The 288,358-nt window shown below is 37.7% G+C and overlaps 21 protein-coding genes, 2 long non-coding RNA genes and 1 pseudogene across 62 annotated transcripts in view; 12 read left to right on the top strand and 12 right to left on the bottom strand.

Annotated features, from left to right (window-relative positions):
- The window catches only part of LOC117791283 (T-cell leukemia homeobox protein 3), a 13,419-nt gene extending 3,304 nt beyond the window's left edge, over positions 1 to 10,115 (bottom strand). The window contains exons 1-3 of the mRNA XM_034630991.1: positions 9,943 to 10,115; positions 8,088 to 8,509; positions 3,143 to 3,371 (exon numbers count right to left, since the gene is read on the bottom strand). Coding sequence (XP_034486882.1) covers positions 3,143 to 3,371; positions 8,088 to 8,509; positions 9,943 to 10,115 — 824 coding nt within the window. The remainder of the gene's footprint in view (positions 1 to 3,142; positions 3,372 to 8,087; positions 8,510 to 9,942) is intronic.
- Positions 10,116 to 64,700: 54,585 nt separating this feature from the next.
- On the top strand, positions 64,701 to 70,065 carry LOC117792331 (homeobox protein HMX3). The gene is made up of 3 exons (XM_034632409.1): positions 64,701 to 65,706; positions 65,818 to 65,887; positions 69,033 to 70,065. The coding sequence occupies exons 1-3, from the start codon at positions 64,840 to 64,842 to the stop codon at positions 69,473 to 69,475; spliced, it is 1,380 nt and encodes a 459-aa protein (XP_034488300.1). The 5' UTR covers positions 64,701 to 64,839; the 3' UTR covers positions 69,476 to 70,065.
- An 8,743-nt stretch (positions 70,066 to 78,808) lies between these two features.
- On the top strand, positions 78,809 to 104,360 carry LOC117792332 (homeobox protein DLL-3). Its single transcript, XM_034632410.1, has 4 exons — positions 78,809 to 79,568; positions 103,473 to 103,651; positions 103,734 to 103,819; positions 103,872 to 104,360. Exons 1-4 carry the CDS (start codon positions 78,839 to 78,841, stop codon positions 104,044 to 104,046), a joined length of 1,170 nt encoding a protein of 389 aa, XP_034488301.1. The 5' UTR covers positions 78,809 to 78,838; the 3' UTR covers positions 104,047 to 104,360.
- Positions 104,361 to 120,442: 16,082 nt separating this feature from the next.
- LOC117790743 (homeobox protein bagpipe) lies at positions 120,443 to 121,966 on the bottom strand. The gene is made up of 2 exons (XM_034630289.1): positions 121,498 to 121,966; positions 120,443 to 121,395 (listed from the first exon to the last, which is right to left on the bottom strand). Exons 1-2 carry the CDS (start codon positions 121,964 to 121,966, stop codon positions 120,644 to 120,646), a joined length of 1,221 nt encoding a protein of 406 aa, XP_034486180.1. The 3' UTR covers positions 120,443 to 120,643.
- Positions 121,967 to 128,975: 7,009 nt separating this feature from the next.
- LOC117791639 (muscle-specific homeobox protein tinman) lies at positions 128,976 to 132,710 on the bottom strand. The gene is made up of 3 exons (XM_034631446.1): positions 132,529 to 132,710; positions 130,509 to 131,152; positions 128,976 to 129,555 (listed from the first exon to the last, which is right to left on the bottom strand). The coding sequence occupies exons 1-3, from the start codon at positions 132,708 to 132,710 to the stop codon at positions 129,110 to 129,112; spliced, it is 1,272 nt and encodes a 423-aa protein (XP_034487337.1). The 3' UTR covers positions 128,976 to 129,109.
- Positions 132,711 to 134,657: 1,947 nt separating this feature from the next.
- LOC117790263 (modifier of mdg4-like) lies at positions 134,658 to 159,579 on the top strand. 27 transcript variants are annotated; one of them, XM_034629644.1, is made up of 7 exons: positions 134,658 to 134,798; positions 135,056 to 135,323; positions 135,395 to 135,534; positions 135,918 to 136,773; positions 157,819 to 158,001; positions 158,377 to 158,519; positions 158,935 to 159,137. In XM_034629644.1, the coding sequence occupies exons 2-7, from the start codon at positions 135,110 to 135,112 to the stop codon at positions 158,941 to 158,943; spliced, it is 1,545 nt and encodes a 514-aa protein (XP_034485535.1). In that variant the 5' UTR covers positions 134,658 to 134,798; positions 135,056 to 135,109; the 3' UTR covers positions 158,944 to 159,137. The 27 variants fall into 27 exon arrangements, with proteins under 27 accessions (XP_034485535.1, XP_034485526.1, XP_034485529.1 ...); XM_034629635.1 differs by having other exon boundaries at positions 158,377 to 158,602; XM_034629638.1 differs by lacking the exons at positions 157,819 to 158,001; positions 158,377 to 158,519; positions 158,935 to 159,137 and adding exons at positions 146,498 to 146,752; positions 146,818 to 146,960; positions 147,100 to 147,227.
- Positions 142,241 to 142,958, bottom strand: LOC117790266 (forkhead box protein O). The gene has a single exon (XM_034629656.1). The coding sequence runs from the start codon at positions 142,923 to 142,925 to the stop codon at positions 142,383 to 142,385; it is 543 nt and encodes a 180-aa protein (XP_034485547.1). The 5' UTR covers positions 142,926 to 142,958; the 3' UTR covers positions 142,241 to 142,382.
- Positions 143,059 to 143,497, bottom strand: LOC117790269. The gene has a single exon (XM_034629660.1). The coding sequence runs from the start codon at positions 143,471 to 143,473 to the stop codon at positions 143,129 to 143,131; it is 345 nt and encodes a 114-aa protein (XP_034485551.1). The 5' UTR covers positions 143,474 to 143,497; the 3' UTR covers positions 143,059 to 143,128.
- Positions 143,530 to 146,127, bottom strand: LOC117790267. Of its 6 annotated transcripts, none has more exons than XR_004617963.1 (3): positions 145,532 to 145,892; positions 144,635 to 145,208; positions 143,847 to 143,932 (listed from the first exon to the last, which is right to left on the bottom strand). XR_004617963.1 is itself a non-coding variant. In XM_034629657.1 (2 exons), the coding sequence occupies exon 2, from the start codon at positions 143,796 to 143,798 to the stop codon at positions 143,592 to 143,594; it is 207 nt and encodes a 68-aa protein (XP_034485548.1). In that variant the 5' UTR covers positions 143,799 to 143,932; positions 144,451 to 144,468; the 3' UTR covers positions 143,530 to 143,591. The 6 variants fall into 6 exon arrangements, 1 of the variants encoding a protein (XP_034485548.1); XR_004617964.1 differs by lacking the exon at positions 143,847 to 143,932 and adding an exon at positions 144,244 to 144,330; XR_004617965.1 differs by lacking the exon at positions 143,847 to 143,932 and adding an exon at positions 145,899 to 146,127 and having other exon boundaries at positions 144,866 to 145,208; positions 145,532 to 145,776.
- On the bottom strand, positions 148,935 to 150,009 carry LOC117790268. Its single transcript, XM_034629659.1, has 2 exons — positions 149,485 to 150,009; positions 148,935 to 149,419 (listed from the first exon to the last, which is right to left on the bottom strand). The coding sequence occupies exons 1-2, from the start codon at positions 149,729 to 149,731 to the stop codon at positions 149,265 to 149,267; spliced, it is 402 nt and encodes a 133-aa protein (XP_034485550.1). The 5' UTR covers positions 149,732 to 150,009; the 3' UTR covers positions 148,935 to 149,264.
- A 1,388-nt stretch (positions 159,580 to 160,967) lies between the features above and the next one.
- On the top strand, positions 160,968 to 192,219 carry LOC117789623. Of its 7 annotated transcripts, none has more exons than XM_034628678.1 (16): positions 161,826 to 161,974; positions 162,440 to 162,479; positions 167,752 to 168,976; positions 173,405 to 173,552; positions 175,719 to 175,960; positions 186,690 to 186,812; positions 186,917 to 187,054; positions 187,135 to 187,272; positions 187,335 to 187,423; positions 187,765 to 187,892; positions 187,957 to 188,076; positions 188,156 to 188,301; positions 188,368 to 188,542; positions 188,604 to 188,938; positions 189,004 to 189,201; positions 189,345 to 192,219. In XM_034628678.1, exons 3-16 carry the CDS (start codon positions 167,782 to 167,784, stop codon positions 189,440 to 189,442), a joined length of 3,273 nt encoding a protein of 1,090 aa, XP_034484569.1. In that variant the 5' UTR covers positions 161,826 to 161,974; positions 162,440 to 162,479; positions 167,752 to 167,781; the 3' UTR covers positions 189,443 to 192,219. The 7 variants fall into 7 exon arrangements, with proteins under 7 accessions (XP_034484563.1, XP_034484565.1, XP_034484564.1 ...); XM_034628677.1 differs by having other exon boundaries at positions 161,826 to 161,977; XM_034628672.1 differs by having other exon boundaries at positions 160,968 to 162,479; positions 167,758 to 168,976.
- Positions 192,220 to 192,624: 405 nt separating this feature from the next.
- LOC117789626 lies at positions 192,625 to 193,454 on the bottom strand. The gene is made up of 2 exons (XR_004617919.1): positions 193,217 to 193,454; positions 192,625 to 192,764 (listed from the first exon to the last, which is right to left on the bottom strand). It is a non-coding gene; the product is annotated as an uncharacterized LOC117789626 (long non-coding RNA).
- A 14,128-nt stretch (positions 193,455 to 207,582) lies between these two features.
- LOC117789625 lies at positions 207,583 to 210,381 on the bottom strand. Its single transcript, XR_004617918.1, has 3 exons — positions 209,729 to 210,381; positions 207,852 to 209,026; positions 207,583 to 207,739 (listed from the first exon to the last, which is right to left on the bottom strand). It is a non-coding gene; the product is annotated as an uncharacterized LOC117789625 (long non-coding RNA).
- A 5,045-nt stretch (positions 210,382 to 215,426) lies between these two features.
- LOC117792575 (neuropeptide SIFamide receptor) lies at positions 215,427 to 227,772 on the top strand. The gene is made up of 5 exons (XM_034632771.1): positions 215,427 to 215,521; positions 215,756 to 216,369; positions 222,107 to 222,206; positions 225,783 to 226,424; positions 227,016 to 227,772. Exons 1-5 carry the CDS (start codon positions 215,427 to 215,429, stop codon positions 227,770 to 227,772), a joined length of 2,208 nt encoding a protein of 735 aa, XP_034488662.1.
- Positions 222,239 to 223,129, bottom strand: LOC117789624 (vitelline membrane protein 15a-3). The gene is made up of 3 exons (XM_034628680.1): positions 222,807 to 223,129; positions 222,587 to 222,738; positions 222,239 to 222,508 (listed from the first exon to the last, which is right to left on the bottom strand). Exons 1-3 carry the CDS (start codon positions 222,816 to 222,818, stop codon positions 222,370 to 222,372), a joined length of 303 nt encoding a protein of 100 aa, XP_034484571.1. The 5' UTR covers positions 222,819 to 223,129; the 3' UTR covers positions 222,239 to 222,369.
- Positions 227,773 to 230,872: 3,100 nt separating the features above from the next.
- Positions 230,873 to 231,858, top strand: LOC117790591 (farnesol dehydrogenase). 2 transcript variants are annotated; one of them, XM_034630074.1, is made up of 3 exons: positions 230,873 to 231,445; positions 231,512 to 231,699; positions 231,762 to 231,858. In XM_034630074.1, the coding sequence occupies exons 1-2, from the start codon at positions 230,873 to 230,875 to the stop codon at positions 231,689 to 231,691; spliced, it is 753 nt and encodes a 250-aa protein (XP_034485965.1). In that variant the 3' UTR covers positions 231,692 to 231,699; positions 231,762 to 231,858. The 2 variants fall into 2 exon arrangements, with proteins under 2 accessions (XP_034485965.1, XP_034485964.1); XM_034630073.1 differs by lacking the exon at positions 231,762 to 231,858 and having other exon boundaries at positions 231,512 to 231,745.
- Positions 231,859 to 232,022: 164 nt separating this feature from the next.
- LOC117790073 (3'-5' ssDNA/RNA exonuclease TatD) lies at positions 232,023 to 235,265 on the top strand. Its single transcript, XM_034629329.1, has 4 exons — positions 232,023 to 232,480; positions 233,473 to 233,821; positions 233,877 to 234,158; positions 234,213 to 235,265. The coding sequence occupies exons 1-4, from the start codon at positions 232,282 to 232,284 to the stop codon at positions 234,349 to 234,351; spliced, it is 969 nt and encodes a 322-aa protein (XP_034485220.1). The 5' UTR covers positions 232,023 to 232,281; the 3' UTR covers positions 234,352 to 235,265.
- Positions 235,266 to 235,284: 19 nt separating this feature from the next.
- LOC117790074 (isopentenyl-diphosphate Delta-isomerase 1) lies at positions 235,285 to 236,241 on the bottom strand. Its single transcript, XM_034629330.1, has 2 exons — positions 235,861 to 236,241; positions 235,285 to 235,804 (listed from the first exon to the last, which is right to left on the bottom strand). The coding sequence occupies exons 1-2, from the start codon at positions 236,158 to 236,160 to the stop codon at positions 235,349 to 235,351; spliced, it is 756 nt and encodes a 251-aa protein (XP_034485221.1). The 5' UTR covers positions 236,161 to 236,241; the 3' UTR covers positions 235,285 to 235,348.
- Positions 236,242 to 236,581: 340 nt separating this feature from the next.
- On the top strand, positions 236,582 to 237,472 carry LOC117792990 (AP-2 complex subunit sigma). The gene is made up of 3 exons (XM_034633348.1): positions 236,582 to 236,712; positions 236,772 to 236,921; positions 236,994 to 237,472. Exons 1-3 carry the CDS (start codon positions 236,710 to 236,712, stop codon positions 237,267 to 237,269), a joined length of 429 nt encoding a protein of 142 aa, XP_034489239.1. The 5' UTR covers positions 236,582 to 236,709; the 3' UTR covers positions 237,270 to 237,472.
- Positions 237,473 to 237,668: 196 nt separating this feature from the next.
- Positions 237,669 to 240,607, top strand: LOC117792989 (ras-related protein Rab-1A). The gene is made up of 5 exons (XM_034633347.1): positions 237,669 to 237,989; positions 238,910 to 239,030; positions 239,091 to 239,138; positions 239,200 to 239,427; positions 239,516 to 240,607. Exons 1-5 carry the CDS (start codon positions 237,967 to 237,969, stop codon positions 239,711 to 239,713), a joined length of 618 nt encoding a protein of 205 aa, XP_034489238.1. The 5' UTR covers positions 237,669 to 237,966; the 3' UTR covers positions 239,714 to 240,607.
- An 84-nt stretch (positions 240,608 to 240,691) lies between these two features.
- Positions 240,692 to 247,180, bottom strand: LOC117792988 (growth hormone secretagogue receptor type 1). Of its 2 annotated transcripts, none has more exons than XM_034633345.1 (4): positions 246,623 to 247,180; positions 245,875 to 246,037; positions 245,544 to 245,724; positions 240,692 to 241,784 (listed from the first exon to the last, which is right to left on the bottom strand). In XM_034633345.1, exons 1-4 carry the CDS (start codon positions 246,710 to 246,712, stop codon positions 240,839 to 240,841), a joined length of 1,380 nt encoding a protein of 459 aa, XP_034489236.1. In that variant the 5' UTR covers positions 246,713 to 247,180; the 3' UTR covers positions 240,692 to 240,838. The 2 variants fall into 2 exon arrangements, with proteins under 2 accessions (XP_034489236.1, XP_034489237.1); XM_034633346.1 differs by lacking the exon at positions 240,692 to 241,784 and adding an exon at positions 242,203 to 244,282 and having other exon boundaries at positions 246,623 to 247,169.
- An 18,314-nt stretch (positions 247,181 to 265,494) lies between these two features.
- On the top strand, positions 265,495 to 273,750 carry LOC117791293 (mycosubtilin synthase subunit C-like). Its single transcript, XM_034631003.1, has 7 exons — positions 265,495 to 265,805; positions 269,857 to 270,966; positions 271,022 to 271,189; positions 271,250 to 272,021; positions 272,088 to 272,178; positions 273,003 to 273,178; positions 273,237 to 273,750. Exons 2-7 carry the CDS (start codon positions 269,871 to 269,873, stop codon positions 273,559 to 273,561), a joined length of 2,628 nt encoding a protein of 875 aa, XP_034486894.1. The 5' UTR covers positions 265,495 to 265,805; positions 269,857 to 269,870; the 3' UTR covers positions 273,562 to 273,750.
- A 1,507-nt stretch (positions 273,751 to 275,257) lies between these two features.
- On the top strand, positions 275,258 to 278,855 carry LOC117791299 (mycosubtilin synthase subunit C-like). The gene is given in 7 exon segments (XM_034631008.1): positions 275,258 to 276,368; positions 276,424 to 276,591; positions 276,652 to 277,078; positions 277,080 to 277,421; positions 277,488 to 277,578; positions 278,075 to 278,250; positions 278,307 to 278,855. Coding segments are annotated over 7 exon segments (2,625 nt in total). The 5' UTR covers positions 275,258 to 275,272; the 3' UTR covers positions 278,632 to 278,855.
- Positions 278,856 to 281,538: 2,683 nt separating this feature from the next.
- LOC117791300 lies at positions 281,539 to 285,046 on the top strand (annotated as a pseudogene).
- The last annotated feature ends 3,312 nt before the right edge of the window (positions 285,047 to 288,358 follow it).

Raw genomic sequence — 288,358 nt, 5'->3', positions numbered from 1 at the left:
TCAAAACAAAAACTTTGCTCTCAGGCAAATTGATTTTAGTCTTGCGGTTAAAGTTGCTTTGCAACTTCTTTTGGCCAACAAACACACATGCACACAAACACACACACACACTTCATTTGTCATATGTGTGTGTGCATGTGTAAATTTTTAATTAGACAGCTTTCAGCAGAGAAAAGTTTTCCATATGCCAAGCAATTAATTTCCTGTGTATCGTGCGAGTTTTCGTACTCCAATTTAAGATTTTGCCAAGCGAATCTCGAGTTAGGGCGCAGTTTTGATGTATGGCCGTGTAATTAAAAAGGGTTTAACGGCAAGTTGATTTATGTGCCGGTAGCTAATTAAATTATGCATATAGAAGCACTTCGCACACTTTTTACTCTGTAAAAAGGCAACATACAATTCCAATTCAAGCTGCGTCCTACAGTCAAAAGTTCTTGCCTATATAAATAAACACAATTTTGAATTTTATGAAATATTCAGAAAGCATAGAACATATGAATCTGTCTGTTAATTTTGTGTTTAAAAGATGAGAATTTTTTCTTATTAATTTTCGTGGTGGAAAACGTTTTGCGAACCGTTTCAAGAGGGTATGATAAAATGAAGTTAGCAGAAATGTAGGGTATATTTTTGGACTGTGCGTGGGCGGCACTTGTCAGACAACAGCTAGACGACGCCATTTATTTGGCCAAGTGAAGCAATGGCATACTATTTTTTTTTGAGTATTTCTCTCTCTCTCTCTCTCTGTGTCTGTCTGTCAGTCTGTTTCTGCCATCTGCCTTTTATCTTTGTTATTTTTTTCTTTGTTCGTATTTTTTTGATTTTACTAAACACATTGTCAGGCTGACAGGCAACAAGCTTCATTCAATTGCTCAGACTTCAAGCTGAAGCTGAATCGCACTTTGTTTGTTAATTATTAATTATTGATGTTGTTGTTGTTGTTGCTGTTGCTTTTGTTGTATGCTATCAAGGCATTTAAAAGCCTCAGCCTGCAAAACAGGTTACAATTTATTAATATTAAAATGCAAACAAGAAAACAAAATGCATATTTAGCAATCTTAGTGCCTCGGTCGCATAACTCATACGCCATGTTGGACGCAGTTAATTATTTAAATTACTTAGCGCACAGTCTTTTTTGCCGGCATTAAGGCAATTATGTGATCATATAGACATACACATACAGTCAGTCAGACATAAATATATAAGTAGTATATTTATATTTACGAGCAATACATAATCGTGGAGTTTGTATGATGCCGTTGCCATTTCACTTAGCCACAAACGAGCCGTGGCCATTGCCGTTAACAAAATTGCGTTTTACATCATTAACTTTTACGAGCTAAAATAGGCTCAAAATGGCTGATAAGCTGTACAACAGCTAACAGTCAAGACAGAGCCTGGCTAAGCGGCAATTAGCGTGTCTTAAATGGGCCCATAGAAAATATACTTGAGTAGAACTCATTTGATAAAGTTTTAAATATAAAGCGTACTTGCCCCATTCGCATGCATGTGTATTGTTAAAATTCTAATGCTAATAATAAAATAGAAAACAATTTGAGACACGCAAACGCGTTCAACGCATCAATGCTTCATTAAATTAGAGACAAACAAGCGCGTGACTTGTTTATTTGTAGGGTAGCTCATTCGTCTGATAAGGTAACATTGTGAGTTCCACATTTCGAAATACTCGTTAATTGCCATTTGCATGGCAAATGTACACCATGAATCCATTTCCATCGCAATAAATCAAAATAATATCCAACAAATGGTAGCCCCTAAGCATATGTGTGTTAAGTAAGAGTTTCATGTTGTAAATAAGTTCCTATACATATACAGATGTTACTACATGCACCAAGTACATCATTGTTAAGGCTTATTAATGTTGCTTCAAGCTTCAACAATCGATTAAATTGTTTGGATATTATTTTCAGCATTTAGCTCATATTTTGTTTCTTATTAAATGCTCTTTTGTCATTATTTATCGATTATTTGAAATAGTTAAAGCTTAAAGTATCTGAACATTATATTGTTATTAAAAAATATTAGTTGCTTTTGCATCATTATTCCAGTTATAAACATTTTATTTTGATTTGGTTGGCTTATTTCGATCTATTGAAATTGTTTTATTTATTGAAAATTATTTTATATTCATCTAAAGCTAATTATATCAAGTTGTGAACCTTGATTTATTGATGATTTTATCATCAAACGAATAACGAATAAGTGTAATCCAATTCTTTGTTTATCTCTACTATTCTATATAATTTTTGCTAATATCTCTATAAATTTCTGCATATTACAAGTAAGTTTTTATGCAGAAAAAAGTCTTTTAAATTGTAACATGAATTTAACTTCATTCATAAATAATTTTCACTTAATTTACCAATATTTCATTCTAATTAAATTACATTACATTTATTATATTTTATATTATTTTATTTGTTGTTGATTTCTAACTTTTGATTTCAAGGAGCCTATCAATAAAAATTTCTTTTTTTTTTGTCAAAGTTTGATTTGAACTACGGTCATTAGAGAATTTACGCATTGGACTATCCTATTGTCAAATTCTATAGGATTTTATTAACTATATTCAAGCCATTGTGGTCGAGAGACTGAACAAGAAAACCATCATGCCAATAATAATAACTTGTATTTTTAAAACTTCGTTTAACAAAGTTTCCTCAAATTTTATGTAAAGTATATATATCTTTATAGCGGCCATTTTGTGGCCATGATTAGCGTATGACTAGTAAAACCTTGTGCTCATTATTAGTTGACGCTACAAAGGGCTATTCGGTCTTGTGCAGATAGAAAATGAAACCACCCCCACGGTTATACCAACCCCTAGAACAATGCTGCGGATTTGGAAGGGGGAGGGCTGGAACAGCCGTTGTTGGCAGCGCTTTTTCATTTAATGTGCTCATGCATAATGGATAAACCTTTTACCCCCAACTTAAAAGGCACGCTTTGTTTTTTTCCTGCCTTTATTTTTGTTGCTACTTTTTGAGCAGAAGCCTTTTGTAGATTTTGTAGTTTAAACAAGGCAGTTGCAAGTGGAGCTGAGTGAGGGGAGGGAGTTTTGGGGTAGACTACCTGTCATCACTTTGGATGTGGGTAGCGTTGCATATTGATTTTTTGAACTTACCTCCATTTGGTGCGTCTATTTTGGAACCACGTCTTCACCTGGGCATCGGTCATCTTGAGTCCTCTTGCGAGTGCCGCCCGCTCCGCGGATGCGAGATACTTTTGTTTGTGAAAGCGTTTCTCCAACTCGGCCACCTGGATGCGAGTGAAGGATGTGCGCGGCTTTTTTCGCTTGGGCGGCGTACGATTCTGGTAGGGATGTCCAATGCGACGGGCAATGGGAAATGCAGCTGGAAAAAGGCAGCAGATATAATATTAAATAAAATAGATAAAGTTAAGTCAAGTTAAGTAGTTGCAGGTAATTGCACAGCTCACTTTCACTCAGTCGCTGTGTGTCCTCGCAAGCAATTAGCAAACAATAAATTCCTGCTCAGATAACAAGCAATTTCCGATATACACGTATGCTTCCGGGTCCGACACAGGCACCTGTGCACCACGGCTACTTAGCGACCTTAGACACGCCTCTACCTCTACCTGCCCCTTCGCGGCATGCTGTGAAATCAATTTGGGCTGGCCCAGCCCTTAAGAGTCACTGACTCGGACAGCTAATTGCCTCGAACTCTGGCTGGAACCTAACCTTTATCATAGAGCCAGACTCAATTCCGTCTTCTAGACAGACGCACGCGACATCAATTTCATTCAGTCAGTCATTGCCCGGTTGAGTCATAAAGTTGCGGCTTCCTAGGATGCGTACACATACATATGTGACCCAGTGTCTCGATTCTTAGACTGCGACTGAGACTCTAACTCAGACGACGCTGACGCTGGCGCTGACGCTGTCTTAATGGGTGCGGGCGCTCGGACTTGGAAACGAACGGTGGCTTGGCGGTGGTTCATTTGGTGGTTCTGCTGGCGCTGAACCTTTTAAAATTCCTGCCAGTCGACTTGCTTTGCCATGGCGTGCATGTTGTTGTTTATTATGTGCGATAAGGCCAGGCGCAGTGGTCACCAAAAAAATATTAAAACGATGTCGTTGTCGTCGGTGACAACTGGTCAACTGGGCGACTGGTCAACTGGGAAACCGGCTTGACCATCGTCACTGGGGTCATGCGATAAGTCAGACATAAGCTTGTGAATATTCTGGCGAAATTTATTTGCCAAAGGCATTTGAGAAACAATTTGAAAAACAAGATAAATCCCTAGACTCTATTATGGTTGCTCAAAACTGAGTCAAGTTTCTTCACAATTCAAAACTTGAATTCATTTTGAAAAGAAATTCCTTAAACTTAATGAAACAGTTTTTGAAATCGGTCCTCTATTATTAAAGCTGAACTTGGAGTTTGTACACTGTATGCTAAAAGTGTGATATTCAGCTGCAACTGAAGTTGTTTTTATTTTTATAAGAAACCCAAAATTTTTTTTGGCTGTCAACAATTTTAAAGAATTTTTTTGATATATTTTCAAAGTTATTTTGCACATAGGTATGTTAATTATAATAAACTATAATAAACTATGTATGTATTTTTTTCTAACAAATTAATAAAAACCCCCTTGTTGGAGATATAATTCGTTAAATGTAATAAAACGCAAAAATAAATTGAATGTGGAAAAATTGATAAAATTTAAATTCAGTATTTGAACCTGAAGAATGTTTTGCGAAAATATTCGAAATAATTATAAGCTAATTACTTAATATAGAAGCTCAAAATTCTTTTCAATAGTACTTTATAACCAGCACTAATTGGGAATTGCAAAAAAGTGCCAAGACTATGAAAATAAATAAAATACTTGATATGTTATTTGGATAGACATTTAATAGACATTAAGAAACTACGGACATGTTGAATTTCTTAAATTTTCACTAGATGAATATAATATTTGGAACAAAAGCGATATTCATAAAAGGTTTTATGTAATTTAAAAAATTATTATTTACTACTACGGTATTCACTCCGGATACTCTGAGGCCTATAAAAAGCAAAACTTGTACAAATCAGCCCGAGAATACGATTTTCCTATTAGTGTTCGATTTACAGATACAAGCTCATTCTAATAAAATTCACCCCCTTGGATGGAAATGTTCAATGCCAGAATCTATGGTGGGTGTTAAACTGACAAATCATGTTTTTTATTGCGACTTTTCCACAGGAACCCTTTTAAAAATGCGCCTGAAGAAATGTTAGACCGTGTGTGGCATAAATATCGCAAGGAAGAAAGCGTACACGGATTGGGGATTGGGATTGGCGAACCATTTGAATATTTCAAGCAATATCAATTTCAATAAAAAGCCATTTATCGCACCACATAAGCGATGGCTCGATTGGCGCACCACTCATATCCTTAAAGGATTCGTGGGGATGCTGGAGAAAACGCGTAAGCATAATATTATGGCTTACCAACGCTTGCCGTTTTTGTGCCTTCTCGTTGTGCTTATTTATGATGTTTTTGGCTCAGTTCTTGGCGTATCTTAAAGATACTCACAACCTGTCTGTGGGCTGTGGCTGTGGCAGTGGCTGCTGTTGTGGCTGCTGTTGTGACTGCCTGTAAACTGCTTTCCCAAAATACGTAAAATAATGCTAAAAGCTTTTAGCATGCATTATTGATGGCGCCTGTGGCTAACGCCAAGCCGGAGTCGAAGTCGAAGTCGGAGCCAGAGTTTGAGTTATTCTTGGCAGAGCCACAAGGCGTATGCGCAATAAGTATCTACACTTTGACCTTTTTTTGCTCAAGTAATTTGCCTTGCGATTTAAGCCAAGTTGTAATGGTTGAATATGCTAATAGTTTTGAGTATTTTGGCTATTTTTGAAATGGCTTAAAGGGCTGCGGTTGAACCAAGTCCCAAAATAATTGGCTCCTGCTGCGTCGGCTGTCAGCAAGCACAACAGCATTCCAATTAACATGCAATGGTTATTAATCATATGGCGCTACAAGGGCTAGATGGGAGAGAGAGAGCGGGGAGTGGTCAGCGGGGAGAGGGGATCATGGAGAGGGTCAGTCTGTTACGGGTGCAGAGTCAGTCCGTTGGCCGCTCGTTTGTCTTGTTAATGAAAAAAGCCAAGGCGCCAGCTTATCAGCAACTCAAGCGACACAACAAACACACACACTCGCACACACTCGCACACACACTCGTACACATATACATACTGACAAAGACGCTGACGAAGATGTTGACAAAACGAAACTGGTCAAAAGATCGTTCAGTTCGCTTGGTTGAGTGGACTTGACTGTCTCATAAGTGTGGCCAGGTTCTACTCTAGGCACTCTCCTGGCTAATTAAAAGCTGACCATGTCAGTTGGCCAGTCTCACATTGAAGTGTGGTATGCGGTGATAAATAAGAGTCCACATCTCGCTCTCTAAACGTTGAGTTCTGCGACCGCCCAATGTGTAATTAATTCCTTTTCGGGGCACAGCGCGAAATTAAAAAGTCATGTAAACCAGCTCATTAAAATAACTGAAAGACCGACACGGCAACGGCAGCGGATGTTGGCCATAAAAGCAAAAGTTTTAGCCACTGTCGCAATCGCAATGGAAATCGCAACGATCCTTAGTTAAGCAGCTTTTTGGCTGACTGCCCCAAAATGGCCTAAATATGAGTTATACAGGGGCTGACTGAGTTGGGACAGCTGATAAAGCAACTGCCAAGGCTCAGACCATGGCTCAGACTGCTGAGATGGCTGAGGCGTAATAAAATCAACGCGAGCTCATTATTTAAGCGGCTCGCGCTGCGAATGCCGCTTGTAGCTACAAGTGAAGCTCATAATGTAAACAAATTAACAAAAGCCAGCCAGTCAAGGAATCAAAGAGGATACGTAAACGTATGTGATACGTATATGTATCTATAGATGTGTGTATGTATGCTTGTGGATGCCACTGACTGAGCGGCATATGCAAATGCGATCGCTTCTGGGCGGTGGCACAGCGTTAAGTTCTTTTTTTTTTTTTTTTTTTAACTTAAGCTGCGATTGCGCATTTGAAGGCAAACATGTTTTTATACTTTAGGGCCAACTTCAGCTTTGGCAGACCTCACACACATACATACACAGATACTGAGAGGGGCCAAAGCTATAGTTAGCCCGGTACCCAAAGGCTACAAAGGGGATTATAAGTTTGTCACATTGTATGTAACAGGCAAAAGGATCCTTTTTAGTATATATATTCCAGATGTGCATCAATGGCCGAGTCTATATATTAAGGTCTGTTCGTCAGCTCATATGAATACAAAAATTTCAGCGACCATGAAAGATAGCGTTCCCAAATCTGGTAATTATACTCCTATAGTGTGCAGGCAGATCCAGTTTAGCTTAAAATTATACCACAAGATCAATTACAGTAGATATTTTCAAAAATATATATTGTGGTTTGTAGCACAAGCTTGGAAATTAAAATTTAGAGTTTTTCAGGGAATAATTTTACTCAGCGTACGGTCAAAGATAGAAGGAAAATCTTTTTATTTCTTCCATTTTTTTGATAAAGTGTTTATAATTATAAGCACGTTACGGCAGCTTTAAGAATTTCGAGTGTCAGCAGGATTTTAGGAAGAAAGATATAGAACAGATTTGGAATCCAAGCCATTATATTTTCAAACTACAATAAGAGACTATGTATTTCTTTATGTATGTAGGATATTTAAGGGCTTGTGTACCGGGCTTCTAAAAGTCGAGCACACCCAACGATAGCCTTGTTAGTTGCTGTAGTTGTGCCTGTGGGCCCAAATGACATGCCGACAGGCATGTTGGCTTAAAAGACTTCTCTGATCGCGCTTATTAGCGTGGCCAGAACAAGACTTTAATAAGCCGCACTCTCGCACTCGCACTTGCTGTCGCATTCGTGTGCGTGCCACATGGTAATCATGGCCCAAAACAGTAGCTGCCTTGTTTGGCTACCGTTGGACGCCAGGCTCATAAAAGCCCAGAGTGAACATGGCCCAAACACAGCGTGACCCCCAAATGTTGATGTGTGTGGATGATGCGTATAAAGGATGAGTATGAGGATGGGAATAACTCACCTGCCAGTCGATCCTTAACCGCCTGATGGGCCAACGCCGCATGATGCAGTGGCGGCAGCGCCCAAGTTAACGGCGTGCGTTGCGGCGGAACACGCAGCACATGGCCAGCGGCGGCGGCGGCTGCCGACGGATAGAGATGCGGATATGTGTAGAGAGCGGCGGCGCTGCCGTATGTGGAGTTGGCAATGCTGGTGGCCAGTTTGTAGGCAGCCAGCTCATGATCATCCGCTTGCAGCTCCTTGTCATCAATATTTCGGTCAGCGCTGTTGTTGTTGTTGTTGCTCGGATTGTTGCTGTGACTGATGTTGTTATTGTTGTTGTTGTTGTTGTTCGTCTCGAAGGGTTTCGATAGCAGACGGGATATGCTGAAGGGCAGATTCTCGCTGGACGAGGAGCGCGTCTGCTCCGATTGCAGCGATTCGCTACAAATGGAAGAAAACCAAACAAAATTGTTGTCGGTGTTGTTGTTGTCTCATTAATATTAAAAGTGTCGCACGATAAGCAACCATCGGCAGAACAAATTATTAATTAATGTTGCCAATGGCATTTCGAGACCAGTTGACTTAAGCCCACGCTATATATGTTACATAGTTGTTGCTATTGCTGATCTTTTAGACAGATTGCGTTGAAACACGCAGAAATCATGTTTTCAGCTGTACTCGCAGTACGCGGCGTATACGTAATGTTGACTGTCGACGTGTTGGCAAATTAAGTAATTATGCAAATGCTAGACGCATTTGATTTGAATTCTATAAATCAGCAGACGACATCGAGAGGCGCTCAAAACGAGTCACGATCGATATTTAATTTTTTTTATTTTTCCAAAAAACTTTAAACTCAAATCAAACAATAAACACTTTCCAAACTATAAAACTATATTTATAAAACTTGTTATAAAATATCTATCATATGGTATGCTCTTCTCTTTTGTATCTCTCTCTCTCTCTCTTTACATTCCTTTATGTTTTCGATTTTATAGGATTTTTATAGCACGCTCTATTAAAATGTTAATCCAATATGCTTGGGCCGCCGACTGTGGCATTGTCTCGAACTAGTTTAGGCCCATTTGGGAATTGTTATCAGAGCGCGCTTTTTGGCGCCTTGCTAATGTGCATTTTTATCGTCGACTGTCCCAGTCCCAATTCTCAATTCTCAATTCCCCAATCCCCAACCGATTTAATACTTTGTCTCTTTTTTGTCTCTTTGTGCACCCTGTAAATTCAGGGAGTTTCATTTAAGTTCGTTGCGGCAATTTATTAGTGTTTAAGAGGTTTGTTCACGCCAAAGCCAAATTGGTCTAAACTGTCCGACGGCCCTAACTATGGAGATATGAATGAAAGCGACTCGAAGAGTTGACTGTCATCTATTGCCAGCTTGTTAACCCGACAAAAGAAGTCTTTGTGTAGCCGTAGAATGTTTAGGCCATAAAGAATAACATTTTGTGGAGCATTTAAAGATTAAAATGTTGAATAGGTCGAATTGCATATTGTTAGATGATTTTCATTCATTTTAATTAACATTATTTATTTAGTATTGAATGTTTTCTATTATATTTTAATAATTATTAGATTGAAAATGTTATAGAATGCTTAAGGATTGAATATGTTTAATTAATACTTGATACTAAACATATCAATGTACGGACTTTGGGCTCAAAAGCTGAGTGGTTTATGATTTCCATCCATTATAAATAAAATTGGATGCATTATATTATATATTAATAATTATTAGATTGAAAATGTTATAGAATGCTTAAAGATTGAATATGTTTAATTAATACTTGATACTAAACATATCAATGAACAGACTTAAGGTTCTACATCTGAGTTTGATGGGCCTATAATTGACATATTACCTGAGTGGCGTTTCGGATTCGTCGTAGCAACTGCCACCATCCATATCCACATCGGAGCCGCTGCCACATGACATTCGTGAATCGGAATCGACATCGACATGTATTTCCTGCTCCTCGACATCGTCGCCATGTTCGTGCTCGTGCTCGTGCTCGTCATCCTCGTGGCTGGACATGTTGACAACGAATGGCGCCAATTTGATCAGTTTTAAGCACTAGAAGTTTCACTTGGTCTTATTTCGTATATTCAGAAATATATATATATATATATTTCCAATAATATATTTTCAATAATCTTTACTCAATTCGTTTGTCACAATCACAAAACACACAGAAACTTAAGGCAAATCGATGCTTGTTTGGCAGTTTAATTAACTTGGCTGATTGACTTCCGCGACGAAAACCCGACTCGACAAATTGAGCTGACGCCGTTGACTGAGATGCGATCTGCAAAATCGCCGAGCTGAGAGCGGGCGCGTGCTGGCGGGCGTAAACGCTTTTCATAAATGCAGTCCAAAATAAAAAATATGCCGACGGACGATTGCGCTGTCTCAGTCTCAGTCGCTGTCGCTGTCGCTGTCTCAGTCGCTGTCTCTGCTGTCAGTGCTGCTACCGCCGCGTAGCTTGTTAGCCAAATAAGCAAGCCCAAAGGCAGGAGTCACCCCGCTGGCAGCAAAAACAAATACAAATACAACTACAAACACCAGAAAAAAAGACAAGTAAAACCAGTTTGCCTGACGCCGGCAGCGCTGCCGCGGTCGTTGTCGCTGCGAGCGCTGCTGCTTCCTTCCTATTTGGTTAACGTTAACGAGCCTGTTTGCCACCTTGTTTGAACCTAACCTACCATAATAAACGTTAGCCAACCCTCGCAGCCCACAACTCTCACCCCCGCTCTCGCCCCTGCCTCGCACACTGTCTGCTGCGTGTGGTGGTTGCCGCTGGTTGGCCCGCCCCAGCCACATTTCCATCTCGCTCTCCCCAGCTACCTCTTTACTCCCTCTCTCTGTCGCTCTCTCTTTTGTCTTGGCACGGCACATGCGCTCGCACACTGCTTGCTCTCTGGTCAACGGGCAAACAGGTTTCAAGCTGCACACTGCTTGGCAGCACTGGCTGGCAATTGACGCAGTGGGCGTAACACTGCTTGCTTGCGATTGGTCGCTGCTTCATGAGAGCAGTGCCTTGGCATGAGGAGGAGGGTGGCTGGGAGGGGGAGGGGAAACTGGCAGCATTGAGCTTTGCATTTGCGACGACATTTTAAATGGAAAACGTTTTGCTTTTGGGGTTTTTATTACGAATAGACGAGAGTATGAAGAGAATGTATTTTCATTTTGATTGTTTCTATTTTCGGGTTAGCCAAGCGTTGCCAACCATCTCCAACTCCCATTCCCTCGGCTCAGCTCGAGTCAGAAAGCTTTCTGCGTGTGTGTGTGTGTGCATGAGAGTGAGCGGGACAGCACATGGCCTGAAGAAGTGCAAATGTGGCAGATTAATAGCACAATTGGAAATAGCAGCGTTTTGTCAGTTTGAGTTCACAAAGCGACGGAGGAACGAAGTGCAGGGAAAATCGTAGCAGGGCTGCGTCTTAGCCTGTGGTCCATTTTCCCTCTGGCTTTTCCTAATGCCTGTCCAGTTTTCTTTCTTCTTTTTTTTTTTGCCATTGACAGCAGCCGCTGCGAGATCTCTATTAGCGCCAGCGCAAAATGTTCTCTGCTATCTCGACCCTGGCATTCTGGCAGCGAGCGATAAGATATCCCCCCGTTTCCCGTCCCCGCCTTTCTTCCTATCTTCCACTTGTCTATGCAAATGGAAATTATTTTGTTCAGTGTCTCTTCCTGTGTGCGCACTGGCATCTTTCTAGGTTCACTTAAAGGTTAATTGACAGTTTTATTGCCGTGTCTTGGCCTTGAGCACGATGCCCACTCAGGTGGCTGGCTTGTAATGGCTTGGAATGCCGCGATTTGATTGTGAAATGTATCCCAATTGAATGCCAAGAATCTCTTGGCATGTGCCGTGAGCATTTCTAGCTCTTAACTTAATTCTAGGAGGTACAAATGATCCTAAATCCATTCGCTTAATTTTAGATTTTCCTCGATCTCAGCAAAACCAAAAAATTAATCACAAAATTCAATTTTGCACTTAAGCGCAACGCTTTTTGGTACCAAAAGTCAGCGAAAATCATGGCCAACAATGAAACAGGCAATTACTGCATATTCAATTCAGCGCGTGATCCAACACACACAGACTGATTGTACACTGCGAGAAAATGGGGCAAGCTATTTAATGATATTTCTTAATATAGAATATACTTTGGATATATATGTATATAAATAAATTAAAATAATTATAAATAACAAACTCTCCGAAATGTTGGTATATTTTTATATATTGAGCGTATTGAAATTGAAAATAAAAAATAGTATAATGTGTTTTTAAACATAGTTTGAGTTTGAGTCGCTTAAAGAAAATGTTGTAAATTTGAAGGTAAAAATATCACATTAGTAAGGTTTGTGTATATATTTTTTTTCTAGGTTTTTTTCTAGGTTTCTAGATTTGAAATCTGTCCTTGTGAGACAATCATTAAAATTGTTACATTCCAGGGTGGGATCGAACCCAGTTGAGACAGGTCGATGACTCTTCCCAGAGTGCCAACAGAAGTCTATAGTATAATTAATTATATACATTTTTTGTTAAATTCTTAAAAGCAGCATTTAATTTTTGTCAGTGTACGCAATTGAACATGCAAAGTCATAGACGTTCAGATGCAAAAGGACTTCTCAAGTCACGACGCATCGTCGTTGTAGGCCTTGTAGCCAACTAATTGGATTTCATTTGAGCAGCAACAACAACAGCAACGGCAACTGCAGGCAACAGCAGGCAACGGAAACAATTGCCATAATAAAAGAGCAACAACAACAAAGGTCTCGACTTGGGCAATTGCAATGCAATTTTAATGCAAAGCGAGAGGCGGGCCACATTTTTTTGCAATTTTTTGTACTTTTATTTCAGTTAATAGCAGTCACAACAACAACAAAAACAACAGCAACAGCAACAAGAACAACAATACGAGTAAGAGCAGTAAGAGCAACAACAATAACTGCAATAACAGCAACGAGAAATTGGTACTTGGTATGAATACAAAATGAGGCCAAGATGCCACCACAATGCAGGGCATTGGTAGTGTCTGTGTGTCTGTGTGAGCAGGTAGTGTATACAAGTAGTGGGGAGAGGCAGGCAAGCCAAGGGGAGGGTAGACAAAATTAGTATGCAGCAGCAGACTGCAGCCAACAGCAGCAACAACAGCAGCAGCAACACTTGCCCCACCTCCGTTCCCATTTGCAGGACTTGCCACTTGACTTTATTGGCAACTTCATGGAATATTCAGCAGGCAAGTTCTGCGCAAGTGCCTCCAAATGGCGACTGATACGCTTTTCCTCCCGGTTGCAACATTGCCAACTTCATTTCATATGCATTTTTATTTAGCCCATATACAAATGGTGGAAAAGTGGGTGTGGCAGGAGACAGACGACAGGTCGACAGTCGACAGTCGACAGGTCGACAGTGGAGAGGCCACAGCACAAATGTCACTCCAATTGCCAATACTGATTATGGTTTTCCCTGTTCGTCGTCGCAAATTTTATATGCGGTCAGGTGAGCGCTATTATTGGTGACAGTTTTACCTTTATGTGAATGTCTTTCAAATACCCACGAATCAAGATAGAGACAGCTGCAGTGTTGTATAACAGACAGAGACAGAGATAGTCTCTTTTTCTTTGTGTGTCTGTTTCTGTCTGCCATTTAAGTGATTTCCCTCAACACGTGCAGCACTTTCTTCGAACCAAGTCCAAGTTTAGCCCTAGGCCATTGTGATTGCTTCCTCTATCCTCTTTCCTCCTCCGATATTCTTTTTGCCTGTCCTCACTTCAATTCGACTGTTGTGGGAAAGGAATCCCAGTCTCTCTCAATATTGGGTCTATGCGTGATTTTGTTAGTGAATTGACCACACAATTTGCTAACCGATAAATTAACACATTAATTATTTAATCCACATTGCTTTCTGTATGTGTGTGTGTGTGTGTAAGTGTGTGGGCGTCAGAAAGTTTTAGCTTGCAAGGTTGACTTGTTGAGCATAGAGCCTCAAGGCGCACTGAATTGGACCAACGGAGAGTGCGGAGAGGGGGATTAGTCAACAGCTGAGATTATGGAATTTCTGTGTTCAAAAAAACAGAAGATTTCTTTTACCTCTTAGAAAAACATAAAATATATTGAATTATTTACTTTAACTTTTAAATGTTACAACCAATATACGATTTCACCTCAAGTATTTAATTTATCCGGTTAAAAAATGTATCGTAACGAAAGTGGAGTTTCAAACCCAATAAAACAAATATTTTCTTAATAATTATTTTAACTGTTTCTATGAAAACAATTTTTTTAGTATTCAATATAAATATCAAAGCGGAACTGACTAAATAACAAAACTTTTAATAAAAAGGATTGTTTTAAAATAATGTTCTGACAAGCACAAAAAGTGCGCATATTTGTTTTTTTTAAATATATTTTCCAAAAACATTTAAAACAATTGTATATTAGTATATCTTATTTTGAACTTGTTCTTAGAACCAAAATATAAACCATATAAATCAATCATATTACCATAATACCACCATATAAATATAAACTCAGTGTCAAGTTAAGTAACAAAACTCTTTACCTTTTTGGAAGTAACATAAGATGCCTCTTAATTGCCACAAAGGGCTCCAAATTCTTTTATTTCGGCGAGAGCACAATATATATATATTCTCGTAACACTTCCAGAGAGGGTTCTTAATTAATTTCGCACCCACTCTCCGCAGCATCCACTGATTTTTATGAGGCCACACACATACACAAACATCTATATACATGCATATTGTATGGTATATGGGCATTTTTAATAAGTAACCGATTTTTTTCACGCATTCTTGCCACAGCACTTTCTTGCCTTGTGGCACCCTTCGTTGAACCTCACCCCCTTCCTTGCCATGGCATATGCCCCTGGACAATTTTGTGCGCGCCATTTTGGTCGTTTTATAAATTAAATATGCCCTCGCGCAATTTCAGCCTGCGATTGTTGTAATACCCGCTACAAATGCCCAAAAGGGAGTATTGAATCTATGTTCGTTATGGAACTGCAGATATATTAATCTATATATATAAAATTCTTTGTCCTGACTGACTCAATGATCATTTCACAGCCCAAACCATAAGACCTAGGAGGCTAAAATTTTCACACAACATAGCAGAGACCATTTTATCAGGCAATAAGACGGCGCTTTGCGAAATTCGGATTGTAAGGGGTCAAATTCGGGGTCAAGGATCACACATTGTGAAAATTGCTAGTAGAGTATAAATGTTGATATATGTTTCTTATTAGCATTTTTATCTTACTACAGGGTATGCTGTCTGTCAGTTCAAACAACTGTCGTTGAATTTCTTGCTGCTGTTGTAATTTGGCCGCCGCAAACGCAAATGTGGCACAGTTTCTGGGCCGGGTTAAATGGATTAAAATGGGGCTGTTATTGCTGTTGCTGCTGTTATTGTTGTAGGTGGTGTTTGGTGGGGCTGGGCGGTGTTTGGGTGTTTGGCAAATGTGCGACACGCCGTTAAGCAGTTCATTTGTAGGCAATTTTCGTATGATTACAAACAATTCCCGTTGTTTTCGGTCTGAGTGCGTGCGATTAGCTGGAAAAATTTATGGATCATACTTAGCTTCATTTACAGGGGGTAGCCATGATTTTTATTGCCTCTGGTGGGTACGGATTGAGTGGGAGCGGAGGAATGGAAAGAGGAAGGGGCAAATGGAGATTGGGGTATTTGTACGGACATGATGTGTGGTTCATAAATTTGTTGCCAAATCACCGAAGCGAGAGTTATGAATGTATGAGCTCTGAAAGGCAAATAAATTTTGGCACATTCCACTAATTTGTATAACAACTTTGTTAGTCGTTGCGCGTTTTCATATATTTAACTGCTTTTTAACACATAAAACTAATTAAATCAGATGCGATCGTAAAAATCTCGAGAGATATCGAGCTTTCAACGATATATACGCCCCCATAAAATGTCTAAACAAAAGATGCCCCAAGACAGACGTGTATTTAAATTCATATATTTACGTTAAATATTTTGGAAAGTAAATTATAACATTAAGAGCTTATAAAAATATAACATAAAAAAGTTTCTTTAGAAAAAAGCATTTCTGAAATTTCGATTATACGTAATAAATCGGAGCTCAAAGTATTTTGATTTGCATACGCAAACGGGCTAAATCGAAATGCATTATAATTGGGATCGGAAGACATATACATAAAACAACACCTTTTTCCCGCTGCATAGAGAGAGAGAGAGATAAAGAGAGAGAAAGAGAGAGAGAGAGACATGAGAACGTGTCTACTTTGTGTAGTGTGAGAGTCTTATCTCAACTACCCAAGTTAATTGCTTAATCTGTGAATGCAGCCGAACCTCAATTCTATTCTCGACTTTAGTGCATTAGATGAGCCACTTCCCACTTGGCTTAAGCCCGTGTCTTACCTTTTACCTGTGACTCTGACTGTTAACTGGTGACTGAGTTTCTTTCGGACTCCGCACTCTGCTCGTGCCGTATGATGAGTCACATTTTGGAAACGCAATTTGCTTATCGAGACGAGAAATGCGTGTCTCCTGGCGGTTGCTTCAATAATTTTATAGCCCACGTTGAGGCAGCAACTTTGCTGCAATCAATTAGCATTGTGACCTGTTTTGTTTCCCCTCTCACCACGTCTCCCTTCTCCCGTTCTCCCATCATCTTCCATTCTTATCAGTTTGACGCGCTTGTTAATGAACGATCGAGGCTTTCCTCTCATATTTTGATACATCGATTCTCCGACTGGCTTTGTTTTTGTTTTTGTTTTTTTGCTGTTGTTATTGGCCGTTTCTTAAAAGCTTTTGGCTTAATACTCATTTTAAATGTTAATTAAAATGTGTTTATTTGCTTAGCCAGCTCATTAACCGTTTCATTTCATTTGCATATACATATACCAAAATGATTGCCACAATTCCGGAATTATATTCTCTTTAACAAATTGGATATGCGAAATATTATAAATGATTCGTTGCAAATGGCAAATCCCAATCATTTTTCAAACGACAAAAGTGTCTTCTTTTTCCATGTAACAAATGAATATTTTTATTTTTCCTGGTCGCCTTTTTCCCAAAACAATTAAAATTGGCAATGGGCAGGATGGAGAATAAAGGTGGTGGGGCCTGTCTAGCTTTGACTTCTGGTTCTACAGCTCGAGTGTCTCGTTCATCATCCGAAATGCATTTTAGTTGAAATTAAAAAATGTTCCATGCCCTGTGGGGGCCTGTGGCAACATGGCTGTGAATCAGAGTTCATTAATTTCAAATGCCCAACTCCAGTCAGAGATCCTCTGAGAAGGTGTTGTTTGTTGTTGCTATTGTACTGTTTTTTTTGAAAAATCAGGACAGCCAGGTCAACAAAGGAATACACACCAAGAGAGTCTGGGCTAACTGACAGTTCAAATTTGTTGACTTCACAAAGTGTTGAGCGATTCCCAAGTTGCAACCAACTGAAGACTTTTAACAAGAAATACAGATTTACAAAATTTTAATTTCTTATTTTGCTGATAAAAAAATACTCTGTTCTCAAATTTCACTGCTCGACGTATGGAATATAGATCAAAATAAACAACTAAAGTGGTAATTAAAAAAAAATATTTTGTATGTACTCTTCAAAACAAATTGTAAATAAAATTAACAAATAAATGCGTAAAAATTTGCGAGAATTTAAATGGCCAATTTTTGTGTTGTATAATCGTATAGATGTATTTAGCGAAATAATAAAAACTTTCAAAAAGGTAGTCTTTTAAGACTTTTATTCAAAAAACCTTAGTAATTCTAATAAACAAGTTTAAAAAAAAACGCAATAATAATATTGATTTGTAATTTTGAATTTTTAATCACAATAATAGCTATAAAATATAATTGTTAAAATAAAAGTCTTTAAATTACATTTACATTACACAGTAATAATTTAATTTATTTTTAAAATTTTTATTTTGTAATTTAAATGTATAGTTAAGTGTCGGCTGCTCATAGTTTGACTATAAATAAAGAAACCATTAATACTGATTTTTTGGCTTATTCCCCATAACAGTTATGGTCCCTGGTACATAGTAAATGCTAGTACATATACATAAGTCGACTGACTAATGCTTTTAGGAGCACATAAAGTAACATTAAGAAACCAAACGGCAATCTGCAGCTCAATGACAAAGTCTGATGTATGAATATACTTATAGATATGTCTGTGCAGGCGTCAACGTCTCTTCTCGCTATCTCTCTGTCTCTGTCTCTCTCTGTCTCTCTCTGTCTCTCTAGTGTGTGTGTGTGTGCTAGAGGGGGTGGGGCTGTCAGTGTTGCATTTCCATTACACCCACTCACATTTTTTGTATTGTCGTCCAATTGCTCACTTAATGGATTGCAAGCGCAGTTAATAACTTAGCCAACTTGGCCAACGTGCCTGGCGATGACAAGTCGTACAAAAGTGTGCCAAGTCGTCCCCTCCTGCCATTGCAATTAAACACTCAACCACAAAAGCGTTCTTAATAACAGCGAGAATGGGAGAGCAGAGACCTGTTCCGTTCCGTTCCGTTCCGTTCAGTCTCATCACGTCTCGTCCTGTTTGAGTTTGACCTGACCACGTGTGACAAATTGACGCTTTTTAATTTCGCTGGAATCCAGCACATGCACATTAGCACCACCCGACCAGCCACTTTCAAGTTTAAACGTAAAGCGCCACACGAATCAGAAATCACGCATACGCCGCATATGCCGCCCCACAAAATTGGGCTGGTGCAATTTGTATATGGCTTCCTGGCTTCGTCTGTTTCTGCCTTCGTCTCTGCCTGCGCCTCTGCCTCTGCCTCCGTCGTTGTCAACTGATACTGATTGACGATGTTGTTCTGATTGTTGTTGTAGCTGCTGTTGTAGCTGATGTTGTTGTGTGTGTCTGCTAAAAAGGTGTTTTCATTTTGAATGCAAAAACGTCGCCTTGATTAATTGCCTCGCACAAGCGCCACTCCGTCCTCCAGCCAAACTGTTGGCCAAGAGAGAGCACAGAATCAGGCTTGGACTCTACTTTATTTAACAAATGATGTGCATGTCTTGTGTGGCGATAATAGCCTGTTCCTGGCGCTTATAAGAGTCGCTAAAGCTGCCGATGGAAGTGGACTTTTGCATCGTGTCTGGCAAACCAATCAAAATGTTAATGACACTCTCAATACAGTTATCACAACAGCGTCAACTTTGACGAGGGGCGAGGGAGGGAGGGAGGGAGGGAGGGGAGGGTTTGGGGTACAGGAAACGTAGGGGACAACGATGTCCCACTTGACCGAGCCTTTTAACATTTCTGCCAAAGCTTTTGGCGTTGTTGTTGTTGTTGTTGTTGTCGAAGTCGAAGTCGAAGTCGCCGTCATTGCTGTTAAGTTGTCATTTCCATTATGACCATGTCGCTTTAGCATTTAACAAATAGTTGAGACATTTACAAGCGTCGATAAGAGCCCGCGACGTAGTGCCGAATGGGAAGAGAGTGAGAAGAGATTGACGGGTTTGGGGGGACTGTACAGTGTACAGTGTATACCGTATGCCGTATACCGGATCAATGGCCAGTTCCAAATGCACAACGAACGATTTGTGTTAATGTATCTAGATTTGAGCTTAGCCGCTTTGCCTCAACTTATTTATGTCGCTCTTAAATGGGCAGACAAAGTTTAATATTCATATGGCTTTGTTTGCTTTGTCCCCTATATTGTCACACATTAATCACAGGCAGCATCTATAAAACTCATAAATTACCGAATAGCCTTTAAAACAAAGCTAATTTCAGCCATTAGGTGAGATCTTTAAGCGATAGTGCTCGACTAGCAGATGCCCTGTAAGAGAAAGAACAACAAAGATGAATTTTCTTAAGTTTTTCTTCTCAGATAATTATTTTATTTTTATATAAAAAATGTATAATGAAATTTAATATAGTAAGGCTTAGGGCCGGTTTTTCAATAGGTATTTAATTGGTTTGATAACTATATCATAGGTGTTTTGAAGTAAAATGCATAGACTTTAATGTCAAATTTGAAAGTATCTATTTGATAAAATTGAACAAAAAATTTTAAATTTAATGTTTTTTATGAATCAGTTTAATCGACACTTCACTTAAGTTCACTCTAATAAAAAAATGTACAAAAAATAAAACATTTTTAAATTTCAAATAAATTAATAATTTAGGCCTGTTCCGATTTTCACTTCCACTTTTATAGGATTTCATAAAATGTATTTTCAGTTGTTGCATTTATGCTAAGTACTTAAAAATTATCTTTTCTTTACTTTATCAGACTTAAATAAACAAAATTCAATGCGCTTAATATTTTCAAAACGAAACTAGAACAGGTTAAAGATTTTCACTTCCAATAAATCTTGCCGAAAGTGAAATCCGGAACAGGCTCGGTAAATATTTATTCAAAATATTAATTTAAGTCAGCCAGCTATTAATTTTAACAAATGTTTTATATTAATTTCTTATTTCATTTTAAAATTATTGTTTATTTTTGCACATATAAAATACATTATTTTTGTTAAATTATTTGACATATTCTTTCTTGAAATATAGTTAAATAAGTTGAATAAGTAAATAATTAATATTTGACATATTCTTTTTTAAAATAATGTTGAATAAGTTGAATAAGTAACTAAATTAAAAGAAATATATTTTTGTAACTTATAAAGCCGAAAAGCAACTTTGGGTTCTCCATTTGTTCTCGCATATGATACTCCTTTTTGACCACCTTGTGGACACAGGGTATAAAAAGCCAAAGCCAATCATTGGCCAAGGCAGCTGCCCACACAATGGGCCAACACTTTGGGACTGGGCGGCCATAATAATTGGCTGGCGCTTTTGACATGTTAACATGATAATATGACAGACAAGTCAGCGGCGCATCAAAAACTTATCAAAGACAGCACAACAACAACAATAACAACAACCATAACAACAAGAACAACAACAACATGCTGAGACACCGGATATGCTCAGTGGAGATGGAAAAGGGAGGGGAATGGGGGACGCGGATGCGCTCGACTGGCACTTGGACAACGGCCATTTGTTTGCCCTTTCTGTCGAGTGTTGACAAAAGGTTGAGAATGATGGGAAGAGAGTATGAGAGGGGGAATGGAGAGGAAGAGGCGAGAGGAGAAATTATAAAATGATAATGCAACATATTGTGGGCAAAGCATTAAAATTATATCGAGAACATAAATAAGCATATCGAAAACTGTTTGGATAATTTATCAAATGATATGAGAGAGCGAACGTTGGTGGGCGTTATTGTTTATACGGCTAATTACTAGCTGAGAGACAGACTACAGCAATTTGAAATCGATTTGTCATTTGTGAGAGAGGTAGACAAACAGAGAGAGAGATGCATAGATCAGACCATATGGCCATGGTATACAACTAGATGATGATGATTCCTTTTCTTGTGACTCTTCATTAGATCTGGCATAAATCATTATCGATTCATGATCGTTTCCGTGAATCGTTTTTGCCCACATTGAGGGGACCTTTAACCAAAATGAGCGATTGCCAATCAGCAAAAACACTTCCGATGAGATCTCATTCAACTTAACACAAATCAACTCCATCTTTGAAATGATGCAACACGTACAGAGTAAAACCTTTGCGTAATTTGCACAAAACGTTTTGTTTGAAATTGACATTGGTTTTCTTTCGCAAGACAATTTAACCGCAAATCGGCTAAAACGATAGGCCCAGACCCCCTTTCCCTTCCGGCCATGGCCATTATGAAAAGATATACAACAAAAAAGCCCTCAAACTGACAATTGAGAATTGAGAGACTCTGAGAATGCGCAAAAAGATTAATTCGAGCATGCGAATGCGGCAAATGTTAAACTCTCTGTACGATTTAGCATACCCTACAAAGAGCGAACTATATAATTGGACACGGCACATCAGGCAGGCACGTTTCATATTAAGAAAATCGTCAGGTTCACAAAAGGCAGAGACAGACAGAAAGAGCGACAGAGAGAGAGAGAGAGAGAGAGAGGGCGAACGGTCAAAAGCATGCAATTGGCTATAAAAATGATGGCAACTCGTACAGAATCCTATTCGCCTTCACATTTGCATTCACATTCGCATTCACATTCACATTCACATTCAGCGCGAATCAATTTCAAATAGCCATCCATCAACTTGATCATCATCAAGTGTTTGTGCTCATTATCGTCATCGCTGACTGATTGCCGCAAAATCATTTCTTGCATTTTGACTAGCAACAAAATACTCTTTGAGCTGATGTTGATGAAAACGATTTTAAATTATTTTATTTCAATTGCAAAATTGTATTGCCCGACTGAATGGCTTGGCATGGCTTTAGCTGTGGGTATGCCTGGTTGGCTCTAGCTATAGCTCTGGCTCTGACTTTAACATTGGTTGGGAAGTGCTTGTTGGCCAGCATGCCAGCCAACTTGCCAGCCAACCTGCCAGCCAACCTGCCTGCCTGACTGAAAACTGAGGCTTATGGCCGTCGCCGCATGGCTATAACAATTTTTTGCGCTTTTTCTGTTTTATTGCTACTCCATTAAAATTGAATTGACTTTTTGTTGTAGCTTATGCTGATGCTGTAGTTGTTGTTATATTGCCTGTTAATGCTGAAAATATAATAATGGTCATTACGCTGAAACAGAAACGATTGTTCGATTGATGTTAAATTAAAAATTATTGATTATGGCGACTACGCCAGCTACAAAATATTGGTAGTATTCTTATATACTCACAATTTGCATATCTATTTAAGCCAACTAATAATAGCAGTGGAGTATGATAGATACTAAAATGCAAATTAAAACGAAATTTATAACATAAATGAACAAATGTTAAAGTAATATCATTTTCGAAAATGAATTATAGATTTATTTAACCAATTAATTATTCTTGAATTGTTAAATTTAACCGCGTAAACATTGTCAAGTTTCCCAGAGTTGTCGAAAGAGAGCGCCAAAGAAGGTTCGCAGAACAGACAAGAGCTGGCGCCACAAAAATATCACAAGTACAGAAATGATCTTTGGAAAAACAAATCATTTTAATTGCTCCGTTCATACTGATCAGGAATATAATTACTTTATAATGTGCGTTCTCAATTTAATTGAAAATTTAAATTAAGCGCTCAAATTCAAATGTAGACTGCTTGATGAAGCTGCATATTATGTAAGCAGTGTCATAGGAAAGCAGCGTGCAGTGTTATCAAGCAGTGCGAAACTGCAAGCAGTGTATAGAAGGCTTGTGTCTTGACTACAAGTACCACTTGCTTAACGAAGCAGAGTTTGCGTTGCGTTAACCACACAACGAAAGTGTCGCTTTTGTGCGATGATTTCGATACTTTCGATACTAATTAAAGAAAAACATAGCTTTCAGTTTAAATGAAAATTAAGTTCTCCAGTTTTAATTCTAAAGAAAATTAAATAAAAACACATTTTTCTGTGGAGTCGTTTTGTTTATCAAACATTTATCAAAGAGTAACATTAAAATACTTATTGAAAATACAATATATGCACAAAAAGAATAAGTTGCTGATACATTTTAAGTTTTTGGTTCCTTCTTATGGAAATTTCCATGTTCCAGTTTAGTCTTGCCAATAGACTGACAACCATTGATTGCTTAAAGATACATATCATACTTACAATCTCCAATTGAAGACATACGTTTTTGAATCACATATTCGTCATAATTTTTACTACCTCAACAGCCTTAAGAAAAAATAAAAAGAGGAGCATTGCCGTCAAGCCTCATTAAAAGCCGTCAGTTTCAGATCGACCGCCCTGATTCTCCTGTTCAGGAATATGTGTACATATATACATATATGTAAATATATATCCCGTAATGTTTATGCCTTTCATGTAATTGTTTTAAATTAGGCGATGTCAATGGAGGCCTCCCATTTTTAGTTCAGTGTGCGCAAATTGTGTGGTAATTGAAGTGGAACGGTAAACGCAGTTGACGTCGCAGCGACCGAGGCAGAGGCAGCGACCGCGATGCTAGCTGCTGGTAGCACAACACTCATACGCACCGTTGCTGCTGATGAAGGGAAATGATAATTACACAAACACACATACACACGCATATTTTTGTGGAAAAACGTACATAAATAGTAACAATCTCATTAAAAATCTCAGGCAAGGGCCCTAATGAGCAACTCGAGTCCGCTTACGAACGCTTCAAGCCCAACAACAACAAAATGTAATTATATCGCATTATTTGTCATTTCGAGCAAATGAATTGAAACAAATTTAGTGTGACAAATGAATTGTTTATATGTGGTATACATACACATACATAAATGCGTACATATGTATGTAAATATATACTTGTAGTTACACTCAATTTGTTTTTCGCTTTCTAGCCAATTTCATTTCATTTGCATGCGTGCGAGATTTGTCCTATGCATTAGAACTTGGCTATATCTGTATCTGTATCTGTCGTTGTCGTTCTCGTTGTCGTATTGCGGCAATAACTGTCTGGCGTAGTCGTATCTCTCTTTTGGCCATCGGCTTTTTTCGCTTTTACCTAATTCAACTTTATGAGCCATGTCTAATTACCAAATGAATTGTGCAATTATTTATTTTGGTTTATTAATTGGCTGCTACGCTAATGAGGCCCAATGTGTATTAGGCCCCAGTTGCAAATCAGATGAGTCAGCCCTCAGCATGATCTTTTTGCGATTGACTCACTGTCTGACTGACTGATTGACTGACTGACTGACTAGCTGACTGAAATGGCATCACATAAATGTCATGAATTATGACTGCTGATCTGAAGCTTGCGGTTAAGACCAGATCCCAGCATTGAGACGATCCCATAGATCCATTTTGTTTTGAGTGGGCCTTAAGTCGAAGAAGTCGCCAGTTGCCATCAGTCAATGCGTGTTATTTGCGGTTTGTCGAGAGCATAACGAGCACTTTTAAAAACCTGTATTGAAAAACGTGCAAAGGGTCTACTGTTTTTGTTAAAGAGTTACATGAATTGCGCTTAAAGATACATAGAAGAAAAAATGATTATAAAATTCAAGTTAACATAAAAATGCTTTATATTAGCACGTAATTTTTAAGTATGTATTCAGGATATTATTTTTAAATAAAGATAATAAGTAGATAAAATGGCAACGATATTAAAAAGTCAAAGAAGCTTAAGTTATTTGAGTTTACTGAAACAAATCTTACAGAACCCTGAAAATAAAAATATTGTGAAGAAAAATCGTGCTTGATTTAAGTTTACTTCGTACTAGGTTTAAGAAAATCCGGGATTATTGTACTTCTGACACCGCATTAGATTAATTTTAGAGCGGAAACCCGGATTTTTTTTCTGTGTATAGATTACTATTTTGGCGATGTGTTAGATCGGATAATAAACAAGAAAGATATTTAATACGACACTTTATTGTAACGTAATTTTATTTTATTTCGTGTTAGTTCATAATTTATATTTAATTTTAATTGTTAATTTCTAATATAATTTTTAGTGCTATTTTCAATGTCTTAATTTTTTTTGCCAACTGCATAAATTGATAAATAAATTGCAATTTGGTTTTTTAGTGATACTGGTATCAGTTATATTTTCATTTTGAATTTGTTTTTCTTTGCAGAATAAGTACAGGGTCTCTTGCAGTCGTGTTTTCTCGAGTGTAGCCTCTGTTTATAGTCTGAATACAATGTTGCCAACGCCAGTCAGCGGAAGCAGTCGCAGTCGCAGTCTAAAAGCCATTTATGCAAAGTGCTCAAGCATTTAATGCTGGTCTTAGCTCATTGTGCAACTCATTAGCACTTATTAAAATTAAGTGCAGTCAAAGGGCTGAAAGTGTGGTACCAAGTATTGGTACTAGGCGGAAATGGGCCTAGATTTGTGGTGCGGGTTAGGGGCAGGGCAATGTGAGTGCAACATGATCATCATCATCATCATCATCATCATTATCATCAGTCGACAGCAGCTGCGTCAGTTGTAATCAACATTTCAGCAATTGTCAGTTACAGTTGCAGTTGTTGTGGTTGCTATTTCTGTTGTTGTTGTTGTTGTTGTTGCTGCTGTTGTTGCTCTTCTTATTGTTGTTGCTGCTTCGTGCATTGGCGCGTGTCGCTGGCTGAGCTATAAACAAACAGAGAGAAACAGACAAAGAAACAAAGACTGCGCTTAAAAATGGCGACCAATTATCGTGGCTGCCATATTTGTTTGTCTGTTGCCGGGCAATAAAACATTTCATTTATTAGCCAGCTAAAGCCACCACCGACATTGGCAGTGCCACCACAAAAGTCCGGAGGCATGTCCCAGGCCAATGTTGCCGCACTGCAATCACATTTGCCGCATTCGTAATTTGTCTGCAGTTTCATTGATTTTGCTTTTTGCCTTGCAGAAAATTGCTGGCTTGATGAGGTTTCTTTGATCGTGTCAGTAGGCAGTTAGGTGGCAGCTGTGCCACCAAATTGGGGCACGCCCCTTTTGCAGCCACAAGCCACGAACACTTCACACTTCACACTTTCACACACAGGGCCAAAAGGATGCGGCCAAAAAAAAAAAAAAATGAGTGAGACAAATTAAAACAAATTGGTCAACACAATTTCATTATAAAAGCAATAGCCACACACACATGTAAATACTTACTCACACACACACAGTTAAGTGAATATCATCACATCACATCAGTTCACATCACATCACAACACATTAAGGGCAGCTGCAGGCGCCTTCGTTGTTTTCATTGAGAGCGTCAAATCGATTATCCTTTTTGGCCAATCCTTTAGCATAATACGTGCCGCACCTGTTGTCATGCTCATGCATAATCGACAGCCACATCATATCCTCTCTCTCTCTCTCTCTCTCGCTCGCTATCTTGCTCTCTTGATCTATATCAGCTCTAAATGCTGCCAGCCATGCAAACAGAAGATGATATCGCTCTAATGGCGTCCAGCTCAGCAAATTGGCCAAGGCTTTAATGGTAACCGACTTGGCTAAAGGCTTGCGGCACTCTTAACGTTTGTTTTGAATTGGACACGGCAACAGGATGTTGCGAGCCTGCCACAAACTGCACTGCCCCATTTCGAAGGAAGGTGTGAAGTTCGATGTTCCAGTCGCCGCTTTGCCGCTTTGCCCCGAAATGTTGCCGTGTTGCATAATTATATGCAATTTATATTGTTGCTTCCTAGAAGGACCTGCATGCTACCGTGTTACCTGTAGTCTGCGCCTCATTTAATGCCGAGGTCGAGGGTCACTGCGCTTAGACGGCATTTAATAGACGCTCAGCTGAGGATCTTCTTCAAAATGAGTGGGCGTTCAATTGATTGATGCAACGTTGCAGCTGCCTGTGTTGCATTCTACATGCTGCATGTTTCGAGCGTTTTAAAACGCGTGCAAATCGCGCGCGTGCTGTGGCGCCACTAACTTGGCCATAACTTGCTTAATTAGCAGTCAATATCACGCACTTCATATTGTCCAATTAATTTAGCATATTACTTTGGCTAACTACAACAACGTGTTGTTGTGGCTGCTGTTGTAGTTGCCGTTGTTGTTGTTGCTGTTTTTGTTGTTATTGTTGCTTGGCTGGCAATTACCTGCAACACACACACACGCAACATTGGTGCAGCTAGTTGTTGGCTGACGTTGACGGCTTCGTTTGTTGCTGCAACATGCAAAACAAAAATCAGCATATTGCATGTTGTCATAGTCATACCCATAGACTAGGCTCTCCCCCTCCACCTCTCCCCTCCCTCCACACCGACCCCAATGCCGTAGGGGCCTAATGATAGACCCTGTCGGGTGGCGCAGCAAAACGTCAAAACGTCAAGCATCTATTAGCCCATTTCTTTATTTTGTTCTTTTCTTTTCTTTTTTGTTCGTTTGCCTCTAGATTCTAGAATCTAGATGCAAGAACGCCTTGTCCTGCAAGTGCCTTGCGTTTTTTACACCCTCTGGTTATACTTTATAATAATACTAGGCTAAATACACACACACAGACACACACAAACCCATTGGTATGTGTGTGCATGTGCTATTTTAAATCAGCTAACAAATTCTGCTACGTGTTGGCCAGCTTCGACTTTGTTTGTTCGTTAACATTGTTGGCTGTTGCATGCAACCGTTTTGATACCCTGCACCGAGGGTATAATAGTTGTGTGCAAATGTCAGTATTAGCAAACAAACCTTAGATAAGGTAGGAATTAAATTCGGTATGTAGACTACCTTTTCAATATGTGCAGACAGTTGAAATTTATTTTAAAACTTTTATATACTCACTTCCTTCTTTGTTGATAATCGAAATAAGAGCATTTTAGATGGATATAGCCTTGTGTTTTTGCACATAGATTACATATTAAAGTCGAGATCTGTTCTTAAAATTTCATTACGAACGTATAATAAAGTCAGAAGATATTCGAGAAATAATTTAAAATATGATTTTAAGACATTAAGACAAGTTAAAGAAAACACTGAAGCTACAACGTATGTACATACATAAGTGTAAATTCGAGTTTAGATAAGTGAAGGGTATCTTGTAGTCGTTTCTCGATTCTCGCGTTCTCACTTATTTCTAGTTGCCACTGTTGCCAGTTCTGTTCTGTTGTTGTAGCTGTAATATAATATTTAGTAAATTTACTTTTTTGTCGTTTCTCTCTCTCTCTATTTCTATCTCTCTCTCTCTCTCTCTCTCTCTCTCTCTCCTTCTCTCTCTGGCTTTAATTCGTGTCATGCGCCTGTGCAATTTAGCGTTTAATGAGAAGGCGTTTGTTGGTCATTAAACTATCGCCTCCGTCACCATCCACGCCCCCCTTCTCCCTGCCGCCTCTAGTAGTTGTGACTTGACTCTTTTTTGAAGCTCTCTTTTTTTTTTTTTTGTATATATTGTGGCAATATATCTTGTATAGCTGCTTATTAGTTGCACTAAGCAGCTTGAGCAAGTTGCGTGCTTGTTTGGCGTGTTTTCCATTTTTTTATATTTTGTTTTTTATATATAAATTTTTTATTAGTTTTCGGGTTAGTATGTAATCAAGGGTTAAGAGGTGAGCTCAAGGAGGTGTGCTATAATTAATGCTAAAAATATAATTTAAAAACAATGTAATGACAGCACAAAATACTTGTCACGTCAAAACTATAGTTTATAATTTGCTAAGCTTTGTTTTATTAATAAGTATTGACAAAAAAGCTATTAAATATAAAAATGTAAGCAGTTAATTGTCATAATTGATTACCAAGATTTAAAAGCTTGCTTTTCAGTCAAAATATAATTTTGTTTATATATTTTTAGAGCCTTGACTGTTTAGAATCTTTGAAGCCTCCAGAGACTATTATTTTTGTGAAATAAACGAAAAGTCTTTCAAGAATTTTATACCAAAATGTCTTCAGAAACTCTTATAGAAGACTGAAAAAATTAAAATGAATTCTAATTATTAGTGATTTAATAAATATTATCCTAAAATTTTATTTTTTTAAATTCTCAAAGTTAAGTTTATTAGCTGTTTGCAGAGATATTGCAATTAAATAAAATTTGGTACAATTACAATAAAAATTGACCTTGTTTTTTTTTTTTGATCAACAATAATTACCTTTAAGTCCATGTATATTTTACCTTGTTTTTGTATAAAATATAATAAATTTCCTGTTGGAAATTCTACAATTATATTCGTTGTATATTTCTATATATGTTTAAAAACAGATTGCAATTAAGTGATTGTAATTAACCTGAAATTGTTTTTCTCAATGCAATTCAATGTTTGCCATTTTGAAAGGCATTTGTAATGCTTGTAATAACCGCAATTAATTTTCATGTGATATACGAAAATGTCAAATGAAAAATGCATGTGAAATGCAATTAATTCAAGACCTGTAAAATCAAATAGCACCCACAACACCCACAGCAACACTAGCAACAACAGCAACATTGTTGTAACCACAATAAAAGATAAATATAATGACAATATTGCGGCCATATTTGAAAAAGTGCCAACAAATTTGCCGCTCGTTGTTGTTGTTATTATTATGTGGCCTGCTTGATCATTGTTGTTGTTGCTGTAGTCGTATTAATTATAATTATAGCGCTGGCAAGTTGCAAAAGTATCTCATCTTGCAAATTACACACAACTTCAGCTCCAGCTCCAATTTCAATTCCAATTTCAACTCCAACTGCCATTTAACATAAATATTTTGTCTGTTTGTTTGTTGTTGTTGTTGTTGTTTTGCTTATTGCTGCATTTAAATTGGCGCATTAGTTGGCTAAATGTGTTTGTTGGCTTGGCTCAAAAGCCGCAACGAGACGAACGGCCGTGACGAACACAACACAACTGACACCCCAATCCAATTCCCAATCCCCATTCCCCAATCCCAATCCCCAATCCCAAGTTTGTGTCTATGCGATGTATGCAGATGCAATTTCCACGCCCCTTTCACTACGCCCGCCCCTTCTTGTTGCTTATTTGTAATTCATAAGCTTGACGGCGGCTTTTTGATGTTCTGTTTTATTTCGCTTTTTTGTTTCTTTTCGTATTGTTTTTTTGGCTTATACATTTGTCATTTGGCGGCAAAAGTTTTCCTCCAATTACACGTTGCAACAATATAATGACATAATGTGTCAGGCGATTCCCTGGCTGCTCCTGCACTGAAAAAAACAACAACTTCTAAAATGAAGAACATTTATCTTAAATATATTGTTTCTAAAAGAAACAGTTTTAAGATCGTATTTCTAATACTAAAAATATTAATCTAATAAATCGAACTTCTTAATACAAGAATACAAATCTAAAATGGTTTTGAAAGTATATATATGTAATATTTCATGTGGAACACGTGCCGCTTCACTAGTTACAAGGAAAAACACACAGCAAAATAACATTTATAAAATTATTATCAAGCCAGAATAAAATTTATATAATATTAAAATATAAAACAGCAAAAAAAATTATAAAATCAAAAACTTTTTAAAATAAGAACATTTATTTCAAGAATTTTACTATAGTATTTTAGAACTTTATGATGCATTTTAAGATCAAACTTCTTAGTTTTGAGATTAAAATCTTGATTTTAGCACATTTTGTTTTTGTCAGTGTGCTGCCACAAGACTCAGCTTGAATGCCAAATGCAGTTCCTGCCCATTGTGTTTATGCAAATAGCAGAAATGCAGCGGCTTATAATTGACAGCCGACTGCAATTGCAAATCCTGGCCCAGTTCAGTTCAAGTCCAGTTGAACATTTCAAGCGAGCGACTCTAAAACTGGTAACTGGTAACTGGTCGCTTTGATTGGCCAGGCCAACTGTGGCCAGCCGCCATTGCCATTAAGCTGAAACCGCGGCTTGGGCATAGAAGAGAGGCAGATGCAGAGAGGAAGGAGGTGGAGTAGGAGTTGGATGGTGTTGTTGGAAATTTGTTTATGGCCTGCACAGCGCACGCTTCGGCCATATTGTGCATCATTAGCTTTTGGCCGCATTGCAGTCATCTTGGCCTTATTCGTCTTCGTTATGAATAACGATGGCTCAGTCCACAGTCCTCAGACTAATTGCTTTAATAGCGCTTCTCTGACGTTGCCATGTGTAATCTTCAAGTGTTAATTTTGTATCTACAACACAAACAAAAACACAAAAGCATAATTATCAAGTGGAAGTGGGCTGTGTCTGGGCCAAGTCTCATGTGACTAGTTGGACATGGGACTTGAAAAGCTGACGTTGTCTCAGTATAAGCCATCATCAGCGATATAATGCCGATCGATCGGCCATTTTACTGCACACAGACATAGTAAATAAATAAATTAGCTGGCAGACTGACTAACCGAGTCTCTGGTGTTGTTGGCCTAATGGCTGACTAGACTAATTAGTGGCTATCGATCGAAGTTTGAGACTATTTTCGACTGCGTAAATTAATTAGTTTTAGGTTTCACCAATTAACACATTCTGTTTATGGTAATTTCAGATCGCCAACGATAAAACATACACATAAAGAAAGATATATTTATATATAGTCGTTTGTTTGTTGATTTGAACAGTAGCACAACAGTTTTATAGCTTTATATGAGTATATATATGCTATATGGTATATCTATACTTGTATATATGACTTCAATTTGCACATTTGGATATCACGCAAAACCAGAAGCCACAAAAAGCCGCTAATTGAAATTAGTTAAAACCCACTTGAACCCATTTTAGTATTGCGCAAATCACTTGAGCCGGGGCCTGACTACATTCCAAATTTATATATACGGCTATATGAAATCAATTAGTAGATTGCAGCCCGGTTTTGGGGCCGGGCCCGTTTCACAGTAATTTTTGCATCGTGATAAAGTTATTAAAAATATCAAATTAATTAATAAAATATCAAGCATAGAAAGCTTCAATTTAAGTCAACTTAAAATGAGACACTACTAATAAGAAAGGGTAACCTGAAATTAATTGATGAGTAGAACTCTCTCTGTATTTCATTAAAATTTCTTTTTTTAGAGTATTTTCTTTCAATTTAATTTTACAATTTGTAAGTGAATTAAATAAATATTTAGTGATGCTCCCCTGCTTAAAGAGGGCCTAAAATATTCATTAGAAACTCTTATCAATTAGCTGCTACCCCGGACTGAGCATGTGTTTCATTAGCAACGCGGGCCTAATTAAGCTAAACAATCAAAGTCAACAATTGTCATAATTTAGTCATGGCAACAGTTAATAAATATGAGCAAAAAACACAGACTGAGAACAGACATCAATTAACATTAATATTCATCATGAGACGTCAGTTTGGAGGTAACTAGAACTCAACTGATCGAACTCGGCGCCAACTGTACCCAAAAGTCGTTTGACTTTATTATTTATTCGAATTTTATTCAAAGCAATTGATGTCTGGTTAATAAAACTTAACGTTTCGTATAATTCCTAAGAATTGGCAGCGATGCATGCCAAATGACAAGACTGCATTCGGTCTGGCAGTGGATTTGGGATAGGGTTTTTGGAACGGGAATGGGAATGGAAATGGAAATGGAATGGTATCATTCAGTCCCCAACCACAGGCTTTATGCTTGGCTGGGGGCCTGGGAATCGGACTGGAGATCTTTGCGTTGGCGGCACTTAAAATTCATATATGCATTAGCTATAGCGCTTCTTTTTCAGCTTTTTTATTTATTTATTTTTTTTTTTTTGGTGCTCCATCACATCCGGCACAAATTCGTATTCATATCTGTCTGTTTTACTGTGTATGTGTATGTGATTATTTCTGCTAATTGGACTGTCAGTTTGGAATACGAGTGTTGAGTGGCTTTTGTTTGCTGAATTTAACTGGCATAAATTTCACTTTAGTTAGCAACGCCCACTTTTATACAAAAACGTATTCATATACGTATAAACAATGAGATATATGTATATTTTAAATGAAACTATTACATACATAAATAAAAGTTAATGATTTCCAAGGAAATTGAAAGCTGCATTTTATTATGATGAATTTTACATAATAATAACTTTAAAGTTTGTTAAGTTCATATAAGGATTCACTCACTAGACAAAATTTTGTTGTATAATTAACACAACTAACTATACTACAAAATTGTATATTAGTTATTAATTTAAGTTATGTTAACCATAACGTAAATATATAAGTAACTTTAAATTATGTGGTAGTTTATTGTTTGCTTCAGATACTATATATGACAATTATACCATATGGCATACTTTGTATGTAGACAGCCTGATAAAAAATTGGCAAGTCAACTATCAAGATCTTGAGGCAATGGGACAAGCCTCTGAAATCCTTATGTATCTTTTCCATTTCTACAAATGTATACTATGTTTTTTCATTCGTTAAAATTGAATTACCAAAATATTTTAAAATTAGAAATTGGCAGACTCAACCCAATGCTCACTTAGTAGAGGGTATAAGTGAGAACGCATAAATAAAATTTAATTTATTTAGAAATAAATTTAGATCTAGTCAACTGTCAGTTTTGCATACTCGTAGTATTCATATCCGAAAACCGTTTTATGCATGGCTCAATGCTGCGGCACAGTTGTTAATTAAGTGCCATTAACTGAAGGATATAAACGCAATTAGCGCCGAGGAGATCTCAACCAAATCGCCCGCCCCTTCGCCCTCTGTCTTCCCCACTCGCCTCTCCGCGTTGCATAAACACGGCCGGCGCTGTTGTAGATGTTGCGTAGCCGCGAGCAAAGTGCCGTCTGCTTAATTAGTCTGCATCAGTTTGATACTCAGACTGAGGATACTTGCATGTGGACACGTATGTACGTACGTATGTACATTGTACACATACATTTGTATGTACCAAGTCATTTAAGTCGCATTTAATAAAATCAAAATCCATTACGCGTAATTTTGATTAAAACATTGGCATTGCAAGAGCGCAAGAGCAGCAGTCTGCTCATTAAATTGTCACGCATGTTGTGTCACCAGTCGCACACACCCTGTCCCACTCCCAGTCCCAGTTCGAGTTCCATTCCCATTTTCATTTCCATTCGCAGTGTCACTTTGAAGTTTGTTTTTTGCAGGCCGCCAACGCTGACACTTGCCTGACATCCCGCTCCTGTCAGTTTGCATGGCGGCATGACAAACTCTTCACACATTCTCCTGATTTCTCATACTCTACGACTACACGAGAACTTTCCGCAACTCTCCCTGCCTGTCCCCTTTTGATTGGCTTCTGTGTGTCTGTGTGTGTGTGTGTGTCAACTCGATCAATTTGCAACATCTGTTCGGGGTGCAAAGAGAGGCGCATTCAGCGGCATTCTTAAAAACGATTTAATTTAATTTTTATTGTTGACATAAACGTAATTGTCAGACCATTTATCCGCATTAAGTCTTGTGATGCGTAAGGATAACAACCACGGCAACAGCAACAGCAACTACAACACAACGAAATAACAACTCACAAACAAATATGGCGACAACATTGAGTGACTGTCTGTACTATGGAACAAATAGAATAAGCTACTCTCAGTTTATTGATTACATATTAGAATCGCAACCAATGAATTTACAAAAAGATATAATGCATAAAAGATAAATATAAAAATATTTTAAAATAATTTAATATAATTTTACAAATGTAATTTTATAAAATGGAATTTTAATTTTTGTATTTTCCATTTTACTCTTTAACTTAACTTGACTAATTTTAATAATAGTTAAGTTTAGTTATATTATTTATATTATATTTCGGCATATTATACAAGAAATACATTTTTAAAATAAAGGCCTTTAATTAAAAAATTATGTAAAAAAATAGTTTTTTATGTGACATAGACATTTTGAATAAGTTTTTAGCGCGTATTGATCCACTGTGCGACTGTGAAGCAAAACATAAATATTTACAATTTTGCACACCGTAAAATGAGTTTAACTTTATCTCCCTTTGTGGTTGTTTACCAGATTCAGGCTTATTCTGTTATCCTGACCGGGGTATTGGTCCGAATATCTACTAAAGCGAATGCTGTTATTTTCGTTTGTTTCTTTGGTTATTTATATGCAAGTCAGGTTTTGTCAACAAAGTGCTGAACATAATGGCGTTGATAGTGGCCCAAAAGGCAAAAAAGGGGGCAGGGTTAACGCGCATCACGCGCCTCACTGGACACTAATGAAAAAACTCGACCAACCCAGCAGACACCCTGCAAATTGAAACTGCTGGTGGTTGTTTCCACTTTCACGCCCAAGTCGTCTTTGAAACGATGTTTTGTACATGGCTTTAATGGCGACCCTTGTGAATCATATGAATATCTTGCTGGTACTCGTATCTAGCTATGAATTGGCCCAATTTATATGATTCCGTTTGTTTGATTTGCAATTTGTTGTTGCCACATGCTGAGTTTTGAGTTTCCGCTGGGTGCGGCACGTGTGGCTTGTCTCTTGACTGTGGAGTGTGGGTCTGACTTGAATTACAAGCGAGCTATTAATAGGAACTTCACATGTGGATACCCTATTAAATGATGGCGCATTTCAAATTTCATATTTCATCTTTTATAATTATGCGATATACTTTCTTCAAGTCTAATGATGATGTAATGTATAGTCAACTGATTATGCCAAGATTATATATTATAATTTCGACTGCCAACTAAAGTTGGCAACATTAAAATCTAATTAAACGAACGACGCTTTAATATGCTTCAATGGCTGTGGCAGAAGTTGCAATTAGCATTTACATACAACAAAATGGCTGCAAAATGAGCCTATTCCCTGCTGTCGCATTCGTGGCCCTTTTGTTGCGGCACAACGTGGCGTATAATTAATAAATTGTACACGCGCTGCAAATGCCCATTATTTAAGTTGTTTGTTGTTGCTATTGTTATTGTTGGCTGGCGTTAATTGCATAAATTCGTTTTTGAGCAGTCCATTTTGAAATTACTTAGACTAGGTTGCCGCTGCCCCCGTCCCCCGACGACGCTGCCCCCACTCCTGTTTAGCTTCGAGCTGCGACTCGCGTCAAAAGCGGAAATTTGTTTATAATCGTTGTTAGCGTGTGGTACGCGTCTCTATATAGCTACACACTATATATATAACTGACGCCATCAGTTGCCATATCAATTTCCTAAATGATTTCACTGCGAACCCTAAGCGAACCAATCAAACCAAATGCCTGAAAACCCAGAACCCAAAACCCAAAACCCGAACTAAATTGATACATTACCCCGCCGACTCTCACGGCCCTTTGGCAGCGATATTTCAATTTCTGGGCTTGGACTTGGACTTGAACAGTTTGTAGTTCTCAGTTGTCGGTTGCTTCTGGGTGTTCCTGGGGCCTCCATCCCATTGGCCATATGACATGCCACTTTCCTTCGACCATTGTCTGTTTCGGTTTCTGTTTCTGTTTCTTTTCTAATTTGTTCGTTGTGTAATTTTCTTGCCTTTCTTTAATAAATTTTTTATTGTTTGTTTGATGAGCCACAGCAGCAACAAAAGCCTCAAGAGTCGAAATATTTGATGGGCTCTGAGCACGCGGCATTGCTCTTGTAAAATGTATCTATTAGCCAGGCATTGTATCTATTAGTGTGCCCTTTCTTTTCGATATTGAGGCGAACCCTTTGTGACTCGACCCATTGTTTTGATAAAGGATTTCGTTTGTCTTCTAACTGCCCACAATCCCTAGCCTTCTGCTGCAAGCATTTCTATCTTCTAATTTTTTTTTTTAGTAATTTGCCGCCTAAAAACCGCAACGAAAATACACAACATATGAGCGTCATTAGAAAATTGTTTTGCCAAATGGTTTTTAAATTGTTTTTGTTTATATTCGTCATCCGGCAAGCGTTTCTAAACGCTTTCTTTTGGCCTTCTTCAACTACCAACTACTGGCAGTTGCCAACCGCCAACAGTTGTTTGTTAACCGCTCAAAATGAGTTAATCTCTTGGCTTGTGGTTTGCACCGAACGATTAGCGATTTCAGGCCAAGATATCCAACAACTGTTATGTTGTTGTTGTATTTGGATCAACGTCACCATCAGCAACAACATCGTCTCACTGATTGGTATTAATTGGTAAGACAGATAGCGAAATTTGAATTTGGATTGGCAATTATATCAACTGGTACCAGTTGAAGGATCTGCTAATTGAAGACGATGCTAAACTTATTCGCATAGCTTTAAATAAAAACCGTTCGCCATACATGCTAAACAGTTTTCAAACTATATATACATTTGAAATACATCTCTACACTAAAAAAATAATTAAGTATTCCGTACTCAAATTGTATTTGTTATTGTTTAAGTACAAAATTATCAATCAAATATTTAATCCCAAAATACTTGATCCTAGACTTTTTTAAGAACTTTTCAGATAAGTTCAAGAACATTTTGTACTTATTTCAAGCGCGTTTCAGACTGTATTTATTCGTTAAAATACTTATATTGAAAACGTGCATGCTCTAAATATACACAAAATTAAATTTAAGTATTATACTATAAAATTTAATACATATGGGTAAAACAAAAATAAATTTGTTTATTTCTGAACTAACTTTGTTAATTTAATTATGTTTAATATATTGTTTGTTTTATTGTTTCCTTTTGTTTTTTTTTTTTATGGGTCTCAAACCCGTGTTGTAGAGTTCTACTAGGTCGGCGACTCTAACCATCGAGCCACTGGACCTAAAAATTTTTTTCCTATTCATTGTCTAACAGTAAAGAGCGCTTTGCCTACTTTAATAATATATTTTTTTTCTGTAGTCATAAAATTTCTATATATCTTTTTCTATACATACATACAGAATACACACATATAAACGTATTTTAAGTACGAAACGCTCTTGCACTTAGTATTATGTTCTTTTTTTTACGAAAAACATACTTATTTTTAAATTCGAGTACAATTTGTACTTAAGCTAAATACTATTAGTACGAAAGGAACTTAAAAGTTTAAGTACGAAAACATTCTTAAATCAAACCAAATCGACCTAGTACGCAGAACGAAATTTTTTTCTGAGTGTATGTATGAAATAGGTGTCAATTCTGCCTAAATTTGTTGTTCAACAGATCATTTCAGTTTTAATAATCAGAACACAATTGTCAATGCAAGAGCTGATGAGATCTGACTCATCACAGGCTTTTAGGTATATTGGTAATTCAATTAACTGTAAAAGCCGTCATTAAGGCCCTATAATGTTCACCCTTGAGGAAGTTGAAACTAAAGGTGAGGGGGGTTCATTCTGACATACAGAAGTAAGTAGCCCATCGTCGGCATCATAAAACCAAACAACAAAGTCACACCTCAAAGCGGCACGATAAATCAGAGCCAGAGACGATCTGACCGATCTGCCGTAATACGAGTATATAGGCAGGCTATTGGACTTGGTCAACGCTTGCGGGCGGCCAATTTTAATTACCAAAATTATGACAAAGTTGTTTATGACATTTTAACGCGAGTTTCTGGGGTTTTGCCGTAACGCGTTCAGAAAATTTGACTGAAAATTTATTGATTTTTAAGAGTGCTGCGCGGCAGCTCAAAGCACATACCACACACCACACACACCCCACACACACACACCACACACACAGTTTTAAGTCAATTTATGCATACACTCGGCATGTATATACTTATTTATATGTATGGTATATAGATCCGCTTAGCCGCTTGTGCCCATCAATAAACAATATTTGAGAGCCATAATAAAACAACAGCAAAAGCGCTAAACTGTTGCCACCGCTTGGGGCAACATTGCTGAGGCTGAGCTAAAGAAAACGGGGGACGGGGGACGGGGGGAGAGGGTTGGGGTAGCAGTACGCTACTGTTTTGTAGGGGGAAGCCTGAAGCATTGTAATTTTCATAAGAGCTTAAACCACAAACATAAAAAAAAGTAAGAAAAACTGGCCACACGAATTCATAATTTGAAACTAACCAAAAATCATGATCAGTCCGATCAACGATCGTTTGTGGTTGTGTTGCATCTACATAAAATCGATTTAATCCTTGGCAACTTTTGTGCACCCAGCGTCCGCCCAGACGCACGCTCTCTCAGATTAATTGCCCAGACGCCAGACGGTGAGATGATGTTGGAGAGCTGACCAGGGAAGGGGAACAGGGAATGGAGAAGAAGAAGGGGTTTGGGAATGGGGATGGGGACCTACAGCAGCGCAACGAAGCATAAGGCAGGAGAAGCATGTACGATATGTGAAGGAATGCGTTCCAGTAGAATCCAATAAAGCCAAAATTATCAATTTATTTCACGCCTCAAAATCACAACATGAGAAAGAGAGATAGGGGAAAAGGCTGAGCCTGGTCAGCCAACAGCTTAATTATGTTGGGAAGAAAATGCGATGGTGTTGTCCATGTATCTGGCAGATACTTAGGACCGTCTAGGGACAGAATAAGAAGGGGAATTGGAACTGCAGTTCAAATTTTGTTAAAATAAACATTTTAATATAAAAAGGATACATTTTATTAAATTTAAAAAAACAACATTTTTTTCTTGAAAAAAAAATTTTATAAATAAATCTAAACAAATTAAAAAAAAAAAAATAAATAAATAGATAAAGTATTTCAGTTGTAATGAAAATTCTTATCTCTATATAAATTAATATTATATATTTTATTTATTTATTTATTTATGCACGACTAAAGCAGTCGGCAAAGAAAAAATTACCAAGTATAAAAATTAAGTTAAAGGTTACAAATACAAATAAAATTAAATATTAATTATGAACTGTAAAGAAAAAAAAAATTACAGTTAGACCTGGGGTAAGCCAAAATTATAAATGATCCAACATTTGTTGCAAGGATTGCTTTATATGAATGTAAAATAATAAGGGAAATAATGCACAACAATAATAAAATTAACAACATTCGTCTGTTTTGAATGAAAAGTAAACTTACATTCAAAACTTTAGCAAACTGAACTAATTGGATCTCATCCTATGTTTTTTAAAGAAAAATTCTACAAGCATAACTATAAACTGAACCGATTTTTATGGTGTTTCTAAACATATCATTATGTCTTATTATACTTACATATACAAGTTTCACTGATTAATTAAAAAATGTGTTCAGAATGGTTTTTGCTTGTTCTGATTGAATGAATTGGCTTCAATCAAAGATTTCGCCAGACTTTTCATTTACTTTCATTTTGATGTGTGCCGCAACACAAACAATCTGATTGGTAGGCGTTAAGAAGGTGTTATCCTTTAGCGCCTTCGCTTTATGCGAAACCCAACAAATGCGGCCAAAATCGTCAGCCAAGCGACGTGTCGCCTTCTCCGCATGCCGCACACGTAATTGCAGTCTCGATCCGATCCCGATCCCGACCCCGATCCCAACCAAGCCGAGCCGAGCCCTCCAACACACAAAGCAGAATTTACAATGCCCGCAAGGACAGAGGAACAACAACAAGAAGAAGAACAAGAGAGGAATAAAGGCAAGACTTGCCTTTATTTCTTTTCTTTTCTTTTATTTTTTTTTTGTTTTGTGGTCAAATCGACCACCGAGCAATGAACATCGCCTGCTGTCCGTAATGAATGAATTCCATTAAAGATTTATGCCAGTTTGATGATGCCGCACAAGGATCGACAAAAAACAACGCCCAGGAGAGTTCATTGCGATTGTCTTGATTGAAGGTTGATTTGTTGCGTTTAGTCGGTGTGATCTGTCGGTTGTTTTGATGAGATTAGCACACGTGTTGAACACGCATTGTGAGCCGAACAGGAGACATTGCCCAAGGATCAGGATGAGAATGTGGCATTGAAGGCGTTGCACAGCGGCAGCTTGAAAGACCATTAAATTTGTACTTTGACAAATGACATTTCAATTGCAATTGTGCACACAGCATGTGGCCAAAAAGTGCTGCATAAATGATGCAACATTGCCGCAGCATAATTCAAATTGAAACTGCGCAATTCATTTGGGGCAGATCAAACAAATCGTAAAAGGCAAGCAGCGCGCGAATAAAAACGTGATTGGAGCCACCTCAAGCTAACGCCAGCAAAAGCCAGGCCAAGACGGCTCTACCTCGCCCCATCTCTCTCTCCCTCTCAGTCTGTCTCTCTCTCTCTCGCTCACAGTGTGTCTACCTACAGCGTTGCTGCAGCAAAGTGATTTGATCTTTGCACCAAAGTGGTAATCCGCATCTAATAATGTGAAGCATTCGCAGCATTCGGCGCACGATCTCAACTCGCTCCGCTGTGGCAATGATGATGAAGCCAGAGGCTCTCAGACTGAGACTGAGACTGAAACGGAGACTGAGACTGAGACCTCCCAGTTTGAGTTCGCCCCTCTCTTTGTGAGGGGCTGGCAACTGTGCAGTCGGCTGCCCAAAGTTGATTGGAGTCAACGATGGAGTTATTTGTACGACTGCAAAGTCTGAGGTTGAGGCCGGTTTTGACCAGCTGCTGTTGCCGATTTGCTGATCAGAAGATCGGTGATTGTGGCGCGTATAACAACAAATTATATGCGTTGCAAGTAATTGAGAAATATTGAGACATTATGTGAGTAAAAGCAAAAGAGAGGCAGAGAGATTGAGCTTGATTTTTCTGTAGGTGTGTCGACCTGACTGCACAATTATAAGCAGCTCCAATTTTGACTCCAAGTCGCGTCTGGTTTTATTTCTAATTACAAATAGTCCAAAATGAAACGTGTGCTCCGAAACCAACTGACAACTTGCCCCGCTGCTGCTGCTGCTGCTGCTGTTGCTGCGTCATGCCCCATGCCTCATTCCTATTCCCACTGCCCGTTCTCCTCCATTCTCGTTGCGGGCGCCGGAGTAAACAAAACGAACGGTGATTTTATTTCATAGATAATTCGCTTAAATTATGGCGCAGCGGCGTCGACTTAATGCCCCAAAGCGACCTACAGCAGCGTCTGATTGGATCGCACTCCTCTCTGCGATCGATATCGATCGAGTAACGTCAATCATGCCGCGAATTGAAGAGAAAGAGACCAAATCTACCAAAGCTACCTAGCAGCGTCAACAAAATGGCCCCAGATGGCCTAATAACAACAACAAGAGTGCTATAGTGGGAGTATACGCCTCGGAGATACCCTGTGATCAGCGCATGCGTGTGTGTCAACGATATACCCTTATAGCAGTATACGACTCAGAGATACTCTGTAATCAACATGTGTACCATGGTAAGCATATCATGCTCAATATGTAAGCATTAAAACACATTAGATTGCTCTACTTGTGAGTATGCAGTTATGAGATACCCTGTAACTTGATCCTTTATGTTAACAAAGACCTCAAATAGGGTACAAGTATGTTCAGTCGTATATAAAGTAGCCAAAGAGAGATTCTAAGATACCCTGTAAATAGTTCAAATATCATTGTTGAATTGTAGAATCTGTGACAATGAGAAATTGTAATTGGAACTAAGATCGAAACTTGATTTTGATCAAAAATAAGAGTACTCTTCACCTCTGCTACATAATTGTGCATATCCCCCGCCGTAATTTGGCTGATTACAGGGTATCAAAAGCAACATCATTTTGGTATTACACATTATGATTGTGATAAAAGTGTTTACTGTGTGCACAATTGAGAAAAGGCTGTCAAGCATATTTTATATTCGTACAATATGTATGACAGCACACTGTACAGTGGGCCATTTAGCGGAATTAAAACACGCCCCTGTCCCAGTCATGTGTTAAGAACCACTTTCTGGTGTGGATGTTGGTGTGGGTGTGATTGTGGGTGTGGGTGGTGGTGCTATAGCTTTTTGGGTGTGGTAAGCGAAATTGACAAATTGAAACGAATGTGGTCACTCACTTGGAAAAGTTCATTAAATGCTCAGTCCCTTTCCTTTCTCCCTCTACAGCAGGAAGGACAAGGACATGGATATTATGACAATACACAAAAAAAAACACGTCAAAACGACTGACAGCCTAACTGGCTCTGGTCGAGCAGGTCGAGTTGGTCGAGTTGGTCGAGCACTTGCCACAAGCCTCATGAAATTGAAAATTCTTCATCGTCATCGGAGTCAACGGCAGCGAGAAATGACGACGGGGAGGTCGTCATCCAAGTTTATGTTCATGTGGCACCACCCCGCCCTTATTTCAGTACCCCACAAAAAAAGCGTGACGTATTTCCGCTTCCCATTTGCACCTGCATTCATTATCCTGAAGAACTTCTCGTCCTCGTGTTGTTTTTTGGTATGCGTAACTAAGTTTTAGCTGTCAGTTTTTATGTCTGCCGCATAATGAAGCCAGAACAGGCTGAGGGTTTGGGGTTGGGATTTGAGATTTGAGATTGTCATTGGCAAGGGACTGGATTTGTGGTACAAGTGTGCGTGCCCAATCCGATTTAATGCAGTCAAGTGACTTTATTTTTATTAGCAAAACTTAATGAACTTGAAATTTTAAGCATTTATTACAATCTGCTTCCTCTCCTCTCTTTTTATACTGTGTGGTGAAATTTTTAAATTGAAATTAGAAAGTCAAGTGATTTATGAACGTGCCGTGACTGAAGATTAAGTGTCGTACATAGTCTACGAACTCAATAGCTCATAGTTGTCCAGCAAATTACAGTTGTAGAGTCTCATGAATGAAATCATTACAAAAATGTAGTTACATTTTATAGTGCATATATTTTCTTATACTTGTCATGGGATTCGATTTTCTATACAAATGTTGACAAGTAATTGGTACTGGCAAAATCACAATTGGGAGGCTAAAAGTAAATTTGGAAGTTTTTTCATACCCTGAGCCCATTGAAAATGGGCAAAAAGGGTATAATTTGCTTGGCAGAATGTATGTAGCAGGCATAAGGGGTCGTGGCAGACCCCCAAAGTATATATATTCTTCATCAGGATCAACAGCCGAGTCGATGGAGCCATGTCTGTCTGTCTGTCCGTCTGTCCGGCTGATTGAACGCGTCGATCTCAGAGACCATAAGAGATAGAGACTTCAAGTTTGTTTTTTTTTTTTATTGGATCGGACCTCTATATCGTATAGCTGCCATAGGAACGATACATCGAAAATTAAGTTTTTGGGAAGAAAAACTTCTTGGTTTTTGTGAGATATCTCGACCAATCTGACACAATATACATTTGGGCTGGTATTAAAAATCCTGACCAAATTTGGTCAAAATCGGCCTACTATATTGTATAGCTATCATAGAGACGGTCAGTCGAAAATCAAGTTTTAGTATGAAAAAGTTTTTTGTTTTTTGAGATATCTAAACCAAACTGATAGAATATGCATTTAAGTTGGTGTTATATATCTCGACCAAATTTGGTTCAGTTCGGTTTCCTTTATCATATAGCTGCCATAGGAACAGTCGGTTGAAAATTATCGTTCAGTACAGAGTTCCTGGGCACAGGGTATCCTACTGTCGAGCGCGCTCGACTGTAACCGCCCACTTGTTTCCATTTTTATTTTGTTTATTTTCTTTTATTTTATTAAAAGTACTTATGTGTTTGCAATTACAAAAGTATTTGGAGTTCGCATGAGGTACCTCTGATTCATCATTCTACAGACCACTCCTCAGTATTTTCCTCCGCTTCTTCAGCACCGCCCAAGTGGTTCATTAATGAGCGCAAACGATGCATTTGATGGTAATGCAATCAACGGACAAAAAAGAGCGAGAAAGTTTAATTGCAGCTATTGGAGCTTATACGGAAAAGTACGCCGTATAATTATATACCGTACACATGCTTGAGAGCCTCGATAAGGTGGTCGAAGCCATGACGCATGCGTGTAATTGATGCAACACACACACACACACAAAATGTAGAAGAAAACCCGTCAACAGGCAACAAAGTGGCAACAGCTCAAAAGGGTGCAACGCGGTTACGGGACTTATTTATATGCCCAGCATTGTTGTCTACCACTCAGGCGACACGTAGTCGTTGTTGCAACTTAAGTAAATCGCATTCTCATTACTTACAAGGCAGAACTTGTATACATAGTACAGGGGAAGTGGGGCAAGGGAGGAGAAGAAAGAGAGAGATAGAGAGAGGAGGACAGAGAATCTACATTAACGTCAGTCTCGCGTTAAAAATCGATAGATAGATTGAGCACTGCCAACTACTGCGACGGATGCTTCGTGGTCGCCAACGAAGCTCAACGACAGAAGACACCGAGACCGAGAAGCGACCGAGAGAATCTGAGGCACTGCAAGGCGATCTCTGGGCTGGAGAATTGGACTCTCTTGCTGCGGCGGCAGAGATCAAAGCGCGCGCGAAAAACCACCATCATTTTCTTAAAGGTGGTAATTATGTCTCGCTTTGCATCGCCTTGTCTGTGTAGAGCTGTGCTCAGAACAGGGTATCTTAGTGTTAGTTAGTTGGTCAACTTGTTGATAAAGAGCTGGCCTTTTGCCTTACCAACGTGATCTGTCAATGATCAGCGATCGAGCTGCTTTCCATTCTCATTCTTATTCTCATTCTCATTCTTATACTTGTTTGGCAGTGAAAGCTTCACAGTAAATTTGTACACACTTTTGGCCAATATGGCCGCCGGCTGTATCCGCTTGCACGAGTATAACCCCAAATTTAATTTAAGTAGCCTTCTCGATACTCGGACCCCTCATCATAACTCAGCTGTCAGCTGCATGTCACTTTTGTGGCTACCGTTGCTATCGATGCCACGATCGAAATTGTAGACGCAATTAGTCTGAAATATTATTATCGACACGTACTCTTCCAGTTCTTCCAGTCAGTGTCTGTGTCTGTGTGTGTGTCTGTCTGTGGTCGCACCACAATTACCCTCAATTGAAGGGAATTTCATTCGTGTTAAACTCTTTGACCACATCTCACACTCAGCTCTGTAGCTGATTTCACTCACCCATACTCAACAATTTATTGAAATACTCAAATGTACTCGAATGAGTGTTGAAAGTCCGAGTCGTTGTTTCAATTGAAAAGCTGCTGACAAAAGTTGTCATTGATGATCTCTGAGAGACTGAACCGCTATTTGAAAATCAAATTGCGCCATTAAGTGGTGGCAATTAGACAATGTGGTTGTGGTTCTACACACATCGACTTCGACTTCGACTTCGACTTTGACTTGGACATAGACATGTCAAACGGTAGTGGAACGTTACTTTTTCAATTATGAATAGAGAATGATTGTTTCGTGTCGTGCTGACTGATGATGGATGCCACGAATGCCTTCCCAGTCCCAAATCATAGACAATGCCAAGCGGACTCAAAGCTCCAGTCATCAAGCCTAATGGCCGTTCATAAAAATACTCGTGTCTGTGTCGAAGGCGGTGTTAATTAATTTGTGACTGACTGACAGACTGACAGACAGACAGATAGAGCTACATAATTAATTAGACAATAAACTTTAGTTGCAGACGTGTTCAAAGTTGACAAATCCCCATCCTAATGTGAATGCAAATGCGAATATGAGTGCGAGTAATTCGAGTCAAAGCTAAAAGCGCAATTATCAATAATAATATGATATTATAATTTAAGCAAATGTATGTATTGCCCGCTGGCACACTTAGCTCAGGGCCCCCCAAATTATATATCTCCCTGTCTCTCTCCCACTCACTCTCTTGAATGCACGTACACTATGCTGCAATGTTAAAGTTTATCACTAGTGTCTGGTCTTTTAGAAGAAAACTCTTTTGGTGAAAATAGCTTGCGTATGTCTTTTACCATTATAATTTCAAAATTCTTAGAAATGTTTAAGAATAAAGTAATATCGTAAGGTTCAATATTTGAAAGAATCTATTAATATTTTATATTACAAAATTATATTAAAATTAGTAATAAAAATTATTAACAAAAATAAGACAACAATGCTTGACATTTCAGAAACTACCCGAAAATAATAAGCGTAGTCTTTTAACACGGTAAACTTTTTGCCCGAGTAAATTTTGATAATATGTAAAGTCGATAGCAACCGAAAAACGGTTCTTTATAATAAAGCATAATCTCAATAGATGTTTCAGTTTAAATTAAACAGTTCTTAAGATTAATAACAAATATTTCAAATTTATTTAAATTAAGTATTACGATTAGTTATATTCGTTTTTGCCCATTAATTTCCAGTTATGTGCATAATATTATTCTTTAATAAATATTATTTACTTATATAAAAATTTGCTAAGTACCAACGAAAGCATATTCGTGATTTTGTTGCATAGTTTAATCGTACAATTGTTGATATTGAAATGCAGCCAACTGAAATGTCACAATGCTGCATGATGATGACGAGGTTGCCATGTGAATTCATTTCATTAATTTATTTTTGAGTTACGAGGCGCAATGAAATTGGCAGAGGCAAACAAAAAAATAGTTGTATACAAATGTGTGTTTGTATTTGTAGTAGAACGTCGACAACAACAACGACAACGACAGAAAATTACACTGAAATTATAGCAACAATTATTTTCAAATTGAATTACATCCAATTACAAATAAAATGAAATGCAGATGGCATGAAGATAGCGACTCTCTCACTCAGTATAATGGCGTCGTTGGTCGGAACTGAGGCCGAATCCAGTCGACAGAGAGGGAGGACAGGGGACAGAATACAGAAGACAGGAGACAGGGGACAGGGATGGTGCGAGGGTCTTCGAGTTGGAGTTGTAGGCGTGCTGTGGGTGAATTCTGTGTCGCCTCCGCTGCCGATGTGGCACGGCAAAAGACGAACGGCAAAAGGCAAAAGGCAGAAACGTAAAAAAACCAATTAGAGACTTGGCCTGTGCTGCCTGCGGCTGTCACAACCGTGGGCAGAGTATGGCAGAGGGTGGAGCGGTGTCAGATCATAAGTTATTATCCTGCAATTAATTTGGCTAAATGTTTCTGTTGGACTTTTGGCTCTGCGCCGACGCGCAGCGCAAGCGCCTGAAAGAGACACGCTGATTGGCTGTTCAACCTAATGACGTCACTGTTGCAACAGACATGTAAGACACGCCTGCAACACGGCTTCATGTTGCCAGTGTCAGCGTTGAAGCGAGAAGCAGATACACTGGGAGAAAGAGACACCGAAGAGGGAGAGTGAGACAAAGAGAGCTGGACTAACGAGTAACAGGAGCAGAGCGAGAGAACAGCGACAAGAATGTTGCGTCTGAAGTGTTGCTGTTGTTGCAACATCTGTGATGTTCGATGTTGCACCTATAGGTTGCAGTTGAAAGCTAGAACTATAATTTACGAGGTCACTTGTTAACTTCAAGCTAGTTTTAATAAATTTATGTGGAAAACTATAAAAATGTTATGGGCAACTATCTTTAAATATATATATTCAAATTCTTTCCTATTAAAATAACTAACACACAAATGTGATCTAATTACAACTTATTAGAATATTTTGTGATGTTTTTTAATAAAAAATCAATCAAAAATAATCAATATTTTAAAATAAAATTTCTTTCCTTTATTTTTTTTGGTTAACAATTTTGTATATTGCGCTAACTTTTTATAACTATATTTACACATTATTCGGAAGTAGAATATTTTACTTAATGATCTATCTTACCCATTTATTTCTGGTGAATAGAGTCTGCTTAATAACATAAAGATTACAACTAACTTGTTTTATCTCTCTCCAGCCTCCAGCTTAAATGCTACCCACTTGATTTGAGGCCCACGCTTAGAAATTGAGATGAGTATAGATGGAACAAATGGTAAATTTTCAACTTGTCTCGCGCTTATCGGAAAATGGTGGAAACCTTTTAGGCAACTTAGCAACGCTGCGCTGTCGACTTGTGTGGCAAATTAAAATTCAATTTTTCAAAAAATCAAATCAAATCGAATTGAATTAAATCGAAACAAAAAAAACAACTCAAAAGGCCCTTTCAACAATTTGTGGCAATCAGTTTGATGCATAGAAATGCACATTATGCCCCAGAGAACAAATTGAATGTCAGTCCACTTAATTCGATTTAGTTTAATATACTTTTTGTTCCTCTTCTGGTTGCTTGTTGTTGTTGTGCTATGTGTGTGTGTGTGTCTCAGCGCGTGTGTTAATGACGCTTTACAAATGCAACAATCCCTCACAGGGATTGGATAAAGAGAAGCTCCATTGTCTCTGGCGAAAAGGATGCGTAACAAATGTGGCATAGAATGGGAATTGGCACAGGTTTGCCAGCAGGTCTAGGAAAACTCATTATAAAGCGTGTGATAATCCACAGGTCGGCAACAAAAGGACACATTAGCCACACATAGTTAGCGCAAGGACCTGCATACAGAAATCCTTCGACCTAGTCTTCTACTCGATCAGTGTAGGTGGCTAATTGACTATCGGCGAGAGAGAGCACTTTAGTTTTGGTCAATGCCTTTCACACCTACTCCTTGCACAACGACTGAGCGTGAAGAATCGTAAACGAGCGACCGAACCCCGACACTCTCAGCCGATCCTTTTGTATCCCTATATCTTTGATCTGAGCCGTCTCGCACAGGTGCCCAAAGACTAAGCTGGCCAATAGCCGGGCCGCAATTAGGCATTAATATCTGAAAGCCAACAGAGATTTATAATTGTGTTAAAAACTTCGCGCTCAGATTTCATGAGAAACCCAACATCCTAACTGATCAAACCGATCTAATCTCAACTGAACTCAACTGATCTCAAGTGATCGCTGAGGGCGTCACTCTATTTGCTGTTGAAATGTTTAAACTAATTTACACATTTTACAATAGCAACAAAAATGTAGAGTCACAGCGTTAATTGCTGCACAGTCATTGCACCCTGTCTGCCACTTTCCACATTCCACTTTCCACTCTTCGATCGATTCTTGCCACCAAATCTCGATATTAGCATCTGCATCTGTCGGTTCACGCCCCATATTAATCTCTATTATTTGGCGCTACCCCAAAATGTATCTCACACACCGAAATCTATCTTGGATCCAATCGTGCCTTTCAACGCGGAAGCAATAAAAATCCAAATTACTTTGCGTTTACATCCTGACTCGAAGTTTTGTCTCCTGCTGCCACATCGACTCCTAATTCTCATGTTAATGACAGCAATTAATTTTCGTTCGCCCCCACACTTAGAATGTATCTGTATCTGTATCTGTGTCTGTGCCTGTATCCGTATCCATGTCTGACCCCAAAAGTCAAAGTCAAACAAATCGAGAGACATATTTTTATTGTCGCATCGCAAAAATACCGCTGGGAGCTATTAATTACTCAAAATGCAGTCAACAAATCGAACCCCAACCACAGTTTTTATTCCCCGATTCCCGGGGTGGACAATCTCCAAAGTTTTGTCGTCTGCGGCGTGGCAAATTCTTATCCCTTTTCAATTTCACCAACTTTCTCTCTCTCTCGCTCTCTTTCGCTGTCTATCTGTGTGTGCGTGTGTCTATCTCACACCCACGCAAAAAGTGTCGCCTGTCCTGGACTGATTTATGGCCTTTTGGCCGACAATAAATTTCAGCACTCCAGGTGCTAAAACCCATAAATCAATCTATTAGTTTTTCGCACTCACATGTATTTCGATTTGTTGACTCTGGACTTTTATTTGCTAGTGGGACTTTTGCCTCCTCTTTTTTGGGGTTGGTTCAATGAGCTGACCATTTCGTTGCACAGCTTCGGCTTTGCTTTGAGTGACAATAAATTATGGCCATGATTAGTCTAAATTTGTCGAAAAACGTTACACAATGCGGAAACTTTAGCTGCTAATTCCCAGCGAAAAGACAAAATGTTTTTCTCCACAGATTGCGAAAAAGTTTTCCCAACATTTGACAAAAACTTTTCTCACGCCGCAAAAGTTGTGGAAAATTGAAAAAGCAGCTAACTAAATCATTAGCAAACATCAATAATAACGTCAAACAAAAAAGGAAAAAAAAGTGACAAAAGATGCGCCGCAAGGTATGCAAGGTATTTAAGCCAACTTGAAGTTGGTGTGTTTGAGTGTGTGCGAGTGTGTATGTGTGTGTGTGAGTGTGCGTGAGCAATACAGGTGGCAATGTGGCCATTATGGCTAATGGGTAAACGCAAGAGGCCTTGCGGCCAAATGAGTTAAGCCAACAAGAAGCAGCAGCAACTACAACAACAACAACAACAACATCGGGCTCAAAGTAAGCGTTAAAGTAAGCCATAAAAAAGACAAAGCCGTCATTTTTCTAATGAACCAACAGCAGCAAGAGGAGATGATATACCTTCCACTGGAGATGCGTTCTTGTGGAAGTTGAAAAATGCTGCCCAAGTAGAAGCCAGTTAAAGACTTTAGTTGCGCCTCAGTGTGGCACGTTAAAGCCACGTTAGCCCCAGCCAATCACGCAGCTGCGCCGAACTTCAAAGCCAAAATCAGACAGTTGGCCGGTGAGCCGCTTAACGCAGTCAAAGAGTCACAAATACATGTACATATACAGACACAGACACAGATACACGCAGTGTATGGCAGAGATACAGATACAGATACAGAGACAGAATGCAGCCTCAGCTTTGATAAATGAGCAGACAGGCGTACAAAGTGGAGAATAACGAGCGAAAAAACAGGCTGAGGCTTTGGTGGCCGCCAAGGGGGTAACAAGAGGAGCCAAAGAGGCTCTCTCAGCAACTGAGCGTGTGTGTGTGTGTGTGTGTGTGAGTGTAAAGCAGGCTTAATCACATTGCTTGGCCATTGGCCAGGCGGCAAAAGATCAAAAGCGCGCTTTGGCTGTTAGATGTGGCTAGCTTGGTGGTCGCCTGGTCGCCTGGCAGCCTGGCCGACTGGGCTAGAATGATGGCTAGGTAATTGGCAGGTAGCTGACGTTGCCGCCAAATGACATGCCAATGCCAATGCCAATGCCAATAGAAGAATCGCGAGAGACAAAAAAAAGCTCTTCCTCTGTCAGACACCAAATGTGATATTTGCCGACTCGAATCTCGAATGCCATTCTCATATTCCCATGACATCTTTTTGCCCAGGCCCAAACGGATGATCCACAGCGGAAGTGGCAAACTGTGTGGCGTTTCAAGACGCCGCCGTCGACATATCGCCTTTCTCCACCCTCCTTCCTCTTTCCTTCCTGCCTTCGTCTGCGTTTTGGTTGACAAAACTGACAAAGTGACATGCAAAAATACTGTCAAATTAAAGTCATGACGACCCGACACCAAAACCAAAGCGAATTCTCATGATATCATTAGCATAACTGTCAGAGGGGCACATCACCGAGGCGTCTCAGTGGCGTCTCCCTTTGGAGGGGCAAGCCGCACCTACCACGCACCACTGCCAAGCGGACAGATTCGGGTTGAAGAACGACAAACGAATTCGCGGTAGACATTAAAGTTAAACGTTTTCTTCCAGGCGCCGAAAAGAGCCGTTAAGCAACCAAATATCAACTGAATCAATCAATGTGAAGGAAATATGCTAGAGTTAAATTTATTTATTAAAATTAATATTAAATATAAATAATGAACTGAAAAGAAAAAAAATTAAAATTACATCTGCGGTATGCAAAAGCTATAAATGATCTAAAATTTGTTGCAAGGATTGCGGAAAGCCCAGAAAACCCCAATCAGATTAATAAGTTTTAATGTTGGTATTAGTAATAGTAAAATTAGACTAGTGCAATGTAATATAATAAGGAATTAGCATAAATAAGGTCAATTGCTTACAACTTTTATATTTAATCATTTTTAATTCTTATTTTGAGTACTATAAATGTAATTCAAATTATTCATTGTTTAAAAAATTATAAATATTTGTTATACCAATATACATTAAAAAAAATAAGATGAATAATTTTTTTTTTAAATTTTACATGTAAATTTTTTTTTGTGATACGTTTTATTAATATTATGAGCACGCTCTATTGCTACTTGAAGCATTTTCAGTGCAATTTCATGAATTCACAGAACAGGTAAGTTACAGATTTTTTCAACATAGCAGGATTCGAACCCAGTTATTTTTCAATCAGTAGTTCTAGTTATGTGATAGGTCGGTGACTCTAACAGCTGAACCACGGAACCACACAGATGTAAATTAAAAAAAAAATTAAACTTGGAAAATAATTGTTAAGTTGTAATTCTTATATTTAAACTCATAGCAGTTGCGATCCCTGAGTATCCCTTCTAAAGAACATGATCAGCAGATTGGAAAGGGTATCTTAATAGCTGCTCAAAGTGAGGCACATCCTGAAGGAAATACAGGACGTGTACTTCCCATGAGGCAAGTGCCACCAAAGATGCGCGGAAAATTGGAAACTAATTGCTGTAGAAGAAACACAAAAAAACAAGAAAGTAAGAATAACAACAACAATCACAATCACAATCAAAACACACTTGCAACGCCCTCTCGAGTGGCCGGTGTCAGCCTAAAGCAACAAATAAAGCAATCAAAGTGGAGAAACGGGATGCTGGGAGCGACATATGTTCTCACATGCGGCACCTTTGTCCATCAGCGTTGCGTCAGAGATTGTTGCAGCAACAAAAACAAATTGTTTGATATTTATAAACGTCAAAATAGGCAAAAGGAGCGGGCAGACAGAAGGAATGACAAGGAGAGGTAGAGAGAGGGAGACCCTTTCCTGAAGATATTTTATGAGGCACATTCGATCTCAAGTTCTGGGCGTGTGAGTGGCCAATCTTAAGATTGACATTGGCATTGGGCAGCGGGAACAGACTCTCCCGATCTCCAGACCTGTGTGAATAGAAACATCAAATAGGCAAAGGAGGAAAGTACGGGAGGCAATCATCAAAGGGGCAGCCACAAAATCATAAAAACACCGACAATTTCACACTCGCCTTTTCTTCGTTTTTTTTATTTTTTGGTCGTAATAAAAATTAAACGGTAGCTAGTTAGGATCAATGCATTCCTGGATTTCCGTATTGTTTGCATTGATTTCCGAGCTGCTGCCTCTTCTTCTTCTTATTCAGCGTGTTTTTATTGGTATTTTGGAGGGATTTTTCATTAACAAATGAAATTTTCGTGGAAATATGAAGTCGACGGCGCTTTTGAAGCAGAGAGAATTCCTAGAAGGGAAGAATCTTTTGCACTAGCCACAGGGCCAACAATATCTCTGTTATTCTCCAATTGCTGCTAATTAAAGCACTTTTTAATGATTTCCTCTGCTTTCCCTCTCCACTCCCTCTTCTCAAAATTTAAATGTTAATTTATAGAATTGGTTCCGGTAAAGGTGTAGATGGTACTGGCCTTGTCTATAAATATCCCATCTGTAAATCTGCCATATCATGTACTATGTGGACCATTTAATTCCGAAGATCGGCGATAAGAACTATGCCTGATTGATGGCCACCCGGATAGAAGCAATGTGTGTGTTATGGTGTGCCAAATTGTGGCAAATGAAGACGACCAAATAAATTACCAACAAATCATCGCAAAATTAATCACAAACATAACATTTTGGCTGTTAATTAAAATGTTCACGCAAATGAATAATGCGACGGATCCGCTTCGCAATGAATATTCATGAACGCCAGAAACCACAAGCAAGAAGAGCTCATATTTTAAAATAAATTAAATTAAATTAAAATAAATTCAAACGAAAATCAAGTCAACGAAACAAAAATGAAATGCCACCGACTGCGCTTCGCGTTGCTCGTTGCCTCAGCAATAAAATTAATTAATTGTTTACTCAAAGAAGTCAAAGATGCCGCTTCAACGGTAGCACACTCATATTCACACACACATATACACAGACACACGCACACTATGCAGTATAATCTCAAAGTTGGCCACAATAAATTCCAAATAACGATCAAAATTAGTGGCAACAACAATAAGCCGAGGGCAACGGACCAATGGCAATCCTCATGCAACTAATCAAAGTTTATTAACTTTGTCTTTGTTGTATCAGCTTTGTTGTTGTTGTCAACTGTGATGCCAGCAAATCAAACTGTCGACTGTGACAACAAACTAATTGTTATCAAATATCGTAAATAAGTCATCAACTCTACGCGAAAATTCCATTTGTCGTATTTCTGTTCGAGCTATTTTTTTGCTGCCCAGTACAGTGATCACTGCTTTTGAGTGGATATGATATAGAATGAAGTAAAGAAAATTAATTGCCCAAATGAGTTAACAAAGATAAATTCGTGAGAGTTCAGTTCCATAGAGGATATTATAAATGAGTACATATTTTAAAACTAAAAATAAAAAATGACAATAATGCTAAAAATTAAGATTTTTAACAAAAATTAAAATATAATCCGATTTGAATGAGAATAAAGTACGGTGTTTACTGCTATTGAACGAAGTCTATTAAAACTAGCTAGTAAATTAAAATTAGTAATTAAAATAAAATAAAATTTGTATTTGTAATTTCAAAAATAAAAATGTTTTTTTAATTCTTTTTAATAATTTTTATATGAATAAGAAGTACAGTGCTTACCGCAATTTAACGAGCTTGATGAAGTCTATCCATTAATACTATCTAATAAATTAAAATAAAAAATAATTCAAAAATCAAAATAAAATTTTTTTTTTTTGTATATTCTGATATGAATAATTTAAGAAATAGACTAGTCCACCCTAGGCAGTACAGCCCGTAGTAGGTCAGCATTGCGGTGTTGAGTATTTAATTTTGCACAGATTTAATTGACTTGACGCCACTAAATAAAAATATCGATGAGATTTATGCTGCAATTTGTGAAAAATTATGTTAATTGCCGGGGGAAGGCGACGTTTCAGAGCAGAGATGGCATCATCGACTTTTAATGCACTTGAGCGCAAAAAATAAATATATATGTATGTATATCATTGATTTAAATTAATGGACATGTCAGGCAATTAATAAATGCAAAAACCATGGCAGACCACACGCCACAGAGACAGAGACAAAGGCATAGAGAGTGAGAGAGAGAGAGAGAGAGGGATGAAGAGGGGAGAGGGTAGCGAAACGAGGCTAATGAATTCCCCTAGAGTGATACGTATTTGCCACCAATGAGAGAAATCGCACATCCAAATGTGCAATCAGTGCCCACTCGCAGTTTGTTGCAGCAATTTGTGGCATTAAATCCGTGCCTCATAAATAAATGATGCATTTGCCATGTTTCAGCTGAACTCATAGCTGTGAATTGGTCGCGCTGTCAATCAAATAGCAACTCAACCCTCAAAGCGATTCTTGACTTTAATAGAGTCATAAATGCCATATAGGCCAGCTGCATGTTTGGCAATCAATTGGGCCTATTGTCCTGCCCCAGGACACTCTCAAAACTGGAGGCTCTAATGAGTTTTCAATTAAGTGTGACATGGCCCAGTCTTGTACAAATAATCGATGAGCATATTGTTCTTAATGCCAATCCATCCAACCTCCCCCAGTTTGCTTCTCCTGCCTCTCTCTCTCTCTTCTCTCTCTCTTCTCTCTCGCATTTGTCACGCGCACTTGTCCGTGAGGAGAACCCTCTCGTAGGGTGGGGGATGAAGATAGACGACGCGCTACAATTTCCACTCGACTGCAAAGATTTAATTTGTTTGCATTAAAATGTCATAAATTCAAGTACAGTTGAGTGCGTCGCTCGCTGCGTTGCTGCCCGGTGGCGGTGGCAGTGGCAGGTGCAGGGGGCATGCCCCGAAACATGTTTAGTCATGTCGCATGCGCCAAGCTGAAATGTTCGAGATGCCAGCATTTCCGGTTGGGAGTTCTTCTGCCATATAGTTTTGCAGATAGTCGCAGACTGGCACTCGCCATTTTCACACTCATGCAGCTAATGAGCAATAAAGCTAAATGAAAATGCCGCTAAAGAAAAGCCAGCTAGCAAAACGCGCTAAGAACGAAGAAGCGGAAAAAGAAGCAGAAGTAGAAGAAGCCTGCGCAAAAGCGAAGCCAACAAACAAATCGATTTGGTCAATTTGTTATTGTTGCAGTCGCGTTGTCAGTTGCCGGTTGCCTTTAGACGGCGCTGGATGCTGCTTCACACACACAGACACACACACACACACACACACACATACACCAATACAGCTTTTTGCCAGCGTGCAAAACTGGAGTCTTCTCTGGGTTAGCCGGCAAAGTTGAAACGTGTCGGCATCCTTTGATCAGATCATATTATAAAATACTATGGTCACGCCTTAAAGGCATTAAACGAGATGGCGCTCAGCTCCACACATACACACACACATATATACACACACACACAGATACACACTCAGCAGAGCAATAGATTCCAGCTTGCAAGTTCTTTGCTGCATCGGCATTAACATCAGCTTCCTCATGAACAGCAACCAGAGTCTGCCTCATCATGGGGCAAGCCAGTTTGGTTTGCAACAGGAATTGTTATTTCCACATATGGGTGCGCAAAAAACAGCAACAGCAACAACAACCACAACAACAACTACATTTCCTCGCTTCCTGCCTCAGCCTCGAAGTCGGCCTCAACCTCAACTTGGGCCTCACAAATGCAGCGTCATCTCAAGCGGCGCGCGGCAATCAAGTAATGTGGTCTGAGTTCTTTAGGTCCGAGGCCAGGGCCACAGTCAGGGCCAGAGTCAAAGCCAGGGACAGAGTCGGAGTCAGAGCTTGGGCAGTTCTTAATGCTTACTTGAGGCGTTGTGGACCACCAAACAAGCAACTGACTTCAGACTTCAGACTGCGAACTGCGAACTGTGAACGAGAAGAGACTGCGAGGTGTTTCAAATGCGCTTTTTAACTGCATTGTAGTTGATTTTGATACTCATACGTGCGCCGCTGCTGCAGATAGCCCCCCTCAGCTTTCCATTCCGCCACTTTGAATATGCATGTGTGGCAAGAAGGGGCTCCTTAGCAACAACAATACGAGTAATATGATGCTTGCAACAAACTGAAGGTTTGATACTCTATCATTGTTGTACCTAATGAGATGGTTTAAGCTTAAGTTTATTTTACACCTTATAATGAGCAAAGAAATCCACATGATGTCTCCCTGATTTCTATGAGAGATTTAGCTATTAATAATACACTAAAATTTACATTAGAATAAGAAACTATTTTTTAGAAATATTTATATATATACAATACAATTCATTTAACACATGTTCCACAAATCTCTAGATATTTTGATGACAAGAATCTTTTTTTCAGTCTATATCAAATTATGTATCAAATTATAACTAGATTTTATACAGAAAAAAAATTTGTTAAACTTTTTATTTAACTTGAAAATAAATTTAATTTAATTCAATCAATTTTTATTCTACAAAATCTTTGAACAAACTTAATATTAAGCATCTTACTAGGTTTGATATTTGAGCATTTTTGCAGTAGCTTATATTGGAAAACATTACAAAATTTCAAGTTAATGTTGATTCCAAATTATTTGAACTCTAAATGGGCATCAAACAGTACTGAAGCCACTTTTGGATCAAAATAAATTCAATTCTACAGAAATTAGGAAATATTAGATAAGATATAAAAGGGATAACAATTGTTGTCTCTTTTTTAAGACGTCTGACGAGAATTGTTAATGTGAGTTATTCGAAAATAGTATAAGAAGAATCATCTATAAATAAAGTCTTGTTCTAAATTTAATAGCGAAGTTGCGATGTAGCAAACGATACTCTATAATTAAAGTGTTTGAAAATCGAGTCACTTCTGCAATTCAAATGTTTTCATGTTTCTTTAGTGTATGAAAGAAAAAAGAATGTAAGTGAAGATTTTATATAATTAAGGGCAACATAGTTGTTAATATGATCAGTGGTAGAGTATACTTAAGTGCAACAATGTGCAGCCATATAATTAGTGTATTTTGCATGCAAATGCTGATTGCATTTGCTTCTATGGGGAAAAAGCGTCATTTCCCTTGGGTCGATTGTCGGTCGGCTACTGTAATTGCCACTTGCATTAATTACGTTAAACATAAGTCTCAATATTTAAACAAGCGGTCACTGCCGAAATGTAAAAAACAAAAGAAACACATACCACATCATAGCATAACATACTGGTAACATAAGAAATGCAGTCTAAATGCCACTGAACCGTTTGTTTGCGCACGGCCAACATGGAGTAAAAGTCAAAGGGAAAATGCCGCAGATGTTGAAGCTGAAGCTGAGGTTGCCCCTTTGACTGTGGCTCATCAAAGTGGCCGCAGCATCGAAGCTAGTGTAATTATCACACATCGGTCAAAATGAACGCTGGCCACGCGCATTTCTTGGCCAACTAACTCAATTAAGACAGACTCTGGCCTGGCCACAAATATTTGTATGCGGCATTCAGTCGAAAAAGTATCTAAACAAAGTTCTCAAGAGATGTAAATGTGCCGCCGCGCCGTTGCCACCGCACAGTGGAGCGTGTGAGTAGCTGGATCATGGGTCAATATTGATATAGCCCGGAAGCAACGTCTGAAAATACCCTACACGTGATCGGACGGAGCTTGACTCCAATTCTAGTATTAGCCCGTTTTGAGCCGCTTTACACCGCCGAAAATCTCCTAAGTAATGATTAAATGATTCAATGCTCTAGCTAAGTATTCGTCTAAAATGTACCCTGTAATTTTTTAACTACCCTTATTTATACACATTTCAAGATCACAATAGTCAATTCTAAAGGACTTTAAGCAAAGAGAATGTGTCATGTATAAAAATACCTTGTAATGAATAGGTCTTTTGAAAAGTTCTTAACAAGAACCTAAACTAAAACTGTGTAATGAAAATATAGCTGTACTTATAAAAATTCTAGGATGAAGTAATTTTTTCCTACGAAAGGACTTTAACACCTTGGAATACAACAAGTTTGCTTTCAAAAACTATTCACACAGTATTAAATTAATTTAGTAAAATTTATTAATTAATTATTTTTAAATGAAAATTAAGTAATTAATATATTATTGCACTTAAAAATAAATTTAGAATTGTAATCGTAGCTGTTAAAATAATTTATATATAAAACTTGTGTTGCCGAGATGTTTAATAAACCGAAATCGAATGTAATTTAGTCGTTTATACATTTACATATGTTAGTATAAATAATACAGGGTATGAAAATCTCAAAGTTTAACATTTCAATTTGAGCATCACTTTAATTAGCATTCGCTTGTTCATTGTTTTCCACTTTTTGTTGTGCTTTCCATTTGCAGCAAGCGTTTGATTTGTTGTCGTTGTTTCTCACTTTTAGTTGTTAGCTTTTTTTAAGTTTTTAGTATTTAGGTTTTTTGCTTTTAGCTGGCATTGTGGAGCGTTTGATTAGCGTGGCCGAGTGCTTGCTACCAATCTTGACCTGAAAGCGGAAAACGGATTTTCTTTGCTTGCTCTTTGACTTGTTGTTGTTGTATTTGTTGTTGCTTCTACTAATGCTGTTATTGTTGCTGCTGTTGTGGCAACAACTCTTTGGCTGCCCTCTATGTGGGTGGCCCTAAACGGCTTAGTTCGATTTGCTACTTTTGTCGACAATTCGCCTTTTGTTTGGGCGCCGACTTTGTTGTTTGTCGGCCCTGCTGCTGCTGATTACTGTGAAATTGGCAATGTTTAATGGTCGCTTGTGTCTTTAGGTTTAAGTCTAACTACTTTTTTTTGATGAGCATTCTTTAGTTTTTTTTTCGGTCACAAAACATTTAAGCTCCAGACTTTCTCTGAACATTTCTAAGAAGGCAAAAAACGCACAAAACTCCAGTTAAAGTGAAACGCTTGAGAAATCTAAAATATATTTGTATAATAATTGCAAGCTAGAAATTACATTGCATAAATTCAAATAAATAATTGCAGTCTGATATCGTAAATCATAAAATTAATGAACTTTATTAATTGCTATAAAATATCAATTTATTTTTATTTTTTATTCTTATTTATTTCTTTAACATCAACTATATACATTTGACTAAAATCATATTAATATTATAAAAAATGTGTACAAGTAAAAATTAAATATTTAAATTATAACTAAAATGATAAAAAAAAAACAACTTACAAGTTTAAAAGTATAAATTTCATGATATAATAAGCATTTAGCGCTTAGCATAAGCATTGAAATTTTAATTACAATCCCAAATAATAATTATGTAATGCCAGAGGTAATTTTCGATATGCTACCAAACGTCAGTCAATCAGTTGAAGGTGGAACGGTTATCTGGCACAGAAATCACAACAACATCCACATCCACATCAAGTGGAGGTGACAGCCAAGTGTCAATGCTGCGTGGGTTGAGCTGTGTGGCAAGGTGACGGCGTGGCATATGCAAATTGTGAGGCAGCTGCTCCCACGAAAAAGCTGTGTAAACTACCAAGAAAATCGAAAATGGAAGCTGTGACTCTGCGAGCTGTTTCTGGCTGCTGTTGAAAGCTTGCTAATTGACAATTACAGTCAAGTCAACTCAAACCAAGTCAAGTCAAGTCAAGTCGAATGGAGTCGAATCGAGTTGAGTTGAGATTGTGGCCATGGAGTATCGCCCCAAAGGCATATATGGTTATAACAAATATTTCGTTGTGGGCGTGGGTCGTTGCTTTTGAGAATGCGCTGCATAATTTTGCGTTTAAGATAAAAATTGAAGTGGAAATCGTTTAGAGCGATTACTCAGGCGATAAGCGTAGCTACGAGAAAAGCAGCTAAATTATGGAAAATTGAGCCAGGCGTTGCTGCGTTTCCGCCAGTATCAATAACAGTATCTGTTGACGATACAGCTGGTAGCCACTGTGCTTGTGATGCAGCTGCCCCGGTTACCCAGAGCGATAAATCAATGAAATCGTCGCCATTTGGAAGCCGCATTTGAATATTAATGAACCCTTTCCACCACTTTCACCGCAGGAACAATTTATCAGCGTGTGAATGAAGCCACACACGTTCACACACACACAAACACACACACGATGAAGCGAGGCGGACATTGCCTCAGATGGAGGCACAGGTGGAAGGTGTAAATTGACTTTCCTTTCCAAAGGATTTTCCAAAATTGGCTTTGCTCAAGGACTTTGCCGGTGTAATTAACACCGCAGGTTTTCCCACGCAGCATGCATCTCTCTCTCTCTCTCTCTCTGTCTCAAACACAGTCAATCGGTATCTCAATGCGTGTGTGTATCTAATAGATACACTAATAGCCGCCAAGAAGAAAGAAATAAGAAATTAGAATTATAAAAAAAAAGAATATAAAAGGCGCTGGGGCAATACAGAAGCGCTAAACTGGAGAAATCAAACGCGCCGCTTTATTTGGCCGCCGCGGCGAAACTCAATCACAAACCCAATGCTCAAATATTTGTGTGATTAGTCCTTATCAACAACAGCAGCAGCAGCAGCAACCGCTGACCGCCAGGTAGTCCGCTCTGCCCGGGATCCGGGACCCACTGCGGCTAAAGTCGAGCGCTGCCTTCGCCTCTGCCTCCGTCTCTGCCTCCGTCGGCTGCCTGCGATGCGACGGCGATTCCTTTTTCATTTAGTATCCTGCAGCGACGGCAATTGGTTTCGAATTTCGATTTCGATTTTGATTCTTAAGAGCGTTTAGCTAATAGACCTTTTGGCCCATTGTTTTCAGACGCCTTGACGCCTTTTGTGCTGCCCGTGGTCGCTCTGTTGGACTGCTTTTGGGCCCATTGTTCTGTTTTGGGTGTTGCAGTAAATGCGCATTTGTTTCAATTAAAAGGATTATGAGCAGCTTGTCGGGCCTGTAAGTGTTAGCAATGTTTCTATGCCAAACAAAATGTGTCGACAATTGAACAAAGAAGTGAAGACGAAGGCATAAAACATTTTAGTTGTCTCTAAGTTGTATAAATAAATGGATGTGATGCCTCGTCTTTAAAGGACAAGATATGAAAAATTGCATGCAGCTACTTTTTTGGTTATTATTTATTTATTATCATGTATTATTATTTATTTATTTATTTTTTTTTTTGGTTTTTATATTTAAAAATAATAAAGCACATTAAATCTTATTATTAATTTATTTTTAGCTTGTTTTAAGAATCCTACCCATCTATAGTAAAACAGGTTTTACATTTTTAAAAATTAGTTAGCACATTAAACCTCACTATTATTTTTTCTTTACTTTTAAAAACCCCCACCATCTGTAATAAAATATAAAAAAAACCAAATTTTTTGGTAAATTTTGTTTTTGTGCAAACAATTAATTGACATACTGTAAATTTAAAAGCTATAGGAAGTCACATTTCTAGCCGCCGGAAAATTAGTCGAATTGTCACCTATGCTCGAGTGTGGAATATTAAACATAATAAGAATTATTATTTTAGCATTGTCATTGCCTTCTAATTAAGCCAGATATGATTTATCGACAGTGTTGAATGTAAAGTCTTCAAATTTATATTCAATTAATTTATAAATTAAATTTGTAGCTTCCAAATGTACTATATATGAAGATTGAAGTGCCCTCTTCTTATTATTTCATTGTGAGAATTATTGCCTATTTGCGTTGTGTGGCATATTCATATAAATTAAACGTTTTTCTTGCAACAAATTAAATGCAAACGCTTGACAATTAAGCACGACAGAGTTCGGGGGGCATGGCTGATAGTCTACATGCGTCATTAAAAACACTGGCAAGGGAGCCGAGGCTAAGAGAGAGAGGGAGACAGGGGAGGAAGTCTCGGTCGCGTCGCTGCCGAAGCTGTGAAAACTTTGCAGAGTTTCAAATACTAAATACAGTCTCGTTACAAACTGAGGAGCGTCGCATTTGTGTTGGGGCTTGTTTTTTTTTTGAGTTTTTGTTTCCACTCACGCTAAGCGTTTTGCGCTATTGCTAGCTCGCTCGAACGCTTGGCGCATGATGAACGCCATAATTACCGTTACGTATACGCCACCATTGCTATTTTTTGTTGGCATCGCTTTCCGGCCAGCCGATTGGCTAGCGAGCGAGAGAGCACACCGTTGTCGACGCCTCGCTCTAACGCACGTGGGCAATGGCAAACTGGTTGTCTCAGAGAGACAGAGAGAGAGGGAGAGAGAGAGAAAGCGCAGAGAGCGCGCTTGTTGTGCAGTTATGATTTGATTGCCGAGTTTAACCACCGACAAACGAGACACGACGACGAGAGAGCAAACGATGTTAAAGAGACGGCATGCACACACGCAAACGAGCGTCGACACTCGCACACACACACAGCGAGTGAGAGAGTGAGAGAGGAGAGAGCGGCGAGGGCAGCAAAAGAACTGAAGAAATATCGACGTGTCTAGTTAGCAAACCAATCTTCAATCTAGTTTCGAACAGTTGACTGTGAAACGTCGAGTTGAGAGGTCCTCCTATTGGATCAGCGTCGTTGTTTCTCCATCGTACATCGTTCATCGTTAATCGTTTATCGCTGCGCGTTGCACGTTGCACGTCACTGATTGATATTTGTGTATTCATATATATATATACAACACATACATAGATATACTAAAGTACTTACTTGCGAGTATTAACAAGACGCAGACATCAAGTGTACCACTAAAATCTACAAACTCAAGTGCAAAGTTTCTTGACATTGGCATCCAAAAGGCCAACAAATCAACGCAGATCGATTAGTGCTTTGAGTGAAAGCCAACTGAGAAGTTGCCAACTCCCACAACATCTCTCTGTGTGTGTGCCTGTGTGTGTGTGTGATTAGCCCCGTTTTAAAAGCCAGTGCCTAAATGCTCTGTCCGCCCACAATGAGACCGGCCAGTCCTGCCGAATCCGAGATTTCCGTCGGCGGCGCTCCCAGCCCGTTGCCGACGCAGCACCATCAGCTGCATCATCCGCGCGCCGCCACCATTGATCTTCTCCAGCAACAGCAGCTGCTGATGCAGCAACATGCTGCCGCTGCCGCCGCCGCCGCCGCTGCTGGCCTGACACGCAGCGCCGTCGGTGCGCTGCCGGAGGATTATTTTCAACCGCTAAAGCGCCTGCGCATGTCCTCCTCCTCCTCGGAGCCGCGGGAACAAACACCCAGTCCACCGGCAGCGGCACCGGCACCGCAGACCAACACCAACACCACCAAGTCAGCCATTGAGGGCGTCAAGAGCTTCTCCATTGCAGACATTCTGGGACACTCGGAGAAGCAGCGCTGTGCCTCCAGCTCGCCACCTCCGGCTTCCACACTGCTGGCTCCACCCGCTGCTCGTCCAGCCGCTGGTCTGCTGCAACCCCGCACTGAGCCGCTGGACATGCATCCAGCAGCGGCTGCCATGTTGCTGCCCGGTGGCCAGATTGTGCGTCCGTGGGATCATCTGCTGGGCCCAATGCCCGTCCGACCCTTCATTCCCTCGGCCCTGCTGCACTACGAGCAGCGCCTGGCCCTGGACTACCATCGCCAGCTGCAGGAGCACTTCAATGCCCAGGCCCAGCTGCTGCGTCACATGGGCATGGACATTATTCCCTCCGAGAGCGGCTCGGATCGTTCCAGCTCCGCTGCCAGCGATTGCTGCTCCCCGGAGATAGTCAGGGATTCAGCTGCTGCCGCTGCCGCCGCCGGCGCAGCAGCTCGTCGCAGTCACAGCCCTCAGTCATCGTCCCAGGCAGCCTCGGAGCGCGAGCGTCATGCCTCCAGCGGATCGGGCAATGCCTCAAGTCCCTCCCAAGCGGCGGGCAATGCGAGCAGCGCTGCTGCCGTTGCCGCTGCTGAGGCGAAGGCCAAAGCCAATGGCACACCACTGGATGCACTCTTCCAGATGACCACCAAGGACTTTGACGAGTCACAAGGTAAATTCCCATTCCTATTTTAATTTCAATTTCAATTCCAATTACTTTTCTCTTTCCCCAACCCATGACAATTCAGCACTTGTCATGCTCATAAATTGCACAAATTAGGAGTTGGGCTTTTTTTTATCAGCAGTCGATCGATCGATCGATTAGCATATAAATGTTCCATTGACAAATGTCTCAATATTTGGCATTGTTCTCGAAATTGAAATGAATTGGATCGAATGCATGAATGTTGAATGCTCAATGTTTTGGGGCCTTTAATTCAAATACGAGTATCAGCAACCCATTAATTTTCAAGCAATTTTTGTTTTGTGAATACAAATACGAAAACGAACATTTGCCTAATTGAAATGAACGATCATCAGTTGGTTCCATACCCATTTCCGTTTCTAACTAATTTTTAGCTTTTGTCTTCCAATTAATTGTCGGCATGTGCCAAAAACCGAAAACCAAAACAAATTACAGATAAATGAATAAATAATATATTTAAAATATATTTATAAATAGAATTAGCTTGGAATGGGTTATAGAAGGGGTATATCGTTGAACTGAAAGGCCAAAACAAGAATTAAATTTGGAAATAGATGTATGAAAATAAAAGAGGAAATATTTAGAATTTGAAATTTCATTTTAAATATTTTGTTTTGAATATGTATCAATAAATATAATTACCTAAGACATCTTAGACTTCTAATTGAGTATTTTAACTAAGGTCATGGAAGTACGAGTATATTTACTTTATTTAACGATACTTTCCTACTTAATAACTTTAATTTTCCATATCATTGACAATACACCCGCATCTGTCACACTCTCAGTCACAGTTCATGTTTACACTCATTTGCAGCATTAAGTGGGCGTTTTAGTGTCAGACAGAGGGAACCACCCCAACCCCCACACATAGACCCCATACTCCCCGCAAGTCCCAACTTCAATTTGCCCACCCTACCTCTTAAACATTTGTGTTTTCATGGTAATTATTGTTTAATAGCTACAACTACAACTATAACTATAGCTATAACTTAATAACTATGGCTATATCCATATATCTTCCATATGCGCCTTGTCTATACTCGTATTTTGTGCATTCGTGTCGATTCTGCAACGATTAGCAACAATTAGCCAGCGGCCAACTTAGCTCATGTTCATTACCTAATAGAGTTTTTTGTTTTTGTTGTTTTTAGTTTTTTGTTGTGCACAATTAACATGCCGTTTCCATTTGGTTAAATTACTGTTGTTGCCGCTGCACAAAACTAATAAATGACATGCCCCCAACCGCAGCTGATAGCTGTAGTCATAAGCATATTAGACGCACTGTAATCAAACCCAAAACAGACACGAGTACGGGTACTCATATTCATTTGGGTATTTATCGAATGTTGTACAACCATAGACGATGTATTTACGACTTTTGGCTGTCGTTGGGATTCACAGCGTTCATCGTTTGTCAATCAGCAACAAGAAGTTGGCTCGATAAACTTGTATTATATCCGAATAGTTTAACAGTTACTGTATACACAAATAGTCCAATTTGAAGCACATTAATGTTATTGACACTCGGGTAGACTGAGAGGGGAAGGGAGAGAGGGCTACAAATATAGTTGATACTAGGAAGCGTGAAATAAAAAAACTGATAACATTTTAAAAATTTATCTTTATCTTCATCTTATGATAATTGAACAAATTTATCAAAAAAAAAAAAAAAAAATCTTATCAGAATGCACATTTAAATTCCAAATAAATTATATGATAACTAAATCAATCACAATTTCAGTATCTTTTAAAATTAAGATAAAGTTACTTCGAGATCAGGTTAATTGACTTTTGATGCTCATCTAAAAATCATAGTTTAGAATTTTAGATAAAGTTTTTCAACTTTCTATGTCAGACACGATGTCTGGCTCTGTTGCCAGTTCTTGGTATTGCCACAAATGAAAACGTAGGAACGCGAGGAGGCAACTCGTACTTGGAAAGCAATCGCAGTCGAGTCGAACTCAAATTTCAAGACATATTTTACCATATTGTTGGGAGTGCATAAAGTGAAAGGTTTCTCAGTACACAGACGGTTGACAAATGCAGCCAAAACAAACCACCCCTTAAATGTTCTTAATGCTCATAATGAGGGAAAACATGTACGTGTGTGTATGTGTGTAAGTGGACACCTGAGACCCTGAGGACAGACCAAGTGTGCCCAAGTGGCCAGCACATTCACTCTCTCTTTCTCACTCTCTCACTCTTTCTTCCAGTTAGGTAGATAAGTCACAGAAATTACTTAATGAGTCTGCGATAAAAAACAAACATTTACAGCAAATGTATATCATCTATATGCAATATGTATGTATTGAAGTTGGGGGCACACTGTCTCAAGTGCCTAATGGGTTTTGGGTTACAAAACGTGGTCGAGATAACAACAAATAGGCAAATTAATGCGTTTTGCATTTCAAATATACTAATTTAGTCGCGACTGAAAGCGTTTAATTAGTATTTAATGCCGGGCTAGTTTGTTTGACAAGCAATCGGAATGGGTGTGAAGTGCTCCAATACAACCGGTTCCAATATATGTATATATTTACTATATATATTGTGTATAAATATGCATATTTATGATTAGTAGCAGTAACATCTGATACTTTGAAGGCGACCATAAACAAACTTTGGATTGAGTAGATTGTTACTCAGTCTTACTTTCTCTCCTTCTCTCCCTCTCTCTTTCTGTTCAGGAAGTTATGCAACTGTATAATTGTAAATTGCAATCAAGTCGCTTGTTAATTAAGCAACATTTATGACTGATTTGTGGGTGTCAATAACAATTATAAATCAAATGGTAAACAAGACAAATGCACTTAGCCAAAGTCCGAGAGCCAAGTCAATAACGCCCCCAACTCTCGCAGGTTGAGCAATTAATCAAGAGTTAATTATATGGCGAATTATAAGAAAAGCGCTTGCAATTAAATCATTTAAGTTTATAAATCACAGCGATTTAATTAACACTCGGCTATGGCAATTACAAAGTATTTCTAATGCGACTTACAAATTCGCTTGTTAACACTCGTGTTCAATTTAACCGGTTTGACTTGCAAACAAACTCGATACTAATCTCCGTTTCTTTCTCTCCCTCTCGCTCTCTCTTTGTCTGTTGCAGATAAGTCGCACTTGGATATATTCTCGAACCGACCGCAGCCCAAGAAGAAACGCAAATCACGCACTGCATTTACCAACCATCAGATCTTTGAGCTGGAGAAACGCTTTCTCTATCAGAAGTATCTATCGCCCGCGGATCGTGATGAGATCGCTGCCTCGCTGGGACTATCGAATGCACAGGTGATCACCTGGTTCCAGAATCGTCGGGCCAAGCAGAAGCGAGACATCGAGGAGCTCAAAAAGGACTTTGATAGCGTCAAAGTCTTCTCGGCCCACAAATCATTTCTCGAGAATGTCAACGATCTGAGCATCCTCAAGAAGAAGCCCATGCACGAGGCTGATATGGTTGGCCTGGCTGCAGCTGCTGCCGCCGCGGGAATGGTGGGCGTGCCCGTTCCCGTTTCCGTGTCCGCTGCCCAATCCCTGGGAGCGCCACCCAAATGAGTGGGCGGTGGGATGCGTACAGCGCATATGCAACCTGATGAATGGTACAGAAAGTGAGCAAAGTATTGAGGGCGACATTATCATCAAACGACTGCGAGACGAGTTGTGCATTTTGTTTAATTTTGGAGCCACAGTGCAAGGAGAAGGGAATAGGAGCTAAAGCTAAGGCCTTAAGCTCCAGTTATCCCCTCAGCACCTGTAGCAAGTGGAAGAGCCAGGGAGAGAGAGATAGAGATTAAAGATGGAGAGACTCCGCTGTGAGTCTCTTGTGATTTTATTTGACACGGATGTGACAATCGAATTAATGTGGCAAAGGCACAAAGCATACAAAATGCAAGCCAAGCGGAAGCCAAACAAGGACTAAGGCCATGAATGAGGCATGCAACAGCATGTATGTGGCCTGAGAAATCCGGACTAAGGTCTATTATGGCCAAATCATGCAACAGGCAACAACAAAACCCACCAGCTTCGACACAATTAACAAGCAATGAATTTTAATCCAATCGGCTCTTTTCAGAGCCACCAAAAAATACAGCAAAGAGTATAAAAACTTTTCGAACATTGACCAATTTAAAAAAAATTATTTCCAATATAACAACAATAACAAATTTAGAATTAAAAGTTCCATAGTCGAAAAAAATTGTTTTGGATATAATTATTGAATAAAAGTTCTTTTGATATTTAAAATTGATTGTTTTATTTACCGTATTTTTACAAATATTCTTCAATAAGAAAGTAATAGACCCATTTATAATTCGGAATTGGTTCAGTTAATAGATTTTCAAGCCGAAATCTACCTATCGACTAATTCGACGCCACTGTGAATACCTATTGAATAAATACAAGCTCATCCACTGGTCTGTATATTATGGCCCGATATAGAAGCAATCGCACAGCTTTGTTATACACTTTTTAACCCATTTTATGGTTGAAACAAATATTCAAATTGTTGCCAATAAATTTGAGCATATTTAAGCAAAACAACGCAGAAGTCGCGGGTCATTTGAGAAACGAGTTAAAAGAGCTTCCATTTCTCTACTTTTCACTCCGTAACTCTTGGAATCGTTTGAATTTGAATTTAAATTCTGAATCAACTTTGTGGCGCTAATTGTAGTCTCTGTTTCGGGTTCAGTCTCGGAAAGCTCTTAAAATAAAAGAAATCTTTTTTAATTTTTATTAATGATTATTTACAACCGTTATTCAAAATTTAAACTAATTAATTATTAATTTAATCACTTGGCAAAAACAAAGAGAAAAAATAAAACGAGTTGGCCACAGAACAAAAAAAATAAACCGCTTCAAGTGTTTAAAGCCGAGCGCGTTTTGCAGCTCGCAACCAATTTGCATATGAAATTTACTTAAATTATTTCAATATTTATTAATTTTTAAGCAATCAATATACCCTGTAATAAATTTTTGAAAGCGAAGACAACTTTCAGCAACATTTTATTCATATCAATTGGACTTTTCTTGAATTAAATTTAAACTTTTTTAATTATTTATACCCTGTAATATTTTTGCCATCTATTTGGGGTATACAACATTTATAAAAATAAGTTAGTTTAATACAAATCGAGTTTTACATGGTTTTAGGGAGTACAACAAAATTTCCAAATATTATTTTAGTATTTGAAAAATATTTAAATTATTATTAATATTCTTTACAGCGTATACTTAGCCATACTAGCTATATTTATCTCTAAACATTTTCTAGATATCAGTAAAAATTAAACAGAGTATTTGGCAGTCGCCTATGATATTTGTATTTAATTTTAATCGTTTTCAAATATTTCCAAGTGAAATGGACGGACGAAACTTGCGTTGGCTACCGTTTGCGGCCAAGTTCAAAGGCTTTGGACGCCGCCGCTGGCGCGCACATTTTTCACTCTCAACTCAAACTCAAACTCTTCCACTTTGACTCTGACTCTGACACTGAGTTGGAGTCTGTCTGTGACCTGCACCTGAGCACTTTCCGAAACTGAAGCGCGCCATCAATCGTCGCTTTTGGCCTGGCCAACAAACACTCGAAACCGTCCGCCGATCGTTTGTTAATAATTTGAATAATCAAGCTATCAATTCCGCTGCTAATGATGCCGACCGATTGAAGTAGCTGAAATAGAAGCTGATGATGAGGCAGGGAGAAGAAGCAACAGAGCTGACTAAAGATCGGTTTTGCTTTTGGATCTCTTTAATTTGGCGCTTATCGATTCGATTGTCTCTCACAGTTCGTAAACTAGGCGGAAAACCCTATTGCATATGCATGAGATCGGACTTGAAATTGGACTCGATGTCGACAAGAGCTAACTTTTAGTTAAAAGCAATTTATTTTCATTTTCAAATGTGTGACAATGCGACGCATGCCCCAAGATAAAGAAACTCTTTTTATTCAACTCTCCGTCCCACTCTCTGTTCGACTCGAAGAGTCGAGAGCTGGGCGTGATTAATGCGTTTTGAAAGTGCTGGGCGAAAGTTGCACTGGAAGCCGTTTAATTGAAATCAAGCCATTGGCTCTTCTTGTAGACAAACAGAGACAGCAATACAGACAGAGCGAACACTTTTAGAGTTAGAGTGAATCAAATTTAGCTGGTAAGATACAGGGGGAATGAAGGTGGATGAGAGTACGGGGGGACACAAATTACCGGCCATTACCGGTAGCATTTAGTTTTAGTAGCTGAGAAATTTGCCGCGCAAATTGAGGCTGGAATTGTAGCTCCTAATTATGGGAAAATCTCTTAGCACTTCCGTCAAAACAAATAGAAAACCAGATGAAAGCAGTCAAGTTCCAGCTTAACATGGGTATTATTATACAATTCAACTAGTAGAAATGCGTAAATGTCGAAACTCATTAATCGAGTCAACTAAAAATGACTAATGAGTGCAGTTGACGCAGTCCCTCTCTGTCACCCTTTATCTTTACTTACTTCTCTCTGTCTCTCTCTCTGTCTCTTGGGGTAAATGCTGCTGGGATTCAGTGTTGTCGATTGATACATTTTTGGATAGATCCAATTTTTTAAAACTAATAAACTAATAAAAAATAAACACAATATACCCTTTTACTTATTATTAAAGTAACGGGTATACTAATGTTTTAAAATCAAGATTTTGATGTCAAAGTTAAGATATTTTGGTCTAAAGCATTCGTCGAGAACATATAATTCGACAAGTAAGAAAACACATCATGGTCTTAAAAACATTTCAATTAAGAAAAAATTATTATTATTAGAATAAATATTCTTAAAATTTAAGAACAAGAAATAAAATATTATAGCTAAAAATGATTTTTAAATTTATTATTGTTGTACATTTTTATACACATACATTTCATTCTGGTTTGGTAATTTTATAAATGTTATTTTACCTTGTAACGTGTGGGACTCGAACCGGCGACTGCTGCTTTCAACTGAAGCGGCGTCTCTAACCAAAACGCCACGAGTCGATTATTTGTTTCAAATAAAAAAGTACATATATTATTACTTTCCTAACAATTTAAGATTTTTATTCTTGTAATAAGAGCTTCGATCTTTTGGATTAAAATTCTTAGTATTCATCTTAAAATGGTCAGTGGTCTTTTTTTTGCAGCGAGTAGTTGGCATCACTGTTGGGATTTTGCATAGAAACCTATGTGAGTGCTGGGTGAGATTTAAAGCGGAAGCAGCAATTGTCTTAAATGATGCAGATAGTCCTTATATTGCTCCCTAATATAATTTAAATGTCTTTAATTTTTTTCTCTCTCTCTCTTTCTCACTCTCTAGCATATTTGCTCCTTTGCTTGTTAAAGACCTTTGTGTACTTCCTGCTCAGTCAGATTGTCAGCAATTATGCTCCGTCAGAGGAGATCGCAGCTCGCAAGATCAAGTGCTGCCCTTAGTCGACCTACATCATTCCTCAGTGCCAGTGCCAGTCTCAGTCTCAGTTCCAGTTCCAGTCCTAAGTGCAGTGCCAGCCATGTTGCACTCCCAGTTCCAGTTCCAGGCTAACTGGCGCCGTTGCCAAAAGAAAAGTTGCGCCCGCGGCGCTTACAGCCAACTTTTGCCCAGTGCTGATTATGATAAATGTAAACAATTCAGCTTGGCACACAAATGCAATCAAAGGACTGCAATTACAACTTTGTTGTGAGAGCAATGCAAACCAGTTAAGAGAGCAACAGAGAGATGTATAGAGAGGGAGAGAGAGAGAGAGACTGAGAGTTGCCCCCCCAAAGCGACGATCAGCGCATCCGCAACTCTGAGAATGCCTTTGCTTCTGTCTGTGTTTGAGAACAAGTCTCTCTCTGTCTCGGTGTGTGTGTGCCTATGTGTGTTTGCTGTGTGTTTGTGTGTGCGATAGAGATATAAAAGCTAAATTGGTAACTCATACTTAATTTGGTGGCGGTACCTTTGAACATGCTTCCAATTAGCTTACAGCCGACACCTCGGGCTTCTTTTATACCAAAAATGCCGCTCGCGGACTTTTACTGCCTCTACATTTGTAGTTGTAGTTGTATCTATATCTGTGTTTGTTTGTGTGAGGCCAAAAAGGATAATATGCATCAAAAATAAAAATGGAAATGATACAGCAGAAAATGGCAAGCTAAGCACACTGAGAGCAATTTGTTTCATTCATTTCATTCATTTAGTTGATTCAACTGATGATGCAGCGTATTTCCATGCTACAATCCAAAAGAGCTTCATAATTTGTTTGAATTCATGAATGAAATCTTATGATTCGTTACGATTCTGGCCAAACTGTTAATGAAGTTGTAAATTATGAAAGGCAAACATTAATCTATAGAACAATTAAATCATTCCTTATACGAATTTTCGACAAATAATACTAAAATTACCACAATTGGGTTAAAAACGAGGAACACAAAACTAGTAAAATTGCAATTAAAAACTACAAATTGTAAGGCTTTTTGGTTACAAAAATAACTGTTCTCGATTCTCCTTCATGTTGTTCTAAAATTTATTTCTAAGTTCCTTTGGCATAAAACGTAATTGGCTATATGTCATATTTAAAGAAAAGAAATAAAAATTGGGAAACAATTTAAGAAATATATTAAAATAAGTCAAAATAAATTGGGCACTGTTCAAATCAAAATCTGTCTTCAGTCAAAGTATTTACTAGATTCTATCTAGCAGCAGCTTTAGTTATCTTTAAGATGCAGTGCCTTCATTTAAAGCAGATAAAGCTCAACTTTAACCTGGTAGCAGCTAAGTACAATCACATAAAGATCACACAGCAAAAGCCGCCAGAACAGAATCCATATCGAGTCGCATCTTCCATCTTCCCATCTTCCCAGCTACCATCCAATTAGCTGCTGCGCGTGCAGAACACACACGTTGAGATTCCCTTGGGGCCTTATCTATATGTATAGTATATAAATGGTATATATGTGTGTATTGTGGAATTCGCTTGACGCGCCGGCAATGCGACCCATTCTAAAGTCGTTATGGCCACTTAATTCGTTTGATGGCAATGAATTGACGTTGACGCCATACCGCTACATCATCGATAAGAACAAAGACCTTAGCATTTATTGAAATTTGTGAAAATCCAAAGTTTCACAGCTCCAACTAAAAAAGTGTTAATGTCTGTCACACAAGAGCTCCTCAACCACCAGATCCAGCAGTAAAACCACCAGTAATCCACACACACACACACATACACACACACAGTCAAGCCGCAGACATTAAGCTTCATCAAAGATTCAACTTCAATTTGCATACAAATTAAAGACGAGCACTCAGAAATGCTTTTTTGATCGTTCGGTATTCGTTTTTCGGTGATCAGTTTTCAGTTTTAAATTCTTTGCCTGACCACAAGAAAGAGATACACCTCAAATGCTCCCAAAGGGCAAACAGCTACCGATTTTGTTATTGATAATATTTTGATTTATCACAAAGATATACAAATTGCCATTTGGCCCAGACAAACCGCCGCTTGCCCTCAAGACTCGATACCAATTTTCTGTATCTTCTTCTGGATAAACGATCATTATACGAATGCGGTAGAAACTACTTCTAAATTGTTGATACTCTGTTGTCATTTCAAGTTATAATATTCTTGCGGCTTTCTGCTCCAATTGAGGCTGAAGATATCATTGCCAGATCATCAGGTTGGTCCCACGATCTCAGCTGCAGATTCCAGTTAATATTCCTATAGATATGTTCTGTAGCCTGACACAACATTTAGTTACACGCTATCGGTTTGTGGTCAAAATCTGCATAATGATTTGTCAGCTACAGGTGTCGCCCTTTTGCATCTGAATCTGAGTAACGCTTCTGCAGAATGTCCCGCTTTTTGGCACTCATAAGCGCATTCGTCACAGTTTTGGGCACAGCTGAAGCAGCAGCAGGGTTGTCATTAATTGGCAGGCATTTCAGCCAGGTTTTGGGCCGGTTTTGGGATCCCTTTTGTTGTTGAATGTTGAATGTTGACAACTACATGGCACAACTTCATCAACAGCCGCAGTCGCAGGCGCAAGCGCAGCCGGAGTCCAAGTCCAAGTCAAAGTCAAAGCCGTAGCTAAACAAAAGGCGACATTAATGCATTGCCGGCAGTCGTGCCCGCCAAGGGGCGTGACAAATTTGGCAACAACGACAATGCCAATGACTTTATTACCAAGTGACACTCGTGCTCCCTCTGCTATACCCAATACCCTATATCCTATACCCCTGCCCCTAAACATAACCATAACCATTCAACGAGTACCAAAGCAAATGATATTGTATACAAATACAATGCTTGTATGTAAAGAGCCCTCTCTTCCTCTCTCAGGAGTTGCCAATCTCTGGGGATTTGGGATTGCCAGCTGTAGAACTTGTATATGATGTGTGTGCATGTGTGTGTGAGTGTGTGACAATAAACACTTCAGCTATTTATGAGGTTTTAATGAACACTCGGTGTCGGCCATCTTGTGCTGACTAATGAAAAGGATACCGATACATTTGGCTTATGAATTTGCAGAATTAGAGGCGCGTCGAATGCTCGAATGAGTGCCTTGTGAATCGAGTGACTGAATCGAGTGAGTGTTTGCTAGGGGCGCGCGCTAATTATGATTGACAGGGCGTGTCGCGTCTATTGAGGCGCCCAATTAAGTGGCATTCAGTAATTGATTTAAAATACGAGTACGAGTACGAGTACGGGTAAACTCGCAATTCACATGAACACCAATGGAAGACAGCTGACAGACGGACGCGTTGCTATGCGCCAAATTTCCTAAATTGAACCAAAGAAACAATAACACAATAAAAAACATTTAAGTCAGTCAAGTGCAGGCATTAATCAAGGAACACGGCCAGCTTCTAAGCGAAACAATGAAGAAACTAACGGTAAATGCCAGGCAACGGCATTGAAAGATAACAAAACTAAAAGGGAAAGTAAGTTGTAAGTACTTTACTTTCACTACCCTACACTCTATCCTTAAAGATTTACAGATAATGCCACATTAATAATAAGTTTCGGCTGTCAGTCCGTCTGTATTAACTCTAAGATCTCAGAAACTATTAGGGCTAAAGACAACAAATTTGGTACATCTTAAGCAAATCAAGTTATTTTTAAATATTGCCGCCTTTTCTTTCCGTAAGTCAAAAAATAATAAGAACAAGAAGAATTTAAAATTTTAATGCTTGCAATTTGTCGGACCGATGACATATTAAATTAGTTTCACGATCAAGAATTCGATTCTCAATTCTTATAATTTTTAGGTTAAATATTTTTCAATAATACTTGAATAATGTTCATTTTAATTTTGAAATTCCTTATTTCAGTTTAATTAATAAGTTATTTCGACTGCAGACTTTCCTTTTAGCTAAGGTACTACTAGCTAATAAGAGTATAAAATGTATTATCGATTTCGGTTCAACAGTTGCATCATTTCACTTAACTGAAATCGTGCTGGGGGTGGGAGGCGCATTGCAGTTAAATAGACATTTGCATGCAAAAGATATGTCGAAAAGAAAAACCAGGACAAACAACAAAGCTGAAATTGAATAAAACACAAATACACACGAACAATGGACGTACATAAGCAAATGGTAAATGTGATTTACTGCAATCAATTTAAATGCAATGCAGAGAAGAGGGACAGGCGACAGCGAGAGGGACAGAGAAAGGGAAAGGGTGTGCGACAGCTGGTGTGTAGTAAATCCAAAAACGAAAAAAAAAAGCAGTGTATAAAAAACAAACGGATGTGTGCCAATATAAAGCTAAGACACACTACACTAACACACACATGTACTTGCCCATAAGAATGAGAATGGGGCAATGAAACGAAGCGACGCGACGCAGCAGCGACGTCGACGTCGGCGTCGACGTCAAAGGGGACACCTTCCCAAAGCTGATTTTAAAGACGTTTTTGTTTTTGCAAATTGCCGCAGTCAGCGAATACATCAGCGGCGAAAATAGACGCACACAAAGGCAAAAAGGCAAACGAGAAACTAAAAAAAAGAAAAAAATTAACAGAACGGTACAAGAAGAGTCTGAAAACTAGACATCATTATTGATGACAATTGAGTGCGCCAGCGAGCAGCTGGGCCAGTTGTAGAGAGAGAGAGCGAGAGTGGAGAGTAGAGTGTGTGGTGTGTGGAGTGTGGAGAATGGAGAGCGATAAAAGAGGACAGAAACTGCACTAGCAATTACGATAATTAACACAGTCAGCCGCGTGGAAAGGCGGCCTCACACACCAAAACAGATCGACTGAAAGGGCACGATAATGAAAGAGAGAGAATAAATACATAAAAAAAAATAAAAAAGGTGTACGGGAGAGCAAGAGAGCTGAGTAAACGCATGTCAAATTGTAAAAATTGATGACGTACGCGCGTTGACAGCCTCGTGAACTGATGGCTCTGTAGTTGTGAGCTGTGTGTGAGCGAGGGGGGTTGCGAGAGCGTAGGGGAGGGTGCAGTGCTCTGATTGGCCCAATGGTTAGCGCACTCAAAGCACGCCTCTGTCGCGGCAGCTAAAGCGAGACAGCAATTCCAATTAGAGCCTGGACTGCGCAGCTGCAGCTGTGACGTCATCAAACTCGTTTGACATCGCAACGGCCGCTCCAAACCGGTTGCTTGAGCGCCAACACATACACGACTCAGAGAGTGGGAGGCAAAGAGAGAGAGAGAGAGAGCGAGAGTAAAATAGCCAAAGCCATTTGTCGACGAGAGCAGCAGAAGAAGCAGCAGCAGCGAACTGAGCATTCGTGTTCGTGTACGAGTTGTTGTGTTGAATGTTGAACGTTGCACGTTGTCGCTGTCGCTATCGTTGCCGCAGCTCGCGTTTTTGCCGACGCGTTTTTGGCCAACTCGAAACAGTGAATGATAAAATGTGCATCAAGAAATAGTTAACTTGAAAATTGTTAATTGGACTTGAATTCAATTGCATCCAAAGATGCCACAACGCACGCCAAGTCCATTGGCCATGATTGCCACACGTAGCAGCAGCAGTCCGGCCGTATCCGAGATCTCCGTGGGTTCGCCCAGTCCACCACCGATGGCCATGAGGCCACTCAATATCAAACGCCTGCGTTTGCTCCGCAGTCCGGCGACCATTCAGAGCGTTAGGAAGTGCAGTCAACCTACGCCTGGGGAGCGCATCAAGAGCTTTTCCATAGCTGACATTTTGGGGCGATCCGATGATCGCAATGCCGCCACACCTGCACCCACTGTACTGTTGCATGAGCGTCTACAGGCGTCACCAGCGCCGACGGCAGCCGCTCCTCCCGCGTCAGTAGTGGGAGCAGCTCCATTGCTGCATCCTGGACTGCATCCGTTTCTGCCACCAGCTCTGCTTCACAGCTATGAGCAGCGTCTGGCCTGGGACTATCAGCGCCAGCTGCAGGAGCACTTCCAGGCGCAGCTCTTGAGGCAGATGAGCATGGATCCCGCCGTCATACCAATACCTTCCGAAGATGGCAGCTCGGAGCGTTCCCATCGCTCCAGCAGCAGCAATGGCAGCACCGACTGCTGCACTCCCAACCAGGGCACGACAGGCAGAGAGAACGATGAGAAAACAAAGCGCACTCCAAGTGATCCCAACCAGAAGCTGTCTGGAGCGGGAGCAGACACGCCACTTGATGCACTCTTCCAGCTATCCACCAAAAACTTTGATGAGGAGCAGGGTAAGTGTAGAAGGCAACCGCAAATAAATTACAATTACAATTACATCTTAATCCATCATATTGGACCAACTCTGGCTCATAACCATTAACCGGCTCCATCCTCAGTGGCCCGATTGATCAATTGTTGTCATTACGTCTTGATGAGATTCTGCTTAAAGCGTAAAAACAGTAGTAAGGTCAGGCTGCCCCCGAGGTGGCTAAATCAATTTTAGCCATTACCAGACACGATTTCAGTTTCCACTTTGATTACATTCATCTCTGCCTCTGTGTTTCTACCTCATTTTCTGTCTCTGCTTTCCCAATCTCTGCTGATCAGCGCTGATCTCGCTGATGACTCTGGCGCATGCGTATCGTTCGGCATAATTTGCTTAGCGGCGTTGATTTCTCGTTAAGAGCCATAACCATGCCTCAGACCCCATACCCCAGATCCCAGACCGAACCATCCAATCCATGGAGTCAGTCAGCAATCCATCAGCTCATCTCCGGACCGAGTCTCAATTGTATTTCGTGTGAGTTCCATAAAAAGCGGCTACTGAAATTGAATTTACGCGCAGCACGTACTGCAACAAAACGTTGCATCTGCCACAGATCCACAGACTGTCCAAGTGTCCGACAGTCAGTCGGACTGTCTGCTCTGGATTGCCATCTAATCAGTTACTTGTGCAACAGCTACTGGCATTGACTTGGGGCACCCAAATATGATTATGGCTATGATTATGATTATGATTATGTTTATGATCTGTAGCTGATATTTAAGCGCCACGTTTTATACAAATCATTTTCCCAAGGCATCCGGTTGTGCAACAATACACTGCAACTCTGCAACATTACAACAACAATTTATTGCCGCACTTTGTGCAATTCAGTTCACTCTTTTGTTAATTAGAAGTTGATCAAAAGCACTCAACACCGCCGCCATTCTCAACTGAGCGAAAGTATCTCGCGGATCTTTCCCACTTCCGGCTGCCAGACTAAAGCTGGTAATTAGGAGGAGTCAACTCTGAGTGCGTGTGTGTGTGTGTGTGTGTGTGTAACAACAACCTAATAACCCTCATTGCTGGCAACTTAAACTAAGGAGAATTCATACACATAATAATTACAATGAAAATGGCTGAAAAGTTGTTGCGATTTGAACAGTGAAATTGTCGTTAGGGATCGTCAAATGAAACAAATGGAAAGCAGCTAAGCGAGCTTGGTCGACTAGCAGATATCCTAGAAATGGTGTAGACAATGAAATAGTCTTTGGTGCTGCAATAACATTCAATAAACAATATGGGAATATTAACAGAAAATCATCAAACATATAAGTATATACGAAAAATATTCGACTAGAAGATACTCCATGAATGACATGAGCAATGAAAATATAATTGGGATAGCAACTGATCGATTAACAGATACATAATGAATCCTTGTACACCCTCTATACGAAAAAAAAAAAATCTTATATTCCAAATTAAAGTCAATCCAATGACAACGATTTTTCTTAACAATATTTTAATTAATGGAATTTTTTGTTTGACTTTTTTAATGTTGGGTTGTTGCCAATTTATCCGCATATTGTCTTAATTTAAAAATAACATTCTGAATACCAAGAATCAAGAATATTAAACCTGAATTTTAGAATATTTTCTTTCTGTCTATTAAAAGTACAGACGAAATGCAGTCTCTATGTATATTTTTCTCTTACTTAACCTAAACGAAACCCTATGGTTACAGGGTATCATATTACTTAATAATAGAAAATGAAGAAAACAGCTTGGGCGGGGTATGGGAGGGGCATGGGTCTGGGCACGGGCTGTTGCTGCAGTTGTTGTTTGTCGTTGTCGTTGTTGATGTTGTTGTCATTGTCGCTGTCGCTGTCGCTGGTTGATAAAACGCCCAAGACAATTGGCACAGACAGTTAAATTATTGAACGCACAGCGGCACAAAGAGCGCAACAATGAAGAATTGAGGAACTGAGGAGCTGAAGAGCTGAAGAGGCAACGGATGCAGCCCTAATTACAATTTAATTACTCGCACTGAAAACTTTTCCCACTTGACAAAAGGCAGCCGCAATGGCAGCCAAAGACTTTGCCCACCGAAGCATGAACCACAAAACGCACAACAACAGCGCAAAAAACATAAGCAACATTAACAACAACAAATGGCCGATCTGTGTGATGGCACTCAGAGTTGACAGTTGATTTGACAGATAACAGTATAAACATACGGGCAGTAAGAAGCGGGCGAGGAGGCAGTCAAAACAAATTAGTTCAACTAGACGTATACTTAATGCTGAGCTCAAGAGGGTGCCAAAAATCATATAATATATTTGTATATAACATTATACTTAGCATAAATTTGTATAATTACAACAGCAAATGGAAGTGCAAGTGGATGTGGATATGGTAATGGCAATGGTAATGGAAATTCTACTGGATATGGAAATGGAAAAGTGGCTGAGCTAACGACCATGTAAACTGGATTTTAACCAACATCGTTAGAATGCAATTTTCAGTCACGTCATCAGTTTGCATGCGCATAGACAACATTCTATCTATTATAGTATTCACATTTCCTATACATCACATATCCATACTCACAAATCGACAGGAGAATCGTTTTCAGAGCCACACGTAAGCTTTAATAAAACGCATATATGTATCTAGATACATGCTATAGAGAACGTGACATTCAAAATGGCGTGCAATGATTATTGAACGCCCAGCAGTGCCACGCCCCTGCTGTTTTTATATATATTGACATGTAGCCGACTCTAAAAGTGGCATTAGTCAGATAGGTATCTGACATATTAGTGGCAATTTGGTTTATAATTTCAGTTTATTATTATTTGGCTTCAACAATTGTAAACTTGAAATCTGATAATAAGGTCATGTATATAATTATTATGGAAATTGTGTGTAGTTAGAATGGGTTTATTGGTAATAACCAGTTAGAGAGTGATAGATGAAAAGATACCAATGTATCTTTAGTATGAAATATTTTTATTTTATTTATTTCCATTAACTAACAAGACAGTAAAGAAAGCTATAGTCAATTTTTTACAACTTTCAATAGAGCAATCTATTGATTTCTGCATATGTCATGTACTTATTTGGAATTTATTGAAATTGTTTTTTTAGTAGAATTATAAACAATTTACGAGGGAAGTGCGCATTTGTCTTGTGCTTAAGATGCTTCTCCGAGAAATACTATTGCAATTTCATTCATTTTAAATGGTTACCAGTAAAACTAAACACGTCACGAGCCACAAAATCATTCATTGAATAATCATAAATACTCGTAAGCTGGCAAAAATCAACGTGCTGTGAAATTTTTAAACATAAATCAAGCAAACAAAAAGAAAATCCAATAAAAACACCAAACCGAACATCAACAAAAATCCATTTCAAATGATTAATAGCAAAGCGCAAAGTTTCAATAACAACAACAACAACAATTTTGTTAATGACATTAAAACGGCAAAAAGCAATAACAAAATGTTAAAAAATTGTTGCGGCTACTATAAAAATTACTAAGTATAAACCGCGAATCGTTTGCGATTGCCTCAATAAAATTAACAGAATGACTTCAGGCGCAAAAGCCACATTCTACACATTCAGAGATACACCTAGAGAAACGGGGCGGGCTTGGGAAATGGATAGGGGCATGACCAGAGGTATGTGTGTGCGTGAGTGTGTGTGTGTGTGTGAGCATGAAAAATTGCAAAAATACAAAATGCCTTAAGGCATTTGGACGTGGCCCAAACAAGTTGACAAGCTGGCGCTCACATAAATTCGCTAATTAACGGTTGCGCCTAACAAAATATTTTATTAAAAATTATTGTAAAATAGCTATAGAAATATGATGTTGCGTGTCTCTTGGCCATAAACCATTTGCATTTATTGTGAGGCATTAAAATTAAACACAAAATGCCAGCTAGAAACTTTAAACTTGCAACTTGCGTGGCAACAGATTTTTTCGACGATTTTGCTTTCACTCAGTACTACTCAGACTACCCCCTTCCACAATGCTGACTAGTCAGACACACACACGCACACGGGTGGTCCAACACACACAGATACACAGTCGAGCAGACCCTTAAAGAAAATTGCATGCAACGTCCCAAAGAATGTAGCAACAACATCAGCAACAGCAACAGCAACAAATGACGCTTGCTAAAAGGCCAATACACACACACACACACATACACACACACTCTCATATACATTGGAATAAAAGGTGTGCAAAAGCAACGCACTGAAGGTGTTACCTGCACGCTTTTGATGAGCACTAATTGAGCTCAAGTTGCATTTTTCTTGGCTGGCCCATTACCCCGCTAGGTGGTAAGGGGAAAGGAGGGGGGGTGGAGTGGAGGGAAGCAGCGTCAAGATCAAAGCCGGCAAGCCGGCCATATAAAGACTATAAAGACAAGCGAAAATCAAGCATCGACAGTTGCACAAACCTGCCAAAGAGAGACAGAGAGAGAGCGAAGAGAAAAATGAAAAGAAGAGAGATGAGAAAAATGCTAAGGGAGAATTTTGGTAATAACTTTATCATATGAACCATATGGGAGGCCCATTCTGAGGTCCAACTGTTGCCGGACAAAACCAAAGCGAAGTGCACAAAGAGGAAGCCCAAACAAATGATTCGCAAGCTAAACTCAGATACAGATACATTGGCAGAGACAGATACAGATACAGATACAAATACAGACAGAGACAGAGTCTGAGTCTGAGTCTGGGCCAGACATATGGGCGGCCGAAACAAGTCAGGACCTTGTCAAAGTTCTTAAAAACGCATTCGCGTTTATGCCAAACATTAATCACCACCAAGGGGGAAACACTTGGACCGCCGCCAGAGCTGTGAATTTTCGGCATGTGGCATGTGTGTCCGAGGGAAACATCAAAAGCCCGCGCCACGCATAAAATGCCATTTAAAAACGCATTTTCTGCCTGCCCCACAGCACTCGCGGCACTGGCAAGGAGTTGGGGCATACAACTTGCAACTTGCAACTGGCCATGCCACGCATGGGAGATTGATGCGTTCAGAGACAGCCCCAACCGAACTACTGCCAACTGCAAAACACTCGTGTGGGCCAAATGCAGACACAAAGCAACTCAACTGGGCTGGAAAATACTCGTACACTGGGAAAAGCTATTGACTTCGGCTTCAGCTCGTTATCGCAGCGCACATTGTGCAGATTGTTAAATGGGTCAGTTGGCGCCTTGGTGTGGAAACTAGTTTCCCGACTAAGCGTAGGCAATTAACCCCCTTCCTGCACTCCTTGTAGGAGTATTATTCACAAGACGGGCAGGGAAACATGTAAGAGTAGTTTGAGTTGCAGATATATGTACTTAGATGCAGATGAATCCTAAGATAAGGATGCAGATATAAATACAAAACAACTCGAAGATCCTTGAATATTTCCAGATATAGGATCTGCCAATGATATGAAGATATACGAATATTTATAAAGAAAAAAGATCCATACAATTAAAGATCTTAATGATATTACAATAAAATTGAAGATAAGGAAACAAATTCAGATATATACAAATAAAGATAAAAATAAAATATTAGATCAGTTAAATATGAACAGATCTTTAAAAAATCATATAAAAATATAGAAAGACGTACAGACGTGTGCGAAATAATAAGAACAGCATATGTGAAAACCTAATTTGATCCAAAAAAATTGCCTTAATAATATTTTAATAATACGTCCTAATATTATCTTACTAGTACACATATGAATGCATATCCTTTTATGTTTGGTCCGTACATTAAATATTAAGTTTTTCGAATCATTTTGAGACATCTGGAGTTTATAGATATTCTACCAAATATTTTCTACTTCTTGCTATAATTGTCCAGCATTTTATGTCCGTATCATTTCTGACTAGAGAAAATTTATTACATACAGATACAAAGATAGATACAGATATTTAAACAGATAGATTTGCTCCGAACTACAAATATAGATATTGATATAGAGTAAAGCTTTTTGAATACCTGTATATATAATCGCATTACAGATACCGAAACATTTTTTGTGTCATATAAAGCACATATGAATTTAGATAGATACACCCATACAGAGCCGAATGCAGATACAAATATTCGTATATGATAATCGTGAGAATGCACAGCGACAAATCATATTTATATGGCTAATGTCTGATGTCTGATGTCCGGTGTTGTGTGCCGTCAGCTCGAGTCTTTGATGATAAATGTTGAAAAGCCAGCATAAATTAAAGCATTCAAATCATTAGCAACGATGCCGAACAAACGAGCAAACGGCGAAGGGTGGGAAGGGGGGCAGCAACGGATGGGGAAATTATTCACAGCTACGGCTTTGGCTCAGAGACTAAGGAGCTGCATAATGCGGGCTACGAACAGAGTCAGGGACTGATCCAAGAGGAAGTGCCTTTAGAAGTGTCCCAGTACCAGACAACAACAAGGTGTGCTCTCTTTTCTTTTCTCCTTTCTTGGCCCATTCGATGCGGCTGGCAGGTGCGCCAGTTGATGAACTCACTTCATGTTGTCCCCTGACGAGATGTCGACACTTCAGTGTTGATCAGCGATCTATATACGTGTAAGGGGATCATTTGATCCAAGATGAATGCGCATTGTAATGCAAAATTTAATGTTAAGCAGCCGCAATTAGTTCGGCTCTTGACTCGACATGTTTTCCAATTGAGGTGAGCATTTCGAGCAAGACGAATTGATAATGTTGCGACTGATCCTACTTCAAATAAGTGATAAATGCAGTAAAAGAAAGTTGTTCAAGATAGCTTAAGGACGTATTGGAAAATATTTAATCTTATGATAGCCAAGTTAATAAACGAAAAAAAGGATGCTAATTTGGAAAATTTTAAGAAATATATTGACACTGAACACAAAATAAATTTTTATTTAAATTTTTATTACAATATTATTGTTAACTTCACCTGCAATCTTTAATTTAATTACAAGAAAATATTAATAAATTTCAATTTTAAATTGAAAATCAGATTATAACTCTTAATTTTATTGTTTGTTGCAACCTTATGACTTTTTATAATTAGTAGTATACGTCTTGCTCTTAAAGAAGTAGAATAACCCTTCAGCCTTAGAATGTTCCAAACTCTCCTTACATCAGATATAACCTAATCCAAATGCCATAATAAAAGCAGAACAAATTTCTAACAATTTCGAACAATCAAAGCCGAAAATTGAAAAGAAATTCAGTGATTTGGAAAAATGTGCAAGTTGTTTACAAGCAACACGCAACAACAACAAATAACAACACCCCAAAACAACCACCGCAATAGAGCAAACAACAACAACAGCAACAACTGTGAGTCAATGACAAACTTCACGCTAAAATCTTTGGAAGCTGTGAAAAATGTTTCTTCCCCGAAATGTGCGACCCATAAAAGTCAGCACACACACACACACACACAGGCATAGGGGGTGATGAAGAAGCTGTGTTGTTGCTGCTGTTGTTGCCAATGTCAACAAAACATTTAACACCTTCATTACAGCCCACAGCAACAGCCAAGGGTCTCTGCCTGAAACGAGTGTGTGTGTGTGTGTGTGTGTGTAGGGGAGGAGATTTAGGAGAAGGGAGTGCTAAGAGTATCTATGTGTTTGTATAATCGTTTATTAAAGTGTGAAGAAAATTAATTTGACTATTTGATGCACTGTCGCTGCAGTTGTTGTTGTTTTAAATGACTTGCAGTCGTTGACAAGATTAATTAATCCCAGCCGAGTGTCGGTTGCCAGCTGGAAGGTCAGTCAGTCAGTCGGCTGACTAATTTGAGGGAGTCGCGCTGCCAACGGCGCGTATACGTGTTGCGTATAACTCAACGTAACATTCGCAATAATTGATTTTATTTTCAACGTTTCTTCTTATTATTTTTTATGTTCATTTTCATTTTTGCTGACTCTCATGCGAAATTGTTGTGACAAGTCTTGTTATGCCAACGAAAGGCGGCACATACTTACGATATGTATATCCCTTGACAGAGTCGGACTCAAACTCAAACTCAAACCTAAACTCATACTGAGCGTCTTGGCTCTGCCCATAACTATGCCCATATGCTTATGAGCTTATGTGCAGGCGTCGTCGGGTTGTTTCATGTCTGCGACGCCTTCTGCCAGAGTCACAGCCACAGTCAGGCCCAAACTCGATTCAACCTGGCCAAGTCGGGACGGGACGGACCTGGACAGTTAAAGCCAGCTCAGACTGGCACGATTCGCGTGTATGTGTGAGTGTGAGTGTGCACTTTTTTGACAAGTAATTTAATAAAGCCAGCGACATGACGCGCTTGTTGTTATTATTATTGTTCAAGTTGTTGTTGCTGTTGTTGCTTCTTAAACATGCATAAACATAAGCCAAAGCCTTAGTCAGTGTGGAAGTGGAAGCAAATGCCGCCGGCTCGAGTGCCAATGTCAGTCACTTAGTCAGTTAGTCATTTAGTCAGTTAGTCAGTCAGTCATACATACGTGTATATAGAGGCAGCTTAAACTTCAGTTTTTATTCTACACTCGATTGCAATACGAGTAGGTTTCGTCTCTGTTTGATTGCAGCTTGTAATCACAATTAAAGTGTTAAACATAAATGCCAGGGGCAAACTAGCCAAAAAAATAAACCGAAAGACCAAAAAAACAAAAAAAAACTGCATAAGGGTTACCCCAAGTGGTACTTAACTTGGGTTCGGCTTTTCGGCGTTTTTTGAGTATTTCATTGGTACTTGTACATGGAGTTTATCATTTCAAATTGACAGGTCTACAAGTTGACATGACATTTAGTTTTATTTTGTGTGAATAAATTACTCAATAAAATCATTTACTTAATATGTAGTTAAGAGACATATACTAAAATGATTTATTTTATTTTGTAATTTGAGATTTGTTTGTCGTTGTATAAAAATCTTATTCTTTCAACAGAATGGGATATTAAAAATTATATTTGTTGTTATATATTTTTTGAATTATACCATATTTTAAAAAGAAAACGGGCAGAGATAAAAAATAAAATTAATAATTATAATTGCTTTTCAGAACTCCAGAATCTATTGAGTTTCTATCTCATATCAAAGATCTCAACTGCAAACAGTATCTGATTCTGATGTGATTCTGATCTACCTACCGATCTTACTGATCTACCTTTATTAAATTATCAGTAACAATTTTTTAAAAAAAACTTTATTTTATCAAGTCTCGTCATTATAAACTTGAGCTTTAATCACAACCAGGTATGAATTAATTAAGCAAAAGGCTAACAATTTGTTTAACTGCATAATACAAATGCTACTTAGTCAGCATTTAATTGTCTGAATGTCTCTAAAGAAATGTAAGAGTCTCGTAAACAAGCTCATTAAGGCCACATGGAACCTGGCTCGTATCAGCAACTGTCCATCAAAGTCAGCAGCTTAATTGATTTTAATGTGCCAATATTCCAACTGATTCCCAGAGGCAACCGAGACATTGACTTATCAGAGAAAGAGGCAGAAAGAACATGTGTATTGATAGAGATCGGCACTTTTCACTAATCGGTTTGGTGTTAATTTATAGTCAATCTTTATGGCTGCCCAGCAATTGCTTCCGCCTTGGCAGCCATATTGTAGCAACAATCGGAGGCAACTGGCAGCTTGCAACTGGCAGCTTGCAACTGGCAGACGGCGGCGCTTCAGAATCCACTTGAATGTCTTTTGGGTCTATCGCTCTCGCTCTCACTAATTACGGCAATTAAAATGCACTAAATACAAGAAAAGAATTGAAAAATCAATTGCATTTTCTATGGGAGTCGCCTTCAAGTGGCCAGTTGACTTCAAGTGCCTCGAATATGAATTATTAATAAAACATCTAACTAATACGAGTGTGCCAGGCTCTAATTAGTGCGTCCTAATGGAGGCCTAAAGTGTTTTTTTTTTTTCATCATTTTCAAGTATGCGATCCTTTTGTGCAGGATTTCATTTCAGATGTCGCCGCTGATTAGCCAAGTATGCGATTATGTATGTCTATATACATACTTGCAGCTAATGCCGCTATTCCATTAGCCGACTCCGAGTCCGTCTCAATCGGTGTCTATATCTGTATCTTGCTCTATGGCAATTGCATCACATTGTTGTTTCCCGAGTCGAGGCAACAACAGCAACAACAACAACTACAACCAACTGCAAGTCATAAACAATTTCAATTGCCGTTGCACATTCGCAACACTCAATTAACGCTTTTCAACAAAGACCTAACAAAGTATGCACAACAACAACATGAACAACAACTAGCAACCAGCAACTGGCAACAGCAACACCAACAATAACAATAATAGTAATAATAATAATAATGCATTCATCACTTTATGACAGCTACATACAAACTTGGCCTAGACAATAGTGTCAACCATAAAGAGACTGCAAAACTTGGCTGCGTATCTATTAAATTATGCTTAACTATGCGCTTTTGTTACCCCTCGTCATTACAATCTATAGTTTCTTGTTGCTGTCGTTGTGCCTCTTTATTGCTGTTGTTGTTGTTGTTGGTGTTAGCCCGCTCTGATCATGGCTAACAATGGCCAGGCTACTTACGAGCCAGGCAACTGCAACTGGACTCCTCTGTTCGTTGGCCAACAATAGGCTATCATAAAGACAACCAAGAATGAGTGTATTCATAAGTACTTGTATTCATATCATTTTCAGCAACTGCATATATCACTTTAATTTAAAAGACAAGCGAAGAAAGCAACAAAGAATTCACTTCTTACATTTCTTGAGGATTATTAGTTATGCAATCGATAGTAATAATTATAAATGCAAGTGTATCGATCATACTATCGATAAAATAAAATATCCCACATACCTATTAACAACGATTATTATGAATGCAAGACTTTCGCTTACTCTACAAGTGCTATCAACAAAGAACTATCGATGCTTTTTAATATAAACCCTTTTTTTGTCAATAATAATAATTATAATTATTAATATGAATTAAACTACTGACAGTATCAAGGAATCTTTATTTATTTACATCTATCGAAAGAATCATATTTACTTGAGTATTCATAGAATGCCATTTAATTAAGCTATCGATAGTAAAGTTATTGACTATCGATAGCTGTCGACTTTAAACTATCTGAAAAATAAAAGTTATTTTTCAATTTTAATTACTAAAACTACAGTCTCCTCTATCGATTAGTCTAACGGAACTGATTAACAGCTGCTCATATCCTGCTCAGATTTTCAGATTCAATGCTTCAATTGAACCGGATTCTTATGCCAATTGAATTGAGGCATTCAACAGCTGCAAGTGCAAGTCCAAATCGCAACACATAAACGTTTATAAACGCCAACCAAATTGTCATAAGACATCATTTCTTGGCCAGTTGTTTCAGTCATTTTATTCCTCCTTTTTCTCTGCGAGCAATCAACCGCAATAAGCGACAGCATACGCGGCGTATGCGTAATGGCCGCAGGCACATGCGCAAAAAATGAAAAGAGAGGAAAGAAAAAATAAAGACTGCATAAACTACGCAATTTATGCGTATTTGGCAGATCAGAGCGTAAGCGGCAAAGGCAGCGGCAGTCAACGGGGCGTAGATTTAATTAAATAAATTCCAAGATCGCGACGCCGGCGACAACAGCAGAAAAGGACGCCGACAGCGACGTTGACAGTGGCAGTGGCAGCGACAGAGACAAAGGCAGAGACAGAGACGTCGACAGCAAGCGCTTAGGCAGCAAAAGCAAAAGTTGTCGCATTTTCATATTTGCAATAAAAACAGTTATGTGTGTGTGTGTGTCGCCAGCAATTAAATAAATCTGCGCGTTGTTTGCGACACGTCGCGACGCAGCAGCGGCAGCAGCAGCTGCAGCGCCAACAGCAACAGCTTTAAATTGTTGCATATTATTGTTGATAATTTATTGTTTTTGATTTCATGCTTTTTCCTGTTGCTTATTTGATCCAACGAGCTGTGGAATTATACACGCAAAAGGTGTAACACGCCCACCGCTCAAACTTGGCTTGTCTGTCTGGCTTGCATACATATATGTACATATACATATGTATATGTGTGCACACTTGGCCAAATATATCAACGGCTTAACAATTGGCCACGACATGTCGTCAGGTGGCCACCGCCTTAAAGCCAACGCCAATGAATTCAAAAGTACTCACCTCTCCCTTCTTTCTCTTCCTCCTCCTCCTTCCCTCTCTTTTTCCGTCTCCCTCACCCCTTCCTCTGGCTGTTTGCGGCACACGCATTTTGATACTTTAATTTATGGTTTCACTCGCAGTTTATTTGTCATGTCAACCGTCCATAACTCTAAGTAGTTCGCAGCGCAACATGCAATGGCCATTGGGTCCTTGTTATGGCTAATGTCCAGACCTGAATCAGCTAGGAAAACCGGTTCATAAAATAGAGTCACTGAAATTAACGTTTAAGCTTTTGAGCATGAATACATATAAAGTACAATTTGTTTATGTAAATAAATAAGATAGTTTGAAAACTGTCTGAATATGTTGTAATTTTAATTTTGACAGAAATATTGCTTTAACCTGAATTTTATAAATTTCAATACTGAACTCTAGCTAAAACAGGGCCTAGATTATTAATAGCCGATTTAAAACTTAATAAGTTTATCTTAATCCTTTACCGTCTTATCTCAAACTTTTGTTTTCGTCTACTGTGTCTGTCCTCAGTTTATCCTTACTCTAACTTTCTTTCTCTATTGAGTGTTTTCATTTCTAATCTTTTTTATTTCCAAATCTCCATACGTTTCTCACTCTTTTGTTTTCTGTCTCTTTTAAGAGCACTATGACTGTCTTTCTCTATACAACTCACGGCCTTTTTCTGCAATTTCTCTTATATTTCTCTGTCTCCTTCTCTAACACAAACTTTCCTTTACTGAAATCCTTTATTTCTTTTTTTATATTTTTATTATACTCTCAATCCCCAATTCTTACACTTCTTGCTCCCATTTTCCTTCATTCTCTATCTCTCTCACACTCTTCTTTTCGGACTTTCTACTGAGAACTTGCAACATGCAACTAGCGACTCATTTAACGGCTCTCACTAAAAATGAAACCTACGAGCGCATTTTACCTACCTATACATATGCAAAAAGATTAAGAGTCCATGCTTATCTGGCCGGCAATATCGATAAACATAAATAAAGTAATATTGTCGACGCAACTTCCAACTTGGAACTGCAAAAGGGAGCAGGGAGAGAGGTAGAGGAGTTGAGAAGGGGGCTGCGAGAAGTTAGCCAACGCCTTTTGCCAACTGTGGCAGGCACTCAACATGCAGGCGCACATAAAAATGCACAATAATGATAACGATAACGATGCGCAGCGGTTGTTTTACAAGAAAATTATGTGTTATTAGCACACGCACACACTCACTCTCTCACACACACTCACACATGGACGGACACACTTGTTTTATAGCCAGACTGTTGGTCGTCCTGCTGCGTACGCAGCGGCGTTATAAAATTACCAGCTTTATCACGGCGACGATCCCCAGAGCCGGACTCAGACAACTGTGGAATTGCCGGGGTAGCGGAGGGTGGAGGGGATTAGCAAGCTACCAAGCTGAGGGGAATTATATTCAAACTGAAAATTAACTTGTTTTTGAATTGTGAGTTCTGCTCGTGCCTTGGCTCAGTTGAAGCTGCGACGGCGACTACGACTGCGACGCCAACAGCGACATCGGCAGCGACTGCTGCCTGCGCATTAACGGAAATTTATCATAAATTCCAATATACCCTTTGCTTGCCTACTAATGGGCGTTGATTAGCTAATTTGCTGCGCTCGTTTCATTTTCCACTCGCTCATGGCGGAAAGTCATTTCAAATACTTTACGGCTGCTGTTGCTGCTGATCAGCTCAGTTGACGTCGACGTCGCGTCGTCGTCATCGTTCTTCGATCAAAATCTTCTACATATTTGCCACATTAGATTTGCCCTCCGATCTTCGATTTTCCCTTTGCCCTCTTGCTACCTCTCATCTACACGGCCGTCGGCATGTTTACTTTGATCTCACACATAACACAAAAAACAACAACTACCATACCGAACTACAATACCGAAGATCTAATACCCTTGCGGAGAAAAGTTCATAAATATTCTAAATGTGTGCTAATATCGCAAATAAGAGTTATGAGCTTAAAGAAAGAGTGGAATTGGAGGATCCTGGAAAGAGGATAAACTTAAATTTTCCATTTTTACTATCATACTTAATGTAAAACATTCAAAAATTAAAATTAAATATGAATTTTTATTTAGAAATGAAATAACAACTCTTATACTTCATTTTTATAATAAAATTTTCTAATAAAAAATCGCCTTAATTTTTGAAAATATCCGAAAATTAAGTGCCGGATTCAGGAATGGGAAAAGTTTTTTATTTTCCTAGTTTTTACTAGATACCAAAAAAAGTGTAATATTGCAAATTTATTTCCGATTTGACCATATATAAATAAGTCGGATGAAAAGAGCTTAAAGTCTGCATTTCTTTAGTCTGCTAAGATGGATTATTTCTTCTTATAAGTCCATATATATCTATGCTACAAAGTGCAATAGAATAGTCAAATACTTTTACCATACAAAGTGTATTTAACTCATTTTGCCAACTGATTTGCTTTGCTTGATTTGCTTTTTTCGCAGCGAGTTGTGTTAGCCGGTAAAAATAATGAATGAAATCAAATCAAATTCAAATTAAACGCCGTTTTTTGTAGTTGTTGTTGTCGTTGACTGTGTATGTGTGTGTGTGTGTGTGGAGTGCGTTAACTGGGCCTGGTTAGTCACTGGCAAGGGATTAGCATATAACCACAGTCATAGCCATAGCGTGTTCCTCTGTAATTTTTGGCACGCATGCACAGTCATTGCAACACTTCCCACTCTCTCTCTCTCTCTCTCACTCTCACTCTCTATCTCTGTCGCGCTCTTGCCCGCTAGTCAGGCTGCTTAACAATGAGAAGATTAATTTATGTTATTAAGTCGGCAGTGCGGTCTTTGATCTCGCCTGCTCGAAGGTGTAAGGTAGGCAAGTCAATGCGGTGCCAATGCTGCCACCTGAGCAACAACAACAACAGCAGCAACAACAGCAACACCAACAACAACACCAACAGCAACAACAACTGCAATATCGATGAGAATCGAGTTTGAGATCTAGATAGAACTTACGGCCGACTACCTGCAATCGCTTTCCCCTCTTTATCCCCTCTCTGTCTCTCTATCTCTCTCTCTCTCTCTCTCTCTCTCTCTCTCTCTCTATCTCTCTCTTTCTCTCTTAACAGAAGGGCCTCGATCCTGGCCAGACATTGCGTGCCGTTTCATTAATTTGTAATTTATGACAGCTTGTCATAATATCAACGCGCATTGTTATATTGTTATTGTTATTGTTATTGTAATATACAAATTTAGCTAATGCTCATTAGGCGAGCTGAGTTACCAAACCATGTCTTCGGGCCATGTTAGCGGTTTGTTCAGCATCGCATCATCATCATCATCATCGTGTCGATTCATTCATCTAGTGTATCTATGTATCTATGGCCTATTGGCTGCTTTGCTTGGCGGCATTGTTGGCTTTATGCTGTTGTCAACGCTTTTTGTTGTGCCACCAATAAAACGTCGGCCCCTTTCATCTGTCGGCCAGTTCAAAGACCCAGCGAACTTCTAACTCAATTAGTGTGTAGTTTTTTTAAACGGTTTTGATTACAAGCATATTTCTTGCCAACTATCCGTAGTGTTACCCTTTAAAATACATACAGCGACTCTCTTATACATATAGTACTACTTATAAAGACATTAAGCCAACTAACACTTTGAGGCCGGCCCAAGTCTGCCTCCGTTTGGCCTACATTGAACGGGCAAGGAAGGTCACTCAATCAGTGCAGGCAGAGAGAAAGAGAGAGCAGAGAGTAGGACTGAGGGAACAGGACTTATAACGAGCGAAAGATCTTCAAAAAGCCGCCGCTCTTTGATCGCATTTTAATGATGATGACCATTGTTAGCTGATGTTAGCGATTGCACAGCCAGATTTTCACTTAACAATGCCGCCAACCACCGCCCCACATTGCAGCTAACCCTCCTTCTGCCTCTCCTTCTCCCCCTTGCTCTCCCTCTGCCCCTCCAGCCACCACGCAATCCTTTTTAAAAGCCATGCAAACATTAAAATGATGTAGTACAGAAAATGGGCAATGAACAACGGCAGCCAATGGACTCAAGACTCACTTGCCAAAACTGAAGCCAAGTTGCCAAGTGCCAACTCGTAGCCTGTAGACTGCGATCTTGACTTTGGGTCTGTATCTGTGTATCTGTATCTGTATCTGCGTGTCGAGTCTGCATCTGTATTTGTGCCCTCTGCATTGGAAGCTGCATTAAAATTGCAAAAGCTACACAATTTTTATTATTTCTGCTCTGACCAAGCAATTCTCGCACTGTGGAACCAAATGAGTCACTTAAGCAGAAAAACAATTGAGATTCATACATGAAAAATATACTCCAATTTTTTATGAAATTGAAAAATAAATTGTTCTAAATGTGAAATCTCCTACACTTCAGAAGCTATTGTCATCAAAACCTCTGCAGATTTGTGCAATACATTATATGATTCAGAAGGCAACTAATCTGTTAAATCAGTTTTATAAATGACTTCAATTTTATTCTTTCAGTAAGTTTGAGAATTAGTGCGAATATTTTTTTTATTTGACAAATTTAAAGTGATTTTATGTAAATTGAAGTAACATTGAGTGAGTGACATAACAAAATATAATATTTAAGGAACTCTTTCATATTCTTATATTTTAAAGTTCTTCGGAAAATTCAAACCTTTTTAATTTGTAATCCTCAAATGTTTTGGGTTCAATTGCCAAATGCTCCCTTTAAAAATAAAATTTTTAAAATTGTAGAATCTTTGAACCCGAATTCTTGCAAAATATTCTATTAACATTATTGCAAATAAATGAGCTGTCAATGGATTAATGGGGCCCACTGTCTGACCCGATCGTGCAACTGCAGCAAAGTGCGCCTCGGGTTGCAAGCGTCATGCAGACATGGAAGTCCAAGTTTAGATCGTCGTCGTCGTCGTCGTCGTCGACGTCTTTGACTTGGTCGCTTACCGTCTGACTGACTTCATTGCTCTTTACGTAACGTTAACTTAAGTATATGTTGGCCGAGCGCCATCTCGTTTAATCTACCTTTTAAAGGGCGTGGCCATAGTATTTTATATATGCTGATCAAAGAGTGCCGACGCTTTGTGGCCGGGCCGACACGACGACCACGACGAAGATGAAAACGAAGACCACGACAATGACGAAGACGAAGACGTCGCGATTCTCAATTCTCAAAGCTTTCGCACAGCTCAAGGGTGGGGGGATTCTTAACCCGATCGATTGGTAAGCCGGAAAGTAGAATGAAGCTGTGTGTGCGTGTGTGTGTGTGTGTGTGTGTGCGTGTGGCCATCCACATAGTTGGGACTTAAACATTGCTTTACGTATTCATTATTGTATTAAGGATGACCACGTTTGTGGAGCTGCGTTGGAGTTGCAATTGATTTGCCAGCCATTAAAATCAATCAAAATATCATAATACATGATTATACACTCAAAAAATATATTACCTTATTAAGAAATCGACATGGTAATAAGAAAAATGTCTAATTATTCAATCCTGTTCCGGTTTTCTTTTCCACTTTTATAGGATTTCATAAAATGTATTTTCAAACGTTTTATTTATGCTAAGAACTTAAAAAACATATTTTTTACTGACTTCAATTCACCAACTCAAAAGGAATTTAATACGCAAAAAATATCCAAAATGAAATAAGAACAAGTTAAAGATTTTCACTGCCGATAAATCTTGCCATTAGTGAAAGCCGGAATAGGCAAGATTATTAATTATATTGAAAATTTGAATTCCAATTTCTTTATTCTAGAAAATTTTGGTCCTGCATCTATAAAAACTATATATGATTTTCTCTTAAGCAAGATAATCCACAGTACTGTATTTCTGAAAAAAATCTATTACATTATTACAAAAATTATATATGTTTTTAAGCAAATATTTTACAAATCTGAAGACAAATCAGATTTTTTTTTTGCAAAACAGGCGTCTTTTTTCTCAGAGTGTACTTGTGCATTCCTTTACGGACAATTATGTTTAAGAGCATGTGAAAGCGATTGAACTGATTCTCGCCTGATGAATTGCCGGCGCTCGCATCCGTGTATTTTTTTTTTGTTTTTTGGGCCATCAAAAGTGAAGGAACATGGCGCGCTAACGGTTTGTTGATTTGCCCGTTTATGTTTTTGGCAACCCAAAAGAGGAATTGAGGCTGTATAAAAGAAAGTCCTCGACAATATAAAGAAATTACTCGCATGCTGCCATTGATTACAGCAACAACAACAACAAGAACAACGACAAGGAGAGTTGATTATAGGCCCCCAGGGCCGTTGACATGTTCTTTGGCACCGAAAATTGCAGGCACTTGAAAATGTTATTAGCCATGTTAATGTTTACAACATGTAACTGCGCTTACCAAATAGCTGCGGGCCAACATGACCAAAACTGTCCAGTTGAAAGGAAATAACAGTAAGAAGGGGAAACTCATAGAGAACTACTCGTATTCCATTTTGGCTTTAACAAAAAAGAAAGACTCCACAAAATATATGAAATTATTGTGCGCATTACGAGCGTGTAAACAAGCAGCCAACGATGACAACTTTGGAGACCCCACCAGTTGCTGTTGAATGGGATCCCCATTAACTCGTACAAAAACCTAAATGAAAATACCTAAATTTATAACTTTCTCGTTATGGAGCTGGGACTTGGCGTTGGAGTTTTGAGATCGCTTCAAAGCGCAACTCTCTTTTGTCGGCGGCTAAATTTGTCTCATCTTCTTATATTAATTTGTGTTATTGTATTTCGGCTTTTTTGGTAGCAACAACAATAACAAAAGGTAGCTAAAAGGTATCGAGTTTTATAACCTGCTCGAACTCATCAATTTCGTTGCTAACAACACGCAGACACGCCAAAGTGAGAAAAATATGCTGGGTCCCAGCCCGAATTGTCTGAATCATCATCATCCGCATTTGGGAATTTTAGGGGATTTTGTGGTTATGTTACGTTTATTTTTCATATTCGTTTTTGGAACGTCAACGCCGACGCCGACGCAGACGTCGACGCCAGCGTCGCTGCGCATGTCATAAGTAAATTTGTTGCCTTGTTTCGGAGATTTCAAAAAGCCATTTAGAATAAATTAACGTGGACCTACCGCTAAAATGAAGATCGTTCCCATTCCGATGCGATCGTATCTTCTTTCGTGAGTCTGTGAGTCTGTGAGTGAGTGCGTCGCATTAATCTGATCCCTCATCAGCGTGGCCCCAAACAGGATTAAAATTAGTTTTTGATTACGCTTTCGAGCTTCTGGACAACGCAATTTGTGGTTCGCTTTTGGTTGCAACAACAACAGATCGCTTCCAGCTCCAATTTGAGCTGCGTCTCGTCTCGGTTTGGCTCCGTTCTTGGGATCTCTCTTTGCCGTCCCTTTGCCAGGGGGCTGGGGCAGGTAATTAACGCTTTTAGCAAAACTCTTTGTCGCTGCGGCTCTTTTGCATTCGAAGGTCGACGCTTTGTCATAATTTTGCGGCAAAGTTATAAAGCTATTGGCAGGTATTTAGTCCAGGCTAAAGGCTTACCAAAACCAAAAGCAAAACCAAAAACAAAATGTGAAAATGTGAAATTCCTTGTGCTCATAAATCCCCACAATCGGCTTCTAATTGAGTCTTCCGTTGCCGACAAACCGACAAACCGACAAACCGACCGTCGCATTCCACATGTCATGCTCCTGCCTCGCCTGTTACTCTCCGCTCGTAGGTAGATCAGCTCATCTTACAAAGAGTCGATCGGCTCGATCGCTTGACGATCGTGTGAACAGCACCTTGTGCTCAATGCATTATACATTTTCCAAGCGATACTCATCTTGGTAGCACCTAATAGCCAACAGCATTGATCTCTAGATAACGATCTCTACAGGCTTTTACTGACTCTACGCTTGTTGGTTTTTTCTCTCTTTTATTTCTCCACTGGATTAGACACTGCACTTTCGACCGCAGGCTGATAGCTGATTGATCTGCAGTTGGCTTTAATTGAATCGTTTTTCCTCTCTGGTAGCCTCTTAATTAACATAATTGCTGTGTTCTGCTTTTCTTTCCTCTTTGACACTTAAGCAGCTTGATGGACTTTTCGAGATGCGCTCTTTGGATTCTCATTTCCATTACATGTATTTTAATGCCCTCCATTCGAGCAGCCTTTAATGAATTGCTGTTAATTTATGTCTGTGTGCCGCAGCTACTTAATTTTCCTAATTACCGCCAACGCCATTAGGCTTGAAGAAACGTTCCCAGTTTGATCTGGCAGCGATAAGGCACGTCATATCGCATATATTACTCGAATTCGTATTCAGTCAGTTGATGTCTAGAAACCAAGCCCAGTTACAGTCCCAGTTGTCCTGCTTTTGTCCTGCCTGAGGACAATGCGTCATTTTGTTTGTGTCTCAATTAGCAACGCTCTCCAACTGGCATAACTTATGCTTATTTTGGCCAAGTTGCAGCTCCTTTATGCCACAAAGCACCGTGGTTCTATTGATCACTTTTGTTCGAATAATTACTTTATAAAGTACATATAAAAAAAAATTCATATTTTTATTTTTAAAACTTATTTGTGCAGGAAAAATATAAAACATTTTTTTTATGTAAAAATAAACAGTTTTTAAATCTTAGTTTTTATATTTTAATTTTTGTAATACTTTCTCACAAATGAGATTTTCAAATTCGGAATATTTCGTGCTGTCCATATTTTCATTCATTCACTTCACTGTACATTTTGATATCTTTCTTCGGATACTTAGAGGTATAATATTAATTATATAATAAGCTCTGGTACATCTAACAAAATATTTAACTTAAAGCTCGCAAATAACGAATAATTAATTTTGTATCAATAATACTATAACTAAAGCAGATGATAACTTTGAGAGCTTACAATTGATTAGATATTTGGCGAAAATTTTCAAAATCACTTAAAAATATGCTGTGATACTGGCAGCTATATGATATAGGAAACCGATCTGTATCAAATTTTATCAGGATAAACAGCACCAACTTAAATGCATATTCTATGAGTTTGGTTAAGATATCTCAAAAAACTTTTTCATACTAAAACTTGAGTTTCGACTGAGCGTCTCTAAGGCAGCTATATGATATAGTGCTCCAATTTTAACCAAATTTGGGCAAGATGTATATTACCAGCTTAAATGTATATTGTGTTAAATTGGTTGAGTTATCTCAAAAAAACAAGAATTTTTTCATACTAAAATTTCATTTTCGATCAATGGTTCCTATGGTAGCTATATGATATAGAAGTATCCAGGAACCTACTAACCAAGTTTGAAGTCTGTAGCACTTATGGTCTCTGAGATCGACGAGTTCAAACAGACTGACGGACAGAAGGACAGACGGACATGGCTCAATCGACTCGGCTGTTGATCCTCATCAAGAATATATATACTTTGGAGGGTCTGCCACGCCCCCTTTTGCCTGTTACATACATTCTGCTCAGGGTATAAAAACATTGCAGTTATTTTCAAATTTGAATTTTGAATTAATCTTAGATAAATTGACCACTGTGCAACGCACCACACACTTCCTATCTCATTCTCTGTGTCTCTCTGTCTCTTCCTCTCTTTGTCTTTCTCTCTCTCTCTCTCTCTCTTGCTTTAACTCGCCTGTCATTATGATTAGTTATGCTGATGACATTGTTTGTTCTGGCCCAGACCGAACTGTCGTCTGTGGGTGCAGGTCATAATTCATTTGGCCAATTTGAATATATATATATGTGTGTGTGTGTGTGTGTGTGTAGGCACAACTTGTTAGTGCAACCTCAGTTAAAGCTAAAAGCATGACTTGGCCAACCCATGCTGCATAGGTTTTCATAATTAATAACGCGCAACAAATGGCCAAAACCAACACACTCACAAACACACACACATATACAGTTTTCAGCTGCCTAGAATTGGCTTTTTCGACAACTAGAAACAACTGCAAGTTTTAATAAGAGGCGTGGCCATCTTGCCACATGCAGCATGACCAATTTGTTGTTAAACTGGGCGTTCTATTGGCCTAAGCTTAATTGGCAACTTAACTCGATTTGTGGCTAATTCGAATTTTCTTAACAGAATTACATGATCAGCGGATGCAAGTTTTAATTGAAATCTGTGGCAACTGAAACAAAGTAGCTGACTTTTCTTAAACAACTCTTTTTACATATTTAAAAATAGAAACTATAAAAAATGTAAGATAGTTAAAAAATGCTTGTTAATATTGAAATCAATATTTCTTAAAAATAAAAAGTATCAGCATAAAGAAAATTTAAATCAGTTCTTAGCTTAAGTATACAAAAAAAAACATTTGTTGTGATTTCAGAAAATTGTTTAATAATTTAAGAAAAAGTACTTTTCTTTATACTTTTAAATTTGTAATTGGTTTTTTTATCATTTCAGTTGTTATTTTTAAAATAACTTATTTTTGATAATTTTAGTCAACTGTTTTTCGTTGACATTAAATAAATAAGGTTTAGAAACAAATTTCTAAAATGTGGACTGACAAATTAAGTTTGATTTGAGAATAAAATGTTTAGTGTAAACTCGTAACTAGTCTAGAGTTAAATATCTTCTTCATCAATAATTGAAATAGCTGCGTGTTATGTGTGCGCTTCCATTGCCTGCAGGTCGACTAGAAAAGGGCGTTTTTGACAATCTAGAATCTAGAATCTAGATAAATGAACTTTACAATAAACACATCACATGAGTGTCAAAATGGCTTTGGGTAAAACTCGACCACAAACATCCCCTAGATCTGTTCGTGCTCGTCCTTGGACTCAGTTACATTAATTGCTAATTGTCCGTCATGTTGAACAACAATTCGGGTTGTTGTCATCAGGGGTTGAATCGGAATATCCTCGGACAGCTGCCATTGCCATTGACCAGTTGACTAGTTGACCAGTGAGTGCTTCCGCTGTCTTAGCCTGGCCAAAAGGGCAGCCATTTCCGCTGGCACTTTAGCTGAGTAGCTGCTTGGTAAGAGATCATTTGGTCAATGTCTATACACAAATTTATGCATTCATAAAAACTGTTTATCGAAAGGCGCGAACAAAAATTGAAAACTTGGCGATAAATAAATAAACAATAAACAATGCTTAATGTGATTTCCGCCGCAGAATCGGAATACTTTCGAAAAACATCAATCAGCGGGCGTATTACCTTTAAACATGCCAGCAAAACAAATACCAACAATCAAAACCAAATCAAATCCCAATCGAAACGCTTAACAAAACAACAACAGCAACGAAAACAACAAGATTCCCATAAAGGAAATCATTCAACGCGCTGAAGCCAATAAAAATCGGCAGAATCAACTGAACCGACATTAAAATAGTCCAAAACTGGGCTGGAATCATCAACGCCCATAAAACTTGACGATCGGGTAACATCAAGCGTAGGCTATATATAAAACAAAGGTGCTAGAGATTCCACACTCTTTTTCATGCTTTATGGGCATTTATATTCTTCTTCCCCTTCCTCGATTTGCTCTCTATTATGAATTCCATTGGATTGTCGGATTGTGTGTGCTTGGAATTATTTTAACTAGTGCGCTGATTGAAATGAAAGTGGCTTAGAGGTAAAAAGCTAACAAACCAGTTACAAATGCTTAGAAAGATAAAGTTAATAGAGGCCGATAAAGGTTGAATGAACGTTTTGTTCAAAACTATCGACCCTTTAAATTGTCTTTGTATTTATGTACGCATAACATCTAGACAGATTGATTCAGATTTTACGAGCCATATCGCACATTTTTTAATGCTTTTTCTTAAACCCATTTCAGATCCCTCCACGCTGAACATCTTTGCCACCCGGTCAAATCCAAAGAAGAAGCGCAAATCTCGCACTGCATTTACGAATCAACAGATATTTGAGCTGGAGAAACGGTTTCTCTATCAGAAATATTTATCTCCTGCCGATCGTGATGAAATTGCCGCCGGTTTGGGTCTGTCCAATGCACAGGTGAGTATAAAATTAAATTCCTGCTAATGATGAATGACATTGGCTAAGTCTTATTCAATTATTAAACTGTGCTCCTACATAGGTCATCACCTGGTTCCAAAATCGACGGGCCAAACTCAAACGGGACATGGAGGAGCTGAAAAAGGATGTGCAGAGCGTGAAACAATTGTCAGCGAACAAAAGCTTTTTAGAGAATGTTAATGACTTGAGTATTTTAAAGACCCGACCAGTCAGCAGATCCCCTGCGATGCCGGCAATCGCAACCCCCGAGTAACAACCCCCATTCGAGCAACTCCAGCAGAGATAAGGAGGAACTCCGCATGCTGAAGATGATGACATTGATGCGATACTCGGATGGAAAGCTGCTCTACCCTCAACCGGATCGGGGCAACTAGTTACCACAAATTAGTCCAATTTGTAAATTGCTGATTATAAATTATAAATGAAAATTCATACATACACACACACACAACTTCTAATTTGCCAAAAAAGAAAACGCAAACATTTTCTTCAAATGATTTTCCTAATTGTAGTATTAAATTTCTTATAAATTGCTTGTGATTTTGTCTCAATTATTCGCCACACAAAAAAACCACCACATAAGTATGAATATATGTATGTAAAATTGTACTGTCTTAACTGTACTATAATTATGCCAATAACCTTATAAGTTTATGTAATTTAAAATAAAATAATATAGTTGGCGTACTTAAAATATTTATAAAGAAAATGAGTTTTAATCCAAGATGTATTCGGAAAATACTGATTTGTTAACTGGAAAGTGTACACATCAGTTAATCAGGCATGCTCTAGTTATCAGTGTTTCAGTAATCAAGCATCCAATTTTTTCAAATTTCAAAATATTTATTGAAAGAAGAAATGGGACATTAAAAAAACTCATTTTCAATAGTGAATTTTATTTGATTTATTTAAATTTGTATTCTTACATTTTCAAATGTACTCGCGTAAAATTTAAAACTAAAATATTCAAAGCTGCCAGAGTTTTCGAGAGAGGAACCAAGAAATTATTTGCAAAACATACAAGAGGTGGCGCTACAAGAGACCTGCTTGTTTATCATAATATTACACTGCTTTCTCTGAAAACAATTTATACAAGCAGTCCAAAAAATACTGGTTTATATTTTAACTCTGAACTGGTTCATTTGAGCAGTTTGCCATACAATTGGATTGTGTCTACACTAAGAACTCATTCAACCAAGCAGTTCACTGCTCAGCTGCAATAAAGCAGTGCAAAATCGTACACTGGTTGGTGTCAAAGATATCGAGCTCAGGCTTATCCTGGACACATGCCCTAAGAAGTTGATAAGCTAAGAATCAAACCTTACGAGTTATTTTCACCGCTAAAAAAAGGCCAGATTTGAAAAAAAACTAAAAATGCGTAAAATAGGATACAAATTTAGGATGTAAATTATTTTGTTTACTTAAAGAAACTTTAAAAACCATATAAACAGCTAAATTGGCAACAGTGATTTGAATATGAGCACTGCAAAATTTTGTAGGTCAATATTTGACATGAAGTTTATTTCGTCCCATGGATCTATTGTAAGTTTGTGGCACATTTAAATATACTGGAGTCAAATTGTGTCCATATTCTCAATTCTGATGATATAAAAACACCGCTATTGGCGCTTCCCAGCTCGCTTCGGTCGTAGAACGGCAGATTTAGCCCTGCTGGGCAACAAAAATAGAAATCAATCAGAATGCGAATCAAAATCGCGCATAATATCGTAAAACTGCAAAACTGAGTGCAAATTATGAAGACGTAAATATGAAATTGGCAAATTTGCGAAATGATTTGCGAGCGATTTGTTTTCATTGTTTGTTGATGTTTTGCGCAAATCAAAATGCGAATGATGTCGATTTTATTGACAAATGAAAATAAATAGATGTACCTAGAAACAACAAGCAAAAAAAGGCAGAGCTATGCAGAAATAAATCAAAATTATTACAATTACAGGCCAAAGTTCCCACTGCACTTGTGAGCTTATCACAAGAAAGGTCAACAAACTGTTGAAGAAGCAACCAAAAATCCATCTAAAACTCGCAGTCATCATTGACTTTTAGGGCGTTAATGGGCTCAAAGTCGCACTTGACTTAAGTAGGCGTAATAATCTATACGCCGTACTCTTTCCCAGGCCGTAGACAAAGATAACGCTTCATAATGACACAATTAAGTCAAATTATGCGGTTGCCACTCCAGAATTTCCGACATACAGATTGCTGGACGACCTATTCCCCAGCGACAATTACAAGTGGCTGCTTTCACCAGAAATCAATTCAATTATGGCAACAGCTCTCACAGGGATTAGCTGGCATTTTCATTCACTCATATCCTTCATCCTTTTGAGCAAATGCGAGTACAATGCAATACAATTCGGATCAATTCCACACGAGCGAGTTTGAAGAGTTGCTGGTGATTAGCACGCGGCGCTCTCGCGGCCACTGACATCGGCATTTACATAACCATAACCATAACCCGACACGACACGACACCACCAGCATCACCCACCGCACCACCGCACCACCACCGATCGCTCCGCTGCACATGCTGAAGAGTTGACGACCACCCACATGGGCAACATTACATTCTGGCTGCCTGCGCTTTTATTGCTCACAAAGTAGCATAAACAATTTGCGCTTCTAGCTTCTAACCGTTTAAGGTGGAGCAGCGAGGAGGGAAAGGAGAAGAAGGCGCAGCATCGGCGACCCACAAAGTCAACGCCACCGCACACCTGATGACTCTGATGGCTGATGGCTCTGATGGGGACTGAGGTTGAACGCTATGAACTGGGGATGCGACAGGGACTAACTCGACTTGGAGTGCATTAAATCTGCCTATGTTCAAGGGCGTAGCAAAAGGGGGTTCATATTATTTAAGTATATAATAGTATATTTCTATTGCAAATTATTTACTCTATTCCTTTCAATTTTAATATAATTTAAGGAATAGCTTTTTTTTAAAAGAATCCTTCTAAGAAATATTATAGCACAACATTTTTTTCCTCCATTTTTTCGAGTAACCCAAAAAACCTTACAATTCTTGTATTTAAATGCAATTTCAAGCAGGGAATAGTACCGGAACCGGTTTCGGAACCGTAACACAAAATAAATTATTTTTTTTAAGAACCGAAATTTGTTTGATATTTTTTGAATATATATAATTTTGCTTTCTATTTAACAAATAACTTAAAATTAAAGTCAGGTTTATCTCCATAAAATACGTACATATGTTACATTTATCCAAATCCGTTTATATATTATGGTTTTATAACATATAATTTGTTCTTAAATTTGATTCTTGTACCGGTACTGATACCGAAATAGAACCTTTTACCAAAATAGCTGTTTCGGAACCTAAAGGGAACCGATTTTTGCTTCGGTTTGATTCCCTTACTAACGTCCCTATCGAGTAAAGCAGAAATCGTTCTGGTAGGTCGAAATTTCAAATTAAAATTTCGGTGCCGTGAAGAGAAGAAAAAGAATTTGACAACTATTCCATTGAAAACTTTCCGCCGGCGGAATTTCTGGTCTACTCGAAACTGGGTTTTACAAGTAATTTTTATAGTGCCTGCTTGATTTTGAGATAAAAATTGCAGTGAAAGTCACAGAACAATCCGTATTTTATTATCCTTTATCAGTATCTTTCAAACAAAAAAGCTTTTACATCTTCGAGTTTTTCATTCGCTAATTTCGGAAGTTACTAAATGTTCAGCCAGTCACCCCTACCCCTCCCCCCCCTTGTCTACTCCCTTGACTGTCGTGCTGCTGTTGCCTCTGCATTGTTTGTTGTTGTTGTGCGCTTTGCTTATTTGAAGTATGGTTTGGGTTATTTGCGTCTTATGTGTGGTCGCTGTTGCAGTTGCAAGTCGAAGTCGAATTCGAAGTCGTCGCGCCGCGCCGCGGCTGACACTGCCACTCAGGGGCGACAAAACATTGTCAGCTAATACCGTAGTATGTTGCAATTGTGGCAAACCGCCGTGTCCTGTGGCGCAAATCAAAATAAACTAAACAGGACACAGCTGTCTAGACAAACTAAGCTGGCGGCTGTTTGTCAGCTTGTCAGCTTGGTCAGCTTACCAATTAGACTAATTCTGGACACCTTGTGGACATCGACCGCACAAGTTAACAAAGCACTTGACAAATTCGAGTATTGGTCAAAATATTGAAGCAATTAATGTCTGCCACGGTCGCTGTGTCCACTTGAGGCTCTGGGCCAAAACAGGACCAAACATTCACACATATTTCACGATCATGTACTGCCGACACACTCAAGTGAGTCCTGTCTGGGGCAGGACGACAAGTAGCCGACCCAAGGCGTGATTTGTAAACAAACAAACACGCATGATTACATGATCAGATCACAGACTTGTCTGTCGACTGTCGACGGTTTCCAGTTGCCTGCCACCGGCGCCGACTGAAGGTCAGCGGAGACGGAGGCAACAGCAGCGGGCAGAGGAGATGAGAATAAGATAGAGAGTGGGAGAGAGGAAGTGAAAAAAGTCTCTGTTCTTCTACTTTTAAGCTCTTAAGTGCTGGCGATTCACTTTGGCCAATGTGCGCTTTTCAATTCATTTCAATTTCAATTTGATTTTCATACCCTGTACTTTGAAAACACAGAGAGACTACTAAGTACATATATTAAGAAGAAGACAACTCGGAACCTATAATGTATGAACCGAACCGAATCGAATATGGGTTTCGGTTATATTTTTACTTTGGTTTCGATTATCGGTTACGAAAAATCCTTGAAATGGATATCGTAATGGCTATCAGTTTCGAAATACTGGTTTAGGTTAACAAAAAAAAAAATGGTAGAAATGTTATAAAAAAGTTAATATTTTAACAAAAAATTCTTTGATTTCGAAAAACAACCATTTAATTGAATCAATATTCAAATTGAAAATCAATATTAGTTTGAAAAACAACATAATTGAATTTAGTGTTTGATTGAACCGAAACTAACCGATATACATGAATCGGTTACTTGTTCTTAACAATTAATAAAAAATAATTCTTAATTCTGTTTGAATAGTTTCGGTAATTCGGCTAAGGTATAATAAATAAATGTTGTTTTTGGTTAGGGTTTCAGCTACGATTACCAATTTCAATTGGTTATTTCCGCTTAAAGGTAACGGCATCGATAACGGCTTAAATTTCTGCTATGAACACATATTATTAAACTCGAGTCAAAATAAATCGCAGATAACTTAATCTTAGAGGGTATAAAATTGTTATGTAGGTTTCTGAATATCGTAAGCAGTTCTAGTTTATTTTTCTATTTTGCCAAATAAATACAGGGTCTCTTACAGTCAATTATGCTCTGCTACAACCTTTCCAGCTAGTTGCTTTTTCATTTTAAATATTCGAAGATACCATAGCATTTCTTTTTTTTCAATTACGAGTATTATTATGGAATTGTGGTAGACAAGTACGCGTATTATTAATGTAATAGCGGCTAATTGCGCATTTGTTGGCCTGCCCCAATGCAAATTAGAACACAAGCACTTCAATCAGAAGACTTAAAAGCTTCAACTTGATGGAACACTTGACGAACAAAAACTGGACCGGACCTGATCCGACCCAGCTCCCAGTTCCCCATTCCCAAGTATAGAAATTTATGGCTACATTTTGCAGCCGTTTGCATTGATTGCGTTCGCCTCAGAGATTAGAAATGTGCAATAAGTCCACTTGAGAACCTCAAAGTGCGGCGACTGTTCAAGGTTCTTTAATCCAATATCCAATATGATGATGATTTACCGCAAAAAGCTGTTGCATTTATTTGGCTAAGTTGGCCTAATAAACAAAGTATCATTGCAGGCATGTGGCAACAAATAAAGACCAAGCTAAATATCAATACCAATACAAATGGCCAATATACCCAGGCGAATTGGCTATGAAAATATGGCAAATTGGCGGAACGTATTCTGTACAACAAGAACAATAAAACACACACACATTGGCTAAATATGACAATGTAAACAACAATAAGTCCAATGGCAGCCATCGATCATCAAGTTAATGATCATTGCGAATGATCATTGTGATGAAAACGGAACCCGGACGTCAGAGCTACAATCTGAATCGTAGTCCAATCTGAATCGCCGCCAAATCAAAATTCCTACAAAAGAATAAAATTTAATTGCCTACAAATTGGCGCGTTGAGTTTTATTGCATTTTAAAAATATGTACATATATATTACATATAACCCAAACTGGGCGGAGCTTTAGATAGCAAGAGTATCAGTATGAGTTCTTTTCCCATGTGGGTGGCAATTTTTTACAGCAACCGGCAAACAAATATTTGATTCAGGCAAACGTCTATGATTTATTTACGATTTCCCAATGTTTCGCCTAATGCGAGTCTGTCTGACAAGTTCATAAAAAATCAAATATCGAACATCGTATAAACGGAAGTAAAGCAATTGATTTGAGTCAAATCGAGCACTCGTTGACTTTGTGAAACATCAGCAATTAAGGATAGAAACTATTGTAAAAGCTCATTATTATAAGAAGATTATTATTATTATACTAAATAAAGATATATGTGCATACATTTTATTATTGTTTATTTATTTAATATTTATGTATCCCTACAAGTAGTTTCATTTTCTTCGTTTTTCTTTCTTAAAATGAGTTATATTTTAATGATAAGTGAATCGATTCTAAAGCTTATAACCAAAAGTATGTTAAATACAATTTATTTATTCTAAGTATAGAACACTAGTTGCTCTCTCGCTTTTGGTAACAGGTTATGCCATATTGAATCTACATTTTTTATATAAATATTGTATTGTCTAATAACATAATGAATAATTAATTACAAAATTTAGAATGAGATATTTTGACTTGAAATAATTAATAACGACAAAAAACCAAAATTAATTGTAGGATAACACTTTTAGCAGAAATACTCACATGCTGAATAAACATAGATTAGATCATGATAATAAAAAATAACAATAACATATTATGAGCCAATGGTATGGCCAAATTGACATTTGAAGTTGCACTTGAAGATCAAAAACCTAAACGACCTGAAAAATCAACTGCAGGTAAAACAGTGTGATTGAATTATTGCATTTATTGATGTCAATATATATATTTTGATATATTTTATTAAGAACTTTTCTTTAGCATATGTTTAATAATTGCCATCAATTATTGCTGGCCTTTGTTGTTCTCATATTTTTGCAATAATAACCCCAACACTTAAACTTTGGCACTTGAGTCGTCTACTTAAGTATTAAATGAATCAGCTTTATACTCGAACTTATGGACAAAATCTACTTAAGGCGCCAGAGTGCCATTCCAAGTGTTCTTAAGAAATTATTTTAAAAAAAAAACCTCACATTGAACTCTTAGCCGAAAAATATGTAAAATCTCTTAATTCGGTAAAGCATATTCATCATAATTTCAAATGCATTTCAACATATTGATCTTGTGCTTAAGAATTCAAATTGCTCAATAAAATTTTGGTTAAGTGAGGGCTTACCAAATCTTTACATATTTGTTGATCGATTTTATAGTTTGCTGAAATGCCAACTAAATGGCAATTAAATATAAACAAAGATGCCGATTTGGAGCCAGAAGACAGTTGTTTCCTGCAGCGCCGCCTTTCGATTGGAATTACGAATGTTTATCGGTTGAATCTCGAATGAATCTACAAGTGCACTTGAGGCGAGTGCGTCCCAGGAACACGTTTGTGGAGCAGACGCCTCTGCAACTCATTATGCATGCACGAACTGACATTGAAGTGGGTGCGACGGCAGCGGCAACATTCCCAATTCCCATTCCCATTCCCAACTCCTTCCCATTTCATTTAGCATATGGGAAGAAAATTCATGCGGCGTTAGGGTTAGGATTGCCCATTGGCTTTATTATTGGTATTAGTAACACATGATTACGCTATATTGTAAACAAAAGCGCAGATAAACAGACAAACAGAGGCATGAACACGGATACGGACACACGTACAGCAACAACAACAGCAACAACAACAGCATAGTCTAATGATATGTTAATGCAGATGGCGCACAGTGCGTATGAGTGCTATGAGTACTCGTACGGAAGATGATTGCGAGTATGAGGCGGCAACTGTTTGTCTGTCAACGGCTTGAGCAAATAAACTTCATTTGGGGCTTATTTGTCGTTGGCTGGAATGTCTTCTGGCGCTGTAAACAGATCGCCACAGAAGCACTGCTCCTGACACTAAAGTGTGAGGCGAAGTTCATTGAGAATTCTGCTCAAGTCTCAATGGGTTTTCAAGTGAACTTGTTAATTGAGTATCCGGCGAATATAAGAATAATTACATATTACAAACATATTTCCATATTTTCATATATATATACATAAGATTTAGGTTAATTTCTGAACCACTTTCGATGGCAAGAGAATCAAAATATATATTTTCAAAAATTAAATCGCATTTTATTGTTTATAAAGCTGGATTCCAGGTGCAGGTGCATTCCACAAATCTCTACAAATTTTGACGAGAATTGCTTTTTAAAACAGCCGATTGTACAGACAGTATTTCTGCAAAATCAATGACTTAATCAGTTGAAATTCAATTATATCAAATTTCAACATAATTTTAGTTTTTGTTCCAATTACCAAATAAATAAATTTATTAATTTTAAATCAAATTGAATTAAATTATAATATTCCCAATATTTTGGCATTTGAAACCATTTTAGGAACATTGAATTTCTTTGCGTTGCTTTTGAGCTGATAGAGTTTTGTGGAACATATAGTAACTAAAAAATTTAAATGTTAATATATAAATTCAATAGATTTATATTATTTCGGGAACAGCATTTATTTATTTATTTAGCGTCAACTAAGAACAGTTGGCTAGAATTAAAATTTTTTTTAAGAAAAGTGTATAAAATTAAAATTTAATAATTAAACTAAAATAATTATCAGTCAATGGAATGCAGTTTAAAATTTAAATGCAAATAAATTAAATCACATTTTATTATTTGCTGTTGATCAGTTAATATAAATTAGAATTATTGAATATTATAACATTACTTTAATTTTTGCTCCAGCTGGCTTTTGATGAATGCAATCCAATCAAAGGACGTTCCACAAATGCTGACCAGCCTTGACTCAACGAAGCCCTTTCCCTACCCTTCTTGCCCCTTTCAGACCACCTGCTCAGCTGAACTCTTACCATGTTTTATAGTTGTCGACACGCCGCAGCGTTTAAGTGTAATTTTCTTCTTATTCAATTGAAGCATGTCCTTTGCTGGCAGGGATAACTGCTATAGCTGAAATAACTCACTGCAACGCACTGAGTTGGTCTTCGACTTTTCGGACGCTTTTCGGCTCGTTACAAATTCACTTCAGACGTTGCTTTCACTTGAGATCCACATAATGGCTGTTCATTTGCGCCGTCGCCGTGAAAATTGCAAGAAAATGTTCTTTTCGCAACGACTCAGGACAATTGCGTACGTGTGCCAGGACTAAGCACAACCTAAAGAACATGATGATGAGAAAAGATGAAAAAAAAAAGAAAAAAGTGAAGATAAACTGTGGAATGGGACATGTCAGCTCATCATCTTGTCCTGTGTGCCATGTAATTTGCTCTCTTGCCATGTGCTTCATCAGAAAGGAAATTGAAAATTGCTTCTAATGGCTGCTGGCAGTGGGTGTGGCCCTTTTGGTCCTGTGACAGGCACAAGAAGAAAAAACTGCCAAAGAAATACGACTAAATTTATCGTTTAATGATTATGAAAAAAATAAAGAAATGACACTATGAAAATGTGGGTGGAATTCATTTGAATCCCAAATTACTCTTCTTACTTAACACACAGCAAGACCAAAGGACTAACGAAGCGTTAAGAAGATGCCAAAAAGAAGAAGAACCTGAGGAAGTGCGGAAAAGAAGAGGTTGACTTCTTATAGAGTTGATTTCTGCATACCGTAAAATTTGAGTTAATTCTTGTGTTAAGATTTCAATTAGTTTGTTCCACATGAATTTCCAGGTTAGATTAGAATATAAAGTAGTCCTCCTCCTTCTCATTATAATTATTGTAGAGAAAATGCGGAAATATGCTGAAAAGTGAAATTAATTATTCAATATTTTATATAGCTTCATTTTAGCGAATCAACATATTTTAATGAATTCTCTTCACATAATTTTTTTAAATCATAAAATTTAATTTTTTGTTTCAAATAAAATTATTTACCTCGCTAGGTTATGGGTTTAAAAGCTGAAGATCTAACTTCAAATATTATCATTTATCATTTAAATCACTTGGTATTTTCAACCTAGCCATGCTTCACTGTACAATTTGTCCATATAATTTTGTTTACACTAAACAATGAACACTTAAACAGACTTTAAGCGCTTTGCTTTTTTATGATGTTCCAAATACAAAATATATAAAAACAACAGAGATCATCAGTTGTTTAAGCAGCCCAAAGTGCCCCAAAGGTGTTAAACAAGAGGAAAGTGAAATTCCTCTAGAATGACTGAGCGTCATACAAAGTGTAAAGGAAACAGATCCATCGCAACTATTTACTTTAGATATGTATTTCAAAGTCTGTTTGTTTTTATTGGTATTTTCTTTTTAGATAAAACAAAACACTTTACATTGCCAAATGTAAGATGCTAGAAATCGACCTGATCGCAGTTGAGATTTAAATGTAGATAGTTCAAGTGTTTTTGGTGGGTTGTTAGCAGCGCTCTGGCAGCTGATAAGCCCCTAAAAACCATGATGCAACAACATTTAACAAATCTCACGCGCACTTCCAATGAAATCTTTTTGGTTTGGCCATGCCTGTTGTCTTGTCTTGGCCATGTCTTTAATTGTCGAGCATAACGACGAGTCGGCAGCTCCATTAAAAATGCTAATTAAGTTGCCTCAATGGCACAATGAATGGCACATGTGTCTGCTTCTCTCTTGGCCGGCTACACCACAAATTTTTATCTAAACAGCTCGCTAAACAACAACACTAACAACAACTATTTGGTATTTAGCTAGGATCAACTCAACATTCGCCGATTTGAATGGTTGCCTATAAAAAAAAATGCGTTTTATACATGCGGTAAAATTTGAAATTTTTTAGGCGAAATTTGAACAATAAACAAAATCACAAAAACCAAAACATTTATCATTTCAATTTGTATACCCGTTACTTAAAAAATGAGTAAAGGGGTATAATCTGTTTGTTTAAATGTATGTAAGAAAGAGATGAAGGCAAATCGCAAAAAATCACTTTTGGTAATTAACATTATCTATTATTATTTTAAAATTTATAATAAGTTATAATTTTTAAAGAAATACATGCTCCTAAAACTATGTAACGGGTATTCGCTTAGTTGAGGTCTCGACTATAGACTTTCCGACTATTTTTCTGTCTTTTTTTTGCTCCTGTTGGAGCTACCGAAATCATTTAAATGCTTTTTTATTTCCAGCCAAATAAGCAAAGGAGTGCTCAACCCGGGCAGTGGAAGATTGGAGGGGTGGTGGGTGGATATTAAGGGATTCTGCTTGCCACATTGCGCAAAGATTTCAACAGCTGCCGACGGCAGCCACGTTGAGGTTGAGGTTGAGGTGGGTGGCCATTTTGTTGGACGAGGGCGAGTACTGTTAGCTCGAATTATTCGATACCTCGATGTGTGTGGATGTGTGGGTGCACCACCATCAACAACTTGCGCAAATAGCATCATCATCAACAACAATTGGTACGAGTATTATTATTTCATAGGCGTTTTCCCATGAAATTTTCGGGACCGCACACAGTCATGCCGTTTGGCTTGGTTTTTGGTTGGTTAATGAAAAGCTGAAAAACAATTAACTATAAATTAAACGCACAATTTTCAAAACAAAATAAACATAAATAGAACAGCGCATCATTGTTGTACTTTGCTTTTGTGTGTTTGTTTACAGAATTCGGGGGCGAAACGTTTCATTTTACTCATCTGATGCACTGCATCTTCGTCTCAACCCCTCGTTGCCCAAGACCTATTATACGTGTAGTACCGGGAAGGCAATTAGGCAATGTCGTTTGCCCCGAACCAATCTCAACTCAACTCTTTCTGCCTTGTCCGCTCTCCCTGCTGTCCGTGGTCGTCGATCTCATAAAATCAAGAGCACAACTTCAGAAACACAACAAAAGAGAAATATTGGGAGATAAAGATAGGTCGATATTCGTATACGCTATAGATAAAATACTCTATTAACATTTATGTTAATAGGTAATAAAAATATTTAAAAAATATTATTAATAATATATCCTTTCTCATGAGCATTATAATTTGCATTAGCACTAGATTATAATCAGGTTAAGCACTAGCATTAGTATAAGCATTTACAAACATTTATATTCATATGTTATAATAATTATTACAAAGTTTTATTAATAATATTATCTTTATCATTAGCATTATAATTAGCATAAGCAATAAAAAAAAGAAAATATAATATCATTTAAATCAGCATTGGCATTATAATTAGCATTAACATTTTTACTACTTATTATTATTGAAAATAGCATTAGCGTTATCATTCGTTAACATTATCATTTAAATTTTAATTATAATTAACATTATCATTGGCATTGTCATTATCATTAATATTGAGATTAATAATTTAGTATTAAAGGCATTATCATTATCAATTTTGTTAACATTATCATTTAAATATTAATTATAATTATCATTATCATTGTAATTATCATTTATATTGAGATTAATAATGTAGTATTAAAAGCATTATCATCTTCAATTTTGTTTACATTGTCATTCAAATTTTAATTATAATAACATTATCATTAGCATTGTCATTATCATTAATATTGAGTTTGTTGAAGTAGTATTACTTCAAGCGAAATATCACTGTTTCAATCACTGTATTTATTTAAAGTCCCCTATAGGAAAGAGTATCGGCTCTATTGACTGCGCTAATTTGATGAATATGTCGTTGAGTTATTTCTACCAAGAAGTTAGGCTGTTACATAAACAAGCCCGCCTATGAACAACACGTGCAACAACAACAACAACAACAGCAACAAAAACAGCAGAAATAGCAGCAATAACAAAAGCCAGAGCGGTAGCTGCAAATCGAAGTGTCAGGTCGGTGCAATCTCCTCAATTTCAATCTCATTCTCATCCTCATCCTCGACCTCATGACGCTGATGCTCCTTTTATGGCTGGCGCACATGTGTGCAACAGACGCAGACGCAGCGAACCCAGCCAAGAATATTGAGAATGGGAGCGGTAACGGGTAGGTTAATGGGAATGGGAGTGGGAATGGGAATGGGCATGAGAATCAAGTGAACGATGAGACAACAACGCTAAAAACGCTAAAGCAAAGTGCATGCAAATGGGCTAAAACAAAAACGAAATGCATTTTACAATAAGTGAACATTTTCAGGCAGCGCAAGTGCATTTTGTTTATACTTTAATCTGTCCGTTCAGGGTTCGTGTAATGTTTTTGCTTTTGATTTTGATTTTTGCAACGCCAACGGCAGCGACAGCCATTTGCCATTAAATGCACTCTCAATGGCCGCTTAAGAATGCAGGCCCCAAAAATGTTTAAGCAAATAAGCGAAAAATGCAAACAAATTTGTTTATGCCAATTTACTAACGCTGCTGTTTGAGATAGAAACGGAGGTAGGGACGTACACGGAGGCCGTTGACAGGCGGCAGCTAATTGCAGTTCAAAGATTACGCATACGCCACTTGCAACCGTAACTAATTTGCATATTAAAGCAGCAGGCAATTTATCCCAGTTCTGGAAGGACTGAGAGCGCGGTCTGTTGAAAGGATTGTCCTCTCAAGTAGCTCACGCTGACAATGTGAAGCGGCATGTTAACGCGTCATAAAAAAAAGGGATGCATAAACAAATCCCCGAACAGCGCTCAGTATAAACAAATTAGTGGAGATGACGCAGAGTGCAGGACGAAGGAAATGAAAAGATCATGCATTATATGAACCATACTTATTCAAATATGCCACATGCCGAGTAGTGTCTTTAACTCCTTACCAGGAGAAGGTATGTAAAGATACAGACATGAATAATTCAGCAAGATGCATTGCAATTGGAAAGTAGAAATTGATATTCATAATTAGCTTTACATAAATAAATATAATTATAAAAAATAAATAAGTTATAATTAAATATATATAACTTTCAAAAAATATCAATCATGAAATTGTTCTATCATTCATACAATTTTAAAATCGTACACATTTAACAAAGATTGTTACAACTCAAAATTGCAAAATTTTTAGAAAACACATAGAAACTATAGAAGCCACTGCAATAAATGGCAATAACTGGTGTTAAACAGTAGTGATGTAGAAATACGTCAACAAATTAAAGTAGACATATTTAAAAATATTGTAAATTATATCATTAACTCTATTTTGTTTTTGCACAAAGTTTAGAAAACTTTATATTTTCTTCAGTACTTTCCTTGACACATTTTCAGAAAATTAGTGATTTCGAAAAACTCGATATATTATTTTCCGATTGATCGACAACTCGATTCTATTTTTCCGATAATTTCATTTTGATTTTAAGCTCGATTCACAGTTTGGATTTACAGTAAACAGATTCAGTAACAGATTCAAAAAGCGAACAATATTTGGGGTACGAATTTATTTTATATCATTTTTAAACTATATACTATATACTTCAATTTTTTTAAATAATATTACAAAATTCTTTAATTTAAGCAAGTATTATGGGCTGTTTCTTAAATTTATTTTTGTCTCCATTGCTAATTTTGAGTTTTCCCCGCACCTCAATATAATATGGATACATATTTCATATTTCAAGTCTGTCATATAGATTTTATTTAAATTGAGTGGAGAACTTCCTGTACTGACGCGAAAATTAAATAAATACCAGAGGTCGAGCGCCTTATAGTAACACACATAAGCCATAAAAATATGTCTGAATGTATCTGCACATAGATACACACACACACACAGCGACATGTAGACAACGATTATTGACACAAGTAATTACAACTGTCAATTGATTTTAGTGTCCCAAATTTGTCATCTCACGCTTTTGGCTTTTAGCTAGAAAATGCGGCCAGAGGCCGAGAAACACTATAGTATATACCAGTCTAGACTGTAGAGTAGGATCCATTGAGTAGAATTCCGCTGATCTTGTTTTTACAGTTGCCAGTGGCACGCTACACTTTCATAAATAGGGAAAGTCTGGCCGAAAGGGGTGTCATGATGGGGAAAGGGTAAAGTGGGGAAAGAGTTCAGTGATCATAATTTAATGGCAATTTGTAATCTGAGAATCGTTGTTGCCAAGCGACAGGCATTACAATCTCAAGTGGATGATCCTGATCATGCAATTGTTCTCATCCTTTTGACAAATTCTTGCAGTTTGTTTTTGTTCATTTGTTTGTTGATAAACATGGCCTCGTGTAGACTGTTGAATTTGTCGCCGTTAGGTACTTGAGTCAGGTCCTTGTCGTCGTCAACCACCAGCTGTGACCCTAAGGACCTGGACAACTCTCAACTCTCGCCGATACTTGTCGCTGATCTTGTGCAAAAGCGCATTGCAAACTGTATATATATTTATATACTATAATATGTGGTGCAGTCAGTGGTTTGTGGGTCAGAGACACGACGCCCGTCTGGGAATGACACATTGAAGCACTTCTATGCCGACATTGAGTGGCCAACGCCGTCGTCGTCGCCGTCGTCGTCATCCTGATCATCATCCCGAGTATCTTTGCAAAACACAGCCCACACACATTGGCACTTCAGTGGAACGGATCTTGAGGCACTTTCCGCTTGATCTGCCTGTCATTTCTGAAGTGCGTCTATAGTTTGAAAAGTCAAACGAAGCTCAATCACAAAATGAGGTCATCTGCTTATCTATATTCCAAATTTTTAAATGGTTAAATAAAAAGAATAAGACTTAATTTAGAATCTAGACTAAAAACTAAAAAAATTATGGAGGTTTTAATTTTTATGCCGATTTGAAACTATATTTGAAGCATTAACTAAGTTAAGAAATTTTTGATTTTAAATAATTATGATTTTAAATAAAATAAAGCATTAACTAATTTAAGAAATTTATGATTTCAAATAAAATATATAGATTTCAAAATACAAGCAGGAAATCAACACCATAAATATAGCTCTGAGAATTTCTAACTTCTCACGACCATTATTATAGGCCTTCTTGATCAGTCTCAAGTTTCAAATTAGCTTGAGAAAGACTCTCAGTTAAAAATAATTTCTAAACAGTTGCATTATTGAAACAATTAATTTATGTAAGCCTTTGCAGCATTTAGCAAACAAAATCATAGTTAGTTCAAAAAACGGACTACAATGTTATGATAGAAGATAGAAGAATTGTTTTTTGATCAAAAAAAAAACACAAGTTGTTATTTTTCCTTTTTATAATGAACATGAACAACATTTTTATATATTCCTAGTCAAAATAACAAGTTGACTTTTATTTTTGAGCTTAAAATAAAACTCAAGAAATAATCAAGAAAATAAAACTCAAGAAATAATGAATATTTTATGAGTATTGTTTTTTTTTTTTTGCTCAAAAGAAATGATTATTTATTTATTAAGTGAATAATTTTAACAATTGAAGAGAATAAAATAATCATTATTTACCGTCAAAGATTAAAGTTGAAACCTGTATATTTAATTATCAGTTATTCCTTTTAATAAGACTTTAATAACTTAAAGGCGAAAGAAACTTGTGTATATCTGAATAGAGAAGCGATCTTTCAACCTAATCTGGTTTGTAATATAATTAAAAAGCATTTCGATTTAATTTCATAATATCATTTATTTAAATTGAGATATTAACATACGTTTACATACTCGTTTAACTAAAACTTAGAGCTACTAAAGCTATAAGCCAGGAATCGATCCCAACTTCCAACTGCCTTCAATGGACAACACATAAATACTAAGAACCTTTCTTTAATGCTATCACAAACTCCCGAATCCCTTGAATAATCTGAGGTCTAATCGATTTCCACATTCTCGTCACAATCCTCTACGGCGGAATGATTGCTCTCTGCGCCGCTCTCGACGCTCATGACTTGAGCCGGAGTTGGACTTGGACAGGGACTGCGTTGATTGCGTGCTGGCGATGAGGATGAGGATGCCGATGAGCCGGTGACAAAGCTGGCGGAGAGTGGAGCCTGTTGAGCGGGCGGTGGAATTGGCTGCGGCACCTTGGGATGCGGATAGAAGTAGGGAAAGTGCATCTGCGGCAACGGCAATCCTCCATAGGCCAACTGCAGCTGATGTCGGTAGATGTTGAGTAGCGCCGGATCCAGACCATGTGGATAAGCGGCTGCAGTTGCTCCGCCGGGTGTCATGTGCGCATAGGCGGTGGTGCCATCTTCCCGGACCAGCACCTGGACAGGCACACGTTTCGTGGCACTCAGCAGAGCTGCCTCATGTTGCTGGATCTGCTTTCGTTTGGTCTTGTAGCGACGGTTCTGGAACCAGATCTTCACCTGTGTCTCCGTCAAACGCAGCGTTTTGGCCATCTCACTGCGCTCCGGACCCGACAGATAACGCTGCTGGGCAAAGCGGCGCTCCAGCTCAAAGACCTGGGCGTGGCTAAAGGCGGCACGGGAGCGCTTCTTGCGACTCAGAGCGGATCCACTCAAGCTGTCGTCGTGGGAGAGCGGCGAGGTGTTGCGTCCGTAGACACCCGCGGTGCACGAGGAGGGGGAGCTGCTCAGCGGCGGTGGGGAATCGCAATCTACAAATAAAGTGAAGCAATTTGGGCAAAAGTTAGCACAAAAGCCAAAGCTAAAATGATTGCTGGCTAGGAGTCCATTAGCAAACAATGAACCAGACTTACCGGAGTCATTGCTGGCGTTGCAGCGTCGCATGTCGAGTGGAACCGCTGCGGCGGACAAAGCGGCGCCAAAGTAGCCCAATTTGCGTTGCATGTAGTCAGCGGTTAAGCTGGAAGCGGAGTTGGAGGCGGAGTTGCAGTTGGAGTTGGAGGAGGTGGACGCCTGATTGTTGTTATCCAAGGCAGCAGCTGCCGCATAATACTGCAAATAGCTCGATTGCTGGCCAGGATTGGCCCTGTTCTCCAGCTTGTACAAGCTGAGATCGCGACAACAAAGCGCCGGCGATTTCGAGCCCGATCTTTCCATATGCTTCGCACTGAGCTCCGTGTCACAGTCCAGATCCACGCTGGACATGCGACGACCCGAAGTCCTGGTCAAGATATCATTGATGGAGAACGGCGTAGTTAGAGATTTGCTCAGACCAGCAATTGTCGCACTCGCACTCGCACCCGCACTTTCCATATTTAACATATTTCAATTGATTAACAATTTAACGTTGATACAAATTTAATATATTTTATTATTGAATCTGTTAGAAAACACTTTCACTGCTCGTTTTGCGTTTAGCCGTTGGCTGCTCACGTCTCAAAGGCTGAGTCACGAATGCGCTCTGACCGTGCGCTCCGTCTGCTCTTTAAATAGCTGCGCCGATCCCGCCGTAGAATCACTCGAGTCACTCGAACCACTCACGGATGGCTCTCAAGTGGTGCGTCCTCTCCTGCGCTGTGCTGGTGGTGGATTCTGTGCTATTTATAATAATGCACTGACTTTGAGCCACTTGGCAATGGGCTGGCCGACTGCCTATTGGCCAACGAGCGTTTGAGTTGCTCTCAAGTGAGTCGAGCGAGTGTGTAAACAAAATCATCCTAAACTCGTAATCTTAGCCTGGCATTTGTTTAAATTTTACACCGTTGGCAGTGTGCGTTATTTTTGGAAGTGTGTGCATCCTGTTTATTGTTTATATTGTGCTAACTGTTCGGTAATCGCTTAAGGCTTGGCTTCAAATTCCATTTTCCTTGGTACAGTCACATTTAGTAGAGTAGTTGTTGATTTTTGTTTAGAACGAAGTTTGTGTAGTTTAAGAATAATGAAGAAAACTCCTGAGTTACTTAAAAATCACACGATCCAAGTAACAAAAGTATCCGGTACATTAACTATTTATTATTATATATTTTTACTAAGGCACTGGCAATTTAAAAGTGAATATTTTAAAAATAATTTTTATAATTTCTAAAATAAAATCTAAAGATACTCTAAGAAAATGAATGTATTTATTTTTTTTAATATATATAAAAACTTATATCTTTATTTTAATCATCCTTTTTTACATTTAAGCCAATTTTTATTTAGAAAAATTATAATTTAAAATTTATTTGTACGGCAATTTATACTAATATTTAATATTTATATTATAAAATTTATTATTTCGATTATGTATGTATGTATTTTATATATATGAATTTTTTTAAAATTTATATGTTAGTTTTATTCATTACTATTTTATATTTCAGGCTAATTTTATTTTAAAAATTATACTTAAAAATTAATTTCAATATATATTTATATAATTATTTAAAATACTTTAGTTCTTTTATTTTTCTTTCAATTGAAATTTGCTTTATTTTTTATCATTTCAGTTTAAACTAAAAAATTAAATTTATTTTCATAATTTTAATTTAACTTATGTCAACTGTTCTTAGTTGACACTCAATAAAATAAAATAAATAAAAATAATAAATGTATTCCCTAAGGATATTTGTAAAATAACTTTAATATTTTTTCATTAAGTTTCAACCAATCCATTTTAATTTATTTTATTTTAACTATCGTCAAACAAAATCACAGCAATTCATATAATTTATTTTAGCTTAAGCACAACAATTAATAATGATTTTGAGTGTTTTTTTAAACGCAACCGGCTGTCATTGGCTGAGCAACTCATTCACAATGCAGTCTGATTGGTTTCTGTAGACACAACTGCAAAATGGCTGCGCGCTCGCTCAGAGAGAGAGAGAGAGAGAAAGATGAAGCAGCGCTGCCAGATTGAGTGAGATGCTGAGAGAATGAAAACAAACACATGCTCGTCCATCTAGACTTGTGGTGCTTTGCTCTGTCTGGTTCTCTGGTTCTCTGCTTCTCTGATTCTCTGCTACACTTCACACCTTCGGGCTATAATCTTTTTATTGCCAATTCAATGACTCTTAATGCCAATGGGCTGCCGCCTCGGGCGCAGAAGTCAGAGTGAGCCCTATTCCAACAAAGGAAGCAGCGAGTGTGGCACAAGCTTATTTCACTATTTTTTTTTTTTTTTGTTATTACAGTTGTTGTTTTTGTTGTTGCTGGTGTGCTCATTGTGTTTTGCGGTCAGAACTGAGTAAGTAAGTAACCAATTTTCAAGTGCGCTCAAAGTGATGCTGAATTGAATGGATATACTATATGTTATATGTCGTGGTGGTTGCGTTGCTCGTTATATGTTTTCAATTGAATGCATTTTGATAATACTTGGGTAATTAGAATAATGATGCTTGCCACGCGTTCGACTCGTTCGCCTTTGTTCACACTTGCAAAACTTACTGTCGACTTTCAATGCCATCGCTAATTTCATTTTGTTGTGACTGCTGATGCGATTATCCTTAAATAGTTGATGGGAATCGCCAAACAGGTATTCGATTACAAGTAGGTGGGTGGAAACAGAAACTTCATCTCATCTTTAACGAATGATGAATAGACATTTTCAATTAACTAGGACAGTTCCTTGATTCCTTTTGTTGGATTGTTCGAGCACTCATCAACCACCCTGAAGAACACTTGCCATCGTGTTCTCTTTATTCTGTTGACATTGTTGGTCTTGTGGTATTAAATTCGCTTTAATGGTTTATCAAAAAGCACTTCAATTGTTTGCTTTGCTTTGCATTATCATTCATTGCCTTTTTGCCACTAAACGGTATATTGGGGTATTTTGGCTGGCAATGTTGTGAAACCTGATACCCTGTTTAATACAGTTGGGTAGTGATTGATTTTAGCAAGTGTTCCTTGCCGTGTTTGTGTTTGATAAGTACAGATAGTTTACAAAACCGATAGATTTATCGCGTCATTCCATATCTTTTATTTTCTATTGACAGTTTTCTATTTCTTGAGGAGATATTGAAAGCCAGGCACTTAAAGTAAATAAAGTTTTCAAAGTGAACTATAGGCGGCTTATTTAAATAATTCTTGAATTTTTAAATTTACCGCGTATAAATTGCAAAAAAAACATTGTCAACGTTCCCCGCGTTTTCGAGGGAGAGCGCCAACAAAAAGGTTCGCAGAGCAAACAAGAGGTGGCGTAACAAAAACATCTCTAAAAATAAATTAACTTTAGAAAAAATAAATTTTTTTAGTTTCTCTGATGGTAATGATCAGGAAAATGTATACTTTGTAATACCTTATGGGGCCAAAAATATGGTTTTGTTAATTTAAATAATTAAAAATGTAAATTACTTCGCTTGCACTGCTTTCATACGCTGGTCACTGCTTGTTAGCATCCACAAAGTAAACTGCTTTAAGAGTGGACTCGCGTTGAACTGCATATGCACTGCTTGTCAGTCAAGCAGTTAGCTAATTTCGGCGTTACATTTTAAATTGATAAAAACAACGACATGCGGCATATATATTAGCATTCACTGTTAGTAAAATATTTGTTTTGATCAAGTAAAAAATGCACACATTCATTTTTAATTTTTCTAAAAAGTTATACGCAGTGAATTCCCCTATGTCTATTGCTTATCGTGAACCATAATTATTAAACTAAGACAAAGTTTTTTTTTAAATATAAAATATGTCAATTTTAATTTTGTGCAAACAAGTTCTTGGCTAGCTGTATATTAAATATTATATTAAATATTTTCAAATAGAACAATATTTATATTAAATTCTGAGATTTTGAATGACTTTCCAACCGAAGTGCGATTTATAAAAAAAATATCCTGCAGATACTGGAGATCTATTTTCAAACCAATTTCTTTCAGATAAACAAAATTAGAAAAACTTTATCTTATAATGATGCCTATATTATTGCCATGTAAAATTCCCGATTATTTGCATTGCTTGTGTCAACTGTTAATGTATATATATTTATATCAATAAGATAAGATTAAATTTATGATAAGATATCGTCTTTAGTTACAATTTTAAGAGATTGTTGATATCTGATTCTATTCAGATATTGTTTACAGGTGCTTGAAGTGCATTAGGATATTGCAAGCGGATGAACCGTCAATATCTATGTATATATCAATGATTCTATCAGTCAGAGAAGAATCAACGCCTTAGCGTACAAGTATTTGAAGTACTCGAGCTGAGACTTCCACAGACTATAAATCAAATACTTTGAAAAGACACATCTTCAGTTTCGAATGCAATTACTCAATTAATTTGAATATAATTGTCACAATTTTCCACTTGAAAAGCCAAACAAAGTCCAAATTGATGGATATAAAACAGAAACAAAACGGATTCATAGTATACTCGTATTAATATGAAGGAGGGAAAGAGAAATGTAAAATGAGCTCGCCATTTTTATGGCCACATCAAATTGAAATGAAAAGGAACAACAACAACAACAACAATAACAATAAACAAACAGCGGAGAAAACTCAATGGGTTTTTCTTTTTTGATAAAATGTCAAAGGCTTTAATTCCAACTGATGTTCAAGGGTGGGGGTAGGAGTGGGAATGGGGATGGGGATGGGGGTAGGTTATGAGCAGCCAGCAAAGTTGACAAAGTTGGCTGGGATTATAGACAAAGACTCGCAATGACAGTGAAAGGCGAAGACGAAGACGAAGACGAAGGCGGAAAGAATTACGCAATGCGGCAAAGAAGAAAAGAAGAAAAGCGAGGAAATGTAACTGTAAAAATGTTTAGACAAAATGCGCCAATTGTCGATTGTCAATTGTTCGTTGCTGTGCATATATATTGTTTATTTATTGTTGTTAATAAATCTTAATTTGCTTACCTAAATCTCACTTTGGCGGCTTCTCGCGTCACGTTTTTAATTGAGGAAATGCAAATGAAAGCGGTGAAAGCATCGCAACCACAGACAGAGATAGCTATAAGCAGAGCGAGAGAGAGAGGAAGAGATAGCGACTACAGCTGCGAGTTCGGCTTGTGGCGTCTTTGATCCTTTGACGCAACATGAATTAAACGGCGCTACAAGGCATGGATCCTTGCATTACTGCCTTATCGCTGCACGCCCCGATCTTATGTGATATATGGGAAAAACGACAAATTTTCCACTTGAGCCAGAGTCTCGGTCTAGACGCCCAACCACACGATGTGTCGCCGCAACATTGCCGCCGACATTGTAAGACGAAACCTTAATGTCAGCAGCGACATTTGTGGATCGATCCTTTGGTCAGTGTGGTCCATTGGTCCATTAGGCAACATTTAAATGCCACTTGACATGCCATTTACTTCGTCCAGTGGGCGGTACATGACCCCCCCTCCCCACCGACTCTCGGGGGCGTTCTGTTTTGCCACCGTGCTGCAAACGCCCTGATGAGCATTTCAAACAACTGTTTTTCTTTTTAACTAACTTATAAATTTTAAAATAAATATTTATTGATACTGTTTATAAACTTACCAAAAAAAAAAATATTAATTTTTTTTTCCAAATAAAACGATTATGAATTTATAATAATAACAGTTTTATTATTTTTAATTTAAATTATTTTTCCTTTATTATCATTTATATAATTATTAAAAAATCAGAGTAAAACACCTCTATTTAAATTATTTAAATAATATTTGCTGTATTTATGACATCAACAAGAATATATTTTGTTTTTGTTATAATAATTCGAATTTTACAATAAAAATGTAAAACAAGCGTTTCTGTACTGTTTTTTTCAAGAAATTTATATTTAATTATTTTTTTTTATTTTTATTATCATTATCATATTTTATTATCATCATTTACCATTTATTATCATTTTTATAATTTAAAAATCAAAAAATCAAAACCTTTATGTAATATATTTTAATAATATCTGCTGTATTTATGACAACAAGAAGAATTTATTTTGTTTTTGTTATAATAATTTGATTTTTACAATAAAAATTTAAAATAAGAGTTTCAAGAAATTTAAATTAAATCATTTATTATAATTTTTATAATTTAAAAATCAAAGTAAAACACCTTTATGTGATATATTTTAATAATATTTGCTGTATTTATGACATATGAAAAACAGATTTATTATATTTTTATAATGATAATAATAATTCTAATTTTCATTAGAAATTCAAATTGATTGTGTGTGATTTTCTGTGATTGACATTTAACCCAGCTCGCTCCAAACTCCCATGCCAATTCCCCTCTTGTATCCAATTCAGAAGTTTAGCCTGTCAAAAATGCCTGCAACTTCAACTATTTTCCCCCCAAAATAAGCCATGAAAAAAGTGCGATCAGCTGCACTTGCTGACTCCGTCATCATTCGGGTTGCGCCCTGTGGCATGTGTTTATGCAGTAATTGATATGCCACTCCAGCAGGGCAACACCGCCACCACCGCCACCACCGCCAACACAACAACCACCAACAACCGCAGCAGGCAGAGTGGCATCAACTTTGGCCCCACACTCCATGAAATATTAGCCCAATGCTCAGCGGGGCTGTCATAAATGTCGAGATCGGTTCGGGAGTATGCCCTGCATTTTTGTATCTGTATCTTTTAGATATAGGAAAGCATTTTACAGTTGCATTGCTGCCACTTAAACGTTTCATAAAAGCAACCTTTGTAATGTCTGCGTTGCCGCCGCAGACACCAAAAACACCACGAAACCGATACAGATACAAATACAGATTCGGATTCAGATCCACATTCAATTCCCCGTGCTTCACCCCTTTACAATGCGAAAAGCGAAAACCAAAAAGGCAAAAGGAAAACATTTCAAGAATTAAAACGGAAATTGTTCTGCTGTGTGTGTGGGTGTGTGTGTGTGTGTGTGTGTATTCTTCATTTATTCATAAAACTGATCGTTTCATTTTGATAAAATTGATTTATGCGTCGATCGACAACAATTATACACAGATGCGGTGCCTAATGGAAACGGTGGCAGATATATTCATTAGGGTGCATCGATTTTTTCGAAGAATAAAAAATAGCAATGGTAACCAAAATTCGTATTCAAAGGGTGAACTCTAAGATATTTTTAATACCAATCTTGTCAGGATCCGACTAAAAATACTAATAATATGCTAGTAATGCATGCTCAAAAATGTAACAGATATACATTTTTCAACTCAAAAAGTGGCAACTAGGAATTGATTTTAAAGCTGTAGCTTCTAGTTAAAAGCACCTTAAAATTAACCGAAGATTCCGAATTTGGGTTACCATTTTTAACATTTTTTTAGCCGTTACAAATTGATGCACCCTAATATTTATTTAAGACTCCAAATAAATCGAAAGAGACATTGAGTTGAGAAAAATTCTAATTGATCCTTTTGGCTCTTAAACTTTATTTATTGTCCAAATATATAGTAAAAATATATACAACAAGGTACTACAGTTATGAGGCATTTTCGTTAAAGTAAAACATTGTAAAGATTGTAATAAATTAGATATTAAAATTGTTCCTACTGCAATTGCAGTTGTTGTGTCTGCTGCGCTGGATTTGGCCACATCATGTGACTGGGAAGGGGCGGGGGCAAGGAGCTGCCCGTTGGCGATTGCAGTGAATCCGATTTGAGCTTCAGATGATGCTTCACAATTCCATCGCCATCGATGTCGCCACGCTTCGACTTGTAACGTCGATTTTGGAACCAAATCTTCACCTGTGTTGCCGACAGATTCAATTTCTGTGCTATGATCTCTCGCTCTGCACCCGTCAGATACTTCTTTAGACGGAAACGGCATTCCAGCTCCAGGACCTGCGCCTGGGAGAACAATACACGCGGTTTGCGTTTCATTCTCGGTTTTCCAGATACATTGTTGCTGTTGTTGTTACTGCTGTTGTTCCCACTGCTGTTCCCGCTGCTGTTCTTACGCAACTCGGCGCGGGATGAGGTGACCTGACTATCCTCTGTAAGGATACACAAATGAAAAGAAGGTGTTAGGAACCGAAAGATATTTGAATTTCTGCTTCTGCTTTGATTTTAGATTTTGTTAGCCTTAAAACACTGGTTTGGCTAACATTATCGGTTGCGTAAATTTATAATATTTAATTTAATAATAATATAAAAATTCAATTTTGAAAAATTTTACAAATCCAAAATGGATTTAAAGTTGAAATTTTGAACTTAAATAATTTTTATTCAACGATGTTAATAAAATTTAATTGCTGAATAAAATAAAACGCCATTCCGCTTGAAAATCGGTTAGATTTTGATAAAGTTATGCCAGTTTAAAGTTGCTCAAGCCTCTGACCTAGCAACTTAACAAGTCAAAATATTTCTTTATTTTGACATGAATTTTTACAAGAAACTGAAGGGTCTCATAATCAAGTTTTGAGTTTTACGATACAAGGAGTTGATTTAAACTCGAAACTTGAGATTTACCATTTTGAATCCTAGAAAATGAGCAAGGGAGGACCCTTACTATCAAAATCAATATCTAGATCTAGACGACAAATTTTATAACGAATTTAATAAAACTTAAATGCAGAACGATTTAGAATCTAAGCCATGATAAAAATTACACGAGAGTCGATAAAAAATCGGATAGGTGTTGATTAAATTATGTTCCGTTTCCGTCTGTTCCGCTTTAACATAGTTATGAAACTTTAAAGTTGGACAGATCTTTGTCCTGTTTTCTATTCATTTTGCTTTGATTTCCTCCTTCTGTTTATATTTTATTCTTTATTTAACTTGTATACCTTAATTTCATGATCAGGACTCGCTAATAAAAACAACACCACAGAGACAGAGTTTTCTGTAATTTTTTAAAGAACTATTCATTCCTAACATCATTAACATCTACTTATATCCCCCTTAGATAACAATTCAATAAATTTTGTAGAATTGGCTGATTACTCACTTCGCTTTGTGCATTCCCCGGCCGTATTATTAATGGTCCTGATGCTGCTGCTCTCGAGCAGCCTCTGGGAGATGCCATTACCGGGATGCTTATGCGCCGAGGCATGCACCTCCACCTCCGTGGAGCTGTTTAGGTCGAGGGTGGGCGAGGGCGTCACATAGGGCGTGGGTATGTACTCGCTCTTGATGCTGATTGGAGGCGGAATTGTGGGGATTGTCGAGGAGCCAGCGTAGACATCCCCTGTGCCAGCATAGTTGTAGTTGTAACCCGCTGGATTCTGATAGGCATTGGCCGTGGATCCGGCATAGAACTGTGAGGCGGTCACATTGTAGGCTGTTTGATAGCTCTGTGGATGCTGGAACATGTGTGCGGACATGCCGTAATCCTGATGATAGCCGGCATACAGCTGATGATGACCATGTGGCGGTGGCAGCAATGGCGACAACGAGGATGTGGCCAATGCATCCTCTTCATGTTCCACCAAATGTTGCTGTTGCTGCTGAAGCTGTTGTTGCTGTTGATGTTGCTGTTGCTGTTGATGTTGCTGCTGTAGTTGCTGTTGGTGATGACTGGCTTGTTGCTGATGCGGATGCTGATGATGTTGATACTCAGCGGCGCCATAGAGCGCCGACGCTGCCGTCGCACTGAGAGAGAGCAAAGAAAGTCGAAGGTTAGTTTGTTGGGCCTGGATAGCACATGTTGCATCACGCAGCAAGAGCTTAGAAAATCGAGTGTACAATTTTTTGTTGGCAGCTTACTTCCTGCTGTCGCGACCCTTGGTGACATCATTTCATGCCTCATCACAATTAAAGACGCCCCAGCGAGGCCAGTACGCATGTCCGCCACCGAAAGGACACACATGCGAATCACATATGTTGACCAGGCCCAAGCACAGACACAGTCACAGCCACAGCCACAGGACAACGTCCGGCGCCGCATAAAGTCCGCCTGACCGCCTGACCGCCTGCCTAGCTGCCTGACCACCTCTGACCTGATCAGTCCTATGACTCTAACTTCAAATTTTCAACTCTGACTTTGTTATTCTTATTGTTAACACTTTGTGTCTGTTGTGTCTGTCTGTGCATCTTGTCTTTGTCCTGCCTCTTGTACAAATAACGATGATTTGTCAAACGACACAGACTGCAGCTCCCTTTAGTCCTATTTGCAATTCATGCTCGTATATGTTTTCATAGGATTTCTTCTGCTTAGCTGTCGATTTCTCTCTCTCTCTCTCTTTCTCGCTCTCCGTCTCAGCAAAAGGTTAGGAAAATATTATCTTTTTGTGGAAAATTGGTAGAAATTAATTTCCTATGGAGCCTTATTAAAAATAAATAAATACAAAACACACACAACTCTGTCTACCAAGAAGTTGTGAGACTGAGACTGTCTAAGATTGCTGTGTTACAGGTAGATGCTGACAGAAACTGAATAAACATTTGCTTGGATATATTGTAGCTTGCTTTAAAATTAGACTTATGTCGTGTATATATAGACTTGAAAATATTTAACTTCAATATACATAAAAAAAATAATTAAAAATAAAAAACTCGTTTCCAGACTAAACAATTTATGTGTACATTATTCATTACTTAGAAAGCGACCTGTAGCATAAACAAAGCCTACAATTTTTTAATGTTACAAATTTTAATATTTTGAAATTTTCAATTGCATAAAACAAATGGAATGCTTAAACTTTTGTCCTTAATCTAAATTTAAAAAAATAAATTAGACTAATAAAATTTCGTCCTGCATAAACTTCAAATTTTATCTTAAAATATGCTAAAATTTTGTACATTTTGAAATTTTCAATTGTATAAAGTAAATGAAATACTTCAACTTTTGCTCAGTTCAAAATTTAAATAAAAAATTAGATACATTAACGTTTGTCCTGTATGAGCTATCAAGTTTATCCCAAAGTGATTTGATTATTTTCTAATACTATTTATTTAATATTTATACCAACAATAACTGCATTGGCTTTCAGCTTTTTCATGCCTCTAATCTTAACTCTTTGACTCACCTCTCGAGATGTCCATAGGCGCCTTCATAGGCCTCTGTTTGGTTGACCATATTAAGTATATCCTTGACTGAGAATGGAGTTGTATTTAAGGCATCCGCATTTGTCATGCTGCTGGGACTTGGTGTTTGATTGTAGTCATAATAGCCAGCGGATTGTGTCTGGTGTTGATGATGTTGCAACATTATGGCTCTTTGACTTTGGCACAATTCAAATCACTTGAACTCTTGAGAGGCACTTTAAATTAATATAAATACAACAATTTGCCAAAATGCACTTGAACTACACACTGAACCGAACGACACTTGACTGCGACAGCAATTATGAGTAGGTGGTAGTTGCTGTTAGTTGAGCGGGCGAAGGAGGAGTAGGAGGAGGAGCCGCGCACCCCTTGCAACGGTATTTGATTTTTTTGTTAACTCAAACCTTAAACGATGCGCCGTTCCGCTGCGCACTCGAGCGTGTCCTCAATTTGTCAGCGCGTTTTTCGAACTGAATGAGAATTGAATCTTTTCAAACGTTTGCTAACCACCCGTGCACTCACACACACAAACACGCACGCGTGTGTGTATTCGAATGATGTTCGTTCCAGAAAATGGCCGCATTACAGCCAATCACAGCAAAGACTGTGCAGCTGTCCTCCTCTTGTGCGTGTGTGTGCGTGCATTTGTCTGACTCTTCTGGTTGTTGTTGCTGTCGTCCCTAACTGTTAGTTCGCAGCCACTTTATGCAGATTTTATTTGGCTTCTTGAGCTTAAGTATGTATTTTTGTAAGATATTTATTACTGCAAAGTCCTTAAGTTGTTTCCCACCCATACACAATATTATATTGCATGCTAAATAGCCTTATTATACCGTTGATCCGATTTCAAGTGGGGCTTAAGTGCCAATATTCGCACACTTGACTTTACTGATGTTTTAAGTAAACAAATCTTCAACGAAAATTTACAAGTACGTGCTTTTTTCGAACATTAGGTGAACAAGTACCTTTAACAACTTTTTTACAAATTATTTTTATTTTAACTGTTTTATTAACACTCAAGTAACTTAATTCATACGTGAATAGGAAAGAAGTAGAAAATATACCTTATCTAAATTCTTTTGTGGCGATGACCAAAATATTCTGATTAATACAGAACAATATAAATTAAAATCCTTAACGTTCTTGGCGCCAAATCAAATCAAATTTCAAATGCTAGGAACGCAGTCACAGTGATTTCTGAATTTCAAGGCTGTTAACAGCAACAAATGGTAGAAATATCTTTTAAAAAATATGAAAAGTGCTCAAATGCTTTAAGTGGTAATAATTCTATTTGATTAAGAAGTCATTCAAAATGCTCAATACTTCCAGAAACTGCCATCAACTAATTTCGTTCGTAGACTCATTTGCTTGGAAAATAGAACGACAGTGCTCTTTTTTTCAACTTCTCCACCCGAGACACACCAAACTCACAAATTTTTTTAAAAACTATCATTTTTATTTTATCTAATTTCGAATTAAAAATTTTCAATTTATTATTAATTTATTTATAACTTATTTCTATAAAACTAAAATAACTTAAATTGAACGCCGCGGTACGCTTGTGCCATTTTTTGATCCAGAAACGGCATCTTCTTTAAAAAAAAAAAAAAGACGATAGGTGGCGTATTTATGTGTTGTAGCACAGACGCTTTGTCAAACAGACGTTTACAATTAATTAATTCAATTTAAATTGCTATTGGCGGTCGGGCGATAGACTAGTATTATTATGATGATACTGAAAAGAACAGCTAAGCTTTATGATTAATTAGATTAATAACTTAATGCATCAACTGAACTACGATGATGCACTATTTTACATATAAAATTCCTTTAACAAACTTGACTGATATATCGATATCGAATGCGCAGCTTAAATCACCGCAAGCCAGTGTTGTCAGAATATCATGATCGAAAATAGCTAATTTATGTAATAAAAATATGTAGCTAGTAGTTATTAAGAAATTTATAAAGCTTACGTTTTTATTGTTAAAATTTACTTTATAAAAAATAAATAGATCATAACATAGTTAATCAAAAATATCGCTTTTACTGCGAGTAACGATATATCGACTGCGTATAAGCATCCCTAACCAGTATAAAAGTATCGTTCGTCGATAACTAGTATACATTTATTTCGTTGTACTCGTTGAAAAGGTTGGACGCAGTCTGCGCTACATGAGCGCAGATAAAGTAATTAATTTTTTTCTGTGCAATAAATAAGTATTTCATTTTAAGAAATATATCTAAAGAGGTAAGTTGTTCTAATTCTATAATAGTGTTTGCTAACAATCAATGTTGTTGTCTACAATTTATTTGCCAAAAATCGCAACTTTTGTTGCCCATACACGCGTGAAAATTTCCCAGTTTTTTTTCTTTTATATTTTTTGTATGCGTTTGCATTTTTGAAGTGAATTGACAGTTGTAAACAAATGACTTACCGCAATAAGATTGCATGCAGATATATTTAACAAATTTCAACTAATTGATGCATTTCTCTTTTTGCTGCAGCACACACAACAAAGCAGATACAGAAAATTCTATTGATTTGTACGCTCGTCCAAGATGGCGGACGACGAGCAATTCAGTTTGTGCTGGAATAATTTCAACACAAATCTGTCGGCTGGCTTTCACGAATCATTATGTCGTGGAGATCTGGTGGATGTATCGTTGGCCGCGGAGGGGCAAATTGTAAAGGCGCACCGTTTGGTGTTGTCCGTCTGTTCGCCCTTTTTCCGCAAAATGTTTACGCAAATGCCATCGAATACCCACGCCATTGGTAAGTGTCAACTATAAATGGGTTGCCAAGCAAGTATCAACGTTTTAATTTGTTTTATTGTATATTTTTAGTGTTTTTGAATAACGTTAGCCATTCGGCTTTGAAGGACCTGATCCAGTTTATGTATTGTGGGGAAGTTAACGTTAAACAAGATGCACTCCCAGCGTTCATAAGCACAGCGGAGTCCCTGCAAATCAAGGGGCTGACAGATGTGAGTAGAAAAAAAAAACATACATACATACATACATAGCCAAACGAAAGAGAACAACGCCAAGCGCCTTTCGCGCGCAATACATACAAACAATCTCACGCACACACACACGATATTTGTCTGTATAAGAGCTGGCCTGACTGTACTGTACCCGAGCAACAGAGAAGTATCTCGAATTGCACGCTACTAACACACGCACAAACGTGTGCGTGCAATAGAGATGGCACAAGGTTGATAGCAGTGGGGTAACTATAGTTGTCTCCTTCACTCTTTCAGCCATAAGCAGCTGTAATGCGCGCGCTTTGGTGGTTGTTTTGTTTTTCAAATTGAGCCAGGTTGTCTATCAACAAAATAAACATACAATATTGTGACTTGTTTTTCAGAATGATCCTACGCCGCAACCTCCACAGGAACCCACACCCCCACCAGCTGCACCTCATGTACAACAACAACAACAACATCAGCAAGTCCCAGCCCAGCGTGTGCAGCGTCAACAACCGCGCGCATCGACACGCTATAAGATTGAGACCGTTGATGATGTGCTCGGCGATGACAAGGGCACCACACAAATTGTCATACAGACTACAGCCGCACCTCAAGCCACCATTGTACAACAACAGCAGCAGCCACAACACATTCAAACGCAGCAGTTGCAGACCGCCACAACAACAACAGCAACGCTGGTGTCGACAAACAAACGCACGGCTCAGCGCAGCTCCATGGTTGGCAGTGGTGCCGTTAAGCGCTCGAAGACGACCACCGCCACCGTAATTGACCCCTTGGAACCGACAACGGAGACTGCGACCACGACAACAACTCAGCTTGCTCCTCAACAGATTACCGTGCAGACGACAGTTGTGCCCAGTGACACAAAAGTGCATCAAGTACGTCAACAAGCACAACAACAGCAGCAGCAGGCGGCCGCTCAAGAGGAAACTGAATACATTGATCTCCCCATGGAATTGCCCACAAAATCGGAACCGGACTATAGTGAAGAGCAAGCCGAAGTTGCTGGAGATGGCGATACGACCTACGTAGAGGATGATACCTACGGTGACATGCGCTACGATGATAGCTACTTTACGGAAAATGAAGATGCCGGCGCCCAAACCGCTGGCAATACAAGTGGCAATGTCGCAGCAACAACATCGAAAGCCGTGGTCAAACAGCAATCCCAGAGCTACAGCGATACATCGTTTGTCGACACCGGCGCGGATCAAGGCAACACAGAGGCTCAAGGTTGGTTGAATTTTAATATGCTGATCCATCGACCGACATCAAATGATGCATCGTGTCCATTGGATCGGCTATTTGTCACTAGAATAAGCTAGTTTTAAAAAAGGCATTCGACTGCGAATTGCGTCCGGATTTGGGTGTGTTTAAAATCCTTTCATATTGTTAACGTTGTTAACGTTAATGGAAACAAGTAATTTCTTTGAGACTGACCACCTGAGGCGCAGCTCGCAATTCGAATAGACTTCCCCTTGGTTGTAAAGAGCGCTTAAATCTGCTTTAATCATTTATTCACTGCGATATCATCGCTTCTACTTCAAACAACATTTGTAACTGCAATGCACATTTAAGAGCTGCTTTAATAGCCATTAGTAAATTTAAGACTATGGCCTCTGCTCTATTTTTAATTCGCAAGAGTATTTGGCTGAGCGGCTGACAAAAGCACAATGATGCTTAGACGGCTGCTCTCGCGTTAAAACGAATATTTATTGTTGAAATGGTAAGTAGAGTGTTGAATAAAAACTGTGACCACTGGAACGACATGGACTAACTGGCTGACACAAGGAAATCTGAAGACCATACTCCTTTCAATGTAAATGCAGCTGGAGACGTGGATGAAGCTACAAAGAAGGTACTCTATTATTAAAGGTAACAAACTTCTGTATTGCATAGCATATTTTAAAATTTCAGAGAAAACTAAGTTGGCCTGCCGATGGGGGTGTCTTCGATAGATGCATAATGGCACAACCTTGCCACCTAGTTCAAAAAATGTATCGACAAAGTTGCCACACTGGTCTACATGTAGCCGTTTTGGTTGTGATGAGATGTTGCTACGATTGCCTGATGCAACATAAAAGCTTGTTATCAGTGCATCGAGCAACGGCATAATTGCCGAATCTTAAATCCAAGAATACACTAAATCAGTTCGTAGATGTTATCTAAGGGTAGGGGGTGAAAGTGATGCCAAATTGTGCCGATTTCGCGTAGAGCAGCTGTGTCGTCAATTGGAGTCGAGAAATGTTTTCATGAATTTGTTTCGATTGTGTGCATACTCATTCACGAATTTTTCTAACGAAAGTTGGCTATGAATTCTCCAATTTCATGACTATTGACTAGGTATACGAATGGTTCAGTACGTGTACAAATATCACTGTTGCCAATTTGGCTGTTAAGGGGATTAACCTTTTCTTTGTTTCTTCAAATTGGCTTTTTTGACCTATAGAATATGAGCGAAATAGTGGTGCGCATGTAAATGTGTGCTCTTTGGAATATACCAAGCGTGTGCGTAAACAGGCTGGTATGTGGGAATTTTGTACACAAAGTTGTATTTGCCTAAATTAATCTAAAATATATTCAATAAAAACGTGTAATAGATTATTTTTTATAGTGTAAAACTTGTGAATTTTAATAAATGCGTATATTTTCGTATAAAACGCCATAGTGCAGTGTTGCCAGATCATTGAAATCCCCAACGCGTAGAAGAATGCAACGCTGCGTTAATGAAATGTGGCAACGCTACAATAATGCTTTGGAAATCAAGCTACATAGAAATTTTTTATTGGTTCGTTAATTTATTTTCTCTATATATGTGTTCACTCAAATTGTTCAGTGCATTGTTAATATTAATACAAATGTAAAGTGCCTCGCGTATGGTAGTATGTTTATTAAAGTGATGACAGTGTCTTCTATATCGAGCTCCGTACGTAAAATTAAATTTTGCGTTTTCCGTGATTTTTTTTATAATTTGTATTTCGAGTATTATACATATGTGAAAAAAATATTCTTGTTTTAAGAATTTGTAGGTCTACTCTATCAAATCAATTAATTTTCATCGCCCTTGGACATCAATTGGAAGTGACAGTCTGTTTGCATACATATGTACATAAGAATATGTACATACAATTAAATGAAGTTCTACAACAATAAATCATATTGGGGTTGTTTACGCGGTTCTTTTTTGTCAATAAAATGCTTAAAGCCAATGTTTAATGTGCGTTGTTTTATTTCACTGAATTGAAATGTAGCATCTAAGTCAATACTTTTAGTAACTTGTCCGTAGACTAGGCCTCAATTTACTCACTTCTCCATTCTTATCACTTTCTGTTGCCCTACGACTCTGGACATTTTCGCAATCCGTAGATGACGAAATCAAGTTTATACGCAGCCAGAAGAAGAACGCCCAGTTGGTCTACAAGGATTACATATACAACAAGAAGCTTACCCAGGCCAACGGACAGACGACTTGGCGCTGCGTCGATGTGCTTAAGCTACGCTGCAAGGCGGTCGTCATCACAAGAAGCGGCGAGTTTTTGGACGCACGTCGTGAGCACAATCATGAATCGCATGCCACACGAATCGGACAACGTCAGCTGTATAGTGTAGAGGAGGAACTCGAAGAGTACATCGAGATATGTACATCAAATCCAAAGATATCGCAATACCTAAGCAGCAGCAACATCAGCATCATGACCGCCAAAGATGGCAAAGAGTGCAAGCTGTTTGTGCCCGCATCGGAGGCTACGGAAATTGAAATGCAGGCATTGGTGGACGATGCAGACGAGGAAATCATTGAGCAAGTTGTGCAAATGAAGCCGGTCAAGCGACTGTCCCAGAAGAGCAAACCACACTAGATGTTTAATAACCTTAAGTTCACATTATTCATAAAAATCAAACAATCATTGAACTGGCATTTTATTACATGTATCCATGTCTAACCATGTCCAATAAATTTGAAACCAAAACAATGCAACTAGGCACATTTCTATTAAGATATAAGCAACCCGAATTGTAGCATATGTAGAAGCATTCATCACTAATATTAAATCCTCTTTTATTCCTCAGATGGCAGCGAACTTCTTTTTATTGAGAGTCCATGGTCCACTCCCTGCCTGGTACTGAATGGCTACATGTACAACTGTCATAGCCGGAAAAACAACAAGGAGTATTGGCGATGCCATAACTATTCCAAGAAGGTGCACGAACAGCGATGTCGCTCTCGCTGTGTACTCGAATATGGGAAGCTAAAGAGCATAACAGGTGGACTCCACAATCATCCGCCGCATACTGAAAAAATTGAGAAAATAATTCAACGCAATCGTCTGGCGGCGGTTAGCACGGGTCGCGGCAAACTGGGCCGGTTGCACAGTATTACACAGTTCCAGCAGGATCCAAAGCAGGAGGTGATGGTCCAAACGGAGCATCAGCATCATTTACTGGCCAGCGAAGCGGCCACGTTACAGCTGACGGAGCACGAGCTGATGCATGCATCCCTAATGCTGATCCATGATTAGGGCGTGATCTGTTCTTAGATTGAGAGTGCAATTTAGTTTCTAAGTACATAAGTCGAATAAAGGCAAGCAAATTAGCTGACAAGTTGTAGATTTTATAGATCAAATCATGTCTATCACAGTACCTGCTATACTATTTAACTTGTAAGTCCAATTTACATTTAACTTATTCTCCAATCTAATCAATGTTTGCATTTTTTTTTAGTGCTCCAGTACAATTATCGTGGTCAACTGGTCCATCAAGGCTACGCCTACAGCTGCCACTCGAGGAATGCGGCCAAGTGTGCGGAGTTTTGGCGTTGTACATCATACAAAAAACTAAGATGTCCTGCGGCTTTAACCACCAAGCAGAAGGCGATAGTGGGACAACGTGGAGTTCACAACCATAAACAGCTCACGCCGATTAAAACATTTGTGCCCCGCATTTATAATAACGAGAGCAACACTAATCAAAATAGAGGCTGTTAAACATTTGAAATGTTTATTCACAACACTTTAATTGTAATTATCTTTTAATAATTTATGTTGATCATCAACTTACATATTTCTATCATTTTTCTTGCAGATCGAATCGAACTCATTGACTGGAACTACGGCTAAGAGTACTTCTAAGCGAATAATTTAAGACCACATCGACTAGATGAATGAAAAGCAGTGTTTGGGGCATCCGAAGAAAGGCCCGTGCTTGTAGTCTCATTGTCTCATTGAATAAATGTTTTATCTAACACAAAACCAGTCTTTCTCTAGCTAATCTTAATCTTAATTTTATATATTGCTGATAGTTTACAATTGTCTCTTTCAGGTTTTAAATTGATACCCGGAGTCCGAATTTCTCCTTCAATTCAACGTCGGAATTTGCAATCCGTGTCGAGGATAACAATCAAACACACTCCGCCATTGCGCTCTGTTGATCCCGCCGTTAAAAACGTAAGGCGAGCCATTACCTCCATTTCCCGATCCCCGAGCATAGCACCTGTCGTGCCCAAAATAGAACCCGTGCGGGCAAAACTGAATCTAAGTAATCCGGAAAATATATTGCGCACATCGGCCAACAATCACAATTTTGTGCATGTTGGCGTGCCGCGCATGAAAGGCAAGTGTGTGACTTGCCTCAAGAACGGAAAATCCAATCTGGAACGTCTAACCACGTGCTGTGACTCTTGTCCTGGGAGCAATTGGATGTGCGAGTCTTGTTTTGAAGATCTTCATTAGAAAAGAACTTCATGAGAAAGATTCTCTACAAAGGGATGATTATACATGAATGAAAAATGATTAAGATGAATGAAGTGAAGAATATTTCGTATATAAAAAAATATATATTTTCTTATTTAACTGGTCTAAGATTTAAGAGAATACTTGCTATACTTGTCAAATTCGGAGTGTCACAGAAATTCCATCTAACAAAGTTTAAACTCAAAATCATTACTCAATTAGAGTGTTGAGACCCAAGTTGAAGTGGCTTCTAAACTTTCTGAGCACAACTGAATCCTTTCTGAGTTTAATGATCGATAGTTTAAATCTCGAGTTTTCCGCCACAGCGGGATTCGCCAAATTTCACTAGTATTTACTGTGACACACCTGAATATCATTTTTATATTATATGTTCTATTTTGGAAAAAAAAAAATAAAGTTTTATTTGCATTGGACTTAATCTTTTAATCAGGGAATAATACCGGAGCCTTAGCCATAGATATACATAAATATATATCTGTTAATACATTTTCGTTTTTTAATAATATACAACATACCGAATTTAGCGGCAACGATATTTGTTTTAGCATTAATAACTGCTTTTAATAACTACCAAAAAAAAAAACCAAGGGCAATAGCTTTATGTATTAGCCATTCCAGTTCTTAGTTATTATTCATGTCTGCTTGGAGCGTTCACGTCGTCGCTTAATCTTTTCATGATTATGTGGTCCATGTAGTATCTCTATAGTATTATCTTTGGTGCGAACACGAGCCCTGCACTTGGTTGTGGATCGTGTAGCACAGATCCATTTAGTGCCACGACTGTTCTCCATAAACTTGACAAAGCTGTGACCATCATAGTTTAGTTTTATTGATTTACGTTGGCCCTTGGTGAAATAATACGGCGGATCTGCAATGAGAATACATGAACTAAACAGATTAGCAAAGTGCTGGCAATTTATCCAGGTTTATTGGATTTGATAGAATCAATCGAATCGCTTGCGCTGTTGAAGCCTTTTTTAAGTTTATTGAAATTGCATACTTGAATAATTGGGGTGTCTACCATATAAGCTGAATGTTTAATTAATTATATTATATTAAAAATAAAAATATAAACTATAAGTATGTCCTTTAAGCTCACTTCTTGCGGCTTAGGACCCGCGCATGAGAGTGTGTTGCACCCACAATGCCCGTCACATCGGCCACAATCTCCTCGTACTTTAAATGCATCCCCAGCTCATTGACATCGATGGTGGCCGAGGATTCATCCGTCAGCGTGGTGGTCAGCATAGCATCGCTAGCTAATTGCTGCTGTTGGTGGAGGTGTTGGTGATGCTGCTGCTGCTGTTGTTGTTGCTGTTGCTGATCGTGTTGCTGCTGTGTTTGCTGTTGTTGTTGCCGTGTTGTTTTATACATTTTGGCATTGGCATTGGTATTAGCATTGGTAGTGGCATTGGCATCAGGCACAGGCACTCGACGTACTCGTTTCTTGCGCCGCACAATCTCCTCGTGCGTGTGGAAACGGTTCAAGGGACAAACAATATCATTGATTGTAAAAACACGGGAGCGACACTTCTGATTCCACCACTGATTGCAACGCCAATAACGTTTCTCCTCGCCCGTCGATAGCTTCAGGGTTTTCTCAAAGATGAATGGCTGGCCACCATAGATGAGCTGCATCCGACCGCGTGATGTGGCCGTGTATATAGCAATGCTGTTTTCTGTGTGCAAATAAAACAAGAATTCAATTAGTAAATCTAAGCATAATCGAAAAGTACACTCAACTATTAACTACAGAGGATCAAAAAGTCGGTTTAATACTGTACGCCTCGAGGCGCCTTATATATTTTCATCTTAAACACTAAACTATAAATTGACTAATGTCAAATATCCTTCAGCATGCGTGCAATCCGCTTGGACGGTGCATGATTGTGCTCGGGCCGAGTTAGCCAGACTTTGTATCTACCATTTGCCAGTCTTCTCGTTGAGAGTCTTGCGCTGCAAGGAGGCACTCCTGTGCGCCGAACGCGACAATTCCAGTAGATGGTCGGACCGTGCTCCTTGTTCTTGGCATACGCATATTGACTGTAAACCAACTGCACCGACTTTCGCTGTCCCTTAAAGAAGCGTAACTTGGGACACTTGGACGTCGAGCACTTGCCATCCGCATTCACCACAGAGTCCACTATCAGATATTCATCAGATGAATCTGTGAAGTCAGAGAACATATGTTAGTATGGATAATACGCCTTATCAGAGCTTGTCAAAGAAATCAAAACAAAAGTGCGCATTAGTCTGGTTTTATTTGCTTTGAAATGTATAGTAAATGAATTAAAAATGTGCTCCTCATTTGGGCAACTCCAGTTTCATCTGCCGTATGGCTGTGCATTGTGGATTCTTAGCTAAACATGGCTTCTCCTCAACCACACTCTCCAGCTTCTGCAGCAAGTACATGGATTGATGTGTGTGTCGATAGCTCGTCACGTGTATCAAATCTCCCTGGCTGGTGATGCGTGTCACCAGCCGGGCACGACACTTGGCCTTGTGGTACATGGAACACTTCCAGTCGCGCGACTTTTGACCCTCACGAAGCTTCTCATTGGGCGTGTAAGTGTTGCCCTCGTAATAGACCAAATCCGTGCCGCGATTGGAACGCACATATTGTGCAAGATTCGTCTTGCGTTCGGCTAAAAGAGCAAGAAGGCATACAGTTAATAGCTTTTTGTTACTGGTCAAGGCAAAATGGATAATGATGAGAGAATGTCTTAGTAGATTAGTGAAAAGCAGGCGATCCAAATTTTGCATTCGAAATATTGTTTATTTTACACGGTGAGGAAGAGTGAGATGAATTGTGGTGTGGTGTGGTGTAGACTTGGTCAATCTTTAGTGTGATTGTGTAATCCATTGCGCAGTTGCACCTGACCGGTCACTTTGTTTTGTATGGCACGGGCGCGACACTTGCTCCGAAAGTTGGAACACTTAAGATAGCATCGCTGTTGCTGCTGGTAGCTAATCACAAAGCGAAAGCCATCGATTAGCAAATGACTTCCACGGCTTCTGTACGTGAGCCGGCGGCGTCGTAACGCTGCATGCAAATAAAGCAGATAGGATATAACAAATTGGATGGATTAGTGAAGCGTGAGTGCGATATGAGATATCGGTGTTAGTTATAACTAGATGACACGACTTATAAATATACAATTACAAGCTAATCTTTGTATTACGGGCTACAACTACAGCTCTGGACAACTGTGACGTTGACGTTGCCGTTGCTGTTGTCGATGGCTTGGCTTGTGGACTTTATACTGATTGGCAGCATGATTATGGAGGCGACGACTCAATTTGATGCTCCGATTGCCACCGGTGACACAGCGTGCCGGACAACGTACTTTCATATTACTGTTCTTGGTGCACACCCAGTTGATGGTCGTTAGGTATTTCCTCTCCACGGTGTACACATGACCATTGTACAGGAGATTCTGACCACCACGACGATTAGCAATCAGCTTATAGTTTCGCTGCAGCCAAATGTCATCTGAAAATGTTATAAACAATTAATTGTAGTGCTCTAATTCAGTCAACACTTGGCACAAAGCACACAAAATAAACTGGCATACATATTTACGATTAAAGCATTAACATATATGTATATATTTATTTAATTTGATATGATATTTAAATTTCAAGGATGATTGTGCTGTCCACGCAGCGCTGAGATCTGATTCGATTTGGTTACAACTCGAGCGGTGCACTTGATGTACTTGCAACGCAACTTGACGCACTCCCAATAGCAGGCATCCTTAATCCGCCGGTTCAAGGTGAAGGGTTTCCCATTAATGGTCAACAGATTGTTGCCACGATTACTCCGCGTGAAGCACACATCCAAATGATCGAAACTTTGCTTCTTTCCCTTTCGCTTCAATGTTGGCAGTTGTATTTTAAAGCCTTCTCCAAGCAGAGGATCTGCAAAAGAGAAATGTTGTGGACAAGGATTAGATCGATCCGGACTATATTGTTATGCCTTGTTTTCTCTATGATTTGGCAATGATTAAAATTCATACTATGCAATTACAGTAAATTTTTATTTTATTTATTTTCAAGTTTAACTCGTCTTACAAATCTATTAAATTACTTGCTAGAAATCTATTTTAGAAGGAGAATGATATTAAAATATTATCTTTGTTCTTAGGAGTATTTCATACCCTAATAAAATTTATAATTACCTGTTTGAATTAAGCAAATGTTAAAATTGCAAATCAATTCAATTGGATTTATTGTCTACTTACAGAGAGGAGGAATATGTTGTTTTTAGAAATTCCCATGTGCACATAAACTTTGTGGCTTAATGATTAGTATGTATTAGCAAAGGACAATTAGAAATACAGCATTAATACACAATAGCATTATCGTACATCACAAAATTCGCGCAATTTTCATTGTACGTTTAGGTTGATCACAATTTTGTGGTTAGTGGGATTCTCACTGAATTATTGATTACCAAAACATGACTGTGCAATGCAATATTTAGGGGCTGCAAATAGTTATTCACTTTAGACCGATTTCTTGAATTGATTGTATAATTTATACACAAACTTTTGTTTTATTTAACAAAAACACAACAAAATATATGTACGTTTGTATGTATGCACATACATTTGTATACACATGTCGCACATCACAAGAAATGCCTTTTAGATGGCCGCAACAGCACTTTATTGAGTTTCACAAATTATTTGTTAGATTTCTGAGGCGTTTGATAATTTAGATCCTTTAGTAACTTTGCGTAAACAATGAAAAACAATTTCTCTTTGCATTTGTTGAAATCATTTTTTTTTCAACTTCGGCGACTGTTGGCGTTGCCAAATGACCAGCGTTGCCATACTGTGGTTATCCAAAGCAACTCTGACAGCTACCATTTTTATGTTGCTTGCTTGCTTGCAAAGAAATTTTTACGTTTCTGATGCTTGGTGACAATTTTAAAATATCTTTATTATGAAATTGAAAATTAAATTATTGCGCGTGTGTCTTGTATGCATAAATAGTTAGCGTTGTAATGTGTTTAGCTGCTGAAATGCATAAGTGCAACCCCATCAGACACGGCGTGTTCGTAAATATAGGATTACAATTGTGAATAAAATAAAATGAACTGCCACAAATCTGAAATGTGTTTTAATTTGGTTTATGTTTTATTTAATAAAAAAACACACACCCATGCAATGCTTTTTAATCAACATAAATTTGTGCCTTTGCAGCATCGAAGCTTCCTAAGACGGAAACAATCAAAAAGGAAACGGATGCAAAAATAGAGGCTAAAAAGGAGGACACTATTCCCTTATTTGCCGGCAGTAATGTGTTTGTGTCCAAGACAGATCTGGCTGCAGCCTATATTCCCGTTCCAGCCATTTACACCTCCCGTGTAGCCGATTTGGTCGTTGGCAAAGCAGAGCTGAATCGCATAGCGTTCGGAAATGCATCATCTGATCGGAGCGTATTTCAGGCAATCATAAGTATATATATTGACCATTGATTCTCAGCAAGATCGTCTCACAAATGTATTACAATTATCTTACAGCTCATGTATGCCAGGTGTTCGCTATACACGGCATCACACTGGAAGAGTCTACGGTTCAGAAGTTCATCGATTACAAACTGGCCAATATTAAGGCAATTGGTTCAGAAATTAAGAAATAGCATAAAACACACATGTGCCAAATTGTATGTTTCCTTTGTTGACCAAAATAAAGAGCTTTAGTAAAATTGTTAGTTAATCTTGTAATGTAAACTGTAATGTAACCTGAACGTGTCCAAGCAATACTAATAGCTCACATATATATATATTTCTATATTATTGCAGGAGTGATGCAGTCCATCAAGGCACTCTTTGAGGACAAGAACACCAGCACAAATATTCAGTATACAACAACGCAACGTGGTCGAATCATGCTGATTTACAATGGCTATAGATATGTGGTGAATCGTCAGAGTCTAAAGAATGTATTCTGGCGATGTTCCCGCTATGTGAAGCATTGTTGTCGTGCCACACTGGTCACGTCCAAGGTCAATGACGTGACACTCCGGATCGCTGGCTCCCCGCACACTCACGGTCCGGAGGTGAAGCCGGAGGAATGCAGTTCGCCCGACTTTTCTGTTGAAATACTAGACGATTTAACTGATCTACAATAATCATAATTTCACTAATATTAGTTTAGTTTTTCTCTTGGCTTAATTTCAATAAATATGTATATTTAAAATGGTTTGTCAACATTTGTTTATAACATAAGTTAGCTATTAACTGCCCCTTTTTGTATCCTTTACTAATATGCATTCCAACTCTAACTTTCAGTTGATATTAAGATGGAGCCGTCGACGAACACAACACCGATTCCCACCGATGCGGATGCTTCTGTAGCTGCCTTGTCCGTCGCCTGTCTTAGCGATGATGATTCCATGTCCATTCGCAAACCATTCACACTGCCAAAAATTCTAGATGGTAAGTTCTACAAGAATATACAACCAAATCAGAAGACACCCGGCGCCATACAAGCAACCTGCACCAGTTGTTACGGTCTTATCTCCGGCACCACCAAGTCCACTGGCAACTTTCTTAGCCACATCAAGCGCCGTCACAAGGAGCTGCTACCTCTCTGTCAACTGTATTGTCAGGCCAAAAGCACCGTCAGTGGAAATACGAATGCCACATCGAATGGCAACAACAAGCCCGCAACACTAAATACAATCCCCGCATCACCAAGTGCCACCATGGAGGAGAAGCCGAGTGTGGCACAACTGCCATTGCCATTACCCACGTCTTATGCCACGACAACAACTCACCTGGCGATGCCCATGCCGCTGGCAATGCCATTGTCCATGCCGGTGACTGTCCAGGCGCCTCAAATGATGGCTCTGATGCAACAGCATCAACGGCAGCAGAACTCCTTGCACCAATTGCCTCAGCTTCAGACTCTGGGTCAAAGCCATGGTACTGTGTACATTAGCAAGGATTATTAGTCCATTCATAGACCACGGCTATGGGACAAGAGTACCTACCCTAAGTGCAACTTGGCATAAGTCTTAATACTTTCTATCAACTGTCAATTATCAATAAATATACATGTACATAATTAATTTGTAATACATATATGTAAAACGAAGGTTTGGTAAGTTTCTAATGATACTTTTTCTAAAGTCTAAATATATGAAATTCTTCAACAAAATCTTTATTTATTTGTTTCATTTCGAATTATTTAAATTATTTATTTATTAAATTAATTGTTTCAAATAATACTTACCTTTGTTTCTTTTTTAGGTAAATCTGGTCGTCGTAAGAAGAAATCTAAGGGTTACGATGGCGACGCTGTTTTCAAAACTTCCAATACTAAGCGTCCCAAATTGTTAATTGGTCAATTTGGGTTCATAACTCATCGCCGTAGTGATGCAAAGAGTGATTTTATTGGATCATGGCGTTGCATGCATCATCACAAAGGATGTAAGGCTAGGGCGTCCACCTTTACAGTTGGCTCCAAAATCAAATATCGTTTGTCCTGCGCCTCGCATAGTCATCTGAATGTTGATCCCAAGAAGAAACGCTCTTAAGAAATGTACCAAACAAACCCTAACGAGCTACCTACATATATGGAAAATTTAAAGATTAGATCGGAGAAAGTGTCTTTGGATCCAGTTCTCTGTTAATTAACTTAAAATATGTCTTGATTTTATTATTTTAAAAAATTATAGTAGCTAAGATTCGACTCTACGGACTCAATTCCGTTTCTGCAAGGATCCATGTTGATTAACAATGAAATGATTATTAACAACACTCGTGATGCTATACAAAGGATCTAGAAATATAACATTTTTAATTTTGTATACCTTTAGATTTCCTAATGGGCTAAAAGCCCAAATTTGATATCGCCAACTGCGATCTCAACATGTACTTGACTTTTAGTTTGTATTACTCGATTGTCCTAATTCCTCACTTTTAACAGATTACACTAAATTAAAATAAAAAAGATCCTAAGTCTATTCAACTTTCAATGGATCGGCACTGTTCTCAGACCGATTCCAGCCATGTATGCGATCGGCGGCTGTTAAGGAGCTCAGTTTCTTATGTATAAGCATTCCAGCCGCTTTAGCTGCTTCAATTCGTTTGGTATCGCCCACATGATTATGTACATCTGTTAAAAATATATTGAAAATGCATTAAAACTTATTGTAGTCAGGTGATTTTGATATGACAAACCATTTGTTACGTAGAGATCATCTCCGATAGTCTTTAGGCGACTACGACATTTCATGGAACGATTTTGTACACATTCCCAATACAATATGTCATTGCTTTTGCCGTAAAACTTGAGATTGGATCGATAAACAAAGTTATTAATGGTCAACAGCGTTCCACCCTTCCGACTGATGAGGAACGTCTGTGGTCCACAGTTGTGTACATGTTGGGTAACTGCAAGAAACGAGTCAGATTTGTGAGTTTGCATTAATAGATAATTAAATTTAAGTAAAATGATTGCAAATATTTTTCTCGGGATCACCAGAGAATATGAAGCTTACGTGCTAGTTATTTAATATGGAATCGAGGCTTTATTGATTTCAATTTTATTACAAAAAAATTAAATTAAAGTAATTTGGATACTCCTTGAAAGTTTTTGTGATTAATTAAGTAAAGAATATAGTAGTTTGTAATTATGTATGTGTTTTATGTAAAATTTTATGGATGTATGTGCTGAGAGGCACTGCGGTAAAGAAGTCTCCAGTTGGCAGTTATTTCTTCTTGTTCTGAAGCGCCTTCTGTAGACGACGCTTAATCTTCTCACGGAAATCATTGGGATCGATTCCGGGCTGAGATGTTGCCGAGTTGTCGGTATTTTCGACATCTGCAGCTGAATCAGCAATAGCAGCAGGAACAGTTTCCGTGTTAGTCGATTCCACAACATCCTCAATTTCTTGAATTTCGAATACTTGGCCTTCCTCCGGATCGTCCGGATCGGCATCTGTCTCAGCATTTTGGATTAGTATCTCCACTTTTGGTTCTACTTTCGGCTCATCACTGACAGCTCCCTTGGCCGGTGTAAATTGTGATGAAGTGACGCTCTTGTCGCTGGCCCGCATGAAGTGGACATGTTCTCCATCGAAGGGGAAGACATTCTTCTGGTCGCATACCACACGCACTTTACACTCCTCGCCATGCTCCCGGAAGCAGCACTGGAACACCGAGAACTCAGCCTTGCGGAACGAAAACTTAAATAGATGCCCCTCATAGACCAGCTTCACTCCACCTGCGCAAAAGATAATGCCATTAAAATCATTGAGAATGCAACAAGTGATTAATCAAAATCGGACTTACCCTTTGTGGTGGATGCATAGACGGCTGGCTTACTGGCGGATTCATTCTTGCTGGCTGCCTTGAGCTTGTCGAGCAGCTTGAGTTTGGGCGACGCATCTTCGACCTTTGTTTTGGGCCGACCGCGTTTACGTGGAGGAATTACCTGAGCGTGCAATGTTGATGTGGCTGCGACTGCGGTAAAGTTAAATGAGGTAAAAACAAAATGCGGCAGGTTAAAACACGTGCTCAATAAATGAACAACTAAAATGAAATAAAATAAAACACAAGTTTCCAAGTTTTTGCCACGACGGACAATTTATTAATAAATAAATCAAATAAAATTAAATAATATGCGCTGCAATGAAAAACACAAGAAGAAGCACTGTACTTGCGAATGAAATGTTGCCACATGGCTGCAATTAAATACGATTCCACAGCGTTGCCATATGCAACACAATAGCGCAGCGAAAGTCAGCCATCTTGTTATATTTTCGCCGTGTTCTGATGATTTTTCGCCGCGGTGGCTTCGCTTGGTTTTGCAAACGGCGTATTTTCGTATTTACAAATTTATTGAAAACAACCATAATAATTGAGACTAATAATGTGCAAAACGAGTGATATGTATACAAAACTGGTGCATAAATGTGGCCAAAATCGAAAAAGATTGGCGCAAAGTCGCCGAGTGGTGTAAACAAGATCTTAACCGCGCTGTTGTGTTTTGTGTGTGTGTGGGCGACAAAAGTAATACAAAGATGCAACTGAAAGTGTTCTAAACAGAAACTCTGCCAATAATGGCAGTTAATATGAATTGTGATATTAATTTGATTATGCGACAGTTGTGGTAAGTCTTTTTGCTTTTGTATTCATTAAAGACGCTCTGATTTTCATACAAAATCATCCATATAATTTTATAACGTTTATTGTATATGTATATGTAATTTCAATAAAATCCTGTTTGTTCCAAATGTTGTGTTTAAATCTAAGCTAAGACTATAGGCAGGCCTCAGGATGAATACCCAATTGTATGTTGCAAATATTTCTGTTTTCTATTTAATTGCAGCTGTTGCTCAGAACGGTCAGTTCATAACGGAGCTGCCGTCCAATGTTTGGATACACAAATATGATTACTTCCTAATGCGCAACCAGAAGCAGGGATACAATCTAATATTCAATGGCTATATGTATAAAAAGGAGGCCAGCTTTCGGGCCACCGTCAACTGGATATGCTCGGATGGCAATGGCAAACGGACGACCGAGAACAAATGCTCGGCACGAGCTATAACCAAATTTGCTGGAGGCATAAAGCTGGGCAAGAATCCGCATAATCATCCGCCGCGCTTTACGGGCAACTGTGTGCCCGCCAAGCTAATGCTCAAGGACATGTTATTGCAGCAATATTAAAGTGGAAACAAACGGCACACTTTCGCATTAATTGTAGTTTATTTAGTTGTGTACTTAACAATTAATTAAGCTAAGATCATCATTTAGTTAAATATCTTAACCATCAACCTAATTTGTACTTATACCATGTATCATCCCATTCTGCAGCCGTCAAATTCAAGCGGACGGCCAATGGCGAGTTTCTCTTGATTGACGGTCGATCCTACAAAAAGATCCGAGCAATGCAATATCGCACCTATTACCATTGCCTGACGCCCAACTGTCGAGCACTCTACGTGCATGTGGAGCTCAGCCGCAGGCCGCGATTAACCAAGTACAACACGCATGCCACAGACTGCGAACAGTCCAAGATCAAGATCCCGACCAATATTAAGAGCTAGACACGCGGGTAACTTTAGCATAATTAATGTGTTCTTGCCATAGCCATAACGAAACTTCATGTAATTAGTTGACTTGAATGAAAACCAAATGAAAAGCAATGCCCAGTCTTTTATTTCTGCACCTGCCTCGAAAATAAACCAATTACCCATGTTCAATTGCAGCCAAGACTAACCGACTTTTCTGAACCCGTTTCACATTCTCTCATTACAGTCAAGTTCGACTATCAGATCAGCGTTGATGGTAACGATGCTGCAATGCATCTGGACTGCCATCAGCGACGCAGCGGAGGAGACAGTAACTCAAACTCGCCATTCTTTATTGTGAGCAAGTATGGCACAAAGCAGATCATGCTGAAACAGCACACCTTCAATCGTCACATCACACGGGAGGATGTCACCTACTGGCGTTGCAGTCAATTTGCCGTGCTGCGTTGTCGGGCGCGTCTCAAAACCAAATTGGATACGCTAACCATACTCAACAGCGAACATAATCACGAGGTCATCTTAAAGGCCCGCAAATACGGATCGCTGAAGCGTCAACGCGCCGAGGCGGAGGCAGCTGCAAGGGCGACCAAAGTGGAGCTCGTCGAGGCGAAAACCGAAGTGAACACCGATACTAGCCCCTGATTTTGTTAGCCTTAAGCAAAATGTACATACGTAAATATAAAGAAACATACACTTAAAGATCACTACCATTTACATTAATACATCAATATCAATATGTTAAATAAAATCCAAAATAGTTACGCTCTGATTTTGTTATATATATTTATGTGAAGATATTTGTTTAAATTACTTATAATTTTCAGCATTTGTTGGTTAACATAACTAATAATCTTATTGTCTCTTTGCTTCTCGTAGATGGCATGGCCTATTACTCCTACATAACTGGCTTCCGTGGCAGTCGAAAGCTTAAGATCGGCGAGTTCACGTTCACCAGGAACAAGGCGGCTGGTGGAAAGACCTATTGGTCCTGTGCCCGTGCGGGAGCCCACAAATGCAAGGCCCGGGTGGTCACATTGCAGGATGACGACGTGATCATTAAGTGCAGTCAGCACAATCATCCGCCATACTAGTCTTGTATAGTTTTAGGGATAACTTTCAATTTTCAAATAGACCAAAATAAATGTTTATTGATAACAACATGTTGCAAGTGAAATTGTCCTCTTCATATTCTTAAAAATCGAATATTTACTTTTACTGCACACTTCTAACTGTTGACTAACTCATTCACAGATCACTGCGATGTGCTGGACGAAAAGGATGATTTAAATAGGACTTTCATCAAACATTCTCTGCTCTCATTTGTCAAGGGACAACGTGGTTGCAAGCTGTTGGCCTTCAATGGACACAACTATGTACGCAATCGACGCAGCGGCCTCAAAACTTATTGGATATGCTCCAAAAAGGTGGGTCTCGTATTAAAGCCATACTAAGTCTCTCTAACATTTTCGGAATTTCCACTTTAGGGCAGCACCAAGTGCAGTGCGAGAGTCGTCACTAATGTCATCGAGGGTGTGCACAAGATTACGCTCGAATCCTGTCATCATACCTGCCTAAACATTGATCGCAAAAAGCGTCTGTCCATTGTCAGTCCGTTGGTCAAAACGGGCATAAAAACACCGAAAGGATTGGCCAGCTTCGTCAAAACTGAGACCGATGAGGATCTGACACTCGAGCTGCGCTCGCTTAATTTAAGCATCGAAGATCTGCATCAGCTACAGTAGTCATAGTTTTTCATAATTGCTAAGAAACTAACTAACTAAACAATAAAATAAATGGACTTACACGAAGTTTATAATTAAATACACATACTGTCCAAAATATAATCCTATATTGTAATGTAATAGGAATAATATTTGACAATCAATTTCCACTAATCATCTGCATCTATTTTTGGTCTTTTAGTGCCCTTTCAGATTATCAACAGTCAGCGGAGAGCCTCGGCACCTGCACAATCAGAAATGAAGCGCGCACGTATGACAAAGACTATGGAGGACATACGCTTTATTAAAACACCTGCTGGCAATTGTGTGTTGCACTGTGGAGAACATCGCTATCTACGAAATGCCACCTACAAGGATAAAGTGTATTGGAAATGCAGCAAGTGGCGCAAAGAATGCCGCGCCAGAATCATTACAAACACCACAACTGATGGACAGGCACGATATGCCATCAGTGGAGTGCACAATCATCCTTAGGTATAAGGAACAACTGTAAGGGAAGCCGCTAAATGAGGCCCAAGGAACTTAGTGTAAATTTATAAAGTTAAATTCATCAAATTCGCTCAAGCTGTGAATTGTAAATTATCTACCAACAGGTGAGTAATTCAACAGATCTTTTTAAAATTCTTATTAATTTGAATTTTTATTTGTTTTTCTTTTCTTTTAGCTGCGTTATGACTAAAAAAAACCTTATTTATTAACCTATAATTATAAGTTATGGAAATAAATTTAAAAAATACTTGTAATTTTCTGTTTAATTTTTTTTATTTTTTTATACATTTGTTGTTTTTCTTCTTTAACTTACTTATTAATGATACTTACTCTCGTTGCAGCGCTGACTGAACTGAATCCCAACAATCTGGGAGACTACGGAAACGAAAGCTTCTTGCCTAAGACCGCTGGCAAAGGCCCTCAGACCATACGCATTGGCCTGGCTGGCAAACAAAAGTTGACTCGCACCTTGGATGACTGGGACCGTGTGCATTATGAGCTCACAGCTAATGGTGATGTGTTGGTCTATGAAGGTCAACGCTTTAGCCGTGGCGGCACTTACGGAGAAAACATTTACTGGGTCTGCAAAAAGAAGCGATTGCAGTGTAATGTGTACATGATTACCAACAAGAACAAGCCAACTTATGTGGCTATTTCCGGTGTTCACAATCATGCCTAGACTATGCCCTTTGAACTAGTTTGAATTCTTCAATAAATGTTTGCACAACCAACCACTTTAGTTAACTTTATGCTTGAGGCTATTTTAGAATTTTATAATTGTTATACATAAGTTTGTTCATAATTTTATGTTAACTGTTTGCTATTTACCATTTCAGAGGCAGCAATCTTTGGTACGGGACAGCGTGGACGAACAGTTCTCCTGTACAATGATCAGAAGTTTGTCAAGAATCGTAGCTCTCCCTCCCGCACCTATTGGATATGCTCGCGAAAGGTTCGTCCCAGCTTTTAATACTCATTTATCTTTTACCCTGATTATTAAATCTTTAAAATTGTCATTATTTGTTTTAGGATGTGACTGTGTGCCGTGCTCGTGTGGTGACTGCTCTGGACAGTACGGGGCAGGCAAGGATTATTAAAAGCAACTTTGAGCACAATCACAAACGAAAGTTTCCACATAGCAGCGTCACTCTATCCGAGCACCTGTCCATCATAGAGGGAGCTGCATCAGTTAGACACATAAAGAAGGAAATGGGAAAGGGCAGGCTTCAGCCGATGGCAGCCGAGAAATAAGCTTAGGCTTAAGCTCAAACTTTTGAATCCAAGATGTTCTAGCTAGCGTACACTAAATAAACTACATTTACTTAGGCTTTTTCTGAATAGATACATGAATTTATTAATTGATGCAGAAATTATAATATGTATAATGATACCTTTTTCTTTTATAAATTTTGTAAATACGTTTACTAACCTATAGCCTCTCTCTCTTTGCCGATTACAGCGTTTCACATTGACTTTGCGGACTCGAAAAAGAACGGCGGCAAGCTGCTGGTCATCAATGGCTTTCGTTTCTTTAGAAATAAGAAACGTGGCCACTTGCAGTATTGGAAATGCCGCAATTACTACAAGGAACGTTGTCCGGCCATTGCCATCCACGATGAATCCACGCTCATACTCCGATTGTGCCACCAGCATCAACACATGGAGAGTAATGATATTGAAATCAAACCGCTGCCGTCCACAGCCGCAAAGGAGCAACCACCTCGTGTGGAAGAAGCTTCTTTAATTGCGCCAGCAACGCAGCAACAGGAGCAACCGGAGCAACAGAGATCGACGCCATCGCGATCTCCGCCTCCGTTGCATGAGTACAAATCCAAACAATGCTTCGAATTTTAGCACGAGATTTAGCTAAATATTTTATTTCGTTTAGATAATAAGTGTGTTGAGTTTTGTGGAAACGGTTTTTGTATTAAAGTACTACAAATGTCAAGGGGTTTTTCAATGTTTGTGTCATATAAGCAAATGCATCCTTTTAATCCTGTATCCCGAGTGATTTGTAGCCTTGTGTCCATTCACTAATAAAAACTTTGTTTAATTCTTTTTGTTCTGCTTTCAGATTTAGCTAATGGTCATGGTCAGTACAGCGGCAGCCAGCCAAAGATACACTTCTCCGTATCCAAACGTGGTGGTCAGTTGCTCTGGTTGGATGGATTGAAATACTTTCGCAATAATGAGAATCGCACAAACTTTTTCTGGCGTTGTCATTGGTATTATCGACATGCCCGCTGCCCGGTCTTGATATGCATGAACAAATTCGATTCGAACGACTTTCGTCAGATTCATCAGCATTGTCATGTCAAGACGGATCGCAAAAAGAAACAGCCGCAGCAATCATCGTCAAGGGCGGGCACCAAGTCGAGAGTTGCCAGCGGGGCAAGTGTTCCCGAAACCCTTGTGGTCGATGCGGAAATCTTCAATATCTAATTTAAGTGATCTTACGATTGTTTGGCTTGTTAATAAAATAAAAAAAAAAAAACAAAACCACTCGAAACTAAAGTGAAATAGGAATATCCAAATAACGTGTGACCATTTGGCAAATATTTGTTTATTAATTTTATATTTTGTATTTATTCTAATTCGATTTTTTGTACAAATTCTTTTGCAGTTGTGCTGCCCAACGATGAGGTTCCCAATCCGGAGGATGTGCTCGTTTTCTTTACACAATCGCTGCGCGGTCGTCCGGCTATTATGGCCAATGGAATACGTTTTCTTATAATGAGTGAGAACAAAAAGAAGATATTGTGGCGCTGCAGTTCGATGGCAACCAAGAAACTCAAGTGTCCGGCGCGCATCACGATGCTCAAGGAGAACCCACCCAAGTTCATTATCAATAAGGCGGATCATCTGCATGCTGAGCTCAAGCGCAATAAGTACAGCTCCAGCAAGGCGCAACCAATGACTCAGGTTCAGGATACGGCACAGATCAAGCTGGAGCGGGAGATGGAGAGCGGAGTCAGCTTCGATTTGCACCAAGAGGAGGTGCAGGAGCTGCACGAGCTGACTGACGATGCTCTGTAGAGGAGAGCATGGCATATACATAGAAATACAAGTGTATAGTTGAAAACGGCGTACAAGTTATTTATATTTAAGAATAAAGTTTTAAATTGTACATTAAATCAATGAAATTTTAGATCAAACCATGTCTGTGTATCACGGACTCAATGACAAGTATCCCCAAAATGTATCTAATATGTTCCGTTTTTTCTCTCTTATTATATTCATTTTAGTAATCAGCAACTTTTGCTATGTTGTGAGTCAGAAGGGCCGGACTTTGTTGTTGCACGATGGCTTTTATTACGTTCGGGAGAAGGCGATCAATCATAAAACCTATTGGCGCTGCACCCAATACACCACAGCATTAAAGTGTCACGGAAGGATCCATACTCTACATGGGAGTATCGTACACTTTTGTAAGCATAATCACAAGCACGATCAGCATGGACGGAAGCTAAAAATGCTTAGGCGGGAGAGGTTCTAGATACGGGACATAATTACACAACCAACATGAATAGTTACATAATACATTGAAAATTAATTTGTTAAATGTTGCGACGAGTCCCTTTCCTCCTTAATTGCCTCAGCCAGTGTAGTGTTAAATGCTTTTAATGTATTTTGATCTCAAATTTATTCTATGTGTTAATAACAAAATAAAACCATGTCGATTGATATGACCCAATATGCTTTGTTCCCAATAACCAATTATCTCACTAGGTTACACTTAATAATAGAGTTCAACCGAATTAATATTGACTTTTTCACTAATATTTTGCATTTCTCACTTTCAGATTTGATGCTTGTGGCCCATTTTTCCAGCACACGAAAGAAGAAGCGAAAACTTCTTATAGATAAGCATGAGTTCGTCATGGATCGCAAGCTTAAGAGCAGCATCAACTGGCGATGTGCTCGATATCGTAGTGCCAACTGTAAGGTGCGGGCCACAACGCACGAGCTCAAAAGCGGCCAGGAGGTGTATAGGCTTAAATACGCCAAACACTCGCATCAATGAGTCCTGTATTTATTTTGTATTTTCTTTTACTAAATTTTTCCTAAATTCTAACCTAACCTTCCCTAAATTTTTTTTTGTGGCATTCATGTAATTTATGAAATTTGAATCGTTCGACAAGTAGGCAGAGGCTATTCAACTCGCAAATCTAATCTGACAATACTTCTTTTGTTGCGCTTCGTACGGAAAATTAAACAATATTATTTTTGACTAAACGCATAACATTTTACAGTTAAATAATATATTGATTGATGAAGACGCTTTGTTTTCAATAACCTTACTAGGGTCAACCTATTAAGATTTAAATTAATCACTAATATTTTCCATTTCCCATTTCCAGATAATATGAGGCTTGTGGCGCATTTTTCTTAAAACAGCACACAATAAAGAAGCAGAATCTTCTAATAGATGAGAATGAGCGTATAAAGTCCAAATAAATTGGTCTTTTTACCTGCAGATAGTACAGATGGAAGGATTGTCGCCACAAACTTATAGTTTAGACTCTTTCAAATTTTAGCGTTAATAAATACAACTGCAAACAAATGTTTACCAAATTGTTGGTCCTTATGCATTAGCTCATGCCCGCTATTTTAGTTAAAAGCAATTACTTGATCTTGGATTTAATTTATTCTGTCTTTTATTCCTATTTTTGCAGAACAGGTTCGGAAAGAAGGCATCATGATTGTGAAGGGCACCAAAGGAAAACCAAAGCTATTAATGGGTGGCTTTGAATACTTTCGGAACAATAGTCGTGGATCGAAAACCTATTGGCTCTGTGCCCGAAATCGTTATCTACGCTGTTCTGCCCGCATTATAACCTGCTCCACTACCGGTGAACTTGTAGTCAAGAATCAGCTGCACAATCATGGTCCTCAGTTCAAAATGGATCCCAAGAAACAGTCGCAAGAGTTGCCCAGCTTAAAGTAGATGAAAACTCAATCCAACGTAGATTCTTGCATTAGTCATAATAAATCTGATATAGTATTAAGTGTGTTCGTTTCTCAGCCAATTATATAGTTATATATATGTATATATATTTGTAGCTGCCTCTTAAAGCATTCTCTGTGTTACAGTCCAAATTTCCCGCTGAGTCCTCTTCCCGGAGCACCCTGAGGGACTCACCAGACGTAACCGCATAATATGAACACTTACAAAAAAAAATAATTCAAAATGGTAAACAATCTTAAGTGGCACAGCATGTTTGTAAATAGATTATTTCCATGAATTAATTGACATTGAATTCCACTAAGTCGCTAATTGAAAGATTCATTCTTATTTGTTATTTATGTGTATTATACCCTGAACCGAATATCTAGTAAGTTCGGAAAAAGTATGTAACAGGCGGAAGATGGCATGCTAGACCTCATATTCGGGTGGAAAGATAGCAAAATCAGAAACTACGAAGAATTTTAAGAAAACTTCTCCATGAAATAAAGGGTCTAAAATCAAATCCTTGCATGTGCTGAGAAGCTTGGGGGAAATTTTCTTAAAATTCTCCGTAGATTTAATGAAAAATAGACTCGAGTCGAAATAGCAGAAATGATAGCTTTCGTATGAACAAAATATTAAAATTGGTAAATATTAGGAGCACCGAATTTTCTATGAAGATATAAGTTAACTATGTACTTAACTTAGCCAAGGACCAGGGTATATCGTAGTCGTGTATTCTCAACTAAAGCGTTCTTGTTTTGTAAAACTCGTAAAGTGATATTGTAAACGCCACTTTGCTAATTTCTTGTGTAAACGTGCGGTTATGTTTATACAAAAGCTTGGCAGGTTCAAGAAAATGAAGAATGAATGAAGACGAAGACAAGAAAGCTGATTCACATTTTCAGACACTTGAATTGTGTCTCATAAATTTCTTGCGTTTGTGTGAGTATGTGATGGTTGCATGCGAAGACTGCGTTGCACTGCAGCAAAGTGAAATAAATAGGGATGACTAACTGCATAACGGAAAAAGTGCTAAGTGGCTGCGATTAGTTAAGGGTTAAGCTGCACGCAAGAGTTAATTATAAGCTTGTGATTTTGATGTGCAAATTTGACTTTTTGAAAAGGTTCCCGCCTTTTGTTCATTAAAAGTTCATTTGTGAGCAATGAACGAGTTTAGTGGATTTGGGTAATGCCTATGTTACTTCACCCACTTCTGTCTAATTTTCTTTTTTTAATTAGTTTAATATTTAATAGTTTTAACTATACTATATATAATTTGAATAAATTAATAGTTTTGCATTAATTGCTTTCGATGTGTTTTCGATAGCAATAACTGGAGTGAACAAGTTCGCGGATATCGATAGTATCGTTCAAATGCAACTATCGTATTAAAATATCGTCAATATTTATTGCAACTATCGAGGTATCGATATAAGTTTTGTTCATTCTTTTTCACAGAATCGAAGCGTACGGACGTCTCGCGCGTCGCGTAGATTTTTATTATTTTCTCAGCTTCTGGGTAGGTGGTGTGCGGAGCAAATAAGAAAGAAATTTGTGTATTGCAGCAGAAGTTTTCTGTGCGCATAGGCTGTGCCACTGCTTGCGAGACTATGTGAAGCAAAGATAATTTCATGCAACAAAGAAAAATGACCACACAAGCTTAAAATCTGTGGAAATATGTAGTATTAGTGCAAATGAAAAAAAAAACAACATTAAGTTCAAGGTTTATTTCCACACAATGCTAGAACCGAAGTTCAATCTCAAAGATACATAATAAAAAGTGTGTGCAGATTTTTGTATACACTGCGACGCGCGTGTGTGTGTGTGTATGTGAAAAAGTGTGAGTAAATGTGACTACTGCATTTTCTTTTTATTTTGAGACAAAACGCAATACTCAATTGAGAAGAGAGCAAGCGTAATTATTGAATTAATAAATGTGCACAATAAGAAGAAATATAACTTTGTCTCGATATCTGTGGAAAAATATCTAAACCCAATTACTCAGTTTGCTCTCAGTTTAATTCGATTGACACAGAGGCAGGCGGCAGAGTAACTTGGCAGAGCGCGAGCGCAAGCAGCAGCAGCAGAGCAGCAGCAGCAGCAGCCCCAACAAAATACAAGTCGATAGACTTAACTTACACACTACTGATGGTGGTGGGAGACACACAATACAACAACAAGAGCAACAGCAGCAACAACAACAACAAGAGCAACAACAAAAAGTCAAAACTTCTCAGCTCTCAGCTCTGCTTTTGCGCAGACAGAGGCAGTGAATTCGCCGCGTCGCGACGTCGTTGACGCTGCTCAGTTGCAGTTCGGTCGTCGCTGTTTGGAAACACCTTGCTCCAATATTTTGCTGGCTCTCCTGCGCTCCCCTTTGGCCCCCCCTCCACACACACAACGAACTTCGCATATTGTGAGCACGACGAGCAGAGCAACAACAACGACGACAACGACTCCGACCACGACTCGGATTCAGTTGTCCGCAACCGTCGCAGTCGCAGTCGGAGACTCAGTTTCGATTCGTGCGCGTATTGCGATTCTTTTGCTTTTGCTCCTGCAGCGGAAAATTCATCTGAATGTGAAAATCACACCAACAAAGGCAACAATAGCAAGGCAACATTTTTGTAATTTTCCAATGCTGGTTGGCTACGCTTTGCACGCGATTCCCTTAAATTTGGATACGGCTGGTGTTGCCGTTGCTTCCACTGCTGCATTTTCAACTTTATCGAAAAGAACAGCAGCCGCAGCCGCAGCAGCAGCAGCAGCAACAACAACAACAACAACAACAACGATAACAACAACAGCAGCTTCAACATTGTCGCCGTGTCGCCAGCGTCGCAGCATCGCAAGCCCGTTGGACTCGCCATGTACTACAACAACAACAACAACAACAGCAGGAGGAGCAGCAGCATCAACAACAACAACAACGACGACGACGCCGACATAGAACAGGTTTGTAGCTTTAATTTTTCTTTTTTCGTTTTTTATTTCTTTTTTCCTCTACTTCCTCTGTTGCCTCTCAGCTGCCACTGCCTCAGTCTCTGCCACTTCCACTGCCACAGTCAGTGCCTGTGCTTGTGCTTGTGCTTCGCTTTGGTGGTTCGTTTTCGTTCGCTTATTCATAACTTTTTTGGTTATAGATTTTTGTCACCACCCCTTTGGAGCCTTCCCTTACCCCTTTTTCCCCTCCTTTTTCAGTCACTCCTCCCTTCCTCTCACTGCACACCTACCAATGCTTCGGCATCTCATCCCCATTCACTCACATGCTCAACTGTTTCACTTTTTCAATTATTAATGGTGGCCATTAGTGAGCGCCGTCCATACTATGTCCGTCCGTTTGCCTGTACGCCTCCGCCTCCGCCACCTCTTCCCGCTTTCTTCTTTCTTCTCCCGCCACCTCGTGTCGTGTCGTTTGTCGTGTAGACTTTTTTTCTTATCGGACAAATTGTGTTTGTCTGAAAAGTTCAATGAGGTGCGCGCAGTGCAATTGCACTACGGCTGCCAATTCTGTCATATTTATGTTATCGACAAATATACACACACACACACACACACTAGATTAAAATCATGTTGGTATGCACGAGTTTCCAGATAGCGATAACGATACCATTTCGAACCCGCAGCACAACGGAAATGCATTGCATTAAGTGAATAACTCCAGCTCTATCCGTCCGTCTCCCAGTTGCCTGACGGCGTTGACTAATTTTCTCAATCTATATGGCTGTATGTATGTGTGTGGGAGGTGTGTGGGTGTCGGGTGAGCCATTCGTTGACTAAACTTCCTCAGCTACTGCGATAAGACAATTTTTCCATAGAATTGAGATACGCTTTTGTTGCGCAAATCATTGCAGTATCTTTGTTATACTTTTACTTAATATCTTTATATATTTACAAATGTATTTTCAACATTTTAAAAAAATTATCATTTGTTATTCATAAAAAAAATACAGAGACCGTCACTGTTATAAGTCTTAAAATAAATTCTACAACATTACAATTATTTTCCAAGTATACGGAATAACTTTTATTTTTGATATTTAAAATTAAAGTTATGGAATAACACAGATTTTAGATTTTGGAACACAGATTTTTTTTATTAAAAATTAAAGTTTTTACAAAGTAAATTTATAGTTGGCCATGTTCTCGTGAAAAGTCAACAATACGAAACAATTACACATATCTAAAGTCCTGAGTATCTCATAGTCGTGTATAGGGTTTTTACTTATTTTATTTGTATGATTTATTTTAACAATGTTATCTTGATTCTTTATTTCAATTATAGATGTTTTACCTTGAAGATAATCTATTCTTCTCTATCATTTTTTTTTACTTAGTACTGATAGCTTACAGATTAACCTTTTGTTACCCAAGTTTAAATGTACAACCCTTAGAGAAAAGACTACTCATTTGTTGCCACAAAAACCCAATAAAGTCATTTCACATGCCACAAACAAAATTATACCCCAATTCCACATGCTACTTGGTTTCCATTTGATAATTGCTTAAAGCTGGACGGTGCGCATCTTTTATCCCCCGACTCTCCAGTCTCACTTTGACATGGTCGTCCCCCCTTTTTCCAGGAGTGTGTCTACAGTTTGGTTTTCGCCAACACATGCGAAACATTGTCGGGTCGCATATGTTGCTCAAAGTGATTATTTTCACTAAAAATAAACGAAATTAATGATTGATGAAGTGAGACAAGTGAGACAAGGGAGCGAAGCGATGTCCCATCAACACCCCAAAAACGCCAGCCAACAATGGGAAAGAGAAGGAGTAGGATGAGGAAGCCACCCCAGTCCCAGTCCCATTCCCAGCACCAGTTTCGAGTTGTCCAAAGAGCAAACAACATTTCAATCGTAATGAGAAATAAGCCGAGCACAGACCACATGAAGATGGTAAAGGAACGAAAGTGTCATTTAATTGAAAGCAGGTGAAGGAGGTGTTGCAAGTAAGCTGGTCCAGCCTTTTGTCGCAGACGGAAATCATAAAAATGTTGCATAAAAATATATTTTATGTGCCGCTGCTGCTTCCACAGCGACTTCGTCTTCGTCTTCATCTTCTGTCCGGACAAAAATAATAATAAAATGGGAATGAAATAAAAAAAGAGTCCTACAAAACGATAGCAAAAGACGGAACTGGGAACGGGTGCATGCTGAAGATGGGATGGGGAGAGGGTAGGGGGTAGGGGGTAGGGGATGTATGGGAACAAGAGCGGAATGGGTGACCGTGCCACATATTTCGTATATATTTACTTGACAAGTTTTGCACTGCACTGCGAGACATGGTAGTTTGAGACTGTGTCTCCTTGTCTCCTTGTCTTGGAGTCTCTTGGTGTGTCTTGGCATTTTGGTGGAGGCCCCGGCGCTGCATGTCATCAACAACATCATCAGCAGCACTGGCGCTGGCTCTGGCTGTGTCTCTGGCTATGCCTCTGGATTCAGACTGAGTCTGGTGCTGTTGCTGGCGCTGCCTTTCTGTTTTATAGTCCAAACGTGATAGCAAAATGTGCCTTGTGCATATTTTGCTTGCCATCGTCTTTGGGCTTTTTCCATTGCCCCTGCTGTGTTTGCTGTGCATTTTCGTGCAGCGCCAACGTTTTCACATTGATATCGGAAAGAGGGCAAGGGGAACTGGCAGAGGTGGGGTTGGGGTTGGGAATGGGAATGGAGTTGGGGTACTGCGGACTGGCATTTTCCTGCAGAGGCGCGCGCTCGCCTTGGAAAAATAAATTAATGGGAAACATGCAAACATAAATTCTTTTTTAGCTGTCAGGTGTTTCACATTTTCAACGTAAATTATAAATAAGCGAAAACAAAATTATAATTCCGCCTAAATGTTTTAGTATTTGCCACCGTCTGCTGTCATTTGCCCCGCCCCCTACTATTCCGTCCCCTCTGTCTTATTGAGCGACGATTCTTTTGTGGTATTTTTGTGTGAGCCAATGGCAAATTAATTTTATTTAAATTAATGATGGAGCTTATAATTGGACTCATTTCTGTATTTTTTTCCTTCTTTTTTTTTTGTGAAGAAACTCTACTGTGTGAATGCCAGTGACGTTTGCATCACCAGCAACAGCTTTAGCTTCACATTCATCTACATCTCAGTCTCCATATCATCTCCGTCTCCATACCATCTCCTTCTCCATTTTGACTTCCACAAAGCCAGCCCAAAAGCATTGACGTCGTCTTTGAGAGCTGCTTTGGCTTTTTAAGAGCATTTGACATGACTTGGGCTTCATTTTCCATGCGATGCGCTTCAACTTTGATTATGACGTGAAGTTGGCCAAGTGCAAATACTTTGCTGGTACTTTTTAATTAACTTAATTAGCATAGATGACGGGCTAAGAGCAGCGCTTACATAACATGAAAATTGCATTATACTCGTACCTTCTTCTTACTCCCTCCTCATCGTTTTATTATGAACCTTCTCCTGCTCATCGTATGGGAAAGTTCATCAAAAATGGGGAAGCCTGATTCTGGCCTTTTGATTTTGGCCGTCGCAACCATGTTCATGTATTCAGGGGGGTGATTACTCCCATTCATATTCACTCGCACGAGTACTCATTAATGTGTACAAAATGTGCTTAAAGATATTTGATGCGATTGCTCTTTTAAGTGCCCGACATACTTTTGCGACCCTTAGCTATTTAAAAATTCATTCGTTGAACATTTTTACATTCAGTTATAACAATCTAATTGTTCCAAATATCTTTATACGATTACAAAAAATTTAATTTGTTGAGTATTTCAACGTAAAACTGAATATATGATTCGCAAAACATTCATCTTCATTATGTCAAAGAACGATCTAAGCTTTCCTTAAGAAATACTTTAAATTAACTTGCAGCTACTCTGAATATTATTAATTCATTCAAAAAGAGAGAGCAGCTGTTGAGCCTTGCTTCTGAATGAGCAGCTGTAGTATCTAGTCTGAAGGACAAGCGAGATAGCTGCCTGCTGCTGATCCCGAAAGGCAAATGAATAGACAACTGATGGCAGAGCATGTGAGCCAGTGAAGGACAAACAGACAAACAGTTCTAAAGCCATAGAGTTGCCAGACAACTGCAGTTAAGTTGTTTGACCAACTCCACTCTTACATATTACATTTTATAAATGCATTAATCGCTAAATGGGAAACATATAATCAAAATATACAGGCTGATTTTGTAATTATAGTTTTGAATTTTAGCTGATTACTGTCTGAATAAACTATGTTTGCATTAATCAATAAAAACCCAACATTATCTTAAATTGTGCAGTTCATTAACTTTCTAAGCATAAAAATTGCAATTGACAACTGCAATTGGGTCAGAGACCTACTTAAAATATATTTATGAGAAATACGTTAACTTTAAACAGCTGTTTATGCATTAAATAAAAAGTAATGGCAATTATAGACATGATAATTGTTTACTGCGAAACAAATTGCCTGCCTTGGTCATCGAATGAGAAATTTATTTGTCTGGAGTTTTTTTAATGATGATTTTATTTTTTTTTTTTCAAACAATTTCCGTGGCATGTCTGAAAACGTCTAAAATAAATCACTCAAGTGGTTGTTGGCGCTGTTGATGATATTGATATTGTTCGTTTGGTGCTCCATTGCCCGTTAGCCGGAGGCGCTAAATGCAGGAAAACAAAAAATAACGGAAGAGACAACGGCAGCGAATAAGAAATTTGTATATATTTACAGAGTCTAGTCGTATCCGTATCTTGTGCTTATAAATTTTGTCTTAATTTTTTTTATAGCGCGTGATTTTTGATTTACGCGCCATTGGACATTTTATTTGGATTGGAGTGTCGGTTTCCCAGAGCGCATATTTATTTTTATTGCTTTTTAATGCGCCGCCGAGGAAGTTTTATTTTTGGGCAACTGCATTTGACTACAGCCCCGACTCCGAGTCGATTGCTCTGCGAGCTTAGGCTGTGCGTGTGGATTGTTGAACAATGAATTTTGTGGGATTATTTATATTCATATATATATGTATATAATACATAGATACATCTCTCGTACATGCATATTGTATGTAAATATAGGCAATGGGGCATTGTGTAGCGTTGGGGCAACAATGGCGCTGCGGTGGCGCTTTATTTTAAATTCAAATTCAAATGCGACAGCAGCCACCTTATATCATATTTACTTGGCACAGCGAGAAGAACATGTTTGTGCTTTATAATACACATAATAATAATAATAATAATCAAATATTCCACTCTTGTCTTTTGTACCACAGACACAGAAGACGCAGCAGGAGCAAATGCAGCAACCAAGCGCTGGGACTACGAGGACGAGGACGAGAATGAGGACGAACATGAGCAAGAACACGAGTAGAAGCACAAACAGGACCACAGCCACGTCCAAGACGAGAGCAAGAGCTATGTCTTTAATCTATTTACCGCCTTTCTGCAATCCATGTGGACATTCGCCTGAAGCCAACATCGAGCAGTTGAGTCACTGCCATGGCAGCTGTTGCTGCGAACATACAAATTATGATAAACATGTCGCAGCACCAACGTTGACAACAGAAGCAGAAGCAACAACAACAACAACTGCGCTTGAAGTGGTTAGCGAATTCCTGCAGCGTGATATCCAGTTACCAATGGACACAATGGCGCATAGCTGCATCGATCTTACACAGACGTCGCAATTAGTTATGCCAATTGTTGTAGGTGGCTGCTGTGGAGTTGGCAATGTCAAAGACTTGGAATGTCTGGCGGTTGTGCGGCGCCAGCGACGTGAGCGAATGCGACGCGAACGACAAAGTCATGCGTTTGCGGCAATGTCGATGACCAAGCTGGCGAATCCAATCAGCAGTGCAACACCAACTAACCGAACAACAACAACAACAACATCAGCAGCAACAACCACAACAACAACAACAAGAAACAATTCGCAAACAACGACAACTGCGTTGGCCACAACTGACGCGACACTGCCGCATGATGTACATGCTGAAGATGATGATGATGATGCTGATGCTGAGAATGATGATGATGATATTGAATGTAGGTGCTTTAACTATAACGGTGATATTAGTGCGCTGGAACAGAAGCAAAAGCTGCTGCAGACGGAACAAGTGTGGTATGAACTTCCTAGCATTACGTGGCTGAAATTCTGGCAGCAGCTGCTGCTGCCGGGCAATGCCAGCAGCAACAGCATCTCCAGCTCCAACTCCAACTTCAACTCCAACGTCAAGGCGACAACAAAAACAACGAAGATGACGGCCACGACCGCAACCACGACTACAACCATGACGACGACGACGACAATTTCGAGCAGGCAGCCAATCGCAAGGATGGGCACGAGAAGCAACAACAACAGCAGCAGCAGCAGCAGAAGTTGGAACAGCAGCAGCAACAGCAGCATGACATCGGCAAAAAGTTGGCTGGGAACGCTAATGCTGACGATGCTGTTGGCCACGTCCGTTAGCGGCTGGGGCGGCCGACAAGATGGTAAGTAAGAGAATGCGCGTAACGCATGCCGATAAGTAGCGTTATGATAAGAATTTATAATTTGCCTTATGCTAGGAACAGCAACAAGACCAATCCCTCCCCACCCCCCACGCCCCAATACCACGATTACCGCCGACAAAAACATTTCATTTAATTTTGAGCATAATTTTTAGTGGGCAACATTGCAGAGTGCGTCAGCTGCCGCCGCTTGTGTCTGTGCCCATCTCCATCCCCTTTCCCCTCTCCCCTCCTTCCCCTTGCCTCAATCTCCTTCTACCAACCTCTGTCCGCCAGCTGTATGGTCATGCTCAATTGAATCCATAAGTAGTTTGTGACCGCAGATCTGCGTTCTCGTATAATGCGTTTCAACTGTTTCTCCATGAACGAATTTGCCCAAAAAAAAAAAAAAAAAAATTGAATACCCTGTGTCGAGAGTATAACAAGTTTTTTTAACATGTATGTAACACACACACATGCATGTATATTCTTGATCAGCATCAACTGATCTCAAGTATGGTAGGAGCTAAAAGCACCAAATCTTAAATAACAAGAGCAATTTTGAAGCTATAGACTTGAGTTTTTAAGAAACTTGTATCTACTCTGAAAATTTCATGATGATCACTTTATAAACTCTGAAGATATTCAAATGCCCTAAACGCAGGGTAATTCGTAGTCGTACACTTTCGATTAAAGTTATCATACTTGTTATTTTTCTTTTTGGATAACAAAAAGAAAACACAACAGCAACAGCCGCTACAACAACAACAACAATACAACAGCAACAATAACAACAAAACGAGCAAATGGCAAATTGTACGGAAATTGCCCGAAACAAGCAGACAGTCAACCGCCGGACAACCACCGACCACCGACCGCTGACCATAATTCACTCAAGTTAGACAAAAGCATTTTGGGTGCTCCGTCTCTACTCGTTCCGCCTACACCCCCTTCCATTCATCTGTCCCCCTTGCACCCCTCGCGCCGTCACTCAAGTCCAAATTCCAAATGCAAACGCAAATGAGTCTAAAGCGAGCGAAGCGTCATGCTCTTTGAGCTACTCACATTTATACCTATATCTTTGTATGTTTGTGTGTGTGTGTGTGTGTGTTTGTGATTGTTGTACAAGTGTATGAGTGCATGAAAGTATACGGTGCGTAGCCGTTGCCCTGTCGATAAGGGTGGTCCAGTAATGCGGTCTCTTAGGCGGCCTTCTCTCCATAAGCACTTAATGCGTGCACACCCACAAGGTGTGGGCACTTTAATTGGGTTAAGGAGCTGTTAGCGCGTTAAAGTTGTCATTACGCATCTAGATCTGAATAGATATAGAGATAAAACCCGTATGCTCGTATTATAGGCCTGAACAAATGATCTTATCATAATAAGCTACATTAGAACTAACAAGATAGAATAAATGAGTTTTGGGGTGCAAAATTTGTCCATGAAACAAATTAATTCAATTTTATGTTTATAAAATTAAGAAAGTAAAACAATTTAAGCTAAACTGCCAACAGTCGAGTTTAAACATAGTGAACTAGTTTTTGCAAAGGAATTAATATGGAATTTAGTTCCACAGTTTTATGTGTACAGTCAATTTATATTAAAAAAATTTATAACACTAATGAAATTTTTTAAGTTTAATTTTTAACCAAAAAATAAGAAGAAATTTCTCAAGTAAGAAAACTTATTGAGAAAAACTTAAATTTACATAATACCATATGTTCTTTCTTTATTAAAGTTAAGGTACGCAGAAGTACATTTTTTCTCTCTCACTCTTAATTCACAAATTATTTATCCCCTTTTTTTGTCGGATTCAATATGTCAGATAAAGCATCAGGAAGAATGATGTTAAGGCCTCTGATTACTGTCAATTGATAAGAATGAAACGTCGAATGCAACTCTTTGAATTACGTACTCAATTGTTTCACAGCTCTATACACTTACTAAGAGTATTTTCATTTTGTTATACAATGTGTAATGTTGTAAGAAATACTTCAACAGGCTAAAACTATTAATTTATTTGAAATTGATAGTTTTTATTATTGCTATATTCGTTCATTATAATATTGTATTTATTGCCAAAAGACATGTCAATTATGTTTGCAAGGGTATTTTATGTGCGACGCACGAAGAAAATGTTTTTTTTTTTGGTTTTTTTTTTACTTTTCTTCCTTTGTACTTGAGCTGACTCTAATCCACACAAAACACGCCAAAAGATATATATTCATATAAGTGAGTGTGCGTGTGTGTATGTATGTATGTATGTATGTGCAAAGCCCGTCATTTCAACTGTCCATACGTATTTGTACGCTTGTCTGTCTGCTTAATGGCTGCGTTGTATATTTGCTTTTAGCGTGTAGTTTTCTAGGGTTTGTCCTGCAGCAAAAATTTCGGGGTTGACTGCTGCTGTTGTTGTTGTTGCCGCTTTTGTGGTTGTTGCTGCTGCTGTGGCTGCTGCTGCTGCTGCTGGGGCACTCACGCAAAAGTATTGAATCATGTTGGAAAATTATGCACGGTACTTGAAATTGGCGAAACAATTACAACGCGGAGCTTTGGGGCCCTCCCGTTATGGGTTGTTTGGCAGCTGCCCTGCAAAGTATGCTACACTTTTACCCTAAAGCCGCGAAGTGCGTGTGGGGGCGGAGAGAGAGAGAGAGGGGCGTTGGTGCCACATTATGACAGCAGCAGCAGCAGCAACAAGAACAACAACTGAGCTGTGCAAAATATACAAGTCATTGGACAATGAAACAGCCAGAAGAGAAGCTTTGTTGTGCATGGACTAGGGACAAAGAGGAGCGTGAGACGAGGGGCTCAGAGTTCACAGGGATTCGCTGATCCTGCGCAGGAGTACCTTTTGTTTGCCACAAATGTGAAAACAACAAAATGTGAAAAAAATAAAAATAAAGTAAAGTAAAGTAAAATAAAATAAAATGAGAGAAAAGAAAGGGAAGGGAAGGAATAATAAAATAAAATGTGTATCGCTCTGAAGTACGAGTATCTGTGTGTTTGTGTGTGTGTGTGTGTGTGTGTGTGAGTCGATTCGTGCGCACATTCGTCTCTGCGACTTTTGTATATTTGAATGCGTAGCTCTCGGCTTCGTTTACTATTTCGTTGCCAGCACCGACCATCTATCCGACCCAGCGACCACCCTTACGCCCAACTCCCAGCTCCCAGCTCGCAGTCAGTATAAAGCACAAAACGAGGGTGGTTTTACCATTTTCTATATATGTATTGCATAGGATATACTTATTGTTTTCTCTCAGTCTCTATGCGAGTGTGTGTTTGTGTGTGTGTGTGTGTGTGTGTGTGTGTGTGTGTGTGTGTGTGTGTGTGTGTGTGTGTGTGTGTGTGTGTGTGTGTGTGTGTGTGTGTGTGTGTGTGTGTGTGTGTGTGTGTGTGTGTGTGTGTGTGTGTGTGTGTGTGTGTGTGTGTGTGTGTGTGTGTGTGTGTGTGTGTGTGTGTGTGTGTGTGTGTGTGTGTGTGTGTGTGTGTGTGTGTGTGTGTGTGTGTGTGTGTGTGTGTGTGTGTGTGTGTGTGCATAGCCCGTTTCAGCCCCGTTTGTGCCACTGAATGTGGCATGCCTTTAGCTAACGATTCGTTTTCTTTGCCTTCTCTATGCATTGGCTGCTTTTGCCAGTTAGCTCGATTCTCTTTCTTTCCTTTTTTTTTTTAATATTCACAATTGCCATTTCGGTAGTTTTTATGCCATCGAGCATGAGTCTATATATATGTGTGTGCGTGTGTGTGTGTGTGTTGAGTGTATTTATGTGTATGAGTGTGTATATCTGTGTGCGACATTATTATTATTACGAGCCGTTTCTGGTTGTGCTGCTTGTTCAACTTATTTATGCGCCCTTGCGCCGGCAGAGGGTCGTAAATTTTTGGTCTCTTAGAGGCAAAAATACACACACACACACACAAACACACGCACACTTACATACTGTGGCACTTACATACTGTGGCACTTACAAGCTGACACTTATGCGCACGCACTTAAATACAATCATAATAATAATTGAAACAATTTATAAATTAAAAAGCCACAAATCTTGGCATAAAAATTGACATTACAATTAGAAGAGCAACGCCAAAGAAAGTGAACAACTGAATTAAATTTGGTGGCATTTCTCAATTTAGAGATGCTCAGATTGCTTATATTATATTGAAACATATTTGGAACTGCTCTTTTATGCTTCATTTTTCCTCAGCTTGGGCTGCTGTCGTTAAATGAACAATGGAACAGCAATTGAGGTCACATGTCTTTTTCTCTCTCTCTCCCTCTCTCTCTAACGCCTCTTGTTGTGCAATTCAAATGTACTTCAGTAATTAGGCTATTAAAATTTTTATTAATAATTTATTGTGTTGATGTTTAGTCTGCCTTTTCTTTACGCTATTAATGTATGTTTGTATATTATTTGTATTTGCTTGCAGCGCCCACAAATTGCACATTTCCGGCACGCTGGGAGGGCTCCTGGTTTCTATCGGGCTATCAGCAATCTATACACATCAAGGGCTCGCAGTTTAGTTATCGCGGCAGGTGTGCGGCCGCAGATGGTAACAAATATCTGATAGTCGATGAGTAAGTATTAAATTATAAGAAATACAGTCTACGCTAAAAATATGCTAACAACATCTCAACCCAAATACTCGAATCAACAAATTGGCAACTGGCAAATAGAATGAAATGAAAGAAGATGATGTAAAAAATCAAGAAGAAGAAACAGAACAGGCGTCAAAAGTACTTGTACTTGTACTTGTACTTGTACTTGTACTTGTGCTCCTTGTCACAGTGTCCTCCTCTTTTTTTTATTTTTGTGTTTTGTCGATAATTGAATAAGTTTTCGTTTGTTCGACTGAAGAGAGTGTTGCTGAACTGTGAACTGTGAACTGTGCTAAGGTAAGACCCAAAACAGACCAGGCAGAAAACTGCAGTAACCTCATTAAGAAGAAACGTAAAACGGCTGCAACGTTGGCCGATAACTGGAAACCATCAGCGGCAGCTAGACACACTGCCATTGACATGGACATGGACATGGAGACATAGTTAGACACTACGGGGCAGGCAGTCTAGAAAACCTGTCGTCAATGTTGTTGCCTGCCATCTGCTCTTAACTTTGCCTATGAAACTAGTTTTTTCTCTGTCTCTGTGTCTGTCTCTCCCTCTCTCTCTCTATTGGGCCTTCTGTGTGTGTGAGTTAATTTTAATGTTTGACAACAGCCCAGCCAAAGTACTGAAAACTATCTGAAAGTCTACCCAACATCTATCCATTCAACTACGTATATGTTTGTCTATACTTGTACAGTAAATGCTCTAAAGTAAAACTAAATCTAAAACTAACTTTTCGTTTTTCCTCGTACGTATAATTTATTATTTAAAAGGTGCCTCCGTACCTGCCTCTAGCTTGCAACGGCGAGCTCGACGTTTGCTGTTGCACATTTGATTTCAATGCATCTGTTTTATTTTCCTCTCTTAAATTTCTTGACTTTTAAAGAACTTAAACGAAACTTTGCTTTTTGTACAATAATTCGACATCTAATTTGATTTTGAATGATATGATAAAAAATATAAAATACGTGGCTGCTTTTTCCCAAATTTTCCGTTTTTTGTTTTTGTCTTTTGCCATGTTTCTATAAAACTTATTTATAACTATATATAAGAGATATTCCTACAAAGTCATGCAATTTTTTAAGTTGTAGCTGAAATGTGAATAATTTTACTCCATTTTTTTGTAATATTTTTGGGGAGGAAAAACTGGATGTTTGAGGCGGCATTTATGCCTGCCTTTAACACCTTTTACCTTTACCATTATTAATCCATTTAATAAACATAAACTTACATATTACAATCAATATTACCCCATTTTTTTGTACAATTTTTTGTCGTGTTCAAAAAATATTTTTATATTAATGCTATCGTAACATATTGAAAACAAATCCAATTTAAGTATTGTAATACATATTTGAACGTATGTGCCATTTAACAACTAACCAAATAGGCCAACTAACAAATGTCCCAACAAAATTTTGCCTAACCTCTGAAAAAAAACAAAAACAAAAATAAAATAATCTACATCAATTTTGATTTTGAAATATTCAATTGAATTTTTAAAATTGTTTAACATCACTTTTGAACAATATATATTTTGTTAAATCTTTTGTTATTAAGTGTACGTCCTTTGAGTTCGTTTTTATAATCATTTCAGTTACTATCAAAAAAAAAATAACTAGCTTAACTTGAAACGGAAAAGCCAATTTGAAAAAGAGTTGGTTTTAAACATTATCTATATACTAACATATTTATCGAGGACATATATTCATTGCCCATATACATAGAATACTCTTACTTACATGTTAATTTAGTTATTTGGGATATATTTGCTAAATATTCATAAATTTTCACTGGGATTCGAAAACACTTAGGCAGGTATCGCCTGCTTCATTTGCACCCTAATTATGTATTTGATTTTAAAACGAAAACATTCCATCTATAATCGATATTCGAATAGTTAAAAAGTTTCGATTAAGTATATTTATTGTTTCAATCAAAAATTTAATGAAACAACACAGATACAATTCAATACAATAATACAGTGTACAGTCCAGCTGAACAAAATGCCAACCATATCAAATCTATATTATACTATATACCCAATACAACAAATTACTAATCACAAACATAACCATAAAAAACAACAAACAAAAAATACAATACAAAACTTTTCGTTGCAATCAAAAACTTTTTTAGGAAAGGATGTCATCGTTGCCTGGTTATCTATGAGAAGCATAAAAATGTGCTCCAGTATAAAGAAAGTGAGTGCGAAGGTGATAGTATGTATATGCATCAGTCGAATCCATCTGCACTGGCGATGCGTAGCTCTATAAAACAAAGTGATCATAGGGGGGGAGCTCATCCCAATACGAACGGGCATTCAAGACTATCATCATCGGATCAGTACATAATGAGATCCAATGACGATATGAATGATTGTAAGCATTAACTTTATATTTTTTAATTATTATAAACTTAAGAAAAAAAAAAAACAAAAAACAAAATAAAATAAATCGATAATACAAAAACTCTATCTCTTAACTCGCTATCTCAAAATACCAGTTATTTATTCATTTTCCACCTCTTAACATTTCAATCTGCTCTTCAGTTAACCAACATGACTAACATAATCATATTATTTAATCGCATTGTTAACTATATTTAATTTGTACTTTTATGACCACTTTTTCTTTTTGAAAACAAAAATACAAAAGATTTTTTGCATTCGAAAGGCTAAGAAAAATGAAAAAAGAAAGAAAAACACCCAAAAACTGAAGGTTTCTCTTCATTTTGTTTTGTATTTTGAAAAGTATCTCCTTGATTTTGTAATTTTATTATATGATTTATTTATTTCTAGTATTTATTTAGTTATCCTATACTTTGACTTGAGTTGGCTTTAAAGCAAAATTTTTCTTTTAATATTTCTTTTGTTATTCTTTTAGTTGGGTAAAAAAATCAAATCAAACCAAACTTGTAAATAGTCTCCAAACAACAAATACTCTGCATACAAAATGATAACAAAAAATATTAAATAAAATTCTCCCCGTTTACGTTTGTCATGGCAAGGGTCCTCTCTCTCTCTGTAAATCTCGAATTCACCCACCTTAAATCAATCAACAAAAAGCGTATATAACTAAAAATAAAATCAATTATATATATGTATATATATAAATGACAAAAAAAATAAAATAAAACTAAACGAATTGTACATTTTTCTCAACATACACACGTTGCAAATTATCCAAAAGATACAATCTAAATACTAATGCTATCCAATATCAACTATTTATCGTTAGTGTCAATCCAATTAAGCTACTTAGTTGCGATTTTCAAACGTATTAGCGGATTAGCAGATTAACCCGTCCCAACAGAAATAAAATAAACATAACAAAAGACAGCAATAAAAGCTACAAAGATTTGACTTAAACAAATGAAAAAAAAGAGAAAAATTAAAAGAAAACTCGTGACGAAACAACGCGTCATCTCTAAATCTAATCCAAAAAGCAAACCTACTCCAAAAAAAAAAAGAATTTAAGAAAAAATATAACCAACTTTAGTTTAACAAATTTATGTTTGGTTTTACTTTTTGCTTGGTTTTTGTTTCTCTTTTGATTTCAACTTTAACTGTAAATAATTAAAAAATCGTGTAAATATATTAAAACCAAAAAAAAAGCAAAAACATTTTCTTAACGAATCGAATTGTTTGTTCAAATGATATTTTTTAACAAAACATTTACATAACATATATATCTATATATATTTGCAAACTCTATTCAATATTTATATGATATGTATCCTTTTTTTTTACTTCAATATTTTTAACAACTCTCTCAACCTACAACTACAACAGCAACAGCAACAGCAAAACTAACTTACAACTACAACAATACGTGTACAAATCGATTTCAATACAATATTCAAATATGTACGAAATATGTTTTTACTTTTTAGTTTTCATTTCTCAAACTGAATCTGAAACTGTATACGTATACGTGTGTGAGTGTCTGTGTGTGCTTTTTACAGTTCCATTCGATTATTAAATAAATATATATATATGTATATGTGGAATAAAAAGTATAAAGAAAATAAGTTGGCCGAAGTTTACACACAGAGAACATTTGATTGGGATTTTAAAATTTGCATTTAGAAATTGTGTATATTTATTTAAGAGTCAGTCACATGCAGAAATTGTTGCAAATTAAACGTTCCAATTTGTATAGTTATGGTTTTTTCTACTACTTCTTTATTTTTGTACATAGTACAAACATAAAATGCACAATCATTTTTGTATTTACTCGTACTACATATAGAGCTTAAGCTTTTACCCGTAAACTCCCATAACTATAACCAACGTGAATTCAGCTGTGCTCGACACGTTGTTTCGACTCATTTGTAAATAAAACTCATCTAAATTCATGCCAACTACTCGCAAATGCCGACCAGAATAGATGCTTCAAACAGCACCGAATCAACTATATATACCACTACTTACTATATTGCTATGGAGAGTCAAATCGAGCACCTTTATAATAGTCATGTCTAAATGCGTAGACTTAAACGATGATATAATGGCCTATGCCCTTAAAAACTGGATCTTGTTTGATCTTGTTATAATTAATCTCAAGTACATTTCATCAAGCTGTCACAACTCACCTTTTCACAGCTCTCACTGTAAATAATCCATACATTCATTTCATACAGAACGCCAGCAAACTGAATATATGTATGCATATGTATTTATATATTGCATAAATGAAAATAGCAAGAACAATGCCAAGTGCAGACCAAAAAAACAAATTTTTTTTTTATGTTAAAGTTCACTTCAATTATTTGCACGTTCTCAGCGAGTTTTCAGTTTGTCGTTAACCGATTTTAACAAATTCATTTCTTTGTTTTCCACTGTCGCCCGACACATGATTTATTTATAAGTCTTCACGCGATGTCACCAACCAACTGAATACTGAATACTGAGCAGTAAATACACCAACTGTTACTATGTGTAAATGCCCATATTTTCACTTTTCTTAAAAAAAAAACAATTACAAAAAATTCAATTTTAAATAGAAAATTACAAACTGATTTAAAACATAGTTAAAAAGAAAGAAATTTTTACTGGCAGAGAATTTAAAAATCATATATTATCCATATCGTTTCAAATATGTACCAAGTGTTCTCAAAATTGTAATAATAATAATAAATGAAGAAGTTATACGTAGGTAAGCAGACTAAAAAGTTCCTTTACATCCTCTATACATTCCTGATTTAAAGTATAACTAACTGTTCTCAAATTAGCATAACAATTGAATAGTAATCGGATAAGTTTCTGAAGAAGTTGCTGTTCGTTTGATGAGTAAAGCATAAAAAGCAGACAGTTTACACACATGATTTTGTATGTGCATTTCAGAGCTGGACACAGTTCCGCTCACAACTTGATTCCACTTTAGAGCTGTGCGAGTTGGATCCTTTTTTTTAAATTGTGTATATATATGTGTGTGTGTGTGTGTGTATCATCCAATCCTTTTGAGTGCAGTCTGAAGTGTCTTTGCCTCTAAAATATGTAGATACTTGTGCAGGTTGCACAGTGTTGAGCTTAAATGTACCTACATATAGGTACATTTGTGTATGCGAGTAAGTTTTCCATTTTTCATATCATGGAAAGCCCAAGCAATGGTTAATTGCTATAATCCGCTTACTAGCTTGTCAAGTGCTAAAGTTTTTCTGCATGTCTCCGTGGCAGTCGCTGGGGGAGGTGCAATTAGAGCCAACTAATTGTAAGGCTAAGACCATAATTGCATACAAGTATTCGCACTTGCTGCTCTAATGCAATCAGACCATGTTCTCTAGCCTTGGCAACGCTTGAGCTCAAACTCGGGCTCGAGCTGAAGCACGCATAGAAATGTAAATTCATTATTTATTATTTGTTTGCCTCAATAGAAATCAAATTAGTTTAAGTGGTGCCCAAGCAGCACTAACACCAGTTACCAGCAATAGACCCAGACCCAAACCCAAACCCAATCTCTGTCCTGGTTTTCAGCTCAACCAGTCAGCTCGAGTCGATTTGAAAGCGCCAACTCATGAAGCGCCCAACGGCTTCAGTTTCTTTCCCTCTCTCTCTATCTCTGCCTCTGTCTTTATCCTCCTCTCTATCTCTCTCTCTCTCTCTATCAAAGACTTTAGAGTGTTCCCATTTAATGTTAGCTACTTGGGGCATTCACTGACTAACCAACTGACTGACTGACTGTCAGCCTATGTCTCTCTCTTGACTGGCGCGTGTTGCTTGTTTTTTTTTTTTATTTGATTTTGTTAAAATATTAAACGAGAGTTGTAGATCTTATTTATAATTCAAAGAACAGTCATGCTACAGTTGAGGAGTGTTAGAGAGAGGGACGGTAGGGGGAGTGTTTATTTTGATTAGCAGTCCGTAAAACAATTGCTTCAATATAACAATACATATCATTATAAGGTTTATGTCATTATTTGTTCTGAATGCTGTATACTCACGCAAAAATATACACATGTACGTACACACACACACCTGTGTGTATGCCTTGGGGCAAAGGCTGCGTTTGATTAAATGAGCAGCTTACCAAATTCAAAACTCAATGCAAACACTTTGCAGCTTATCGTATACACTTTAAATTGAATTTTGCAAGCATTTTGTTGTATTCAATTGAATTGAATACAATTTGTTTTAGCCACAGTTTAGCAATTTGATATCAGAGTAGGCAGTTAACAGTTTCAATTACTGAAAGCTTTCATAGGCTTAACAACTAGTATCATGCTAATTGTTTGCCCAACAACCCAACTATTAGTTGAACTTCTTAAGTATTATCCTTTTACACAGACGAGCATCTACATTCATTTTCTAGTGGATTTGATCTGAAATGTAGGCACTACTTGTTTAAACATGGTACCACATCCCTTTCCATTCGATGAATAATTATATTTCGATTTCCCTTAAGCATACAATTAATTTTAATGAGCATGTTTAATGATGAATAGCACTGAGTATTTGCGGTTAGTCGTAACTCATCAAAGTGAGGAAAATTGAGGTAAATACTTTGACATAAGTACCAAGAGAAGTGCTTAATATCAGTAGATTATAGTCTTATTTAATATATTTCTATTTAATATAAAATTAATCATAATTAATTTGTGAAAAATATTTCTCGACGTTTTCCATTTGATATATTAAGCTCAATTTAGATAGTTGCGAAACGAAAGGCCATTTTTTAAATCAATTAAATTATTTTTTCGATCGAGATTCTATGGCAGTAATAAGATAAAACTAAGAGACTATTTGGTAACATTGGTTAGTATAAAATGATTCACTTTAACAAATACACTGTTATCGTTATCTGTGTAAAGAAAATTCATATGAAAAAACCTCTAAGTGAATCACGTTATATATTGCATAAAATCTATTTTCTGAGGTCTGACAAACCTTCTTCAATGCGTAGCACATTTCGTGACAAAAACACATAAAGTGCAATTTATTATACAAGAACTGATTAATTCTATATCTCCACTAATTTGAAATAACTGCTTATTTTGCACGATAAATAATATATATAGATGTGATGTGCAACATATCTGTGCGCCTATCATTAGCTGTAGTTACAACTACTTAACTTAACTACTGTGGGTCTACTTGTGTGTACCTTTTCCGTTTTTACTTGCCTTCTGGAATAACTACGCGGATATTTTTATGTTTATATTTTTGCTGGCGTTTTAAGCAGTATCTTGCGTACACTTGTATATATATATGTATATGTGTATATATCTACAGAGCCTTGCCACAGATGATGGGTTGTTGTATTTGCATACCAATTTCATGATTCCCACTCAGAAATGGAAGCGCCAACTCTTGTAGTATTCAATGAAGGACATACCGAGAGCCGGGCCGCAGCATTTTAATTGCTATGCAGCGAGTGCGCCGAGGGCACAAGTGTAGGCAGCATAAAAAATAATTAAAATAATTAAGCAAAACTGCGCCATTCCGCACCCTCATGTCCGTCCCCCTGTCCTCCTCTTTTATTGCTTTCATCAGGATGTCTACTTGACTACCTGTATTATTTCTTCCTTCGGTCATTCGTTCGCGTTTCTTCACTTTTCTTTTCAGTGCAGTTTTCCTTTTCTTTAAGCAAGGAAATCTTATAAATAATTTCAGATTTTATGGACCCCTTTACGTATAAAAAACGTACTTATTTCTTGATCAGAAGTTGTCTCGCAAACATTCAGATGATATCACAATATTTCATATTGTATTGATAAAAATTGGTAAACCCAAATCAGATCACTGTATCATATAGCTGCCGTGGAAACGATAGGTCAAAAATCAACCTTAAGTATGAAGAACTGTTTTATTATTTGAGACACCCCAACCAATTTCACAGCTTGTGTTTTTTATCTTGTCTTACATATCTTGGCAAATTTGGTTAATGTTTATATATGTAGCTATAAATATAGGGCTGTGCAAGTGTATTAAATATTCAGCGTGCTGTAGACGACCTTTCTTTCTTATTTTCTTTAGTATTTGTTTCGTAGTTTCCTATTTGCGTTTACTTCCGATTTTTTATTGTCTCGGTGTTAAAATACGTAACAAAGCAGCATTTTGGCCAATTTTCGTGCGAGGATATTTAAATTTAATCAAATGTCTGTAAAAATGTTTACCATACCTTTTATGCTTGCCAATAACAACAACAACTACAAGAATGTACGCACGGTAGAGTGTGTGTGTGTGTGAGTGTGTGGCTTGGGTGGGTAGCAGGTTGATGTATCTCTGTGTGTGTGTGTGTGTGTGTGTGTGTGTGTGTGTGTGTGTGTGGGTATGTGTGTATGGTACAACCTGCTTTTGGCACGTTGACTGGGTAATTTGTTGGCCGTACCACGAAGCGAACAGGTCAGACCAACAGCCACTTTTATTTTATTTTTTATAGTTTTTTTTTCGGCATTTTTATCCGCCACCCCCCCTTTACGAGGAGGGGACTCTGCGTGTGTCGGTACAGTTTTCGCAATGCATAAACTATATATAAGGAAGGAAAAAAGCGAACACCGTATTTACCTAGGGACACCAGAACAGACCCAAAGCCGTTGTCGGAACTGTGAGCCGCGTGTTTGCGACCAGGGTGTCAACCAATTTCGCGTGTCTCTCTCTCTTTTCGCTATCTCTCCGTCTCTCTCTCTCTCTCTCTCTCCCACTGTGGTAGAAAAAGTTGTTTTTGTTGGCGCTGTTGTATATATATTTATATATTTATTTATACATATATATATATATATATATTTTCCCATTGCCATTTTCATTTGAATTCATTTCATTTATTTATGCAATATTTTATGTGCTCATTCATTTTTTGCTCGTTTTCGTTGTCATTTGTTCTATTAATTTGTTGTCGCTCGGTTCCAACGTTGCGTTCCGTTGTCAATTTTGTTTATACATTACGGAAAAATGTTCATACATATCTGTATATCTATGTATATGAATTTCGTGCCATAAACCTCATTCATCTTAATTTGTATGCCTTGTTTTGTTACGTTTTATGATGATTTTTGGGTCTATGTTGTTCGTTTCACTTAATAAGAGTTTTCTTTCCTTGCCATATTGTCAAGGATTTTGTACAGAACAAGAAACTTCATAAATAAATTGTGTATTATAATAAAAATCAACTAAATTCTAAGGATATTACAACTACAACCACAACAATAACCAGAACAAGAACACACGCTGTAAATAAAGACTCCTTCCATCTCTTGTACAGATATTTATTGTGTTTGTTTGTTTGTTGATAACTACTTACTTATACTTAATTCATTTAATTTATTTGTTTAATTTTCAACTGTTGTTTGTTGTCACCAATTGAAGCGCTTCGATTGATTTTGTTTTTGGATAAGAATTAAATAACACCTTGTACATGATTATTAATTAATTAATAATGTTTATATTAATCCACTGCTAACAAAAAATCATCATCATGACGTGAAATCATCGCAAAAATCGCCCAAATTTTGTACAGTAAACCCCCAGAGCGAGTGAACTATCGAAAATTTCGGCACGAACGAAGTTGAAATATGATTTCCAGAACAGCTAGGTTGCATGTTATATGACATATTATTTGTAAAAGCCTAATGAGAATCCGATTTAATCGACAATTATCTCAGAAATAAAACTTTATGTAAATATATTTTTAGTATTATGTTCATAGCATCTTTAGTATGTCCTTTACAAACTGATAAGCTTCTTTGGAAATCATATACAAAAATGTTAAAGCATAAAAAATTTTCATACGGTTTTTTTTAAACATCTAATTTTTGTTTATCTGTTCCCCTGCCTTTCCCAGCAAGTCCAAAATTTCTCCATTTTTTCAGTTGCCGCTTAAGAAGTTTTGATTTTACCTTTAGAATCTTAAAAAAAAAATTCTAAACACATTTTGTATATAAAGTAAATATACCCTCATTCATTTCAGTTATTCTCTGTCACACTTTTTTTACTCAATTTGAAAAAGAATTACTAATATGAAAAAAAGAAAAAGAATTTTAGAAAAATTAAAATTTTTTAAATACATTATTTTCTGTCTCGCGCTGTGCTCCTTTGCACATGCCGAATGAAAATTGAATCAAAAACAAAAGAAAAGAAAAACCAAACAGAAAAAAAGAAAATAGAAGCAATTTATATATTTATATATATATATTTTGTATACATATTGTACATGATGATAAAATGTTGGGATGGGCTGCCCGGTGACCGCTAGTATAATTGTCTCATTTATCAATTACTTGTTGTACTTTCTTCTTACTACATTCTACCTAACCTAAAAAAAACCTACTACTATTTAACTATTACCCTACTACTATTTGTACTACTATTCGCTCTATGAGTTCACACTTTCCCGTGTTGTTGTTTCCTTTTTACCATATGTGTGTGTCCGTGTTTGTACCTTTTAGTTAGTGTCAACTACTACTACTACTATTTTCATTATCATTTCGGTATTAATTTTGTGTATTCTTTTATTCAGTTTTGTGTTGTTTTTAATTTCGTGTACATAATATACCTACATACATGTGTGTTATTTAATTAATGTAATTTAAACATGAAACTCAACAATTTCTGGTTTCGGTTCTTCATTAATTTTCGTTGTCGTTTTCGGTGTGTAATCCTAAACTAGATGTGTGTCATTTTTCATTCCGTTCGTTCGTTCGTTCGTTCTAAGTGTTGTTTGTGCGTGTGTGTTATGGGCTACTGTATGAGAACTGTAATCTTAGTAGTCCTGCTACATATACTAAATATAATACATACCTATTTACATATATGTGTGTGTGTGTGTGTGTTACAGTCCGAACAAATAATAACAATAAACCACAAAAAATAAAGAAGACAAATTAAAAACAACTACAAAAAATATAATACATAGTTTATTTTTTATGTTTATGCCCTCGTATTTTTGCCTTGTCATGATACTCAGCTACAAACGCTTCTCTGTAGTAGTTGCCAACCAACACACACTACCACACTCCCACACTTGAACACACACACACGCACACCTTGAACACACCACGCCCCTTCAGAGCCTTGTTATACCATTTGCTTTTCATAAAGTGTAGTTGCTACTTAATTACAATCATTACTCATAAGAGCCACAAGAGTCGGCCAACAAGAACTCACACCCACAAACAGACACGAGACACAGCTACAGATACAGACACACACATATGTATGCCGTGGCTTCAACATAAAGAACATCCTGTATATATAATTTTGTTATATTTTGTTTATCAACTTTCGAGTACTTTCTAACACTCTGCGTGTGCTTGTTATTATACTAGTACAATATTATTATTTATGCGTAGAGGAACTCAAATCAAAGCTCCAAATTGTTTGTTGTGCCTTTTTAGCTGTAAACTTCTTTTTTGTAATACATTTACATTTACAACTATGCCTGTATGTTTTATGGTTTTGAACCATATATATATATATGTATTTATTTTAAAGAAAACGGATATAAGTAACAACTCCAAAAAGAAAAAACAATAACCAAAAAAAAAAACCACTCCAAAATTGCTAAAAAGAGAGGACCCTTTACCAAAGATCAAATTAAAAAACATATCTACGATAATATTTGCAAATGCAAATCAAAGTACTCTTAAATAATTTAGCATACGAGTATATGTATTTTTATGTTATACCTGTCATTAATATTCTCATTTTACAACGGTTTTATTTATTTTTTTTATGTTTTGAATGCCTTAGCTACAAAATACTTTAATGACCAACATTTTCTTTGCTTTGTTGCTCCGCCAAAGGGAGAAACAAAAACACAAACCATCTGATATTTTGTCTACAGATTTAATATTTTATTTAAAGATTCTCTATTGTTTTTCTTTTATATAGTTTGTTTTTTGTTGTTAACGTGCTGTGCTCTTCTGTTTGTTTTTACTTACACAAAAGTTAAGCAATGCAACCGAGAATCATTTTTTTCGGACATTGTTTCAGCTAAAGAAGCAGAAAATACTCTTGTCTTTTTGTTTTAAGTTTAATGTACACGTATTTCTTAGTTATCTATCTTACTTTATACACATTTTCAACAGAAATTGTTGTTGTTTCTTATTGTGCCGCACTCGAAGCTGCTCGAGCAAACTGTGAACGGATCCCAAGAAGCGACATTTTGCCGATTTCATTTTGCCATTGCCATTTATTTTGCGCAATTTTCTCAGCACATCAACAAGCGGCCACTTAATTAAACAAATATCTGTGTAATTTAAATGGCATTCTTGACGATGAAGCGTCTCTCCAACAAAGTCGCTGATGTTCTCAGCTTCTGCTTTGTGCAACAAAAGAAACAGTAGCATAAGGCGCAGCTTCCATTGCGGTGCTCGAAAATGGTTTAACAAATCTTTAGCCCTTCTGTAGAATTGTTTTTCTGTTTTTTTCTTTTTCATTTAATCCTAATCTCACCTATATGTGTTGCTTCTACTCTACTGCCTATCTCTGACTACTAAATACTACTACAACATGCTACTATTCTAATCGATCCTACTATTATTTACATACTACTCCACATCCTCCTACTACTTTCTACTACTATTCTTTTCAATTTCTCTGTGTTTGTCTGCGACAACTTGTTTAGCGATTTGCATTAATTGTATTTTTATGTGTGCTTTTAAAATAATCATGTCCCCCAGACTTTTGCAAGGGCCGTGAGACTTTACAGAATCTCTGCGATCAAATTCCGGGCGATGCTCTGCTCTATTCGCTGTTCCGTGAGAGCGCCGAGCCGGTCAAGTGTCCGCTAAAGGGTGAGTCAGTTCAGCCGTTGGCGGTTGCCAATTCCTGTAATCCAATTATTTCAATGCAATGAATGACTCACAATGCCTTTCTGCTTGTCTTGTCATGCTTGCAGGTCCCTTTATATTCACATATAATCGTGGCCATGGGGAGTGCAAGTCCCCGGTGTCGAATATTGAGAGCTGCACCGAAGAGAGTCGCCTGCTATTGAGTTTTCAGGCTTGTCCCGATGTCCAGGGCACCGAGAGCACGGGTAAGCCGCTATCAATGTCGTTGATTCGGTATTGTTGCTAAAGCGTACTCGTATTTCTCGTATTTCGTATTGCATTGCAGTTGAGGAGTTGACATGTCTGGCGACCTGGAAGGATGGAAACTCCCGCTATTTGGTCGGTCTTGTCTCGCATCATCATGCCATTTCGAATGAGGAACGCTATCGCTGCTTTGTTTACGAGAAAATCTCCTCGCTGATGGGTAAGCAATCTCCTTGCAAACAGTTGGAACATTGTCTGAGCTTTTATAACCCTCACTCACAGGCGGTCCTAGCATGCTGAGCTCCAAAGACGCCGAGTATAAGCTGGCACAATCCGGCGACGCCACTTGCAATGGCTTAGACAGCGCCGAGGTAAGCATAGAGACCGGAACAAGCTACCTAAACCTGTGTTGTCATTTTAGCCATTTTATAGCTGCAGTTGACTATTTTTATAATTCTAAAAATCTGGATATTTACAAAAATTATTGGGAATCGGAATATTTTAATTTAGAATATATTGAGATTAAATTCCTTTGAATTAAAAAAAATTAAATTCAATTTTTGTATATTTATATATAGCTTTTCCAGCTAATATTTCTTAAAGTTTTCTTAAAAATTCTGGCAACACTGACTCCAACTCCCATTTAGCAACCCCCAGACCCAACACAAACCATTAAGCCAGCTTTTCACTTAACTGCTGCTCCCTTTCACAGGTTGGCTCACGTATAATGTCGCTGCGCAAACCGCCAGCGGCTGAGCGCTGCGATTTTCCCGCCTGGTTCAAGGGTCCGCGACACTGGCATGCACTTATGGGGAACGCTGTCTACAATTATCATTCCAAGTGAGTGGCAAGAGCGCCGATGGCCAAACTGACAGCCAATAAAACCGTTTCGAATTCTTTACAGTGATGGCTCTGTGCACATTATTAAGCCCAACGGCTACATGGAGACACGTGCCCTTTGCGAGCAGATAAACAAACAGACCTCAACCGAAATGATGGCAGTGGTTCACTATACAACTGGCTGGTAAGTAAACCGAATAAGAAATTCTGTCGATACCTTGCTGAGCATGTGTCTTTCTCCCATTTCTTCATCCCATTTGCAGCCAATCAGGCTTTATGTGCATGATGTTTTACCGTCGGGACACGCACGTCATTGAGATACAAACGGGAAAGCCGGCTATTCGTCTAGAGGATGCCTGTGCGCCAGATCACTTTGACTTCAATAAGATGGCCTACATTACATTGCTGGGTAATATTGTACAGAGTATACATTGCATTGACAATTCTCTACAAATCTGCTCATCTATCCTCACAGCAAGCAATCCGGAACCGCATATTTGCCCCGTGGAGGGGTTGTACAATCTAAGAGGCGCAATTGGGCCACCCTACATGGTCACGCGCCACAAGCGCAATCACAATGGAAAATCGCATCTTGGACATGGCCATCATCATCACGAGAGCTCTGATTCTGGGGATTTTGGACACAAGGGGTATTTGAAAATTTGTAAACAACTCATTGAAGCATTTCTCAATCGTGTTTATTTGTTGCAGGCACAGTACACTGAGCTTTCGAAACGCCGAGCACATGGAACGCAGCTCTTGGCATGCCAATACTCGCGGTCTGCCTGTTCGTACTCGACGCAATGCACCCCAAGCACAACAGCAGCAACAACAGCAACAACAACAACAGCAGATACAACAAGCATTGGTTTTAAGCAGTCTCAAAAGCAACAACGACACTAGTGTGGGCTTTATAGCTCCTCGAAGTCGTCGCGATGTTCCCGGCTGTGTGACCAACTACAATGCGCAACGACAGCTTTGGGTGGGTTGCAGCGCGCCAAATGCAATCGATGTGAGTCCCCTGTGCAGTGTGGATGGAGAGGAAGGTAAGCTGGCATCTATAGTTGTAGTAGTAGATATACAGATAATAATTGTTATGTTGTTTGCACAGAGTACTCCTGCCATGGCTCTTGGAGCGAGAATAGCACCGTCTATATTATAGCTAGACACAAGGGTACCAAACACGGCGTTTGTATTAGCTACAGACCCACGGAGGGCAACTCAGCCAAGCTGGTCGTTGGCGATGCCTGCTATCGCGGCACACAGAAGCCACCAGATCATCATCTGGTAGCAAACCTTTCCGTATTGGGTATGATATAACAATAATAGCTATTTAAAATTGCAATTTTCATTAATATTGATTGCATGATTAAAACCATTTTGATTGCAATAATTTGCTTTAAATCTTTTGCTCTGATCTATAAATATTTTAACATTTTTATCCATTTGCAGGTAAATGCGGCGAGACGGGATCTAGTGCCAGCACAGACCACTTGGCCAACTGGTTGCTTTTGTTCGCAATGTTAACATGGCTATCGCTGCAAAGCTGATTCTGTAGAGAACTGAATAGTTTGGGACTATATAATAATTTGGAGACGGGCACGAAAAGGCCGTATATGCATCACTAATCCCAAAATCACAACCAAACTCCCATTACGATAAACATGTATACAAGACACACATTTAAGACTTATTGTACATTGCATATTGTATATGTAAGGCGTAAAAAACGATTCAAATATGTTTTGCTGTATATAACTTATTAGTTTTTTTATTATCACCCCCTTTTTTTGTTTAGTTTTAAGTGCTTGTATTTAACTCTATATATTATATTATATTAAAAATCGAAAACAATATTTGAAAAAAAAAAAACTAAAAATGGTTTGCAATAAAGCCTTAGATAAAGCGCTGTTTGTATTAGGCCTAGTAAAACGCGCCTATTACTAAATGTAGCGCTGAAAATTAAATAATTATAGACATATGCAACAAAAACGCTATTTATTTGTAATACAATTATGCATAGAAAAGGTTAGAAGCGCAGCATACAAGTGAAAATAATGATGAAACAGAACAACTATACATACATACATACGAATATAAGCTTAAAGCTTTTTCGGTTCGTATGCTGAAATAAAACGAAAATAATGTTTTATGCATTTATTTTTTTATATCATTTCCAAAATGTTTCCTATAACAAAAGTACACACAAAAATACTAAGACGGAAATAACCTTATAGTAACTACATTAAATTAGTTTTCGCATTGTTTTCAAATTGTACAAAATATAAAGGCATTGTGTACACATATATTTTGATGTACAGTGCAAAATATTACATAATAAGCATAATTATACATTCGTATATGAAGGATACATAAAAATATAAATAAATTTTGCAAAGGATCACATTGGTTTCATAATACATAATTAATACCTTGCAAAATATACATACATTACATATACACATATATTTGAAGGAGATTCATAATACTTAGCTAACATACATCTTAGCGGACATAAGTGAATTGAATGGATAAAATGAAGTATTCGACCTTCTAAAATTTAATAAGTAGCAGCACTCACGTTCATAATCAATCAAACAATTTCTAAAGACACACATGACAACCAAACAAACAAACAAAGACAACAATGAATCAGCAAGGAATGCTAAAATAATTAGAGTGTTTAAGGCAATTAAGCGGTGATATAGGTCTAGAATAAACAAAAACAACTGTATAAAAGCTCTTAGCTCTTATGAAACGCGCAAGAACAACTGGCAGACATTGGAGATAAACAAGTGTATCCAAAGGATTTCAGAAACTAGCATTTTCCCCTCGAGATTACATAGCATTTTACACAAAACAATTTTGTCTTTATTAAAAATGAAAATAATTAAAACAAATCCTATGCGGATTACAAGTAACTAACAATTTCGAAAATCGAAACCTCTTCAAGGTACATAATAACATACATAACTATAACTAGTCGAAATTTATATTTGAAAAAAAATGCGTTCACCCAAAAACGTCGATGGCGATAAATCCATGTAAATAGCGAATGTTATGCGAATTGATCAGTAACTTAAAAATTGTACGCGGTGTATACCTATGTAACTAATTGCTAGTTAGCTAAAAGTTTGAGCAAATGTAATAAACTAAATAGGCAAACGCTGGGAGAGCATAAAAAGGGCGCTGGCTAACTGAATATAAGAGTTACTTGATAAGTACTACGTATATACATATATATAAATTTAAAATATATAATCTTTACTGGAGAATCGGATAGACAAACTAACTAGTAGAATGATACCGAAATGCAAGTAATAAACAGAACACTCAAACCATGCAAACCAAGCAAACACAATAGGCAAAGGCACTTGAACTCCACAGAAAGAGAGCCGACACTCCCAGGACAAGACAAATCAATAAATGGCAAAGGTATATAATAGTTATTTATGACACTAGCAGCCGTAGGAAAGTCGAGCAGCAGGCTAGGCAGCAAGGATAACTATTATACATAAATATTTTTGAGTGTACCTATCAATAAGTATTTCAATTTGTTGTCAGCTTTTAATAAGTAAATATGTAATAACAAAACAAAAAAAAAACAACTAACAATTAAAGCGAGATTGCATTTTAAAAACGTAAGAGAAAATAAAATCAATTGACACTCAAAACGAAAAAACAGAACTAAAATAAAAAATACTTAGTAATTCAATTGTCAAAGAGGAAAGTTTTAAGCCACATCCCCGAAAGTTCAGATCATACTTTCATTTCCGTATTTCGGTTTATTAATCGCTTAGCTCTTGTTTGTTTTGCAATTGTTAAACTATAACACTTTCTAGTCCAGTCATTCCCATTTGCAATTATGGTCCAAGAAAATTCCACTTACTTTCTGTTGTCATTTTCACTTTATCTTACCTTGTCGCAGCATATACGTGTTATCAATGTTCCAAAATGAAAAAAGGTCTCCACAAATGTATTCGATGTTTCTAAAAACTACAAAATCAAATACGAAAACAAACGCAAAACATAAATATTTTTGTAAATAGTTAATGCAATGCTTGAATTTTTATCAAATCATGGTACGAGTACTCGTATTTTGTGTATGGCCAACTGCAAAAGTGTGTGTAAGAGGCCATGCCCATCAATTTGCAGGTGCAATTTGGCCGTGGACTTCATTTGAATGTGAACGCTAAGCATTAGAGTATAAGAGATTTTTATATTCAAATCGATTTTATAAATCATTTTAATTGTCTATTTTAATGAATGCAATGAACATCACAAAATTGTATCGCAATTAATTAATTTAGTTGATGTATGTGAAAAACTTATGGAATTTTTGTCAATAATTAAATGTTTTTGAGTCCTATGTTCGTAAATTAATTGTTTCAGTTTTTTTAAGCAAACATAAATAAAAATAAAAACTAATTACAAATATAAACAAAAGTCTTTTCACTTACCTTCATTTTTTTTACAAAGAAAAAAACTGAATTTAGGCATAATAATTTTCAACACATATCATTTATTAACAATGCAAAATTTTGTTTATTTAAATATGTCAAGTTAGCTCCGGTTTGTTTTTCTTCAGGCAGATGGACCCTCAATAGGAATTTCTAGTAGACCCGTTAGGAGATGTTTCAGAATAGGATCCTTGTAGTTAGACTTCCTTCAGGTTGAACTGCTCGACGGCATCTCAAGGGCCTCCTTCTTCCAGTCATCTTCATCTTCAGAGTTTTTGCTTTATTGAAATTTTAATCTCTTTGTTCATATATTTGGTGGGTGAGGTTAGTTTTGTTGGTAGTTGAATTACCGAAAGGGTGCATATATTTATTGGGATCATCAACACGAGATTGGGAGAAGTGCATCAATAACCTCACCCGAAAATTAGATGCTTCTTATTTGTCGTATGACTTTTTTCTTGGGAATTTAAGAAAGAAGTTTGGTTTTCAAAGGAACTAAATTTTGGCAAAATATTTTCAATACATTTCACACATGCACATTTTTATTTATTTAAATATGTTATATAAGCTCCGGTTCGTTTTTCCTCAAACAGATGGACGCTCAAAAGGAATTTCTGGAGATCCGTTGGGAGATGTTTTGGAATATGATCCTTGTAGTTATACTTCGTTCAGGTTGAACTGCTCGACGGCATCTCAAGGGCCCCTTTCTTCCAGTCATCTTCATCTTCAGAGTTTTTGCTTTATTGAAATTTTAATCTCTTTGTTCATATATTTGGTGGGTGAGGTTAGTTTTGTTGGTAGTTGAATTACCGAAAGGGGGTATGTATTGATTGGGATCTTCAAGGCGAGAAGTGCATCAATAACCTCACCCGAAAATTAGATGCTTCTCATTTGACGTACGACTTTTTTCTTGGGAATTTAAGATGAAGATTTGTTGAACTATGGAATATGTTAATGGGTCTCTTTGTAACAGTTAACTATTTAAACCCATTAATAAAAGTAAATTTTTCGTGCCCCCAAGCTTCTAATTTATTATGTTAAAGAATTATGCAAAATTCAAATTCAAATAAAAACCTTAGTTTTAGACAAAAGTTCCGATTTTTTTGCTTCTTTATATGTATGTTGTATAAAAAAATAGCTGATTAATCAACTATATTCTTGCTTTTATTGAAAATACAATTTTGAAAATATAAATGTTTTAACCCATTTGCCTAATTTATGTACAAAGAATGTCTTATATTCCATGATAATATTCATTTGACAGTGTTAATTACAAAAAAAAGTAAGCTTGAAATAAAGAAACATAAACTTTTTAAATAAATCATTTCAGAAAATTGTATTATATATTGTTGGTTATTATCTTAATCTGTTAGACACATATAATAGATTGTACTCCTATAACACACGTTTAACAGATGTTTAACAATGTTATAACATTTTAGATAAACACAATAACTATTATGTTAACTTGTCTGTTCGTGTTGTGTACTTTTCAGAAACAAATTTTGAACAAATAATCATTCAAAAAAACTACATTAGTAAAACTATGATTATTACATAAATAATGAAATTAAGTCTGCACAAAATTTAATGAAATGATTATACAGGTAAAAAACAATATTTAGTTTAAAGTCAATTTTGTTACGAGTATTTTCATTATTAAATGTTTTAGAATAGCTGCTTAGAAACCAGTCATACCGTGCTATTTGTTTTAACATCTATCACCCATAAAGAAATTTCTTAAAATAGCAATTATATAATATTTCAAAACAATCAACGTAATTGATTTTTTAAGGTCTCTAAAGAGACCTTTAATTTTGGATAATTGAAGTGTAAGTAAAAAAGTGTCATGCCAATGCTTAAAGCGGAAAAGCTTTTGATTAGGTTACGATATTTAGAGATGTACGACAGAACAAAACCCAATCTCAATTCTTTAAGTCAAAAAACCCATATTAACTCATTCCAGTACTAAAAAAAAGGATAGGATAATTTTCTAGTTCTTTGCCTGCGCTTTGTAATTCAATAAAAGCAGTTTAATTTCTCAATGTCCATATTATTCAATTTGTCAAATATCCAAATGTTAATGTTTAAAGTTCGGACAAACATATGACTTGACAGAAAATCGCGCATCATTTCGCTCTTCGCTTCTAAGACATGGAAGTCGTACTCATTAAACAAAAAAAAAACAAGGGGCTCCGCCCCCTGCTCGCTTCGCTCGCCAACCCTCGATTGAGCGTCTCTATTGCAGCTATATGATATAGTGGACCGATTTAAACCAAACTTGGTCAGAATGTATAATACCAGCCCAGATGCATATTCTATTAGTTTGGTTGTAATATCTCTACAAACAAAAAAACTTTTTCTTACTAAAACTTCATTTTCGATGTATCGTTCCTATGGCAGCTGTATGATATAGTGATCCAAACCAAAAATAAAAACAAACTTGATCTGCCTATGGTATCCAAAAACCTACATACAAAGTTTAAAGTCTCTAGCTTGTATGGTTTCCGAGATCGACGCGTTCAAACAGACGGGCGGACGGACAGACAGACTGACGGACTTGGCTCAATCGACTCGGCTGTTGATCCTGATCAAGAATATATATACTTTGGGGGTCTGCCACGCCCCCTTCTGCCTGTTACATACATTCTGCCTAATGTGTTTGTTGCTCATTTTCAATGGGCTCAGGGTATAAAAAGCTCAGCAAAAGTTACGAAAACTCGAGCTCAAAACTTTTGTTGGGTCGTTGCCAATAATTTTTAAGGGTATCCATTTTTAAAAACGACTATATTTTATGCCATATGGCAAAACTCATTAAACATTTCCTAGAGACCAATAAAAGTATCATATAAAAAAATTGGGGTTATAATATTTATTTGTCATTTCGCAGCCATAAAAAATTTGAAGTCTTCAATATTATTGCAAACATGTTCAAAATAACAGTTATACATAAATCGGTCCGATTTATATAAATTGTCTGACATGTGTAGAATTTCATTAAGCTGATGTGGTAGTTTTATTAGAAACAATTTCCTTATAATCCTTACAGCATCGTTATAACTTCAAATTAAGTTATTCAATAACTGATTTTTAGATTCTGTATTTAAGAGAAATATAAACATATTTTGTAATCCCAATTTATTAGTTGTAAGCTCTTGCTTTCATATTTTAATAAATTTTAATTTCATTAATTCTTATTCATTATATTTATTAATAAATTTTTTTTTTGGTGATCCAGCATTTATAATTTTAATAAGTATTTTGATTGATTTCAGTTTTCCTGGATATTTTTCCAATGACGATGACCTACAATTTCTTCGTTATTATTTTGTATTTCTATAAGTATGTATTTTAAATGTCTGCACATATATTGTATATTACAGTGGCTGAAGGATTTGCATTGAATCCAGTCAAAATGTAGAGTGTTGCATATGTATCCGCATAAATCAATTGACAACTTAGAAGTGTTATTGATGGGACAACTCTTTGTATTTGCATCATGTTATTGTCCTTTGAATAGAACATTGTTCATTAAATTAATAATATTAATACAAGACATATTCAGAGGTATTTCAGTATGTGATAAAATATTCATTTTTATAAGTAATAAAACGATTCGAAAACTTGATATTTATCATTTCTTTTTTAACTGAATGTTGTGGTGTAGTTTTATACTTCTGTTGTGATTACAGATGATATACTATATATATAATTTCAATAAAGATGATTCTTCTAACTTTTTTAGTTCTTCCACTTTGTATTGTTGATAAAGAAGTTTCCCATCCTACAGTAGAGTCTTGAGGTCGTTAGAATTTATTTTCAACTGAAGGTAAGTGTGTTTTCCAAGCATAGCTCTTGAGAGTTTAATGACTTAGCTTCAGAAGTATTTATAAAAAATAATGTAAAAATTTAGGCTTTCCATTTAATAAGTTTCCAGATTGATAAGCAAATAATTCATTTTTAATAAGAGCGTTTCCCAAATTAAAATACGTCTTTACAATTAAAGGATAAGTTGTTTATTATTGGTGATCCCAAATAAAAAATATATGTAAATAGTCGAGAAAAAAATGCAGAAAAGGAAAACGCATACACAGTAAAATTGTTTTTCAAAACGGCTTGAGGAAATCTTACATTACTAATAAACAAAAAGACTTAATTTTCAACACCTAAATCAAACATTTCCGAATTTTAGATTAACGATATTAATAATATTATTTTATATTATTATTATTTTTTCGCATAGAAATTGACGAAGGCACCATTCATTGTTTCTTATTATCCTTCATGTTAATGAGGTTGTAGATTTAGTTGTATATCATATTTGTATAAATTAATGAAGATTTCCTGAAAATAAAAATCGGAATATTTCATTTTATGGAACCCTACCACCGTGACCACTTTTTTGTTATATAACATTGATATTGCACCCAGAATGGAAATTAGGATCGTAGTTAATTAGTCATCTCTGAAGAAAATGTGCGTATCTGCTTTCAAACATCTTTCAAAAATGTATTTTATAAATCAATAATATATCATATATTTAAGATAAGATACCTTGGAATTGTGTAGCTAGAAATCATAAACATAAAATTAAAAAAGCGTTTGAATTATTCCTACCCGAAAAGAGAAATTGTATTTAAAATACAGACATTTTCGTAATATTCCTAACAGCAATGTGAGCTTTCAATATACTATTTATTTTTTCATTCTCGTCAATTGTTGTTTTCACCAGAAAGAATAAGTATTACAACAAAAAATTCAAAGTACCCCGTATTTTGTTTCCGCAAAGAAATATCTTTTGGTACCTATTACCCCTATGGGGGCCAAGTTATTAGATTCAAAAAGTCAATAATCTAATTTTTAGTGAAAACAAAATGTAATTTTTCTTATCTTTGCAAATAGAGTTGCACAATAACTGATTTTGGGATTAAGAATTCGAGAGGTATATAAATATGTTTTGTAAACCCAATTTAATAATTGTAAGCTTCTGCTCCTACACTTTTATAATTTTGCCATTTTTTAATATATTTGTTGATAAGCTCAGATATTTTTTAATTTGGTAATCCAGCATTTCTAATTTAAATATGTTAACTTATTTCAGTTTAATTTTTTCTAATTAAATTTCCGATAGCGATAAGCTATAATTTCTTTATTATTTGCGATAATCCAGCTGATGTTGTATTTTTTTAATCCTATATGTATAGTATGTATTTTTAATTTCTGCACAGTTAAGTTTTTTTCTGTTTTGAATTCAAGAATGCTTGCAGTTTCTATAAATAGTATATAGATGCATATTAATGGCTTTAGGGTTTGCCTTGTATTCAATCGAAATTCAGATAGTTTTACATGTATTCGTATAAATCTGTGAACAATTTAGAGCTTTTATGGATTGGATCAACTATTTGGATTTATATTAAAAATATTGTCCATTTAACAGAGCATTGTTCATTGGATGAATAATACTGGTATTAGACATATTCAGAAGTATGTCTTCAATATTTAATGAAATATTCCTTTTTAAATGATTTGACAACTTGATATTTACCATTTTTTTTAAGTTCATGACATAATATTGAAATAGTCTGGTAAACTGTTGTGTTGTAATTTTAGGCTCTGTTGGCTTACTTTTGTAACTGCAGATGATATGTTATATATAATTAAAACTTTAATAAAAAAGATTCATATAATATTCTAGTTCTTTCAGTTTGTTTTGTTGTATTTATTATATCTATTAATTAGCTTCCCATTCTGCCGTAAAATCGTGAGGCTAGAATTATTTTCAACCGAACATAAGTGTGATTTCAAGCATAATTGATGGGAATTAAATGATTATATTTCAGAAGTATTTTTAAACATTAATGTCCAAATGCAGGCTTTCCATTTAATAATTTTTCACATTGATAAGCACATAATTTATTTTCAAAAACGTTTATGCACTCAAAGCATTACTTATTGATAAGATGCAAATCATAGCATTCGTTACTTGGTATTGGTGATCCCAAATAAAACAATATACATATGTAAAGAAGAGTTTTAATAAAATCAGAAAACGAAGATGCTAAAATTGTTTTTCAATAAAACTAAAAGAAACCATACATTAATAAAATAAGATTTAGTTTTCACCACTGAAATCAAGAATTAACGAATTTTAAATTAAAGAATCGTGCATAGAAATTGACGAAGGCGCCACTTAATGTTTTTAGTAGCCTTTTATAATGAGATGGTAGATTTAGTTTCAGATCATTAGTGTATAATTTAACGAAGATTTCCTGAAGTTGAAAATATTTAATTTTGGACATTATTATTTTACAGTCCTTATCAATTGTCACGAGTTTGATACAATTAGTTTTACACTATATTTCATAAATTATACACATACAATTTATATTGCCCCGAGTAGTTTACAAGTTAGCTCTTATCAAATATAAATATTTGTAGAGATAGCTTTTAGTAATATATTTTATCTTTTACATAAGATACTTTGCAGTACTATAGTTAGAGATTATATATTCCTACCCAAAAAGTTAAATTTCATTGAAAATAAATACATTTTTGTAGCCAGTTTCGCAGAGAAATTTGTTAATACTACTATAATTCAAAAGACTGAATATTTTTGTATACAAATTTATAACTAAATACTAAAAAGAAATCAACAATCGGATTCTAAGGGAAATAAAATATAAATTTATATTTTACACTCGCAACATAGTAGATTCGTATCGTTATGAGATCTTTTGTATTAATTACGCATTATTATACATACAAAATTCCTATTTATTTATTATTCATCTAATGGGGAATGGGTAATAATGAGGAACAAATTTATAAAAGGTGTAGAATTCAATGATGGGAACGCTCAATATTAGTTAGTTTATATAAGGTAAACGACTTCACAGATTATGTATTTGACGCAATTGCTTCCATAAAAACGATAAATGAAAAGTGAATAAATTGTAAGTATATAAATATACAGCTTTTGAATAAAAGTGAGTTTACGTATATACGTTTTTATACAAAATTTGTTTAGATTGTCCCAAGAACATATCGTAAAATTAGCATGTCACTTTTTTAAATAAATAATTGACTTGTAATATAAGTTTACGATATAAATAACTTGCAATGTTTTTCAATATTAGTATTATTTTCTGCCTAATATATTTGCATGCTATAAATAATTTTAGTGCAGAAACCACAAATCCGTAATATACAGACTAAATGAAAATTTGGAACTGTTCAAGATGCAATATCATTTTTCGATATGAATATTTTGCAATATCTTTCAATATTCCTTTATTATCAGTTGTATTTTCTGCCCAATATATTTTCATGCTATAAATATTTGTAGTGCAGATACTAAATGCATAATTGAAATTTTTCAAATTTGCAAGCTTGGCACATTAAAAATCTAATTTAAATTCTTTTACTCTGTAAGTTTTTTCTTCTATAATTGCTTAACATAAACACATTAAATAAGAATTAACAGTCAGTTTCAAAGAAGCAAGCATAGAACTAGGGTGGTGTGAAATTTCCGGAATAGAACATTGAGATCAGTTAACACTGTAAACGCCAATAATAGTGAATGTTATGATAAGCGCTAAGACTGCAGTTTGCCAACTGTTAAATAAGCATAAGTTTGACAAATATTATAAGGGTGCTTTGAAATTTCGTTATAGAATTGAAAATGATATTTTGTTCTGTGGCATCACTACTTTTTAAGCAAGATACTTTTGGCGAAATAAAACCATGTTGGAAATACTTATTTTTGTGGTCCACTATTAAGAATCTTAAGCTGACCAACAATTTAGTTCAAGGATCTAGATTCTAGACGAACAGAATCCACTAGGATTTCGATTGCATAATTTTACTCTCAAGGTTCGTGCCTTAATAATGATGCCACGGAACTAATATTCATCAAAATAATGCAATAGGGCATGACTTTCAAGCAAAAGCTCTTCAGAAATATGTAACTACATACATAATAAATATTAGTGGTTTTGAAAGATAGGTGTATTTATATCAGGAAACTCTCTAATTATCGTTTAATAAGCTCTTTGTGTTGTAGAAACTCTTATTTTCATCAAAAGTCTGCATTACTAGATTAATAAATAAGGCACATTTTATTCTAATAATATCATTTTATAAGCTCTTTCTGATTTATAAACTAAAATTTCCGGCAAAGGTCTGCCTTACTATATCAATAAATAATACACTGGGGCAGATATTTAAACTGGCTGGACTAAACCTAGGTAACGATTGTTTCCCTCGTGAACATTTTATTCTCATTCTATAACGTGGTAGTTTTTAGACTATGTCATTGAAAAATAATAGTTAAAAAACCGGATGCAGAAGACCGCAAATGAGAGGCAGGACTTTATTTCGAGCTTTATATCGCTCTCTGTGTAAAAAAGGATTTAGCCGCAATGTAAGCATTTACTTTTTTACTGCATTGCGTATTATTCCTTTTAGATTTTTGTTTACCAATGCTCTAAACGGTTTGGTAACTATAAAGTGAATTGGAATTATTGGGTATTTTTTGTTTCTACAAATTATATTCTTTAAATCATAATCGGGTTTCAAATTATAAATCCAAGAGAATATATGTACATTGTACATAATTGTAGATTTTATACTCGCAAAATAGTAAATATAAACAATTTCGTATGCACATTTACCCATGATAAGTTAAACTTAGTTACTTTGCTTAACCATTACTTTAACGAGCTTTTTATCATAGTTCAATACACATAGAATATGTTCTTCTATAAAATAATATTACAAAGTAATTAATCTAAAATAAGAACTTTTAATTTGATTCATTATTTTAAATTCTTAGTTTATTCGATTTTCATGGTTCACTCAATTAGTCAATCAATCAAATCAATTTTGTAATTACAGCGACTGTTTACTTATATATACTTAATTGCTGCATGTATATTTACTTAATTTATTAAGATAGCATCAAGCGCATATCGTTAACTTGCATTTCACTATTTGAAATATTTTAAAATATACCTTTATTAAAAAGGTATGTTGGTTTAGCGATCTTTCTACTCACATATTTAAAAGTGGGCAGTAGACTTGAGTTAGATGTCGATTAGATAATTTCAGTGTGGAAAATCACGACAAAATACCAACAATGATTTGCAATATAGTTTAACGATATAAATATTTTGCAATATTTTTTAATATTGCTTTAAATATTTGTAGTACTTTCTGCCCAATATTTTTGCATGCTAAAATATTTTGAGGGCAATATTTTTGCATGCTAAAATATTTTAAGGGCAGATACAGTAAGTCTGTTACAATACAGACTAAATGCAAATTCATTTAATATTTTTAAAAATTTGCAAGCTTGATAAGCTAAATAATAAATTAGTTTATGTTAAACTTAAATTTTACTGTTCAACGATTACTACTTTGAAAACGAATATAGCAATAATGTATTAAATACGGATTAACAGACAGTTAATGGATTTAAAGAGTGCAATTTTCATTAATAGAGCATTGGGTACAGTGAACACTGTAAGCCCCAAAAGGAGTTAATGTTCTTACTTGAGAGATTTACAACTTATTCGTGAGCTAGCTAGAATATGATTTGCATTAATTTTCTTTTAGCTTGTGACTTTTAAGAAATGCTCAACAAAGTGCCATTAAAATAAAACCGTGTTTGAAAATCACATTTTTTTAGGACCACTATACTATAAAAACCTTAAAGTGCGCTTTTAAAGGTGCTTCAAAGCTAAAGTTTGTGCACAAATCGGAAATGGATATGTTCAACAGATAAGAAAATATTAACCATTCCCAAATACTTGGACCTGTTAAAAATTCTCTCGAAGAGCTCTCTTAGAAATATTTATGTTCAAGCAATATTAACTTCCAGAAACAACTGAGCTATTTAAACAGATCACTCCTAACCTTACTCTAAAGGTTGATACATCAATAATGGTCCAACGGTAGTAACAATTTCAAAAAAAGAGAATATAGCAATATCCCTACCCGAACACCATCTTATTTAATTATCCTAACCATTATCGTGTTTAAGTTAGTATCAGAATAATACATTATAAATAAGTATGAATAAAAGGTTTTTAGCCGTTAAAGTTTTGGACATTATTTAAAAGAATAAGACCAGAATTAGACACATTCAATAATTTATTTTATGCGCATCATTACGAGCTTTTTATATTCTTGATTTAATTCAGGGATTGTAATTTTTTTAGGAAAACAGTTTTTAATGTTTCGCATTATTGTTTAATGCTTTCTTAGCGTTTGGTCGTTGTTTTTATTTTTATCAGTATTTTGTTCAGTTTCGTTAAATTAGATAGAATTTTTGTGTTATATGTATAAATTCAATTTGTAACTATAGTTACATATTATAGACAAGCAGATATGTATGTAATCTTTTCATAAGTTGAAGGTAATAATATTGTTTAAATTAAATAAAACATTGTTTTAAGGATCACACTTTCCAATAAAAAATTTATGTTTAAGTATTAACTTTTGTAGCTTCCTTGGTGGTTGTTGGTTTTCTTTTGGTTTCCCACAGCATTGCTAAAGAATTCAAAATATAATAAGCCAAATTTTCGAACATATATGTGTTTATCCCGACCTTATTTATTTAAAAGACAGCGTGTTTATTATAGATAATATTATTTATGATGGGATCTTGGAAACGTGGGAGTGAAACATTTTACTTTTTGGTAACATAAGAATCCCAACCAGTTTTTCAACGTTTTCGCGTTATCCCTCACATATATATTTGTTTTGGGTTCAATTCGCATTCTTAAATATCTAGAGAAAAATCGAATAAAAAAATAATTTCCAGTGTATTACGCCTTTTTGAAACATAAAACTGTTGTAAATCAGAGAAACACATAACTATTGAAACAATTTCTTTTGGTGATGGTTAAGAAATTTTAATAAATCAGTGTAGTTTTTAAAATAAAATAAACTTAAACTTGGTTTCAATTCCTGCCTAATCCATTTATTTTATACTTATATAAACGTACTTTTATTAAGACTGTTTTTTATACTGTAATCAGTTTATATGTATATGTATATGTATCTGAGATAACCTTTCCTTTCGGTAGAATCCATATCGTTGTTGATTAGATCCTTAGTACTCTCTAATATACAGTCTTTATGTTGCCGCTGCTTTGTATCCCAGAAATTTCCATTCGTATTTCGTATTCAGGTGCAAATCCCACTTCTTTATAAGAATGCTTTCATAGGGATAGTGCAGTCGGGTTTGCTTAGAAATCACAAAAAAGTTTCTGCTTTTAAAAAATATGTATTTCTACAATGAATTTAAGATAATGATTTAAAATAACTGCGTGCAAAATTTGGAACTTTAGTAGTTTAATACCAATTTTAGCAGTAAGTTTGGCTGTTTAACCATTAGGCATTTAGATTTATATTTTGGAGAATGTTTAACATTACTGTTAGTGACAATCCGACCAAATGTTTTATAATCATTTATGTTCTTGGTTTGGTCCAAATATTTTAACAAAAATGGTAAATTGTTTTTTAGATTCAGGGATATTGTGCGTTTGAAGCTGGCAAAATGATAATTATTATATGAGACGTTGTATTGTTCCCTTTTAATTTATAGGAGGTATTTTAATTTAGATTATTGCAGTGATATATTTTATACAGCTCTCCTTGATTTTAAATTTGTTTTATATAATTTGCTGAGATTGCATTTATTATGAAGCTTGCATATCCTGTCATGAATCGTTGACTGTTGATTTAGATTTAGTTATATAGCTTGTATATTTTAGATAGTATTTTTTAACACTCTGGATCGATATACGTTTGAGTTTTAGTTAAAGTAGATATGATACAGATGGAACCATTTAAAGCCTGTTCAAAAATCGTCTGCGCAAATACTTCACAAAATTTTCTAAATAAAACAAGCTTGTCCTAAGCTGCATTTGTTGCAATTGTATACTTCAGTATATATTAAATCTGTTTTTATATACGTTGAAATATAAATTATTAGTTTTTATCTGTCCGATTGCACATGATATTCGATAATAATTTTTCCCAATTTCGATGTATGTAGTGAAAATAAAAATTAATCCAACTCAATATTTATAAAGGTTTGTCATTTCGTTAAAAGTTTTTAAATTTTTTTTTTCAAATATGGGGAGCCCACCAATCTGTTTTTATTTTATTTTATTCCCGACGATATTTCATATGTGGCTCAAATCATTTGAATTAATCCATAACACCTATTCCGTACAGTCAGCAACGCATTTCTTTTTATAGCACTGTAACATTTTACGGGAAGAACTATTTTTTTATTTATCCGATTCTCACTATGAGAATGCTTAAACCATAATTTCAATGATTATTATTATTCCTTTAATCTAAATAAAATTAGTTTTTATGAGACAAATGTGCTTTTGAAATAGCATAACCATTATTTCCATAATTTTTCATACATATTTTTTAAAGTTATAATTTGACGAAGAATTTATATTTCCCCTACCCGAGATGTGAGTTTTCATATTTCTTTTTAAATTAATTATAATATTAAGAATTTCAAATAATTCAGAGGTTTTAATAATAAAATGTGATAGCTTTAAATAAAGGTGTTTTCATATTACCCTTACCCGAAATGGGGTTTTTCATTAGGATTGTAGACATTTTCTTAATTAACCTTCCCAAAAACAAAACTTTCAGTTCTTCGCTTCATTATTCATTATATTATCACAATCTTGGCTTTAAGTTTTTGTCGCAGTTGTTTTTGTTTATCCTTATCCCATCCAGTTTCGTAGTTTTTCAGAGATATGAAATTATATCATTTTTTTACTATATAATAAAAATATATATATTTCGGTATCATTCCCTTTTTATTTATATTGTTGCATATTTATTTTGTTTATTATTATATATATATAGTCCAGTGGTATTAGTTTATTTATTATCCCTGCCTGAAATGAAAATTATCGTTTGATTTGTTGTATTATTCGTATTACCCCTGTACGCAATTTTTCATTCTTCCTCGTATATCTTTTTCATGTTTACCAATCTATATTGAAACGAAATTGTATGATTTTGTTAGATTATACAATAAAATTTTAAATGGTTTGGTCTCTATTCCAAAAGGGAGGCAAGTTCGCTAGTCTTAAAAATTCGTTTTTTCAGTTACAAGACAACCGGTATTTGTATGTGTGGACAATAACATTCGGGATAATGATAATTCCCCTACCGGAAATGAGAAATTTTTTAGTTTGTAGTCAATTTCGTATAAATCCGAGCCGAAGTGGGTTTTGTTTTTTAAATCTTAACACAATGTTGTGGTTTCGTTCTTCAAACCGCCTTTTTGTTTTATACTTTCTTCGCATATCGTTTTCAAGTTTACCAACCTAAATATCCATTTCTTAGTTTTATATAGAAATAAAAATATATCATTTTTTTTTTCAATACAATAAAATTTAAAATGGTTTAGTCTCTATTCCAAATAGGAACCATGTTCTTAGTGTAGAGAATTTTTTCAGTTACAAGTCAACGGCTATTTGTACGTGTATGTGTAGACAATAACATTCAGGATAATGATGATTCCTTATTACCCCTACCGGAAATGAGAATCTTTTTTTAATTGTAGTCAATTTCGTATAAGTCCTACCCGAAGTGGGTTTTGTTTTTTAAATGTTAACACAATGTTGTGGTTTCGTTCTTCAAACCGCCTTTTTGTTTTATACTTTCTTGGCATATCGTTTTCATGTTTACCAACCTAAATATACATTTCTTAGTTTTATATAGAAATAAAAATATATCTTTTTTTTTTCAATACAATAAAATTTAAAATGGTTTAGTCTCTATTCCAAATAGGAACCATGTTCTTATTGTAAAGAATTATTTCAGTAACAAGTCAACGGGTATTTGTACGTGTATGTGTAGACAATAACATTCAAGATCAAAATGTTCTCTTATTTCTTGTTACCCCTACCTGAAATTACAAATATTAATTTGTTTTGTAGTCATATTCGCGTTACCCCTACTTTGTTTTTTAAATGTTATCGCATAGTTACAAATTCTTATTTCTTTCGAAATATTTCTTTATTCTTTTTTTTGTTGTTTAACGTTTTCATGTTTACTAACTTATCAGTCTCTTATATTTTTATAGAATCGAATTTATATCATTTTATTGGACCATACAATAAAATTTAAATTGTTTGTTCTCTTTTTCAAATGGGAGTCAAGTTCGTAGTTTCATAGAATTGTATTTTCAGCTGCAAGGCAACCGGTATTTGCATGTGTAGATAGTAACATTCAAGTTAAAGAGTTTTTCTTATTACCCATGCCGGAAATTGTAATTTTTATTTAATTTGTAGTCATTTAGTATTAATCCTACCAGAAATGGGTTTTGTTTTTTAAATGTAAACACAACGTTGTGGTTTCGTACTTCAATACGCATTTATGTCTTATGCTTTCTTCGCTTTTCGTTTTCATGTTTACCAACCTAATTATCAGTTTTTTAGTTTTATATTGGACCGAAAATATATTTTTTGTTAGACCATACAGTAAAATTAAAAATGGATTGGTCTCTATTCCAAATAGGAGTCAAGTTCTCAGTGTCGCAGAATTATTTCAGTTACAAGTACCCAATAACATTCAAGATCAAGATGTTCTTATTTCTTAAATTATAAATTTTCCTTTGTTTTGTAGTCAAATTCGTATTACCCCTACTTTGTTTTAACGTTGTGGCTTCTTACGCCATTACGCAATATTGTTCCCTTTTATAATCGTTTTCATGTTAACCAACCTATTAGTTTCTTGTCGTTTGCTTGACCATTCAATAAAATTAAAGATAGTTTGGTCTCTATTTCAAATGGGAGCCAAGTTCGTAGGCCTAATGAATTGTTATTTCAGGTCTAAGTCAACGGGTGTTTTTAAGTGTAGACATAAACATTAAAGATAAATATGTTTTCTTATTACCCCTACCATAAATTAAAATTTTTCATTTGATTTGTTGTCATATTCGTATACTCATACCTGAAATAGGTATTGTTTTTATATATTAAGGCAACGTTTTGGTTTCTTACGCATGTACGCAATATTGCTTTAAACTTATTTCGATTATCGTTTTCATGTCTTCCAATCCCATCAGTTTCTTAGCTTTATAGAAACTAAATATCATTTTTGTAGACAATATGACAAAAAAAAAGAAAAAATGGTTTGGAGAGAAGAGAATTATTTAAGTTACAAGTCATGGGTGTTTGTATGTGTAGACAATATCATTCAAGATAAGGATGTTTTTATTTTATTCCCTACCTGAAGTGGAAAATGTCTGTATTGGTTTGTTGAATTATTCGTATTATCCCTACCTGAAGTGGAATCTATTAGTTTTTTACACATATTACACATTATTGTTTCATGCTCTTCGTAGATATTTACGTTTTTTTTTTACTACTGTCCAATCCAGTTGTATAGAGAATTAAAATAAAAATAAAAGACCGCAGATTTGTATCGACATAGTGAGTTTTTTGACCACAAATGAAATTAAAGATTCGGTGTAATCCCTGTCCCAAAGTAGAAATTCTTACTATTTATAGCCATCGACCAGTTTCGTAGCTTTTAATGGGTATTAAATTTTTAATTTAAAGAGACGCAGATTCTTATTTAATATTTATATATAGATTAAAATCCTTATTTTTGAATTTTTGTATTCGATTTTTTTTGAATTGTATCATTATTATCTTTCTATTTGCATTTGAGTGAATCAGTAGAGTTTCCTTTACAAGTTTACCATAGTTTGAATTACTCACTTATAAAAGTTGATTTTTATGTAGATTTTATATCTTTAAGGTCATTAAAGAGTAAAAGTTGTCATTCATTTCATACTAAACGTGCATATTTACGTGATTTAACCAGATTTAGACCTTCCTCCGTTTGTAAAATGATGATTTGACTGAAATTTGTATAGAATTTAAGCTTAAAATAAAAATATGACGAACAAGTGTTTCGAAATTTATTAGAATTGTTTTCAACTTTTATTCTTTTGTTTTGTGCTTCTTTTCTGTGTGTGAGCTCTTTTTTCTCTTTTTTTTCCATTATTTTTTTCTATTTTTGGTATGGACAAAAGTATATTTACAACGATATAGGACAAAAGTTTTCTTAAATCTTGATGTGTACAAAAACAGAAAAATCATTAAATTTCAGGTGTTAGGAACTTAAGTGACACATTTTGTGTACTTTTCATGTTTATGATTAAAACAAAGAAAATAAAAAGAATAACATATTGTTGCTTGTGGCGCGTCTAACGAACTAGCATTCGGTTCGTTCAGTTGCTACTCCAGATACGATATTTCAATTGCTTTAAACGATCGATGTCAGTAATGTGTACAACATTCTGTTTATTCGGTAGTGATATCGGTTCATTGATGATGATCGGCAAATAAACAGAAGGCCGTAAATAACTGGACGCCTTTTCAAACAGGTCATAGTAGAGCAGAGAAGTCGATATAGGTTCCTATAATTCAATCCACGCAATCAATCTTAGATAAAAACGATGTAGCCCCGTGTAGGCCAAATTCTCGAACACTCTCGAAAACACCCCACAGGGCAAATGAGCCAACTGCATTTTCAGCAATTGTAATTGCCCTTTTGCCCGCTAAGGGTTCGAGTTAAACATCGATCGATCGCGTATCAACTTTCAACGCCCAACTATAAAGTTTAGAGAAAGAAATACATATTGCTTGGTTAACGTGATAAAAATGACAATTAGTTAACTAAGACTATCAACTAAATTTATGTTTAAAGTAGTAGAAATGCCAATATAAGCGAAAGATTGAGATATTGTTTAAGCGCTGGAATTTTCCAGAGTTACTTGGTGTAAACGTGTGTGTATTCGCACTTTCACATTAATACATATGGACAGATGTACTCGTACGTAGTATAAGAGATAACAACATTCAGGTAAAGGAAAAACACAAAAGAGTGAAGTACAAAATAGCAGAGCGAGTTTTCTGCGCAGCTGCTGTAATATAAGACTTATTGCAGCGAGTTCTGCCGTAAGTGCAAGTGAGATAGAATACTTGTATAAGACTACATGCAAATACAATGCGTGTTATTTTTAGAGCAGGCCAGCTGCTGTTTGGGGGGTTAAAAGAGAATCGAGAAGAGACCTTGGTAGGCCCAAAAATGGTGACACGTTTCGCATGGGGTAGAAATTTTTCTAGAAGCGTCGATAAATGAAATAACGCTTTACCGAAATTACGAAATTGAATTACACAATATTTGTAATTTTCTTGGGGATTTTGAGAATGAGTGTAAACGTTTACAAAACGCTGTGACGTCATGTTTGAACATGAATCAATTGATGTGGAAAAAAAACTACACCTTAAGCTTATGAAAATTTGTGCTTACGTATAACAACAAGAGAATGGCGTCTACACCTGGCTTCCCTTGTTAACTCCTCAAACCGTTAATGGCTGTGGATACTAGAGCTCCTTCGTTGCCTGCCTAAGCCTTAAGAAGCCTGGCAAATGAAACATCTGGTCCCTGGCATCTGTCTTACAGTACAGCCTGCCTAATGACCAACTTTCTAGACAAAGACGAGACGAACAACTCTGTTTCCGCACTGCCAAGCGGTTTTGTGTTGCCCCCATTTCCTCATTGCGAAAATTGCCTGAGAGCCCATTGTGATGGTGACGACGTGTTTTCTTTGTTCAGAGCCAAAATGGTGAAATGTTGTGTACTAGCAATTATTTTAGCCTTCGTGCCATGTTGTAACTTCGCAGATTCGCCTTTACAGCAGCTTCTTTACACTTTTTCATTTCTGATGACTAATGTGTACACGTATATACAATATATATGTATCTCTATATATATAAAAACACTGCGATCCGGAACAGTTGACTTTATATTTTACTTTTTTTTTTTTTTTGAATTTTTTCTAGTTTCACGACGAATTTCACTTGAACACTTATTTTTTGCGAATGGTTGCTTGTCGCACTGTGAGCTCTATTTATACGCTGAGCAGTGACTCGTCGATGCGTCGAGAACTCCATTTGTCTCCCTTATTTGCTCTCGAAAATTCTGTGAGAGCGAATGAATACGCTACTGTTGTATTGGCTACGTGACGCACTCATTCTTTTCTCTTCTCTATACGTATTGTAGCTATAATAGTTTTGCCATGGCATTTCCAAACTACATTATTTTGTTATCTACCAAGCTTTTTAATAGATAAAATTCCTTATGCTCCAACCCAAGTATAAGATTTAACTTAGCATTGACCAAATACACAAAACAATTAAAATATGTTATTTAATTGTGTATGTGTTTTTTTTATAATAACTTATTAATAAGAGTAGTCTGCGGTCGGTGTGCTAATAATACTAATAAAGCAATTGTGTAAGCAGGACAGATATATGTACTCGCATGCAATAGCTTGTCTTGACTCACAGCGCTGCCAGATGTCTTATGCTCGAAATTTCTACTACATTACGGCGCCAAGTTTGAATTTTCTTAAATCTGTTATACTGTTATACATAAGCCATGTAGTTTTATTGACATGATATTACATAAATTTATAATATGCTTGAGTAATTTAAGCTAATTTTCAGATGTTCTCCAAGCAGAAACAGCTATTTTTAATTCTAAAAAGTTGGCAATACTGAATTTTATTGACTTGATATATTCAAAAGTTTTAAATATACATTGATGAATAAAATATTGGCGATCTTCTTTCTGTTATTATGTATTTACAATACAATTTCAAGAGCTAATCTCTGCCTTAAATATTTACAAATTTATCTTTAAAGAGTATGATATTTTGTTTGTGTTTTATTATAAGAAATTATTTAAATTAGATTATACGATAAGAGAAGAACTGAAAAGACAGTAACACCTATAAACAAAGTTTTCCATTATAATCGTCAGTGATACGGCACAAACTTGAAAGTGGGAATATAAAAATGTTTTCAGTGTAGATGGCACATCGCATTGTTTGTGTGTGTTGAACCAAGCACAAGGTTTTTGAACCTTTGCTTTTCACAGCAGGAAAGCCAGCTGTTGCCAGCGCGCGCGCATCCTTTGCGCTCGGCACATACTGCGGGGTGGGTAAACGGATACTCTCCCTCTGGTTTACAGGCTCATTCTCATTGAGTGGGTTTTGAGTGAATACGAATGCGACGAGTGAATGCAATATTTGAGTAAAATGTTGGGATAGAGTCGGTGGAGTGAACGCGCCAAATATGAATGCTAACGAGCTTAGCAATAAAACTTGAAAACTTCCATTAAAGTTGAAGCGAGAAGTATGCTAAAATGATAGAGGTCAAAGTTGTGATTTCATTGGGGAACAGCAATTTAATTGCTTGCCCAGCTTTGGTCCAGTCATTCTAACTAATCTCCCTTATCCAAGAACCGTGGCGGAAGTCGAACTATGGGATTCTCTGATCATTTTCGGGAGGAAACGCAGCAATAACCGAACCGTCGCTTATGGAAGGAAGCCATCAAGTAAGGCATCAAAGTCTTAAGTAAACATGTGGCGGCAATTGGCAGCACAAACAATAACAAAGCAAAACGAAGAAGCATAAAGAAAAGGGAATAGGGAATAGGGAAAATAAAGGCAGGCAACAATAACGGAAAAGCACGGAAATTGCGTATACGCCGTGGGCGCCCGTGTGTATCTGCAATGATAGACAAGAGCAATTGGGCGCCTCGTTGCTTGTTGCGTTTGTTTTTGTTTCCTGCGGCACTGCAACAACACTGAATGCTGGTATAGAAAGGGCGCCACATTATACAATACACACTCACATGCAAACAAGCAAATGGCATAATAAACGTATTTTTGTGAAGAATGGAATGACAAAGCAACAAAACATCAACATGTTTTATTGTGAGCCATGTCGTACCTACAAAGGCTTTCTTCAGTCAAATGCTCGGTTAAGTAAAGTGTTTTGTGTTTTGTGTGTGTTTCAAGTAAAATAAAATGATAAGGGGGCAGCATCATATTCGTATCAAATCTCACGGCCTCCCACATTCCCTGACATTTTGCAATTTAACCTTGTGTATTGCCAAAAGTGGTCCTTCAATTTTTGAGCCTACAAAGTTATATGTTTTTTGCCATGAGCTGAGCCTATGAAAGTAAAAAAAACCCTCCTTTACCTTCCCCACACACAGACACATACAAAGAAAGGTTGTAGCATAACTCTGTCAATGCATTTGAGGGCCGTTGGTTCAGCACGGTACAAGCACAGCACAGCCATTCCCAATTGCTCGGCGAGAATGTACACTCAGAAAAAAAATCAAGATTTCAGTACTTGAACAGGCCATTTCAGAGCTCAAAAGCTAAGTTCGGATTTTCTAAAGTTGAGAACAAAAATCTTATTTTTTGGGGATACTTTAAGTACGTTTTGGGTATAATTCAAGTCTGGAAAATTGGAAAACATACTACTTTAAGTACACACAAATCTTGAACTAAATCCAATATGTACTTCATTAATGGAAAAGAACAACATTGTCATAATTAATAAAATTTAATCTTAATACATGCACTAGTATGTGTACTAAAATTAAGCAAAATACCAAAATTTATTAATGGTGTATTTTCTTGGTTAGCAATAGGTGCTGATTATACCAGCGATCCAAGCTTAACGTCATATTTGCGTCGCTATAACCAGTTGAGAATTCTAAGGTGCGACATTGAAAAAGAAATATCCCAAAATGTACTTGTTTTTAGTACGAAAAGTTCTCATTTTTATCTTCCTTTCAATTTTGAAAAACTATTTTAAGTACATAAAAATCTTAAACTAGTTCAGTACAAATAACTCAGTTGTTTCTTGAGGTATCTTAACGAGACTCACGGATTATATATTTGCCATGGACGTATATATTCAGACTAAGTTTGGTTAAAATCGGACTACTTTTTCCAACAGCTGCCATAGGAATGGGAAGACAGAATTCTTAATTTAAGATTGATTCATAGTTAATTCAAGATTTTAAGTACACAGCAATCTTAAAATTTTAAGAACGAAACTCCTTTAATTTAAGTCGGTCTTACCTAGTTTTAGGATGGTATATTTTTCTGAGTGTATACAGGCGACAAGGACGAGTGAACGAGGCGCGCTTGCTTTCACTCTGCCACATCCCACATCCTACACACACACACACACTCACACACACATACACATACACCCACATCCCATATCCCACACCCATATATCCATAAACCACTCTCGCCTAGCTCAAACGCGTTTGAGCGGATACGAAGCCGCTGTCGCTGTCGCTGCCTGTGAAAGTGCTGGCAAATAAGGGACGGGCGCGGTTTGGCAACAGGGACCTACATTCAGTCGTCGTGTCAACGTTGCAGGCAACACGACCGGATTCGACTCGGTTCGGCTTTGTGTTATCGTGCCAGATAGCCTGAGAATCACAAAATTGTGCTGGCCGTGCAGCATTTGCAGCAGTGTTCCGTTAGACACGAAACCGTTAACAACGCGGTCAAAAACGCGGGCACAGGCAACACCCAATAAGGTGACCAACAAAATACGGAAACGAGTACGCGTAGTGTCTAAATTGTGATTGTGTGTGTCTATGTGGGAGTCTGTGTGTGTTGGTGTGTGTGTGTGTGTAGGTGTGTGTGGGAGTAGTGTTAAGTTGCTGCGTTTAGGTTAAAGTTGCAGTCAACACTTGACGTTATGCGCTTTTAACCCAAATGACCCAAGAAACTTAATTAGTATATCTTGGCCTCATTGCCTGACAACAATTTGTGAACAGTTCTGCTGTGGTTGTTCTTGTGCTTGTTGTTGTGGTTGTCTTATTTGTTTGTCTTTTGAGGCATTGAGGCAATGAGCGGATGCGAGTACTAAAACCGCACAGCATGTAAGCACAATTAAATTTGAAGCACTTTCACGCTTAGTTCTCTCTCTCTCTCTCTCTCAAGTGCTTTCACTTTCCATTCTCAATTCTCGATTCTGGATTCTTGAATTCAGTTAATGGTGCTTTTGTCGTCAGTTTGTCTGATGGGGCCAACAGTTGGCACTCCAATTGAAGCACAAATAATAATAACAAGTAAGAAATAAGAAAAAAAAAGCTGCTGCTTTTTAGCAATTCAGTTTGTCAATGCTGAAGTCAAAATGTTTCGTGTTTTTGGCAGTTGTGCTTAATGGAATTTTATTTTGGCCATTGAGTTCGATTGTTCGATTTCTCGCTCGTTTCATGTCATTCTTTTGAGGTCAAAGTGCAAGCTGCGTTTTGTGCCCAGCCAGAAAAAAGGAACGAACACAATAACAACAACAACAAAAACAGTAATAAGAATAATGACATTTCAATTAGTTAATAATGCACGTGCTGCGCATGTGTGAATGTTGGCCATGTCCGTGTCCGTGTCCGTGTCCCTGTCCCTGAGCAGAGCTACAGCTTCACTTGTATTTTTTTTTTGACTTTGGCATCTCAGCCTCTTTTTCGCTGGTTGTTGCAGTTGTTGCTGTTGCTGCTGTTGCAGTTGTTGCTGTTGGTTTTGGGCGCGTTCAATGCTACCGCCAACCATGTGCAGTCCAGAGCAGTCAACATTTGGCCTTATCTAGAATATGCACATAAGTCCTTGGGGTCGAGCAGAGTTTTCATAATGCCCATCCCAAGGCAACGTCGAACTCAAACTCAAACCGAGCTGACGAACAACCGAACAACCGAACAACGAAACAACGGTATAAACGAGTTGCCGACAATGGTAACAAACACATATATTTGTGCAAAAATGCATATATGCAACCTTGGGGAGCGTTTAACTCACACACACACACACAGACTTACACACACACAGACACACTTTGTTGTGCCAAAGTTAATTGAATGTTGCTTAATACGAAATAGCCACGAAAATATCTACATATCCACAAACCCCAACTACAAACTCAAATTCAACTCCAACTGGAACTCAAATAACTTTAAGCATGTCAAGTGTAGCCAATTTTATAGACTTTTTTTAAGAACGAGCCAACGAACAGCAGTAGCTGGTATAATAGTACTCATAAATTGAGAGAACCATAGAGATTACCAGACACTAATCAAAGGCGACATCAGCAATTCTTGAGATTTGTCAGAAGTCGGACTCCGTCGCAGGATGGCAGTCAACGGGCGGATGCGTAAGAGGAAGCATAGAAGTCATACAGCTGGTGACATGCCGACGACGACGGCACCAACAACAACAACAACAGCGACAACAACAATACAAGCAACCACAAGAGGAGCAGGAGGAGGAGGAGGAGGTACAACTAGGAACACAACGCCAACTGCAGACTCAAGAGGCTCCTGGCCAATGTTGGACGTCGAGAGCTCTAATAATTTCACGCATAATTTCGTCGATTTGCAGAATCTCTTGAATTTTAACGGCAGTAACAATGTCGAGAGTGACAGTGGAAATGGTAGTGGAAATGGCAGTGGAAATGGCAGTGGAAACGGCAGTGACAGTGGCAGCTTCTCGAGCACATCGAGTGCTATTAAATTGAGTAACGGCGCCATTACGGATACACTCTTGGCTGCCGTTCTGACCACGGCAACCGCAACAGTGGCGCCTGCCGCCAGCTCCTTGATATCGAGCATGTCAGCGGCGGCAGCGACGACGACGGCAACATCTTCCCAGTTGGCTGTCGTTTCAACAATGCAGGCAGTGGCATTACCTGGCGTCTCCATACCAGACGCCACCTCATCCACCTACTATGCCAATCTTTTGAGCATGTCGCCGGCCACAACGAGCCTCATTTCGGTGGCGGCCACCAAATCCTATAATGATAGCGTCCTACGCTGGGAGCAATTGGATGGCAATGGAGACTTTGGATTTGATCCACTCTATCGTCACTCGCTGGCCATGTCCATTGCCTTCTGTGTCGCCTATATTCTGGTGTTTCTGGTCGGACTTATTGGCAATAGTTTTGTGATTGCCGTCGTCCTGCGTGCTCCTCGAATGCGAACCGTTACCAACTATTTTATCGTGAATCTCGCCATTGCCGATATCCTTGTGATTGTCTTCTGTCTGCCCGCGACGCTCATTGGCAATATATTTGTTCGTAAGTAGACTCTTGGTTTGTATTTAAATACTTTAACATTTGTATTGCTTAATAGTTGCTCTTAGATTTATTTACTGCTCATTAACGCCATTAGCGAGAGTTTTCTCTTCTTTGGTTTTCCTCTTTCTTTCTACTTATACTGAGTCTTATATTTGCTGAATTTATGTTCAGCAATTAATCGCGACTTGGATTACGGTCGGCCAACGACACGCGGCGTATGCGCAATTTGTCGACATGGAATATAAAGCTTAATGCTAATGGCAGCATAAATACGTATACTCGAACAAATGCACGTACATTTATATACACGAGCGAGTACAAGTTCTAGCGTGGCTATGCTGAAATTAACTAAATGTCTGATATTATATCGTATCATCAGTTTTATGGCTCACAGCCAAAAAAAAAAATGCTACTTTCCCAACACACGCCATTTAAATTCTCTTATTCTTATGCAATTCCCATCAGTTTTTATAACCTTGTAAATGATATGCGACCGGGGGAGGTACAGCAGGATGTAAGTCCGACACGGATGAGCTCATCTAACCGTATCCGTTTCCAAGTTATCTGACTGTAACCTGACCATGTTGCATGTCATTTACAGTTCAACGTGCCTATAATAAATTTATGCTTTTTATTGAGCTTTCCATGAAAACAATTATTATCTAATCGATATGTTTGCAATTACCCAGATTAGAGTGTCAAAGACATAGAACTCTCAGCATAATTAATTCTAAATCAAGCTGCAGAAAATATTTTGGTTAATTACTTGAAGAAATCTATCTTTTGCTTTCCTTTTAATTTCTCTGTTCGTTTTGATGTCAAATCTTTTTGTTGCGCTTCATTTCAGATTTATTTAATAAATTACAATGCTTAGGCATTATTTATTAGACTTCAGGGAAAATTTAGTTCAATCAGTTAAAATGTTCAGTAAATTATAATAACAACTCCTTTGGGAGTTTATGGTGTCATTGCAAGGCTGTTTCTCACAGTGCATGTCGTGACGAAAATTTCATTCAGAATGTCAACAATTAAGTAAACTTAAGGGACTTATAGAAATTTAAATATAATATAATTATTTACTTAATTTATTGCATAAATTAGAAGATTTTAATGTACAGTGATGAAAAAAAAAATTAATTTTCCAATTTAGACAACATTATGATAAAGTTGACAAAGGTATAGCAGTTTAAAGTTTTTGAAAAAATGTCAAGGAAAAAGTAGTTGACAAATTTTGACAGAGTTATGACAGTTTGAAGTTTTAATTTATTAAATCCTTTGCTTTTTTTATATTTTTAATGGTGCTAACAAATAGTATATATACTTCTTGAAACTACATCTGAGTAGTTGATAGTTTCTGATTTAATAGCTGTCACTATTACAATTTAAATACGTTGTCTAATATATTGTATTTAATTAAAAGCACTTTAGAAATCTCGACGACAAGCCACAGGCCACTTAAGTTTTGACCCCAATAAACGAGGCTACGCATAATTGTAAGGGTTTAATTTTAATAAATTTACTTTGCCTTTTGCCTTGTATCTGTCTTGCCACCTTTAAATACATATAGCTGAGTATGTGTGTGTGTGTGTGTGTGTTTGTGTGTGTTTAGAACTCAACTGTCAACTTGCTTAGTAAATCGACTGTCTCCGAGCTGAATCTGAGAAATTGCATGCAAATCGTCGCCGTCGACATGAAAAAATGATCAAAATCCTTCAGAAATCAAACGGCTGATTGCAATGCATGACATGTCAGGGCAGCCAAAGCTAACATATAGACTTCGTCTACGGCAAATATATAGTTCCAGTCAGGCCAACATCAATTCACCTGGCCGCAATTTAGGCTCGCAGCTGGCGCCAACGTTTGCCAATTAAATGCGCTCGCTGCCTTAGAAAATACTCGTATTCTTGTTGCTAGACGAAACACGGCCAAACACAAGACACACTAAACTGCAAGACAAACACCGAGGGGGTAGGGTTAAGGGGTTGAGGGGTTGAGGGGTTGAGGTCGATTGTAGGGTTGGGGTTATTGAAGTACGAATATATAAAGGTATGAGCTCTGCCTCGTAGTAAACGAAATGAACCGAATGGCAAAAACCGAATGGCAAAAGCCCAACGAAAAAGTGAATGAGTTGACTGCATTGAGTGAGTGTGTGAGTGTGTTTGAGTGTGTTGAGTGTCTCTGTGTATGTGTGTGTATCAGTGCGCATTCGCGCTGTCTCTGCGCTGCTCTCTCTCTCTCTCTCTACCCATGGGCGATGGGCAAAGTAGTTGTTGCTTATGGTAGGGTGGCCTGAAGGATCATCGACACAGAACTGACCTAATTTCACAAATTCAGCATAGGCGCAGGGTGCTGCGGGTCGGCCAGAATTTAGTGGGTCACTCTGTGGGTGGCATTTCGCCATATATTGGCCCAGACTCGGACTCGGAATTGGACTCGGACCGAGACACAGAAGCAAAAGCAAAAGCAGACGCAGCTGCATATACCCGTACTTCTTACCTCTTTCATTGTATAGGCGCAAAGCGGCAGACTACCAACAACAACAACAATAATAAATCGCAACAGCCCTGGGCCGCCCATTTATTGAATGCTGGCATTTTGACTTGTATGCCATGTGGACACCCCAAAAGCAAGCAAAAAGGAACAAAATAAAGAAATTTCACTGAAGGAACTGGTGAAAATCCCCAAAGGCATTTACATTGAACGGTGAAAAGGCATTCGCTTTATTGACTGTGTGTGTGTGTGTGTGTGTTCGTGCTCATGTTGTTGTTGGTCACAGTTGGTAACAATCGGAGGAGCTGTTAGGAGTGTCATTATCTAAGCGCACACCTTCAGCCTCAGAATTGCAATGGAAGGTTGTTTGCATTCAAGGCTCTTTCTCTTTGCGGCTGGATGAATTGACCTAAATATTTTGCTCGACAACCTAATAGTCAGGGTTACACACGCACAGACAACGCCAGTACCTATAGGTGTATAGGTGAGTGTATGAGTGTTTGTATGTGTGTGTGTGTGTGTGTGTGTATGTTTTACCTGGGCTGGGCCTGTGGTTGTGGTTGTGTTGGTGTGAGTGTGAGTGTTTGTACCTCGACTGCAACTTCAGCGTTTATATTTATGTGTGTTTGGAAAACCAATAAAATGCGAAATGAATTGATTTCACAGGCCAGAGGCAAACGATGCCACCTTGAGACGGCATTACATGTCCTTTTCCAACATGGCGCGGCATTTTCTAATTGGATTTCTATGGCATTTAGCATTTAGCATTTACACCCGCCCACCTTCATTTCTTGAAGCATTTGTTGTGCTCTCTCCTATCAATGGCAAATTGTAATCATTACAATCTTTGACTGCATTTGCATTTTGTGAAATCGTCTCACGTTTGCTTTAAAGTCATGCTCATGCCGGTTTCTTCATTAAACGCAACGCTTGTGATTTATTCAGCAGGCACACGCGGCGTATGCGTAACGCGACATTATTCCCAATGCGACTATTCCGGCTGCTGTATTGTTGTGCGATGCTTCGACTGCTGTTGATGAAGTCATTTTTCTTCACTTGCCCATTTGCTGATTGTATTTTAATTTAGTTGCTACGTGCCGCCGGCTGACTGCCAAGCCACCCACAATCCACAATCTACGAACCACGAACCACTAACCACAAGCAATTCTGAAGCTAAAAGCGCCTGATTGGTCCAGGATCTTAGCCATGTCTTGCGTTGTGCTATTCAATTTAGCAGCAGCCAGTGAACGTAGTCGCCACCGCAGGACGTGACGCCAAAGTGATAATCATAACAATAACGCATTTTCCATAAGTGTTATGCCCTTTCCCATTTATCCCATCCATTTCAATCGAACCCTCATCCAAGCAACGACAACGACATCGCATTTGTTACGCCCGATTATTTCATTAAATTTATGTGCCAGTTGCCAGTTGCCAGTTGCCAGAGGCTGTCGAAGACCCAACTCCATGTCGTGGAAACAATGCAAATCGCAAATCGCAAAACGCAAATCCCCATGCAAACTTGGCCTACAAGGCGACAAAAGTTCTCGCCAAGTCAGAGGCTTAGAAAAAAAGGCTTGGGCTTAGCTCTTTGACATTTTGTTGTGGCGGGTTGAAGGGCACCAAGAATTCTGAAGGCTGCGTTGATAAGCTGAAAATATCGATTGGAATTATCAGCAGTGCTCTATCAATATTGCGCTTCGTCAAACTTAATGGAAGCGAGTAAATGAAAATTTATTGCTGCAAATGCTGGACAAATTTTCATTTCAATTTCAACTGTTGTGCTCTCAGTTTTTTGTACATTTTTAAGATTGTCTGACATTTCCCAGCAGAGACCCACTGAGTACTCACACTCGTATAATTTGATTAATTTGAACTGACACTCTTTCGGGCTTATCTAGTCAATTGGCTCAATTTGATTGGTACAAACTTCTTATTTCTTTCTTTTTATTTTCTTTATATGAAAATGTTTAAGTCGAAAGTTTTAAGCTGACCACAAAAAGTTTTAACATCGATATATCAAAGTTATCAACATCAGATGAACATAAGTAGCCAAAAATTATTAATAGCCTCGACTATTTTATTCGATTTTCAGTCTGTTGCACTTGCAGGTTGGCCGCCAGCAATTCAAAAAAAAAAAAAACAAAACAGAAAAATGAAAATATGAAATGATAACGACCCACAAAATAGAAATCTATTTAAGCTGCTGTCCATGTCTGTTAAATGTGCTGTCCTATATGCTGTGCTCATGTGATTTTCATGTCCATTCGCCTCTTGTGGCTATGAGTATGTTGCTCCTGGGTCGAAAATAAGGTTCTGGTCTGCACACAAAGCGTACAAATAATATTTATATTTTTATGTGCCAAATCCTATTAAATTTGGCTTTTATTGGCCCCCTTCGTTTCACGGTGCGTATGCATAATAAAAAGCGACAACAAATCGCAGATAAGACATGCGAACGAGACAGGAAATTAGCAACACAGGATGCTCTCTCTCTCTCTTTTTATCTATTTCTGTCTCTGTCTGCTCGTTGGAGAAATGGACTCGTCTCCTGTGCAACGTACAATGAACTCGACACGTTGCTAATGATGTGTGGCCATTATTATTAGTACCTTTTAATTGCCATTCGATATGTCATGACGAAAATTCAGTTTCACTGTCATCAACCTTGGCAAACTTTTAGCGCGACGTGCGTCCCAAAAAAAAAGAAAGAAAAGTTGAAAGGGGGCAGCCACCACGCCCCCCCTTATTGCCATGTGTGTTTTAGAGCCTTTTGTGTCTGAGTTAGTTATTTTGGCTGCTGGCATAAATTCATAAGCTGGAAAGTGTAGACATGGCTAGAGCGAATCGTGTCTTCCATCTTTCATCAAATAGAATAAAGGGAATACAAATTAACTTGGCCAGCAAACAATGCCTGGCTGGGTTGTTTGGCTTGCTGCGATGCTGCTCGCAATCTGAGACTTGTCACCAAATTATGAATGATATGCAGCACATAAATCTCAGTCAGCAAACAACGCCGGCGACGTTGGCGACATGGACGTGGTGGACAGAGAAGAAAAGAAATCATTGAACGTTAACCAGGAGCGACCGCAAACATGGCAGAAGACTAGAAGACGAGACATGACCGAAAGTTACTCAGCATAATTTTCTTTTTTTTTTCCCCCCCATTGTTTATGTACACTATTTGCCAAACGCTTACCCCGCTCTAACTCGCTCTCTCTCCTTGTCTATCTTCCTTTTCACACAGCTTGGATGCTTGGCTGGCTGATGTGCAAGTTTGTGCCCTATATACAGGGTGTCTCGGTGGCGGCATCGGTTTACAGTTTAATTGCGGTATCACTAGACAGGTAAGTGACCAAAAATGATAACAGTTTTTGTATTTTACGTGGCTATGAACTTTTATTGTGGCATTGGATTGAGATTGGGTGTGGGATTGGGATTGGGATTTGGGATTAAGTGTGAGGATTAGCAGGTTAACTTGGGATTGGGATAAGGAAGCAGCGGCAGCTTCTAATGATGCACGACAACGGCGGGAGCAGCATGATGCACTGGCACCAATGGCACTATTGGTTTCACAGCATGCACCACCACAGGCTTGGCAATGACAGGATGCACCACCTTAACGGCAGCGGGATGATGAACGACATGACTGAAAACAATAATAACAATAATAATTATACCGAAATGAAGGTGTAATCACTTGCAGCTAAGTCAAGACATCACTTACGAGTGCACCGAGTGGGCGCCATGATGGATGATTGGTGTGTGCACCACGGCAGGATGTGCATGCACTACGGGTGTGTGCACCAGCGGAGCAACGGCCACCACGCCGGGATAGGCATAAGCCTGAGCAGCGGCAAAGGCAGCGAGCACAAACAGCTTGAAAAAACAAACACATAAATAAAAGGAGGAATTCAAAAAACACAGTTTACTTATTAAATACTCACAACTTTGAACATTTTGGTAGTTTGGTTTTAGGCGGATTTGTGACTTGACTGTTTGTTTAGGCTGGGCAAATGATTTGCAACTGTTGTCAAATGCCACATCGAGTGTGGCTTTTATAGGAGCTTACGAAAACTGGCTGACCGCTGGATGCAGTTGGCTAATTGAAAAGTGAACGCCGTCAAAGCTCAATGCAAGCCGGCTAGGAAAACTGGTAACACACTCTCTGAGTCGCTGTGTCGCTGTGTCGCTGTGTCGGTCGTCTCAAGATCAAGTTCAGAGCTCGCCTTGTCCGTATTTGGCATAACGCGTTTGTGATAATCAATTTTTTTTTTTTTATATATGATTTTTTTCAATTGCTTTGGAATAGAATATAAAATATTTTGTAGACATTGTTTGTTGTTATTTGTTTTCGCCTTGACGTGCTACAACATTCGTATTCCAAGCTATGTGAAGTGCTCGCCTTGTGTTTCCTGCTCCATAAAAATGAAAGACGACAAAAGCATTCGCTTTGACAGGCTCATAAAGTCAGAAATCCTGCGGACAGTTGATTTATCAAGTGGTAGTAAAACGATTTGACAACATTCTGACGTGTGGCTACAAAGCCAAAGGCAAACCACAGCAGGACGACAACAACATCATGGATAATAAGAGACGCCGCTTTATGTGCACTTTCATTTATATCAATTTCATAGAGACAGCTTCACAGGCAGTCGCCCAGAGGTTGCTGCTGTTCTCGTGTCATTATTCAGCGCCATTGGCGACAACAGCAGCACGAGAAGTAGAAGGAGAAGGAGAAGGAGCAGGAGCAGTCGAGGAGGAGCATTGGCTAAGACAGGAGCATTAGTAGAGAGAGGCAGGAGCAGCAAAAAGAGGAGGAGCAGGAGCAGCAAGAGGAGGAGCAGCATAGACGTTAGATAGATTTAATATGACTCGAATTTCTCATCGAGAAATGAATTAGATTAATAGTAATTAATAATTTTTGTACCTTATTCAAATTATTTAAATCACAACGTAGCCGAATTGAAAATATATCATGGTAAAACTCAGGTTAATAATTTATTGTTTTTAGATAAAGATATTTTAATTGAAAATTAATAAAGTATCACAGAAATCAAAAAGCGAACATTACCAGAGAAGAGAATTTAATTAAAAAAAAAAACTACTGATCTTTGCCAAAATATTAAGTAAAATAAGCAAAAGGAGCAAAAGTAGCAGAACCATCAGAAGTTGAACACTCTATTATTTGATCATTTGGTCACCCGCATTAAAGAAAGCAAATTAACTTGTCCTGCGGCCAAAAGCGTCAAACCCACACACACACACACACACACAGAATCATATCCATGTCCAGCTTCTGTCTCCGGTTTTGTTTTGTATCTCATTGTATTTTACGAGCCACTCGTAAACTTGAATCGAAATTTAAGATTTATTATCTGTAAGCTGAAACTTAAATCTGAATTCTGCTCGCAATGTTGTGGATTTAAGAGTGGGTACACATTGCCATCATAGCCTTCAAAGCCCTTGCTTATCACTTGCTTAACCAATGACATTTAATTAGAGTCGTTAGTTTTATGGATACGCATCTCTAAGGGAGCCCACAATCATTCCTCCCACTCTGCTTCGTATTATCCTAGCTTCCATATATAAATCATAGATATACTGTATCTTTTGTATTTGTATCTTTTTTATATGTATGTGTGGGCACACTTACTTGTGCTTTTATGCCAATGACTATGCGGCTTTTGTGTCTTCGTTTTCTGTTTTCTGTTGGCGACAGCAACTCGGAATTTCTATCTTTGCAAGTTGCCCAAATGTCAACAGTGCGTATAAGTAACCTCCACATATTTCGTCCTTTTTGTGTTGCTCTCTTTTTGTGCCATAAAATATTTCAGTACAGGCATTGAATGGCCAATTATTAAATTTGTTATTTCTTTATGGAAATTACTTGATCTTAATGCGTGGCTGGGGTAAAATTTGCAGAACTTTGTTTAAGCTTGCGTCTAAGTGCCTTATTATATGTATGTCTGCTTCCGTTGGCCATAACTCTAGCCAACGTCATCAGCCAATTTTTAGCCAGTCGCCAGTCGCCAGTCTACTCCTTGGCCACGTATTGTTTGGCCAAAACTTAATTAAAGACGCGTATAAAATATGACTGCCCACTATGGGAAAATTATCTGAATCCCACGGACAAATTATGCTAATGCAATGCAATGCTATAGTCAGTTGTTGGTCTATAAATAAACATTATGACAATTTAATATTGGCTTTGGCTCTCAGTGTCTGTTTTGAAAAGTTGTGGTTGACCGTAATGGAATTACCCTTGTGTTATCAGCAAAACGTTTGCCACACAGAAGACACAAAGTAGCCGAAAAATACAATGAGGATCCCAGGCAGACTAGGAGACAGAGACAGAGGCAGAGACAGAGTCTGAGCCATTGCCAGTTGCACCGTAATTATTTGGTCTTGGACTGGCTCAGACCGATACTTGTCTTGCTTTGAGGTTGGCTCCGTTTGTTGGCCGACAATTCCTATTGAAAGTTGGCGGGAGGTTGCCATAATAAGTGATACTAGCACTAAGCTAAATGAAAAGAGGCGAAGCCTCTGCTGTTGAGTGCTGGTCTTATTCAAATTACAGTTCATTATGGCAGGCAAAATAAAAAACACGAGCTGCATCCCAAAAAAACAGACGATGATACGGCCACGTGTTGAGTTGAGTCGAGTTGAGTTGAGTTTGGGGTTCAATAGACTGGAGATTGGAAAGTGACAAGTCAGCAGTGAAAGGCTTAAGGATGCCAGGCATCCTGTGTGTGCGAATTAATCAGCTAAGATATTTGCATGCCTGACTCCTGCTAAAAGAGAAACGGTGTCGTCATCGTCTCATCGTCTCATCGCAGTGGCATCGCCTGATGATTGCCATTATCCTTGACGAGGCGTCGTCGCAGCAGCTGTTAAAAATTCTTTGTTGGCACTTCTTGCAGGTTCATTGCCATCTGGTGGCCATTGAAGCAGATGACAAAGCGACGTGCCCGCATCATGATTATCGGCATATGGGTAATCGCTCTGGTAACCACCATACCTTGGCTTCTATTCTTCGATTTGGTGCCCGCCGAGGAGGTATTCTCCGATGCCCTCGTCTCCACCTATACGCAGCCACAGTATTTGTGCCAGGAAGTCTGGCCACCTGGTACCGATGGCAATCTGTACTTTCTGTTGGCCAATTTGGTGGCCTGTTATCTGTTGCCCATGTCCCTGATAACGTTGTGCTATGTCCTCATCTGGATTAAGGTCTCCACACGTAGCATACCTGGCGAGATGTCCAAGGATGCACAGATGGATCGCATGCAGCAGAAGAGCAAGGTTAAGGTTATCAAAATGCTTGTGGCCGTCGTCATTTTGTTTGTTCTTTCCTGGTTGCCGCTCTATGTGATCTTTGCCCGCATTAAATTTGGATCGGACATATCGCAGGAGGAGTTCGAGATACTGAAGAAGGTGATGCCAGTGGCCCAATGGCTGGGATCCTCCAACAGCTGCATTAATCCCATTCTCTACTCGGTCAACAAAAAATATAGACGCGGCTTTGCAGCCATCATCAAATCTCGCAGTTGCTGTGGACGTCTCAGGTGGGTAATATATGAAGAGCAAGTGGATTTCTAAATATCATTAAAAAAACTGCGAAGAGTAACTAATTTTTAAATAAAAATTTGTTTTATTTAGTGAAGATTTTTCAGAAATTGACATTTAAAGTATGTGCAATGTACATGGTCAAATATTAAAATATCACCAAATACGATTGCTACTATTAAGTTAAAATTTATTGTTTAATATGGTATTTTGAATCGATTCAATTTTAGTTGATTATATTTAAAAAAAAAAAAAATAGCTTTGAATACCAGTATATATTTATTTCCATTATTTTCTTACACTTTTATTATTTAAGGCTTGCAGATGGTATTAAAATTTGATAACAAAATGTGTAATAATAATAATAACTCTTATAATAATAATAGTATTCTGGATTGAACAAATTTTGCAAAAAGCGGAATAATATATCCTTTATGTTTCTGTCATAGGAACGATCAAAAATTAAATTCAACGTTCTGCAAGGGTATAAAAACTTTTCTTTTTTTTGCAGTTGTAATTCTCATCATCATTAAATATTTATTGATTTACAACATTATTAAAATATACTCTCTCTCTCCTACCTTCTGCAGGTACTACGACAATGTGGCCATTGCTTCCTCGACCACGAGCACTCGCAAATCCTCGCACTATCATCCCAGCAGCTCACGGAAGAGTCCCAGCAGTCCAGGATTGCGCAAGACCAACGCCGTCTCCTACATCTACGAGCACAATTCGTTGCGTCGACACAATCTGATGATGAAACAGGATAGCAATCTCTCCCAGCAGATGCTTCTTAAGCAGGACTCTCATGGCTCTCGCCAGTTTCTCATCAAGCAGGAGAGCTCGTGCAGTGACGCCTCCGGCACACGTCGTCTGCTCTGTCAACAGGATAGTAATGGCAGCAAGGTCTCACTGTCCAAACAGGACTCGATTGTTTCCTACATGGAGGCCCGCAGGGTGGCTGCACTGAGCGCCCAGGACCGTTCAGTTGACTCCACGGCCACACAGCAGGATACCATCTCCATTGAATCACGGCGACCTGGAGCACTGCCCGCGGCAGCCACGCCCCCATCCCTTGTTGATAAGCGACAGAAGTTTGTTAAACAGGATTCGGTAATTTCCTTTGTGGATCAGCGACCAGAACCGCGACGCCATCAGCTCGTCAAGCAGGACTCGGTTATCTCGTTTGCCGATCAGCGACGTGGCCTGCTCCACAAACAGGACTCGCTGAAGACCAATCGCTCCAACGATGCCCCCACACATCATGTGTCCATACTGAAGAAAACCGACTCGCAGCTCAGCTATGGAACCTCCTCGCCCCGCCGCAATGTTGAGCTCTACGAGTAGATAAAGCGAAAAGTTTTAACGAATAACGTAACTAAGTATATAATCGAATTACATATACACTCCTATAACCAAAGGCTGCAAATCAGCTCGGTTTGGAAAATGAATATTTACATAAATTTCAAAATATTTATATATCTATAATTTAATTATTATAATTTTGTTATTCAGCTTAAGATAGATTTTTCAATTGAATTTAAATTTTGGAGTAAAATTGGAAGACAATGGAGATCGTAAAAACATAACAAAACAATTTTTCATAAAATTATCCCAAGGCTGGAACCAAAAATCTTGATCTTTGTTTCGAACCATCGAAACAAACTTTCTTCAAAATTTTGCCAGTTTGCAGCCTTGGTATAAACAAACTATCAACACCAAATCTTGTATAGGATAGATCTTAACAGTTAGAATCTTACAAGGGACAGGGAGAGGAAGAGGGTAGTGGGGAATGGTAAGTGGGAAGTGGGGAGAGCGGAATGGGGAGAGGGACTTCTGTGATAGAAGTCGGCAATGCTGAAACTTAAGAGCTTGGCTTGAACGTTTCGCATATCCGTCGGGGGTTGGACCAATTTGTTAACCGAAAGGGCGGGACTAGTTAATATACATAACTGAGATGGCTTAGATAAGCGCACACACACACACACACACCATTACACGCATCGCACATAATATGTATAACATAGTTATTAGATGTTTTATACGTGTTCCAATAGTTCTATGTACACAACCCCACACGCACACACACACACACAACCATACTGACACACACATACTCTCCCACATACCTACAACAACTAAAACTAATCTTCGCACTTAACTTTACGCAGTTTTAAGATTGTTTGTACTCGTAAATTTGCTATATGGAAACTCAGCTTGCTTTGAACTTATAACTTGAGTGTTGAGCGGATGATATGAGTGCAGTTTTTTACCAGCAACATGCCCTATCAATGGGCTAAGCTAAACATTTTCTACAACAACAACAACAACAGGAGCAACAACAAATAAAAAAAAAGCGAGAGTGAAACGCGTAAAAAACGCGCAGGAATGTCCAGTATCAAAGTAAAAATATTTGAGAAACACCGAGGTCTAAAGTAACGTACCTACTAAAAATTTTTGTATGAAAATTCTTACAATTTATATATACATATATATATTTGTATTGATTTTGGAATAAGCAATATATGTAATACACTCGTCTGTATGCATCTATCCAACAACAATAATCAATTTTATTAGAGTTTTACACAGAGAAACGTAACAAAACGAATTCCGAAGTATCGAAAGGATTACACAATACGAATATAGAGGGCAGGTGAGAAGGAATTTTGCATGGTTTATAGAGATATTAATTAACTACAAAAATAATGAATGATTTTAATGGGAATGGAAAACATTATTGAGCGCACAAAGCAGTAACAGTAGACCATGGAAATGCTTACGGGTGACGGGTGAAGGGGTCAGAAACTTTTTTTTTTGGGTATAAATACTACAGACAAAGGAACTACTAAACGATGTGGTAAGAGCGATAGAAAGTTAGGGAAAAGAAGCTGTCCGAGCATTCGCACTAAGTAAACGTATCACTAATAAACAAGAAATACAATAATAATCGAAAATAATTCGTTAAGTTACAAACACCAAGCAACTCTAAAAGATAACAACAATTTTAATAAATATGACTAAGGAATAAGCAACTTATAGATAAAGAGATATGAGTAACTATGGATTTACAAGTATAAAATGTACGAGTACATTCATCAATCATGACAACAACTATGCAATTCTATTGTTAGCCAAAATTTTATAAATGTCAAGTAATAAATGTAACAACAACATTTATATGTATACAAAGGAAATTACAATATATCAAGTTACTCGTAAAGAGCATAGTTTAAACATACTTATAAACATATGGCATTAGGCGCTGCACGCTACAATGCAACAACTATTTAGTTTAAACAATATATACAAGCATATATGTATACATATATTTGAGTTCAAGTAGCAATACTGTCTCAAGTTGGCTTTTTAAAGCTTCAATAATCCCGGGTCTAATTATTCGTATCAAGTGTGCAAATAGGACATCAACAAACCCCCAGCGTCTAGTGCGTAGCTACAACAACAACAACAACAAGAAACGACAACTACAACAAGTAATATCAACAATATATAAAATATATAATACTTATATATGGATATATGATATACATAGATGTATTAACAAAAGCAGCGAATGCAATAACATCCATATTTTATTAAAAATTGAAAAAAAAAACTAAGAATATTTATGAAATACATATGTATGCTTATTATTATTATTGAGAGCCGAATATATAAGTACATAGTAGTATTACATAAATACAAATACATTATCTTTTCAAAACCTCACAACTCGCTTTCTAAAACACAAAATCAAAAACAGTCGGTAAACTAGATGATTGGAGAAAATATAAGTAATATTTATCAAATAAACGAATTGAACTTTAAGTTTTAAAACTCAAATTAAGATGAAGAAAAAATACTAGTTAAACTAAAAAAATAAAACAGTTTTTGTTCAATATTATTGTGTGCGATCAAGATATAGAAAACAAAAATCAATGAGTTATTCAGTTATACAATCTACATACCATACATAACAAGTACATATATCTTAAGAATACATTTATATAAATATATATGTATATGAAATACAACTACAACAACAAAGTACGCGCATATTAGCAGAAAAAATATAATAAATAATTATATGAAAATAATTCAACACACATTTTCAATATGTTTAAAGTCGTTTAAAGTTACCACAAGGTGAGGCATTTTTTTACTTCTCTACATACCAATTTTTTTATTTTTTCTGCGAAGAACACGTAACTTGATCATATAAACATCGACTTTATGTACTTTGTGGTGTTATCTTAAGCCTATGTTTACACATGATTCTGGTCTTGTTTTCAAGTGAACATACAGAGACAGCGAGTTCCAATATCTTTAGCGCATTTTCAGCTGCAGTTTAAGATTTTATTCGTTCAGCTGCGGACGCTGTGTTTTTGTTTCTTGAAAACACAAAATTGGATTCAATTGCTTTCAATTAATTTATTAACTGAGTAATATGAACCGCTGGCAGAATCGCGTTGCAGTTGTTACTGGTGCAAGTTCAGGTATTGGAGCTGAATGCTGCAAGGATCTGGTGGCAAAGGGTATGATTGTTGTGGGCCTGGCACGTCGAGCAGACCGACTGGAGGAGTTAAAGGCAGCTTTGCCTACGGAACAGGCTGCACGTTTTTATGGACATCAGTGTGACGTCAGCGTTGAGCAACAGGTAATCGACTCGTTTGCCTGGATCGATAAGACTCTGGGCGGTGCAGATGTGCTGATCAATAATGCTGGAATTGTACGCCGAATCAACATAACAGATAAAGGAAATAGTGTCGATCTGCAGGATATACTGAATACCAATGTTTTGGGAGTCACCTGGTGCACACGTGAGGCATTTCTCTCAATGAGGAAACGCCAGATAAACGATGGACATGTGGTCATTATCAATAGCGTAGCTGGTCACAGTGTTCCCATTGCTCCTGGCTTTAGTTTGAATATGTATGCACCATCTAAGCATGCTATTACTGCGCTAACTGAAGTACTCCGTCAGGAGTTCTTTAACAAGGGTACCATGATCAAAGTTACAGTAAGTCCATAATATATATTATGTCGAAAACATGTCCCAAATACTAATATGATATTTAACCTGCAGAGCATCAGTCCCGGAGTCGTTAATACCGAAATTTTTAATGAAAAGTCTCCAGAAGTTGTATCTAAAATGCCCATGTTACGTCCAGAAGATGTGGCTGATGCAGTAATTTACTGTATTCAGACACCGCCCAATGTGCAAATTCACGAGCTGACCATCAAGCCAGTCGGAGAAAGATTCTAGATTTACTTATCATCTCGAAAATACAATAAATATGTTTATCTTGTTATTTTTTAATATTGGTCTTTGCCCAGTCAACATTTTATTCATTGTAAATTAGGAAAAATATTATATAAGTAGTTTTCGCAGATGCCCAGGTGCAAGCATTAATAAATAACAAAATTTGTCTTTTTGGATATAAATAAATAAATAAATTTAAGTGGAGACGTTTTATTAGCAACATTAACGGAAATCAAAATTTAATTAAATATCGATACTATCGATGAATGTGATAACACATCGAATCAAACGTTCATTATGTACAATAATCGATATATCAATGTATCGGTGATGCATCGATAATCGATATTAGTTGCCAGCAGTCGTAGTTTGTGTCGGGAATTGTTTTTATTTTTATTAATTTCAAACGTTTCAATTGTTAATTGCTTAATTGGTGATTCTCTTCAAAATTGCAATAAAAAGAACGACATATTCTTCTCGGTTCTCATAACCGGAACGATTCCTTGCGCTAACAAAAGCTAATTAAATTACACAAAGACAAAGCATCTTGTCTACGTCATTTGCTATTTTCGTACACATACTCTTCTTCTATTATGGAACAACAAAAACAAGAGCTGCCTGTGGTGGCCGCAACTCCCACAGCTCTCGGAGTCGGAGAGGAGCAACTGGACATTGATGATAGCATGAAACATTGTTTTGAGAACCTGATTGTCATTGACGTAGGAGCGAATTTGACCAACAAAAAGTATAGCCGTGATCTGGATTCCGTTGTTCAAAGAGCAAGAGACGCAGGTACGTTCAGAGTGTCTGGCACACTACTAATTGAGAAAGAACAAGCACGATAAGACTAATAATAAGACATGACAATCGTCTTGGGCGCGGCGCATCGGCAATTGGTCAGCGAGAGCGTCGTACACGCATACGCACCAAGAAGGTCAAGCGACACGGGCGATAAGCATGCAACATGTGTGCGAGCGTCCACCTGCATGTGTATGTGTATTGGTATTTTGTTTTTGTCGCATCAAAGTGCAACATACATTTGTATGTAGAGACAGTGGCTCACAGCTTATTTGGCCCACAACATTTGTAACTACGGTGGCTCACAACTCATTATAATCAGACATGCCAACTAAAAAAGATATCAAAATGATTTAAGCGCAGCCTGTTAGCTTTATGTTTGAATTTATCAAAAACAATTTAATTTAATTTTTATGCTTTAATTTTTAAAATTTGTTTAAACTATTTAAAACTTAAACATTAACCAAAAATAATATCACAGCTTTTTTTAACAAATTACTTTTAAGCTAATAGAAGAACCTTTTAGCTTGAGAAATACTAGCTATACTATAGTTGGTTTTAAAGTTTAAATGCATTATTCAGATATCATATATGTATATTAAAAATAAAAGTCCGAAAAGTTTGCTTAAGCTCAATCATAAATTTAAAATTTACTTTCTCTCACTTTTCCATTAAAAGAAAAATTCATTTAATAAGTAAGAATAGTGGGTCAAATTAGCTGGGAGCCACTGTACATGCACAAATATTTATACACCTATTATCGACTTCACTCTTGCAGAGGGCATTTTAATTTGTCACGAAATGTCAAAATCTACTGATTTATTTGTTAGTTACAGTACAAAGATCAGTTAAAAATTAAATAAAGAGATTCTGCGAGGGTATCAAATTTTCGTCGCTGTGAAGATCAACTTTCTTTCTTGTTTATGTACGAGTATTTATGTATTTATGCTCACTTTCTCTCTTCGATCTCTTGTGTCTCCTTTTAGGTGTTCAGAAACTAATGGTGCACGGCACTTCGGTCAAATCGAGCAAGGAAGCGCTGCGCCTTTCGCGCATATATCCCGACATTATTTACTCGACTGCTGGCATACATCCGCACGACTCGAAGTCAATTGTGGAGGAGCCGTCCACATGGTTCGACTTTGAGCACATTGCACAGGCACAGGAGTGTGTTGCCATAGGTCCATGCGGCCTGGACTATCAGCGCGACTTCTCAGAGCCGGATGTGCAAAAACAGATTTTTGCCAAGCAATTGCATTTGGCAATCCGTCTGAATAAACCTCTGCTAATTCACGAGCGATCGGCTCAGAACGATGTACTCGAAATACTCGACAAGTAAGAAGTTAAGACACCTGTCGTTCTCACTAACAACAACGTTTTCCCATTCCAGATTCGAGAATCTACCGCCTGTGATTATCAGAGGTTTTATGGGCACAGCCGAAGAGGCGCTCAAGTACTTGGATCGCCGATTCTATATCAGTTTAACTGGTTACTTGTGCAAGGACAAATCAGACACAGGCGTTCGTAGGCTGCTCGATAATGGCACGCTACCACTGGACAGGCTGCTGGTTGAAACGGATGCCCCTTTCATGTATCCAAATACGAGAGCTTCCAAATTACCGCAGCATGTGAAGAGTGGCATTACGGAACGTTCCTTACTGTACTTACACAGGTAATACCTGGAATCAAGTGTACATTACTGTCGACTCAATGCGTTCCTTTGTAGATATTGCACATTTCAACGTAATGAGCCGTGCAGCTTACCTGCAATTGTGGAAATGATTGCCGCATTCATGAAGAAAACGCCTGATGAAGTCGCCTTGGCCACGGCCTTCAACGCCTTGAAGCTTTTCGGCTTGTCTTAATGGTGCCGTAATATAATTGAATCGAGCCTGAGACTCACACCATGTGCCTTAACTACTAATCGAATTCAGGATGTGCTTACCCTGACCTTAACACATATATACATCAAACATCATACAAACAAAAGCGAACTAAAACCATACTCCACACAAAAACAACGACGCATTCGAATGCGATTTGCAAGATACGTATACATGTATACATAATATACTCCTCCCTCCTATATTAGTAGTGCGAATTTCGATTAAAGTTCGCAAGTATAGCTTTAAGATGTTGCTCTTTCATAAACAAATGCTTTGTTTATTAGTACTCGCTGGAAAACGGTGCCAAGGTGGTGCCAAGTGAACGGTGAAGCCCGAGTAATTTGCACTGGTTCATTGTTTCACACATCGAAATCGAAGTGCGCGCTTCGAGGCGCTTTTATCAGCGTCAAATGTTAAACGCTGCAGCTTATATATATTTTTTTATTTCAATATAGTTTAAGGTTTAATTAAGTTTCACCCTTTTGTAAGCCAACCAGGCCATTAAGTTTCGTTTAGGAAATAGCATATGTTTTGTAAATATTTATTTTTGTTGTTGCGATTCGAGGAGATTGATGTCAGATGCTGATGATTTGGTAAACGTGATGTGATCATTTTACGAGCTACATATATATTTAAATAATATTCAACAAACACATTGAGTTAGCGCTATGAAAATAGACTTACACACATGCCCATACACTACACACTATATATTTTGTTATATTTACATATTACATATACCACATACATATTTATATATATACACATACGATGTTGTATACGTTGTATTGAACTGATCAACTAATGGAGGTGCATGAAAACAGCTTTGTGCTCTTTGTCCGCACACACATAAACTATTTTCCATTTGAATAAAGATAAAACGAATTTAAAAATGAAAACAAAATGAGGTTCCACAAATATTTTTGGTTTGCTGTTACGCCCAACACAAAGCGTACTTCATTTGTATTGTAATCTCCTAAAACCGTTGAATTTTTTGCAAATCTTCAAACTGATGCAGTCTATGTAAATTGTCCCACCATTGTTTGAGGCGATGACGTAATATTAATGCAAACCAAGGGGTCATTGGTGCATTAAATTTGGATACAGCATCATCAATTTCATCGCGTTTCAAATAGCGCACTTCGCTGACCTCATTGGCATTTGGTTTTAGCGTGACATCCTTTTGCAGAAAGAGTATATAGTCAATTTCATGTTCTCCCCAGATGCCGTCGCCAGTGTTGGCATAATGAATTCTGGTCAGATAATGAAAGTTCTCGGGTTGAATTTCATGAGTTGGTATGCCAAGTTCATAGTTAAGACGCCGCTGGGCCGCCAAGCGTATTCCCAGTTGATTTGGTTCCTGGCGCTCCTGGTCTATGTCGTGCAGAGGATGGCTGCAGCAAGCGTTTGTATAGGTGTCTGGGAAGGTGATCTGAAAAAGTCATTGCTTAATATTAATATTCATTAATATGTTCATCTAATTTTTACCTTGTGCACGGAGCGACGCTGCACAAGCATTTCGCCTTTACTGTTGAACAAGAAAACACTAAAGGCTCGATGTAGTTTAACTTCATTTGATCCGGGATGTACACGATGACAGTCCGCCTTGGTCGCAGCTCCAATGGCCTTGTCGTTCTCATCTACCAAAATGCATTGCTCTTTCAATGCATGCGCCTGTAATGGATCGTGCATTTCAAGTGCCGCTTCCTTATGTTGACCCACTGTTGTCGTAGAGCACCTGCGCAGTAACTGAAGACGCGGCCAGAGATTTAAGCGCGATGTCAACATTTTTGGTAATTGAGGTGTTAATGACTAGCTTCAAGTAATGCCCTAAACAAATATAAAAAGTGAAAACTTCGTAATCGAATTCAATAGTGGAGTTGCCAGCTGACGTGAGCATAACCATGGATGCCACTTAATAAAATAATCATGCGCCAAACAAAATTTTAAAAAGTGCCAATTTCATATAAATAAACCAAATTATTTGTCTTTACTAATGCAGAAAGAATTTTTTTAACTTTTTTATTTTAGAATTTCTATCAAATTAAAAATACTTAGTTTAAAATAACATTTAAAAGCACTTCTATTAATTTTGTAAGTCTTAAAAATTGGAAATTAGAAGAAAAGAGTGTTTTAGCGCAAAAACGACAATTGTGGCAGCCGTGGGCATAACACAAATGCTCAACACTGGCGGATCAAGCAGCTGTTCGTCAGCTGCACCAGCCCTGGTAAAAGTGATACACAATTTGTTCATAATCAGTTTTTCGCTGCGTTTAAAGCTGAAAATTGTAAATAGCCAAGTAATTACTTGAGTAATTACCTACACATATATTTAAAATGGTAAATATTATATTCACTAAATTATCAAAGAGAAATAAAATTGTTTGTCTCTTCTGCAGATACGATTCATACTCATACAAAATCGGGCAGGCAAAACTCGCCTGGCCAAATGGTACATGAACTTTGATGACGACGAAAAACAAAAACTAATTGAGGAAGTGCACGCAGTAGTCACCGTGCGAGATGCTAAGCACACCAACTTTGTAGAGGTAATGTTACAATCATTATGGACAGTAATAAATTAAATTATTAACCAACCTTTTCTCACTCCAACTGTTTAGTTTCGGAATTTTAAAATTGTATATAGACGCTATGCGGGTCTTTACTTCTGCATCTGTGTGGACGTTAATGATAACAACTTGTGCTATCTGGAAGCCATTCATAACTTTGTGGAAGTGCTGAATGAATATTTCCACAACGTCTGCGAGCTGGATCTCGTCTTCAATTTCTACAAAGTCTACAGTGTTGTGGATGAAATGTTCTTGGCTGGCGAGATAAGAGAAACCTCACAGACGAAAGTGCTCAAACAATTGCTAACATTAAATTCGTTGGAATAGAGAGAATGAATGAGAATACTCCCACTAAAACGATGCATTCCCATTGCCCGCTTATCGAATCTTCTTTCATAACTAAAATATTATGTACTATTTATCATGTGTTCTATATGCAAGCAAAACTCTCAAATGTTAAATGACGTGTTTAGAATCAAATAATTTATAATAAGAGATTATATGCAGATGCGCAAGTATTAAACTTAAAATTCCAAAAAGCTGTTTCTGATAGCGCCTATAATATACATACATACATTTGTGTGAGTAGTATATACATGTACATATATTAATATGTATGAAGGTGGTTACCGCCCACGAAACAGCGGATGCAGATATCAGTCGATAATGCAGCCCTGTCTAAAGCGTTTCCCAACACTGTTCATCGTCTGACGGCATTCTCCCACACTATTGCCACTTCGTCATTTTTTCAGTCGCCATTGTTCTCGTTCTCGGCTGTCGAATTTGTGGAAATTATCGAATTTCCCTGAAATTCGTCGCATTAAACACAATAGAAGTTATAAAAACAAACAATTTTGGGAGTATACAGTCCACAGTGCGTGTTAATTGTGCTCAAGTGAAGAAACAAGAGGTCACCAATCGAAATTAGAGACTCCGAAAGACTCCGTCAGTTAACGAACAGCTAAGCGAAATCGAATATTTGTTCGTGGCAAAAATACAAATTTGAACAAAAGCCAATAGAAAAATGTCATCTATGAATCCAGAATAGTAAGTCGTCATATTCATTAATTGCGCGTAATTGAGACGTTGATTTATTAAAAGAAAAAAAAAAAAACATTGCACTCGAGTTCCATAACCATCACTGACTTTTTTCTGCGACGTCATTTTTGCGACGTCCACGACGACTCTTTAGTCGCTTAGTCGCAGGTCCCACTCCCTTAAAACGAGTATTTTATTCATTGCTTTGTGACTAAAATGTGGCATTGACCAAAAAAAACATACGATTTTCAAGTGAGAAATCGAAATTAAATATGCATACATATATAGATATTATAGACATGTTTACTATTCATTCGATTTTGATAATTGCTTGTAAAAGAGACTTTGAACATGAGAATTGGAGAAATCCGTCTTGATTGTTTAGTTTGTTCAAGTGACTGTGAGTGCTGCTGACAGCCCTTGCAATAGCTCAGTTCTGTTCAGTTGCGCTGCTGTTTCTGTTTCGTGGGGCGGATGACTCACCTGCCCAGCGTCTCCTACCCCCTCAATTGCGTACACTTTGTTGTTGTTTGACTGCTTTACGCTGCTGCTGCTGCTGCTTTCGATGTATGCGTCGCAGTCGCTGTCGTTGTGGTGTTGATGTTCTCTGCTGCTACGTAATCAAAATCCCATCTATGCTCAACATTGTGTTTTCTCATTCCATTTGGCTTGAGGGCTGCACTTGAACTTGAAAATAGTGACGTCTCCCTTTTAACCCAATTAATATGTTGGGGATATTCAAACCGCATTTCGTATATCACATTTCAAATTGCGGGTGGATAAAGTCAATGACAATGACTGAGTTGTCCCAACTCTGCTTGCGATAAGATAAACACAACAATCATGACGAGTATTTTAATTATTTGTACATGTATTTTAAATATATTCTACGATAAACGCTTTGAGTAACGCACTTTTATGCTTTGCAGCGATTATCTTTTCAAACTGCTGTTGATCGGCGACTCTGGAGTTGGAAAGTCCTGTCTGCTGCTTCGATTTGCCGACGACACATATACAGAGAGCTATATCAGCACAATTGGTGTGGACTTTGTAAGTTTAAATAAAGCACATTTGAAGCTCTATTTCAACGAATCCTTTTTACTTTTACAGAAAATCAGAACTATTGAATTGGATGGCAAAACGATTAAATTGCAGATTGTAAGAATGACATACGTATTCTGTGACTAGAATTGCTAACCGAAAGTATATTCCTTTTTAGTGGGATACTGCTGGGCAGGAGCGCTTCCGCACCATCACCTCATCATACTATCGTGGCGCACACGGCATTATTGTAGTTTACGATTGCACGGATCAGGAGTCCTTCAACAATGTTAAGCAGTGGTTGGAGGAAATCGAGCGATATGCATGCGAAAATGTCAATAAATTGTTGGTCGGCAACAAGAGTGACTTGACCACCAAGAAAGTTGTCGATCATACCACAGCTGCGGTTCGTATACCTTGTAGATAAAGATAAAAACAGGGGGAGCTTACAAATGTATATTTAATTAAAAATGCACATTCTCTTTCCTTTGCAGGAGTACGCAAATCAGTTAGGCATTCCATTCCTTGAAACTTCGGCCAAGAGTGCCACCAACGTAGAGCAGGCATTCATGACGATGGCGGCAGAGATCAAGAATCGCGTTGGGCCGCCGTCGAGCGCCACCGATAATGCTAGCAAAGTTAAAATCGATCAGGGACGTCCAGTGGAAAATACCAAATCTGGTTGCTGCTGAATAACTCTGATTGTGAATCATTATTTTATTATACAATTAAACAAAATTTAAATATAATAAATTAAAACGATAAAAAAAAAACAAACAGAAACAACCACAAGAATAAAACAAGAAAACCATAATTATAAATTTGAATTATGTAATAACAATAATGATGATAATATCGAAGAGTATGAGATAATGATGACCTTTGTATGATGCGAATGATCGATCGCAAACCCAGTTCAACTAAATGAACACGTACACAATTTAAGCATATACATACATACACATGTAATAGGCATCCAAGAAACACAGGAAACTAATATGTACTATCCTTCTGTCTTTCTGTTTTCAATAGTTCTGTTCATACTTAAGTAGTGCAAAGCAAAACAATGGTGTAGTAATAAACTTAATCTAAATCTAACCTAACATAAGAGTTACTTACCACAGCAGCGCGAAACGATACCGATACCGTTTACTATTAAAACTTACATACAATATGCATAAAAACCAATAAAACAAAATAAAAACTGCGTTTATTATAGCCATCTTGCTCCTGGGCGAACGCACAGAACAGAACCGAATTGTATAACTTGCTGTGTCTGCTGCTATTTATACTACATACGTGTACGTACTACTATATAAGTACATATATATTTATTTCAATTACCAGTCAACAATACCATTCACAAATCATATTATCTCCAAGAAAAATGCTCGCCACTTGTCTGAATATTGTAATTATTATGTAAATCAAAAACATTAACATTTTTTAAAAGTAACGACAAGAAATTGGTGTGTTTTTGCATTCAGAAAGAAAGAGAGACGCGTAGAATTCGTTTAGGCACATAATTAGTGTAATTTTGATGGCAATGATGGGACGTTTAATAAAAATTTCATGAACATAAGTAACGATTTGGTGCGAAATAATCAATTGATATGATAAGGAAACTTTTTTTTTTCTATTTAAAAAATTGCAATAATCAGATGTTCAGCTTTGGTTTCAAAAACGGATTTTTCTAGTGTTTATTGACTTCTTCTGAGGTACTTCAGTCTTGACAACAAAATTTCTTCTAAAATCTAGGACTATGGACTAATGCTTGAATCGAACTCAGTAACTGCTCGTAGAATTCAACTAAATGCTCAAATCTTGCTGGCTTGTCGTTCCTGTAAACAGGCAGTGGTAACCGTGGCAGCCGTTGTTCCAATAATAGCTGCTCCCAGGGCTCCTCGGTCGCGCTCACTTAATCCAACAGATGTGGAGAGACTGTTACTGCGCCATGTGGAGGAAGTGTTGCGCTCGGTGCCCGATGATGTGGATATGGAGTTAATTAGAAAGGTAGCTTCGCGACGAAGAGTGCGACGGACTCGCTGACTATTGTCCGTGCCCACAGCAGTTGCTTCTTCAGCATCGTTATCCTGCCGCCGTGCCGTCGGTCGCAGACTACGTCCTGCGGCCTGAGGATGATGGTGATGACGATGATGATGAGTATGCTGGCCTAGGCAACTAAGGAGCAGGCGGTAAAAGCCACTGCGAAACTTTGACGACATCAGGTTGTACAGTATGGGATTCATGGCCGAATTGAGGTACAACATGAAGCGTGAGAAGTACAGCAGGTTGTAGTAGCCGGCAATGCCCAGCCGTTCCACATCCTCGGCGCTGGCTGTGATCACCCAAAGAGTAAAAGCGCGAAACGGCAACAGGCACACAAAGAAGCTGGATACTACGGCGACTAGCATGAAGATCACCTGCTTGCGATGCTTCCTCATGCCGTTACTCTGCTGATGGCTATTACCTTTGGTGCTAGTAGTCGCTGTGGCTGTTGCTGTTCCCGTTGCTGTTGTCGTGGCCGCCTGTTGCGGTTGTGGTGAGGTGGGTCTATGGAATGCACTGTTGGGACGCAATAGCTTGTAGGCAATGGCCGCATACAGCAGGACCAGAATGCCAAAGGGCACAAAAAAGAATACTGTTATAGTGCCCACAAAATAGAAGATGGGCCAAAAGCCATCGGCCGCCGTTGTGCAAACTGGAGCATCAGTGCCGTCGCCGTAGGGCTCCACACTGTACGTGGATATGGCAATGATGGGACTGTAAAAGTTATGTTTAGAGATTGGATCAATAAGTGGAGAATATAGGATTATTGCTATTGTTTTCAACTGTCTGAAAAGTTTTAACTCTGTGAAAACAACAAAGAATAATCAAAGAAAAGCAATATTTAAAAGAACTCTTCAGCGGTTCCGATTGTACCACTCAACTTAATCAAACGGAAACGGAAATGTCTGTTCTACTTTTCATACACAAAATAGCTTATTTCTACTGTTAGCGTATGCACAAGAAATGATGATTATACTACGTCATAATACTGTACAATGTTGCCAAAAACTAACAAAAACAATTTAACTAAAAAATTAAAATATTTATCTGTACATACATACATATTTACAGCTGCTTACCAGTTTATTTTTTCATTATAAAAAACGAAATATCGTTTTCTTAGGCTTCGAAATAATTTGCAATACAAAATTTTATTTACTTATATAGATTATGGCGCTTTTATAGCGTTAATACATATGTGTGGGAATATAATACATATTATGCATGTGAACAGTTTATTTAATTTGTGCCGCCGCAAAGTAGGCAACACTTTTTTGTATGGCATCTGAACTAATGCATATGTTGTGTATATACATGCGACTCTTGCATTGGTCATTTTATTGCTGCCGCCGAAAAGTAGGCAACAGTTTTTTTTATAGCCGCTTAACTTGGAATCGACCTAAAATGGCCGACAAACTCGACGAAAAGAGTAAAAGCATGAGGAGCGGCCAAAATGAACTGAAACTATGTATTTCAATACACCTAAATCATGTTTATCCGCCGTCTTGATGGGCTCCCAAGTCGTTGCTGAAACGCATATTAAGCCATTTCCATTTGCCATGCTTTACATGCGCCCGTCGCTTAATGGCGTTGACCGAACACCTCCCCCGCCTCCGCCTGATTCGTTTCCCAAATAGTTATGTATGCTTGTTGTAGTTGTAGTTGTTGTAGTGCTTTGGCTGTCGTTGCTGTTATTTATCTTTGGCACTTTCATTCGAGTTTAATAGCCCGAAAAATTGATTGTTTTTTGTGCGGAAATGTTCTCTGGACCAGGATCATGAAAAGGGCAAAGCACTGGCTGTCAACGGCTGAAAGGAATCGATTATGTTTGCAAAAAGCGCTCAAAACGCAATTTGTATAGACGTGGCCAGGATCAGCTGCCTGTGTCACATTCCAGCGAATTGAAGCGTAAGTGTAAACGGGTTATTGGCAATTTTTCTTGTACGCCGATTCTTCATTTGGTTTCGCCTCTATTTAGCATATTTCTTTTTAGACCCTGTACATAACGGGCAGAACAAAACAGGCGAATCGATATACATAGACCTATCAACCTTATTATAATGATTCCTGAACTAGCCTATAATTTTGTCACTTTTCTTTCGGTATTTTACCCATTAAATTAAAATAATAATTATTAGAGCAATTTGATAAGAGCTTAAGACTTCAATTTTTGCGATCATTATGGGATTAAAAGCTATGCTATGATTCATGAAATGCAGTTTTGGGTCTATGTATTTTTTTTATAGAATAAGTACTAGGTCTCTTAAGGTCGGGCTTTCTCGACTGTAGCCTTTACTACTTGCTTTTTCCCTCTTTAAGCAAGATTTACAGTTTCCTTTGCAGCTCCGCCTATTACAGCTTCATCGAAACTAATTTGTGGCTTGTGCCTCCGCGGATTCTTGTTGGTCAGCAATCTGCTGTCGCTTTCCCGCCTCTTGCTGCGTGTCGTTGAATTCTGAAGCATGGCCATGGCCTCCTGATCGCTGCCACATGGAATATGAAGTTCAATTTTAAGGCGTGTCCGACTGATATCTTCGCTGTTGCGTCGATTTGAGCTGCGTGACAAAATGCTCGAATTGGTTGCTGCTGTTGCATTGGATGAATTGGTGTTGGTTCCTGTGCCCGTGGACAGGGTGCCACTGCGTCCATGTAACTCACTTGAACTGCGACTGCCGCCTCCCAGCGTGAGTAGCTTAAGGAGCCAGCGTCCAGCATCGTGGCACAAACGAGCGAAACCCCTGCGAAACTTGGTGGACATTAGATTGTAGAGTATGGGATTCATGGCCGAGTTGAGGTACAGCATGATGCGGCAAAAGTACAGCAGACTATAATAACGTGCCAGTCCAATGTCATGCAGCGTCTGCTCCGTGCTCAGTATGATCAAAAGCGTGAGCACTCGAAATGGCAGCAGGCAGACGAAGAAGGAGAGAACAACGGCGCCCAGCATAAGGACCACCTGCTTTCTGGCCTTTAGACTGAGCTCCGGTTTGGTGGGACGGGCACGCAGCATGGGACCCTGGTTGGATATGAGGTTCCTTGCAATAATGCCATAGAGGATAATCAGCATTAGAAATGGCAGCACGAAGAACACGGATATGGTCATCAGAAAGAAAGCAACGGTGGATACACCAATCGCCTGCGTCAGGCAAACTGGCACCGATGTTCCATCAATATACTCTACCAGCTTGTACTCAGCCACCCAAAGTATGGGGCTATAAAGAGGGGAAGAGAGAAGAAAAAGCAAACAAGAAGCATAATCAAGTTGAGGGGGTGGGATATACACTATGGATGAAAGCAATAGACAGGAGCGAAGAGGAGAGTAAGAGAAACTTGGTGAGATAGTCACAATAAGGAAAGATACAAGTATGTAAATAGTAGATGAGTTCCCAGATCAAACCCCAAAACAGGAACGGGCAACAGGCTGACTTATGGCCACTTGGATGACTCTGAATTATGTATGTGCCTTATGCGTTGTGGGCGTGGCAGTCGACGTTGTATGCTTTTAAAATGGTTACTTGTGGCAGCTTCTTTGGTAGCATAATTAATAGGCAAAGGTCGCAGTCCGCAGTCCGCAGTCAGGCACCTCCCATTGCCCCTACCACCCCGCTGCTGGCTTCGCTTCCCGCTGTGCTCTGCGCATTGGGAATGTGCTGTTTATTTCATTGTTATGAGCGCAGCAAGATTTGCAAAATTAAAAAGGGTCGCTGACCGTCCTTAGACATACAATAAGAAAGTGTCAATGAAATGAAATTCCATGATAGCGGACATTGCTGCTTATTAAAGATGACAGGGCGCTGATAACGGCAGCTTGGACCGTGGACAATGGCCAGCCGGAAGTAGGCTGAAGCTGGCCGAGAGAGCCAAGGACAACATGGAAAGAAACCAAAACCAAATGGACAGACAACAGTAACTACAAAAAGTGTGCTAAGTTGAAGGGAAAGGTGTGAAGAGAGAGAGAGAGTGTGTGTGTGTATGTAAATGTTTGTGTGTGTGTGTGTGTGCCGTAACACTAACTGCCAATGTTTAGCATGTAAATGGAGAAGTCGATGCCAAACAAAGGCCAAAAACAAAAACAAACAAAAAACAAAATGGGGGAAAAATGGAAAACAAAATACAAATCATTAAAAACGACTACGATTGACATTTATAATTAATGAGCAGGGAACTTAATGCTTGACTGCATAAATACAGGCCGAAAATGAAAATAGAATCAGCTATTAAATCAATGTACTAACTAATACAAAAGAGAATGAAGGAATCTGCGAGAAAGACAGAGAGAGAGAGAGAGAGAGAGAGAGTACCACAACCAGAACATGCAAATATTTACGACTACGATATACGATATGAAACGTGTTTAACATTAATGCTAATATTTTAATTTAATTTAAGAGTGCTTTAAGAACAGAGACAGATAGACAGACGGACAGGCAGAGTAGCAAGTTCATTGCACTGTCCAGACATTGCTGAGCTTACCTCGTAAAGAGCGCAGCGATGCCCCAGGCCAGGACACAGATGAGAATCGCACGCGCCTTGGTGCAGACATAGCCGGCCTTCAATGGCTCACAGATGGCATAGTAGCGCTCGAATGAGATGGCCAATATGGTTAAGACGCTGGCATGAGCCACCGTTAGCTCCACAAATGGCACGGCTTTGCCTAAAGCGTGAAAAACACACAGAGGGAGTTAAGCAAGAGCCAGAGCAAGAGCAATGTAAATGTAATTGTAATTGTAGGCGCAGTAAAAGCAAAATGTTAATTAACTTGGCTAACAAATTCGGACAGGCAGGCTGTCTGATTGGGACTTACACATCTCGTGGCCAAGTACCCAGGTCTCTGGACGTGTGTTGACCTCGACGAGCACGGTCGGTGTACAGACGAGCAGCACCAGCAGATCGGCAATACTGAGATTGGTAAGAAAAATGTTTGTAGAGTTACGCATATCTTTTGTCTTCACTATGACAATGGGCACCTGTAAGAGAATTTTGATTTTATTCTTAAAATTGTATTTTATTCAATACAGTTCATTTATATATCTTAATTAATAGTTACAAATTTTCATATCTTTCATTAATTCGACTCTAAGTAATATGTTTTTTTTTTGAATATAGATAATAATAAGCAATAGAAGTAATTCTGTCAAAAATATATTTATTAAATGTCTCATGTTATGGGCTTCTGTTTTTCAAAATTGTGGGTTTATGTTTATTATTACTTTTGTCTGCGTATAATGTGAGAGTATTGTATTTAAATACGAAAACATTAAAAATCATATAAAAAAAAAAAATAAAAATAAATACAAACAGTTTTTCAAAGTGCGAGCGAAGAAATCGTACTTTTACAGATGAACAGGACTAATTATTGTTGGTTAAGAATATGTACGAGTTATTACAGGCACTCCTGGATATAGCGATTTAATTTTTTCAAAACTATTTTCAAATTTTAAATGTTCTTTTAATATGTACGACTTAATACAGTCATTTCAAATTCAATTATCAAATTTTAAAAATTTTAAATTAAAAATATCGGAAAACGATCTAAAGATTTAATCACTTACCATCACATTCCCCACAACGCCCAGCAGCATGATGATTATGCAGAAGAACATGGCGGTTGTGCGTATATACGACGGAATCTGTGGCAACATCTGCTCAGCGTCTTCCTCGGCGATGACTTTGTCAGTTGCATTTGACTGGATGCTGCTGCTGTTGTTGTTGTTGTTGTTGTTGGCTGCACTGGAGCTGGAGTTATCATTGACGAAGACGAAGAAGTCGTGGTTGTCGTCGTGGGTTGGAATACTATTAGCTGAGTTGTTCGCGCCATGGCTGCCACGAGAAGCGCCACGGGAAGACTCAGCGTGCTGCGACGTCGCCGCTGTTGATGTTGCATCTTGACTAGTAGGCTGACTTGTTGTTGTTGTTGTTTTTATTGTTGTTGTGTCAGCAGCAGCAGCAGCAGAAATCAGTAGCAATGGCAGCAGCAGCAGCAGTGGCAGCAGCGGAATGCCTGAGCCAATCCTGGTCAGGGTCAGCCGCAATTCCTCCGACCTGCGCCTGGCCACAGCTTGTGACGGACCAGCGACGCCGAGGCTGCCGCTCAACAATGTCGTCGTCCTGTTTCAAGGGCGTCCACTTTGCAAAATACTCGTACTTGAATTAAATACGCAACATTTGGCACATTATCGCTTGCAACTCGGCACTTAGTGCGAACGGAAGCGATTTTCCGATTTGGGTCTCCCCCGGAGCAAGGACAATATCGCCTGCTGTTTAATTGGCCAACTCGTGCAGCCCTCAAGCCACTCCAAAGGGGAAAAGGCGGCAGGCAGCAGGCAGGCACGTAATTGCCCGGTTCTTAAATATGCGCTAATGAAATTAAGTTGGCCAACGGCTTCTCAAATTTATGGTGTCGCTAGCAGCCAACAGCTCCCAGTATCCGTTGCCGCTCCAAATCTTCTTGTTGCCCGCAGCGACATTAAACAAATCAATCAGTGGAGCTTTGTGGTCTTCTCGTGGGTGGCCAATTGGATTACGTCTTGTCTGGAGTAGCAAAAGTGTCTGGGATTAGCATTTAAGTAGCAATAGCCCGTGACTGTGGTTGTGTGTGTGTCCTGCCTGCGACAGGAACTAACCGGCCATTGACCAAGACAAGCAACCAGCCAACCATCCAACTGGCTAACTAACTAACTAACGATAATGAACGGAAAGTTCATTAGGCGCTGTCATTTACATAACATTAAAAGATCCAACTAATGCGATTAACACCCTCCACTAAGTGGACATAAACATACTCCCAAAATCCAGAAATGTGGACAGGGAAATTGCCAGAGTTGTCACTATCACTCATAGAAGTGATCACATATCTATGGTAATATTAATTTGCCAGTCTAGCAATAAAATACAAAATATAAGTTAGGTGAATACAAGATATAAATACAATTACGAATTATTTTTCAAATTTTAAAATAAAAGTTAAAAATACAATTAGTTTTTTACAATTTTTTTAAGGTTATATGTGTCCTTTAAAGAAGGAATTATATGAAAGGTTTAGAGCCACACATCGAGAATGTTTTTAATTTATGGAAATACACCACTTGGTTTAATTAAAATTTTCATTAAATCTTTATTTTTAAAGTTATGTTTTTTAATATATTTATTTTTTGAATTGAAACTTAACTTTGTTGAATTTAATTATTTAAATTTAAAATGTGAGTTATATTATAAAGTAAAAATTAAAATTTAATCATAATTTAATAAATTTTATAAGAAAAATAACTCTTATTTGCGATCCCTTTTAATAGGTGCATATCAGAGAACTGCAACGGGTAAGAGATGTTCGATCAGACTCGAACATTGACTCGTACTCGTTGTGATTTTTTCACTTTGTTCAAGCGATTGGAGCGGATCGTTCGAGCTGAGCGTTTGATTCGAACGGTCTTGTCCGATCCGCAATCATGCTGATCGTTTGTGAGCGTTCGTTTCGATCCAATCACGTTCGAGTAGCAATGATCGAAATGATTTTTGAGCGTTTGTGAGCGTTCGTTTCGATCGAGTCACGAGTCATGATCGAACTTGCTGGTTGATTTGATTTGATTCATACCCGTTTTGTTCAAACGATCGGATCAATCATCGAGTCATACTCGAGTTGACTCGTTCAGAAAATGTGCGAGGCAGAGCGCGCACGTGGCAGCGCTTGCGCTTGCAATGATATGTATTTATGCGCGTAAATATGTACACATAAAAATGCAATAGTATTTATGCTTAAGACGCTGCGTATACATACGTACATACATATGTATATACATACAAACATGCAATTACACATGCCCATAATAAAATAATACTATTTTAATTTTTTTAAAGACTGGAAAAACTATCAAACTTTAAATTATTCAAAATACATTATACTTTTATAATATTAATTAATTTAATTTTTTCATTTTACTTTTAATTTAATTTTTAAATTTTTAACAGACATTTTTTATCATTTTATTTTATAAACTATTCTAAGTTGACATTAAATAAATAAAAAAATATTTAAAACTAAATAAATAATTAATAATAAATAAATAAATTATAAATAATAGTTTTAATAAAATGTGTGTACATAATTGCGTTCATATAAATATGCATTTACATAAATATAATATAATTACATAAATATAAATGTATGTACATATATGCGCACATTTACTTAGAAGAAGAAGCAGGAAAAAAATACAAAATCAACAGTGTCGTTTTCGATCGTACTCGAACAATCACAATCAAATCAAATCAGTCAGCAAGTTCGATCATGACTCGTGACTCGATCGAAACGAACGCTCACAAACGCTCAAAATCATTTCGATCATTGGTACTCGAACGTGATTGGATCGAAACGAACGCTCACAAACGATCACGATCCATGACGATCGTTGCTACTCGAACGTGATCGGATCGAAACGAACGCTCACAAACAATCACAATCAAATCAGATCGTATGACTCGTACGCCACTTGACCCGAATTGTTCGAAAGCAAAAAAAATTATACCCGCGACTCGATCGTAAGCAAAGAGACCCGTGACTCGATCGAACCCGTTGCGACCGAGTTGATTTGATCGAACTTTTCGCTGTGGTGCTCAATCATACTCGAACATACCCGTTGCAGTTCTCTTTAAGAGACCCGTGACTCGATCGAACACGTTGCGACCGAGTCTCTGAGTTGATTTGATCGAACTTTTCGCTGTGGTGCTCAATCATACTCGAACATACCCGTTGCAGGTTTCTTTAAGAGACCCGTGACTCGATCGAACACGTTGCGACCGAGTCTCTGAGTTGATTTGATCGAACTTTTCGCTGTGGTGCTCAATCATACTCGAACATACCCGTTGCAGTTCTCTGGTGCATATGTCTGGTTAATATTATTAAAATCTCTTCGCTAAGTGATTATTCCTAAGTGTATACTTATATGGCATCCCTAGTCGCAAACTCTAGTGCTGGTGATTATCATTAACATTGCAAGTAAAGCCACTATGACTCAAATACATATGTATGATAATATTATTTTGACTGCTGAATAATACAATAATAATATTAGTTCTTAGCCAACAAGCAATACTACACAATGCTACGTATATTTATGTATTTAGATGTGGCAACTCTGTTCGCATTTTCTAGTATTGCCTAACTGGCGATTATTAAAGAAGCTGTTACAGTTCAAGGGCCGTCAGCCAAATGGCTTTATTAAATCTCCATTTTTGTGCAAATGACGCCACTGACGCTTAATTGTGTTATGCACACAAGGCGACAGACACAACAACGACACACACACATACAGTGACTCACACATACAGACTGACACAATAGCAGGGACTTCCGGTGTTTTTCGGATTCTCTCTCGGCAGCGCCATTTTGATTAATTTGATAAATTCATTATGTGCACACCATATTGGTTATGTTCTGACTCTTGTCCTGTCGCTGTCCTTTTGTCGTGGACCCTCGAACAAGTTGGAGTGGGGAGTGGTGAGAGAGGAGGGGGTGGAGGGGGTGTTGTGTGTGTTTGCTTGTCCGAAGTTGAGGTTCAATGTACCCAAATGACACAACAAGGCAGTTAGTGCCACATTTGGCTTAAAAATGCGACTTTAACGATGTTGACGATGGACATATCAGCAGGCACGAATCAAGCCAGGGATGGGTCAAAGCAAGGGCTGACAATAAAGCCAAATTGGCCAGTGGCTAGTGGCCATTTTTGTTTTGGCATAATTGTTTAAAAACTTTGTCAAGTAGAAAGACAAATGAAGCGGCCAAAAGTTAAAGTGAGTGGAGATGGCAGCATGGTTATCAATATGGCCAACAGGATTGGCCCAAGCCAGGCTGACTCAGTTACACTTTGTGCTTCATGGAGAGCACAGCTGCCCCTGAGCAACAACAACAACAATAACAACTGCGACCACAATGAGGCATCGGCCTGCATGTAAATCTCAAACGGTTTATGGTTACGACCAAAATCCCAACTGCTTACATGTCGAGCGGCAGTTTGATGGATAACTTGTGGGCGTATATACATACACACACATCTGTGTGTGTGAGCTTGAGTGTATATGTTTCGTCAAGTATTTTGGTATAACTTAACTGAGATTTGAATAAGGTTCAAAGCTGTTGATGATAATGGAAATTGAGCGCTTTTGGCCTTCTACTCGAAATACGCATAGCACATGTGATTACTACTACAAATACAATAAGAAACATGTCGAGTGCTCGCTCTGTGTGTGTGTGTGTGAGTGTGTGAGTGTGGAAAGTGTAACGTTTTTTATGGTATTTAAGATTGAAGGCAATTTATAGCTGACACCCTAATAAAATTAACATTGAAATGGCAATTTGAGGCAGCAATAAACATCAGTGGCAGCCAAACTCAAGAAAGTTGTCATCAACATATACACATATACACATACGTGTGCACAAGTATGTGTCTATATGTGTATATTAACACATACGCATATCTAATCAATTTATCGCTCAATAATGGTCGAGTTAGTGGGCTTGAAAGCTACTTTGACAAATCGCAAAGCTGGCTAAAATAAGGAGAATAAAATTAGAAATAAGAAATTTAATAAATTCAAGACAGACAGCTAAATTGATTTTGATCACTTTGAGCACATTGCGGCGTCTTTAATGAGTAGCAGCTCCAGCTTTAGATCCAGCTCCTGCTCCTGCTTTAGCTTCAACCTCGAAGCTAACCCCGTCTATATATTGAGGCACCCTCATTGTTGCGGCTTTTTGGCTTGGGGTGCCATACGCTAAATAAATTGAAATGACTTCGTAATTGTATTTGTGACTCTGGCTAAATTAATCTAACTAGTTCGCATGCCAGGGCAGCGCTCGTGTGGAACCAACAACAACAACAACAACAACAGTAACAATGGGGCAAAAACACTTGACGAACAAAGCACCGTAAAACCAAAAGCTTGTTTTTCAATTGAAGCGACCAAGTGGTGGTTTCAGTGGTTCTACTGACTGTTGGCTCTTGGCTAAAGGTGATGGGGTAGAAAATTACTTTTTATAGAAGCCCTAAATTGACATATCCCATGGCCGGCAACGCCTCTGGCCTTGTCCTCAGCTCTTGATAATACTCCTTTCAATGCCAATTAGTTTATGGCTATCAAAACTATTTTTGGCCTTTGTTGTGGCAGTGCGCCGCGATTGTTGCTCTGTGATTTATTTTGTTTTTGTGATATTGATTGGGTATTGGCTTAACTAAGTTTATCCTTGATTATAATTCATCGAAATTGCTGGATGAGTTGAAGTAAAGAATTTTCTATGCTTTGCTATTTTCAATTTAATTTTCATACGTAAAATTCCAGTTGAGCTCCGGTTAAAAGTAGCATCCTTTGATGCAAGTCAAGGATATTTGCTCGCTCTGCCACTTGCGCTTATTTATGTGAGTTCTCTGTCCAGTTGAGTCCCGTAAGAGTTACAGTTACTGCGACTGTTTGGCTGTTTGTTCAACTCTCAAACAATGCCACGCTATTCAACACAGATGTATGTGTGCGAGGTGTGCTCTAGCATTCGTGATAACTTCTATAATTTTTTAAATATTTCTCTTGTTTCCTACAGGATCTTATATTGTTCGTGGTAGCTCATCCAGAAAGCCAATTTTCGTGTTTTTGTTTTTTTGGTTAATTTATATTTTTATTTATAATTTTTATATTAAACTTTATTTTGTTCGTCCCAAAATTGGATATCAGAAATTTTTGGGCTGGAATATGCGTTCGTCACTAGACTTTAACCTCGTGTAGGTGTTTTTTTGGTGTGATTTCTATCAATCTCCATGTCTTCCTTTTATTAATAATAAAATCAATATTAAAAGACTTTTATTTCATAAATCAAATTAAACTGTTATAGTACTTATGATTTAAAAAAATATTAAAAATAATCAGTGTTTATTTTTATATTGTTTTATAAGAGTTTTTGATGACTCTTTGAAAAATAATCGTTTTATTTAAAGAATTAAAAAAAAGTCTTTAAAGACTTTTATTTCGGAGTAATACCTCAATACCCTTTTACCTTGTTATTCTGCTCTTATCTGCGTCAAATTTATCCTATTCAGTGTAATAGTTTCCTTTAGAAATTCCCCTTCTTTTATGTCTAATTGTAATCTCAGTCACTTTCGAGCACACCTCGTCATTCTACGTCATACATCTTCATACACACAATTGTTGTTTGCTCGTTCAACTAATGTGTGTTGGTCTGCAGCTTCAGAGCCTTCGCTTTATCTGGTAGTGACAATGCGCCCGCTGATTTTTAACGCGAAATTTCACTTTAAGTTGCTCATACGCCGCGTTGCCCGCCAAACTGATGAATGAAATGGTATCCTTTAGCGCGCATTGTACGTAAGTATTTAGCGTGGCTTGGCATTGATAAGGCATTGGCCTCGTGTTGCCCCCGCGGGCAGGCATTTTATCGCCGCTGTCCGCGACACAGCGGGTGTGGAGTAGGACATGGCAGGGCAGGGGGTTACGTTGCCAAGGGGCGTCGTTGAAAGATGCGGGCATTGTTGCGGGCTGGGAAACTTGGCAGCTGCTGTCGCTGTCTGCTGCTTGTTTATTTGTTTGCTATGAGAATTCAAACATACACACACACACACACACACACACACACACATGCATAGAGATAGACTAACCATATAGCAGAGATAGCATTCGCTATTGTTTTACGATTGCGTGGAAATTGAAAACAGAAAGAGAGAAAAGAAACCCACAACAAAACACAAAAACAAAAAAAAAGTCAGCTTTTTGTGGGTGGCTCGTGACACCCGACGCTAAAGACACTTTAATTGCTTCGATACACATAAACATAAACAAATACACAATGTATGTGTAAATATCAGCATGACTGTTTGAATATCTACGAATAAATCGATGAGTATCTCTCTAGCCAGGTCTGTGGCACTAATGCTCGTCGCTTCACATTTGCCTGACCTTCAAACTTATCAAAATTTCATACACCGCAACATTCCTGCCTGATCCGCATCCATATGGGAAATGCAATAAGCTTCCTTACATGTTACGCATACGTATTTATAAGTATGTATGTGAGATTCTTGGCAATATACGAATGCATTGCAATGTATTTTGCCATTAGTCGCCTGCCCTCGACTGCTTTGTCATTTCCGGCGAGCGTACAAATTGAAAAATGGCGTTTGCCGCACTTCCGTTCACATTATTGAGCAGCGCGTCGTTAACTTGAGGCTTGAACAACCGCAAGCTAAGATTCTTGGAAGGGGACACTGAAGCTTAAGCTGGAACTGCACTTGCCTGGCATTTCACTTAATTTGTCATCGCGAGGGGAGCGTGAGAAGTGAGGCGTAAGGCGTGGCCGAATGCGTGACGCTGACGTCAGCAATGCTCCTGTCAGGGGTGACCCATCAAAGTGGCACTTATGACTGACTTACTGTACTTACACTGAGCTGTTGACTCTGGAGAAGACAGACCGTGAATTTGAGTGCAGTTGGGGATTTAAAACTAATAGTTAACTGGGGCCCAGACAAAGACAAGTTGATTAAGTACACGTACTCGTACTCGTACTCGTATTGATATTGGATCTCAGCCAAGTGTTGGTAATTGTTGGCGCTTTATTAGCTGCAATTTAATGAGTTCGCTAGCAGCATAGTTAGCCATTGTGGAACATGGCTCACTTTCACTTTTGGGCATTCGAAAAGCATTTTACGAGTTCAGTGAACCCACCCACAGCAGCACCACCAGTACCATCTACACCACCATCATCCAATGTTGAGGAATATGCAAAAAGAACATTGTAATGACCGCAGGACACAAGTGCAAATGGCTGTGAACGCAGCATTTTTGGTTTTGGCCACATTTTTTTATGGCCCTTGCCCAAATGCGTCATGAAAAGTGTATTTATTATGGAATAAAAATATTTATCAGTAAATTAAACACTTTATGCTGTCACAAGTGTCCAGTCTCCAGTATGAAATAAAATATTTGACAAATTCTCATCAAAAGCAAAGACGGAAGATTGCATCATTAAACTTTAAGATCAGCCCACAATTTGCCAAATTTAAACTTTGATATCATTTCGAATCTCGAGTCGCATTTGTTCCACACTTACTCCAAAAATACTTGATTACTTTTACTCTCGACTCATAAATATGATTCAATCAATTGTGAATACATTCGCTGGCAGTGTATAAGTGTTTCGGCTTAACAGAAATATCGCGATATATATCACATTATATGCCAGAGTTCTTCCTGTTTCTGTTACCAATACAAAAATAAAACCAGAAAAACGCGTTAATACTCGCCAAAATGGAAATGGCATTCAAGCAAATATTACGACTGGTCGATCTGAAGGAAGAGGCGGAGGGTTGAGTATTTTTTTAAATTAAACGGGCATCTGTTTGCAATTAGAATTGCAAATGTTTGGCAAGCCGGAAGGTGATGGAAGGGAAGGGACGAAGTGCTTGAGTGAAGGGAGAACAGTCTACCCAAAATAACTACATTTAAAGCTCGTACATGAACTGGAGTGAGGTGGGCAAAGGAAGGCGACAACAAGAGGCGCTAAGGAGGCGTGGCTGCTTTAGCCGGAAACCGACGCCAAAGTGCGGAACAAGTGGCTGAGCCTCGATTACAAGAATTGCGTAGGTTGCACATATTTTCATACCCTAACAAATATTATTGCAATATTTTGTCATAAAATATGTAATACAAGAAAAACGCTTCTATTCATTTCCTCAAGTAAAGAATTAATTTGCTTTATTTAATGAGATTTAAATTATGATTTAATAAATTAAGATAACAATTAAGAACCTAGAATTTTTTACTTCTATGTAAAACAGGGTATTTAGTATTCGTTTTGTTTGTTTTTTGTAGAAATTCTGATGTGAGTAGAAACAATTTAAACGTAATGACGAAGAAAGTTGTTACTTAGCCTGTGGCTCATTTGTCAGCGATTGCTGAACACAGAGGAGACGAGTTGAATCGAGCCAGGATTCTGTAGTGTTAGGGGGAATGGAAAAGCGGGCTATAATCCAAATGGCTCATACAAATAACCATGCATAAATTTTACAAGTATAGCGTGAAAAGCGCCTATCTGTTTACTTATAGATATTTGCTTGTGGAATTTGCTGTTGTTGCTTTTACACTCTCAACAGAAATAATAGAAAAAGGATACATTTGTATTGTGCAAAAGCCAAATGAGCAGTTGTTCTTAAAGCATTACACGTATCAAAAGCATCTGACATTTCGCACTAACTGAATCTAATTTAATCGATTTAAATTTGTAAAAGACTCCTTACAAATTTTGCTTTTAAAGGGAATTTTATAATAGCTCATTTCTGAATTAATAATAACTAATGAAGGTCATTGTTCTTAAGCCTAATTTTAATAATAAATAAAGTATCGATTAAAAATATTTTCTTTCTATTGGTTTCGTTTAATTATTTCAGACATCTAACTTTATGAAATTTTCGACTCTTTGCAGTCCCCCATTTCAGGCATAATTTCAATTGATTTGTATTAAACATGGATGAGCCAGAGGAAAGAGCCAGCTATGAATTTTATAGTCTGCGTCAAGAAACGTATATAAATATGCTATAAATACTGTGCTTAATTAAACGCATAAAAAGAAACGCTCCCTCTATTTATACGGATAAGGTACAATAGCGTCTAATTACAGCAATTCCTGCTACCAAATGTGAGTGGGAAATTTGCTGCTAATTGTTTAGCTTGACGTAGACGTTATACTTATAACTGGTTGAAATGAATTTTGAGAAATCATTATACAAGTATACGTAGTATATAGAACTCCCCGCCATATGGCAACAGTTTGCTTGACAAATGACAAGAGAAAGCAGCTAAGAATCATTGAGATTTGCGCTAATAAATGACGGTCATATTTTAGTCAGTTATCCTTTCCAAGATTCCACTCAGAATCGCTTCCTGTCGACATTCGTCAACCTACGAGTTGCGAGTCTCGGCACAATCTTAATAACTCATTTGTTAGCGCACACAACTAGCTGCATTTAAATGGCCAATAAGACCTATCATAAAAGCCACCCACACACTCTCGCACGCACATACATACAGACACACATATGCCGTGCTGTATAAAAAACAGTCGAAACGGCCTTGCCTGGCGGCAAACATTTGACTTCTAATTAAGAGCACAAGAGGCCAACAAAAGCATAAGCCCAAGTGGCAAACAGAAAAATACCTTCACACACGCCCCAACGTGGAGCACGGCGATGATTAAGTGGCCACGTAGAGGGAACCTTAACAGAACTACGACTACGAATATGCGAAGATGTTCCCACTGTGCTTGTGGGTGGACGACCGCCTCCTGACTTGGCCTTCATTTACTATGCGCGTGCTAATCAAATTGGGTCTAGTCCGTGTCTGCGCTTTTGTCTATGCCCCCTCCACTGCCCTCACCCGCTGGCGGTGTGGGTGTCGGGGTGTTGGGATTGAGGGTTGGGGTGTGTGAGGTCGCACTCGGGTTGTTTATCAGTTGTCTGCGCCTAATGTGTAAGTATGCCAAAAGTGATTGCATAATTATGCAAATGTCTCAGCACAATATACTTCTAATGAATTACTCAGACATACAAGGGGAGGGGACAGGGCAGAAGCAGTGTTGCCTTTACTTAAGAAAAACAACAAAATAAACCACTAGAAAACTTGTTTCACTTACAAAGCCAATAATATATGTTTTCTTTATCTACCTTTACATTTGATCAGATAACTTAATCATTATTAGCAATGTAATAAAAAAATAAAAAGTAATGATTATTTGATAATTTTTGAAAGATTTAATCAATGTTGATGATTTATTTTGAGTAATAATCAATTTGTACAATTAAACAAAATAAATATCATAACTTATGAATTAATGTGATTTTAATTTTATTTTATTTAAATATAATGAATATAATCAGTTTTTTTTAAATAACTCAATGTTAATCGTTATCATTGATGATTATCCATAAAAATCAAAAATTTTCAAATCATAGTGAAAGTTTAATGATTTCTTTAAAACGATCGTTATATTATGGTGATTTTATTTTTTTTGTATCTAATGAACCATTAATTATGATCATTATCATTATCAAAGCAATTCTCTTGTAATTCATAAATTTCAAAGAAAAGATCAGATATTATTACCGAAACCTTATTGATTTAAAAAAAAAAGAGAAAACCCTTAGCATCTTAATTTAATTTTTAGCCACTAGACAACACAAAGAAAACAATTAATCTATTGATTAAAAAAAAGAGCATCTACATTTAGTTTTTACCCAGTTAATCTAGTTTCAAAACCACCAAAACGACAACACTGGCTGGAAGTTATACTTATGCTCCACTCCACTGTCATCTGCCGACTCGAGGGTAAACAATTTTCAACTGGCAACTGGCACCTCCAAAGTTGATTATGTAATAATTTGTTATTGCTCCTGGCACGAAATCCTTGACTTGAGACTGTAATTACGCTTGACTCGACGCGGATTGGGCTTAATCGAATTAGAAGTGAGACACAAAAATAAGTCAAATGTTTCTGTTAGACAATTAACAGTCAAAATTACCCCTATCCCTCCCACTTTATTTTTATTTTTGTTGCACATTAAAGATCGATAATAACGCTGACAGTAAATTGGGCACGAGTTGGTTTGAAATTGAAATGGATTTGAATGGGTCAGTCCTTTCAACAGTTCCCAGTCATAGTCATAAAATATGATCATTTCAATGTTGTTGTTTATTTAGCCAGCTATAAAGAACGCACTCGCCAAAGTTCTATCGAAAATCGAGTCATAAAATTATTTTAGCACGTCGGAAAAGAGGGAGAAAAAACTAAATGTAAGGTAAATAAATATAATAGGAAACATAAAACAAAAAAGTATTTCAAAGATAGGTTATAGTTTTTATTTATATTTCTTTTTTTGGGTTAAACAAATGCAATTGGTCCCGCCCCAGTAGGGCGTCATTTCAGGCAATAATAAAAGGCATGACGCGCCTTTTATTTGCATTGCCGTGTGACAGTTGAGCTTAATTTTGAAAAGAAATTCATGATGAAAATGTTTTTGTTTTGCTCTTGTGACTCACATGGAACAACGACATCGACAACGATAACAACTACAACAACAACGGCACAAATTTCTTATTCAAGCGGCGTGCAGGCGATCGAGCCCAAAATACTGAGAATAGCAATGTGCTATAGTATATATTCGAAAGGTCTCACACGCGTCTGGCAAATCAAACGGACAACTGACTAACTGGCTGATCGACCCCCTGCCATCGTTCCGTCGGTAGTCTTTAAATTTTTCCTTTCGTTTGTTGTTTTCTCTGTGTATGTTTTTTTTTCCAGCGCGTAATTAGGCAAAACATTATGCGTAAAAAATGAGACTCTGCCAAAACGTAAGAAAAGCAAAGATAAATTCGCAACATGAAAGAGAAGCGCATAAATCAGCATTTATATAAATAAAGTCATTTGATTTGGATCTGTGACTCTCTATTTGTCTCTCTGACGAGAATCACAAAACGACAGCCCAATCAACTTGAGTTGCATGAGAAAAATACCCAAAAAGTAGACACAGAGCGAGGCGCCGGCCTGCGTGGCGTATACGCAATAAATTTTCATATTTCATATGCTGCACGACGTACGCCTGTCCGTTTCATATTCGTACGTTGTTGGACTAAACTGATCCATATGACGTTGCAAAGCGTTTTGGGCGGCCCAAAAAAAAAAAAAATTATAAACAATAAACTGGCAAAGTTGAAGGCGGGCATTAAAAGTGTTTGGTATGAAATTAGTGTGTAAACAAAAAGGTAATAACAGATGTTGCATTTAAGTATAAGTACGTTGATGTCTTCTTAAGCAAATAAAGAGCGCGTTATTTATAAATACATGTGCCTATAAATATTTAGTTGATTGTTATAATTTGACTGATATTTGTACTTGTACTAAGCCAATGTCAAGGTTTACATATGGCCAACTGACATATGGGAATGCTTAATTCGAGCAAAATTAAATTAAGTCAAAAAATATGCGACAGCTTGTTATAGACTCAAGTGCGTCACAAGGTCTGATAAGGTAGTCGAGAAGAGGCAGGTTTAAAAATTAAAAATAAAAAAAAAAAAATAGTAAACTCTCTGCCACAGTTTTCAAGTGCAACAAATGGCAACGGCAACATCAACTACTTCAGGTTTCAAGTTGAGAGGATGATGACTTAGCGAATCGAAATCGAATTCGCAATCGCATTCGCACTTAGTAGGCAATGGCATTAATTTGTCAATGTTTATATTAACGGCTTGAAATCAATATTATCAACAGAGTCAACATTAGGCATTAATAATGATGCTTAAACACTTTAGTCTATAACGCGTTGGCCCAGAAGGTGTAGCGCTTAGACAGGTAGGTAGGTGGGAGGGGAAATGTGATTAAAACACGTATGTATGCAAATGCCGGTAAGCCGTGAGTTTAATGAGTTGTGAATCAACAATGTGACAGCCTCTCAGAGGTGTGCTTCAAAATTAATTGCTATAGATTGGAATAATGTTTTGTGAAAACGATCGAGAGAATTTTTGAAATAACTCGCAAGTTGCCCCATAGATAAAAGTCTCTGCAGGTTTATCGCACTACGATTTATATTTGTTTATCAGCTGAATGTAAACTTTGCTATCATTTAAGCAAATATACAGAGATTTAAGCCGCATTTCAATCAACATAAAAAGAACTTACCTAGTTTTATTATTTGAAGATATGATTAAGGGGATTTTCGTTGATTACGTATTTGTTTAGAATGTTAAATGTGGAATTGTCTTTTATTATTTTGATTTTATTTCTGTAGCATGTGCATTAATTGCTGATGTCAAACTTCACGGCAACACTGAATGAAATACTTTTTTATGTTTTGCATATAATTAAAAACATTAACACGGCGACCACGACAACAACAACAACAACAACAACAGTGGCAGCGACAACGTTGTTGGCATTAATGACAGCCACAAAGTGCATCGAGAAATAATAGTCTTACAGTCAGACACGCACTTACACACACACTCACTCACACACAGTCACTCACACACACTCACACATAGATAAAGACAAAACCAAGAAGTGCTCCCAAAATAATGTGGAAACATGGACAATGCAATGCACCTGTCACTGTCACTGCCACTGCGTCTGCCACTGCGTCTGCCTCAGCCTCTGGCGGGATGTCAGTCATCCGCTGATGTACTGTTAACAGCCGCAATTCAAATTCGAAAACCAAACACCGGCTACCGACAAACGACGCGCCAATTGCCAAATGGGGTTGTATCTGATTTTTTTTTTATTTGGAGGGCCACGCCAAGTGATCCAGTCAACCGCTCGACGGCAGGTTTTCCAAAAGACTGAAAACAAAACATTTTCTAGTAAAACAATTTTCATACACCGCATTTGCCGGCTAGCTGAGCCAACTGTGCGTTCGGCCAAAAAAGCTCTTTGGCCAAAGCTCGCCAGCTAGCGATTGTAAGCTTTTCGGCAAATGCTTTCAACTACGACTGTGCATGTCATTTTGTCATTTTGGCGCGTAAAAGCACAAAACGGGCTTTTGTGAATGGCAGAGCACAACAAAACATTGCGTTAATTGAGCGTGACAAGTGCTGCAGGCCAAGAGAGGGGAAGAGAGGGAAACAGCGTCAACAGAGAGGGAGGGAGAGAGTGAAACGTAGCTGTGCTTGAATAAAACGTGCGTAAAAGCTGATTAATTTCGATTACTTTACAGGGTGACGATGACTATGAGAATGATTGAGATTGTTCTTCTGTTCATGCATTTGGCAAGCAATCAATCACTATCGCGATTATGTTTATGTATTTAAGTAATCCACCTTTTATATTTAGGAAACTCAGCTGCGCTTACTTAAATATGTTTGCAGTTAAAGTGAAGTACATTTATTTTTTTAATACAAATTTAAATTTTGTTCATAATTTAATTAAGCTGACTTTTATTTTTGAATTCGATGTTATATGCTATAAATTAAATTAAATAAAAAATAGTTCCTACGTCAAAGTATCCTAAAGTTGGTTAGCCTTAATAAGAAATTGAGGAAATGGGCCTAGCAATTAATACGATTCAGGTGTGTTCTAAAAATCTGTAAAGATTTTAATAACAATTGCTTTTGAAAATTTCCGATTGAAAAATTGGTCGTGCTAAATTGTGATAGATTACGTTTTAAGGAGGGACACAAATCGGCTGTGATAATTTTAACTTATTTTATAAAATATAATATTTATTTTATGACCCTTATATCACACAAAAAATGTATCAAATTTCTCAGCAAATATTTTGATAATTGAAAACAAAATTGGTAAAATCATGTATTATATTATATAAATAACTAACAACACAGACAACAGCGGATTTAATTAAATTAGATATATTTAGCTCCTTTGATTTAACTTATATGGTTATATAATTACATATAGCTCCATTAAGAGAAAGTCTTGCAAGATGATTGAAAATGGCAATTGTATTACAAGCTGTAGATGCTATTAAATATATATTTGGTCGAATTGTAAACCTTATCTAGTTGTCCAATTAATGACGCCATAAGTATGTCGTTTTCATTATATATATTAAGCAAGTGTTATATAGAGAATTTATATATGAGACGTGGGGCGGATTGTTTGTTATAATTACTTCATTAACATTTTGTGACAGTTTTGCATAGATTTCAATCGAAAGTTGCTTGGGCTAGTTTAGCCGTTTGCAGTTTGCATTTAAAAATCAGCAGCTGCTTGCATATTAGTCAAGTAATTTAAATTAGATTAACCACCGCTCAAAGTAATTAAACAGAACCTAGTGCGATTCTAATGATAATTTAATTGCATATGGATCTAAGTCTCTAAGTCTCTTGTTTGCTTTATTTCCGTATGACTCCGAACAAGAATTCTTGCAAGTAATACCGTACGTGAAGCCAATAACTGACGGTCATGGAGCCAAAATCAACATACAATACATAATATCCATGAATATGGTTGGCATGGCCAAAAAAAAAAAAAACAACAAAAAAATTTTGTCATTGTCATTGTCATGTTTATCATGACGTATACGTGATATATGGAACTAATCAACAATACGAATTTGGTGCGGATTGAGTAAATACAGTTGCTTAACAACAACAAAAGAAACATCAGCAAAATTGGAAATCAATTAACACCGTCGAGATGTTTGATCAGACAATCAAAGCTGAATTTCAAACTGTAAACTGTCTCGTCATTGCTTTTGTTTGTCATTGTTGGCAGTTGTTGCTATAAAATGTTTGGCATTTCGCTTAGAAAATAACTCGGCAGATATTAATACAATAAAAATACAAATAAAGTTGTTTTGCCACGCAAAAATTAAAACTACGTCACAAACGTGCCAAAAAAAAAATCACAAACTCTCAAGAACAACATGGAATGGATTTCGTAGAAGCGTCGAAGTGCGTCATACTTTCTTTGGGGAACTCCACGAGCTCAACGTTGAGTCTGAAACGTGACTTTGCCACGAGCACTGTAAACTGGATTAAGATCTGGCTCAGACTTCATAGATGTAGGCACACGCAGGAGACGAAAGTCTGGCCACACCTTTAACTCGTTTGAGATGTTGTCCAACTGATATTTATAATTAGAATTTGACTTACCCAATTTTATATCCCATAATTAGTGGGCAATGGAATTCAGAATCTGTCTAAAATAGTTTAAATGCTTTTCAAACAGTTATATCACAAATTGAATAACAGAATGTCAATTTAATTTAAGATTACAAAATTACGACACATTAGTGTTAATCCCACAATAAACATTTTTATAGTCACCGGATTGTTTAATAAAACATAGCTTAAAAGCTATTTAAAATGCAAATTATGAATTGGATTCGACAATTAAAGGAATCGGGAATTGTTCACTATACTTTATCGTCAATAAACAAGAAAATCAACTAAAAAGAGAACTTCAATTGGTTAATTGCATAGCCATTATAAAAATATTTTATTAATAGTTTTTATCATTACATTATATGTGCAATTAACTAAGTCTATAGACTATATTTATGCTTATGATGGGGGGCCATTCAACGTAGTATAAATATATGAAAACCCTGTCGAAAAGTCGAATCACTCAATAGAAAATCAGCATGCGGGTCTCACTACATGCAAATCATGTGAAAAAGATCATTTATTGCTTATAGCATGGCAATAAGTTAACGGAATTAATCAATATATTAGTTATTTGCATATACGAGTATTCATATTCAGATCAAATCATATTAAGTCACATCCATCTGATTTAATCGACAAACTGGCATGCAACTAAATGAATGGTGTCTATACTAATGCTAATCATATTTCTAAGGCGTTGTATGGGCAGATCTTCAGTTGGTTTCTTGCACACATACTTGTATAAGAACAATAAATATATAAAAAAAAAGCCCATGCATTATTTATAAATGTACAGCGCGAGTTAATTATTAATTCCCCATACATATGTATATACCTTTATTTATGAGTGATTTTAAGTATACAGCGGCTACAAATTTCACACTTTTCCTACATTAATAAAATGAATAAAGATAAAAACAACATAAGGTCAACTACTGTTGGAACACTATTCTAGACTCATATGTTAGCGCTATTAAAGCAATCACCTAATCCATATAGACTCGTACTAACACTTATACACATGCATACATACTCGTATTTGGAATCAGTTCGAAAAGTGAATGACAGTTACAGCTATGATTTACAAATTGTTGCGAATCTAATTGAAATTTCCCCTAAGCAACTCTCACGCACAAACAATTCCAGTTAAGACTGCGAAATTTCTGCTGTTGTCTGTTATTAAACTAATTTATAAGCCCAACTCACGACCATGCGTCATTTGATGTTCTGCCAAAGGGATTTCCAGATCGTCTAATAAGCTCGGCTAGTCATTCAAGCGATCGCTTAATCGATGTTTTTCATATTTTTTTCTTTTGTCTTGTTTGGTCAACCAATTAGCGATTGCCATTGCCAGGAATTCAATTTCATTTCCTACGTCACTGAACTCGGCATCGACTAAATGAACAAACTAACTTGATTCGAAAAAGGCAATGCAGCTGAAATAGTTAGTATAAATTCGAGTACGTTATGCGAAAGGCAATTGCAGGTGCTTTACGTGTAAGAGCAGGAACTGGTTTTAGTCTCAGCAGCACCAAACGACCAAGAGCAAAGGCGCCGACGATTCCGACGTCGATGTCGACGCCAGCGACGAAGCCGATGCCGATGCCGATGTCGATGCTCTTGCCGATGCCGATGCCGATGCTCTTGCCGATGCTAAAACTGAAGCTGACGACAAAACGCTGGCTTCGCTGCCGCCGCGCTGCCACTGCGCTGCTTGCGACCGTCCCCTTCTGTGGGATATAAAAGTTAGATGCGTGCTGGGGTTCTGATTAGTCTGCGAGCGCCGTTTACGTGTTGATAATACGTTTAAATTATACGCAAACATTTTTTGGGCTGCCAGAAAAGCAAAGTGAATCACAAGTGAAGTGAGCCGAGTGCTGGAAAACCCAAAAAAAAAAGAAAACAATACAAAATAATAAATAATAAAAAGAAAAGAACGAACGGATACAAAATTTAAAATTTCCTAAGAAAAAATAAGGAATTGTTAAGTTGCAAAATTAACGAGCGCTCATTTTTATAAAACGGATAAAACCTGCTATAATTTAAATTTTTTTCGGACAGTATAAATATCTTGAAGTACGTATACTTAAATTGATATCTTTTTTAAATTAGTGTTGTCAAAATAGCTAATAGCTAATCGCTCTATTTTATATTACACAATTTCATATTACACAATTTGTAATGCTGTGCATAAAACACGACATGCAAGTTGTATGAATATTTGAGTAAGGTTTATTGAACAAGACAAAACGGAACAAAATCCACTACAACTATAATAAAAAATTTAAATATTTTAGTTCATTGCACCATTGCATAAACTCGCATAGAAACTGTTTAAGTAATTCCCATGCGAGTTGCGTGACTACAAACTCTTTATTTTGTCGTTACATAAGAATTTTATTACTTTAGCATCGTTTAAATTACACTATATAAATGTACTAGCATATCTAGTCTTTTCAAACTCACTTTCACGCATTGAATAAAAGTAATAATTATCTATAAAAGAGATTGTTCTATAAAGTGAACAAAAAACTTTACAAATTATTCCGAAAGTGGGTTGAATTTCAGGAAGTGCAATAAATAAACGTTGTAAAATTAGCTAAAAATAAAGTGAAATTCGACTGACGACAGTTAATTGCAGTAAGGAGTGGTAAGGGGACTTACCAGTTGATGATGTGAAGGGTGTTAAGCTTATGCCAAATGCAAAAGGCAAACAAAACTCAAGGCGAGGCTTGTGTCGTAAAAATTTAATACAATTGCTTAAGGAAAAATTTAATGAACAAATCGTTAAAAACTGGCAAAGTTTCATTTTAAAGTTGCAAGCGAGTGCCAAGTTGTCATAAAAAAATGCAAATAATACATATATGTATCAATATTCGTAATACCGTCAAGTGAACAACAAGTTGTCTATTGCAACTTTTGGCTTAAACAGTTTGACTCTTGGCTGAAGTCTTAAACTTATTGACTGCTTAGCATGCAAACAGTAAACGATCAGCATGATTTATGTTATCCCCACAATTGACATTTAATTTGTGTCAAGTGATCGCTTGACTAATGAACGGGTAACACTGCGTATACATAATCAGTGTTTCTTATTTTGATGGCTTTTTAATTGCACTTGCAATCGAAATTGAGTCATTTACAATGCTTACTGTCTATTACTACTATTAATTATGACAAATACATACATAAAGCGCATGCATAGGGAATAACTAACTAAATATGATATATGACTTAGACATTCATAGTTGAGCTTGTTCAACATTTGTACTAAGACAGCTTAGTTATATAATAATTCTGCTAGGCGTTTGACGTAAGATCTATTAATTTCTGCAGAAATCTCAGTTGTTTGTGATTCTCATACATATCTGATTTGTCATTCAATTGACTCACATTCGGAAATGCTATGAAAATCCGCAATATATTTAGTTCCCCTGTGTTCAGTTTCAGAACCATATCCAGACCTAGGTCATGCCATGAAGTGCACCCTGTCGGGCCTTAAATTGGACACTTTTTACTCAATTAAGCAAATCAACAGCCTCAACAAAAAGAACAAAAAAAGTAAACGAAAATCAACATGAGGAAAAATAATAAAAGCGAATGAACGATATGATTATAATTGGTCTGGGTTGGTAACTTTCACGACGATTCGACAGGCACAAAGCTGATAGAGATAGAGAGCCTGACATTCACAGATTTAATTAGTTTTACGAGTACACTCTTGCAATTAACTAGAGAACGGAAACAGATCCCCTTAGATATCGCCCAGTACTGTCAATGTCCGACTGCCTGATTGATTGGACTACTGGTTGGTTAGGCAGTGACCTTAGGCAATGTTGTTGATCTACAAATTGTTGCTTGGTCACTGCAACACCACACAACAGCTAACCGAAAAGCAGTTAGTAATTATGTAAATTACAAATTACATGGCACACTGATAATTATGGAACGATTTTCCAAAAGCCTCAAAAGTCACTGAAAACAATCTAACACAAATGCAACCTTGAACGGACAAATATAAACGATTTTCAATTGAGTTTTGCTGCTGCTCGATCGTTAAACTGCGAGTACAACGGAATAGAACAGAACAGAACGGAGCAGAGCAGAGCAGAGTTAAAGAACAGAGGCTTAAATACACATTAATAGTCGTAGTCTTAGATTTCACCTCATCAACAGAAGCAGCGATGCGATGCGGTACATTAAATCGATGATGTGAAAAGTCAAGCACAAAAAAAACCGACTTTAACTGCGGCTTAAGAATTCATTCTCGCTTTGGCCGCTCACAACAATGGACAGAGATGCGGATTGAGAGATAGTTGTACGAGTATTTAAGCATTTCAGCGCATGCGCACAGTTTGCATTGTATGCAGATGTGCATAATAACATGTGTGTGTGTGTGTGTGTGTGTGTCCAATTTTCATTTAATTTGTAATTGTGTGTATGTACAACATACCCAACTAATTGGACCCACACGGCGCATACGTAATGCGCGCTTGGGAAATGTTCTGTACATTGAATTCGCTTTGCCTCTGTCATATTACGTATACGTCCCATAACAGTTTGTGAACTAACACTGGCACTGCCAGTTGGCGGCTGTCAGAAATGTGTGCCAAACCGAATGCATAAAGTAACTAACTATAAACCACAACCAGAAGCCAAACACTTGCATTAAATGTTATTTCAAATATTTAGCTATTAAATTGCGCAATTTCCAGAGGAACTCGTTTGACGCCAAGAATAAGCAATTGGCCGAGTTTTCTAGACAGACACAAACGACACAACCTATTAGAAATCGGAAACAAATTAAGAAATATTTAATTTATTAAAGAATATTTTACAAAGGGAAGAGCATCCGGCTCGGTTTTGTTCTTAACTTCCTGGATTTGCTGGGCAATGCCACAATTGATACCCTTCAATGCATTTATCGAGTAATAAAAGCACTTCTAGCAAAACAGATGTCAGGAAAAACAAGACTACCGGCAATTAATTCCAGCGAATATAATGAATATTTTGTTGTACTTTAAGAGTAATATACATTTTAAATAGAGCCAGACTAAGGACAGATTTGACTAATTGCCACCGTGCCCCTATATACCCCACTAAACATATGACTTTATGTCTTTGATTTGAGCGGCGACGCGTGCGTTGACGTTTGACATTGGAGACGACGAATGACGACGACAACGACTACGACGACCACAACGACAACGACGACGACAACTATAGACAAAAACACAGACAGACAGTTGGAATTGGAAACAGAGTTGAGACTCAAAACCAGAAGTTGTCTGCTCAATGACTTTCAAGTTGGACATTTTACGACATGAAACACATTCTTGATATGAAAATGTAGGCACATGCAATGGCTTTAAGAGCTTTAATCAACTTAGTCCGACAGATAAATGAGTCTTGTTATTGCTGTCGAGGGTCGGCCATCGTAATTTATTTTCAAATGCCTTTTTAATAAAATTATTTGAAATACCTTAATTTCATTTATCAAATATTTTACTTAAGAGTGTTATTAGGAACATACAAAGGTGCTAATTCAATCACTTTTATTAAACTGAATACAAGCTCTAATGACTGCTTAGTTTGTTGAAAATGCAAAAGTCCATTAGCTACAACAATAAATAACAAATTGCACTTAAAATAGTCAATGTCGAGATAAGTTAACTTAGAACCTCTGTCTAAGCTAATAAAAGCCCTGGGAATTTCGAGGGCAGCCTGATACATTATTGGCCCAAGTAGACAAACTGTAATGCAGCCAATTAAAATACATTTTTCTCTCTAACACAATTTTATAAAATAGTATTTTGCTTACAAATCTAAAATAAAAAGAACTAAAATAGTGCTCAAATTAATGAATAAATACTGAAAAGTTTTCCTACTTAGGTCAATGACTTATCAGCCCACCCTCGTATAAGCTGTGGGCTGCGGTCACTGAATGGAGCTTGGACACGCACCAATCATTAGCATCGAATACTTGTATTCCCCCATCGTAGGCGACTATATGCATATAATTAGCACTTGAATAGTAATAGCTCAAATTGTGTAATAATAGAGAAAAGATTGATATATGATGTGATCTTCCGGTTTTGCTTAATGTCTTACTTCTAACATTGCACAGATACTTGAATCGTCATGGGTTCCCTGCCACAGCTGTCGATTGTCAAGGGCCAGCAGCAGGATTATGTGCCTCGTGCACTGCATCGCATCTTTGAGGAGCAGCAGCTGCGACATGCCGACAAGGTGGCCCTCATCTATCAGGGTCAGACCTTGGCGCCCAGTCAGAGCAGCTATCGCCAGATGAACGAGCGTGCGAATCGTGCGGCACGTCTGCTGGTGGAGGAGACTCATGGACGCTTCTTGCAACCGAATAGCGATGGTGATTTCATTGTCGCTGTCTGCATGCAACCTTCGGAGGCATTGGTCACCACGTTGCTGGCCATTTGGAAGGCGGGCGGCGCCTATTTGCCAATTGATCCCAGCTTTCCTGCCAATCGCATTCATCACATTCTCCTCGAGGCAAAGCCGACAATGGTGATCCGTGATGATGACATCGATGCTCAGCGCTTTCAAAGCACGCCCACGTTGTCGGTGACGGAATTGTACGCCAAATCCTTGCAGCTGAGTGGATCCAATCTGCTCTCGGAGGAGATGCTCCGAGGTGGCAACGATCACATTGCCATCGTTCTGTATACATCCGGGAGCACAGGTGTGCCAAAGGGAGTGCGTCTGCCGCATGAGAATATCCTGAATCGGCTGCAGTGGCAATGGGCCACCTTTCCCTATACGACGGCCGAGACGGTGGGCGTGTTCAAGACGGCCCTCACCTTTGTGGACTCCATTGCCGAGCTGTGGGGCCCTCTGATGTGTGGCCTGGCCATTCTAGTGGTGCCCAAGGCTGTGACCAAGGATCCACAGCGTCTGGTTGCATTGCTGGAAAAGTACAAGATCAGGCGTCTGGTGCTTGTGCCAACTCTGTTGCGCTCCCTGCTCATGTATCTGAAGATGGAGGGCGGCGGTGCGGCCCAGAAGTTGCTATACAATCTGCAGATCTGGGTCTGCTCAGGCGAGCCTCTGGCCGTGCCGCTGGCCAGTAGCTTCTTCGACTACTTTGATGAGGGAGTGCATCATCTGTACAATTTCTACGGCTCCACCGAGGTAATGGGCGATGTCACCTATTTCACCTGTGAAAGCAAGAAACAATTGAGTTTGTACGACAATGTGCCAATTGGTAAATGACAGATCCATAATCCTAGTGACAGCTGGTAACTCATTATCCTCTCTAGGTATACCTGTCTCCAATACGGTCATCTATCTGCTGGATGCCGACTATCGACCTGTGAAGAACGGCGAGATTGGTGAGATTTTTGCATCCGGCTTGAATCTGGCTGCCGGCTATGTAAATGGACGTGATCCCGAGCGCTTCCTGGACAATCCCCTGGCTGTTGAGAAGAGTAAGTTTTCGGATATTCAATAATCCTTCACTCCCAGCTAATTAAAATGGATTTTTACAGAGTATGCGCGTCTCTATCGCACTGGAGATTATGGCTCACTGAAGAATGGCAACATCATGTACGAAGGTCGCACCGACTCTCAAGTCAAGATTCGTGGACATCGTGTGGATATGTCGGAGGTCGAGAAAAACGTTGCCGAATTACCGCTGGTGGAGAAAGCCATTGTGCTTTGCTATCATGCTGGGCATGTGGACCAGGCCATCTTGGCATTTGTCAAGCTACGCGATGATGCTCCTATGGTGACGGAGATGCAGCTCGAAGGTCGGCTCAAGGACAAGCTGGCTGACTATATGATCCCGCAGGTTATTATTGTGGAGCATGTGCCTCTCTTGGTCAATGGCAAGGTGGACCGCCAAGCTCTGCTTAAGACCTACGAGACGGCGAACAACAATGAGGGTGACTCGAGTATTGTGCTGGACTTTGACTACTCCGAGGTACCCGAAGAACTCAAGCTAATTGCACGCGATCTCTTCGAGACGGTGGGTGGTGTCATTGGACGCTCCACTCGCGCCAGCTTGTCACCTCGCAGCAACTTCTATGAGCTGGGTGGCAACTCACTCAATTCCATATTTACCGTCACATTGCTGCGGGAAAAGGGCTACAACATTGGCATATCCGAATTTATCGCGGCCAAGAATCTGGGCGAGATCATTGAAAAGATGTCCGCCAATCATGATTCCGTTCAGTTGGAGGAGGAAACACTCAATGCATGCCCACATCTCAAAATGGAAGCAGTTCCTTTGCGACTGGAACATCGCCAAGATGTCATCGAGTAAGTACTTTTCTTGGATTAACTGCAACTGCAAGAATTGTTTAACATGTTAACTCTCTTCTTCAGCATTATTGTGTCGAGTTTCTACAACAAGGCCGATTTGGAGCAGTGGCTCAAACCGGGCGTCCTGCGCACAGATTACAGTGATATTCTTAATGTAAGCCCTCAAATCTTATATCATTTAATATAGTATTAAATTTTGTATCATATATTACTACTAAGAACACAAAAAATGGCGAAAAGTAATAAGGAACGGAATATTTGTTAGCTTTTAACCAAAATTAGCTAAAATTTACTTTAAACTCTAGGAAGAAATTCTCAATTCTGACTCCAAAAATAATTAGGGTTTTCACTTGACAACAAATTGTACTGAAAGATTTCCCGCAGGGTGCTAGACCATGACCCTTGACTACGAAAAGTCTGGCACATATGTCATGTAAAGATGATAAAAATCACGATTAAAAGTCGATAACTTCAATCGAAAGTTAGTATTTTTGGCATATTTTAGTGTGAAAGTCTTGCCAACACTTGTGACGTCACGACACCAAAGCATTTGTTTGATTGTAGGAAAGTTTAATAATGCAACTTACAAATTATTTTGCAAGTCCAAACAACAAAAAATTAACGTTATTATAAAATTATTTAAATCATGGCCGCTTAGCATAGACAATAAATAAAAAATTGGAAGAGCTTCCGGATTTGAGCCGGCAGCTTTTGCACATCGATTTTTAATTCTAGCATCTAGACTACCATGCAGCTCAACCAAACAAAATTATAAAACTAACTAAAACAGCTCGAACAAAATTATATAACTAAAATACAAATTCCTGGACAGAACTGAAACGTAATGCACATGTGCCACCTGCCATGATGGCACTGTCTAGTAAAAACCCTAATTGTTTTTGTAATTCTTCAAATATATTTAGAATTCTCATGAAGTCCCATAATATTAAATTTATAATAACTTTCTTCTTCCTGTAGGATATTTGGAATGCTCTAGTGGAGCGAGAGCTGAGCTTTGTGATATACGATCGTAACACGGACCGCATCATTGGCACCGCCTTGAACTTTGATGCCCGAAATGAACCCGAAGTGGACATCAAATCAAAACTCTTGGTTGTCTTTGAGTTTCTCGAGTTCTGCGAGGGTCCGATACGGTGAGAAGTAATATTGGAATATTGGATAAACCATAGGCTGAGCTAAACTCTTTTACAGCGACAACTATTTGCCGAAGGGACTGAATCAAATACTGCATTCCTTTATGATGGGCACCGCAGAGAAACTGAATCCTCGCGAGAACATTGCCTGCATGCACTACATGGAGCATGAGGTCCTGCGAGTGGCACGTGAAAAGAAGTTCGCCGGAATATTTACGACCAACACAAGCCCACTGACCCAACAGCTGGCCGATGTGTATCATTACAAAACGCTGCTCAACTACCAAGTCAACGAATTCGTCAGTTCCGATGGCAGCCGACCGTTTGGAGATGCGCCCGACGAGCAGCGAGCGATTGTCCACTGGAAAGAAGTCGGAAAATAATTGACTATAAAGTGTCACAATCTGTGACGAATTTAAGACGCACCTGTGTAGTATGTAACTTGTAGTATATCGATAAACCTACCTTCTAGTATTAGCCTTAGGCATCGTATTCGTATAATGTAATTTCATCAATTTATGTTGACTAGTTGTAAGCTTTCAAATGCAATTATACAAAATAATCAACAATAATTAACGTGGCTGTTATTTGACTTTAATTATTCCAAACGTAAAAACAACTACAATAAATCTTTTTTTTTCGATTTGTGCAATTATAATTGCTGTGAGTAATGCGCTTGTTGCTTTAACAGCTCGCATATTAGACAAACCGAAAAGTAAGCAACACTTTTTTATTTGCTTTTAGATTCCCCTATTACAACCAAATTGCTGTGTGGTAAGGAAATTTTATTGTCTGTACTACTATACAATTGCCTTTTTCTTTTTGAGAGAAGAAGAACAAAGACTTCCGCCAACTGGAGGTTACCTCCTTAGTCACAAAGATCGACACTTATTTTTTGATCGTGTCTTTAAAATTAGCAGTTGAGGGCGCTGTAAATTTAAAGTTCTGTTTATACCCCTTTTTATAAAATATATTTATTTTTAAACTGTTGATGCAATCGAGTCGATTAAGCCATATCCTTCTGTCTGTCTGTCCGTCCGTCTGACCGGGCGCAGATCAAGTTTGTATTTATATTTGGATCGGACCACTATATTTTAAAGCTGACATGAAAACGCTCGGTCGAAAAAAAAGTTTTAGTATAAATAAATTCTTGTTTTCTGAAAAATCTCATCCAATCTTAAAGTAGGTCTTGTACAGCCTGACCAAACTCTAAATATTAATAAAAAAGTAATTTTTAAAAAATTTTTTATTTTAAATATCAAAACCTTTTTTTAGTGCCAGGACTTTGAAAATCAAAGACCAATTATCTGTAAGCCCACTGGAATCGAAATACGAAGAATGCTTATCTGAGAATTTTGGTTCTAGCATGATTTTGGGCTAAAAAACATGAATTCAAAGTTGGTTTGTCGAAGTTTTTTGGTTTTGAGAAAAAAAATATATTTGGGCCGCAGTTTGTTTTTTTTATCGAATCTTACACTTTCTACTGGCTGAACTGATCACTCACCAATGGCAAAACTGATAGATGGCAGTGCGGCGGGGGTGGATCTTCGCTTTTCTTATTAAATTCGTCGGATTCCATATCACTTTCAAATAAAGTTTTAATTTTTTTTTCCCTTATCGCTGGCTCTACTTGCTCCGATATATATATATAGTCAAATAAAAACATGTAAATTTCAACTCAAAATGCGGGGACTAGGAATGGATTTTAGAACTATGGATTCTTGGTGAAAACATCTTAAAATTGATCGTAGATCACAAATTTGGGTTACCATTTTTTTTTTCGAAAAAAACGTTGTATCGTTGGAACAATCAGACTTGAAAATTTAATACAATGCTTAGCAAGGGCATCAAATCTTCAGCGTGTCGAACGCTATCCAAATGCCTGGGCGCAGGGTATCCTACTGTCGAGTTCGCTCGAATGTAGCCGCGCCTCGTCGCGAGCGAAGCAAGCCTATCTCTGGCAAGCAAAGCGAGCAGCGGGCAGAGCCCCTTTGTTTTTTTTATTGGAAATAAATTGTTCTGTTCAACAAAAAAATGTTCTTTTAAAGTTAACTTAAATTTCTTATACTACAATACACAGATTCTTGAATCGTCATGGGTTCCCTGCCACAGCTGTCGATTGCCAAGGGCCAGCAGCAGGATTATGTGCCTCGTGCACTGCATCGCATCTTTGAGGAGCAGCAGCTGCGACATGCCGACAAGGTGGCCCTCATCTATCAGGGTCAGACCTTGGCGCCCAGTCAGAGCAGCTATCGCCAGATGAACGAGCGTGCGAATCGTGCGGCACGTCTGCTGGTGGAGGAGACTCATGGACGCTTCTTGCAACCGAATAGCGATGGTGATTTCATTGTCGCTGTCTGCATGCAACCTTCGGAGGCATTGGTCACCACGTTGCTGGCCATTTGGAAGGCGGGCGGCGCCTATTTGCCAATTGATCCCAGCTTTCCTGCCAATCGCATTCATCACATTCTCCTCGAGGCAAAGCCGACAATGGTGATCCGTGATGATGACATCGATGCTCAGCGCTTTCAAAGCACGCCCACGTTGTCGGTGACGGAATTGTACGCCAAATCCTTGCAGCTGAGTGGATCCAATCTGCTCTCGGAGGAGATGCTCCGAGGTGGCAACGATCACATTGCCATCGTTCTGTATACATCCGGGAGCACAGGTGTGCCAAAGGGAGTGCGTCTGCCGCATGAGAATATCCTGAATCGGCTGCAGTGGCAATGGGCCACCTTTCCCTATACGACGGCCGAGACGGTGGGCGTGTTCAAGACGGCCCTCACCTTTGTGGACTCCATTGCCGAGCTGTGGGGCCCTCTGATGTGTGGCCTGGCCATTCTAGTGGTGCCCAAGGCTGTGACCAAGGATCCACAGCGTCTGGTTGCATTGCTGGAAAAGTACAAGATCAGGCGTCTGGTGCTTGTGCCAACTCTGTTGCGCTCCCTGCTCATGTATCTGAAGATGGAGGGCGGCGGTGCGGCCCAGAAGTTGCTATACAATCTGCAGATCTGGGTCTGCTCAGGCGAGCCTCTGGCCGTGCCGCTGGCCAGTAGCTTCTTCGACTACTTTGATGAGGGAGTGCATCATCTGTACAATTTCTACGGCTCCACCGAGGTAATGGGCGATGTCACCTATTTCACCTGTGAAAGCAAGAAACAATTGAGTTTGTACGACAATGTGCCAATTGGTAAATGACAGATCCATAATCCTAGTGACAGCTGGTAACTCATAATCTTCTCTAGGTATACCTGTCTCCAATACGGTCATCTATCTGCTGGATGCCGACTATCGACCTGTGAAGAACGGCGAGATTGGTGAGATTTTTGCATCCGGCTTGAATCTGGCTGCCGGCTATGTAAATGGACGTGATCCCGAGCGCTTCCTGGACAATCCCCTGGCTGTTGAGAAGAGTAAGTTTTCGGATATTCAATAATCCTTCACTCCCAGCTAATTAAAATGGATTTTTACAGAGTATGCGCGTCTCTATCGCACTGGAGATTATGGCTCACTGAAGAATGGCAACATCATGTACGAAGGTCGCACCGACTCTCAAGTCAAGATTCGTGGACATCGTGTGGATATGTCGGAGGTCGAGAAAAACGTTGCCGAATTACCGCTGGTGGAGAAAGCCATTGTGCTTTGCTATCATGCTGGACATGTGGACCAGGCCATCTTGGCATTTGTCAAGCTACGCGATGATGCTCCTATGGTGACGGAGATGCAGCTCGAAGGTCGGCTCAAGGACAAGCTGGCTGACTATATGATCCCGCAGGTTATTATTGTGGAGCATGTGCCTCTCTTGGTCAATGGCAAGGTGGACCGCCAAGCTCTGCTTAAGACCTACGAGACGGCGAACAACAATGAGGGTGACTCGAGTATTGTGCTGGACTTTGACTACTGAGGTACCCGAAGAACTCAAGCTAATTGCACGCGATCTCTTCGAGACGGTGGGTGGTGTCATTGGACGCTCCACTCGCGCCAGCTTGTCACCTCGCAGCAACTTCTATGAGCTGGGTGGCAACTCACTCAATTCCATATTTACCGTCACATTGCTGCGGGAAAAGGGCTACAACATTGGCATATCCGAATTTATCGCGGCCAAGAATCTGGGTGAGATCATTGAGAAGATGTCCGCTAATCGCAGTGCCGTTCAGTTGGAGGAGGAAACACTTAATGCACTCCCACATCTCAAAATGGAAGCCGTTCCTTTGCGACTGGAACATCGTCAAGAAGTCATTGAGTAAGTACTCCTCTTGAATTAACTGCAAGTTCAGGACTGCTTTGAAATTGTATTTCTCTTTTTCAGCATCCTTGTGCCAAGTTTCTACAACAAGGGCGACTTGGAGCAGTGGCTTAAGCCGGGCTTGCTGCTCACAGATTACACAGATATTCTTAATGTAAGCATTTATATAAAAAAAAAACGGTAGTACGAAAGGAAAAGGAATTTTATGTTCGTGGTAGCTCACCCTTGTATTGTACTTACATATTATATATTTATATGTTTATTTAAAATTTTTATATTAAACTTTAATTTGTTCGTCACAAAATTGGATATCAGAAATAGGGCTGGACTATGTTTTCGCCACTAGACTTTTGGACCTCGTGTAGAGGTATTTTTTTTGTGTTACTGGAATAATATCAAAGATGGAGATAAACATAATACACCGAAAACTAACAGACTTTTTAAATTTGCTTAAACAGAAACTAGTATTATGAAAGCAATTATTTAGCTTTTTGAAACCAAGAAATTTAAAAAATTATGAGCGTTCCTAATATAATATAAATAAATTTTATATTTTGATAATTCAATTAATTGTCATTCTTTTTCAGGCAAATATATGGAATGCTCATAATTAGTATATCATATTTATAATAATTTTTTTCTCCTTCTAGGGCATTTGGAATGCTCTAGTGGAGCGAGATCTGAGCTTCGTAATATATGATCGTAACACGGATCGCATCATTGGCACCGCCTTGAACTTTGATGCCCGCAATAAACCTGAAATGGACATCAAATCAAAGCTCTTGATACTCTTTGAGTTTCTTGAGTTCTGTATGGGGCCCATACGGTAAGAAATTAGAAGTATAAGGGATAAGCCATTGGTTACACTACACTAATTTACAGCGACAACTATTTCCCCAAGGGTCTAAATCAATTACTGCAGTCCTCCATGATGGGCACCGCAGAGGAACTGAATCCTCGCGAGAACATTGCCTGCATGCACTACATGGAGCATGAGGTCCTGCGAGTGGCACGTGAAAAGAAGTTCGCCGGAATATTTACGATCAACACAAGCCCACTGACCCAACAGTTGGCCAAAGTCAAGCAATACAAAATGCTGCTCAACTATCAAGCCAATGAATTCGTCAGCTCCGACGGCACCCGACCGTTTGGAGATGCGCCCGACGAACTTCGAGCGATTGTTTACTGGAAAGAGGTCGGCAAATAGTTGACTATAAAATGTCACAATCTGTAACAAATTTAAGACGCACCTTTGTTGTATGTAACTGGTACTATTAAGATAAACCTACCTTATAGTTCTAGCCTTAGGCATTGTATTCGTATAATGTATCAATTAATCAAAATTATTAACAATTGTTAACGCTATGTTAATTTTCCTTTGATTTTTCCAATAGCGAGAACCACTTCAATAAATTTTCGTATTTCATTCCATTCCATTCCATATTCGTATATTAGAGACGCCGAAAAGTATGCAGCACTTTTTATTTGGTTTTGGTTTTCGCCATTACAACCAAATCTCTGTATGGCAAGAATATATGTTACTGTCCGTACGACTTCCCATTTTTCGTAAACAGTAGGTTACTTCTTTACAAAATTCGTGAGTGTTAAGCTCGTAGCTGTGGACTTAAAGTTATTTTTGTTTTCTTCTAAAATGAAAAAAAAGGGGATCCAGCCCTGTTCGCATTTCACGCCTTGACAATAAAATATTCTGTGCCCAGGCACGCCGAAAATTTAATGCCCTGCAGTGCACCCCATCAGCTGTCGCGCTAGTTTTAGACAGTTCGCTGAAGATTGCTTTAATCTACATTCTTAACGCAAATAACATGTCCACTTCATTCATGACGTCTGTTAACAAAAACTTAATAGACCCCTGAACTTTTTTAAGTACAGGGTCTAAAAGCACTAACAATATAACAATATATCAATAATTTACAAGTATAAAACCTTTTTTGCAATAATAAAGACAAGTTCCTGATAGTTTTTTGCTTATCTTCTCATAGTGTCTGTACAAAACGGGTTTTTTCGCATAACTTAAAAATTTGGCAGATTTTTGCAAGCTCTGATAAAATAGAATTTAAAAATTTAAATATGAATTCTTATTCTATGAAGTTTTATATTGTTAATCAGTACTAGAAATGCTTAAACTATGCAATAATTTTTATCGAGCCGAGCCTTTCAATTAAAAATTTTTTTTGGTAAGCAACGGCGTAGGCAGTGGGGCAGAAAGGAACAAGTGCCCCCCTACACTTTGGCTAACAAAATTGTAACTTCCAAAATCTATTCAGATTGGTATCACATCACATAAAATAGCAAAATAAAATTGACACTCTGGATCTTTCATTGATTGAAAGTTGTCAAGTATGAATTCCAACAGTGTTACTATTCACGACATTATATGAAGTGTCGAGCTCTAATTTTTCACACCAATTTGCGGGTACACAAAGATGAGTTATCTTCATTGTTGGTATATTTGGTACTAAAAAATTAATTTATAATATATTTAAATTTAAAAAACAGCGTAATTTAATTTTATAATTTTATAATTTTTACATTTGACAGCTCATTGTTCATTTTTGTGCTTTTAGGTTGTATAAAATATGTAAAACAGTTAATTTGTATGGAGTTAACAAAAAAATTATTTTATTTCATAACCTCTATTTTGATTTTAGACCGCACTGAAAAAAATACCAACTTTTAAAGTCAAGAACTGAAAAAAATACCAACTTTTAAAATCAAGAACATTCATCTTTAATATTTTATTTTTAAAATAAGATTATTTTAAGACCAAATTACTAAAACTAAGATTATTAATCTAAAAAATCTTTAAATCTTAATATAAGAATAAAAATCTTAAATTGTTAGGAAAGTATAAATAGGTACCATTTCGTATCAAACAAACGATGGCACCGTGGCGCTCTGGTTAGAGAGGCCGCTTCAGTTGTGAAGAAGAAGGCGGCGGTTTGAATCCCCCTCGTAACAAATTAAAATAACATTTATAAAATTATTAAAACAGAATAAAATATAAATAAATCAAAATTCAAAAATAAAAAAAATATAAATATAATAAATAATTTTCATTTATTTTATTTTTTTATTTTAATTTTAGAACTTGGTCTTATTTAAAATGTTCTTAAAATCAAGATGTGTTCTCTTAATTCAAGAATTTGATGTTCTCGACGCATTTTTTAGACCAAAAATCTTAGTTCTGAGACCAAAATCTTGATTTTAGAACATTTTGTTTATCAGTGCGATGGTTTATTGGGCCAAACCTTCTTAAAATTTGTTGTTTTGACGCAAAAAAAAAATGACCCAATCTACTGTAATCTACCTTCGATCAAAGCTGCCTACGCCCTTGTTGGTAAGGCTTCAAAGGGTGATTAGATTTAAAAGTTCGCTTCATGATCCGATTAGACTTGATCAAAGATCCCATCCGAACCGGTTCGCTTACACTCTATTCAGTTCGGCGTGTTTGCAAAACTAACCGGGTAAGACTTCTCCACCGCTAACGACGCGTTACTCCCACTGCGCTGCTTGCGACCGTCCCCTTCTGTGGGATATAAAAGTTAGATGCGTGCTGGAGTTCTGATTAGTCTGCGAGCGTCGCTTACGTGTTGCTAATACTTACGTTTAAATTATACGCAAACATTTTGTAGGCTGTCTGAAAAAAAATTTGGTTCAAATCGGTTCACAATATTGTATACTTAACTGTTTTAAGGCGAATTGGTCGTTAATTAAGAGTTAGTATAAAAATTTTATTATATATTTATAAATGAAACTCGCAAATTGTTTTTTGTCCTAATCGTTCTAATGGAATTTAGTTCTAATCGGTACTGGAATGGTATCCAAGTGTCTGGGCACAGGGTATCCTACTGTCGGGGGCCTTGAATGTAGCCGCACCTCAAGACACGTGTAGGCAAGCGAAGTGAGCAGGGGGCAGCCCCCTTGTTATTAAATTGAAAAGAAATGTGCCCTTTTAAAACATTTTCTTTTAAAGCTATTAAATAAATCAAAATTTAATAAAGCTTAAAATTTATTTAATAAATTGATATATGATGTGATCTTCCGGTTTTGATTAATGTCTTACTTCTAACATTGCACAGATACTTGAATCGTCATGGGTTCCCTGCCACAGCTGTCGATTGTCAAGGGCCAGCAGCAGGATTATGTGCCTCGTGCACTGCATCGCATCTTTGAGAAGCAGCAGCTGCGACATGCCGACAAGGTGGCCCTCATCTATCAGGGTCAGACCTTGGCGCCCAGTCAGAGCAGCTATCGCCAGATGAACGAGCGTGCGAATCGTGCGGCACGTCTGCTGGTGGAGGAGACTCATGGACGCTTCTTGCAACCGAATAGCGATGGTGATTTCATTGTCGCTGTCTGCATGCAACCTTCGGAGGCATTGGTCACCACGTTGCTGGCCATTTGGAAGGCGGGCGGCGCCTATTTGCCAATTGATCCCAGCTTTCCTGCCAATCGCATTCATCACATTCTCCTCGAGGCAAAGCCGACAATGGTGATCCGTGATGATGACATCGATGCTCAGCGCTTTCAAAGCACGCCCACGTTGTCGGTGACGGAATTGTACGCCAAATCCTTGCAGCTGAGTGGATCCAATCTGCTCTCGGAGGAGATGCTCCGAGGTGGCAACGATCACATTGCCATCGTTCTGTATACATCCGGGAGCACAGGTGTGCCAAAGGGAGTGCGTCTGCCGCATGAGAATATCCTGAATCGGCTGCAGTGGCAATGGGCCACCTTTCCCTATACGACGGCCGAGACGGTGGGCGTGTTCAAGACGGCCCTCACCTTTGTGGACTCCATTGCCGAGCTGTGGGGCCCTCTGATGTGTGGCCTGGCCATTCTAGTGGTGCCCAAGGCTGTGACCAAGGATCCACAGCGTCTGGTTGCATTGCTGGAAAAGTACAAGATCAGGCGTCTGGTGCTTGTGCCAACTCTGTTGCGCTCCCTGCTCATGTATCTGAAGATGGAGGGCGGCGGTGCGGCCCAGAAGTTGCTATACAATCTGCAGATCTGGGTCTGCTCAGGCGAGCCTCTGGCCGTGCCGCTGGCCAGTAGCTTCTTCGACTACTTTGATGAGGGAGTGCATCATCTGTACAATTTCTACGGCTCCACCGAGGTAATGGGCGATGTCACCTATTTCACCTGTGAAAGCAAGAAACAATTGAGTTTGTACGACAATGTGCCAATTGGTAAATGACAGATCCATAATCCTAGTGACAGCTGGTAACTCATTATCCTCTCTAGGTATACCTGTCTCCAATACGGTCATCTATCTGCTGGATGCCGACTATCGACCTGTGAAGAACGGCGAGATTGGTGAGATTTTGCATCCGGCTTGAATCTGGCTGCCGGCTATGTAAATGGACGTGATCCCGAGCGCTTCCTGGACAATCCCCTGGCTGTTGAGAAGAGTAAGTTTTCGGATATTCAATAATCCTTCACTCCCAGCTAATTAAAATGGATTTTTACAGAGTATGCGCGTCTCTATCGCACTGGAGATTATGGCTCACTGAAGAATGGCAACATCATGTACGAAGGTCGCACCGACTCTCAAGTCAAGATTCGTGGACATCGTGTGGATATGTCGGAGGTCGAGAAAAACGTTGCCGAATTACCGCTGGTGGAGAAAGCCATTGTGCTTTGCTATCATGCTGGACATGTGGACCAGGCCATCTTGGCATTTGTCAAGCTACGCGATGATGCTCCTATGGTGACGGAGATGCAGCTCGAAGGTCGGCTCAAGGACAAGCTGGCTGACTATATGACCCCGCAGGTTATTATTGTGGAGCATGTGCCTCTCTTGGTCAATGGCAAGGTGGACCGCCAAGCTCTGCTTAAGACCTACGAGACGGCGAACAACAATGAGGGTGACTCGAGTATTGTGCTGGACTTTGACTACTCCGAGGTACCCGAAGAACTCAAGCTAATTGCACGCGATCTCTTCGAGACGGTGGGTGGTGTCATTGGACGCTCCACTCGCGCCAGCTTGTCACCTCGCAGCAACTTCTATGAGCTGGGTGGCAACTCACTCAATTCCATATTTACCGTCACGTTGCTGCGGGAAAAGGGCTACAACATTGGCATATCCGAATTTATCGCGGCCAAGAATCTGGGTGAGATCATTGAGAAGATGTCCGCTAATCATGATTCCGTTCAGTTGGAGGAGAAAACACTTAATGCATGCCCACATCTCAAAATGGAAGCCGTTCCTTTGCGACTAGAACATCGTCAAGAAGTCATTGAGTAAGTACTCCTCTTGAATTAACTGCAAGTTCAGGACTGCTTTGAAATTGTATTTCTCTTTTTCAGCATCCTTGTGCCAAGTTTCTACAATAAGGGCGGCTTGGAGCAGTGGCTTAAGCCGGGCTTGCTGCTTACAGATTACATTGATATTCTTAATGTAAGCATTTAAATCTTATCATTTAGTATAAAAAATAATATCATATTTTGTTATTGCATATGACAGCGCTAGTACGAAAAGAAAATGAATTTTATGTTCGTGGTAGCTCACCCTTATTGCGCACAGTGCAGTGTTTATTTTGTATTAATTTATATTTTTATTTAAAATTTTTATATTAAACTTTAATTTGTTCGTCACAAAATTGGATATCAGAAATAATACACCGAAAACTAACAGACTTTTTAAATTTGCTTAAACAGAAACTAGTATTATGAAAGCAATTCTTTAGCTTTTTGAAACCAAGAAATTTAAAAAATTATGAGCTAATATATATAAATATATATTTATAATATAATATAAATAAATTTTAAATTTTGATAATTCAATTAATTGTCATTCTTTTTCAGGCAAATATATGGAATGCTCATAATTAGTATATCATATTTATAATAATTTTTTTCTCCTTCTAGGGCATTTGGAATGCTCTAGTGGAGCGAGATCTGAGCTTCGTAATATATGATCGTAACACGGATCGCATCATTGGCACCGCCTTGAACTTTGATGCCCGCAATAAACCTGAAATGGACATCAAATCAAAGCTCTTGATACTCTTTGAGTTTCTTGAGTTCTGTATGGGGCCCATACGGTAAGAAATTAGAAGTAAAAGGGATAAGCCATTGGTTACACTACACTAATTTACAGCGACAACTATTTCTCCAAGGGACTAAATCAATTACTGCAGTCCTCCATGATGGGCACCGCAGAGGAACTGAATCCTCGCGAGAACATTGCCTGCATGCACTACATGGAGCGCGAGGTCATGCGAGTGGCACGTAAAAACAAGTTCGCCGGAATATTTACGATCAATACAAGCCCACTGACCCAACAGTTGGCTAATGTCAATCAATACAAAATGCTGCTCAACTATCAAGCCAATGAATTCGTCAGTTCCGACGGCACCCGACCGTTTGGAGATGCGCCCGACGAACTTCGAGCGATTGTTTACTGGAAAGAGGTCGGCGAATAATTGACTATATAATGTCACAATCTGTAACAAATTTAAGACGCACCTTTGTTGTATGTAACTGGTACTATTAAGATAAACCTACCTTATAGTTCTATCCTTAGGCATTGTTTTCGTATAATGTAGCTCTGTAAGCTTTTGAATGCAATTAAACAAAATTATTAACAATTGTTAACGCTATGTTAATTTTCCTTTGATTTTTCCAATAGCGAGAACCACTTCAATAAATTTTCGTATTCCATTCCATTCCATTCCATATTCGTATATTAGAGACGCCGAAAAGTATGCAACACTTTTTATTTGGTTTTGGTTTTCGCCATTACAACCAAATCTCTGTATGGCAAGAATATATATTACTGTCCGTACGACTTTTCATTTTTCCTAAACAGTAGGTTACTTCTTTACAAAATTCGTGAGTGTTAAGCTCGTAGCTGTGGATTTAAAGTTATTTTTGTTTTCTTCTAAAATAAAAATAAAGGGGATCCACCCCCTGTTCGCATTCCTCGCCTTGACAATAAAATATTCTGTGCCCAGGCACGCCGAAGATTTAATGCCCTGCAGTGCACCCCATCAGCTGTCGCGCTAGTTTTAGACAATTCGCTGAAGATTGCTTTAATCTACATTCTTAACGCAAATAACATGTCCACTTGATTCATGACGTCTGTTAACAAAAACATAATAGACCCCTGTACTTTTTTAAGTACAGGGTCTAAAAACACTAACAATATAACAATATATCAATAATTTACAAGTATAAAACCTTTTTTGCAATAATAAAGACAAGTTCTTGATAGTTTTTTGCTTATCTTCTCATAGTGTCTGTACAAAACGGGTTTTTTCGCATAACTTAAAAATTTGGCAGATTTTTGCAAGCTCTGATAAAATGGAATTTGGAAAGCCTTTCTATTAAAAATTTGGTTTGGTAAGCAACGGCGTATTCAGGGGGGGGACAGAAAGGGGCAAGTGCCCCCATACACTTTGGCTAACAAAACTGTAACTTCCAAAATCTATTCAGATTGGTATCACATCACATAAAATAGCAAAATAAAATTGACACTCTGGATCTTTCATTGATTGAAAGTTGTCAAGTATGAATTCCAACAGTGTTACTATTCACGACATTATATGAAGTGTCGAGCTCTAATTTTTCACACCAATTTGCGGGTACACAAAGATGAGTTATCTTCATTGTTGGTATATTTGGTACTAAAAAATTAATTTAAAATATATTTAAATTTAAAAAACAGCGAAATTAAATTTTATAATCTTATAATTTTTACATTTAACAGCAATCATTGTTCATTTCTAGGGCCTCGATAACGCCATTTTTGTGCTTTTAGGTTGTATAAAATTTGTAAAACAGTCAATTTGTATGGAGTTAACAAAAAAATAATTTTATTTCATAAGCTCTATTTTTATTTTAGACCGATGGCTTATTGGGCCAAACCTTCCTAATATTTGTTGTTTTGACGCAAAAAAAAGACCCAATCTACTGTAAATTCTTTTTTTTAAGGATCTTGAATGCTGAATGCGCAAGAAAGGCTAGTTTTTGAAATAATCTTAAATTATGTAAAGTTTAAAATGACTAGAAAGACTAATTCAACTTCGAAGTTATATTGCTCAAAGGAATGTGTGTTCTAAAAATCTCTAAAGTAACCCAAAAGGTGGTGTTTCTGATAGTATGCAAGCAATGCTTTCAAATAACAAAATTATTTTGGAGAGGTAAAGTTATTAAGGTATTTTTCAAAATTGAATGAAATTTTTTTAAATTTAATTATTAATTATTTAACACATACCTAAAATAACACATATAGCTCTTAAATTTTTAAACGGTTTGTTTAAATATCTCCTGAGGTTTTAGGCTGGGTTTGTATGATATTATAAAAAAAAATTTTTTTGGCCCCCCCTTCGCTGAAGGCTGCCTACGCCCTTGTTGGTAAGGCTTCAAAGGGTGAATAGATTTAAAAGTTCGGTTCATGATCCGATTAGACTTGATCAAAGATCCCAGCCTCGGTCACCAATGTTCTATTATCAAGTGGAAGAGTCGCTACCTCAAATTATAAACACCCTAGTTAAACGGTATTTTGATTTTGTCTTTTTGTATCTTATCCCAGGAACCGGACGCTCCGGATAAACTGCATATGCTTGCTTAATAAAAACACTCTATTCAGTTGGGCGTGTTTGCAAAAATAAACGGGTAAGACTTCTCCACCGCTAACGACGCGTTGCTCCCACTGCGCTGCTTGTTACCGTCCACTTCTGTGCAGTATAAAAGTTAGATGCGCTCTGATGTTCTGATTAGTCTGCGAGCGTCGCTTACGTGTTGGTAATACTTACGTTTAAATTATACGCAAACATTTTCTAGGCTGTCTGAAAAAATATTTGATTCTAATCGGTTTAGAATATTGTATACTTAACTGTTTTAGGGCGAATTGGTCGTTAATTAAGAGTTAGTAAAACAAATATGTATTAATAAAAATTTTAAAAATGAAACTCGCAGTTTTTTTTTTTCCTAATCGTTCTAATGGAATTTGGTTCTAATCGGTACTCGCCATCAAATCGTCGGTGCTCCGAATGGTATCCAAGTGTCTGAGCACAGGTTATCCTACTGTCTAGTGCCTTGAATGTAGCCGCACCTCACCGCGAGCGAAGCAAGACACGTGTAGGCAAGCGAAGTGAGCAGGGGGCAGCCCCCTTGTTATTTAATTGAAAATAAATGTGCCTTTTTAAAAAATTTTCTATTTAAGCTATTAAATAAATCAAAATTTAATAAGGCTTAAAATTTATTTAATAAATTGATATATGATGTGATCTTCCGGTTTATGCTAGCCCCAATTTCTAGCTGCAAAATTTTTGATATCCAATTTTGTGACGAAAAAAATTCAGTTTAATCTAAAAATATTAAATAAAAATATAAATTAATATGAAAAAGCGAAAATTGGCATTCGGCACTGCGCAAAAAGTAATTTTTATGTACAAAGAGCTCACACTTTTTGCGCACAGTGCACAATGCCAATATTCGCTTCTTTTTTTTTATTAATTTATATTTTTATTTAATATTTTTAGATTAAACTGAATTTTGTTCGTCAAAAAATTGGATATCAGAAATTTTGGGGCTAGAAATTGCTTTCGTCACTAGACTTTTACCTCGTGTAGAGGTTTTTTTTTGTGGGATATATTAGAGACGCCGAAAAGTATGCAACACTTTTTATTTGGTTTTGGTTTTCGCCATTACAACCAAATCTCTGTATGGCAAGAATATATATTACTGTCCGTACGACTTTCCATTTTTCCTAAACAGTAGGTTACTTCTTTACAAAATTCGTGAGGGTTAAGCTCGTAGCTATGGACTTAAAGTTATTTTTGTTTTCTTCTAAAATTAATAAAAAAAAGGAGCTCCACCCCCTGTTCGCATTTCTCGCCTTGACAATAAAATATTCTGTGCCCAGGCATGCCGAAGATTTAATGCCCTGCAGTGCACCCCATCAG

Source organism: Drosophila innubila, assembly GCF_004354385.1.
Source record: "Drosophila innubila isolate TH190305 chromosome 3R unlocalized genomic scaffold, UK_Dinn_1.0 2_E_3R, whole genome shotgun sequence".
NCBI lineage: Eukaryota > Metazoa > Arthropoda > Insecta > Diptera > Drosophilidae > Drosophila > Drosophila innubila.
This window is presented reverse-complemented; position numbering and strand designations above follow the sequence as displayed.

Bases quoted from the DNA above. Each gene is read 5' to 3' on its own strand.
- LOC117792331 (XM_034632409.1), top strand. From the start codon at position 64,840: ATGCTCTGTCCGCCCACAATGAGACCGGCCAGTCCTGCCGAATCCGAG. The intron at 65,707-65,817 runs GCCTCGGAGCGC...GCTGAGGCGAAG, and splicing joins CTCAGTCATCGTCCCAGGCA to GCCAAAGCCAATGGCACACC. The intron at 65,888-69,032 runs GTAAATTCCCAT...TGTCTGTTGCAG, and splicing joins GGACTTTGACGAGTCACAAG to ATAAGTCGCACTTGGATATA.
- LOC117792332 (XM_034632410.1), top strand. From the start codon at position 78,839: ATGCCACAACGCACGCCAAGTCCATTGGCCATGATTGCCACACGTAGC. The intron at 79,569-103,472 runs GTAAGTGTAGAA...AACCCATTTCAG, and splicing joins AAACTTTGATGAGGAGCAGG to ATCCCTCCACGCTGAACATC. The intron at 103,820-103,871 runs GTCAGCGAACAA...AGTATTTTAAAG, and splicing joins GTGCAGAGCGTGAAACAATT to ACCCGACCAGTCAGCAGATC.
- LOC117790743 (XM_034630289.1), bottom strand. From the start codon at position 121,966: ATGTTAAATATGGAAAGTGCGGGTGCGAGTGCGAGTGCGACAATTGCT. The intron at 121,396-121,497 runs GTAAGTCTGGTT...CTTTATTTGTAG, and splicing joins CAACGCCAGCAATGACTCCG to ATTGCGATTCCCCACCGCCG.
- LOC117791639 (XM_034631446.1), bottom strand. From the start codon at position 132,710: ATGTTGCAACATCATCAACACCAGACACAATCCGCTGGCTATTATGAC. The intron at 131,153-132,528 runs GTGAGTCAAAGA...GCTCTCTCTCAG, and splicing joins GCCTATGGACATCTCGAGAG to TGCGACGGCAGCGTCGGCGC. The intron at 129,556-130,508 runs GTGAGTAATCAG...GTATCCTTACAG, and splicing joins CGGGGAATGCACAAAGCGAA to AGGATAGTCAGGTCACCTCA.
- LOC117790263 (XM_034629627.1), top strand. From the start codon at position 135,110: ATGGCGGACGACGAGCAATTCAGTTTGTGCTGGAATAATTTCAACACA. The intron at 135,324-135,394 runs GTAAGTGTCAAC...GTATATTTTTAG, and splicing joins ATCGAATACCCACGCCATTG to TGTTTTTGAATAACGTTAGC. The intron at 136,774-147,588 runs GTTGGTTGAATT...TCTAACTTTCAG, and splicing joins AGGCAACACAGAGGCTCAAG to TTGATATTAAGATGGAGCCG.
- LOC117790266 (XM_034629656.1), bottom strand. From the start codon at position 142,925: ATGCAGCTCATCTATGGTGGCCAGCCATTCATCTTTGAGAAAACCCTG.
- LOC117790269 (XM_034629660.1), bottom strand. From the start codon at position 143,473: ATGTTCTCTGACTTCACAGATTCATCTGATGAATATCTGATAGTGGAC.
- LOC117790267 (XM_034629657.1), bottom strand. From the start codon at position 143,798: ATGTACCACAAGGCCAAGTGTCGTGCCCGGCTGGTGACACGCATCACC.
- LOC117790268 (XM_034629659.1), bottom strand. From the start codon at position 149,731: ATGCAAACTCACAAATCTGACTCGTTTCTTGCAGTTACCCAACATGTA. The intron at 149,420-149,484 runs GTTTGTCATATC...TATTTTTAACAG, and splicing joins TGATCTCTACGTAACAAATG to ATGTACATAATCATGTGGGC.
- LOC117789623 (XM_034628671.1), top strand. From the start codon at position 162,393: ATGTACTACAACAACAACAACAACAACAGCAGGAGGAGCAGCAGCATC. The intron at 173,553-175,718 runs GTAAGTATTAAA...AAACTTTTTTAG, and splicing joins AAATATCTGATAGTCGATGA to GAAAGGATGTCATCGTTGCC. The intron at 187,893-187,956 runs GTGAGTGGCAAG...AATTCTTTACAG, and splicing joins GTCTACAATTATCATTCCAA to TGATGGCTCTGTGCACATTA.
- LOC117792575 (XM_034632771.1), top strand. From the start codon at position 215,427: ATGGCAGTCAACGGGCGGATGCGTAAGAGGAAGCATAGAAGTCATACA. The intron at 215,522-215,755 runs GACAACAACAAT...TGGAAATGGCAG, and splicing joins CCAACAACAACAACAACAGC to TGGAAACGGCAGTGACAGTG. The intron at 222,207-225,782 runs GTAAGTGACCAA...CACTTCTTGCAG, and splicing joins ATTGCGGTATCACTAGACAG to GTTCATTGCCATCTGGTGGC.
- LOC117789624 (XM_034628680.1), bottom strand. The intron at 222,509-222,586 runs GTAAGTGATGTC...TATTGTTTTCAG, and splicing joins GGCGCCCACTCGGTGCACTC to TCATGTCGTTCATCATCCCG.
- LOC117790591 (XM_034630074.1), top strand. From the start codon at position 230,873: ATGAACCGCTGGCAGAATCGCGTTGCAGTTGTTACTGGTGCAAGTTCA. The intron at 231,446-231,511 runs GTAAGTCCATAA...TTTAACCTGCAG, and splicing joins GTACCATGATCAAAGTTACA to AGCATCAGTCCCGGAGTCGT.
- LOC117790073 (XM_034629329.1), top strand. From the start codon at position 232,282: ATGGAACAACAAAAACAAGAGCTGCCTGTGGTGGCCGCAACTCCCACA. The intron at 232,481-233,472 runs GTACGTTCAGAG...GTCTCCTTTTAG, and splicing joins TCAAAGAGCAAGAGACGCAG to GTGTTCAGAAACTAATGGTG. The intron at 233,822-233,876 runs GTAAGAAGTTAA...TTCCCATTCCAG, and splicing joins GTACTCGAAATACTCGACAA to ATTCGAGAATCTACCGCCTG.
- LOC117790074 (XM_034629330.1), bottom strand. From the start codon at position 236,160: ATGTTGACATCGCGCTTAAATCTCTGGCCGCGTCTTCAGTTACTGCGC. The intron at 235,805-235,860 runs GTAAAAATTAGA...TGACTTTTTCAG, and splicing joins AGCGTCGCTCCGTGCACAAG to ATCACCTTCCCAGACACCTA.
- LOC117792990 (XM_034633348.1), top strand. The intron at 236,922-236,993 runs GTAATGTTACAA...CCAACTGTTTAG, and splicing joins AGCACACCAACTTTGTAGAG to TTTCGGAATTTTAAAATTGT.
- LOC117792989 (XM_034633347.1), top strand. From the start codon at position 237,967: ATGTCATCTATGAATCCAGAATA. The intron at 239,139-239,199 runs GTAAGAATGACA...ATTCCTTTTTAG, and splicing joins AAACGATTAAATTGCAGATT to TGGGATACTGCTGGGCAGGA. The intron at 239,428-239,515 runs GTTCGTATACCT...TTTCCTTTGCAG, and splicing joins TCGATCATACCACAGCTGCG to GAGTACGCAAATCAGTTAGG.
- LOC117792988 (XM_034633345.1), bottom strand. From the start codon at position 246,712: ATGTTGCCACAGATTCCGTCGTATATACGCACAACCGCCATGTTCTTC. The intron at 245,725-245,874 runs GTAAGTCCCAAT...TTCACGCTTTAG, and splicing joins GGTACTTGGCCACGAGATGT to GCAAAGCCGTGCCATTTGTG. The intron at 241,785-245,543 runs GTAAGCTCAGCA...TAACTTTTACAG, and splicing joins ATCGCTGCGCTCTTTACGAG to TCCCATCATTGCCATATCCA.
- LOC117791293 (XM_034631003.1), top strand. From the start codon at position 269,871: ATGGGTTCCCTGCCACAGCTGTCGATTGTCAAGGGCCAGCAGCAGGAT. The intron at 271,190-271,249 runs GTAAGTTTTCGG...GGATTTTTACAG, and splicing joins TCCCCTGGCTGTTGAGAAGA to AGTATGCGCGTCTCTATCGC. The intron at 272,022-272,087 runs GTAAGTACTTTT...TCTCTTCTTCAG, and splicing joins CATCGCCAAGATGTCATCGA to CATTATTGTGTCGAGTTTCT.